Source organism: Podarcis cretensis (assembly GCF_951804945.1).
Source record: "Podarcis cretensis genome assembly, chromosome: 7".
NCBI lineage: Eukaryota > Metazoa > Chordata > Lepidosauria > Squamata > Lacertidae > Podarcis > Podarcis cretensis.
Window position 1 is genome coordinate 82,101,047 of NC_137176.1, and position 288,358 is coordinate 82,389,404.

A 288,358-nucleotide genomic window follows, 5' to 3' on the forward strand; every position below is an offset into this window, starting at 1 on the left:
TGAAGGTCCTGGGCCGCCCAGATGGCAAGACCCCCTCTCGGCCTCGCCGATGTGGTCCAAAGGAAAGCAGGGCAAGATGTTTGACACCAGCTTGGCTGCAGGCGTTGCAGGAAGGAGGCGTACAAGGCACCACCCAACCGTCTCCACTCCAAATTTGTGTAGAGTTAGCCTTTTCTTCTCCCACAAGGCAGTTTGCTTCTGGAAACCACAGGAGGAAAGAGTTACCATATTTTTTGCTCTATAAGACTCACTTTTTTCCCTCCTAAAAAGTAAGGGGAAATGTGTGTGCGTCTTATGGAGCGAATGCTCGCTGCGCAGCTATCCCAGGAGCCAGAACAGCAAGAGGGATTGCTGCTTTCACTGCACAGCGATCCCTCTTGCTGTTCTGGCTTCTGAGATACAGAATATTTTTTTTCTTGTTTTCCTCCTCCCAAAACTAGGTGCGTCTGGTGCGTCCTATAGAGTGAAAAATACGGTACATTGAAGGGCCCTTTGGAGTAAATCTGACTTCAGCACTGGACCCCTTTGCTGTTCTCAGTTCTTTGGCACCGCAGTTATCAAGAAAAACCCGAGAGATACCCAGCTAGATGTGAGCTCATTTTGACCTTGGGCAGAGTTGTTTTGTCTGCACTACTACTTTCCTGTCGCCGTTTCCTCCTCCTTCGGTGTAAGCTGTGCTTCGGGGAAGGGTTGCAAGCTCAGCAGCAGAGCACATGTGTTGCATGCCAAAGGAAAGGTCCCTAGTTCCATCCCTGGCATCTCTTGGCACCCTTGCCCAAAACCCCGGAGAGTCACTACCGGTCTGTGTGGACATTACTAGGCTCCATGGGCTCATAGAGGCACAGGTTGCAGCCACAGCAAAGGGGGCATTTTTCCATCTCCGCCGTATTAAGCAGTTATAGAATCATAGAATCATAGAGTTGGAAGAGACCACAAGGGCCATCGAGTCCAACCCCCTGCCAAGCAGGAAACACCATCAGAGCACTCCCGACATATGGTTGTCAAGCCTCTGCTTAAAGACCTCCAAAGAAGGAGACTCCACCACACTCCTTGGCAGCAAATTCCACTGTCGAACAGCTCTTACTGTCAGGAAGTTCTTCCTAATGTTTAGGTGGAATCTTCTTTCTTGTAGTTTGGAACCATTGCTCCGTGTCCGCTTCTCTGGAGCAGCAGAAAACAACCTTTCTCCCTCCTCTATGTGACATCCTTTTATATATTTGAATATGGCTATCATATCACCCCTTAACCTCCTCTTCTCCAGGCTAAACATGCCCAGCTCCCTTAGCCGTTCCTCATAAGACATCGTTTCCAGGCCTTTGACCATTTTGGTTGCCCTCCTCTGGACACGTTGGTGCCTTACCTTTCTCGCCCTGATCTGGCCACAGTGATCCATACGACAGTCACCTCCAGGCTTGATTATTGTAACTCGCTCTACGCAGGGCTGCCCTTGAAGCTGACCCAGAAACTCCAGCGGGTGCAGAATGCTGTGGCGAGGCTCCTTACAGGCTCCTTGCCGTGGGATCACATTCATCCAGTGCTTTACCAACTGCACTGGCTCCTGGTGGAGTACAGGGTCAGGTTCAAGGTGCTGGTTTTGACCTTTAAAGCCCTATGCGGCCTAGGACCCACGTACCTACGGGACCGCCTCTCCTGGTATGCCCCACGGAGGACCTTAAGGTCCACAAATGACAAAATTTTGGAGGTCCCAAGTTGCAAGGTGGTTAGATTGGTCTCAACTAGGGCCATGGCCTTTTCAGTACTGGCCCCGACTTGGTGGAACGCTCTGTCACAAGAGACTAGGGCCCTGCAGGACTTGATATCTTTCCACAGGGCCTGCAAGACAGAGCTGTTCCACCTGGCCTTTGGTTTGGACTCAGTCTGACCTTTATGTTTCCCTCCCCTTATGGTTTTGATCTATGGGCTACTTTTAAAATGAGGCTGTATTTTAAATTGTGGTTGTTGTTTTTCCCCTATTATGTTTTTACTGTAATTTTACTAGTGATAGTCACCCTGAGCCTGGCTCTGGCCAGAGAGGGCAGGGTATAAATTATTATTATTATTATTATTATTATTATTATTATTAAAGACCTGACTCCGCAGGCGACAGCTTCCTGTGCATTCAGGAAAAAGGGGTCTTCTCTGTAAATAACGGCAGGCAAAAGGTTTGAAGGAAAAAGCAAGTTTGTAGAATTAATCACACAGGTGCCCCATCCCTCCTTCACGAAGCCCCTCCATCAACAACCCTGTGAGGAAGGATAAGCCTGGACACTCAGTGAAATTCACGGCTCAGCAGCGTTTAATTCGAACGCAGCTCCCAGCTGTACTACATTACAAAGCATAATCCTTGCCATGGCAATATCATTTATTTTATTTGCAGGCCTTTTGCCCAGATAAGGCAACATTACCTTAGTAAATATATGAGTGGCTTCGCAGCACAATCCTTCAAGACTAGGCTGGGGGAATGTGTCACCCGCAGGGTCTCGCCATCCAGACTGTGACCTCCCCTCTTCACCTCCCACACGAAGCAATTGGGGTTTTATTTTCGCTTTCCCTGCCCCCCAGTGGCTTCTGCTTCTGCCAATGTTAATGTATTGCTGCCATTTAGATGCTCTGGGCTTTCATCTCTGCATGAATTCATCTCTTTTAGCTTCACTTGGCTCAAGAGCAACATGCTGATCTATTGCCTTGCTGGCAAGCAAAATGGATTGCCATCTCCAATTGACTGGAGGAGCCCTGAATACTTCCAGGGCACCCAATGCCTGACAGGTTCAGACCTTAAAAGAATGGCAGGTCTACCAAAAGCCCAAGCCTGGTACAATCTGCAGCCCACAGGTTCCTGCCCTTTACTCCTACCCAGAGAAGCAACGCTAATGCAAATGGCTGTATTCCTTTTTAAGAAAATAGCAGCAGTGGCACACACACTGCAAATCCAGATAAGAAGCTCTACGTAGGAGGGTAGGCTTTCACCCAGACTGGTGACTGGGAGCGGCCGCCGAGACCATATAACACTGGTCTTGAAAGACCTACACTGGCTCCCAGTACGTTTCCGAGCACAATTCAAAGTGTTGGTGCTGACCTCTAAAGCCCTAAACGGCCTCGGTCCAGTATACCTGAAGGAGCGTCTCCACCCCATCATTCTACCCGGACACTGAGGTCCGGCGCCAAAGGCCTTCTGGCGGTTCCCTCATTGCGAGAAGCCAAGTTACAGGGAACCAGGCAGGGAACCAGGCAGAGGGCCTTCATTAAGCTCGGCTTAATGAAGCAGTTCCCCAAGGCTCTGGACAAGGATGGTGACTGCTTCACTTACTTGTGCCAGGCTTTTCCAGGATTGACCATGGAGAAGTTGAAAGCTGGCATCTTTGACGGTCCTCAGATCCGTCAGCTCATCAGAGATCCAGAGTTCAGAAACTCAATGAACGAAGTGGAACTGGAAGCGTGGAAGGCATTTCTTCTGGTAGTGAAGAACTTTCTTGGCAACAATAAGGCCAGAAACTACGCAGAACTTGTCAACAACATGCTGACTGCTTTCAGAAACCTGGGCTGCAACATGAGCGTCAAGATGCACTACCTATTTTCACATATGGACCGGTTTCCTGAGAAACTGGGTTCAATGAGTGTCGAGCAGGGGGAGAGATTCCATCAGGACATGAAAGAGATGGAGACCAGGTATCAGGGTTGCTGGGATGCAGTCATGATGGCTGACTACTGTTGGACTCTGAAGAGAGACCTCCCTGCCTCTGAGCATTCCAGGAGTTCCAAGAAACGGAAGTTCAAGCCCTGAAGTTTGAAAAATGGTGAAGCAACATGCAATTTACATGTACTTACCTTTATCAATGCCCACCATTCAGTTTACAGTAAACCTGACCTGATGGAGAGAAACGGATGCCATTTCCTGATTCAGCAGTGCAAAAATACCCTAAATCAGTTGTAGAAATCTAGACAACATTCAAAAAGTAAAAAATTGTTGCCCACTGTTATTATTGTTACTTCAGATGTGCCAGACAGTGGTGAAGCTTCATGCTCCGGCAATGGGGGGGGGGAGCGTGGAGAGCAGGCAGGGGCAGGACTAGCATGCGTCCTGGGGGCAGGGCGCCCAGCCCAGGTGGGGGGCCAGCTGCATTGGCACCCTGCCAGGATTGCGCTCCCCCACTCCTCTTCCTCTGCCAGTGCTGCCAGAGTCTTGATCTAGGTGGCCCCCCTCCTGCAGCTATTTGCATGGGGTGGGTAAATGCAAGGCAAATAGCAGCAGCTGCTGCTGCTATATTTACTTGGTTTACATTCGTGCAAGTACCTAACTGCATGAACATTGCACCTGTTGCGTCAGAAACTCAGAACTTGGGCTCGCCTGTTCCCCAATGGCTCCTGCTCCTTTAGCACAGGGGTTGCCAACACCCGCTATCCGCAGGCATCAGCGCAGCTTCCATTGCCTCCTAGGCAGTGTTTGAAATTAGCCAGGCGCATTTTGCACCTGCCTATGGACCACTTGCAGGGACGCGGGTGGCACTGTGGGTTAAACCACAGAGCCTAGGGCTTGCCAGTCAGAAGGTCGGCGGTTCAAAACCCCGTGACGGGGTGAGCTCCCATTGCTTGGTCCCAGCTCTTGCCAACCTAGCAGTTCGAAAGCACATCAAAGTGCAAGTAGATAATTAGGTTCCGCTCCGGCGGGAAGGTAAACGTTTCCATGCGCTGCTCTGGTTCGCCATGCTTGCCACATGACCTGGAAGCTGTACGCCGGCTCCCTCGGCCAGTAAAGCGAGATGAGCACCGCAATCCCAGAGTCGGCCATGACTGGACCTAATGGTCAGGGGTCCCTTTACCCTTACCCTATGGGCATCTTGAAACCAGGTGAAGATGCCATGATGGAGCCTGACATGGGCACCATGTGGAGGTGCATACTTGGGGATCCTTGGATCTGGAATCTTTCCACACACTTATGCCCCCTGTGGAATTCTATCCATTCTACTTCATTCGCACAATCAGAATGAATTTCAGGAACCAAAATGCTTTTTCTGAGCAGCCTGAGCATGAGTGGTGAACGACGTTAAAGTTAATTGTTGTCACTTATATTCACTTTCCCCACCCGGCTGCCTTGCTCACCGTTGTGAAAAATATTCTTACGTTATGAATGGTCAGAATGAGTCAATATATATGTGTCCCTAGACTTTTCTCCTTTAAATTCTCAAAGCTCTTAACCTAGCTCACTTGGCCGTGAAACTCACCGGCTGACCTTACAGTCCAGTGTTAGAAACTCAGATATATACCGTAATATAATCCAAATTGATTTTCTCTGGAGTCAAAGATATGACTGGGACAAACCTTGTTATGCTGAGTTCGTATTTTGCACAGTTTGTATACGGTGTCTGTTTGATAATGTGTGGTTTGCTATGCCTAATAAAGGATCTTGATTGATATAATCGCCAAATGGCACTTTATACCTAGTTTATTGTCGCCACAATGGAATGCCTAGGTGCCATTTTTTCCTCACTGAAGCTTGCTGCTGTTGTCATTATTATTAATTTCATTTCTGTGCCGATTTATATTTTAAAGAACAACCCTCAAAGCTGTTGGCAACACATTAAAACATCAGATAAAAGCATCCAGAATAAAACAAATTCAAGCTTCAAGGAAAATATTGCAGATCCTTCTCTAAGGGACATTTTGCTTTCCCCAGTTGTCAGTCTGGCATCCAGAGATCTCATGTAGCCTTTATTATTATTATTATTATCATCATCATCATCATCTATACCCCACCCATCTGGCTGGGTTTCCCCAGCCACTCTAGGCAGCTCCCAACAGAATAAGAAAAACACAATAAAACATCAAACATTTAAAACTTCCCTAGACATGCCTCCAGGTGTCTTCTAAAAGTCAGATAGTTGTTTATTTCCTTGACATCTGATGGACCTGCGCCAGTTGCAAAATATGCCTGGCACGTGGGTAATTTTTAACACTGCCCTACACCACAGTGCTGTTGTAAGGAGAAAGTGGAAAGCCCCGAGAGGAAGGAATAATTGATGTCCAAACTGTCAATATTCCACTTCTGGTTTTATGGCACAACCGTCAGAAAACTACACCCAAGAGAAGGGAAATGAAGCTGAATTCTTGCTATGTAACATACCACACCACAAAGGGAACTTATTGCAATGGTGTTGACCACCTTGAAAATGGTTGGTGCAAAACCCATGAGAGGGTTCTCAAGAGTTTCAGTCTGATGGGGAGACTATATTGATGCAGCAACATGGGAACCTAAAGACAGGTTACCAAAAAGGGCGAGCGTCAAAGTTGTGGAAGATGAATACCTGGGGATCCTTAGATCTTTACTGTTTTCACACATGGTTCCCAGATTGCGATTTGCCGCTTCTGCGTGTGAAATCATTCTGAGCGTCTGCGCAAGCGGCGAAACCGAGAAGTAACCTGTTCCGTTACTTCCGGGTGGCTGCGGAGCGCAACCTGAAAACGCTCAACCTGAAGTGACTTTAACCTGAGGTATGACTGTATTCCAGTTGTGGCGATTGCAACGCAGGTTGTATTGCAGGGGGTTAGACTAGATGACCCTTGGGTCCCTTCCAACTCTAGGATTCCATGAGGGTTAGGGTGTTCCTTTGGCAATTAGCTTATATATCTGAGTTTCTAACCCTGCTCTAAAGCCCAAGTCCATGTCCACTTGCAGGCCAGCCTGACCCATGTTTAACAGAGAACCAAGGCTGTTGGATCTCGGCAACAGATGTAGGAATCTGGAAATGCAAACAGGGAAGACTGGAAAGTCTTGGGGCCCAGCATCTGCTGTGACATAAGGCAATAATCTGCTTTTGTCCAAATGAAATCTAACCAGCTCAACCTACGATAAGTAGCCTAGCATGTGGTGGATGCTAACACATGGATAATTACCAGAAACACATTAAAAAGAGAGAGGGGGATCAGTGTTTGGGCTGCAACCCTACAGCCACTGTGAAACAATTCCACACAGCTTAACGAAGTTTAGTAGCTGATATAACCTGGGGTGTTGTGTATCATGAATAGTGTAGCACATAACTAGCTATTATAGAAGATCCGGCAGATTTAGATTAAAATCCCCAGGGCAGCCACATAATTATTTTCGGGCTTCCACCTATAAAAAGAGGAACAACTGTTAGCTAGCACTCCTGGTTTCTATGGGGCTTTTAAATTTGAAAAGCACTTTCTAAAGTTTGCATAAAAACCCAACATTGCAAGACTAGGATTTCCCCTCACTTCCTGAAGTTTCCCAAATCTGCTCAGGAGTGGAGGCATGCAAGGGGATGGGAAAAGGGGAAAGTCCTGTTGTGCAAATGGATGGACACATTTGGATGTCTCCCCCCCCCCCCACGTTATTTGATGTTCCCTTCAAACTGGACCACACTGTTATTCTCATATCACACTGGACGTGAAGGGAGGATGAGGCTATAAACTGTCACATCAAAATTAAAATGCAGCACAGATCTCAGTTCATCCCATTAGGCTCATCCTGCTTCAACTCAGACCCAAAGCCTCATCTCACCCCGGGAAATCTAACTCTTCATTTGGCCCTATTAACTATCAACGAAAAGGCAAAAGTGGTTGCCTGAAAATTTCATCCACTTCTGCAAAGAAATGAGAAAAGTTTCCCAGTAGTGATGTATGGAAGTGAGAGCTGGACCATAAAGAAGGCTGATTGCTGAAGAATTGATGCTTTTGAATTATGGTGCTGGAGGAGATTCAAGAGTCCCATGGACTGCAAGAAGATCAAACCTATCCATTCTTAAGGAAATCAGCCCTGAGTGCTCACTGAAAGGACAGATCCTGAAGCTGAGGCTCCAATACTTTGGGCACCTCATGAGAAGAGAAGACTCCCTGGAAAAGACCCTGATGTTGGGAAAGATGGAGGGCACAAAGAGAAGGGGACGACAGAGGACGAGATGGTTGGACAGTGTTCACGAAGCTAGCAGCATGAGTTTGACCAAACTGCGGGAGGCAGTGGAAGACAGGAGTGCCTGGCGTGCTCTGGTCCATGTGGTCACAAAGAGTCAGACACGACTAAACAACTAAACAACAACAAGGAAGAAGCAGCAGCAAGTTTTACAGGCACCAAGCACAGAAGCCCCTGAACCTACTTGTCTGACATTTGGCAGGCTTCCCAGAAGGGGTGGCTAATTTCACCCCATTTTTGCCCATTTCTGACAACCGGGGGTGGGATCCCCAATGCTAAAGAAGCCTCAGTTTTTCCAAGAGTTAGGCATCAGATCCCAGCTGAAGTGGGTCACACCCAAAGTGTTTCAAGGCAACGCAGTTCACTTTCCATGGTTCCAAATCAAGATCTCAACCAGATCTCCTTTCCAGTGCCCATCCCAAGGCTCCATCACTTCCCTGAGTCATCCTGGAGCCATGCTACTGTGGGCACATTCTGTACTGTAATAGTTTTCTGCAGTCTGAATCATATTTATTTAGGGGGATGGGTGGTGGCTGGCCCGTTCTGTCTCCGCCAGTGGTTTAACTCCCATGTGCTCAGCCCTTCTTAGTCCTGAATGCATCTGCTAGGTTTCGGGCATGTTTGTATTCTAAATCAGAACTCAAGTTAGATGCCATTCCCAGTGGATCTCACAACAGCTTTCAGGTTCTGTCTGCCTTGAAACATGGAAACGCCGATTTGCTTTCCCAGTTGTTGTTTTCCAGTGACACCCATCATGTCTTTACGGCAGGAAGGAAGTGCAAAGGGCCTGTGGAATTTCTGGCCAAGGCTGTTCAACTATTGCAAACATGTGAGCCTCATAAACACAAAAGCATCCATGACTGATGGCCATCCAACGTCTGCTTAAAAACCTCCAGGGAAGGAGAGCACCACCTCTCGTGGGAGTCTTGCGATTCATTTGCCAGTATACTTCTCTATTTAAAAAGGTAAAGGGACCCCTGACCATTAAGTCCAGTCGTGGCCGACTCTGGGGTTGTGGCGCTCATCTCGCTTTATTGGCCGTACAGTTTCCAAGTCATGTGGCCAGCATGACTAAGCCACTTCTGGTGAACCAGAGCTGTGCACGGAAACGCCATTTACCTTCCCACTGGAGCGGTACCTATTTATCTACTTGCACTTTGACATGCTTTTGAACTGCTAGGTTGGCAGGAGCTGGGACCGAGCAACGGGAGCTCACCCCGTCGCGGGGATTCAAACTGCCGACCTTCTGATTGGCAAGCCCTAGGCTCAGTGGTTTAGACCAAGTTTCTAGTAAATAATTTTGCAGTTGTTATCATACAGCCTATTACGTTTACATGTTTTTTCAAGTTAGAGAACAAGGCATCCCTCCGCAAAGCAAGTGACGGAAGAGATTCACATCCACCGAGATGCCTTGTAGACTTTTCTTGAAGCTACTTGAAGCTCCTCTTTCCAGTCCTCCCCCTCCCAGCTGGGAATCCTCACCAGTTTCCCAAGACTGATCAACCAAGGCCGTATAAATCAGGAGGGGGCATCTATCAAACTTCCAACACCCTTTCCCTTTATTCCCATTACCCTACCCTCCCTGTCTCCTATGAATGCAAAACGGGCCCAAGCTTCTGTTCTTAACGGCCCGCAATCTCATGCACACTTTGCATGGCATAGGGGACAAAGCTGCAATAAAAATAGGGGTGGCTTCTAGGATCCGGCTGTGGGGCTGCAGCTCCACATAGGACATAACCCTAACAAAAACAGTGTGATTCAAAAGCATTTGTGATGGTTCCTTTCCTCCTTTAGACACACACACATTGAAAGCCCTACAGCATCCAGTACAGTGGTACCTTGGTTCTCAAACTTAATCCGTTCCGGAAGTCTGTTCCAAAACCAAAGCGTTCCAAAACCAAGGCGCGCTTTCCCACAGAAAGTAATGCAAAACAGATTAATCCGTTCCAGACTTTTAAAAACAGCCACTAAAATGGCCATTTAACATGAATTTTACTAACTAACGAGACCACTGATACATATAATGAAAGCAATATGTACTGTACTGTAAAATAAATAAGAGTATTGTAGATGATAAAAATTGAAATTACTTTTTTTTCCTTATTTGCACTGATGATAGTTATTGTTTGGATGGGAGGCCTCTAATCCATTTCCACAGTCACACAATCAATCAATCAGTAGCTGAACTGGGTTCCACACAGTCACAAAAACGAACCAAAAAACCCTCAAAAGCAAAAATGCAAAATAAATAGCAAAAACAAAAGCTGCAAACTTAATCCGTTCTGGAAGTCCGTTTGACTTCCGAAATGTTCAATAACCAAAGCGCAGCTTCCGATTGGTGCAGGCGCCCCGGAAACAATAGCCGACAACCGCAGTGGGTGTTCTGCTTCCAAAAAACATTTGGAAACCAGAACACTTACTTCCGGGTCTTCGGTGTTTGAGAACCAAGGTGTTTGAGTACCAAGGCGTTTGAGAACCAAGGTACCACTGTACACATAAACTGCTTTGTGCTTTGGAAAGTTGTTTGTTCCCTGTACATAAGAACAGCACTTAAGAGATTGTTAGCGTGAAATCGAGGAGCAGGTCTCTGTCTCTTTTTGGGTACCATTTTCCAAGCTCCCAACAGTTTTCACGGCTGATTTCAAAAGCGCTCTGAACTTTTGGCTCCTTGGGAGTTCCTGAGCAATGCCAGCTACTAGGAGAGCATGAGATTCTTAGTCTCGGGACGTGAGTTCGAGCCCCGTGTTGGGCAAAAGATTCCTTGCAGGGGGTTGGACTTGATGATCCTCGTGGTCCCTTCGAACTCTGCAATTCAAAAATTGTAGGGATAACTGTGGGGTCTAAAGTCTCATTAAAAGAATTGATCTAATCTTTGTATGGCGCTTTCCCGACAGAAATGAGCTCCACACTGATCAGCTGACTGTACAGTGGTACCTTGGTTCTCAAACTTAATCCGTTCTGGAAGTCTGTTCCAAAACCAAAGCGTTTCCCATAGAAAGTAATGCAAAATGGATTTGTCTGTCCCAGACTTTTAAAAACAACCCCTAAAACAGCAATCTAACAGGAATTTTACAATCTAACGAGGCCACTGATCCATAAAACGAAAGCAATAATCAATGCACTGTACTATAAAATAAATAAGACAGTAATGTAGATGCTTTTGAGAACCAAGGTATAACAACAAAGCCATTCGCATTTAGGAACTCAAACATTTCCATTAATGTAATCAAGCCATAATGCCAAATATTTAAATGAGCAGTTAGTGCAGTTCAATACAAACTCATAATAATTCAAATAAATTATTTCCCTTTTCCATTATTATTATTATTATTATTATTATTGGCATCTGCCCATCTGACTGGGTTGCTCTAGCCGCTCTGGGCCGTTTCCAGAATATACAAAAACAGAATTAAACATGAAAAATTTCCCTACACTGTACAGAGCTGCCTTCAGATGTCTTCTAAAATCAAGATCCCATGGTGAATGCACTGAATAATTTACTTATTTGTTGCATTTATATACTCTCTTTATCTTTGAAGGAGCTTAAGGTGCCATACACAGTTCTCCTCTCCAATTCCATCCTCACAACAAACTTGTGAGGTAGGTTTGACAGAGAGATGGTGAGTCGCCCAAGGCCACCCAGCGAGCTTTGGGGCTGAGTGGGGATTCGAACCCTGCTCTCCTGGGCCCTAGCCCAACGCTCTAACCAATGCACCACAAAGGGACGAAAAGAGCAGCTGTAGTTACATCCTCCTACAAATCTGGGACAGTTCACATCTTCTGAGCCACATTTGAAACTGGCCTAAGGGGGTTATCTTATACAGAGTCAGATCACTAGGTTCATGTACCCCAGTATTGCCTACACAGGCTGGCAGTGGCTCTCCAGAGTTTCCCTTCTGGAGATACCTTGGATTGAACCCTGGTCCTTCTGCATGCAGTGCAGGTGCCTTGCCATTTAGCTATCGTCCCCCTACAATACTGAGCAGGCCCTTGATCCATCCAGCTCAATATTGCCTACACGGGTCGGCAGCAGCTCTCCGGAGTTTCAGATAGGAGCCTCATCTGGAGATGCCTTGGATTGAACCCTGGTCCTTCTGCATGCAGTGCAGGTGCCCTGCCATTTAGCTATCGTCCCCCTACAAGACTGTGCAGGCCATTGATCCATCCAGCTCAATAATGCCTACACGGGTTGGCAGCAGCTCTCCGGAGTTTCAGATAGGAGCCTCACCTGGAGATGCCAAGGACTGTACCTAGGGGCCTTCTAGCAGCCAAGCAGATGCTCCAACACGGAGCTCAACTTCCCTCTCCCCGCCTCCACCAGAACCAAAAGAGGAAGAAGAAGAAGAAAAAACAGCCATAATATTTTGCTCTTCCTCTATTCTGTTGCCTGCTAGGGGGTGATCAAGAAAAGGCTACCCATGCAAACCGATCGAATTCTGCACCCTGCAAGGCAAGGAAGGATGCAACCCGAACCCCACTTACCTGGGAGTAAGCCCCACTGGAGTCAACAGGGCTTACTTCCGAGTAGATCTACGCTGTCAGGAGTTGCACCCCACGGTGTCAGAGTCCCCCCATTGAGCCGCACCGCGGAGGATCGGGTCGCACGTACGCAAGGAGCGAGGCTGCAACCCTGCGCTCGCTTCCCTAGCAATATAAATGCATCCTCCCGGAGTCACCAGGCAGAGGATCGGGCCGCACAAAAGCATGCATGCAGTTTCCACCCCCTACACACACACACACACCGCCAAGGATCGAGGCCACAACCCCACGCAGGCTCCCCCGGGAGTAAAGAGCACCCGCTGAGCGACACTCCCTGACGAGGAATCCGCACGCGGAGGATCGGGCCCCGACGACCGCACATCAGCGTGGGGATCGGGGCCTGAGAAAGGCCTTGTCATAGGAGGGGAGGGAAGCTGCGTTGCTTTGTCACCCCCCCCCCATTCATTGGGGAAAGGTGGCTCCCCCATTCCCCATTTTGCATCCCCCTTATAAATGAGGCAGCCTGGAAACCGCAACGCTCCGCTGCTCCCCACCCGATCCCTCGATCCCTTCCCCACAGTGATGCTCGACCGCGTTCACTTTGCGCTGAAACCGGTTTGAATGACTTCAAAGACGGAGAGAGGGGCGAGGAAGCGAAGGGAAGGCGCGACCCGGTGTTGCAAATCAATGCCACGCAATGCAATGCCAAAGAAATGATAATGCGAAAAGAATAATATGAAGAACCAGGTCACACTCACCGTTTCCGCCGAGGGAGCAGGGTGGGTGCCAAGCGATCCGCCGAATTGCAACGGGTGGCGGCCAGGAGAAGGAACCAGATTTCTGCAGCCTCTTTTGCAAAAAGGCAACGGAGCTTCCGGGTTGGTCAGTCTCAACGTCACTGCTACAGGTTTGCAAGGAAGAGGAGGCGGCGAGCTGCGTGCGGGAGACAAAAAAGATAGCTATAAAAGGAAGGGACCCGTCAGGGGAGAGGAGGAGGAGGAGGAGGAGGAGGGAGCCCTGTTTACCTCCGAGATGCTCGATCCGTGCCCCGATCCCGAAAGCATCTACCTGGGAGTAAAGGTTGTTTTTGGACACACGGCCGGCAGAACGCGAGCAAAGCTTTTCCTAGCTTTGTGCCACGCGTTTGGAAAAGGAGGGAGGATCTGCGTAAAGACAGCCCTGCAGGATCAAGCCAGGGGCATCTCGTACTTCACAAGGGCCATCCAGATACCTGTGGGAAACCTTCGAGCAGGATTCGACCACAAGAGCCCTCCTCGCCCCCCCCACCCCCCCCCGTTTCCAGGAGCTGGTTTTCAGAAGCCAACAACTGTGAAGGCAAAACATCATGGCTAGTAGTCGCCATTGACAGCCCCTCATACCCTCCGAGCATCCCCGATTTCCCAGGGAAAGTCCCGGGATTACAGAAGCCATCCCGGTTTCTGATTTGACCCCCCGAGATGTCTCTGTTTTCCAGTTTCCTCCCCTCCACTTCTCGGAGAACAATTAAAAGTCTCTCTGTGTGTGTTTGTGTGTTTATACTGATAATAAAATACCTGCACCAAATGAAGGAAGGGGGCGTATGAAGCCCTTTCTATAATTTTGAAGAATAAAGGTCAAAAATCCTGTTTAAATTCTTTAAATACTTCAGCAGCCAGCCATTTGTTAGGAGTGTTTATTCCTTTATTGTAAATGGAGCTTACAGCTGTACAGTGGTACCTCTGGTTACATACCGTACTTAATTCGTTCCAGAGGTCTGTTCTTAACCTGAAACTGTTCTTAACCTGAAGCGCCACTTTAGCTAACTGCCGCTGCGCGATTTCTGTTCTCATCCTGAAGCAAAGTTCTTAACCCAAGGTACTATTTCTGTGTTAGCGGAGTCTGTAACCTGAAGCGTATGTAACCCAAGGTACCACTGTAATTTTATTTTGTTCCATTTTCCTGTGGAAGGTGCAGGATCCCTTTCCTTGCACATTTTTTCTTTGCAACAACCCTGTGAGGTAGGTTCTGTGGAAAGGTTGCAATTGGCTCAAAGTGACTGACATATATGGTATTTGACATATATGTGTGCAGCGAGACCAAACGCAGGAGCAGCTTCCTGTTGTAGAAGAGAACGTCCCTATTTTCATCTGAGAAATGTTGGGTATGGGTATGAGCCCTCTCCTCCATGAGTTCGTCCCATCCTCTTTTAAAGTCACCCAGGTTGGTGGCTCTCACTGCCTCCTGCAGAAGTGAGTTCCATAGTTGTAACTATGTACTGCGGTGAGGATGCGGGTGGCGCTGTGGGTAAAACCTCAGCGCCTAGGGCTTGCCGATCACATGGTCGGCGGTTCGAATCCCCGCGGTGGGGTGAGCTCCCGTCTTTCGGTCCCAGCTTCTGCCCACCTAGCAGTTCGAAAGCACCCTTAAGTGCAAGTAGATAAATAGGTACCACTCCAGCGGGAAGGTAAACGGCGTTTCCGTGTGCTGCGCTGGTGCTGGCTCGCCAGAGCAGCTTCGTCACGCTGGCCACGTGACCCGGAAGTGTCTCCGGATAGCGCTGGCCCCCGGCCTCTTAAGTGAGATGGGCGCACAACCCTAGAATCGGACACGACTGGCCCGTACAGGCAGGGGTACCTTTACCTTTACCTTTTACTGTGGTGAGGAAGTACTTTTGCCTTTCCGGAACCTTCCAATATTTTCCGCTTCCTTGGATGTCCACGAGTTCTAGTGTTAGGAGGAGGGAGAAAAACTTGCGACATTTGCCGGGTGTCTATAGACACCTATGCTTTGAACCTTTCTGGAGGAAAAGCACCTAGAGGCCCCCATGAGATTTGATATCTAAGCTATGGGATTCCTTTCCACCAAAGCAGAGTAGTAGAGATGCCACCTGTCTGATATGTAACAGGAGGGAGTATCAAAGGGCGAGTGGTGTCACACCGAGGTCCATAGCTATGGGCAGGGCTGGATTTAGGTTTGATGAGGCCCTAAGCTACTGAAGGTAATGGGGCCCTTTATATGTCCAGCTGTCCTTTGTCAACAACAAATTGTCACTGTTTTTTGTGTTGAATATATGCTATATGGTAATTTTTAGACCTAATGGGTATCTAAAGCCATTTGCACATACAGAATGTAGACACCCTATATATAGAAATGAGCAAACCAGTGATATTTTAGGGAACAGGCTAGCAGGTGGGGCCCATTACTTACATCCTAGGAGCCTATACAACACAAAATACTGTTGCTGTATGTAGGTTTTATTTTATTTGTTTTTTATCTTATATTTTGGAAATGTACATCATTTTTTTCCCTTTAATTTTTTATGGGGCCCCCAAGAGAGTAGGGCCCTGAGCTATAACTTATTTAGCTTATACGTAAATCTGGCACTGGCTATGGGCCAGGATCTTGCTGCCTTGAAGATGAGAAGGATAGAGTTGCCCTTTCCTACAGCTTAGGATGCCTTTCGCAGCTGTCAGCAGGTTGAAAGACAGCAGGTGAGGCTTTTTCTTATCATCATCATCCCCCCCCCCCACCAGGCCAATACAAGCTTAACCAATTTCTACTTGAGATGGAGCAGTTAAAGGCTGAGTAGCTCTGATGAAGTCAAGGTTTTCCAAGCTTGGGTTTCCAGCAGTTTTTTGGACTACAATTCCCATCATCCTTCTAGCTAGGGGTGATGGGAGTTGTAGTCCAAAAGGATCTGGAAACCCAAGTTTGGGGAACCCTAGATTGAGTGAACACACACACAGAGAAGATGTAAAACCTCTAGGAAGTCGCAGCACTGACTTGTTTTCCATCTGACAGGGTGTAGTGAGGAAGCAGAGCTGAGAAACGGCACTTCCTTTGAAAGGGTTGCTTGCCATTGAGAGTCACGTAAGATGGAAGCGCAATGATGTCAAGGGTTGTGGCTAACTTGCAAAAGCTGCAGCTGAATCTTACTTCACAACTGGTGGCTAGAGAGCTTCCTCGGCTGTGAATAGGCTTAATGGGTTTAAGACCCCACTGGGCTCCTTTGAGAGGGGAGGGAGGGATATAAATTGAGCAACTAGATAAGGCAGGACGTATTAGGAGGTGTCTAGGTGAGACAGCCTAGTGGGCCCAGGTGCGCAGCCTGGTAGTCATCTTGGACTCCATGGAGGTGCAGGTTAATTCTGTGTCCCGGGCGGCTGTCTACCAGTTCCACCTGGTACGCAGGCTAAGACCCTACCTGCCTGCAGACTGTCTTGCCAGAGTGGTGCATGCTCTAGTTATCTCCCACTTGGACTACTGCAATGCGCTCTACGTGGAGCTACCTTTGAAGGTGACCCGGAAACTGCAATTAATCCAGAATGTGGCAGCTAGACTGGTGACTGGGAGTGGCCGCCAAGACCACATAACACCGGTCCTGAGAGATCTGCATTGGCTCTCAGTATGTTTCCGACAGTTCAAAGTGTTGGTGCTGACCTCTAAAGCCCTAAATGGCCTCAGTCCTGTATACCTGAAGGAGCGTTTCCACCCCCATCGTTCATCCCGGACACTGAGGTCCAGTGCCGAGGGCCTTTTGGTGGTTCCCTTGTTGCGAGAAGCCAAGTTACAGGGAACCAGGCCGAGGGCCTTCTTGGTAGTGGCACCCACCCTGTGGAATGCCCTCCTTTCAGATGTGAAGGAAATAAGCAGCTATCTTATCTTTAAAAGACATCTGAAGGCAGCCCTGTTTAGGAAAGTTTAAAATATTTAATGCTGTATTGTTTTTAACACTTGATTGGGAGCCGCCCAGAGTGGCTGGGGAGGCTCAGCCAGATGGGCGGGGTATAAATAATAAATTATTATTATTATGTCTCCTCCTCAAGGAAGCAAGACAGCAAAGGATCTCCTTAGCCTGTGTGTGTTACCAACTTGTAACTTTAACTCTTCTGTTGGAACATACTTCATTATTGCTGCCCAAGGTTGGTGGGTACACAATCTTTTTTAGAAGGAGAAAGGCAGGGAGCAAGATTTTATTAAGATGACTGGTTCTTAATGCAGGATTGGCTATCCTGCGGTCTTTCAGATGTTGCTGGACTAGACCTCCTCCATTGGCCATGACAGCTGGGTCTGATGGACATTGGAAGCCCAAAAAGATAAGGGAGGCCACACCCACCTTTGTGTCCTTGAAACTTGCTGGTACATCATAGTAGGTCTGTACCCAATTCTAAAGAAGGGATTTCTTTGTGTTGGTCAACAAGGCAGACTTTCCTTACTGTCAAATGCAGTAGGTCATACATGCAGGACGCCCACATCTTTCTGAGCAAGATCCTGGCTGCAACATGGCAGCAGTTGCATGGTGTAACAGAGCCAATGGATAGACCAGGAAGAGAGCTTCATCTTGACAAGGTTGTAGGCTAGAGAACCTGAGTGAGGCAGGAGAGAAGCAGAGCAGGGACCCTAAAGGTTTGAGATCCAAGACGTATGAGATCCAGAAGTGGTGGCGGGTTGCGCATGCGTACAAATCCAACTCAGTGTAGAATTGCACAGTCAAGGAGCTGTAAGTGTGCAAACCATAGGAGCAGTTAAAAATGGCTTTGTGTGTTTACAAGCTCTTGGCACATGGAGAGCAGTCATCACAGAGATTCCTGTCTATTCTGCAACCCGGTGGTTTTAGTGAAAATGCTATGGTTTCCCTGGCTTTACTGAAAATCTAGCCCATGAGGACACAAGGCAGTGAACAAATAGTGCAAACTAAAAACCAGAGTCCTGTAAAACTTTTCTTTGAAAAATTGCAATCTGTGTAACAAAGCACTTAATATCTGCTATTTTTGTCGCCTGAATCTAAGAATTCGGTGCAATGCCTGCTCCTTTGGTTCTCTGACATCACTGAGGTTGAATGAGGTTGAATGGTACTCAAGAGAAAGTATATAGGATGCCTTTCTTTTGCTTAAAACATCAGCAAACACATTATTTTACATGAAATTGCAATTCTGCAAGGTTAATAGCTGTAGGTTTCCTAAGAAAATGTCTGGGATGATTTCCAGGCCAAATGTAGGATGCAGCAAATGAACAAATAAACAAAACCCTTAGCCCATGAAAATAAGCAGATGCAAATATGCACCTGAAAAGTAGGCAATGTTTATCCTGTCATCACTGCTTTAAGCTGCTCACTTTAAAAGACACTTCCAAGGATGCGTCCTGAAGTAGCAACCATGCTTGGTATAAAAGGTACCAGAAATCCAGACATTTGGTGTACGCCTAGCCAAGAAACTGGGACACGGGTGGCGCTGTGGGTTAAACCACAGAGCCTAGGACTTGCCGATCAGAAGGTCGGCGGTTCGAATCCCTGCGACGGGGTGAGCTCCCATTGTTCGGTCCCTGCTCCAGCCAACCTAGCAGTTCGAAAGCACATCAAAGTGCAAGTAGATGAATAGGTACCGCTCCGGTGGGAAGGTAAACGGCATTTTCGTGTGCTGCTCTGGTTTGCCAGAAGCGGCTTAGTCATGCTAGCCACATGACCCGGAAGCTGTCTGCGGACAAACGCCGGCTCCCTCGGCCTATAGAGCGAGATGATCGCTGCAACCCCCGAGTCGGTCATGACTGGACCTAATGGTCAGGGGTCCCTTTACCTTTACCTAGCCAAGAAACTAATGGGGCGAGGTTACCATCTATTCTTTAAATGTAATAAGGGAACCTGAGTAGGATTAGATAATTGAGGGGCAGGCCCGATATGCCAGAGCTATAGCATGTTCACAGGCGAGCTGCTTCTGTACAGGACCCCTACCCTCCCATGGAAAATGAATGGATTAGTGAATGAGTGTGTGTAAATACATGGGGGAACTCATGTGTGTCCCTCCCCACATTTTGCTTTAGTCCTGCCCATTATCATTGGGATGTGGCTCCCTACGACTTCCTGAAGGGACTCTGTGGCCCTTGAGCCTCTCCCACCAAAGCAGCCTACCTCTGTTTAAGAGTTGGCCAGCTTGTACAATAAAGGCAATATGCACACAAATCTGGCAGCTGCGTAACCTTAAAGCGTAACAGCTGCAGTTGCACAGAAATATTTTAAAAATGAGGGTTAAACAGAGTGGAAATAAAAGGAGTAATGAAGGTGACTACAGATCTATCCACCCCCAATTCTCTACCTGATGGCATGTGCACACAAGGTGGAAAAGTTAAAGGTGCTACTGAAAAGCAAGGCTTTTTGTACTAGCAACAAAGTCTTAGCATTTAACACTTGGGAGCTGCGTATTAGGACCAGAAGAGAGACTGTTTAGTATAAACTACCTGCAAACAATGTAGTAAGAGACCAAAAGAGAAGAATTGCAGTGCATCCAGATCCCACCCCCCGAAAAAATCTGTGCGCAAATCCGTATGAACACCAGAATAAATGTATATGTTTATCTGGTGCGCTTATCTCTTTACTGAACAGAAACTGAACATGAGCATCAGAAAAAACACATGCTCTATAATTGTATGTGAATGAGATCTACTTTTTCCTCCTATAGCAGACTCCAGTTGATAAAAGGACATTCAGATGCCTGGGATCAACTGAATACATTTATTTCAAAGCAATTTTAAATATTAAAAAAGTAGAAATTAACACATACAGTACTCAAACTGTCACATTAAACACGTGAGGAGACAAGTGTACTGATGTATTATGATTGTAACATTCAAATGAGACTTCAGTTTCCAACTAGTGGCTCTAACCAGATCTGCTTTCTATACATGTTGATGCACTATGTCATAAAAAAATAAATAGCAATTGCTGTTCAACAGTAAAATAACACACCATTCGCAGAACATACTTCCCTCTCCCCAGGGGGAAAAGAAACCCAAAACAAACAAGACTTCCCAAATATGTCATGTACAAAATTGCAGATAGTGGCTCTGAGTTTAAATACAATATTGTACTTAAAACTCAACCTATATATCATACATGGTATTTTAATTCTCCTATGGACTCTCAAATCACCCAGAATAGTCAACTCTTGTTCCTGATGGAACTCATTTTATTTTTTAAAAAATTCATTATTATACTACTTCAAAAAAGCATACAAAATAATAGACATTTTGACTCTACATCATTTTACACATCTGGATCTCCTTTATATGGGTTGCGCTTTCTCTCTCTCTCTCTCTCTCTCTCTCTCTCTCTCTACCAGTGGATTTCGAGATCATTTTAAAATATACTTGACAAAAAAGGTAGATCAGTTTTGTTCTTTAATGCATCTGAAGCACACTGCATTGATGAGCAATATGGAATGCAAAGTCATTTTTTTGTTCTGGCTTTCATATAAACAGCATGAGTCTGAGAAAACACTGAAATCGGTAACACTGCAGAGTCGATGCCAGTAGGCTCAGTCACTCACTTGAAAGCTTATATCTTTTTTAACAGAATGTGTCATGACACAGATGAAGCAATAGTTTAAAAACCACTTTCCAATAATAGCTGATAAATATTTTGCTCTTCTTCATGCAAGATTTCTTAAGTTGATTATGTTCTGTATGTTAACCATTTAAATAAAAATAAATATTCACTGACTACAGGTTTGTAAAACATCAAAAGCAAAAGCCTCGGAGTGATTAATGTGAACTTGTGCTTTTCGTGAAATGGAAACCTTTTGACAGGGAGTCACGAGAATCTGCTGTGAAGGAAAAGGAAATTTGGGCTGTTGCAAAAGCAGTTGTTTAAAGCCGGGGTGGCTAACTAGTGGCTTCGCAGATTCGTCTATCTCCAGCTCGAATTGGCTCCAGCCAGCATAGCCAGTGATCAGGGATGACTGTAGCCTAGCAACATCGGGGCAGACACAGGTTAGCCAGCCCTGCTTTAAGCCAGGCGAACCCCGGAAACCACATGGAGCCACACTGTAAAACCTTCCGCGAATCATAAGCAAAACGAGAACATTCTGCTTTGCATATTATAACAAAGATCAACAAATAAATAAATGAAACACCGTATCTGAAATGAGCATATATCCTTAATACATTGATCAGAATAAAGAATGTGTTTTAGATGCAAGTGATGGAGGGTGGAAACTCCAAAGCCATCTCAGATCAAAACATACCCTTCCTAAGTTCAGCTCAGTGGTTTCAGGATTGTTGGCAGATTCTGAAAGTTCAACCTCGAGCCATAATTAGGATTCCACAAAAGCAAATTTAATTCCAGATGTTACAGTCTGGCGTCATTATTTAACAGGTGATAATTTGCATGAAAGGTCATCTTTCACTCGTTTTGATGGCAGGGTTTTGTTTTTTAATTATCATTTCTCCAGGCGACAGAACTAAGAGAGCATTATGACTTAATAGCTCCAGTAGGTCGAAGGCTCAAATCCCCCAACAGCAAATGTGTCTTCTAAATGAGCCAATTAGTTAGCACACACTAGTGCTCAAGTAAACTCATCTTTCAAGTCTGTGTGGCAACCAGATTGTAACAGGAGTGCACTGCGTGAAAACCTGAAAAAGCTGACAGACACTTGTAACCTTTCTGCATAAACAGAGGTTGTAGGGAGTGGTATATGCTAATAAGCAGGTGGGAATGGGCTGCTTTTCTTTTAAGACCCTGGTGCCGTGAAAGGAAACCTCCAGCCAAAAGTCCCGTAAGTGTTCCTTCATTAGACAATTTTAACTGAAGACTTTCAGATGGTGTTAGGTGAGGTAAATATCAGAGGGAGAAACACCAACGACATAATACAAACATGAAATGCCTGTTCACACAAACACACCACAAAAGACTACTGGTTAATCTGTAGCATCAGTGAATATTTCTTTTGTTTGATGTGTACATTGAACACTTTCTTTGACAATACCAAGGAAGTAGATTTTGCAAGCTGTAAAGTGTGTACATTGGTAGCTGTAAACAGGGCTGTAAATGAGCCAAAGCAGTTCATTTCGAAAACTGAATCTAACTCTCTGCTAGTTATCTATTTTAGGAATACTGATTTATTAGAGATGGTAATTTCTGTAGATAAACAGGACCGGATGAGACCAACCACATTTAGGGAGCTGGTAGTTCATACACACAGACAAAGAGATGTAAGTGCTTTGATGCCAAGGATGGCTTGAGCAAACCCAATAAGGCATGCCAGGTCCCAAGGCTACCGTAATACTGGCAAAGGCAGAGTAACACCGTTATGTACAATACAAGTATAAGTCACCTCGCTGGGTGAGCCGTAAATGAGTTCTTGTTCTGTAACAGCAGTTATATATACATATATATCCACAGTTGTGCACAGAATTACAGGGAGGGAGCAGCTGTTTGCTTCGTGCTAAAAGCCCGTCTTGCAGGAAGGATGTGCAATGCTCAAGTTTCCGATTCGACTCAGTCTGACAAAATATGGACGAAGGATACTGGGAAGACCCCTTTTCTCTCTGGCTTGCCTTCAATGTGGCCAATCTGCAGAGAAGAAGAAACAATGTTGGCTCAGAAGGCATCGGCCCCCCCGCCCCCAAACCTCCGCATTTGCTATCCCACATGGAGCAATAATGTGTATTATGTGCTTGATTGTCGGTAGTTTTATGCTTCGATATCCTCACTCTGAACTTGGCCACTTTTATATGGAAGCAAGTCTAATTAATAGATACCTGAAACCTGGGAAACACCAAATATTTCAGCCATGATCCTTATGTGGGTAACAGTTATGTGGTTACATGGTGTGTGTTGTTTTTTTTGGGGGGGGGGTCCTCCCTCACTTCCCTGGAAAAGACCCTGATGTTGGGAAAGATTGAGGGCACAAGGAGAAGGGGACGACAGAGGACGAGATGGTTGGACAGTATTCTCGAAGCTACCAGCATGAGTTTGACCAAACTGTGGGAGGCAGTGGAAGACAGGAGTGCCTGGCGTGCTCTGGTCCATGGGGTCACAAAGAGTCGGACGCGACTAAACAACAACCTCCCTCACTAAAGGTTTTTGAGCAAGGCTTTACAGCCATATGCTGAGTTTCAAAACCCAGTTTGCCAAGCAGACTTGCCACGCTAGGAATGCACAGCCAAAAGACCAGTGGGTGATGAAATTGGTTGTTGTTTTTTTAGTTTGGCCTAAATGTGCAGGTCTGCAGGCACACAGCGAGCTCCTAGCTGTTAAGATAGGGATAGGGTTAATATCTTTTTTCTGTGCAAGGCCTCTCTTGTTCTTGCAGTCATCAACCGCTGCTCTGCTGCAAAGTTCTGCTGCAATGAGACGGGGGTAGCCAACCTAGTGCCCTCCAGATGTTGTTTAACCACAACTTCCATTATCCATGGCCACTGGTCACTCTGCTGGGGATTGATGGGAGCTGCAGTCCAACAACATCAAGATGGCACCATGTTGGCTACTTCCGTGCTAGTAGGATAACTATGCAGCTGCTCTGCTGCAAGGAATCTTGTACCTGAGTCTAACCCACTTTCTGACTTATGCAGCTTGTGTAGGAGCAGGTCACTTGGGTTCAGTCCATTCCCCACTTAAATCTGTGGCAAAATGTGGACTCTTCTTTAATGGAACTGCACTCGATACTTTAATTACAGAAAAAGACTAGCAGTTATAGGCAAGGTTTAAAATGAATGCAATTAGTAACACAATGCATGCTAAAACTATATTGCTGCGCCATTTAAAGAAGCGTTAGGCAATGCCTGAGTTGTGTGGTGGAAGATTAATTTAATTTAATGTTAGAAACAGTATGATCTTGGGTGTTATTTTGCTTTCCACAGACCTGTAACCACTTAATAAAACTGGATTTGGTTTTTCAAAGCAGGAAGGTACATACCCACCACTCCTGGTCCTCTTCACCCGTCACAATGATAACTTCTCCTTCAACAAATGTAAGCTCATCATCATTATCTGCCTGGCAATCATAGATTGTCTTCACTCGCCTAACTTTGTTCTTTCCCTAAAACGTAAATCACATTATAGCTAAAAGGCAGGAAAATACCTACTACAGAACAAAATTTTAACATAACAGCAAAAACACTGAATGCTACAATATGTTTAAACATTTCAAATACTTTAAACCAACAGAGGCCTAAAGCCCTCAAAAATTGTCATGTATGTGTTGGGTAATTTAACGTTTTCAATTAAAAAAAAAAAATCTAACACACTGGATTTTGAAAGCTACCCACAGAAACAAAGGTCCGGATGTACAGTGAATTACAGAAAAAGATGCAGGTGTACCCAGCAAAGCTGCAGCAGGGAATACACCATTTGTCTTGGAGGCATTAGGTGAATGCATTTTTATTTCCCCAGGTGTTTCTGAAGGGATGGAGAACTTGTGACCCTCCAGGTGTTGCTGGACTCAAACTCCAGTCAGCCTCAGCCAGCACAGTCAGTGATCAGGGACGATGGAAGGTGTGCTCCAGCAACATCCATGGGATGCACAATCCATACATATGTGATTGGGTTATTTTTTGTTACATTTTTTTTGTACAGTGAACGCTCGGGTTGCAAACGTGATCCATGCGGGAAGCACGTTCGCAACCCGCAGCGCCGTGCCTGTGCACGCGCGGGTCGTGATTCGGTGCTTCTGCACATGCGACAAAACCTGGAAGTAACAAATTCCGGTAGTTCCAGGTTCGGCATGGTGTACAACCCAAAATCGCGCAATCCGAAGTGTCTGTAACCCGAGGTATGACTGTATTTTATACCCTACTCTTCACCTGAAAAGGCTCCCAGAACAGCTTACGTAAGAACAAAGGAGGCAGCCCCTGCCACCAGGCTTACGTTCTAAAAGACAGAAAACAAATGGAAGAGAGGATCTGGTGCAAAAATACGCCATGCCACTTGGATCCCAGCCAACAGTATTTATTCCTAAAGTCCCATTCCTGACATGTGCAGCTCACCAAGATGTGCAGATACATTACCCTTGCAGTTATCAGAGCAAGAGGATAGAGAGTCTATAATAAATATCAACTAAAACCTTTATGGCCATTATCCAGAGAACCTATTAAGAGATTTAGGACCAATTTCTTATTTTCTGGCTGAGTAGCTCACTATCATAATGTTGTGGCAGCAAAGAGAGGGCTGAAGAGGTTGGCCAACCCAGTTGCATATATAGATTTTATTTACACTGAAATTTCTATCCCACTTTCCCCTTCAACTTATCTGCTCACGAATCATGAATGATTTTGGGAAAAACAAAAGGAACAACCCTCACTCACAATAGCCCAACCATTAAAACAACTCCTGCCAAATCCAATGATAACCGCTTTTCTGCACAACAGAAAATCCACTTGCACAATGGAACTGGGGGATTCTTTTCTCTGCCCTCCAGCCTCCTACACACCCTACACAATCTGCTCCGTATATGGGCACGAGAGGAAGAAGAAGCCCTATTGCAGAAACAGACACCTGATTGTGCTTATTGGATCTCACCCTAAATAAAAACTAACACATCTCAAGACACGCAAAAAAATAACCCCAGAAAGCCAGAACATAGTAAGGGCAACAAAATCTATCTAGCAGCATTATACATTCCTAGATAGAAGGGAACATTTTTCAATGCTTTGCCACTGGCAGTTATATAAAGACAATTTACCAGGCAACCTTGGCACTTGTGAGTTTGCCTTTGTGAAAGTGGCTCAATTGAAATATTAGTCCATGTTCTTCTAGACAGGCAGCTCCCCGTTTCTACGGGGGTTGCATTTCTGCTCAAAGCACGCATTGGTGGAGCATGCAAAAAGCTGCCCCGCCCCCACTCCTCCCTCTTCTGGCTCCAAAAGGAGCCGCGCAGTGGCGGTTGCGCATCAACTGGACGCACCAAAAATGGTAACTGCCTGCGCTGCATTTTTATAGGGATAAAGGAGCCAGGTTTATCTCCCAGTACTTTCTTTACACTTTGGAAACTTAGATGAAATTTATTTTTCAATTTTCACAGTCCTCCAACCTGTCTGCCTGGCTACTAATCCAGAATGCGGCAGCTAGACCGGTGACTGGGAGTGGCCGCCGAGACCACATAACACTTGAAAGACTTACATTGGCTCCCAGTACGTTTCCGAGCATAATTCAAAGCATTGGTGCTGACCTTTAAAGCCCTAAATGGCCTCAGCCCAGTATACCTGAAGGAGCGCCTCCACCCCCATCGTTCTGCCCGGACACTGAGGTCCAGTGCTGAGGGCCTTCTCGTGGTTCCCTCACTGTGAGAAGTGAAGCTACAGGGAACCAGGCAGAGGGCTATCCAATGTCAAGGAGATAAACAACTATCTGACTTTTAGAAGACATCTGAAGGCTCAAGTTTTTAATGCTTGATGTTTTAATGTATTTTTAATCTTTTGTTGGAAGCCGCTGGGAAACCTAGCCAGATGGGCGGGGTAGTAGTAGTAGTAGTAGTAATAATAATAATAATAATGGGACTCTCCAGCTTTACTTACCCCCTTCCTGACTGTTTTGTCAGGCTGGTACATCTCCCTGCACTCTGATTTTAAGATGGGGGATATAGAGGGGTGTGTGAGTATGTGTAGAAATCAACCTACTGTACAAGGGTCAATTTTACATTCAATGCTCCATCTGGCCCCGTCCATGCTGCTATGTATTCCCCAGAAGGTTGCATATAAGGACTGCAGCCTTCAAACTGAAAAAGATACCCCTCCCCTAGGCTAGATAACTGTTAACCTCCAATGGTGCCTTCCAATACTCTCCAAGTATCTGTGACTGGGTGGTAGTTATTGTAAACCTCAAGGTCAAGTAAGGGACACACTTATCATCCCTTTAAGGGCAGTAAGCACCACTTGCTTGCTCTGCGACGCACTGATCACAGACTGGACCACGCTCAGTTAATTCCCCTTGGCTAGCTTGAAGCAGCCTTGATGGGATAAAGAGCGCATGGTTAAATTACTGCAAGCACCTTGTCCACATAATCAGGCTGATTCCACAAAACAGGATTTGATGGGGCACCGGACACTTCATTTGCACATGTCCCAAAAATGGCATTCAAATAATCATGAGAAGAGAGCAATTTTTTGTTCTCAAATTGCCTGTGTTAGTCATACTTTATCAGCTAGGCTATTTTGAAATACATGATTGTGACTGTGCAGCAAGTGATTAAAGTCAGCCAAGAAGCAACAGAAAGGTATTGGCATGGGGGCGCAAAATGCACCAGGAAAGCTGTTTTCTTCAAGCAGCTTCGCTGTGTACCTCAAATTCCCCTGGTGTTATTTTCTGCACAGAACTCTGCACACCCCAAAGCAGGGTTGGCAGAATCAACAAACCCTCGCTGCCTTAATAGAGAACAGACCACCTATCTACTCACCACGTTAATTTTTCTAGGAAGTGGCACTGGGGTCTCTGGCAGTGCATGGGTTACATCATTGGAGTCTTCAGATGCTTGCTTTTGGACGGTCTCTTTTGATTGTACCTTTGGAGAAAGATCCACAGTATGAGACTTTTGATTTGCCTCCGAGGGCTGAGGCTTCGGTGACATTTCTCCAACAGGAGTTTTCGCCAAAGCATCTCCTAGCTGAGGCTTGGGAGGAAGGTCCTTCATTTGCGGCTTTGGAGGCAAGTCTGAGAGCTGTGGTTTTGGTGGCAGATCTCCTAACTGGGGCTTGGGGGGTAATTCTCCTGGCTTGGGGGGCAAATCTCCAATCTGAGGTTTCTGGGGTAGTTCCATGGGTTGAGGCTTTGGGGGCAAATCTCCAGGTTGTGGTTTCTGTGGCAGATCAATACAAAGTGAAATGGACTTCTGAAAGGTTTCCGATTGTTGACTGGGCTTGTCTATTGAAGGAAGGTGAATCGTCTCTATTTTTCTTAGTGCCACTGAAACAGAAAGGAAACACAGTGAAATAAATTTCAGAATGGGTTGCTATTTCTCCATTTGCAACAGATAAAAGTTCCACACACTCTGGTGTACAAGGTCCTATACTTTTATACGCAACCACTGTGCTCAACAGGGGAAAGCTTCCTGAGGATAACATCTGATTGTGTTCTGCTCAATATAGGAATTTTAGCACTAACCCTTTGGAAATGCCTCACTCTACTTATCAGACAGGCACAATCTCTATTGCCTTTCTGGCACCTATTGAAGACCTTCCTTTTTCAACCAGCCTCTTGAGTGGATATATTGATCCCAGCCTGCCTTCAAACTGTTTTCACATATGAAATAGTTTCCATTTGCATATATGCATTTATTTTTCATTATCTTTGTTGTTGTTATTACCATGAAATTGCTTTGAGACATTTTGTGGGGATTCATAAGGGGAATTAAATAAATAAAACAGAGATATGTGGAAGTGTGCACTTGGCCCTGATCCTGAAATGCCCCATCCCTGTTATAGTCTAAGAGACATTTGTAAAATGGAGTATTGCAGCAGCTATATTCTTAGTTCTTGCCACTCCTTCAAACCTACAAAGCATGCCAGGATTAGGCAGGTTTCTTATACTGAAACTTTATATTGTTCAAACAATTCTTCCTACAATATTACTACAAACATGCTGTGGGTAAGGCAAGAGAGGAAGAGACCGACCTGGGGAAAATCTATTCTTGAGATTTCAGAGACCCCCGTCAGTCAACAGTAGACCAGAACAGTAGTGGTTCAATGATCTGATTTAGTGTAACATAGCTCTGTATGGATTCATGCTCAGAGATACACTTACCTTTTTGAGGTAGTTTTGGAAGAACTCTTGGACCCAGTGCAGTCTTAGCAGTCCCAGTGCTGATGAACAAACACATAATGGTTTACATCTCTATAATGAAATACCCAAATGCCTCCTTTTTAGAGTACCAGGCATTAACATTAGCAGCACAAACACTTTCCATAGAACAGACTCAAAACCTCACAGGGGTGTTGACTGTGGGCTTCCTTTACTCAAATATAACAATGTTTGTATATAAGAATTCTATTATTCTAAGCTTGTTTTTGAAATAGGATATTGACCTGTTCAGATAGGACACCACTGGAACAGAAATCAGAAGTCAAAACAAAACTGAAAAAGAATCATGAACTGGGGCAGGGGAGAGGTTGGACTTTGAATTCTGAATTATTTCAGCACTGGATGATCAACTCAAGGAAATTATTAAAAACTACAGTGGTACCTCGGGTTACAGACGCTTCAGGTTACAGACTCCGCTAACCCAGAAACAGTACCTCGGGTTAAGAGCTTTGCTTCAGGAATCGTGCTCTGGCGGTGCGGTGGCAGCAGGAGGCCCCATTAGCTAAAGAGGTGCTTCAGGTTAAGAACAGTTTCAGGTTAAGTATGGACCTCCGGAACGAATTAAGTACTTAACCCGAGGTACCACTGTAAGTATATATGGCACATTATGATCTCTTGTACCTGACATGTTTGAAGATTTGCACTGATTGCCACATTTCCAGGGCTTATTTCCTACTAAATGCGACATTTGAAATTTGCTCCAACGGTTTTGAAACAGTGCTAGTTTAAGCACATGAAAGCACTGCATTGCCTTTTTCTGGAGTGGAGAGGAGACGTCTGCATAGCCTATTTCCTCAAAGCTAGTGCTGCAATAGCTTTTAAAAAAAGATTTTTTAAAAACGAAAACCTCCAAGTTCACTGGTGCTTTAGACTTTTATATCATGGGTCATGAAAGCCGTGTGAACATGTGACAGAAGAGGCTTTTCGTGGTGTCAACAGGATCTTTCTGAAATCAGGCCTGAAAGAAGCCTCCTTCTATTGACAGCTTTTCTAGCTCTGTTAACATCTCTCTTTTTTTTCGCTAGAACTGCATTGCACGTGGTACTTGTCTGAAGAAAACATGATACTGGCTTTTACATTACAATCCCTGACAGTACACCTAGCAAAAGCCATTAAAAAGAAAAGAGAAGGTGAAATGTAAACAAGTTGAGTTCAACTATAAATATGTTTTTGTTTTAAGGAACAATTTTCTACTGACTCACAAAAATCAATTATCTGCATTAATATCATTGTTTGGCCTCAGTGAACAAACAAAAAATATAAAAAATCTTACCCTGATTGTTGAGACATCCCCTCAAACTTGTTTGCAGTCTTTGTGGCTGGAGGACCCAAATCATTACCTATGGATTAAAACATTAAGTTTTTTGATTTTAAATTGGATGAAGTAACAGATATCATAAATAATGTAAAGACTTTTCAAGTAGAAGCTATAGGATCTCACTGCTACTTTTTTATGCATGGTGATTTAAGGCCAGAAAAGGCATTTATAATCTAGAATATGGCTTCCTATGCAATGTTAATTTTAAGCAATTTAAGTCCGTCTGCTAGTAAGGGAAAGTATTTAAAAGAATTATACTATAATAGCATGTTTGTACAGGAAGTGTGTTATACACCGTCTGTTTGCATGTTATGCATGTGTTTGTGGCCAAGGTGCTATGAAAGAAGTTAGGCAAGAGTAAAAACTTTGTGATCTGAGGCATTTTCTCTTTTGAAAAATTGTTAACACTTCAGTCCATATGTAGAACTTCCTATTTCTGTAATATATTAAAAAAAAAACACCTCACCCAACTGTTTATACCAAAATGTGCTAAGAAGCTGAAGGTAGCACTCTAATTTACTATTGTAGGGCACTAGCTATATTGCTGAGGTTTCACATTCTGATACTAAAAACACACCCTGTTTCTACGAGAACTTTTAATTTTATCACCTTCTTTCACCACAAACTGGGAATTAATTTCTCCCAGAGAGGTTGAATTTGTTGATAACAATTAATCTAGTGATGCGAATGAAGAAATGCAAATAACCTTTCTGAAAATGTGTGCAATTCAGCCCTAAGAACCCAAGTGAAGAATTTAATATGTTTAAGGCCCTATTCACACAAATGGCAATCGCTTAGAATGGAGGCACAGAGCTTGTGTGTGAACTGGTCCTCAGAGAGTTAAATTGAGAGTAACCACATTCTAGGCAAAGAAAAGGGCTGGTATGATGGGTGAATGAGTTGCCGCCTGAATTGTGCCTCATTCTAGATGCCCTCTTGCCTCAGGCAGCCCAAGGAAAGAACTCTTCTTTGAGCCAACTGTCTTCCCAGCTGAGAAATCAAAACCTTTGATTTCTCAAAAAACAGCAAGCAAAGGTTGGATGGGGCAGCCAAAATGTGATTTAGCATGTGGTTTGCTTCACAGTGAGGAGGAGCAGAAGACAACAGACCACCTTTAGTGGCCACCCAAGCACGGAGAAAAGCCAAAAGTTCTGGAAATCTGGAGATTCAAGAGGAAGGTACGAGCCTCTCTGTGCCCCATGGAGAGAATAAGGGTATGTTGCAAATAGTGGGGCAAGGCCCCCACTTAGAAGTAACTGTTGTTCCTTTGTCCCCACCCATCCCCTCCAGTTTAAGAAGCCTTATTTTGATTATCCTGTTCTTGTCTACCCTCTAAAGGACACTACTGGGAGTGCAGTCAACTCCAAGGCTTTTTATAGCTAGAAAGATTCTTATTGTTCTAGATCAGGCATAGGCAAACTCAGTCCTCCAGATGTTTTTGGCCTACAACTCCCATGATCCCAGTGGTCAGGGATGATGGGAATTGTAGTCCCAAAACAACTGGAGGGCCGAGTTTGCCTATGCCTGTTCTAGATCAAGGAGGTCTAACTTTTCATACCAAGTGGGCCTACAAGTGTACTTCGACACGGAACCTGTGGACCGCACACTGCCTTGTCGCCGGGTTGGGTTGGGGGCAGGTAGGCCAAGATAAGCAAGGCACAAGGCTTGGAGAAGGAGGTGTGAGGTTCTGGCAGGTCCTGGAGTCCTCCTACATCCCTTCCACAACTGGGAAAGCACTAGCTAGGCTTTGGAAAGGAGGCAAGAGGAATATAGGACCCTGTCAGAGCCCTCGCACTTCCTTCTCAAAGCCCAGCAACTCACTTACTCGGCTCATCTGTTGCCGAGTTATGTGCTGCCCAGTTATTTCCCAACAATTATAGTTCTGTTATAGTTTAATCAACAGTTGCCATCTCTGTTTTATTTAGAAATGCCAGAGAATGTTATAGACTGTTGCAACAACAACAACAACAAAACCACTTAAACGAAATCAGGATGTTTTTCTTCCACAATACATTTGTTAGTATTTAAGGTGTCACAGGAATCTTTGTTGTCTCAGTCTGGAGGTGACACAAGCCAGAGATGCAAGCCAAAGATTTATAGTTACAAGCAGCACATGGATGCAAACACATAAATAAATTTAGTGAATAAAGGGCAGTTAACTAAGCATAGGCCTTCCCTTTGTCATGCAACAGCTAATTAACTTTTCAACACAAAAAACAAGTGCACAATCCACTATTGGCTATGCCAGCAAAAAGGGAGCCCCAAAGAATAATGCATTTGTTGTTAGCTCTGCCACAGTCCTTGTTTGTATGTAACACTAAGCCAAACTGTGGTTTAGAGTGAACAAGCATGTGGACTCCTAGAGAGGGGATCATAGCTGCCTTGCTCCTCACCAGTTGTTCCGCTACTGTGCTGAACTGAAGGATCATCTGGGCTCATGGTTTAGCTTTCTCCAGACAAACCATTGCACTAAGCTTGTTACAGCTTATAATTTGTCTGAGGAAAAGCACTGTATGGCCACCTTTACAAAATGCTATTTTGTATGGCCAGAAACATTTCCCCCTATTCCTGAATTTCACTTGTTTACATGGACGTGACAGGGCCTGATGAATTTTTCAAATTCCAAAAATCAGGGGAGCTAAAAAGATTAAATTAATGTAGTTTAGTTTTGCTTGGTAAGTCAATTGAGTGTAAAATTGCATAGAAAAACCTCCTCACTGAAGAAATTCGCAAAAATAAAGTTTCACTTCCTAAAATGACAAGTCACTGTGACTTGTAACAACCCTGTAACAATGCTCACCCACTTACAGTTGAAGGGAATTTTGATCTATAAACTGACACACGTATTTCCCGCTTATTCAACTGTTCTTGGATTGTGTTTTTTTTTTGGGGGGGGGGGACATAAACCAAGTCTCAAAGAAAACCGTACAAATCTCATACTTTATTCCTAAAGGCTGAGTACAAATCAAATTGTAGACTTTTTCAGGTTAAAGCTTTTTGCCATTGCAGTCAAAATCCATCATCATATTTGAAAATATAGGTCAAGTAATTCCTTAGAACACGTTCAGAACTAAAGTCGAGGGCTTTGAAAATACACTTGTCAGGCAAACCTGATGTATACAAATGTCACACAAGACCAGTTTGTGCATCATGGTAAACCATAGTTAATGGTTTGCCAGGAAAATGAAACCACTCTTGCTTCGCTCTTTCCTTGACATAGCATTACACCACAACCATAACTGGCAAGCTAAAATGTAGCATTGGCTTCACTCTATAGTTTATCTGGTGCAAAATAAAGCACAATGCCAAGTTAGAGATTGTGGTTTGTTGGCCCCACTAGGGGAGGAGTAAAGCATGAGCCATCTGTATGCTCACAATAAGCCACTGACTGTGGCTTACTATGATATGCAAACAAAGCCAGTGGCAAAGTAATTTAGGCTGCAATCCTATACACACTTACTTGGGAGCAAGCACTCAATGGGACTTACTTTTGAGTAGACATGTACAGGACTGCGTGATAGTAAAGGAGAATCTTAGAAAAACCTGAAATTTACTTTGCCAGACACAGAAAAAAATTCTGCTTTAATTATTGCACTTTAGCAGTGTAAAGTACTGACTATGGAGGCTAGAATGTTTTCAGCAGAGTACAAGGCAACATGGTAGCCTAGGGACAGCAGCAGCTTTAAAATCTTACGAAGGGTGTGCTTTTGTAGTTTCAAGCAAACACCTTAAGCTCTGCATAAACTGGTTTGATTTCCCTCTTTCTGCCCCAGAGGACCTTCCTATCAATCTAAACAGAACTGTGCTAACAAATATTGGAAATAATTAGCTGCCCTATTATGAATGTTCCATCAGCGGATGCCAGATGGAATTAATTATCTTCCCTCTATGCCCCCTACATGCAATTCATGGTTGGTTGGTTGGTTGGTGTCTCCTGATCCACAATGGCAATTCTGTAGGGGCACCGGGGGGGGGGGGAGATAAGCCCCATTGAGCTACGGAGACTTGTTGAGTGGGTTCCCAATAGCACAACAGTTTAGCTGAACCCAGCTCAACATGTTTGGTAACTGTGTTAGCTACTTCTGCACATTGTCACCAACAGAATTAAACAAGGTAGCTAAGGGGACGCGGGTGGCACTGTGGGTTAAAGCACAGAGCCTAGGACTTGCCGATTGGAAGGTCGGTGGTTTGAATCCCCACAACGAGGTGAGCTCCCGTTGCTCGGTCCCAGCTCCTGCCAACCTAGCAGTTTGAAAGCACGTCAAAGTGCAAGTAGATAAATAGGTACCACTCTGGCAGGAAGGTAAACGGCGTTTCCATGCACTGCTCTGGTTCACCAGAAGCGGCTTAGTCATGCTGGCCACATGACCCAGAAGCTGTATGCCGGCTCCCTCGGCCAATAAAGCGAGATGAGCGCCGCAACCCCAGAGTCGGCCACGACTGGACCTAATGGTCAGGGGTCCCTTTACCTTTTTAAGGTAGCTATGAGCCTTCAGAATGACACAGGAAAAGTCACAGAAAGCTTATCAGCTGGAGAGATTCATTTATAATTAGCAGCGACTGGTTTGATTCATACCTCACACTCAGCCATGGTTTTGCACTAACCCTGTAACAACCAATTTTGCCGGCCAATTGTAAATTATGTTTTCCCCCCCAATTCCAACATTCCGCTGAATCTTGGATAGCCTTCCTGAACCAAGGTTCAGTGTGATGTCTGAACTGTGCCAATGTGAGCATCTCCCGAGTGTTGTCTTAAGTGTTTTAAAACTCACCCCAAGGAATTTGGCTCTTATTCTGGGGTCCATGAGGTAGTGGGCTTGGTGGGTCAGAGAGGGTTCTTTTGTGTCCAGGGGGTGGGGGAGGGGGCCTCTTCTTAGACAGAGTGGAGCTGCCACTAGTGGTTTGAGTGCTTAAAGGAAGGGTTGAAGGAGGGCCTGGCGGACCTGTAAAATCAAACAAACAGCCATTTACCAACACACAGAAGGGTTAGCACTAGAACAGCGCAAAAGGAACTACCAAAACAAAACAAAACAAAACAGCACCAGACCACATTAAAACAAAGGACTGAAAAGCAACAATAAGCAATTCCAAACTTTAACAACACTCTTATTACACTCTAAGCCTTTCTGGCTATGTAGGTATTTTGACTGGAAAGGTACACGTACACGTACACGTACACGTACACACACACACACACACACACACACACTTGGCGTATCAGAGAGAAGGCACCCTAAAGGAATTTCAGTTTAATATTTAGTCACAGCAGACAATGCTTACTTAATTATTATCTATTTTAAAATAAATCTATTATTATCTATTTTAAATTATTATCTATAATAATAAGGAAGATAAGGAGGAAAAGAACAGATGTGGATTGGAAGTTACTTTCTGCTAAAGCATGCACCACTGAAAGCAGATACAGTAAGCCAACAACCTAGGCAAGGGGTACATTCCAGGGATTGAGCCTAAAGCCAAAATTGTGTATAGTTAATACTCACTAGGTTCAATGGCGGGTGGGCTTGCCAAAGTAATTTTATTCATTTTTTAAAATTAATTTTATATATTGCCCTTCATCCGAGGATCTGAGGGCAGTTTACAAGATAAAAATACAGTATAAAAGAACAAAATAAATAGTTAAAACTGAACAGAACAATAGGTCCCCACCCAATACACTTAAAAGGTCGTAGAATATTAATAAGCCAAAGGCCTGGTTGAAGAGGAACTCAGCCTACTTTATGCCCCTTTTAATCTTTTTTTATTTCTTTTGCCATGCATGTAAAGCTGAATGCACACAAGTTAAATGTGCGTAAGTTGCAGGCTTGCTGTACTGTCTTCGGTGGCTTTCTGTACAGCAGATCCTACCATTGCTAATGCATTGTGTGTTTAGGCATTCATACATAAAAGAGATCATGGTTCAAACTTGCGTATCTAAATTACAATAATTTTGCTTCCATCTATTTTAACATTAAACCTTAAAAGCATGTTAAACATAAGTTTTATTGGGTGTCCTATATAGACACCATAACAAATAAATAAGAAACATAGCTAAAAGACTAATTTGGTGGTAATACGGATAATAGCAAATGTACTAGATTGTTTTATAGATTACAATAACACTGTGAAGTGCTTAACATTACATAAATGCAATTTGTCATTAAAATGTTAAAAAGAGAGAGAATCTACTGCCTCGTTATGCTGTCATATAAGATCAATGCCATATAAGAAATGAAGTGGATTTTATGCTCTAATGACAGATTAGCAGTAAAAGATGCTGAAATTCTGAGATACAAAAATCGCCTTGGTTAATTAAAAATTCTCATTGGTAAATGTGGAATAAAGTGAAATAGCAGTATACATACTATTATTACTACTACAAAGCATACCTTTGAAAACAAAGTAGATGATACAAATAAGTGCACTGAATCTTAGAAGAAATTAGAAGATGGCTTTTATTAAAAATACACCATGTTTTAGCTTGTTTTGAATCAAAACAAACAAGATGCAGACACTTGACTATGTAACAACACAGTGGAACCTCAGTTTTTGAGCGTCTCGGAAGCTGAATGGTTTGGAACCAGAATGCCAAAAACCTGGAAGTAATTGCTTCTGTTTTCAAATGCGCCTTGGAAGTTGAACGGCTTCTGCTGTGTGTTTTTTCATTTTTTTTAGTGGATTTTGCTGACTGCCCATTGATCCTCGATTTTCAAATATTTCGGAAGTTGAACGGTCTTCCGGAACTGATTACGTTCGAAAACCGAGGTTCCACTGCATTGTGACATCCTGCATAAGGTCAGGGATTATCATTGCAAGGGTATATTATGTTAGTCATTGTTCTGATTCTGTATTGCTTATATTATTGTTTATCTCATTATCTACCTTGCAATCTACCTGAATAAAGAGTGAAAATGGGAAAATATTCATTTTAAAAGTTGCACCACCTCAGAAAGAATGGAGAAATCTATCATAACAGTCTAAGGGTCTATCATTATCCAGAGAAAACAGGTGCAAGTACAGTTAGACAAACCTAATATTTATCGTAAACACAAGCTGCTCCTTAAGTTGCACTGCAAACTAAACAGCTGCATACACATTTAGGAGGCAAGTGCACGCCATGGGTACCACAGCAGATTCAAATTTCAATTAGGGAACACTGAAGTCAAATTTAGCTTGAATAAATAGCGCAACACACAAAACAGCATAGAATCCAATGTCTACACAAGTAGAGGTGGATGAAGATTACAACAATAATTCATATAAACCTTCTTACATGCCTAATAATACTTCTGTGCAAAATGACTCTGGATGAAGCCCAACAGAGATTAATGGGGCTCCCTTCAAGCTAACTGTGTATAGGATTGCAGCTTTAGTCAAACCATGCCAATTGGTTTGGTGCCATAGCTCCAAAGATGTTTGACAACTTAAAGCAGCAAAGCATCTGCTTTGGTAGATACAGGCTCCAGTGGGTGATATTTCTCCAGACTCAAGAAAATAGCTAGCGAAGAAACTCTTTGCTATGCAAAAATGTGCTCCGAATCAGTCATGTGGCTGATCCCAGCCAACTGAGGGTTATGTAGTAGAAAGAATGATGTCTCAATACTACATAGCCAAGGAGATTTGAATATCCACAGATGTCATTGGAGGCAATCCTGAAATAGGTTAAATCCTGCATACCCCACCCCCTTCAAAGCACTGAAAAATCACCAGAATGTAGCGACAGAGCACCATGGGCAAGGAAAGCTTTAATTTAGCTAAAGCCATTTGCAAAAAGCCACCTTCTCCCTTTCAGTTCAGTCCTAGTTTTGTTCTAACTTTCTGGAGAACCGCTTGGTTACCTGCTCATCATTGCTCTACTAGAAATAGAATATTTTACTTGATTGTTTCCACCATGGTCTGGATTAGGTGGGGTGATCTGATGGAGAGTCTGATGTACTTATCTCGTCAAGACTTAGTCAATTTAGCATTAGAACTGTGAGCAGAATGAGCATTAACCAAACCTTACCCAAGCAACTGTTTCTTAAAAGTTAAGCAAGCACCTGAGTACTGTTGAATACTTGGTGCTTTAACAAAAGAGGTTTCTAATAGCCTTCAAACTATTATTGTCCATTTATGAAAGAAAATTATAAACCTTCCATTTGAGCACTGAAAACATTTCAAAAAAGGAAAATCCCAGTTAACCACAAAAGTTTTACAAGAAGTGTTTGGTATTTAATAACATACCTTTACCAGCATTTCTAGGAGGGAGTGGAGGGGCATCTATTCCTGTCGGAGAAGTTGCGGAGTCTATGCTTGCGGAGACAAAAATCTGATTGGGGAAGGCTCCATAGGAGAGTCGCTGTTTGTCCCTTGGCGTGCTAAGACCAGGAAGAGCCATTTTGTCTTGGGGAGAAGTACTGGAGGAGTGACAAAAGCTCTGGGGTCTTGGGGAACGCTCCTTCTTTATCGGACTAGGCTGTGGGAAAATTTAATAGACTCATTATAATTGTGCACCATCCAGGTGTTTGTTTTTTTAAAGGGTAATGCTGATGAAAGAGAAAGAACTATTACACAAACATATCTGTGCGTCTCAGACTTTGCAATCCCTCTGACCAGTAGGCAGCACTATACAATTTGGCTTCAGTTGACTCTTACCTAGCAGACAACCCAAAATCAATCTCCAGCTTCACTAATATACGGACTGCCATGTTTCTCTTTACTTCGGGCTTTCTGTCTAACCAGGAAACTGTCTTTCGCTTAAGGCCTGAGACAGATGTGGGTAACAGTAGGCCTTTATGTTTTCAAAAATGGTGATCTGTTCAAAAAGAAAAAAGAAGAAAGGGGGATCTGCCACTGCTTCTTTATCCCAGAATATTAGGTGTAACCTGATACCTTCGGCACCTAGCAGAGATTAATTCAATCAGTTCCCAATCTCAGTTAGGTGACTAAATGCAGACCTCATGGTCACAACATTCAGCCTTATTTTGTACTTTTTATACTTCTGGGTATCCCCTCACTCATCTTCCCACCTCCTGCTTTTTTAAATATCCAACCTGACGAAGAATTATGGAGTGCCAGAAAGCCTGCTCATTATTTTATGTAATTTTGGTTGGTCCCTAATGTGAATTTTGGGGTTTTTCATAAGGACCAATATGGTTCCCTCTTTGTTTGTCTGTTTTAGAAATATATGAATACAGCAGTACCTCGGGTTACAAACACCTCGGGTTACAGACTCCGCTAACCCGGAAGTAGTACCTTGGGTTAAGAATTTTACCTCAGAATGAGAACAGAAATCACGTACCAGTGGCAGCGGTAGGCCCCATTAGCTAAAGTGGTACCTCAGGTTAAAAACGGTTTCAGGTTAAGAACGGACCTCCGGAACGAATTAAGTTTGTAACCAGAGGTACCACTGTACTGTTAACATACATGCAAAAAGTTGCCAAGAAAGAAATTGAAAAAGGTTCATGCAACCCAACGATATACAGTGGCACCTCGGGTTAAGTACTTAATTTGTTCCGGAGGTCCGTTCTTAAGCTGAAACTGTTCTTAACCTGAAGACCACTTTAGCTAATGGGGCCTCCTGCTGCTGTCGCGCCGCCGGAGCACAATTTCTGTTCTCAACCTGAAGCAAAGTTTTTAACCCGAGGTACTATTTCTGGATTAGCGGAGTCTGTAACCTGAAGCGTATGTAACCTGAAGCGTATGCAACCCGAGGTACCACGGTATAAATCGATCTCCTGTGTACTTAAGAATGTCAGTGTTAAATGTACACACACAACTTTGCAGTATACTTTCCATGTGAGCAAACCTGCTCCCAAAAGCAGAAAAGAAATTCTCTAAAACCGCTTGGCGAAACAAGTTGTAGCATAATGTTCAAACTTGGAACTATAGCTCTGTTTATTAACTATGCAGTTCTGTTTGTTTGTACATAGCTTTGCAACATATATAATGGAGCGTGAACTTTTTTTAAAAGACGAGAAAGAGCTTTTGGTGGAGGAATTTGTCGGAGAAGCAGCTAATGAGATATAGTGCTTAACGTCCATAGGAAAATGTGTATTCTGAACCCTATGGGGGAGATGCTGTTTCTACTCCAAATTGTGTACCACTACTACAGGTTTCAAATTGTAGGTTTAGATCCTTATGAGGAGAGGGAGCAATTGGAAGGAGAAAATATACAAGGAGGGTTAAGCACTCCCCTCCCACTTCTCTGCTCTGAGGGTTGGATCCAAAGTTTGTTCATTCCATTATTTCAAAAAAGAAATAAAAGGGGGAAAGTGTACAGCAGGATTCTATTATGTATGTCTGCACATTGTGTAGCTTGCTTCTAAGTCCCAGTAACTTGTCGACAGTTTTAGTTAAATAGTTATTCTGTATTTGAGAACAAATTTTATATGATTCGTTGAATGCTAGGTAAATGTTTTAGTCTCTTCCAGTCCTTAGATCTCTGATATCTTCAATATGTCTATAGACCTCTCAAGTGCTTGAGAATTTCCCCATTTTGTGCTAGTCATTTGTTCTATGTTTTATGATTTTGTGATGGCTTAATGATTTTATTGTATGCTGTCTTGATATTTTTCTTAAGCAGATGGTGGTATATAAATGTTCATATAAATGATTTAAACAGCCACACAGAGTGGCTGGGAAAACCCAGTCAGATGGGCGGGGTATAAATTTATTATTATTATTATTATTATTATTATTATTATTATTATTATGGTTCGCTTGTAGGTCTGAAACCTTCCATGGCCCACTAATTAAAAGCTTCTTTATGGCCAAACTAGCACCTGATGTTGTGTGACGTCAGGCTGTTCAACTTAGAACCTGCAGCTTGCAAAGGAAGACTCAGGAGCAGAGGAGCAGCCTTAGAATGTACTCTCAATTCTTCCTTGACAATATGATGTCATGCAATGGAAGAGGTGAGCATAGTTTGGGTCACACCATGCTGTAGGTCAAATAGAGAAGCCTGGCAGGCTGGAGGTTCCCCACCACTGATTTACAAATTACTGAAAATATCTATTTGTGAGATTAAGATCAGTTACTAATCCATAGACTACATAACATTGGTTTAATGCAATTATAGCTACTCTTTTCTAACGTGTTGATCGTTCTCCACAGCTCCTGGATAAGCTTAGCATTCCTTCAGCAACGTTTTTGGACTCAAACTCTAAACTTCCTCCTTCTGCACTCCTCCATGCAGCACGAACCATCTATTCCCAGACAAGCACATTAAGACTCTCACACAATTGCCTACGTGCAGTCTACTTATATATGTAAAGAACAATTGATTAGAACAGTGATTCAATATTAATGAAAGTAGAAGAGGAACAAGTAGAACTCCTCTTAAAAACAATATACGGAGAGAAATTATTAGATCAAAGCAACAGCTCTTACTGAGCTTCAGACTTCAGAGACCAGGGAGGAATGATGGGTGCACTAAGAGTGCAGTCACCCCCAAAATTCAATGTATAATAATTTGATCCAAGACTATTCTTTACCTTGTCATCCAAGTCATCATCGCTTTCATCCATTTCTTCCTGCCGAAGATTCCACTCATACTCTACGTGTACATGTGGATTTAGCTTTCCTGCTTTGGCCTGAGAAAGCTGAAAAGACATGCATTTTGGAAATGTTAATATTACCTCTTTAAATAAAAACTAATTGTGTCCTTTCCAGGGGCAATTTTACCATGGCTTGACTTATACAAGCTCTACACTATCAACAGCAAGCAGAAAACCCTAAATTCTTGTTTTCAGAGTCTGCTTTAAAAAATAAAAGACCCAGAACCCTGTGATTTGGACTAGGCCTACAGGCTTGGTTCCAGAATCACCCTTCTGTGAGTGGAGTTGGTCTGGGAGGCCAGCAGAGGCTGCCACTCACAAAAGGGAGACAAGGAGGTAACTTTTGCCCTATTTCCTCCCATGCTGTGCAGAGCATTCTCCAACTCACTGTAGCAGATGGGGCGTGCAGCGGAGGAACTGGTGAAAACCACCCTGGTCTCCCATGAGCAGAACTTCACTAATAGGATCTATGGAACCATTCTACTGAATGATTAGAGGAATTCAGACCCTTTCCCCTCTCACTTCCATTTGTGTAAGATAGCATCCCCCCCTGCCCCTTACCAAGTCTTCACACTGGGTAGATTTCAATCTCTTTGCTGTGTCCAGAGCAGTCTCTCCAGTTTGGTTTACTAGAAAATGGAAATATGATATTAAATAGTCGAACAGTGCTGCAAAAAATATAATAAAATCCAGGACTCTATATTTAAAAAATAGAATATGAAAACCAAGCTATTTATATGCACAAGAAGAATGATCTTGGAGAACAGCAGAACCCACTGAACAATGGGAACAATTCAAGCTTACAAAATTACGACAGTTCAGAACTAAGGAATTCAGTTTTAGCTAGAATGTTGTACAGAATGAAAGGGGATTTATTGCTTTTCTTCTGCAAGCAATGTTGATGTGCAGTGGTTAGCAGCTGAGAGCTAGGTACTAGAAGCAAAAGAATGATATGGGAAGCCTGGAGTGCTCTATGCTTGCTGGATCCTGGAAGTGCTCTTTATTTTGGGAGTAATACAATGACACCCCAACTATTACTTCTCAATTGTAAAGCTGTATAGTTATGAATCTTCAGAGAGTCCAAAGGCTCAGAAGGAACATTTTAAAAAATGGAAGTTGACCTTGTAAATGTTACTCTGAATTTTCACTATCTGGGAAAGCAGGAGCAAAGCAGTATCTCATTTTAACAAGTTAACATCAAAGGCAATATAACTGAGTCAAATGATCAAAGGTGCATTTGAAATATGAGAAAAATGCAAATCAGGAACCACCAAGAGATTTGCACCAAGGGCTTTTTTTTTATTACTTGAGGAAGATTTTTAATTACTTCAAGTCTGTGTCTAAGTTAAACAATTTCCTTCTTGGTCAGCTACACTTTTTCTTGGGTAATGAACTCTTCACATCCCTGTTTAAAGATTTTATCCTTAAAACCATTCTGTATGGAATATTGAAAATATTCTGAAGTTACAGATTTGCTCACCTATATCTATAGTTGGCTTCCCCTTCAAAAGCAATTTCAAACATTCAGGCTTATTATATATACTGCAGTAGTGCAGAACCGTATTCCCCAATGCCGTCTGTTTATCCAGGTTTCCACTAAAAAGCAAAGGGAAAAAAACAACATTAGTACTTTATAACAAATAATTCATATTGTGTTTGTTGTGTGCTTGCATGCAAGTGCACACACATGAATGTATATTTTTCTATATTGACAAAAGCATTTAACAAGGGGGGGGGGGATAGTGATAGATTTTCAGACCCTTTCAGTACTTGGAGTACCCTTTGGGGGTACTCAAAGATACTCCAATATTGAAGTACTTCAATAATAGAAGCCGTCCTGTTCCCCCATCTCATCTGTAATATATCTCTAGCATACAAGCTTTCTATAATGTGAAATACTATGATAAGCAATCTTTTTGCCCCCACAGCCTGCCCCAAATTTGACAGACTTGGGTGTATTGGTATTCCCCTCCACAAATACAAAAAATACGTGTGGCAGTTGCTAGAAAAAGGTTAAGCTAAACCTTGTGGTAGCAAGATAAACAGTCAAGGTTGCTCATACAATGGTACCTTGGTTGTCGAACTTAATCTGTTCCAAGAGTCCGTTCGACTCCCGGAACCATTCGAAAAACAAGTCGCAGCTCCCGATTGGCTGCAGGAGCTTCCTGCACCCAATCAGAAGCCACGTCAGCTGCTTTGGAAATTTGGCTTCCAAATAAGGTTTGAAAACCTGAACACTTACTTCCGGGTTTTCGGTGTTCGGGAGCCAAAACGTACACGTACCAAGACATACAAGAACCAAGGTATGACTGTATTCAGAAATTGTTACAAGAGCAGAAAGGTGGAGAGAGCCCAAAACAGAGAGAGAGAGGTGGTGACAAGTGCATGTGGCAGAATGTGTGATGCATGATGGAGCAAAAGAAAATAAATTCCAACTTTACATTGATACATTCTGAGCTGGTGGTGAACAGTTCGTTTTGGAGCTGTGCTAGATAGCTCCATTAAAATATCGAATAGGGGGTCAAATTTAAAATACTGGCAACATTCATTTCATTCTCCCTCTCCCTCTCCCTCACACACAAGCCCAACAAAAAACCACAAATGCATGGAGTGCGACTGCAGCACAAATAAAGTGGGGTGGCCCGGTCCTTTCCATGCTATTTTCCCACCAGAACCCTCCAAAATGCTGGCATTTCTGTTGATTGAAAATAGCTTCGGGGGGCAGCTTGGGGTGTTTTATGGCAGGGAAACAATGTTGGGAAGATGGGCCCCTGTATGGCTGCTTTTTGGAAAAAGAAGAAAAAGCAAGTTGCCCGTTTTAAGCGTAGTTAACCCTTGGTTTGATAGCTGCACAATTTTCTTAACTGGAGTATTGGATTTTCAAAGTCGGGTGGAAATTGATGTTTATGTTTGCAGCTAAGAGGCAAGTAGGTGGCCTTTACCAGTTTTGTACCAGGAAGTCAACCAGGTGGAGTGAGGTCTGGTCAGCAGTCCGGACTGCTAAATGAAGGGCTGTTTCACCCGGCTCCTAAGGATAGGGAAAAAAATGGTTGCAGGATTAAAGATTCTCAGGTTCATTCCAACTGGGTAAAAATGTTATGACACAAATTATTTCTCCCAGCCAGAACACATTAAAGCCATTTGCAGAATTACTACATCAAAAGTGGGGTAGATACAACAAGCTACTAATCTTATGTGTGCACAAGAATTTGTTAAAATTTAATGTAAATTTTCTTCTGGACAAAATAATACACAGTATAACAGAAACATGTGCCAAGGTGAGTTGCATAGCTGATCCTTATCAGCTATTGTTCTGCTGCATGTGATCTATTTACAGTGGTAAAGGTAAAGGTACCCCTGCCCGTACGGGCCAGTCATGTCCGACTCTAGGGTTGTGCGCCCATCTCACTTAAGAGGCCGGGGGCCAGCGCTGTCCGGAGACACTTCTGGGTCACGTGGCCAGCGTGACGAAGCTGCTCTGGCAAGCCAGCACCAGCGCAGCACATGGAAACGCCGTTTACCTTCCCGCTAGAAAGCGGTACCTATTTATCTACTTGCACTTAGGAGTGCTTTCAAACTGCTAGGTGGGCAGGAGCTGGGACCGAAAGACGAGAGCTCACCCCGCCGCGGGGATTTGAACCGCCGACCATGCGATTGGCAAGTCCTAGGCACTGAGGTTTTACCCACAGCGCCACCCGCGTCCCTAATCATTTACAGTGGTACCTTGGTTTATAACTGTAATCCGTTCTGAAGGTCCGTTTGTAAACCAAAACAGGTTGTAACCCAAGGTGCGCTTTCGCCAATGGGGCTTCCAAAATAAATTTGTTCGTAATCCCCCCAAAAATGGGTTGTGATCCAAAAAAAGGTTGCAAACCAGGACACGCACTTCCGGGTTTGACGTGTTTGTAATCCAAAATGCATGCAAACAAAGACGTATGCAAACCAAGGTACCACTGTATAGTGTTGTGTGTTGTTATAATGCTCATACCTTTCGTATTTCGACCTGTATCTTACCTGTCCAGTCTCTAGCAGTGGCTCCATTAGTTCGACCCCTTCTGCATAGACTTGGAGTAGTGCAAGTAAATCCCTGGATTTAACAGCCTCAAGTAGTTTATTCAGTTTAGCTGCTGCAGATGCACAAGTCTTTCTGGAGAACTTATGATCCACATACTTAGCAGTAATAAATTCTTTACGTGCAGTCCTGAAAACGGGGAAAATATTACTAGAAGTCCCATAGGAATTAGCAGAATGCTTTAAAAAACAACAACAATGAAATTTAATTTTGTATTTAAGGCTACAAATTCAATTCAAAGCATTTAAAAGGGTATTCCTTATCTGAACAATTTAACAGTAACTTGTTCACCTATTATTCTCTAAAGAGAGTATAGTTTGCTCGATGCTTTTACAAAAAAGCCCTCTAAATCAAAAATTGCCCCCCGCACCAAATCCTATGTATTATAAATGTCCAATTCCAGTTCGGTCTAACCCTAACCAAAACATATTAACTAAAAGTATTTTTTGTGTAAGCAGGCTATGTGTTAAAATTCTGAGATAACTAGCTTATATTTTTAAAGCGCATTTTCAAACCCTCAAAACTATGAAGAACATCTTAAGACGATTGCATGGAGTGTCCTAGGCAACATTTCCTAAATTGAGCCAATGAGGCAAATGTGACTGGTCCACAGGCACTCCTAAATCCATGTAACATTCCTCTTTCAAGATCAGATTATAGCAGGTAAGCATATGTAATTGTCCAAACGCCAAACAGAAAGTGATAGTTTGAAACTGCAGGAGGGGATCAGCAAAAAGATGAAAGAAGGAAGTAATACTAAAGAATGAAAGAGAGCATGGAATCATTAGAGGGCAGAAGAGGATCAGAATTGGTTAAGTCAGTGACTGGAGAATAGGAGGTAGCCACACAATGGTACTCTTTTTTTTATTAAAGAAAAATCCAATTAGATGGGCCTGAAGTGGTGCTGTAGGCAGAAATGCAGCTCTGGAAGTAAACAAAAAGTGACGTAATTCGCTGCATTTTGTCATCATAAGACATCATTCAGAAAATGTGTATTGTTAGATTTTTACCAGCAGGCTAATAAAAATGTCAGCTGTAAATCTTGCATGAAAGTTTGAGCTTTTCTTTTCATTTCTTTTCACTAATCACTCAAAATAATCAAATAACAACAAGACAACAAGCAACAATTTCCCCCCAGAACCACTGGTTTGAGAACATGAACAAAACTTTAGAAATTCACTGCAATTTGTTGAAAAAAAGGCATTAAACTATGAAGAGATGGAACTAGATTGGGCATCGGGAAACTCAGCCCTCCTTTGCCTGAAGTAGATGCACTAAAGGGCAATAAAAGCATTAGCTTAAAGCATCTAAGAGCAAATTCAGCCATTTGCTTGCAAATTTACAATGTCTCAATGGGTAGCAAAAAAGGTCTGTCAGCCATGTGAAAACTGCACCTCTATTAGCAAACTCAGAATCAAAAAAAGTCTTTTATTTTCAGTGTGCATGGAGAAATGGGACAATTTTTTATTGTGGGAAAAGAAATCTCTGCCCTAGCTCTGAACTTTCTTTTTTGTTCACTATAATTATTGTGGTCCAAGCAAGGCCAGGTACAAGAGGCAATCCACAGGTTTCCCCCATCAATTATTTCACATTACCACTGGTATTTTTCTTTCATGTTACCATTGGTATTTATTACAAGACTTAATCCTGTCTTTCCAAATTAAAAATGCCTTATGCAAGTATGAACACCAAACACATGCTGCTTCTGTGTATTATGTTTTATTATTATTATTAAAGTAAGCAACATGAATATCAGCTGGGGGGGGGGAGTCAATTTTGTGAAAAACGCCATCTGAAAAGTTGCTCAACATTTGCTGCTTCTTAAGAAAATTAATGTATTGGCTTTGCTTTATCAGAGTCTCTCTAGGTCCATGAAACAAGACGTATATTAATTTTGTCCGCATGCAATACTTTCCCCCATGACTTACATATCACTTGATGGAGTAGGTTTTGGAGAAGGACTTGGTAAATTCCCCTCCATAATTTCATTAAAACTATTGTTTCCAATGTTCTTGGCCAGCTGTGGAAGATACAGAACAAGAGTATTCATCTAAAGACTTTTAATGTGTAGTATTAGAAGTATACTGTGTTTTCAAAGACACAGCCAGATAACCCCTCCCCGCAGAACAGCATAGGCCTTCTGAGAAAACTTCCCCTTAGAAATGGCAGTCTGCCATTACCATTTTGCACTCAAGCAAATACAGTGGACGCTCGGGTTGCGAATGTGATCCGTGCAGGGGGCACGTTAGCAACCCGCGCTCCACGCACGTCGCGATTTAGCACTTCTGTGCATGTGCTGAAACCTGGAAGTAACCCGTTCCGGTAATTCCGGGTTCGGCGCAGTGTGCAACCCGAAGCGCCTGTAACCCAAGGTATGACTGTAGTACAAAAATCAAGATACCCACCAGAACTGAGCACCCTGAAAGAAAAATAACATAGTAGTACTATCAGGGATATAGGAAGCTGCCTTGCAGTGGGAGAACAGAGAAGCAGAGCTCACTTCATTAGCTCTGCTGTGTCAGGCCAGCTCCATCAGGCTTCTGCTCCTAAAACTGGTTCACCTGGGAGCAGCCATTCTATCAAACTCCCACAGTAGGAGAGATAGAAAGCAGGGCTCATTTAGTCAGCTTTGCTGGAGAGCCCAGCTCCATCAGGCACCTCCTGCCCCTGAACTGTGCTAGCTGGTCATTACAGGAACTGTTTAGACATTGGTGCTGGAGTTTTGATTTCCCTCTTCCCTCCCTGTCCTTTTCACTGGATGCCAGAAGCATGAGTTTAACTCAGGGGTAGCATCTGATTTAAGATTTATTTATTTATTGAAAATAGAAATGTTGTATGACACTGGTATTTTGTGATCTTTCGCAGCTTATAAATATTACTAATATTAAAAAACCCCAATCATTTGCCTGATCTTTATAGGGACTGATCTGTCTGGAACCGGAATTTGCTATGTAAAAATCAGAGGGCTGAAGCATGCAGAAGTATGGCTAATCGCATAATGGAGATACCTGGGAGAATGAAGGATCTACCATGGGGTATGAGAGATGTTATTTCAGGGCATAGATAAGGGAAAAATTCTGAGGTTCTCAAGAAAGCTCACTTATGCCACTCAGGCAAAAGTAACAAAGAAACTGAGGAGAGTGCCTCGGATCTCTCCCTGAGCTATCAGAGACAAGGGAGTAAGTTCCCTGCGCAAGGTGATGAAGGGCTGTGGATCTAGATATTTCTCAATGCTGTTCTGAGCAGGCACAGATCTCTTGCGTGTGACAGAATAAGAGATTCTGCCTGGAGAGTAGTTGTGAAATACATCCATGCAAACAAGTCTATATGAATAGAATAGTCAAAGACATATCCAAAGTTCCCTTCCCTCCCTGTCCTTTTCCCCTTATATGTCATGTTATTTTAGGCCAGGCATAGGCAAACCCGGACCTCCAGATGCTTTGGGACTACAATTCCCATCATCCCTGACGACTGGTCCTGTTAGTGAGGTATCATGGGAGTTGTAGTCCCAAAACATCTGGAGGGCCTATGCCTGTTTTAAGCTGTAAAACTGTAGGTGGGAACTGTCTTGACCGTCTGGGAGCCTTTTTGGCTGAAAAGTGGGGAGGCAAAACATGAACGCTGCCATTTCCACATCTTTGTAACATTATGCTTAGCAGTAACTGCCCAGATATATTAATTCTAAGCCTGGTGAATTTTATGTTGCTTACCAAGAGTTCAGATGTTCCTAATTTGTCTAGCTCTATAGATTGGATTCGAGAAATATGAACACCCATTTCTCTATGTATTCCGGAGCACTCTATACAGGTTAAAATACCCAGGTTCGTTGAAAGCCACGTTGGATCTGGGGGAAAAAAACAGAGGGAAAAAACAAACAGCATTTTAAAAAGTATTTTTCTTCTTATAAGAGCAGGACAGCTATTGATATTTTATACATTTGTTAAACTTTGAATCTGTGTGACGAATAAATCCCTAGAAATAAAACATTTGGGCAGACAGTTTCCACATTAGGAAAAATATATTTAATGCACTTAAAAAATACCTGGCGATCCACAATCACAGCAGACATCATTTCCAGGAAATCTCTGTATATCATCAATAATGGCTTTTGTAAGATCCTCTAAACTATTTTCCCCTGCACTTTGTTCTCCACGGAATGCCATATTTAAAGCTTCTTCTTTGCTGTTGGTCAATACTGATATCCATCTAAATTTAAAATACAAAGAGGTTGTTTTTAAAAGTCTTTTCTCAATGTAAAAACCTATAAAAGACATCTGTCTGAAGGCAGGAAAGAGCAGAAAGGTTATAGCACATGCTAATGGTAAACAGTAATCTGAATAGTAGAAAAAGACAACATAATAAATGGAACAGGTTAGAAATAAAACATGTAGGAAAAGCAGTAGAAAATGTGGGGAATGTATATTAGTAAGGACTAAATAAAATGTCTGACAACATTGTGCAGCAGAGTATTAACCACTAAAGTACTGCAGTTATGCAATATGTTAAAAACTCAGATCTTCCGGTTGCTAAGCATATGGTGTGTCAGGAGACGCAGTCTTGAAGTAGCAGGAATGCTTGTAACTAAGATTTTATGATGCAAATAACAGTCGTTGGGAATAAACCAGTTCATTAACTTGTTAAGGTTAAAGAGATAGCTAACTTTAATGTTAACTAAACTGTGCCAGCTCTGAGGCTGGTGCAGCAGGGAAGCCCAGATCAGGCCCATGTTATTGGCAGAAGGGCTGGCTCAGGATCCAGTAGATCCTTTGCCAACCCATGCCCCTTTTGGGGGGTTCTTCTGGCTATCACCAGAAGCTTTTGGTGTGCTAAGGTGTGCTAAGGTGCCCCATCAAGCACAGTGGATCAGGGTTTGGATTGCATGGTAAGTAACCATACTTAATGGTGTTATATTTTAATTACTATGAATAAATATATTTACTTATATAGGTGGGATCTGCTAGTTTAATAGAAAAGTACATTTGCCAGAGGCATCTGGGCTTGGGCCAGGCTAGGACAAGAGACTGCCAGAAAGAACTGTTGAAATGGAAAAGAATAGGAAACTAATGTTCTGGGATACATGAAAAGGAGTACTAAACAAAAGTGTACAAAATTCAAAACATACTCAAGAAGAGCGAGCAAGAATATGTGGACACCAACCTTAGCAAAGTCTGCTAAAACAGACTTGCCACATTTCTCCAACTGAGTAACCCATGGGTAGGCAAACTAAGGCCTGGGGGCCGGATCTGGCCCAATCGCCTTCTAAATCCAGCCTGGGAATCAGTGTGTTTTTAAATGAGTATAATGTGTCCTTTTATTTAAAATGCATCTCTGTGTTATTTGCGGGGCATAGGAATCTGTTATTTTTTTCTCCTCCAAAATATAGTCCAGTCCCCCACAAGGTCTGAGGAACAGTGGACCGGCCCCCTGCTGAAAAAGTTTGCTGACCCCTGGTCAGTAACCAGTCCACCCCCAAATTAAATATCTAACCTCATTTTAATAGGCACATTTTAGCTGCCATGTTACTTTATGAGGTATATCATGAAATGTTTAAAAAACTGAACTCATTTCCAAATAATAATCGAGCATATTGCAAACCAGGTAAACAAAATCTCACAAAAGGTACATGATGCCATTTTGTTTCATTTATAAGTAATTGTCTCGAACAAAATAGAGCTGAACAAACAGCATTGCAATTCTCTGTAATGTGTTAAATTTCTGAGACAGAAAAGTGCTATTAGTTTTGATTCATTTATTGCTGTTAAATTCACCACGCACCTTAATTTTATTTGGCAAGTCTAAAACGGCCAATGTAGCATCGAAAGTGTTAAACATTGTTCTGAGCAGCAAACACCCACAGCAGATACAGTGGAATGGCCATTACTTTGTTCTGTTGGATTGTGTTATAGCTAATGTGAAATTACACTAGCTTGAGTTTTCATGGCGAGCTGAACAATCTTTTTCTGCTTCTTCCTTGATGGAAATTCTAACTAGCAGGTTATTTCCCCTACCTCCTCCCTGTAGCGTCCTCCCCCTCCCTTGCACATTAATCTAGAAGTATGGAAAGAGGAAGTGTAGCCCGAGCTTCCTGTTTCAGAGGGACCACAGAACACAAAAAGCTGTTTGCATGCAAAACTATATATGGACAAAGGGTAGGTGGGCTCAGGCAAGCACAAGCTATGGCATTTTCTTTCTGTATGACTGGAAGAAAGCTGTTTCAGGCCCAGGCTGTCTGTTGCAGCAACCCAAAATGACAGATGGCAGAGAATAGGAACCACATGGTGGATTTACATCTTATGAAGTCCCATTTACTAGTCCTAGCCTCGGGAAAAAAGTGGTAACAGTAAAGGCAAAGCGTTAACTCAAAACTGCTCCTGTAAGTACCTGCTACAGAAGGGTCTACTGCCCATGATACAAGGAAGGTAAAAAGTAAAGGGATCCCTAACCATTAGGTCCAGTGTGGCCGACTCCGGGGTTGCGACAGTCATCTTGCTTTATTTGCTGAGGGAGCCGGCGTACAGTTTCCGGGTCATGTGGCCAGCATGACTAAGCTGCTTCTGGCGAACCAGAGCAGTGCACGGAAACACCGTTTACCTTCCCGCCGGAGCGGTACCTATTTATCTACTTGTACTTTGAAGTGCTTTCGAACTGCTAGGTTGGCAGGAGCAGGGACCCAGTAACGGGAGCTCACCCTGTTGCGGGGATTCAAACCACTGACGTTCTGATCGGCAAGCCCTAGGCTCTGTGGTTTAACCCACAGCGCCACCCGCGTCCCTCACAAGGAAGGAAAGCAGGCATAAAAATGGACAGATGAATGCCAATGAATCAAATCATGTCTGCAGGCCACAGGAGGGGCATGACTAATTTGACATTGGGCTGGGGAAGAATATGATTTCCTACCCCCACCCTTATGAACTATACAAAAAATCGATCTACTGAAAGTATTTTTAAATTATATGATTCATCCTTTATAGAGTATATATCACTGCAGAGTAACAGGAGAATAAATGTGTGTGCTTCAGTAATGAAATTCAGGTTATTGCCAACATAGTAGGCTATTAAGAATGAGAGAACTTCCCTTTGACAGTACGAATACCAAGTGCTAAACTCTGAAGGGCAACAATGTGAGCCAGTTTATAGCAGTCTATAGCCCACGCACACACTGGCTGCAAATCAGCATCCTAAAAACCGGCTTCTGCAAGCACTGGTGCCAGATCAAGGGGATGAGATAAACAACAATCTGAAAAACTAGAACAAAGACTAGGGGCTCAGCTATACAGCTGCAAATAAAATATTTTAAGTGTGTTTTAAGTAATATACAATGTGACGCTAGATGGCAATGGAGCCTTATGGAAAATTCAACGCATTTTTAAAAACTTTTTTTTTTTTTTTAAAAAAAGCATTTTCAAAACTTTTTTTATATGTGTATAGATTCCATTCAAGAGAAAAGCTCAGAAAGGGAGGGAACGGGACTTAGACAAAGCTTTCCACCAACGATTTCATCTCTGGAACTATTGGTAGAGAAACGGAATGGTATGTTCTACAACTGCATTTATTTTTATTTATTTATTTAATTTATATAAATAACTGAACTGGTCATGAAGGGCTTGGTAGAAGCACGAGGCAATGAATGGAGAGCCTTGAACATCATTTTCTTTATTAAAAAAATCATTAAAATGATGCACAAGCAATAATACGATTTCATACAATCGGGCTATGCAGGAAAGCATCGGTACAATCACCTGAGGGGAAAGGGTTATCAAATTCATTACAATATATTCTTAAAGGGATTGGCAGGTGTCAGTGGCAACTCTCCCCTGGAAACCAGTTCTGGCAGAACTGGAAATGGAGTGTGATGCCATGGGCTGGGTTCTTAGCTTCCTTTGATACAAGGCGTAAAAGGAAAATGGCAAATGTGGTTGACAAGCAGTTCCCATTGGTTTTCTGCTGGGAGAGGTGCACGTAGTAAGCAATTGCCTCCAGTTTAAAACCAGTTTTGCAAGCAAACATTTTGCACTGAGTCAAGGAACAAAAATATTCTTACGCAACATAGTCTTGCTCGTCCTCTGCCTGAAAATGGTATGTTCTGTTATCTGGAAAACAAACAAGAAAATTAATGAACATATGAAATGAATTTTACATTGGGCTTTACATTAGATTCTTGAAGCTTTCATGCCTTATGTTAGCCAAGCCAATTTGGCAACCAAGAAAATACGCTGAATTATCAACCCTTAAAAATATCCACTTCAGAAGACAGCGTTTTGATCACATTAAGAAATATACAAGTTACCTCACTTATAAGAAGTATCTGGAGGGGCTGATTTCGAAGCAAATATGCAACTTAGAATAACTATGCATGAGAACACAATTCATATAAATCTACAATGCATAGGCTAATTAACTTTACAGATAACATACGTGATATCAGGTCAAATGATTTCTTGTCCTCTGCATTTGGTTTCACCTGGCAGGTTAGCAAATTCAATTTAGCAGGTTGCCTGTTTGACTGAAAAAGAAAAGTTATTTATAGCATTCTTGATTCAGAGATAATATACAGATGTTCTATTTTCTTCCATGCATTTTTATGTTCCTTGTGTGCAGCAACTCATCTACATGATGAAATATAAGCATATTAAGGAACTGAAGAACTGCATATTTACCATCTCATTCAAACTTCTTTGAAATATAATTTATCAGAAGAAAACCTATTTTGATTCAAAACTCTGAGTAATCAATTTGTTATGACTTTCTGGCTATGTTATCCCTTATGAATGCTTTAGTTTTCAGTCTCATTCAGCTTCTACCTAACTATAATGTGACATGCAAATAAGTGTAATCAAGTGCTGATAGCCTCCCCCAACCCTAAAAAACACCTGCCTCCAGACAGGTTGTTTGGAGTGCAAAAGAGATTAACAGGGAAAGAGAGGAGCCCCTTTTCTCCAAACTGCTGCCTCCCTGGGGATGAAAAGGGAGCCCTAGAAATTCTGCAAAACACATTTGCATGTAGTATACAAAGTAGTGCATATGACGTATTTTGTTAAAGACTGTATAAGAGAAACATCTACCATATACTATATCAAGCATCAATGCATTGATCATAATGCTAATGTCAAACAATTCTTCAATATTGTTTTTAGTACCAAATTCAGAAGCTACGGTATACGCATCTACTGGTTTGGCAAGCAAGTTTGAACACAAGGGGGCAATGTCTAGTAAAGATTTGTAAATCAGAAGGAATCCAACTACTGCAATCTCATCTCACGTGCCCAGCAAATGTTTCCCTGGAGCAATTTATATGCCTTCTTTTCACTCCTTCTCAACTTTCCCAAACTTGATCAAAAATATTATAATCTCTATCTCGAATTCATGCAGTTTTAGGGTGTGTGTTTTTTTTTTAAAAAAAATCCACAATGACATGAGCAGCAGCTGGTGTTCCCAAATACAGACTTGTGTGACTGTGCAGATTCTAGACCCTCTGAATATAAAGTTTCTATTACATAATGCAACACTGATCAACACAAAAATAACCTTTTAAAAATGCTTTTGACTGGAAGCATTTCACGGGCTAGGTCAAAGTCTTTGGGTGGTGCCTAAATATTTGGGGATTAACAGGATACTTATTTTCCCTCTTCTGTCCTAATGTAAGAATACCAGCTCCAGCCTTTCCTGGACAGAAATATTAATAGCTGCAGTGGTCCACACATTGGCAATCTCACAATTAGGATTACTGGAATGTGTGCTACATGGAGCTGTAATGTTTGGTCCAGAAGCTGCAGTTACTGCAAAGCGTTATCCGACTTGTGGCTAAGGCTTCCTTCCTTCAACATGTTATCACCAGCGCTGAGGGAACCACACTCACTGCCAATATGCCATGGGCCAAATTTATGGTTTTATCGTTAGTGCACAAAGCCCTATACAATTTGGGACTAAGATATCGGAGGGGTCCTCTCTCTGTATCTGCCCGTTCGCTATACAGGCAACTCCCCATTTATGCGGGGGTTATGTTCTGAGCCACCGCGAGCGTCAGTGAAACTGTGTATGTTTGAAAAACCACTGGAAAAGTCTGCAAACAGTACAATTGCCCCCTGCAAACCTCATTGCTCAAACTCTCCGTAGGTCACAAAGCCTAGTGCAATGGTTCCTGCAAAAGCACTTGCAAAGGTTTGCGGGACTGTTAGGTGCAGTTTGAGTGCCTCCCCCCCTTTCTGGGCTTTTCTAGGGCCATTTATCCATTTTAAAAGGAACTTCCGGGTCTGGTGCGATGCATAGAGTCACATGTCAGTTGGTCATTGCCTGTAATCTTCTGCAAAAGCCCTCTATATTGTGCCACGTTTGACGGAGGTTCATTCCATGCTAGCTTAGACTGGGTCCTTCAGAACAGTACCACCTATCCTGCTGATTACACGCCCACTGAAGTTAAGGCTGGCTCCAACGATGTAACCAATTTCACTGGATGCCAGAAGGATGAGTTTAACTCATGGGTAGCATCTGATTTAAGATTTATTTATTTATTTATTGAAAATAGAAATGTTGTATGACACTGGTATTTTGTGATCTTTCGCGGCTTATAAATATTACTAATATAAAAAAAACCAACCCCAATAATTTGCCTGATCTTTATAGGGACTGATCTGTCTGGAACCGGAATTTGCTAGTGTAAAATCAGAGGGCTGAAGCATGCAGAAGTATGGCTAATCACATAATGGAGATGCTTGAGAGAAAGGAGGATCTACCATGGGATATGAGAGATATTATTTCAGGGCATAAAGGTAAAGGGTAAAGGGACCCCTGACCATTAGGTCCAGTCGCGGATGACTCTGGGGTTGCGGCGCTCATCTTGCTTTATTGGCTGAGGGAGCCAGCGTACAGCTTCCGGGTCATGTGGCCAGCATGACTAAGCCGCTTCTGGCGAACCAGAGCAGTGCATGGAAACGCCGTTTACCTTCCCGCCGGAGTGGTACCTATTTATCTACTTGGATTCGAACTGCCGACCTTCTGTTCGGCAAGTCCTAGGCTCTGTGGTTTAACCCACAGCGCCACTTGCGTCCCATTTCAGGGCATAGATAAGGAAAAAATTCTGAGGTTCTCAGAGACAAGGGAGTAAGTTCCCTGCACAAGGTGATGAAGGGCTGTGGATCTAGATATTTCTCAATGCTGTTCTGAGCAGGCACAGATCTCTTGCGTGTGACAGAATAAGAGATTCTGCCTGGAGAGTAGTTGTGAAATACATCCATGCAGTCTGTATGAATAAAATAGTCAAAGACATATCCAAAGTCCCCTTCTTCTTAACGTAGATGTACAAAACCTTGCACGTGCCAATGTCCACCCTCACTAGCTGTGTGTGTAGGTTTATCTCAGGACTCAGGTATCTGCACGCAGAACTGCATGGACGTTATTTCTTCTTCGGTCCTCTGGCTCTTGAACAATGTATGTTCAAATGCTTTCTTGTCAAGTCTGCAGAGGTTATTTTCCACAGATGTTTCAATGAATTACTGCCAGCAGACAAGTCCAAAGAAAATGGAAATAATGGATATACGCAGCTGGGGAGAAAGGACACTGCTGTTTCAAAGCAAAAAATGTTACATATAAACACGGTCGGAAAGATTTGTACAAATAGCATTTTTTCTTTATGGTATTGCTCTGGGCTTTTAAAAGAAAATATCACGTTGGACCAGCTTGTAGCAAAATCTTATACACGGCAGCGCAGAAGTTCATGCCGTTTTCAGTGGGGCTTATTCCCAAGGTGAGTGTAGGATTGTAGCCTCAGTGATGTCAACTGATATAAGACCTTGTCAACGAAGAAAATTAGGGTGGTATAGTACAGTCAAGTTCCTAACAAAGCCTATGCTGGCTTCTATTTTACCCCTCCTATATGAATATAAAATTTACAACAGCCTCAATTTACAAAAATAAAAAACGAATTGCTGAAGAAAACCAACAAAAGCAAACAATAAAATAAATTATGCTTTAACCAGACAGGCTTAAAAATCATGACACTTAATTCAGCCTTTCAAGGAGAATATCTCCCTGGGTGCTTTACACATATTATTTTGTGGAAATCCGTATCACAGCACTATATTATTATCATCCATTATCTATTGTTTTTAATGTTATTTTTGTTTTATAAGGAATTTTTATCTTCTGTTTGTAAGCTGCTTCGGATACTTTTGGAGTAAAGTCTGGCGGGATTAACTTGTTAAACTGGACGTGTCGAGGACTCGGATTGGATGGTGGTAAATTCACTGAAGACCAGATGGTTTGAAAGTAGGCTCTACCTGTATATAGCAGGGGTGGCCAACTCCCAAGAGACTGCAATCTACTCACAGAGTTATAAACTGGCAGTGATCTACCCCCTTTTTTGGGGTTCAGGTCAAAGTTGTTGAGCTGTTTTTAGGGGAGCCAAAGTTGCTGAGCTTCTTTGGGGGGAGCCGGTGATCTACCACAGGCGCCCAGTGATCTACCGGTAGATCACAATCTACCTGTTGGACATGCCTGGTATATAGGGATTAAACCCCCTTAACTTCCTTGAATTTGTTGACTGCACTTGACATAGCCCCAGGCTATGTGTACTTGCTTTTGGCTTTCCACTCAAGATGCCATCTTCTCAGAAAAAGGAGACACACTGCATGGAGAAGAACATCAAGAAGTGTCATACAAACATCACACTTACAGAGCTGGGTCGGTCTGTAAGTTGGCAGGTTAAACCTTTTCCCTACAAGGTACTATTTTTTTATCTTTTTAGCAAACTTTTAACCCTGCTTCATTAATTGACATCCCCAAACCTTGAGTAGTTTTTGAGGAGAAACAAAGGAGATTTTAGCCTGGCTGGTAATAGCGGGGCAGTCCAATACACAGTCCGCATGTAGCCCTCAAGGTCTTTTTGGGTGGCCCTCAACAACATTTGACACTCCCCAGCCCTCATGCCGCCTTCCCAAACTGGGTAAGTGAGCCAATGGGCTTTGGGAAGGAGGCGGGAGGGCTCTGACAGGGTCCTGGAGGCATGAGAGGGTGTCAAATGTTGACCTTGCCCACTTGGTATGAAAAGTTGGGAGCAGTGGGTGAGCCTTGGCTAGGAACTCCCTCGCTTGCACCACAGCACAGGGCTCCGAGAAGCTGGGGTTGTGTGACACGCATGATCAGAAGAAAATGAAAAATTCTAATACCTCCGATCTGTAAAAACACCAAAATACACTGGGTGGTAGTCAACTAAGTTTTGTTCAGAGCAGACCCACTGAAATTAATGACCATTAATAAGCCTGGTCCATTTATTTCAATGGGTCTATGTTAAGTAAAACTTTACTGATTACCACCCACTGCTCATATTTGAACAGCTGTAAGCTATTTCTATGTTGAAAATTGTGAAAGGTTATACTATGTGAAAAACAGGTTAAAGCGTTTTCTTTCTCTTGCCATCAGGAGGTCCTGGTGCCATAAACTGTTCACAGAGGAGATCTAAATAGAAGAATCACTTCCTCTACTTCTAGGAATACGACAAGGCAAAGGGTGAGTGAGTTAAGCAGTCAATAGTGCTGAAGCAGCTCTCCATAGGTAGCTTCAGAAGCTATCCAAACCAACAACAGCTATAGTCACTGGATGTAAGCCAGGGCATAGTTTAAAACTGAGTTAAATATATTGTCTTGGGTGGTTCAAGCTACTTACAATGTTAGGTTTTCTTAAGCAGGTCTACACCTAGCATCCAGCTCTGTATCTAACAATGACAAAGTAAACCCATGATACCTTAAACTACCAACAAATGTATGGCAGCATAAGCTTTCTCTATCAGAGCACACTTCACCATCCAATGGATATGTATGTGTGTGTGTGTGTGTGTGTGTGTGTACACACACACACACACGCACACGCACACGCACACACACCCTACAGGTACTGAGATACTAACCATCACTTTCAGTCATGAAAAGTCACTGTTTGGTCACTTGCTCCGGAAAAGACTAACTACCAAAAAGTTATTTCAATGCTTAGCTGTGCTAGAAAACAGCAAAACAGACGTATGTCACTTCAATTTCATCTCCTGGCAAGTATGAAACAAAAATTTAAATAGCTGGCAACTATGAATATTGTGCTTTATTGTTTGGTTTTAAAATCTTAAAAGCAATATCATCAGTGAGTTTAAATGGCAAAGAAAACAATTATTGCTATGGGAAAAGAATGGAATGTTTATCTTTGGTATTTAAACGACCACTTGCTATTTCTATATTTGCTAGAAAAATCTGCCCACTACAATTTTATCTCCCTTTTCATGGCCTCTAATCTGTTAGGCTTTATAATATTTAACATCTTTCCCCCTTACCCTTTGAATTCAAATCATGAAAGTCAAGTTACGTAAGACTAGAGGGATGAGATATTGGCATTCATCTCATAAGCACAGAGAAAAAGATAGGATAAAGTAGTCATCTAAGTGATATTTAAAGGCAGCAGGAGGGGAAGAGAAACAAGGAATGTGTGTACTATTTATTGGAAAATTATCAGAAAACCTTTCCACTTCAGGCTACCAATAACCCTATTTTCAAGAATTTTAAAATAAATATGGCACTGTCCAAAATTTCATTTACAGCTGTCTACACCAAAACATCCAGTCCTGCACTGGGCAAATACCTGAGAAGCCTGTTTCATAAATGACCACTTTAAAAAAGAGTTTTTATTACAACAGTTCTAACAATGTCAAGACTACATTAACAAAGATCTTCATCTACATCATGAATGCCTCTCTGCTGTATTAATAACAACCAGGTGTAAAGTAAGGTAAAAGATGTCTCATGTATGAAAATACTGTAAAGCTGGAATAAGCATTATTAAAGTAATAATAATAATAATAATAATAATTTATAATTTTACCTCGCCCATCTGGCTGGGTCTCCCCAGCCACTCTGGGCGGCTTCCATAAAAACCAGAAATACACTAAAATATCACAGATTAAAAACTTCCCTGAACAGGGCTGCCTTAAGATGTCTTCTGAATGTCAGGTAGTTATTTATTGCTTTGACATATGCTGGAAGGACATTCCACAGGGCGGGCGCCACTACCGAGAAGGCCCTCTGCCTGGTTCCCTGTAGCTTTGCTTCTCGCAATGAAGGAACCGCCAGAAGGCCCTCGGCGCTGGACCTCAGCGTCCGGGCAGAACGATGGGGGTGGAGACGCTCCTTCAGGTATACTGGGCCGAGGCCATTTAGGGCTTTAAAGGTCAACACCAGCACTTTGAATTGTGCTCGGAAACATACTGGGAGCCAATGTAGGTCTTTCAAGACCGGTGTTATGTGGTCTCGGCGGCCGCCCCCAGTCACCAGTCTAGCTGCCGCATTCTGGATTAGTTGTAGTTTCCGAGTCACCTTCAAAGGTAGCCCCACGTAGAGCGCATTGCAGTAGTCCAAGCGGGAGATAACCAGAGCATGCACCACTCTGGCGAGACAGTCCGCAGGCAGGCAGGGTCTCAGCCTGCGTACCAGGTGGAGTTGGTAGACAGCTGCCCTGGATACAGAATTGACCTGCGCCTCCATGGACAGCTTTGAGTCCAAAATGACTCCCAGGCTGCGCACCTGGTCCTTCAGGGGCACAGTTACCCTATTCAGGACCAGGGAATACTCCACAGTATCCAAACTTCTACTCATGCATAGCAACCTGAGATACAGAGGTGTGTCAGGGCCTGACGTAGAGCATGGGGAATCATAAAGTAGACCAAATAAGAGTGTGCCTTGTATTATTTAATTAGGAAGAGACAGGCATTTACATGTTCTGGACATCTTACACCCCTATGCATAGCCAGCAAGAGTCCATCACTGATCAATCAACCAACCAATCAATCAAAATCCAAACCTTTGCCTTGATATACCACTGACTGATATACCACTTAGAGGCAATATAGAAATTTATTGAGTCATGCTGCTGGGGGCACGTTTAAATGACAGTAAGGCTGAGCTCAATAATATTTCTACGGCCATCTCAGCAGCTTTCCTGAGGGCACCAGGGGCTTCAAGAGAAAAGAGGAATTGGGAAATGTTGCCATGTCTTCCTCCAGGAAGAGTGGAATTCTTCTGAGTGTGTCTGGATCCAACCCTTTAGGTCTAACTCCAAGATGGTAAACGCCACATCTTAAAGCTGATTCTGGAAGAAGGGCCAATACCTGAGAAATGACTACAGATGACTACGGCTGGGAATAGATGCAATTTCCCCATCTCTCTTAAAAAACATCTATAACTTTTACCTCCTCCACTCACAAATGTACCGTATTTTTTGCTCTATAAGACTCACTTTTTCCCTCCTAAAAAGTAAGGGGAAATGTGTGTGCGTCTTATGGAGCGAATGCAGGCTGCACAGCTATCCCAGAAGCCAGAACAGCAAGAGGGATTGCTGCTTTCACTGTGCAGCGATCCCTCTTGCTGTTCTGGCTTCTAAGATTCAGAATCCCCCCCCCCCCTTGTTTTCCTCCTCCAAAAACTAGGTGCGTCTTGTGGTCTGATGCATCTTATAGAGCGAAAAATATTGATCCTTCCATCTCCTGCTCATGTTTCCCACTTTCCTTTTTCAGTGCTAATTATGACAAGTGTTAGTTATGCGTCAAGTTTAACTAACTTGAATTTTATGTTTAAAAGCCGCTTTCACGTGTTGTTTCAGAACTACAAACTCTGGTTGAAAATTAACTCTGCTTGGCATCCAGGAATGCAGACACAACCATAGTTAGCACTGAAAAAGGGAGGGGAATTTGAGTGAGCAGAAGAACAGAATGTGTGCCTGAGGGGGTGCACTTGATCTCTCATCCATGGCTATATTATACAGCCTTTAAGTTTATAAAATATTAATTTCCATGATCATGAAACATGACTACTCAAGGAATATAAAAATGAACAAAAAAAACTTACTTCTGAATATCTTTTCTAATTCCAAAGGCCACTTAGATTTCTCTATTCAAAAGAAAAAAATGGGGGAGGCAAAGGATGATTCAACCAAAAATCATCTGCCAGTTATCTTGCTAACAAATGTAAAACATGATCTCACGAGATTTAAAAAGACCTAGGGCTTGTTCAGAAGCAATGACAAACCAAAACTTTCTAGCATAAAATGCACCTGCTAGGTTAGGTAAAGGTAAAGGGACCCCTGACCATTAGGTCCAGTCGTGCCCGAATCTGGGGTTGCGGCGCTCTTCTCGCTTTATTGGCCGAGGGAGCCGGCATACAGCTTCCGGGTCATGTGGCCAGCATGACCAAGCAGCTTCTGGCGAACCAGAGCAGCGCACGGAAATGCCGTTTACCTTCCCGCCGGAGCGGTACCTATTTATCTACTTGCACTTTGACGTGCTTTCGAACTGCTAGGTTGGTAGGAGCAGGGACCGAGCAACGGGAGCTCACTCTGTTGCGGGGATTCGAACCGCCAACCTTCTGATCAGCAAGTCCTAGGCTCTGTGGTTTAACCCACAGCACCACCTGGTCCTTAACCTGCTAGGTTACTAACTTTATTATTAACTTACTAGTATCCAACTAACCTTTGAACTAGGGAACTACAATTTGGTTTTCCAACTTGGTTCACAGAACTCGCACAAACAATTGGATGCAATGACAAACTATGGTTTCTCCAAGGGGTTGCTGAAAAGTGAAGTGTGTGAAGTGAGGGGCAACGTAAGTGGATAAGGCTCATTCTTGTAATAACAAGTCATGGTTTGGCATTAAACCTGAATCAAGCCACAATCTAACTCTGGTGAAAGTAAAAATCACTTTGGAGCAAAGCAAAATTTTAAATTAATTATATATTTTATATTTTCCTATCAGTTTGAAAGTTCTGCAAATTTGTCATGTAATCCCATCAGCAAAATAAAATAATGTTAAATCGAATGTACATGCAGATCCCGCTTTACAAGCACCATGTGTTCCCTGGAAATCATTCAATGGGTGAGCATTCACATTATGATTTCCATTAATTCCTATGGGAAAAGTTCTAACGTGTTTCTGACCATGGAACATTGACCCCGAAACACACCAAAAACCCAGAAACCCCCAGAAAAAAATGCTGTTCGATTCCTCCCCCTTCCTTCCCCGGATAACAGCAAAAGGCAAACAAGGAAGTAGAAAAATGTTTTCTATTTGGATATCTGAATATGCATAGCATATAGTGAGGTTTGGGTACCAATTCCTTGTGTTCTGATAAGTGAATTTCTGCATAGTGAGCGTTCATAAAGCGGGACCTGCATGCACAAATTCTACATACTTGATTTGTAGACTTTAAAAAATCTGCTATTGTATGAACGTGTTGTGAAAACAACCACATTTGACATTTGGTACAATGACTAGAATCCACTTTAGGCATATAAAGAAATCACTTTTATTATTAAACACTGTACCATAAAGGAAAAGACTCCTTGAAGAAAAGCTGGCTTTATTTATTATGGATAAAGATGAGTAACAAACCTGTGATGGGAATTTAAAAAAAATCCATGGGATGTCTTCTGTCACATAATGAGCTGTTCATTATCATCTGCCAGAACGAGCTGTTCATGTCATCTGCTATCGCGAAAGCACTGCCTCAGCACATTTAAGGTGGGTGATCAGTGATGTGGTCACACTAGACTTTACTATGTTGCAAATTCCACCAGACTAACAGCTCACCCTGTGAAGTCAGCATTTCCAATTAAGCAGCCATCATGAGACACTTGCTCATCTGTAGCCACCTGTGTCTGATTACAGCTAATTAAAAGGCCACAGTGTTTAACCCGATATGGTACCATCAGTAATGGACACAGGCGTACATTCAGATGGAGATTCACATTTGCTATTAACGCACAAAGCTATACCAAAACTAAAGATGCAGAATGAAATAGTAGTATGAGTGGTGGAGGGTAACCACTAATTAAATGGCAAGAGGTACGGACGACTGTTTAAAAAGTTCCTATTTGTCAGCGAAAAGCAGCATGAAGAAGAAAATCCACCACCGTTAAGATCCAAACTATTTGAGTAAGGGAGAAGCTTCACTCCAAACCTTTAATTACTTAGATTGGAGGACAGGATTTGGGTAGTATAAAACCCTCTTTAACTTGAGAAAAGTGACATAAAAGAAGCAGCTGTTTCAAGAGTTTTACCAAAACTAGAGAGGAAACTTACCAACAGTACATAATTTCAAGGTGTACTCAATGAGAGGCAAGCTACCAGCTCATAGAAGGCTGGGAAACTTAAAAACACCATCCTTAACGTAAAAAGTACAACAAAATAAAAATGTCTCATTACTTTGTGTGTTTTTAGCGGTTTTGAGAGAGACCCAACAGAGTTGAATATTAAATTTAAAATTTGTGTAAATTTCAATGTAATGCTAATTATATTTTAGGGACCAAACTATATAAGACCATAGTTTACATCTATGTGCAAGCCTTTTTATGCGCGTTTAATACAAACACACACACACACACACACACACACACACACACACACAAATGATCTGTAACTATATCAAAGTTACATTAACTGGAGCAAAATGCAGTTGGGGTATAACTGAATATAAAAGGTACAGTAGAAAAGACTACTTACGGTTGCATGTGATATGGTCAGAATACCATTTTTGACAGTGCATTTTCTTCTTTGCCAAACTTTCCGTAGGCTAAATATGGAAGGAATGTGACATAGGGGGGAAAAAAGGCTTTGAGAATATTATTGCAACTACTGGTTGTAATTAAAGCTTGATCCTTTAATTTTCCTAGTACATTAAGACAAAAACAACATCAATAATTTTCACACGATAGTAGCAGCAAGGATATGGCATGCAAAATATTATGAAGATCACTTAGTTCCGTTCATTTCTGAATGGTAAATGAATTAATAGGTCATTCCCTGGACAATTACAAGACTTCTGGGCACTTCGGAAGATTTCGGCTTAAGCCAGTTTTCAAGTACAGTCATACCTTGCTTTGCGGCCGGGATCCGTTCTGGAGCCCCGGAACGGACGCAGGGCAAAGCGCCGGTTTGCGCACGCGTGAAGCACAATTTAGTGCTTCTGCGCATGTGGCAAACCCGGAAGTAACCTGTTCCGGTACTTCCGGGTTTGCTGCGGACATTCGCCGGAATGGATGTAATGTAATGTTTCACAATAAAAGGTAAAGGGACCCCTGACCGTTAGGTCCAGTCGTGACCGACTCTGGGGTTTCGGCGCTCATCTTGCTTTATTGGCCGAGGGAGCCGACGTACAGCTTCCGGGTCATGTGGCCAGCATGACTAAGCCGCTTCTGGCGAACCAGAGCAGCGCACGGAAACACCGTTTACCTTCCTGTCAGAGCAGTACCTATTTATCTACTTGCACTTTGACGTGCTTTCGAACTGCTAGGTTGGCAGGAGCTGGGACTGAGCAACGGGAGCTCACCCCATCGCGGGGATTCGAACCGCCGACCTTCTGATCAGCAAGTCCTAGGCTCTGTGGTTTAACCCACAGAGCCACCAGCATCCCTATGTTTCACAATATCATAAGCTAAAATAGAAGACTTATGCCAGTACAGCAGCGGCCCTCACCATGCATTTTACAGCACTGGCTGATTCTGCTTATCAAATACTGTGCTCTTAAGTACTTACCCATCACTCTTCTTTAAAAGATAACCCTTCTTCTCACTGCCATATTCCTTATTTCCCTGAAGCTGGTGCATACTATATCCTCCTTGCCTGCTCTGTGAATCCTAGAGAGAACATAAAGGAACAAATAATACTTCTCCTTTTCTTTATTAGTTTTCAAGCCCTCTTTTCTTAATACCATTTCGATCCCTCCATTTATAGAACCACTATACAAAAACGCAGTTAACTTGCTTTCAACAACAGTCCCAACTTTTTACATGGACAGTTTCTTTAGCATGTAAAGGATAATGGTATGTTTTCACAAGTTGATGAAGGTGTTACTTAAAAAAATAAATCCAGAATGTTTTTGCGGAAAAATAAAAATGTTTGGCAAAACATTGCACATAGAAGAATCAAGTAAGCTATATACCCAAAGTGTATTTGCAATACAGATATTTTCATTATTTAACTAGCTTTACCAAATTATATTAACTGGTTTAGCTGATGGTTTAGAAGGGGTGGAATGAAATTCAATGTATACAAGTGTGTGCATGCCTGTATGCATATATAGATATACATATATCACTGATGAATGAATGCAGCTACTAAATGCTGTACAAATTCACTACAATAAGCAATGATTCATTAAAGCGTTGACTTACTCTCCTAGACTTCGATCAGGAAAGGCAAAGGCAACATAGGAAGAAAAAAGTAGAATATTTTAAGACAGCATTTGTTAAAAGGAGTATATTCATGTGCATTTTGCAGTCTCTTTATTCCAACATTTCAGTCTGTAGAAAAGGCACAGATAGGCATCTGTAAGAAATAGCTGTGTTTAGATGTTTCATAGCTAATGCTTGCTGGGTAATGGACAAATGTTCCACAGCTCCTCACAAAAAAGGGAAAAAGAAGGTCTACCTTGGTAAGCAAAAAAGGATAACCATTCCACAGCTAAAGCATTTTCATAAAGCTGCTGGTGAATTTGAAACAAATATTATTTCTACTAATATTCAGCCTATGTTTTACCACCTCTCTTCCTCAAGTTTTAATACCTGCAATTCCATTAGCAGAGCAAGGCTCAAAGCTGAAGAGGTTCCACATCTTCAAGTTTTGATTGATATTAATATGCCATGCTCTTCCTGGGTTAAGTTCCTTAATATCAAGTGGAAAGTAGCATCTGAATTAATTTACAAATTCTTACTTTTGGTGAACGACTAGGTTCTAAAATATAGCTTGCAAGTGAGCTACCAGTAGTAGTAGTAGTAGTAGTAGTAGTAGTAGTAGTAGTAATAATAATAATAATAATAATAATAATTTAATAATAGTAATTTATTATTTATACCCCGCACATCTGGCTGAGTCTCCCCAGCCACTCTGGTTGGCTCCCAACTGAGTGTTAAAAACAATACAGCATTAAATATTAAAAACTTCCCTAAACAGGGCTGCCTTCAGATGTCTTTTAAAAAGAAGATAGCTGCTTAATTCCTTCACATCTGAAGGGAGGGCGTTCCACAGGGCAGGCACCACTACTGAGAAGGCCCTCTGTCTGGTTCCCTGTAACCTCACTTCTCGCAATGAGGGAACCACCAGAAGGCCTCGGTGCTGGATCTCAGTGTCCGGGCTGAACGATGGGGGTGGAGACGCTCCTTCAGGTACACAGGACCGAGGCCGCTAAGGGCTTTAAAGGTCAGCACAAACACTTCGAATTGTGCTCAGAAAAGTACTGGGAGCCAATGCAAATCTCTCAGGACTGGTGTTATGTGGTCCTGGCGGCAACTCCCAGTCACCAGTCTAGCTGCCGCATTCTGGATTAATTGCAGTTTCCGGGTCACCTTCAAAGGTAGCCCCACATAGAGCGCATTGCAGTAGTTGCAATGTTCAGTTGATGTTCTCCTTATAGGCAGTTATGGCCTTCTATAAAAACTGAGCAATACTGGGTTGAGGTGGTCTCAGAAGGCAACATGCCCATACAATCAGAAGTTTGTTTTTTTTTAAAAAAAAAAAAAAAAAAAAAACACCAAACAGACCTAAAAATGGATCTGAATGGATGTTGCTGAATTCTAACTCCCATCAGCCCCATCCAGCATGGTCAATGATCAGGGATGATGGAAGTTCAGTCCCAGGGGGCCACATGTTTGAGAAACAGTATGGGGTAATAGTGATTATAGAGACTAGGACCTGGGAGATTTTCAAATCCCTACTCGGCCACGGAGTTCACTGGGTGACCTTGTGCCAATCATATAACCAGAATTCCATGGTGCAGTTGAGATGTGTCTGTGCGTGCATGTGAGGATGTGGGGTGGCCACACCCACTGCTGGCATGCAGCCTCCAAAGGCCAATATAACGTATATAGCAGCTTTGTCCTTATGGTGGAAAAGAATAGCTTTATGGGATAGAATGAAAGAGTTTTTACAAAAGGGTCATGAACAACGCTGGCAAAGCAGCAAGGGAAGATCCACTAGAAATCTAGGATTAAAGCTTTGGGGGTTTCTTTTTCTTTTTAAAAAAGACCATACCTAATCCAAATTTATTCTTTACAAATTGACAGGACAATGTCCATTATTCTGATTACTGTATAAATGCCATAATTTCAAAGCCATAATGGAACACTGTCTATAAAAACAAAATATTCATTTTAAGGGAAAAACACCAAACAAGGTCTTTCCTTAAAAATGCACACCTTTAATCACTTAAAAAAAAAAAAAAAAAAAAAAAAAAGAATACTAGCTAAATGATAAAAAAATGTTTCTTTAAAATTGATCACTGCCTCTCCAAGTTTCCGCAAAATCTGGCCTCAGTATTACTGGGTATTTTTTACAAATATCTCACGAGTAAAGTCATTTGTTGACTACCTTAAAGAATAATTAAGGGGCAAAATACACACAAATGTTTGTTATGAAGCCCTCACCTTTTTTAAAAACAACAAATAAATGAAAAGCAGCAGAATACTACTGTGAGAGAAAGAGACACCCAGGTTGAGGAACAGATGCTTAACCTTTTTCATGTGAGCCATTTTAAACTCAGAATTTTCTTGCTCACTAAAAGGCTTTCTATTTTGAAACACATAAATTAGGAATCACACACATCAGTGTACTGTGAAGTGTCCCTAAGGTTACACCAAGTCTTTCTTCTACAGTTTTCCTACTTCCTTTAACATGGCCCTTGCTGTTTGTGTTTCTATAGAAGGCCCAACTCCTCTGCCCCAAAGCAGTTTGTTTCCTTATATTAAATTTTCTCCCTGGGCTCCAAATGTACTTGAATGTGATTACAAGGTTCCAACTAAGCCATTGTTTTATAGTTTTTAATGCCAAATTTTATTATGAAATTAGAGAGAATTATACGTGTTGAAAACATACTTCCAAGCAATGTTTTGTATATTTCACCAGCTTGGTATTTTGCTCTTTTGTTTGCAGAAAGCACATAGAATTAAATGTAGAATGATGCTAATAATTTAGAAGCACAATCAATAATGCTGTCACTGAACAAAATATCACAAGATTGGGTTTTTTTTATTTTATAGCTGCATTCTAATGATATACTTTTGTAAACAAATATATCTTACTGTGATTTGTTCTCATGAAAGTTGCAACCACTGCTGAAAATCTAAATAGATTTTAATTACACACACAAAACAGAGCAAAATCTTGAGGTCACCCCTCCTATTCATCCTACTAAGAAACTCGGAATACAGATGTGAATGTATCCATTATATTCATTTATAATTCTTTTTAATTATTCATTTAACTGCTCTTTTATGAAGAAATAAGCCATTTTAAGTACCGGTATACTTTAAGAATCTGCCTGACATACAGATGCCAATCAATTATTACAGGTCACTTGTAACACTACTCTAGTATCTGGTGTATAATCTTAGCAACAAACAGGTTCACAACCTCACCCTTATGTTGCTAATTTTAATTAGCTATGAACTAAATAAATTTAGTGTTCTTTAAATTTAGTGTTCTTTAAAGTGTGTATACATGTTACTAGGATTTGTAATAAGGCTGCCAATGCTATAGAACATGCCTAGGGGAAGGATAGGGACCTGTGACCCTCCAGATATTGTTGGACTGCCTCCCATCGTAATATTTAACTTTTAATCATTCTGTTGGAAGGTCTTTCTGTATTTTAGGGGTTCTTTCCACTCAAATGTATGGAATCAAATATCCGTGAAGGTTTCGTTTTGCCATTTAAAGGTCTGTGGACTATTAATCAACTTAAATTAACCCAGTTATTTACTTAGTTCAGTCTGTGTTGAGGTGGGGAAACTATTTAGTTCTATGGGCCAGATCCTCATCAGGCTCAGCCTCACGGGCCAAATTTGAAGATAACCAGGACCACTCAGTTGTCAAAATCCCATATGCGGGGTTTCAATGCACCCAAAGAGCCAGCTGGAAGCACCAATCGTAGGGTTGGCAAAGCGCCTTTTTCTCCCATCCTCCTGAAGAATTTAACAGAATTTAACCCCTGCTTGGCAGCTGTCAAGAGGAAGGTTAAATATTTGTTTGGGCTGCACATTCCTGTTCCCAAGAGAGCCATTTGACAGCCCTTCATTTTAAGCAAGATTCCAATGGAAATACCCTCCTGAATAAGAAAGGGGTTTGCATTGCAACCCCCTGCTTAAAAAAAAAGGAATAAACCTTCCTTTTAGCAGGGGTTTCCATGTAAACCCTTTCCTGAATCTGCAAAATGTTTGCATAAAATCCTGGAAACTGAACAAGATTTAATCCTTGATCATCAGTTTATGAGCGGGGTTAAATCTTGATACCTTAGGTAAAGGTAAAGGTACCCCTGACAGTTAGGTCCAGACATGGATGACTCTGGGGTTGCGTGCTCATCTCGCTCTATAGGCCGAGGGAGCTGGTGTTTGTCCACAGACAGCTTCCGGGTCATGTGGCCAGCATGACTAAGTCGCTTCTGGTGAACCAGAGCAGCACACGGAAACGCCGTTTACCTTCCCGCCGGAGCGGTACCTATTTATCTACTTGCACTTTGGCAGGCTTTTGAACTGCTAGGTTGGCAGGAGCAGGGACCAAGCAACGGGAGCTCACCCCATTGCGGGGATTCGAACCGCTGACCTTCTGATTGGCAAGCCCTAGGCTCAGTGATTTAAACCCGCGCACCTTAGATGCATGCATGTGATCCCAGTTCAGCCACTGCAGAATTTTAACTAGATCCTTATGCCCACCAACTGATGTCATGACTGATGTCAGCTGAAGGGCAGGTGGGTGTGGTTTGGCAAATACAACCTTGTGGGTCAAATTGGACCCCCTGACATCAGCCTGTGGGACAGAGGTTCCTTTACATGGTAAGAATAAGAGAAAATGAAATTACAATGTCAAGTATACAAATTTAAGTTTTCTCAACATGAGAGGTGGACATTTGTTAACTTCTCACAAAGATGTAATCTTTATGGTTAATTAAACAGACCATCTGCTTCAAGAATAATTAGTATACTTTTTTGTTCATAGAACCCAAAATACATTTTGGCTGCCTTTAAAATGTGCGGTTAAAAACGGCATTTGTGTAGGATGATTTTCTGGATAACAAAGCTGGTGGTACACTTCTGAACATCATGGTCATATGGCCTAGTATAGGAGTTCCCAAACTGGAGTCTATGGTTCACCACTGGTCTGCAAGCTTCATCATGTAGTTTGCAGTGTATCTGGGGATTTATAGTTGAAGATGAAAGACAGCACAACTACATTCATACCTTGGTTCTCAAATGCCTCGTGACTCAAACATTTTGGCTCCCGAAAGCTGCAAACCCAGAATTGAGTGTTCTGGTTTGCGAACTTTTTTGGGAAGCTGAACATCTGACGCTGCTTCTGCGGCTTCCACTTGAGTGCAGGAAGCTCCTGCAGCCAATCAGAAGTTGCGCCTCGGTTTTCGAACGTTTTCAGAAGTCGAAAGGACTTCCAGAATGGATTCAGTTCGAGAACCAAGGTACCACTGTATTGTATTAAATTTTGCTGGCTTTTTAAATTTCTTACATTGTAATACAAGAAAATACAATATATAAGAAGTAAAAGAAGCAACAAATTACAATTTAAAAAGGTATACAGCATCCAGGATAGTGCACTACAACAGACAAAAAATCATTGAGTGGTCTACCAAGACCCTCAGCTATTTTCAAGTGGTCCGAGGGGGCGGGTGAAAGTTGGGGAACTACTGGCCTCATGTATGAAACAGCCTTTCTAAAGTTCCTGGACTAGTTAATATGTGTGATTTCATGAATGGGCATTTCTGGCTTCTGAGTATTGAGTATGTGTTCTGAATATTAAGTATCTGAAATAGTGCCACTACTGAAAAGTCAATCTCCACCGAATTGAACATTAATTTTGAGCAGTACTTAATAAGCAAAGCAAGCACCAGACACAGAAAAAGATCCACTGGGTAACAGACATGGCAGATCCTTATCATAAATCCACATCATACCAACTGTGAACTACATGCACTTATTGAGAAAGAACATTAGCTGCATTCAGTGCTGTGTAATTTAGTGCTATGTGAATGAGTCTAATCCTCTTTTTGGGCCCCACACATTCCTCCCTCTCCTCCTCTGCAGCCAAGAAGGACTACTTTGGAAGCTTTCACTTTGGCTAACTCAGCTTGAATTTCATCCAAACCAGGGATTAAGTTTTTAACATGAAGCATAGTTAGCCAGCATCATAAAACGTGGGTTGAAATGGGCTTGCTTTGAAACCACCACAAAACTGAGACAGCACAATCGATCAGGCAATAAAAATGTTGTGAGGGGAGGGAATGAGCACTCCAGGTACTAGAAATGTACTGTATTGTAGGCCCAACATGTTTTTTAAAAAAAGTCTTCAAGGGCACATTTTATAAACAATTATCACCAGTTTTGCTTGGATGTGAGAACTGCTTATAAAAAAGCATGCCCCTGAAACTATAATTTTCTGAAAGCTTTTGGGCCTACAATAATTTTTCTGAAAGGCATGGGACCTACTGTAAGTAAGATTTTCCTTCCCCTTCTGTTCTAAAAAAAGCCATAGCAATAGACCATTTCCCCTTATGTAAATGAAACAAACAGGGCTTAATAAAAAGCAAAAGCTTTTGAACACCTTTGCTTGCATGACTGGGAGGAGAAAAGGAGGGAAGGCACATGAGCCCAGGAGGAAGCTAAGCTCATTCATGTATTACTTGGCTAAACCAAGAGTGAGTGTTAGTTATGTCCAAACACTGGCATTATGTAGTTTAACGTACATGTAACTGTGCACTTTTAATAAACTCAGATAAGTTCAGCCCATAACTAATAGTTTGCTTAAGATCCTTACCTCCTTCTGGTCGAGCTGTAATGAAGATTTTATCAAGTCTCTGAGTGCAGTGAGCTGTTTCTTCTCCTCATCTTGTGTCTGCTTTATCTAGAGTAAAATGACCAAACACTGCTTCAGTTTTTAAATAGAACTGTAGAGTTGGAAGGTACCTTAAGAGCCATCTAGTCCAACCCCTGCAATGCAGGAATCTTAGCTAAAGCATCCATGACAGATGGCCATCCAACCTCTGCTTATAAACCTCCAAGGAAGGAGAGTCCACCATCTCTCGTGGGAGTCTGTTCCACTGCCAAACAGCCCTTGATGTTTAGTCGGAATCTCCTTTCTTGCAACCTGAAGCCATTGGTTAGAGTCCTACCCTCCAGAGAAGGAGAAAACAAGCTTGCTCCCTCCTTCATGTGACAGCCCTTAATATATCTGAAGATGGCTATCTCCTCTCAGTCTCTTCTTTTCCAGGTTAAACATACCAAACTCCTTCATGCACTCCTCATAAGGCTTAGTTTTCATACCTATGATCATCTTGGTTGCCCTCTTCTGCACATGTTCCAGCTTGTCAACATCCTTCTTAAACTGTGGTGCCCAGAATTGGACACAGTATTCCAAGTGTGGTCTGACTAAGGCAGAATACAGTGGGGCTATTACTTCCCTTGATCTGGACACTATACTAGAATAGCATATATAATGTGCCTATTATACATATTAATATATCTTAGTCCAGCTTTTCTTGAAAAGGTCCAAGACACTCCATTTTAAATTCCAAATAAAAGTGTGTGTTTGCATTGCTCTTGCCTATATGCGTGTGTTAAGATTTATTCATTTCTATACTATATTGAAACTTACTGAGCCAAGCTACTAGAAGATGGTGCTTTTTCAAACCGTTAGTCATAATATTCTTTTTCAAATGTTGTGAGAAGTGGCTCATAATGGTACAAAGGGGAAATTATTTTACTGGACTTCATACTGAAATCATTAACCAATTTATTACATAGTTTTTATTAGGAAAAAATATAGATTGCTTAATCACAAAACTCTAATTAGGGTACATAATAACCAGTCTAATTTAAATGTTTGAAAGGTTTGAAAGGTTGCTGCCTCAAACTAGATTTGTAAAAAACTATTCTGTATATTAAGATGCCTAAAACTGAAATGCTTTTCCATTTCTTTCGCAAATATATTCAAAAAACAGTAATCCAAACAGGCAATATTCCTATCTTATGAATGACTTACATTATATAAATCAGCAGCCAGTTTTTCAATATATTGTTTTAGTTTATCAGCCGTCTTCAAGCCATCTTGGAAGAAACTACAATAGAAAATGCTTGTGATTTATCAGCAAATCAGTACTTTTCCCACTGCCCTTCTGACGTCTATTGACCATTTCTCCCCATCTGCATATCACTTAGCTGTAATAATGAATTCCTTCAGAACTTGACATTTACAGTCTTCTCACAGATATAAGCAGACACTTTATTCAGGGATGCACTGATTTTGGTCATCAAGAAGCCTAACAGATGTGTGAGCCCACTGGACTGTACTCAACACTGCTGTTCCACTCATGTAGACTTCTGCTTGCACAATGAAACTTCCTCCTCTCCTCTGCAGCTCCCCCCTAGCCCCACCCCCCAAATGTGTTCTGGGGTTGGAAGAACCTCTGAAACAGATTTTGAGGCAGGTATTCTAGAGGAAAGGGGCAGTCCCATTGCACAAGCAGAACATATGCAGCATTTGATACAACCTACTGTAAATATGTTCACGCAGGAATACAACAAAGATTGAATCTTGCTGAATAGTTTCACCTACTGGTCAATTTTCAGCCCTTTAAAAAACAGCAATCAACTGATGAACTTGAAGGCTTCTGCATTCATGCAAAGCTCTGATGTTTCCATCACCACATGGCAGTAAATACATGTCAAAGGATGGGAATCTTGAGGCAAAACATCCACTGAAAAGACCTCAGACAGTTCTACGCATCAGCTCACAACCTTCTGAAAGTCAGGTTGCAAGGAATATTGGTTTCTAAATGCCAAAAGAGCTAAAACACACACACACCCTATTACAAAGCCATAATTTTTCCTAAACTGCCCTTTCCCTCTTTCTGAAAAAATTCCATGCACAGAGCTGCCAAATGTTCTGCTGACAGGCCAAATTTTAAAACTAATTTATATGCCAGTTGAAAGGGTAATAAAATTTGGACTTCTACGTGGTAATAGTAAGAACTGAGTAATAGTAAGAACTGAGCACACTTATTACAAAGGGTGGTTTGAAATGCAGTAGAAATAATTTTATTTAATTTATTAAGGAGAAAAATTATAAAATCTTGCAAATCTACTATAAAACAGCAACAGAAAACACCAAAGCAAAAGTAAGATCAGTTTTAGCTAAATAATTATACTTACTTGCACTGTGCGTGATAATACTTAATAAGATTCTGTAGAAGGTCCACACCTTTTTTTGTCTTGATTTCATTAACCTTAATGAGATACTGTATAAAGAAAAACCAAAGCTCAGTAGATAATTATATATCGGGGCTTCAGCTGTGCTCAAATACAAGAGCTATTTCAGATCTGTTTAACAAATTCAGCAATTATCTTGGAGGTTGCCTTGCAGTTGACATCTGAAACCACTCCACCAATACAGTGATTAAGATTTTAGTGTATACAAAGTAGATCAGTATGGCATACGAAAATTTATTTAGAAGTAATTAAAAACAAACACCATGATAAAAGATGGTCCCCACCCCCACATTGTTTGAAGCTGTTTGTTCCCTCTTCCTCCCCACAATTTCTAACCCATTCTTAAAACTGAATAGTGCCTTAAGTGTGAATTAGCCCTGAAAGTCAACATGGAATTGGCTAGATGAAGCTTTATGTGACATTCAGATTAATAGGAAAAGAAAATTTGCTATGTCACTGAGTTGTCCAATGTACTATTTCTTACAAAGCAACATTTTGTAACAGGACTTTTAGAATATTTCAGTAGAAATTTGGATAAAAACATTTCAAACCATTTGTTACTTACTTCACACATCTGGAGCTGAAATAGCCTTCTTTCTTTCTCCATTTCTTCTGCTATCTCAGCTCCAGTTATCTCAGTTCGTATCATCCCATGCTGTTTTGCATGTTCTCTTTTTTCCTTTTCGATTTTTGTGCTGAAATTTCAAAAGCATACATTCAATAAACATTGCCACTTCTTACTTTTCCTGCACAGTCTTTCAATTTTTAAATACTCTTTTCTTTTTTCAAAAAGTGAGAGGCAGGAATTAACACTCAAAACGGATGAAGTACATGCTGCACTTTAAAAAACAAAAATAAATCAGACAGCTGTCTGAAGCATGTAGAAAGGAAATTCAACCAGTGTTCAATTCACTTAGCACAACTGTCACTAATATTATAGAGGTGATCTTGAATGGCTGCAAATCCTATTTTCCTATACCTCTGTATATGACTCCACCTTTCAAAAGTGTTAATAAACACATCTTTTTCATTTTCTTTTTGCTTCATTATTATTTCTGTTATATGAGTCATGGGATGGGAGCCAAAGTTAACAAGAAGCATACAGAATGAACCAGAAAGTGAAAAACAGAAACCAAACTTTGCCATAACAACATCCTTCAACTACTACCGCTATTCTTTGTAGTTTATTTCTATCCACATTCCACCTTTATACGTTTAGCACTCAGTTTCAAACATAGCATTTTGTTCAACATATTGATCCATTTCTCCAGTTTTACAGCAATACTGCATGGATGCAGCCAGCAACTCACCAAAGTCTATCAAAGACCTACAAGTCTCCTCATTGCTGAATTCCTTCAAGTGTAAGTTGTTAAATCAGCTGCTACTTTTGCAAATTTAGGAATTGTTCCTCAGAACTAGAGATTGCTGCTGTATCATTTATTTTCCAAGTATTACAAATACACAAAGCAAATGCACAAAACATATATTGGAGTCCAACTGAAACCCACCAAAACCAAATAAAACTGGGTTATACGAAGTTCCTGACCATAATCTTCCATCGTAATCTTTTCAGGCAGTAGTGTTGGGCATGAAATATCAAATCTGTTAACAATTATGCTAATTACAAATAAAATTATATATCTATTGTTGGAAACAGTAGATTTTTTAAAAAGAAAATAATTATTTGATTACATATTTATTTTCCCATAAAGAGTTGACACCATATGTAATTCCCCCCTCCAAAGAAAATCACAAATCAACACAATAATCCTGTGAAATATGATGGCTTGAGTGTGTGTGACTGGCCTAGCATCATCTAAGCAATATTGTAACTGAACAAGAATTTTGAGTTTGGGTCTCCCTGGTCTTAATTCCCCCTTCATGGATCACTGCCTTGCCGTGGCGAAGGGGCTTGAATAACTCAGAGAAGCTATGAGCTATGCCGTGCAGGGCCACCCAAGATGGACAGGTCATAGTGGAGAGTTTTGACCAAACGTGATCCACCTGGAGCAGGAACCGCCAAGCCACTCCAGTATCCCTGCCAAGAAAACTCCATGGACAAAGGCAACAAAGCTACAAACATGAGTCTGACCAAACTGCGGGAGGCAGTGGAAGACAGGAGTGCCTGGCATGCTCTGGTCCATGGGTCACGAAGAGTTGGACACGACTAAACGACTAAACAACAACAACAAAAGTCTTAATTCAACATTCAATGAATGTGACAATGGTATTTCCCACCAAGGATCGCTTGAAGTTCTGTTTGGAGAGGACTGCATTTATACCAAATTGCCAGTGGGTGATTTGCTTGCCCTATTCCTACTGGGATAGGGGGTAAGGTATCACTCCTGTCCATGCTAACAAATGGGCCCCATAAAAAAAGCACTTTCATCTACAAGTGCCTGAATTCTGACATAATGCTATCTGAATGAATCTCTTGCTTAGGCAATTCCCCACTCTACTCCAGTGCAGCAAAATAAATGAAAAAGGAAGGAAGGAAGAACATCCTTCCTTTTTCAACTAACTGCAGTTTGTCTTTATGTATGAACCAAAGCTTTAACTAAGGTTTGCCTGAATAAGCCAGCTTCAAACGATAGTTTACAAACCTTGCTGATATGGACAAGCCATAGCTTAAAGTGCAGTTTTCCTGATTCAGGCATTAACAAATCATTGTAAGCTAAAAGCAGAAGCAAATTCATCCCATTTCCTTATGCTTACACTACAAGAAGAAGAGAGGTGTGGCACACACATAATGCTAAGCCATAGTGTGAATGAGGCCAGTGGCATCTTGTAATATTTGTTAACGCATGCATATTCACTAAATGAGGAATAAACTATACTAAACCAGGTTTGTCAATCCACAAGAACATATTCCCGAGTATCACTGAAATGCGTAAGTTTACTATGTGCCCATTAAATAATTCCATATCATTCATTGACACTGAAGAAAGTGACAGACATCCCCAGAAAAGCTCAAGGCTTGAAAGAAATGATTAGGTCACACACTTAAAGCTGCTCAAACGTTTACCCAGAGTGAACAATACTTACAATTTGGTCTCATAATCCTTCCAGGCTTTGTCAAAAGGCTTTTTAAGATCCTTAGGAAAGAGAAAATGCACTTAAAATAAGTTTATGACACTGCTATGTTAAAATGTATATACTTAAGATATTCTTTCAAGATTATAATTTACTTTTTTAAAAAGAAAGAAAGAAGGCTTCTCTTTTTATAACTTTAAGAATTTCTTTCCCATGGATCTTAAGGCACATATATCTCAAGCTTCGAAGAAGGAGCATGAAATGTAAAGCATGCAATTACAGCTGATTCTACAGAATTTTATGCAGATATGATGTCACCACAAGAACACTGATGGGAAAGCAGCAAAAGCCCATGCAACAAAGTCAGCAATACTATTATAGTTCTCAAGCAAAAAACTTACCCCTTTGACACCTTTCAAATCTCCTTTTAAGAGGGAATCCAATGTGAAGATGACATTGTGACTCAAGCCTTGAAGCTAAGAAGAAAAAGCAGTGTTATTCAATTTTTTTTTTAATTCTTTTTATTAATTTTCACATTAGATCACCAAAAAGAAAAACAAATCAACGGTTACAACAGTTGTAAAAATTCAATTTTTTAAAGTATGAGCTTAACGTGAGCTACAAATATCCATTAATGTCTTGTTTCTACTAATGTGACATTTACACCTATCACAAAAATTTAGATTATTGTTTGAAATAAGCCCTTTATCAAGCTTCGTATCATGAGGGTCCTCAAAGGGAACTATACCAATTCATGAAACCAGGAAAAAATTCCAACAGCTTTGTAAAAAGTTATTTTGTTCTTGAAAATGGCTCAAAGCGTTTTGAGCTTTACAGCTCTCTCTCTCTTTTTTAGAACAAGAAAGTTTTCCTTTTTATAGGAAGAATAGGTTATCTTTTTACACTGGGGGTTGGAAGGAATGTCAGGTACCATCCAAATATATCTATTTAAAGGTTATTCTTGAAGAAGAGTCATAAAGCACATAAACCTGAGGCTTGGCTAATGATGAAGCATAAACCATATTGTTCTCTCATTAGGAGAGTAAAGTGTAAACAGATCTAAGCTTTGCAAAGACAAAAAAAGGGAAACAAAACACAAGACACCTTTCAGCTCTCTATTCTGCAATACACTCCAAAAAAATAGCATACTGAGGTGTCCATTAAAAATCATATACAATGGGCTTTACCCTCGGTGTCTTTTTGGCTCCTTCTTTCCTTCCCGGGAGTAATGCCCATCCTACCCATGGGAAAGGCCTGAAAGGCTACACTAGAACCATAGGCATGTCCATGATTTCTGTCAACTCTACACTCTAGCCACAGCTTCTATTCAATAGCCCATGCGATTCTCAAACATTTATCCAACAAACAGGAACAGCTTTTTTGGGGGTGGAGAGGAGGCAGCCGAGCTCTGTTCTATGAGCAATCATCACAATCCACTCAAATATTGTAAATAATTCCCTGTTAAATGTGTTTTTAAAAAGCACTAAAAAATGAAGACCTTTTAAGGTTTCTGACCATTTCTTTAGTGTCACAAAGCAGTTTGAATAAATCAGAAACATACAATGATCATAATTGTATTGGTCTATGAGCTCTTAATGGTTTAATTAAGTAGCTCCTTTACTGTTCCATTCAAGCACAGACTGCACTGAATGCCACTCCTGCAGCACACGTTTAAAACATTCCTTGTCATTTGCAGAGCTAGGAAAATCTCACGCCTAAAAATATGGTGTGTTGCTGTTGTTTAGTCATTTAGTCATGTCCGACTCTTCATGACCCCATGGACCAGAGCATGCCAGGCACTCCTGTCTTCCACTGCCTCCCGCAGTTTGGTCAAACTCATGCTTGTAGCTTCGAGAACACTGTCCAGCCATCTCGTCCTCTGTCGTCCCCTTCTCCTTGTGTCCTCCATCTTTCCCAATATCAGGGTCTTTTCCAAGGAGTCTTTTCTTCTCATGAGGTGGACAAAGTATTGGAGCCTCAGCTTCAGGCTCTGTCCTTCCAGTGAACACTCAGGGCTGATTTCCTTAAGAATGGATAGGTTTGATCTTCTTGCAGTCCATGGGACTCTCAAGAGTCTCCTCCAGCACCATAATTCACCATAATTAAAAAATATGGTGCAGTATCAATTAAATGAGATATTCTCCTTGTCTTTATCTGCAGCTAGAACCAAACACATGCTGCTGCCTACAGAATATTTGAAAAGTTTTTCTAGAGCGGACAATTTGTTACATAAATGAAAGCAAAGCAAATACTTGTTTAAAATCTAAATATTATGAAGAAACAAAACATCAGAAACTCCTTACCAGATTTTTCAGGAGTGTTGATAATTCCTTAGTCAATGTAGAAAACTTTACAAAAGCAGTGCCCAGATCTGGATTATCTCTACTTAAGAAATTACTCCCAAATTTATCTAGTACTTGTGCATAGTTCTCTTCATTTTGGACATGTTCTGAGAGGGAAAAATATAGAAATGGTTTTTTTCCTACGAATAAGAAACAATATTAATACTAACAATAGCATTAAGAAGAAGAACTTTAAATTGGCCTCTTGCTTGTAGCATTATTAAAGTTTTGATAGCAAGATTACCACTCTGAATAATATTTCAGTGAGAGAGATGCTTATTTTCCTGTTAGTCAGTCCTTTGGTCCTTAAACAAGTGCTGGAGTTCATCTAGCTAATTTCAGAACAAGAATTTGAAAAATGGCTAAGAAGTAAGAATTTCATGTAAAAGCCACACCACCGCTGCAACCACCACAGGAATTGCTTGTCATAATGGCTTTAATGTGACTGGACTAAGCATCACAGTGTATTTACATAGTCAGGTCATCTAACGATGTCTGCAACTACTGTGTTTTGATACCACAATAAAAATGTGAGCATCCCCCTGTGGCTAAATGGCTTTACAGAATGTGGTGGAAGTTTGGTATTTGTGGCCAGTGACTGATGGTTAACAGGAAGAGTGGTGAGCTTCTTGGCTATGCCTGGAACAATTGACAGCATGACTTTAAGATACAAAACATTATCAAAAAAAACACCAATCAAATCCGCCTTTGTACTGTCGTAAGTGGCAATTAAACTGTATCACAGAGTGATGGGCAGGCACTTCTTTAAGCTCTTAACATACTGATAATGACACAAGTGCGTCATAGTGGCAGCACCATTACTTATCAGAGAAAAAAGGGTGGGCTTGGTGGGATGTACACATATTGCCCCACTCTTGTAGTTCTTATAGTATTTAATTTTTAATTTTAATTTCTGGTGTTCCAAATACACACGCTCAATTTGCTCATTAAAATTCTAAGCCATGAGGAAAAGGAACAGCAACTGAGACACATCAGAATGTTGTGAACTTCCTTCCTTTCTTTCTTTTTTAAGGTGACTTTTTTAAGATGACTGCACACTTCCGGGTTGGAGGAGCACCGGAAATAGCTTGTGCGCATGCGCAAACATTATTTCCGGTGCACATCTGGGTCAGAGGAGGCCCGTGCACATGCACACAAGCTATTTCCGGTGCTTCTCCAATCTGGAAGTGCACCGGAAATAGCATGTGCGCACCTGTATGGACACGCACTCCCCCGCCGGATACTGGCCTGAGGCGCGGTAAGTTTACTGACCCCTGCTATAGACCAAAATATGTGAAGATGGAATAGGCACACATTACGTTTAAAAGAGACCACTTGATTTAAACACTTCATTTAGCAGTTATTTTCTTTGCAGGTCATACTTTTATTAAATATATTCTAGGAAAGTCATCTATTTCCCGTTCACTTTGCACTGACAAGGACCTAGTCAAAATAAATAACGCTTAACTGATTAATGGAATCGTGAATCACACTCGCCTCATTCACAGGCATTTTTTAGGACAGGAAAAAGTACGGGGGTGGGGGTGGGGGAGACAGACAGGAACTGACGGAAGTCTAAAATCATGAGTACAGAAAGTAAAAGTACTCTCACAAAACTCAACAGTCCGCCAATGAACTAAGAAATATCAACACAACCAAGAGGAAACACTTCTTTTTGAACAGAATAATCTTTATGACATTGTGTTTGTTTTGACAGCCAAATATTGTTCTGAGCAACAGATTATGCTTTTTTTTGGGGGGGGGGGGTTGAAATCTCACAAAAAATTATATATACCAATGTGCATATACCAATATACCTGCAAAACAATTAAAACTGTGATAAATGGAACTGGTAAACTCTAGTTCAGAAAATATATATAAAGCTCCTTTAAATTGCTAGTGCCTTTCAACTGGATTTTATCCATAGGTATTTGACAGCCATTTCTTGAATCTTAAAAAGAGTAAAATGGCAAGAAATATTAACACTACTGAGTAACTCTTTATTATGATTAAGAAAAATGAAGCTTACCTTGCCCAGAATTATATATAGATTTTACAGATTTTTTAACTTTTTGTAGTGCAGTTCGGTCCTGATCTAATGCCTAGGGACAGAAAAAGAAAGACCGTGTCAAAGGCAAGCTACTTCTATTTTGAATTGTACATCTGAAAACCTGAACATGAGGCTCTTGTAAGCAAATACCGAATAATGTCAGGAGCTGCCAGCACTGTACAGTAGAGGCATTGTTATTACCCTCTAGGGAGGTCTTCAGTCACTCAGTCACTTCAAGTCAATTAAAGAACTCTGAACTAAAGTGCTCCTGAGGCAAAAAGCATCTTGAAAATAGTTTGGCAGACCTAGGGGGTAGTGCTATATGGTCTGCTTGAAATCAAACAAATATACTGAAGTTTATAGTAGTTTCACTATTATCTCAATTGAAATTCCACAGATTTAAGTGTCATATTTTAAGTGTCATGCATTTCTTGGACTTCCCCTACTAATAGGTAGCTTTACAAAAGCAGAGTAACAAGCAAAACAAACGTAAGGGTCAGGTCATACATAAATATTTTTCTTCTTGATTTCATCCCACAGAATACTAGGCATGTCTACCTGGAAGTAAACACCACTGTGTTCAGTGGGATTTACACCATAGTAAATGTGCTTGGGAGAAATGTGCAGCTTTAGCATAGGATAAACAAATATAAAACACTAAATTCCAAAACGTACTAGAAAAAATGTACATACAATAAGTTTAAAAATATTAAGTGGCAAATAAATCATGGCATCTATTTTGTAAAGCCCTATGAATGATAAAAAAAATCTGTTTTTAAAATCACAATTTAGCAGCATGCAAGACAGAAAGAAGAATTATCATTAATAATAATAATAATAATAAATTTTATTTATATCCCGCCCTCCCCAGCCGAAGCCGGGCTCAGGGCGGCTAACAACATTAAAACAGTGTGACATTATAAAACATTATAAAAATGAATTAAAATCAAAATTGATGGCAACCATAAACTAAAGCTTTGTAAAGATTGCCAAAGGAGGGGGTCAGGCTGCGCCCTGACCAAATGCCAGGTGGAACAGCTCTGTCTTGCAGGCCCTGCGGAAAGATGTCAAGTCCTGCAGGGCCCTTGTCTCTTGTGACAGAGCGTTCCACCAGGTTGGAGCCGCAGCCGAAAAAGCCCTGGCTCTAGTTGAGGCCAGCCTAACCTCTCTGAGGCCTGGGACCCTCAAGGTGTTTTTATTTGAAGATCGTAAGTTCCTCTGTGGGGCATACCAGGAGAGGCGGTCCCGTAGGTACGAGGGCCCTAGGCCGTATAGGGCTTTGAAGGTTAAAACCAGCACCTTAAACCTGATCCTGTACTCCACCGGGAGCCAGTGCAGCTGGTATAGCACCGGATGAATGTGATCTCTAAGCGAGGACCCCGTAAGGAGTCTCGCTGCGGCATTCTGCACCCGCTGGAGTTTCTGGGTCAGTCTCAAGGGCAGCCCCACGTAGAGCGAGTTACAATAATCCAGTCTGGAGGTGACCGTCGCGTGGATCACAGTGGCTAGGTCAGGGCGAGAGAGGTAAGGAGCCAACTGCTTAGCTTGGCGGAGATGAAAAAATGCCGCCTTTGTTGTAGCTGCAATCTGCGCCTCCATGGAGAGGGAGGTGTCGAAGATTACACCCAAACTCTTAACGGACGGTGCTGGCACTAATTGCACCCCCGCAAGAGATGGGAGTTGCCCCCTCAGTCCCATGTCGTCCCGTCCCAGCCAGAGGACCTCTGTCTTCGAAGGATTTAACTTCAGCCGGCTCCCACGTAACCATCCAGCCACAGCCTCCAAGCATCTGATCAGTGTGTCTGGGGCCGAGTCCGGGTGGCCGTCCATCAACAAATAGAGTTGAGTGTCATCAGCATACTGATGGCAGCCCAGCCCAAAACTCCGGACAAGCTGGGCGAGGGGGCGCATAAAGATGTTAAAAAGCATCGGGGAGAGTATTGCACCCTGAGGCACACCACACACCAAGGAGTGGCGGGATGACAATTCCCCCCCAAGCGCCACCCTCTGTCCCCGACCAGAGAGAAACGAGCGCAGCCATTGAAGGACTGTGCCCTGGATCCCCACGTCGGCAAGGCGGTGGTCCAGGAGTTCGTGATCGACCATGTCGAAGGCTGCTGACAGGTCTAGAAGAATCAGCAGCCCCGACCCGCCTCGATCCAGCTGCCTGCGGAGATCATCTGTTAGGGCGACCAGAGCCGTCTCGGTCCCATGACCAGCGCGGAAGCCGGACTGGAATGGATCCAGAGCTGATGTTTCATCCAGAAACCTACCAAGCTGTTCAGCAACCGCTCTCTCAATCACCTTACCCAGGAATGGAAGATTCGAAACCGGGCGGTAATTGGATAGATCTAAGGGATCTAATGATGTTTTCTTTAAGAGCGGGCGCACCACTGCCTCCTTCAGTTCCCCTGGGAATGTCCCGGTGCCAAGGGACAGATTGATGATATCCCCCAGGGGGGCCCGCACCTCTTCTGGACACGCTCTAATCAGCCAGGACGGGCACGGGTCGAGAGGACAGGTGGTGGGCTTTCCAGCTCGGAGGAATCTGTCTACATCAGCTGGGGATATCCAGTCAAAGTGGTCCAATACTGAACCCGAGGACAGTCGAGGGGCCTCCAGTTCCTTTATTGTATCCAAATTGGCAGGGAGGTCATGGCGGAGCAACAAGACCTTCTCCGCAAAAAAGCTCGCAAATGCCTCACAGCTGTGTGTCAAATTGTTATTTAAATTTGGCTGTCCTTCGAGGGACGTTAAAGACCGAATTATACTAAATAATTGTGCCGGGCGAGAGCTAGCGGATGCAATGGAGGCCGAGAAGTAGGACTTTTTAGCGGCCTTCACTGCCATCTCATAGGTTTTCATAAAAACCCTATAAGATGTTCTTGAGGCTCCGTCACGGGCACCCCGCCATACTCGCTCTAGCCGTCTGAGGTCCCGCTTCATTTTCCGGAGCTCCTCGGTAAACCAGGGAGCCCGGTTTCTGCGGGGTCGCAGAGGGCGCTTAGGTGCGATCTCATTGATGGCTGCCAGGAGCTGGGTATTCCAGGCCTCAACACACTCAGTCAATGAGTCGCCAGGGGGAGAAAGGTCCCGCAAGGCTTGACGGAATCTATCAGGGTCCATCAGCCTCTGCGGGCGAGCCCAAATTGGCTCGCCACCCAAGCAGGGTGGGGGTGGAACGTCAATCCTGGCTTTCAGAGCATAGTGATCAGACCATGGCACCTTCATCGAAGGAAACATGATCACATCTATACCGACGCCAAAGATCAAATCCAGCGTGTGGCCTGCTTGATGTGTGGGGCCCGAAACAAACTGGGAGAGCCCTAGTGTCGCCATGGAAGACACCAGGTCCAGAGCCTGTGAGGAGGGAGTGGCATCAGCATGGATGTTGAAGTCCCCCAATACCAATAGGTTAGGGAACTCCAAGGCCCAGCCGGCCACCGCCTCCAGCAGGCCTGACAGGGTGGCTGCTGGTGCGCTAGGTGGCCGGTACACCAGCCAGACAGCCAAGCTCACCTCGGAGCCCCACACTAGGCCAACACATTCAATGCCGGGGATCGATGGCGATGGTAGAGCCCTTTATTTATTTATGGAAGAATATCAATGCATACAAAATAATATAGAACAGGTATTTATCAAAATAGCTTTGGTTTCTCTCTATGATTCTTCCATTTTTGCTGGTTCTTGAAACAAAATAGGGTATCTGATGTCTTAGGATATAGTAATGGGATAGACAGCCTTTCACCCCTAGGTCACCAAACTAATCCTGCTCAGATCAACAACAATTCACAAATGTTACCATCTGCTGGGTGTCTGGTGTCTGAGGTGAAGTGACTTAACACTTTCAGTTCATTTCTACCAGTGGTAAAAGTAACCAAGAATGAAAAAGGCATCTTAATTAATGGTGGCTGAATGTTACTGACCATAGATATGGATTATGATTGTGCACTTAATACTTATAGAATGGAAATTAAATGAGGTTTGCCAACTTGTTTGTTTGTTTGCTGAAAGATCCGAGGGCACTGTAAAAACACACACACTGCTAAAATTATATATTAAAAATACAAAACAATTACAATCAGAATTAACCATATCAGTAATTAGATTTAGAAAAGGTGCCTGAAATTATCCGACTGCCCTCCCTCAGGAAGAAAAACTAAAATATACTAATGAAAATTGCCAACATTTGTTTTCCTTCCTTCTTTCACATATTTCTTTATTGAGTTTAAGTCTGAAATACCGACAACAGAGAGAGAGGGAGACAGACAGAGGAGAGAGATTGCTTGTCATTACCACCTGCAAGGGGTCCTTTGGTCTGAAAAAGGTCAACACTCGATCTTGGGCAATCCCTATTCTGGTGGCCATGTAATTCTTGGGTTGGTATGGAGGGGAAAGAGAAACATGTAGGGATTTTCTGGAGGCTCAGATGAGAGCTGTGAGTTCATGTAACCATTTTGCTTTGCTCTCACCATGCACCCCAAAATGTGGTTTTCAATATGCAAACTGCTGTGCAGTGAAATGTACAGTGGAACCTTGGTTTTCAACCGTTTTGGATTACAACCACATCAAACCCGGAAGTTTGTGTCCCTTTTTTGGATTACAACCAATTTTGGGGGGGAGGCCCTATTGGCGGAAGCTTGACTTGGGTTACAACCTGTTTTGGTTTACAACCAGACCTCCGGAACGGATTTTGGTTGTAAACCAAGGTACCACTGTACTGCATTTTAAATTAAACTTCCAGGAGATTTTTGAGGCCCACCTGAGAAAGAGAGAGGTGCACTACATCATTTGCATACATCTAAATTAAGATCTTTCTGTTCCTAATTACTACGGAGGGGGAGTTTGCATTGGCACCAAATCATCAATATAAAAGTTAAAAGGAGTGGGAGCCAGAATGCAACTCGGTTTCACTCCTTAAAACATTTTAAAAGCATCAGTCATACCACCATTTAAACCAACTCTGACTCTCATTTCTGTGTTATTTTATTGATATTATTGCTACAAGATTGTCATGGCCTTTGGCTAGAACAATAAACCTGTGAACTGGCGGAAAAATAAACTAAACTAAAAAAAAAAAGCCTGAATACATCATTTCCACAAGAAAAACTGAAAACTTTCCTTGTTAGTGATTTTTATTTTTTAAAAAAATAATAATGTAAAAACCAGTTGTCTAAAAGTACATAAAAAACAGGCATTCAAACAAATAAAAACAGAGCCTGACTTTATGGGTCAGGGAGAGCCTGGGTAAAAGAAAGATGGCTCTACAAGATGCCTGAAACAACTGATTTAGCAATGAGGTTTGTTAAACTGACAACATAGGGGACTTTCCAGGACCCAGAAGGAAGCTTTGATTTCTTTTTGAAGCACATTTTCCTTTTTATAGAGAGTTGTGTCTCAGCTGGTATACAGCAAATAATTTTTTTCCTGTTCACCACATGAGGAGATACCATTCCTGTGGAAGATAATCCTATTATACATCGTTGTAAGGGTTAGCACAGATTGTACTGTGTACTAAAGTAGGCTAGGGATGTTTGAGGAATTTGATATTTGTGAATTCTGATACAAAGCTGACCTGATCTGCCCCTTCTAACCAATGTATGTATCCATCCACCAGCGCTTACACTTCTCAAATGTTCTGACAGTTCTTAGCTCAAGAACTGTATAAATACTTTTTCAATGCTTATTTTGAGTGGAAATGCATTATAAAACAAATATTAATGTATATAAATACAAATATTCTTTCCTTCTTTTTTTAATCCACATGAAAAATACAGAACTGTGATGGAAGAGGATTACGGATGAAAAATGCAGAAGAGGCATAGAGATTGCGCTGTATCCACCTATATTTTACTCAGAGTAGACAAATTAAATCAAATGGACCAAAGTTGGTCATGTCCATTAATATGTATGGAATTATTCCGAGAATGACTAACACTGAATACAAGCCAATATATGTGTGTCAAATGACATCAGGCTCTCAGGTGACAATCTCTACATCTCAAACTCACAAGTACCTCAGCAAAATATGAAACAGAAATGAGTGATATACTCTCTCCTGTCTATCAGTACATATACATATATATGCAGCAAAGACAGAAAGAGAACAAACTATAATCTATTTCTAAAAGTACTTACTAGCAGCTGGCAAAGTAGCTATAGCAAGAGTACTATTGATATTTAAGTCCAAGTCCTAGTAATTTCTGAAGCAGACCCCGAAAACACAATGGCAGGAAGATTCTGGCTATATTCAATCCCCTTAAGATAGATATCTTGTCTTGTTGCAGTTATCTTTACACAAGGCCCAACATTGATGCCAAAGTCCAGCATCGCCTGAGCTCTGCAAGTGCTGCTTTCTCCCAACTGAAGCGCAGAGTGTTTGAGGAATGGGGCATTCGCAGGGAAACCAAAATGCTTGTTTACAAAGCTATTGTACTACCAACCTTACTATATGCTTGTGAAACATGGAGCACTTATAAACGCCATCTCTAACTCCTCGAAATATTCCATCAACAGTGTCTCCCAAAAATTTTGCACATCACTTGGGAAGACAGGCGAACTAATATCAGTGTACTGGAAGAAGCAAAGATCACCAGCGTTGAAGCAATGATTCTTCAACATCAACTCTGTTGGACTGGTCATGTTGTGCAGATGCCTGATGATCGTCTTCCAAAGCAACTACTCTATTCCCAACTTAAAAATGGAAAGTGTAATGCTGGTGGTCAACAAAAGAGGTTTAAAGACTCTCTCAAGGCAAATCTAAAAAAAATGTAGTATAAACACTGACAACTGGGAAACACTGGCCTGCGAGTGTTCCAGTTGGAGAACAGCCTTTACCAAAGGTGTCATGGGCTTTGAAGACACTTGAACTCAGGACGCAAGGGAGAAACGTGCTAAGAGGAAGGCACGCTTGGCAAATCCACACCATGATCAACTACCACCCTTCCACTGTGGAAGAATGTTTGGATCCAGAATTAGCCTCCACAATCACTTACGGACTCATTGTTAAAACCGTGTTTATGGAAGACAATCTTACTTGGCTGCAAGTGATCGCCAAAGAAGATATTGCAAGGCTGGAATGACAAACATTCACCATCTAGTACCCAGCGGTCTGAAGTTCTCACTGCCCTTTCTACATTTGTACACATGACTTATAAACAGCAATCTTGTTTAGATACCTATTTGGACATATGGACTGCTTATCTTATTACTGAAATAACATTTTTATTGTTAATGTCAGCTGGGGATGTGGGTTACCCCCCACTTTCTGTGTTATATTTGCAAATAAAAATCCTATGCAAACATTTGATGGATTAGTCTCCCTTTAACTTGCATCAATCACATTTTCTGTAATACCAGAGTACTCAGTAATTAAAAGTTTTATTTTCCCCAAACCACTGATTTTAAATACATGATTACCGCTGTCTCTGCAAGAACAGCTGATTTCCTTCGCTCTAGAACAAAGCATCACTTTTCTTAGTTACAACCTTATCTAGCAAACTGAACACAGAATAGAGCCACGGAGAATAAGAAGATTGAGTTAATGGCCAGATAGAAGAAGCAAGTGGAATTAATCCTCCCCTTTTATCTCAGGGCTAAGGTTTTGCACTGCTCACATAGAAATTACTAAACCCTGGTTTAATACGTATTTCTAAACATCAGCTACCTAGCACAGAGCAGCTAAAGTTTGTTCTCTGCTTACCTCTCACAGTGTGGTTGGTGGGGGGGGGGAGCACAAGCAGTGGTTCACATGCAACACTTAGCCAGCCACTTCACGGCTTGCTTCCCTACTCTAGCAGAGGAGAAATGAAACAGGAACGACATGAGCTGCATACACCAGCTCACAGTCCATTCACAGGCTGATTTCCCTAACTATGGCTATGGTCAACATGACGTTAGTACATGGCCACTGCAGCAGGCTTCAAATTCAACATGATATGGAATATCCAGAATTTGAAGTATAAAACTTTTAGCCAAAAAGCAAAGAAGTGTGTCTGCAGCTAAGGAATAGTACCTAACAGTTTAAGAAAGCACGTAACAGTACACCAAAAGTAGTAGATTACTCCCAGACTCCCACCCCCAAACACGTGAAAATGCTTTCAGCTGTATTTTGCCTATGGATTTTCGATAATCACAGAACTAAATGAATCATTTTCTTTGCAATTGTGAAGAAAAAGAAGGAAAACTTATTGCTACCTGTTACAAAAGGAATTATCAAGTTTTAAAGGGCAACTGAGTGCTTCTCTTAATTCTCTTTAAATGCCTATTTGAAAATCTAAAATCAGGTTATTCTCTATTAACTCATGCTGACATTAGCATATATTAATCTTGACAATTCAAATATACAGCATCACATTTCTTTAAAACGTCAATGCAATTCAAAAATTAAGAATAATATACCAGTTATAGGTCCACTTATTTTTTTTAATGCAATTATTCTTATTGCACACTGGTACAGGTACAGCAGCTATTGTTTCATGTGCATAGCACCACAACAGACCACAGGCATATTAATTCTGGACTTTCTGCTACTCCCCTAGGGCAGTGACTCACGATCTGCTTATGCATCTGCTTATACTAGCCATTCATGCCAAGTATAAGCTCCGTGCATGGTGGGGCTCAAGCCACTTGCTGCTTCATTAGAGAGAAGCAGGAACTTAGAGATGTGAGGGTGTATGTGGAAATATTGTGGGCTGCCCAAGTCTTCCCTGCTCTTCTCTCTTCACTCATTAACCTTGTTTGTGTGGGCCACAGTTACTGTGAAGTTACTACCATTAAGTTGAAATAACAGGGGAAAAGGGGAAATAAACTGTCCATACTTGCTACTTTGGAATCATATGGCAGCGACAGTCCTTATGAATAAGGCTATCAATGAATACCAACCACAATAGCTATGTTCCTAGAATCATACAGTTGGAATAGACTACAAGGATCATTTAGTCCAACTCCCTGCAATGTAGCACCCCCACAGCCAGCTGCCTATACCAAAACAAGCTTCTCAATTTATTTATGAGTTAGTTTATTTCTTCATTGTACACTTATATTGTTAAAACATTCATCAGTTTATTTCACTCAATATTGGATTGGAAGATTCTGAGCCAAGCAAAATGCATAGGAACAATCTGCTCAGCAAACTCACAGACTGCACTCCTGGGTCCAGTAGTAGTAATTTCAAGTAATTTCAAATGTTGAAAAATTCACAACTTTTCCAATATGAGGTAAGAGTATTGCTTATTTAGCAACCTAGTAAATGCATTAGCACTGCTATTATGATTAACACACTTATCTTTGCTTGACAAACTTTGCATATGAACTTTATAACAAAATCTTAGATATTTGTGTTAAAACAAAATATTTTAGCATCAACATTTATGAGGAGCCTTCTCTCCTCCTCCTCCAGTGTGCTTGCAAGGAGAATGGAAGCATTTGCTTTCGTTTTCAAATGAAGTTTGTCCCACTTTGGATGAAATTGCAAACTCTGATTAGTTTGCACTTGCCCAAACAAGCCAGAATGTTGTTTTTTACTTGGACAAACCATAACGTAAACCAACCACCATTAGTTCTTGTTTAAACAAAACTAGCTGTTAGTTGAAAATATTAATAGATGCTTCGTTGCAGGTAGAAAAAGAAGACCAATTTCCTTCTTTTCTCCTTGCAGAAAGAAAAAGAAGGCCCAATTTCCTTCCTGTGGTCACACTGATGAAGGGAAGGGAGGAGCATGCTTGTATACAAAGCACAAAACATTCAAAACATGGCAGAGACTAATAAACAAAATAAAGCTATGAAGTCTTCACCCACTAGCTGTAACTATTTAAAACTCCTGAAGACAGCACCCCAGTTTCAAATGCTGGTTAAGATAAACATTGGTTAGTGCTGGTTGTGTAACAGCTGTAGAGTCTGGTAGTAGTAGGAGTCCATGCTTAACAGAGAAGCAATTGGTAAATGTGCACATGATTCCATAACCCCTTAACCATTTTTAAAAGATATACCACATTAAGTCTGCATCAGCCTAAAAAGGCAGGCAACATGGAGAAAAATTAGTCTTTCCCCTCAGAACCGCAACTGTTGTGTAGTATGACAAAAGCATAATTCCTCTTGAAATGAAATGAATTAAAAATCAATTTATTTTTCTCTCCAATTAACAGGTTTTAACAATATTTGTTTGACCGGAAGTAACACCAGGACCAAAATAAATAAATAATTATGATCCATTCGTGACATCACCTTCAATGTTCTTAAAAGAACTATACAGCCTGATCTTAAGTAAATTTACTCAATACAGTCCCAGGTAAGTGTGTGTAAGATTGCAAGTTTAGCGTGGGAAAGCTTACTAAAGCAGTTTGGGTGGAACCCAGACTCAAAAGGACAGTAAAATTCCAGATGTGGGTGGTGTGGGTGAAAACAGGAGGAGTTCTCAAAAAGGTCATCTGGGGTTTGTAATTTAGTGAAACGGATTACTTGGCATGTGGCAATGTATTCAGCTTGAAAATGGAAGTTCAAGCATCCTCTGGGATTTATTTTTAATTTTAACATGACTTAGCATTTCCCCCTTCTATCTATTTGTTGCCCTTATGAATCACTTTCCTTTAAAAGTGCAGTTAAACTTCAACTTCATTTTCCAACAGTAGCTGACTGTTCAGCTCATACTTGACCACAAGCGGTGGAATAATGAAAGGCTGCTACTGGGAGAGTACAGTAGTAGAAGATGCAAACTCTAGCTGAGTTTCATGCAATTCATACACTACTCTGTTTCTTTATGTTCCTGTTACCTCAAATCACTGGCTCAACCAGATGGAAACATTAGAGGTTTGGGCTGGAGAGCGATATTGAAAGAGACATATTCAGGTGTTGCTTACGTTCTCTTCTACATCTACAGATATATATATATATATATATAAAAAAAAAAAAACCTCACATCAAACTGATTCCCAAAATACAATTTTCTGGATATTGGTTTTTAAAACCAGAAGTTATAATCAGAAAAATAAATAACTGAACGTAATAAGTTGTATTTAAGGCTCAGTGATTCTTCAGTATAAAAATAGCCATTTCTACTATGGGTCTGCTATAAAGCAAGCTCTATCTACAGGAATAGCACTATAGTCACTGAATAATCACGAATGCTATTATTCTTGAGTAAGATCAATGTGGAGTTTCCATCTGTGAAATAATGCAACATGCACTGTGCTACATAACCATCATGGAATTACTATGAGGAGTCAAACATAAACTAGATTATTGTAAGAAGCAAAAATCAAAGAGAATCTTAATCCAGAATGATCCTCAAAATCAATGTACAGCAGCAGTGCTGGAAATCCATCCTTGCTGGATTCTCTATCTTGTTTCCAAGACCATAGCATAATTAATCAGCAGAGTGGCAGTTGGAACATCTGAGGACCTGGGACAGGCTTCTAATACCTTTATTCTGCCAGCATCTCTTACAAATGACACCAGAAGACTGTCCACTTTCACAACACAGATTACAGATTCAAATGGAAAAGGAATTCATTTAGCCTGCTTTTTTTCAGAAGACTGACCCAATCTAATGCTGCTGAACTTGCCTGCAGACTAGAACACCACTCCCAATCGGATTACATGCTTATCTAGATTCTGTGATACATTCTCACAGTGCGGAAAAATGTACATTAAAAAAAAAAGGGTTATGTAAACATTCACAAATTTTTTGTTTGTTTGTATTTTACATACAAAATGGGCACAATTTAAATGCAGGTTTGGAGAGGGAGCGTTCTTTCAAAACAGTCTACACAATATGTGATGGGCCTATGACTGAGCACTACCAAATTTAAACAGGGATAAATTTGGCTGCTCAGTCCTTCTCTAATTACAGGCAGGCTTTTGTTTTACTGCTTTATCCCAGTCAAATTGTGTCAGTTTTTCTATTCACTCAGATTCACTAACAATGGAAGCTTGCTGATTAGAAGGTCAGCAGTTCGAATCCGCACGATGGGGTGAGCTCCCATTACTCTGTCGCAGCTTCTGCCAACATAGCAGTTTGAAAGTATACCAGTACAAGTAGATAAATAGGTACTGCTGCGGCAGGAAGGTAAACGGCATTTCTGTGCACTCTGGTTTCTGTCACAGTGTTCCGTTGCGCCAGAAGCGGTTTAGTCATGCTGGACACATGACTCAGAAAGCGGTCTGTGGACAAACACTGGCTCCCTTGGCCTGAAGCAAGATGAGTACTGCACCCCATAGTTGCCTTTGACTGGACTTAATCATCCAGGGGTCCTTTACCTTTACTTTACTGCACAATAGGTCTCCAACATTAACACATCCATTAGCAGGGTGGAAGCCGCCTGGAAAAAAATCACTAAACTTATGAAGTATTGATGTTCATATTCTTATTCTGCATTTAGTTTCAATGCGTACAACATAATGACACTTACTACTGATATTTATTCAAAAGCATTAATTACACCTAAGAGTAACTTGTGCTGAAGCACTCCTGTGGTATTGCATTAATCTTACTGCACACGTTCTAGTACATAGAGAATGCATTACTTTTAAATCTAACAACCTTGTTCATCGCCATAAAAATATTCATTCAACTCACTACCGAGTGTTTATTTTATTGCTATGATTGCAGAAGATGTCACTTTTTAGAATGGGGTGGGTTACACGTTGCCCTCGGCTTAATGTTTTGCAGGTGTAGGGGCAGGAGGGGCAGCCAACATAGATGGATCAATGGAGGGAGCAGCAATCTCCAATGAGAAACGCCTTCTGCCACCAATCAGTTTAAGTATCTGGTGAGAGTAATCTCCTTTCCTGACAGCCCACTGAGCAAGGAAGGAGTGGGGGGGGTGTCCCAATTTTGACTCCACAGCTTGCATGCAGTCCAACAAAGAAAAATGCTTCCCTATATTAGAATATGGAATGCAGAGATTGTTGTATCATAAATACAAAGTAAGTTTGGGGAGGCATTATACGGACACTGAATTCTCAAGCATGCATAAGCAGTTTAACTCTTCCCCTTTCTTTCACTTTTCAGTTGGCACTAGGTAATCCACAGAAGCAAAATGAAAAACTTTAAATTGAATACCATGAAATGAATGCTGTCAAATGCTCAATAAACGATTTTGAAAATATTTTTATCCCTATAAGCATTTTCTTCTTAACTGTAGCCCTCAATATATTTACTAATCAAGGGCTCAGTTCTAAAATATACTTGAGTTAATAACCCCACTTTTCTTTTGTAGGAAACAAAAGGCAACTAATCATATAACTGAAACATTCCAAAAAAATCCAAACATAAGAGCAATAAACCATGTCCAGAGCAGATGAAAGACAAAACAAGAAACCAGCAAAAATCTGAATCAACACTTATCCACCACCAAAAGCCTTCTGAAATTTCCACATTTTCTTAGGCCCCTATGGGAAGACTAAAACAACTCCATCTCTTGCTGCCAGCAGCTGAGCTCCAGCAAGCAAGGGAACATGGAGCAGGGCCGCAGATACTGAACAATGCCTACAGGAGAGAACACAGAGGAGAATGCGATTTTCAAGCCCCCAAGGCCTCAGGCCATTTGAAGCTTAAAAGTTAAGAACACACACTTCATTAAACTGGGCCCAGAAAGACAACCAAAGGAGATAGTGCAAAACTGGAGTTTTGCCAGCACCTGTCAAACATGACAATGACATTTTGGGCCAGTAAGAGTTTCCAGACTCTTTTCAAAGGCAACCCCACACATACTGCGTCACAACAGTTTTTGTTCTAAGTTCACTGTATTTTAATGAACTCCAATGGACTGCAAGTTAATATACATTCAAATGTACTTTAAATTGTGGTATAAGGTTTGGTAAACCATGTTTTGTTATAAACTTATTACATTTATATCTCACCTATCTTTTCACAAGCTCAAGATGGTAGACATAGTTCTCCTTCTCCCCTACTTATCCTCACAACCACCCTGTACCATAGGTTAGGGTTAGGCTAACAGACAGTGACCAGCCCAAGGTGAGTTTCATGGCTGTGTGGAGATTGAACCCCAACCTCCCAGGCCTTAGCCCAATGCTCTAACCACTACATTATATTAGCTTAACACTGTTGTTCCAAAAGTTGATCTTCCTCTTAACATAACTATTTTTTAAATACATCCAGCAACAGCTCTGTCAAGAAGCCAAGCACCTCCATTCATCAACCTGGCAACAGCTGCTCTATCCAGCTGAATCAAAGAAAAGAGACACAGGACACTCCATTAACACAGCATATCCCCACAACTTTTGGCACCTTTTTTTACTCATGCCATTAGATGAAATTGTAACTAAGAGCTTGCATGTGTGTATCCTACTCCCTCAGCACTCCACACTGCATACTGTATTAAGTTCATGCCAGCAGAACATGGTGAATATTTAAACCTATGTTTCTGGCCTTAACTCTAGTGTGATGAAAATCTTTTAAGGAAAGCCACCCTGAGCTCTCTCTACTGAACAGAAGGACTGACCTACCTGCACGGTGTTATAGAGAAAGGTAATATATATAATTCTACACATATACTTTATACCTGTGCCCAACAGGACATATTGAAGAACAAATTCTGAACAACTGAGACAAATTGTGGTGACAGAGATTGGAAATTCCAGGACCTATCAACAAAATGACAGTTAACAAGTCACTAGAGCCAGATGGTATTCACCCAAGAGTTTAAAGAACTGAAATATGAAATTACTGATCTTCTAACATCAGTCTCCAAGGAACTGGAAAGCAGCCAATTTAACAAGGGATCCAGAGAAATGCAAGCCAGTTAGCTTAATGTCACTTCCTGGCTAATTGGTGGAAAGTGTTATTAAATACAATGTTATGATACATATGGATGAACAAGCCTAGCTGAAGATGACCCAACACAGCTTCTACAAAGGTAAGAATGCAGCAGAACTCCCAATTCAGCTGAAAGTTCTGTGGCTCAGCCAATGTTAAGTTCCCAACCTTGGCTCAGCCAAAGATACACCAGCATACAGTATCTTGCTTATCCTGGCTGAACAGAGGCTGGTGTATGCTCCCTTAAAGGGGTGGCAGCGGCAGCAGGTGCGTGATCAGAGAGGGGGGCTTGGCTAGATCCCAAGTCCATTCAGCTTGGTCGTGTGACCTGGCAACCCGGCATAGAATACTATTTTACAGGCTTGTTTTCCTTCTGTTAGGATTCAGCAGAGCAGTAGCCTTGCTGCAGACCAGAGTTTGCATCTGGTGTAACTTTACACCAGGTTGCTTTATAGCAGCTTCACATGCATAGGATTGCTCCCTATATCAGTTTCTAAAAGTCAGCTGTTGTGTAGGAAATGTCCCCTTTGCATTCTTTTGTCCCACCTTGCTGCTTAAAGGACATGCAGAAATTCAGAGATAGGATTTCCTTTACCAAAACTCTTAAATGTTATGTCCTCAGCTATTATAGAAGACACAAATAAGCAATATTCCTGCCTTTGTGCTTTAAAACATGCTGAAGATCTTACACATATAAACTATATATTATCCTTTGGATGTTGTGCTGACGGAACAACACTTGGCACAGATAGGATCAGTGGAGCCTACCAATTAGTTGTACTGGGACAAGTGCTGTTTAGTTTGTTCTTAATTAATGTACAGTTAGGCATAAAAAGTGAGGTGCTCAACCTTGATGATAACATCCAAATATTTAAGGTGGTTAATAGGGATTGTGAATAGCTCCATAAATATATATCTCAGCTGGGAGAACAGGCAACAAAACGGTTTAGCAAAATGTTTTTCTCCCTCTATTAGAACCCTGCATTTCTCCCTGTATTGGAACCCACAGCCATTCGATGAAGCAGACTGGCAGAAGAACAGAGTGGCTATGGAACAATAGCAGAAGAGGGCTATAGCCCTTAGACCTATAAGCAGACTTTCCAGAGGCACCTGGCTGGCCACTGTGTGAAATAATGGACTAACTAGGTTTTGGTGTGCTCTAGAAGCAATGGCCAGAATATTTTATAACTGTCAAATTAAATAATCTGATAATAGATTGCTAGGAAGAACAATATTGCTCAGAGTTGTTTTAACTAGAACTCTCTTATTCTATTTCACTGACTGCAGTAATGGGGCCTCCTGCTGCCGCCGGAGCACAATTTCTGTTCTCATCCTGAAGCAAAGTTCTTAACCTGAAGCACTATTTCTGGGTTAGCGGAGTCTGTAACCTGAAGCGTATGTAACCTGAAGCGTATATAACCCAAGGTACCACTGTATCTAGTGGTAAGTGAAAAATAAAGGGGCCATTACATTTTATGTTTTGAGTGGTATAGGCTTGTAGCAAAATAATTAAACTAGATGAATGAACAGAAGAGAACTAATGTGTAGAGTGTGGCTGTGTGCCTCTATCAAATTCCAAAATATATTTTAAGCAAGAAAAAAAAATGCAATACAAGAAGATCAATAAAACCTTTGTTGAATATTACTGAAACAAATCAGCAAGGACATAAAATACAGAAATAATCCTATTATTTTAGCTTTAGTACAAGATTATCATGTAACCTTCCTTTATTGGTAAAAATAATACACTTTAGAACCCAGGTAGATTAATACTGCCTGCAGCTTGCCTTAGACATTTGCAAATTTAGTAAGATTCTACAGGTTGTTGTTTTTTTAAAGTATTTCTGCACCTATTAAAGAAGCTTATATAAGTTAGAAAATGCAACAGAAAATGCACTCAGTGAAAAGTGTTAACTTTATAGACAAGGATCAAGCCGGATTTCTACCTAATAGGAAACTAAAGGATAACATAAGACACGTAATAAACATTATCGAATACTTGGAGTGTAAAAATGAAATTCCTGCAGTATTAATGTTTATTGATGCCAAAAATGCGTTCGATAATGTATCTTGGCAATTCTTAATAAAATGTATGGAAACTGCAGGGATAGAGGGCACATTCCTGGAAGGAATAAAAGCAATATATTCGAACCAAAGAGCTAAATTAATCATTAATAATAATTTGAAGGATTCTTTTGAAATTTCAAAGGGTACAAGACAGGGGTGCCCTCTATCACCTCTCTTGTTTATCATGGTATTGGAAATTATTGCAAATAAGATAAGGAAAATTTCAGAGATACGTGGAATAAAAATTGGTGTAAAAGAATATAAATTGAAAGCATACGCTGATGATTTGATGTTGTCATTAGAGGACCCACAAAAAAGTGTTAGTAAAGTGTTAGATTTGCTTGAGGAATTTGGAAAGTTATCAGGCTTTAAATTAAACAGAACAAAAACTAAAATGATGACCAAAAATATGAAAGAAGAGTTAAAAAGCCACTTTGAATTACAGACTGGTATTAAAGTAATTAAAAAAGTAAAATACCTGGGAATTTGGCTAACCATGAAGAATATAAATCTAATGGAAGACAACTACACAAACACCTGGAAAGAAATAAAGAAGGACCTGGATACTTGGAACAGAATAAAACTCTCTCGGTCGGGAAGGATGGCAGCAATTAAGATGAGTCTATTGCCGAAATTGCTGTTCTTATTTCAAAATATACCGATAATTAGGGGAACCTCAGTATTCAAAGATTGGCAGAAAGTACTCTCTAAATTCATTTGGCAAGGAAAAAGGCCAAGAATTAGATTCAAATTATTAACGGATCAAAGAGATAGGGAAGGATTTGCGGTTCCAAATTTGAAGCTATATTATGAAGCCTCGTGCCTTTGCTGGGTTAAAGAGTGGATTATTATAAAAAACACAGACCTGTTGGATTTAGAAGGTTTCAACATAAGGTTCGGTTGGCACGCATATTTGTGGCGTAATAAAGAAAAGGTCCACAAAGGCTTTCCTAACCATATTATTAGAGGGCCACTGTTGGAAGTATGGGAGAGAAACAAAAAATTACTGGAAAGAAAGACCCCTTGGTGGTTATCACCAATCGACATCTTAACAGTAAAAAAAATAAATACTGAAGGAGAAAGATGGACATATGAAGATCTGTTAGTAAAAACAGAAAATGGATGTAAGATTAGGTCATATGAAGAGATAAAGAATAAACTAACAGGCTGGATCCAATTTCATCAAATCAACGCTTTGTGGACCGAAGACAAAAAGGTTGGGATGAACGGAAAAAAATCTAGATTCCAGGTAGAAATATTGGAAAGCAAATCAAAACTCCTATCAAAAATGTACAGCCAGTTGCTAGAATGGGACACCAAAGATGAAGAAATAAAGGAGGTAATGGTGAAATGGGCGATGGACTTTGGATACAACATAGTTTGAGAAGTGGAAGAAACTTTGGAATAAAGGCATGAAATTCTTGGCTTGTAGAGAGAACATGGAAAAAATGATGTACAGGTGGTACATCATGCCTGTAAAATTAGAAAAAATGTACAAAACCGGAGACAAATCATGCTGGAAATGTAAGATTAAGGAAGGCAATTTTTATCACATGTGGTGGTCCTGTGAGGTAATTAAAAAATTTTGGGAAAGTATTTACAATGAACTAAAAAAAATTTAAATATACCTTCACAAAAAAACCCGAGGCCTTCCTTTTGGGGATAATTGGAGAAGAAATTAAAAAGGAAGATCAAACACTTTTCCAATATGCAACCGTGGCTGCTAGAACATTAATAGCACAAAACTGGAAGACATCAAAAATCCCAACCATAAATGATTGGCAATCTAAATTATTTGAATATATAGAATTGGCAAAAATGACACAGAAAATAAGAAACCAAAAAGGCACAAAGTTTAACAATGAATGGAATAAATTTATGGCATATATTGAAACAGATGTAAAAAATTTAAAAATCACAGTAGGCTCGATATAACGCCTGCGACATAAAGAGACTTAAGAAAACGAAACTGCAGATAGAAAACCTTTTGTAACATATTCCGAAACCGAGTTGAAGGGAAGTCAATTATTGTTGTGTTATTTAGTTATTTAGGTATTATATGTTTAATTTGTTGGTGTTTTATGTTATGTAATGTTTTTCTTTTACTTTTCGTTTTTCTTTTTTTGTTTGTCTTTTTTGTTGTTTTAATGTTTGGTGTTGTATAATGAATTGAAATTAATAAAAAGATTTTTTTAAAAAAAGATAAATTGTCTACTGCATCTACAGCCAGTGTGGTGTAGTGGTTAAGAGTGATAGACTCCTAATCTGGGGAACCGGGTTCGCGTCTCTGCTCCTCCACATGCAGCTGCTGGGTGACCTTGGGCCAGTCACACTTCTCTGAAGTCTCTCAGCCCCACTCACCTCACAGAGTGTTTGTTGTGGGGGAGGAAGGGAAAGGAGAATGTTAGCCGCTTTGAGACTCCTTAAAGGGAGTGAAAGGCGGGATATCAAATCCAAACTCCTCTTCTTCTTCTTCTTCTTCTTCTTCTTCTTCTTCTTCTCAACTATCAGGATCAGTCCACCACCATTCATACATGGGACACACCTTGGAATGGATTATTTTCCTAAACTCTACATGAGGCTGCCCCTGGAGGAGCTTCAGCTGGTACAAAATGCAGATGCTTGTCAAGCACTACTGACTAACTACAGGAAGCAAATTTCAGTGATCCCAGCTCAACTGTAGTGTCTGCCTTGGCTCCCAGGCTGAATTCAAGGTTCCAATTATACTCTTTAAAGTATTAAATGGCTTGGACTCATTTCTCAAAGAATGCCTTCTCCTGTATGAACTTCCCTATGTGTTGAAAGTGCACTTAGAATAAATACAGGTTTCATAGAGGCTTTCACAGAATCTTAGAGTTGGAAGGGACCCAAGGGGCATCTAGTTCAACCCGCTGCAATGCAGGAATCACAGCTAAAGCATCCATGACACAAAGGCATCCAACCACTGCTTAAAAACCTCCAAGGAAAGAGTCCATCACTTATTGTGGGAGTATGTTCCACTGCCAAACAGCTGTGATTAGATATTGCGTGGAGTAGGCTTTTATTTTATCCAAGCTAATAGTACGCAGTTACCTTCCCAAAGTCAACTTAAATTACAATTCCTGTTATCCTTTCTAAATGAACTCCTGATGGATCTGCCCTACCCCACATCTAAGTTCAGTCAGGTGATTTTCCCTTCACACACACAAAAAGTTCCCCCAAATAGTCTATCCTCTATTAGTGGTCTTATGTGCAATATATTCTGGTTAGTAAGGAGCAGTCCTTGGACGTCTGTTTTAGCAGCAGATGTGCACACAGAAAGACAACCCCCAGGCTTGAGCATCAAGGGAAAATAGACTATAAAACCACTTTGCTGGAAATCAGTTTATAACTTTAACAATCCTTGCACAGTTAACTGCATATCCATAGTAGCAGAGGAGTCCTTCGACCAGCCAGTACTGCCACAGTAATTCAAGGAAGAACCTGGAGAAACGGCATACAGATTCTCATTTGAGAAGTGTCTATGCTGACATTCATCCCAGAACTACACTGTCATGCCAATAGAACTGCCATTTGTTCAAACATTATACTCTATTAACTATTTAAGATGATGGGATCAAATCTTGAAGGCAAAACGTCCACGTAATAAAACATTTCCCTGCCATCCAGACTTAAAATTACTTCTGTTCAAAAACTGCAGCACAGAGGTAGGGAATCTTTTTCAGCCCAACGGCCACACTTCCTTCCTCGGATCGCATGACAGAGGTAATAAATAAGCAGAGCAATAAATAGGAATTTTACCTTTGGTACAGTAAAAAAAGTTGTTCACACTCACATTTCCCTCTCTACCCTCCTTCCAGGCAAGCATGAAACATTATCACAGTTCAGGGACATATTCCAGAGGGTGCAAGCAGGGCCAGTGAGAGGTATGGCTCAGAGAGAGTTCCAAGGGGTAGACAGAGATGCTCCGAGGGCTCATTGGTCCCCAAGGTTCTCCATTCCTTCTGGAGCAGGTATTTGATACTCCAACAGTGCAAAAGAATACCAGTTAATGGCTGTTCCTCTTTGATAAGCAGAAGGTAGACACGTTTGCAAAATTACCTCCCTTTACTATTTTCTACTGTATTTACTTTATGCTACACCCATGAGCATTCACAGCTTCATCAGCATTCCATAAAATAAAAAGTTGATGATATGAGCAATGACAAAAAAATACCTCTGATTATTCTACAAATCGACCTTTTCCTGACCCAATTGTGTGTTACTTTCTTTCCGCTTTATAGAAAGACTGAACACTGGATTCAGGCTTTTTCAAGTATGCTTCCAGTTGGCTATACAAGAGCTCTTCAGGAACTCGATCTCTGATGTTTCTTTTCTGAAAAATGCTAGTACTTTATTAACAGGCTCTCTTCTAAAAACCTGCCAGGGGGGATTTTGACTGCTGCAGCCATTTGACAGAAATATATTGTCCAGCCTTTTCACTGAATACAGTCTTTAAAAGACCATTCCAAGGATTGCTTCCTCCAGCAAGGCAAGATGCATTATACTTAGCATTATATAAAGTCATAAGGAAGTGAGCATAAAGCCTGAATAATCAGCAATCTGGCTTGTTACTTGGAAAAAGAGGAGGAAACTATAATCAATAAAGCCAATGAATTCCATCACTTCCTTTCCCCCTCATGAATTTGTTCCATTTGTTATGACATGAAAATGAGGAATTCATCTCTGTGATGTCTTGTTGGCTAGAATAAAGGAATGTGGAAACAAAATAAAAATGATATTTTGTCACATTCTCACTGATTCAATGACTTACTAAAGAAAGGAAAGGGATTAAATTACTTTTGGAAGGGTACCGAACAAAAACAGGCTGATCCCTAGTCCTCCTACTGTGGATTAACAGCCTTTTTGAACATTCTCACTTGCAGCAGTTTCCCCACTAAAAACACTTCCCTGGATTCATTGTTTGAAAATTCTCCAACATCTGAATACATGCTGGGCATAGTGGACCCAACTTGTTCCTCACTAAGTGTGTTAAGGACTGCAGCACTGAAAAAAATACATATTTTTGAACCACATTCTGACACAAGTTAGTAGCCTGCTTCCTCCACTCAGCATAATGGCCTAGGAAAAACTTAAACTGAACACAAGTTTTCAACGGATTACCAGTTTATGCAGCCAGACTACATATAACACAGAGAGACTGTATTGCCAGTTTTCTTTTACCAACATGTTGTTTTAGAAGCTCCAGTACTAGTATTTCAAAGTTATATGTCTGTTCAAAATGAACGCCAGAGTGAAATTCGTGACTGCTCAGCAGAGCACTCAGTTGTCAAGATCCCTCCCATCTCTTCACCTGGACCCTGAAAATATATTTTTTGTGCTTATTTGTGTGTTGTACATACCACATTTCCCTGTCCCTTTCTTGGATCTGAAAGCCAGAGGGAGATACCAGGAGTGATTGTCAGGCTGCAAGCAAAACTCTGACTTCCTTTTGTCTATATGTTTATCAACTCTTCAAAGAACAAGAAAGCCTGAAGTATAGGCACACAGTCTGATATGAAAGCAGACAGTCCTAAACTGCCTAGCACTAGGCACTGCCATATGAGCTTATAGATAGCTTTCTGACTTCCTCCAAGGGCCAGCAACACTTTAGACAGAAGAGGTCACCATTGTTTCCACAACCAGATGCAGTAGCATCCCATCTCAGTGCTTTCTGGAGTCACATGAACAGCTGACAGCAATGTTTGACTAACTACATACAGCACTGGGAGAAATTTTACTTGAGAGTACTCTTGCAGGGGCAACTACAAACCAACAGTGTGGCAAATCTGCAAGCTTGAATCAATGTCACTTCAAAAACAAGATATTCACAAACAACTGGTCTTATCCTCCAATTCTATTATCCAATTACTTAGTAGCACTCAGGCTGTTAATATACAAGATTACTTTCAACAAGGAAGTAATTATAACTACCGTATTTTTCGCTCTATAACACGCACCCGACCATAACACGCACGTAGTTTTTAGAGGAGGAAAATCCGTAGGCATGCCACCCGTAGGCATTCCCTCCATAACACGCACAGACATTTCACCTTACTTTCTAGGAGGAAAAAAGTGAGTGTTATGGTGCAAAAAATACGGTAATCTTTTGGAATGGCATTTTGGGTCCCCCAGATCACAAACTTGATCAGTACAATTTTATTGTGCATGTGTGAAAGAAAGCTCTTCTGCAATTTCAATAAAGCTAGTTTATCTTGCCTGTTACAATATGCACAAAACCATTATAATATGAACAACACCTTTTGAAAAATAAAGTAACTGGAAACTCAAGACTTCGTTTAAGAAGCCATGTGGACCATGATAGGAAAATCAAATTTTAACCTTGCTGTGATCTCCACAAGCTTTTTAATCACCACGCGAACAAAATTCAATGTCAGATTTTTAAATAACAATGCATCCCACATCAAGTACAATATTCAAAAATATTAGGAACTGTATAGGTATGTTGCCTGATTTAGACTGAAAATGACATGCAACTGCTAATATTGAGATGGGTGACATGAATCAGGCTGTGCAGAGCTGCTCTACCATCCAAGAGACGGCATCACTGCATCATTTTGCATTGCATTCCTCCTCTTTCAACATCACAGCCCAAAATATTTGTCAACAATCTCCCATTTCAAAGAGATCTCCTCTACAGCTTGTCCTTGCCACCAATTATCCATTGCTTCATCTGTGCCAAAGACACATCAAGCTTCATTCATTCTGTCTAACCGTTTGCTCTGCATAAATCATGTCATCAAACAATCCTGCTGCAGTCAACACTACTGACATCAGGAAAGCAACACAGGATAACAAGACACAGAAGAGACAATATTCAACCTCATTTAACACCGAAACCCTTGGAATTCATAGACATGAGCACTGTCTGCAATCATCACCGAAGGGCATCCACGCTATAGTCGTGAAGAAAGCAGGGCGGTATGTATGTTAACTGGCTTCCCCATGCAACCATACACAGAAAGCAAAGGTGACAAGTGTTTATTTACCTCTTCCAGCAGCGTGACAGTATTCCTGCAGTTCTGTAGCCGGGTAGTAAAGCTGGATGTGGTTGGGGAATTGTAATCCTCTGTGGTCTCAGCAATAAACTCCGACACAGTGATCTGGTCCGGCATGATCCTGCCCAGCAGAAAAAGATGAACACAGACAAGGAGAGACTGAGCATTAAACACAAGAAAGGGCAAAGAAGCTTTAGCTGAGGGAGGCGTGTAAGTAATCCGCACCCCCCCCTTTCTGCACCTAGTTTCTCTTCTGACTGCACGGCACCCTTTTGGGAATAGAGTTCACAGCCTGCTTCTGTAGAGGGGGGTGGGTGGGATGACAGGAGATGCCTGTCTCTGCCCCCATCATCACTAGGCTCACTTCTTTCAAAGACATCTTATTTTGAAGGAAGAAAGGATGGGTGTCCCTCCACCTCAGTTCCTTACAGAGTATTTCCATGGGGAACCCTGCCTCATAGATCCCATCTCCTTGGAGCCTCTTCTTTTCCTCCACAGTTCGAGAGTTCCTTCGATTCTCCCACTTAAGAAAACAGGGTATCCAGTTGACTCATTCTCAAGATTATCCTAAAGGCTACGTTAGTGCCCGCTTGGGGATGAGGGAGGAGAGGGGTGCAGACTGGCGATCCCAAGGTTAAGACCACCAACCATCTCCACACCAGATCCCAAAAGAGTGGGCTTCCAAGCTGCAAACACCGGCGTACTCTTGTTACACTTCATAAGGGATCTTCTTCAACTGTTTTGCCCATTCCTTTTTAAAAAAATAAATAAGAGGGTGCATCTTCTGGAACCTCAGAGAGCCTTTTGAACCACAGCAACGGATCCTTCTCTGTTGTAACACCCTCTCTTCTTCTTATTGCCTTTCAGAAAGTGAAATTCCTGACCAGATCTTTCTTTTTCCTAGCAGGAAAGTGAATGGAGGAGGGGAGAGGGAAACCACAGTCCCCCCCCCATTAAAAAAAGCAACCACCACCCACCCCAGGAAAGCTTAACTCCCCAAGTCCGTATTCATATCATCTTCTCCCTTTTTTTTTTGGTGCAGGGGGTGGGGTGGGATAGAGAAATCCTCTTGATATCTCCCTCAGGAAAAAAAAAGGGGGCTGTTCCCTCATCCCAGGTCTTATTTCCCTCCCCCCCCAAAAAAAAAAACACAACCACACACACACACACCCTAAAATAGATGGAAAGTGGGCAGAAAAGCGCCTTCAATGAACCTAAGGCACAAACACAAAAACCCACAACCACAAGTGGTGGTGGGGGGGGGGTGTTTGAGGCGTGAGTTGGGGGGGGGGAGGTCATTCCCCGCCAAAAAAATATACTAATGATAAAAAGAGAAGAGGAAAACCCCTTCCTCCTCCTCCTCCTCCTCCCTCAGCGCCCCCCCCACACATTTCTCCTCAGAGGGCTACTAACTTGCGCAGGCGGCCCCCCTCCCTTCTCGGCGGAGAGCCCCCCCTCCCCAAGCCGGAGTTGGGGGGCGGGAGGAGCAGGGAAGGGTCGGCGCGGCGAGGAAGAAGGCGGAGGGCAGCGGCGGCGGCGGCGGCGGCGGCGGCTGAGGGGGTCCAGGTCCAAGTCCCCGGGAAGACGAGACGAGAGGAGGGAGCCGAGCCGCTCTCCGCCCGCCAGCCTCGACTGCCTGCCTGCCTGCCTGCCTGCTGGACGCGCGTCCTCCTCCTCCTCCTCCTCCTCCTCCCTCCGCGCCGCTCGCTCTCGCGCAGGCTCCTGCAGCCGCCGCCTCCTCCTCCCTCCTCCTCCTCTTCCCGGGGCGGGAGCGCGCGCGATAGAGGGAGTGAAGGAAGGACGGAGGAGGAGAGAGAGTGCGCGCGCACACACACGCCCTCGCGCCTGACGGTTGTGGGTGTGTGTGTGTGTGTGAGAGAGAGGGAGGGAGGGGGGAAAGAGGCACGCGCCGCTCGCCCGACCGGTCCGACTCACCGCTTTTCAATCACCCGTCGAACGGACCAATCGCCCTTTACGCTGCTTTCCCCCCCCCCCCTTCTCCCGCGCTTGCTCCGCCTACCACCAACCACCCGCCTCTCTCTCTCTCTCTCTCTCTCTCTCTCTCAGGAGGAGGCTTGTCACGTGAGGAAAACAAGGAAGTAGCCCTGCGCACGCAATGGCTCTTTTCTCTCTCTCTCTCTCTCTCTTTCGCGCGCGTGCATGCGCCTTTCCGTGGGGTGAGCGCGCGCAGCTGAGGCAGCTTGCGGCGGAGGCTAATGTTCCATGCAGAGACACGCAGGCAGCCTCTAATATTATAATAATAATAATAATAATAATAATAATAATAATAGTTGTGTATTTATTTAGCCCGACTTTCCACCCTGACAGGGGATCAAGGCGGCTTACGGATAAAAATGAGAATTGCTAAAAACATAGGGAAAAAGCAGTTAAACTTTGATGTAGTCAAAACTCTCTTTCTCTATATTTTATCAAATATATACACTGCCTGGTTGGTGTGTTGTTGTTTTTTTAAAAAAAAAAGATTAAAAAATCGCCTCCAAGCCATTTGCAAATGGATAAGGCAGTGACATTGAGAAAAATTGACAACTGTACTTTAAAAACACACTTAAAAAACAACAACCATTAAAAAAGATTAAAGTTGACCCCAGCTTTCTAAGCGCCTGGGTAGGCTTGCCTAAGAACAGGGATGTTTTTCGCAGGTGCCGTAAACAGTGAAGCGAAGGAGCCCGATTGACCTCAACAGGCAGGGAGTTCCAAAGTGTAGCTGCTTCCACGCTAAATGGTTGAGTCCTTACGAATGTGCGGCACCTGCGGGAGTCCCAGTTCCACCCATGGGAGCGGTTGAGTGGGCACATGTTTAAAATCTATTGCTATATAAATCTATTAAACAGATAAACTGTTAAAACCGTACATATAATAATCGAAAACAGCATGGCACCTTTCATTTAAAAGCACCCAGTTCCCCCAAAGCCTTGTTGGGACAAGAAGGTATTCACCTGCCAATGGAGGGACAACAAGGAGGGAGCCAGTTTGAAATCTCCATGGAGGGAATTCCAGTGTCGTCTGGGAGCAGACAACTTTAAAATACTACGTGCACCTGTCCACACGTTAGGTGCATGCTTAAATGCATATGCTTTAAATATGCAGGAACTTAAATGGGAGAGGAGGAAGAGGCCTGGAATCCCCTTTTTCCCCCATGGGTAAGGGTCAGAAGTTAGAACAAGGAGGTAAGAACTTGCTGTTGCTGTTTGAAGTATCTCCTTGTGACTTGTTTTGTGGGCCACAAAACCTGCTGCTACCATAGAAGGTAGCCTTCAACTGTGAACGTGCTGATTCCTTGCCTTAATCTTGATTGAATATTTTTTTAAGAGAAAGCAGGAAAGAAACACCAGCACTCACAGTGTTTGTGTACACACTTTTCGTGTGTGGAACAGCCATATCGGTCCAATGTCAAAGCAACCACTGGCATATCATGAAATGCCAAGAGATTCCCTTTTCCTTTGTCACACCAGACTTTTTTTTTAAGCAGGTTGACCCACATTTGCTTTGCAGATTTGTTCCAATCCCTTATTGTTGGGGGGGGCGGGGTCTGAAGGCACCCAGCCTCGCTAAGCCGAACAACAAGGATTTAAAGGATCTGGGTAAAAAGAAAATCAAGCCAAGATAAGCCTCGACTGCAGTAGCTCTTTGCTGTGGGGAAGTGCTGACTGGGAAGCTTTTTACGGTGCCCCCAAGCCTGTGCAATGCAACCTGAGAAAATCTGAGGATGTCATTAGGTGCAATGTTGCTGTTGCACCAGTTTGAAAAGAAGGAAGTGTCCACCGGATGCCCGATGAGGTGCCAAGATGTACATTTATGGCTCCAGCATCACAGCCTTGCATTCCCTCCAGATGTTCCTGCACAACAGCAGGACCACGCTGGCCGGGATTGATGGGAGCAAGAGTCTAACAACACCAGGCAGCCCACAGGTTCCCCATACTGGATCCAGGCTGATTAACAGGCAGTAGGCAGAAAGGGGGGACGTGGGTGGCGCCTAGGACTTGCCGATCAAAAGGTCAGCGGTTCGAATCCCCGCGACGGGGTGAGCTCCCATTGCTCAGTCCCTGCTCCTGCCAACCTAGCAGTTTGAAAGCACGTCCAAGTGCAAGTAGATAAATACTACTCTGGCGGGTAGGTAAACGGTGTTTCCGTGCGCTGCTCTGGTTCGCCAGAAGCGGCTTAGTCATGCTGGCCATATGACCTGGAAGCTGTACACCGGCTCCCTCAGCCAATAAAGCGAGATGAACACCGCAACCCCAGAGTCGGTCACGACTGGACCTAATGGTCAGGGGTCCCTTTACCTTTACCTTTAGGCGGAAAGGGAAGGTGAAAAAACGCAAGTCAGTTTACATTTAATGGTTCCCCACTACCTAATTTGCCCTTTCGGAACAATATGCAAACTGAAACCTTCAAAATTCGGAGTTCTCCAAATTTTGCAATGTGTGCAGAAAGCATATCCTAAAGTGTGCAGAACAATGCACATATTAAGGGATGCAACATTTTGTGTTGGGGAACTCTGATCTACAAAATTGTGTCGATGAGGCAAAATTGCATTCAAACTTGTGTATTCAGAGAAAGTCACACTAAAATACAGTGGACACTCGGGTTGCGAACGTGATCCATGTGGGATGCATGTTCGCAACCCGCAGTGCCCGCAACCTGCAGCGGCACAATTCGGCGCTTCTGCGCATGTGCAAAGCATGATTTAGCACTTCTGCACATGTGCAACTGCCGAAACCTGGAAGTAACCCGTTCTGGTTCTTCTGGGTTTTGGCGGTCAATAACCCAAAAAAAACAACCTGAAGCATCTGTAACCCGAGGTATGACTGTACTAGTGTATTTGTGTGATGGCCTCTTTTCGTTCTTTTAAAGCAGACAGATGTGAAAACATGGGTAACTGAGAATTTCAGATTGGGAAAATGAGAAACTAAAATCGACAGAGTCACCCATCCCTAGCAGGAGAGATGCAGGTGTTGCAGCAGACACGTGGCTGCCGCAGAAACCACAATCTCTCCTCGCTATTCCATTTCGCTGATCCCACATAGCATCTAGTGTAAGTCACCTTCTGAAATGACATCACTGCACTGCGAGTTTCTCTGGACTCTAGTCCGTGTCACTGGCTGCTGCTAGTAAGGCGAGGTGATGATATCACATCACCTGGCCAGTTTCATGGTATGTTGCAAGTTTCATTATACGTTGCATAGAGGAGAGCAGGGGAAACTAGACACTGCAGTTTTCAGCAGCAAATGCTGTATTAGAAGGAAGGAAGGAAGCTGCATGAGGAAGAGAACTCCACTGCAAATAGAGCTGCCCAGTTCTCCAGCCCTGGATGTTGTCAACAGCTGTGCTCCTGGATCTGATCTCGGGGATGGGAGAGTATTTCAGGGGAGAGACTGCTCTTCTGGAGGGCAGGATATCGAAAACCACCACCAACATTGGTTGTACAGTGGTACCTCGGGTTAAGAACTTAATTCGTTCTGGAAGTCTGTTCTTAACCTGAAACTGTTCTTAACCTGAGGTACCACTTTAGCTAATGGGGCCTCCCCCTGCTGCCGCACCACCACCACACGATTTCTGTTCTCATCCTGAAGCAAAGTTCTTAACCCGAGGTACTATTTCTGGGTTAGCGGAGTCTGTAACCTGAAGCGTCTGTAACCCAAGATACCACTGTAACTTTAAGGACTTGTGACTGAGCTTGCTCTTCTTTCCTCCCACCCTTTCTGGGTCCCCCCCCCCCGTGTCATGCCTTTTCCAGATTGTGAGTCCTAAGGCCTGCCTTGCATCTGATCTCTGTAAGCTGCTCTGAGAGCCTTTTGGGGGTGTGTGTGAAAGGGTGGGGTGCAAATGCCGCAAGCAAATAACACGAGGAGGAAATAATTAATAAATCTGCAACACCCAGTTTTACCTTTTGTTCCCTATTCACGGTACGTTAGGGTCAGAGCACATCATATATGCAAGCACGTGCAACAGTTGCCTCATGACCCTTTTAAACAGGAAAAACAGCACCAGGAGGAGGCAACTAGAAGCGGCAGTGGAGGGGAAGGGTATTTAACCCTTTGCCTGCCTGCCATTTTACAGCATTATAAATTGCCCCTGCTAAAGTGGCTTTCTCCTTTTCCCCATTCCCTTCTTCACAGTCAATTCACAGATTTACCTTAGGAGATAACGCAGCGGCAGAATGGAAATGGGATAGGGGTGCCTTTATCCTTCAGTCCTTCCACTCACAGTACATCCTTAAAAGGCCTCAGCTTTTTTCTTCTTCTTTGATGGGCCAGTTAAATATTGCCTTTTGTTATGTGCAAATTGTGTATGCCTCACCTGTTCCAGACTGAATAAACCAAGGAGGGAGGAAACCCCAGGACATTTCTGCTCCGTAATTTGATTGGCAGCATTGAGCAGAGGCAGATTAAGGGCAGTGCAACCGATTCTGCCGCACTGGGTGCTGAGCCAGTTTTTGGTCTCATGCAGGGCACGGTTGAAACTTGAAAGCCCAAAGTCCACTCCTGCATTAAGGACCCAATCCAGAGAACAGTATGCATCCCCCCCACTGGAACTCATGAGACTATGACTTAAACATGAAGTTCCATGAATTTTAATAGAACGTAGGCTCACCAGCATGGAAGTGAGAGCTGGACCATAAAGAATGCTGATCGCCAAAGAATAGATGCTTTTGAATTATGGTGCTGGAGGAGACTCTTGAGAGTCCCATAGACTGCAAGAAGATCAAACCTATCCATTCTGAAGAAAATCAGCCCTGAGTGCTCACTGGAAGGACAGATCCTGAAGCTGAGGCTCCAATACTTTGGCCACCTCATGAGAAGAGAAGACTCCCTGGAAAAGACCCTGATGCTGGGAAAGATGGAGGACACAGGGAGAAGGGGACAACAGAGGGCGAGATGGTTGGACAGTGTTCTCAAAGCTACCAGCATGAGTTTGACCAAAATGTGGGAGGCAGTGGAAGACAGGAGTGCCTGGCGTGCTCTGGTCCATGGAGTCATGAAGAGTCGGACACGACTAAACAACAACAACAAGGCTCACCAGCTATCCTTATTTGCCTTTTTCAGTGGCAGAGAACCTGCGTTTCATGCAGAAGGTCCCTTGCATATCCTTGTAGGCATGGAGAAGAAGATTGCTGTCTGAAACCCTGGAGACAGAACTGGCCCAATACTTTTTGACACCTGAAGCAAACCACACAATGGCTCCTCCCACCGATCAGGCAAGAAGGGGTGAGTGAAGATCAGGAGCAAGGGAAGATAAAGAGCTACATCAGGAACAAGAGTGAAAGGAGACCATCAGCACTTCCTATTCACTAAGAGGCCGCATGGAAGAGGGCTGCCAAGGAAGAAGCAGACCTGGCTGCAGCTGTTGCTGCCACCACAGCAGTAGCTGCAACGTGCAATGTCTTCCTCGGAGGCCGGATCTGATGTCCCCAAGGCATGGAGACCCATGGCCACTTTGTGTAGATAGTGCTACACAAATGTTTAGGATTGGACCAGGAAAGAGGTTGGAAAACACTTCTTAGAGTGCAAAAGGCGCTGCCTTGTACTGAGTTCAGCACTGTCTACACAAAGTGGCCAAGGGTCTCCAGGTAGGGCCGGCCCACCCATAAGACAATGTTGGGCAACAGCCTTGGGGACCTCAGACCCATGGCCACTTTGTGCTGAACTCAGTACAGGGCAGCTCCCTTTGCACCCTAAGAAATGCTTCCCAACCTCTTTCCTGGTCCAATCCTAAACATTTCCATTTCAGCAAGTAAATATTTAGGGATGGATCATAGTCATCGTTTTGCCAGCACAGTGTCACGGAGTATGACGTTCACGTTGCAAGCAGCACAGATGTTTAGCAGATGTCAAAGCACAAGTCATGACGCGAGAGCACATAGCAGCAGTATTTGGTGGGCTGGGCCCATAGGTTTACTAAAAAAAAAACCCCAGCTACATTTGGAATTCCTTAAATATTGAGAGTTTCACGTTCACACCATACATTTAAAGCCAATTTAGAGTACGTGACTTCCCCCAAAGTATCATGGGAAGTGTAGTTTAACCTAAAATTCTCATTGCCCTACCCAACTCAGGATTCTGGCTGTATATATATCATGTGCTGAATGCACATGGTTTTCCCCAATGTACTTTTAATGCACAGTGTGGTTGTGAACAGGCTTCTTTCTCTTCTGTTCTTTCTGTTTCAACCTGCTCCTGTCCTTTGCCTTTGGGAACACACAGCATATATCCTGCAATACATTTACTCGTTTGTACCTTTACTTTCTCACATAAAACCAAGGCAGCATCAAACACCCCCCCCAATACAGGGATGGCAAAATTGCGGCCCTCCAAATGCAGTTGGAGTCCAGCTGCCATCATCCATGACCACACTGGCTCTGCAGGATCTGGCTGATGGGAGTTGGAGTCCAGCAACATCGGGAGGGCCACAGGTAGAGATGGGAGGAATAGGATGCAGTTCGCAACAATACGAGAACCAAAACACAATTATCCTTCAAAACCCACACTTTTTTTTTTTGCAGTGCAGCTCTCCAACCAAACAACATTTACAAATATGCATATAGTATAGGAAAGTGATTGCAAAATGAATATATGCGTGAAAATAACCTACATGATCACTGCAGATGGTGACAGCAGTCACAAAATTAAAAGACGCCTGCTTCTTGGGAGAAAAGTGATGACAAACCTAGACAGCATCTTAAAAAGCAGAGACATCACCTTCCTCTGGCCCCCCTCCGATCCGGAAGACATCCATGACTTGATCGTTAAACTCAAAACAGGGAAAGCGCCTGGGCCAGACCTGATCCCGGCAGAAGCTATAAAATACCATGCGGACTGGTGGGCCAAAGTCCTGGCGACCATCTTCGATGCCGTTAACAACTCTGGAATGATCCCGGAAGTATGGAAGGACGCTGTTATCGTTCCAATCCACAAAAAGGGTTCACCAGATGACCCGGGGAATTACAGAAACATCAGTCTGCTCTCAATAGTGGGGAAACTATATGCCCGCTCCCTGTTGAGCAGACTTATCCAATGGGCCGAAGAGAAAAAATTAATTGGGCCCGAACAAGCTGGATTCCGCCCAAAACAGTCAACAATTAATCATATTCTAATTTTACAGCATCTTGCCTGGAAATATTCCACCCCAAAGGGTGGCCAACTATGTGTGGCATTCATTGACCTAAAGGCAGCATTCGACAGTATCCCCAGGAGCATCCTCTGGGAAAAACTCACCCGCTGGGGCATCGACAGAAGGCTTCTCTGGCTAATAATCAAACTCCATGAGAACTCAGCGGCTAGAGTGAGACTCACCCCGGAGGGTGATCTCACCAATTCAATTCCCATTAACAGAGGTGTCCGACAGGGTTGTATATTGGCTCCACTCCTGTTCAATTTGTTCATAAGCGACATGAGGACTCCCCTAATAGAGGCCCAAGAAAGGATTCATGCACCCCGCCTAGCACTTTATCACTGCCCTTTGTTACTATATGCGGACAACGCAGTCATTCTTTCTTTTTCTAGAGTAGGTCTCAGGAGGGCCTTAAAATTTTTTGGATCATATTGTAACGCAAATTCCCTTACAATTAATTATGGAAAATCTAAGATCCTGATTTTCTCAAAGAGCCGGAAACTCCATAATTGGAGAATTGATGGGAGAGTCATCGAACAAGTCTATAGATTCCAATATTTGGGAGTTTGGTTACAACATAACCTTAGATGGAAGGCCCATGTAGCCTATGTTACAAATAGAGCCAAAGCTATCTCCTTGGCGATCTTGCGATTCTTCTTCACCGATGGGGCCCTTCATATCCCATCGGCGTTGAAAGTCTTCAAGGCCAAGGTGATCCCAACAATTGCTTATGCCATCTCAATTTGGGGGACTTTTATCAACCTATCTCACCTGGAGGTTATTCAAAATCAGTTTTTAAGAGGGATATTGAAACTGCCCAACTGTGTAAGTAATACAGCGTTACGCATGGAACTTAATATTGTATCCCTGGAAAATGCTCTGTGGAAGCACATACTTTGTCACTGGTTATCTCTATGGCACAATCTCCCAAACTTGTACTTGATACAATGTATGTGGAGCGATGATTTCCAGAGCCCACGGGTAAAAAATTTACAGCTGAAAATTACGGCAATGGGAATCTCCCCATCCAAATTGCTAGAGCAGGACATAGTCCCAGCTAAAAGAACAGTAACCTGTAAACTAGAGGAGATGGACTTGCAGCAGAAAATGGTCTTGGGCAATGGTACCTGCTCACCTCTAAATCTTGGTTTATTACCCCTCTTAAGGCTCCCAAACTATTTGAATTCCTTAACTTCTTCAGCTCATAGATATGCCTTTGTAAAGGCAAGACTTAACACCTTCCCATCGAACGTGCTAAGAAATAGATTCTCCAATGGACAGATATTGCTCTTATGTGATTGTAATTGTGGGGCACCGGAATCGTTGCATCACATAATTCTTGACTGTGTTTTCCACTTACTGGCCAAGAGCAAGTTTCTTGCTCAATATGTAAAGGGAATTGCCGATGATACGATTGAAGCCAAACTGAGATATCTACTAATTGATGATGACCCCCTAAGATCACTCATGGTTGCCAGATTCTTGATCAGCGTCCTATCCCTAAAGAAGAGAAACGAACTCCTGTGTGGCTCGGATAATCCCTTTAAACCATGATCTATGTTTTAGGATGTAATTAGGTGATATCACCATTGATATCCTTGATTAATTTATGAGCAGAGGGCGATGTTTAGGTTACAAATTTATTGTAATGTATGATGGTGGTCTTTGTTTTTGGTTTGCTTTGGTTCCTGTTTGTCTTTTGTAAGTTTTGGCGGTTTTAAATTTGGAGGTTTAAGTATATTATGTTGGTATGGGAAACTGTCGTGTGACGGGCCAATGGCCGTAATAAAGATCAATCCAATCCAATCAGAGACATCACCTTGCCAACAAAGGTCCGTATAGTTAAAGCTATGGTTTTCCCAGTAGTGATGTACAGAAGTGAGAGCTGGACTATCAAGAAGGCTGATCGCCGAAGAATTGATGCTTTTGAATTATGGTGCTGGAGGAGACTCTTGAGAGTCCCATGGACTGCAAGAAGATCAAACCTATCCATTCTGAAGGAAATCCGCCCTGAGTGCTCACTGGAAGGACAGATCGTGAAGCTGAGGCTCCAGTACTTTGGCCACCTCATGAGAAGAGAAGACTCCCTGGAGAAGACCCTGATGCTGGGAAAGATGGAGGGCACAAGGAGAAGGGGACGACAGAGGACGAGATGGTTGGACAGTGTTTTCGAAACTACCAACATGAGTTTGACCAAACTGCGGGAGGCAGTGGAAGACAGGAGGGCCTGGCGTGTTCGGGTCCATGGAGTCACGAAGAGTCGGACACGACTAAACAAAAACAAAACCTACAAAAATGCATTCTAGTAGGGGACATTGCTTGCAAAAAGATGCATATATTTGTCAAGACTACGTACAAAAAATGGGTTTACTAGAAGAATTTCATTTACTAGAAGAAGGTTGTTCAAATCCTCACTCAGCCCAACCTACATCATAAGGTTGTTGTGTGCATAAAATGAGAAGAAGTATGTATGTCACCTTCAGCTCCTCGGAGGCAAAGGTGGGTTATAAATGTAATAAATAAGTTCCCATCATCCCATCATAAGCCGTTCTATCTCAGGTTGCATCCACATCATAAGGTTAAGGCACTCTTATTCCACTTTAACAACCATGGAGTCTCCTGGGTCTGTGAGGTCATCATGCTTAACAAACTACAGTTCCCAGGATTCTCTGGGGGAAGCCATGACTGTTAAAGTGGTATCAGAGTACTTAAGAGGGTTGATCAGGAGTGTCCTGAGCCATTTTGCTGCTTGAGGCAAAGGACAAGATGGTGCACCCTCTGTTTTCTGCACAAAATGTGCCTAGACTGGTAGTTCAATCATGCTTCCATGCTTGTGGTGGAACAGAGTTCTCCATTGCACCCTGGTGCAGCAAGCTAGCTTAGGGGCTGCAGGGCAGAGCGCATAGCACACATTTCTAGCCACTGCCTGCCCCTCACAATGTGCTGCCTGAGGCAGCTGCCTTACTCTGCCTTATGGAAGGGCCAACTCTGATGAAGATGTGGCCAGAATCCTACCCTATCTTCCCCCAGTCTTCAATCCAGTGGTGATAATACTGCCCTACCTTGCTGGGTTATGCGGGTGGCGCTGTGGGTTAAACCACAGAGCCTAGGACTTGCCGATCAGAAGGTTAGCTGTTCGAATCCCTGTGACGGGGTGAGCTCCCATTGTTCGGTCCCTGCTCCTGCCAACCTAGCAGTTTAAAAGCATGTCAAAGTGCAAGTAGATAAATAGGTACTGCTCCAGGGGGAAGGTAAACGGTGTTTCCGTGCGCTGCTCTGGTTCACCAGAAGCGGCTTAATCATGCTGGCCACATGACTGTACGCCGGCTCCCTTGGCCAATAAAGCGAGATGAGCACCGCAACCTCAGAGTCAGCCATGACTGGACCTAATGGTCAGGGGTCCCTTTACCTTTACCTTGCTGGGTTATATCATAAGGACTGAAAGAGAGCTATTGAAATAAATGCACGCCAAGTCCTTTGAACTTTTAAAATGCAAAATGCGAAACAGTCACGAGGACAAACTCTGAAACCTGCTGTGGGGTAGAGCTGACATCATTTATTAACTTTCCATCAAAAAACAGAAAGTGACACATTTATTTTTGAACCAGTTAGATGCTACAGAAATCACTACTGCCCTCTCACCACAGCTTCCTCCGAGATGCAAGAACTCAGTGCAACAAAGCCTGCTAAATACGATGCAGGCTAAGCCTTTGTCAGCATTCTGTATTTCAGATGCAAGCTTCAGATATGCCTGATAGGTCTCACACACGTGAATGCAAATATATATCATTGTTTCTTGGCCTCCCTGTGCAGAGCAGTAAAGATTTTGATCTCATTTCATTTCCCCCATTGGTTTAAATGGACCTAAACATAGGGTGGGAATCAAGTGTGATAACTGAAGAGAGGTTTTCCACGCATTGTAAGTGCCAGCAGCAGCCGCCAGAAACACACGGCTGTAAAAGGAGCTCAATAAATAGTCAACACACAAAGGACTGGGGCTTTGCATTCTGTCCATGGTATTTTTGCAACTTAAAGAAAATAGAGAGGGGTGTGGAAGCTTCCATTTCAGTTATCCACATTAAGTACTTCCGCAAGGCATTGCTTCTTCTAGCGACTAGTTCAGAAGAACCCATGTGGCATATTGGGGAGAGAGCTAGGCTAGGACCTGGGAGACCAGGGTTCAGATCCCTGCATAGCCATGAAGCCTGGTGGGTGACCTTGAGCCGGTGATAGCCTCTCAGCCTAACCTACTTCACAGGGTTGTCGTCGTGCGGATAAAATGGAGAGGAAGAGAACCATGTTTGGTACCTTGAGCTCCTTGGAAGAAATGTGGGATATAAAGCTGGTGGACAGAAAGATAGAGAGAGAGACAGCAAGAAGAATCCACCTCGTGGAAGTTAGAAAATAGGGAGGAAGCTAGGACCCAAGAGCACCTGCATTTCCTCCCTGACTTCTGGAAGGGTGGGATTCTGACACTGGACATAAAAGTCAGCTGCGGGAGGTGGGAGAGCAGAGTTTCAGCTAAAGCTCTGTGGGTGGTGCTAAGTGCACAGGATGAAGCCGCAGGAGGAAGACTGTGCATGCAACACACTTGACGTTCATGCCAATCTTTGGTTCCCATATACCTGAAAGGGCATGTGAGACTTACAATACACAGAGTCATAGAACTGAGAAGTTGCAAGGGACCACAAGAGTCTAGCCCTCTGAAATGCAGCTAGTCCAGCCCTCTGAAATGCAGGAATCTTTTTTGCCCACCATGGGACTAGAACCCACAATTCTGAGATTAAGAGTTTCATGCAGTTGCAAGTCCCGCAGGCTCTTTTATGCTGTTGGGGACCAGTAAGGCAAGAAGCTTAAAATCCTCTCACCTAGATTCCACTTAAATCTTCTGGAAAAATTATCCTGATGCTCTGACTTACAATACTAGCCCAACCTAAGTAAAGCTAAAAGGTAAAGGACCCCGGAAGGTTCAGTCCAGTCAAAGGCGACTATGGGGTTGCAGCGCTCATCTCGCTTTCAGGGAGCCGGGGTTTTTCCACAGACAGCTTTCCGGGTTATGTGGCCAGCATGACTAAACCACTTCTGGCTCAACAGAACACTGTGACAGAAACCAGAGTGCATGGAAACACCATTTACCTTCCCGCCACAGTGGTACCTATTTGTCTACTTGCACTGGCGTGCTTTCGAACTGCTAGGTTGGCAGGAGCTGGGACAGAGCTCACCCTGTCGCAGGGATTCGAACAGCCAATCTTCCGATCGGCAAGCCCAAGAGGCTCAGTGGTTTAGACTACAGCGCCACCCGCGTCCCTTCACTAGCTCAACCTGCAGAGTTGTCCGCTACTATATTTCCCCAACAACCACATCACACACAGGCTGTGTGCACATTTCCAACTTAAACACAGCTAGGGTGTTCTTTTCCTCATTTTGGATTGAAGCTGGTTTGGGGGAAACCCAGTCTTTCACAAGAAATGACTGGATAGACATGGCTTGTTGCTCACCACTGGTTGCAGAATATATGGGAGTACACACACAGCCATAGAGTGTTTTCATACGGGACACTAAATACCTTATGCTGGGGAACAACAGTATAAGAGAGCTTTGAGACATCCCATAGACATCTGGCCAGCTGGTGTAAAAACCAGGATTCTAGACTAGACAGGCATTTGGTCAAATCTAGCAACGGTCTTCAGAAGTTCTTAGGAAATAACATAGTTCCTAATTATTTTTCTAAGTAACTCTGGAGTGTACTTTGGCAATTTAGGGACGCCAAAGGCTCTCATTAATGTTTTCTAGGAAACAAGAAAAAGCGTCGACCAATGGAAAAGACTTTAGGAGGTTCGACTATTTCAGTTGTGCAATACTGCAGATAAGTCATGGGTGGCCACGTTCAAAATATTTCAGAGATTAGTCACTCAAACCATGTGTTCTTAGTGTCTGTGAAATCTCTCTAGTTATGCACACCCACCCACTGACTTTTGAACAGTTAGAAGTCCTGAATATCAGCTTATCACTTGCTTAGCTCTCCGTGTGGCATATTGCAAGCCCTAACAATCAGCTGATGGTCGCAGTGTATACAGGACGGGTCAGCAGGTCAGTGATGCCTGCAAAAACCACTTCATTCTGGTGACATCTTTACCTGTCTTACACCTGACTTCATACAGGACATCAGGTGTATGGCAGGTAGCCAAATGCAGGGCCTGCAGGGGGGAACAAATCAATTTCCTTTACCGTTCTCCTCTAACCCCTTAGCATTTTACCAACCAAATTCTCAACTTATGATGCTGCATGTGACCTGAGGATCTCTCCTTATCTGTGCTGCTTCTCAATATACAGCTGTTGATTCCGCAGGTTACTGGTACTTTGTTACTGTCGCTGATTTTAGCCCAGATGTGGGGAATCTACTGCCCTCCAGATGTTGTTGGACTACAACTCCCATCATTCCTAAGCATTGGCCATGCTGGCCGGAGCTGATGGGAGTTGGAGTCCACAGATTCTCCCTCTATCATCTGTGCAAAAAAACATAGTTCTCAGGAACTTTCATGGTAGTAGCTTCCACTGAAATGAGCACAGCTAATTTCAGAGTAACTAAAATTAGGACAGGGAGTGATTTCATTGCACATTTTATTTCTGTGTTGTAACTTGCCCTTAGAGTGAGGTGGGCTAGAAATGATTCACTGCGCACCTAATGTATTTGACTGCATGCATGCATTTGCATATAAATTTTGTGTTGAGTGGTAACAAAAGATACTTTGATGCTTGCTTTTCCAACCTCTATTTGCCTTCTCACTTGAGGCTTCAGGTAGTAACTCTCAAAGCACTTTGTCTGGGGCAGAGTTTTGAAGCAAAGCTGCTGTGTTCAGTTATAGAAACACATTTTGCAAGCGTTTGCATCCACTAACAGGGTTTCTTGTGTGTGAGAGAGAGGACGTATTAAATTCTATGCCCAGGCTACCTGAAGGACTGTATTTTCTCATATGAACCTGCCTGGGATCTGAGATCTTAAAGGGAGGCTCTTCTCTCAGTTCCAACACCCTTATAGGTACTCTTGGTAGGGACACAGGAGAGGGCCTTCTTGGTGGCTGCCCCAGAATTTAGAACTCCCTCTCTAAAGAAGCTAGACTGTCTCCCTCCTTGCTGTCCTTCCACTGGTGGGTGAAGACTATTTTATTCCAACAGGACTTTGGGAGCTTTTTGTTTGTTTTTAAGGAAAGAGCTTTAATAGTGATCTGCTGTTTTTATTCTACATATTTTAATAGATTTGTTTTTGTTGTTTTACTTATTTTAATTACTTTTTTTGCCATCCCTCCCTCCTTGGGCCAAAATAGACCTTGGCTTCAATGTGCACCTTCACTAAAAGCTAGCGCACATGCGTACATCTGTTATTCAGCCAAGGTTATCATCCAGAAAGTGTTGGGGAACCTGTGTTCATTCACATGTTGCTGGACTACAGCTCCCCACCATTCTTGTCCATTGGCTATGCTGGCTGATGGGACACTCAGTGGCATAGCGTGGGTTGCTAGCACCTGGGGCCGGGGCGGAAAGTACGCATCTGCATTCAACTCCCTCACGGGGTCCATGTTACCCAGGAGATTGCAGCCCCCATGCTATGACACTGATGGGAGTTGTAGTCCAACAACATCCAGAGTTCCTGTTCCTGATGTACTCAGAAAATGAGTGCTTATCAGACTCCTAGAGGGCTCTTGGTTGGTCATATGCAATGGAAATAAAAAAGGCAAGCAGCTTGTGGGAGATATTGAGATATATTTGGGGGACATTTCTTCTTGAAATGTCCTTTTGACCCTATTGCACATCTCCACTCTGAGAGTAGAAGACAGAAGAAATTAGCACTAGGTGGTCATATTCATTAATGTCAATCTTAGGCTGATGAGAAGGGACTGTAATTCACTTGCTCATTTGGACCCAGCTGGGACCATCCATTTCATTTCATGCAGGTCAAGCAATCAATAGCCCAGCAGGACGTTCCCCTGTTGCCATGACGAGATGAAACCTGTTTTGGGTAATTGCACTTTTCTTCCATCTAGAGATGGATGAATCTGTCCGGTTCAATTTCTCTCCGTTTCTCATTTTTACGAGCCTTAAATTTAGTTCGCCATGTTTCTGCATCAGTTTGTGATTTATTTATTTTAATAAACATTAGGAAGAACTTCCTGACAGTAAGAGCTGTTTGACAGTGGAATTTGCTGCCAAGGAGTGTGGTGGAGTCTCCTTCTTTGGAGGTCTTTAAGCAGAGGCTTGACAACCATATGTCAGGAGTGCTTGGCAGGGGGTTGGACTCGATGGCCCTTGTGGTCTCTTCCAACTCTATGATTCTATGATTCTAAGTTGCCTTGAAAATCCATCAGCATTTAAATGCTATACAGTGGTACCTCTGGTTAAGAACTTAATTCGTTCCGGAGGTCCGTTCTTAACCTGAAACTGTTCTTAACCTGAGGTACTACTTTAGCTAATGGGGCCTCCCACTGCCACCACGCCGCCACCGCACAATTTCTGTTCTCATCCTGAAGCAAAGTTCTTAACCCGAGGTACTATTTCTGGGTTAGTGGAGTCTGTAACCTGAAGTGTCTGTAACCTGAGGTACCACTGTGTGTGTGTGTGTGTGTGTGTGTGTGTATCCCAATAAACACAATTTACAAGCAATTTCCCTTAATATAATGCGTTTTTGGATGTTATTTCCACCAATATATGCATTTTTGTACATATTATTATGGTTGGTGAACTGCATTGTGAAATTCAGAGAAGTGTGAATTTGCAAAAAACAAAATACCCCTGTGTTCCACCTATGGTTTGAGAAAATGTGAATTACATAGGTTCAGATTAATAGGCAAAGTGAACGAAATTTGTCTCCCATCCCGTTTCTCATGCATAGGCTTTAATTCTGCTTGAAAATCTAGCGAATCTTGAACATCAGCTACAAGAAGAACTGCAGCTCTGTGGGAGAATGCAGGCGGCTTCCGATTCAAACCCTGGCATCTCCAGGTCCGGCTGCAAACGTCCTCTCTCTGCCTGAAACCCTGGAGAGCATCTGCCACTCAAGTGTTCACAATGTAAAACTAGATGGAGTAATGGTCTAATTCAGTGCGATGAAGTTTCCTGTGTTTAATTGATTAATCAATTAATCAGCTATACACTGGAGACCTCATTGCTTTGCTCTCCATATTCCTCTCCCAGGGAAACAAAGGAGTCTGCCTTATACCAAGCCATTCGTTTTTTTTAAACCCAGTGTTGTCAACTCTGATTGAGGGACATTCTCAGGCAGAGGTCTCTCTGACTACCTGCTGCCCAGTCCCCTTTAACTGCAGATCAAAGAATAATTGTAGAGTTGGAAGCAACCCCTAGGGTCATCTTGAAAGACCTACATTGGCTCCCAGTACGTTTCCGAGCACAATTCAAAGTGATGGTGCTGACCTTTAAAGCCCTAAACAGCCTCAGCCCAGTATACCTGAAGGAGCGTCTCCACCCTCATCGTTCTGCCTGGACACTGAAGTCCAGCGCCGAGGACCTTCTGGCAGTTCCCTCATTGCGAGAAGCAAAGCCCTGTGGAACACCCTCCCACCAGATGTCAAAGAGAACAACAACTACCAGACTTTTAGACGACATCTGAAAGCAGCCCTCTTTAGGGAAGTTTTTAATGTTTGATGTTTTCTCGTGTTTTTAATATTCTGTTGGGAGCTGTCCAGATGGGTGGGGTATAAATAAATAAATAAATAAATAAATAAATAAATAAATAATATTGTCATCTGGTCCAAGCCCTTGCAATGCAGGAATCTTATGCCCAATGTGAGGCTTGAACCCACAACCCTGAGATTCAGGGAATTTCTGCATGAAACGATATCAAGTCCTGCTGTGGCTTCCTCCCATAGATAGCCCCTCTAATCCCTGAAAATATTATTTTATTTTATTTTTGCAAATGAAGTAGAAAAAGCGGTTGATTTTTTAAATCTGACATGGCTAAATTCTTGACATGCGAATGTGCTGTGCCCCAACCCTTTGCTACGTTTGCCCTGTTGAAGAATTGGGCATAGATCTGTCTTGGAAAACGGGGTGCTTCATGTTTGGGATCACACAAGATGAACTGCAGTATACCTCTTCATCTTTGTCTTCTTCCTCCTCCAGTCACCTGAGCTGTGCAACAAGCCCCCTCTCCTTCCCACATTTGCAAGACTAATAGGTTTCTAGCAAAGATTTAAAAAATCCAGCCCCAGGGAACTGCAGTTCTTCAGCCCACATAATCATGCAAATTTGGATGGCTTGGTTGATTTTGCCTTTGTGAGTTGTGGTGTCCATGCCCCACCCATTCAGGAAAACCGGAGATAGGGTTGTTGCTTCAGTAACGAAGCATCTCAGACTTGGAGCGTCTATAAAAGTTGGAGGTTCCCCTCGTTTCCGGAGCTCAGCCAGGCTCTGATCCAGAGAGGTGCTTCCATGCTCTCCCCCTTCTCTGGAGTAGTTTCATGTGTGGTATGTAATCCATTGGTATAGTCAAATGCAACATTCCTTGTTTTCCTAGAGTGGGCACAGGCAGGGGGGACATCCAGTCAGTGTAATTTCCTTTTCCACTGGTCTGCAGCATCCTGCCCCTCCATGTGACCTGGGAGATGGGCATGGCTCTGGCTGTCTCCACAAAAGAGCCAAGTCATGCAGCCATTTTCTCAGTCACGTATCCTGTTTAGTTTTGTCTTTCTATTGTTGCTGCTCTCTTGCTGCCACGCTGGTCTTCTGAAGCCATTTTGTTATCTGATGTAATTTTGCTGTCTGCGGGCTCTCAGCCAGCAGCACACGAGTTCAGTCTCCATATGAGATTATCTCACACTCTGTTTATTATGTTTACTATGGGGTGCGGGTGGCGCTGTGGGCTAAACCACAGAGACTAGGGCTTGCCGATCAGAAGGTCGTGGTTCAAATCCCCGCGACGGGGTGAGCTCCCGTTGCTCAGTCCCTGCTCCTTCCAACCTAGCAGTTCGAAAGCACGTCAAAGTGCCAGTAAATAAATAGGTACCGCTCCGGTGGGAAGGTAAACGGCGTTTCCATGCGCTACTCTGGTTCTCCAGAAGCGGCTTAGTCATGCTGGTCACATGACCCGGAAGCTGTACGCCAGCTCCCTCGGCCAATAAAGCGAGATGAGCACCGCAACCCCAGAGTCGTCTACGACTGGACCTAATGGTCAGGGGTCCCTTTATCTTTACTGTTTATTATGTAACTGCTAAGAAAAGCCTGCCTTTCAGGGATCTTACCGTGAACTGAAATGTGAGTAAACTTTTTGTTACTTTACTCAGAAAGCTTCTCATGTCTTTATTCTTTTAAGAGGAATCAAAGGGGCCACCAGGAAATAATCTTAAATAAGAGATTCAAAAGAATCTGCATACTAGTTTCCAGCTATCTTGAGGGGAATTTGCTCTGCTGCATCACTCACTAGCGTGAGTGAAGAAAGGGTAATATTTATTTAGTATATCCTTTCCTACAATCCTTAACATTCCTACATCATGGATACTTCAGTGGCAGCCCTGAAACTCCTGCCTGGCTGGCCACCCTTTGCTCCTGTGGTCCAGAGGGAGATGAGGTAGGTCTGAAAGCTGAGCAGGGAGCTGGTATGGGGATCTCAGTCCGGACTGCATCAGCAACAGTCAGATCCAACTGCTCTTTGGGGTCTCTGGCAATTTGGAGATCGGTGGAGCTTGTGTGTTTCTTCAGTCCCCCCTTTAAGGAGGCATCAGGTTCCACGTCTTGGCAGGGCTGAACCCTGACACGAGAGGAGAGGCACACTGTCTCTGAGTTACTAAAGACTAAAGACTTCTTTGCCAGTTCCGTTCAGTGTGGAAGACAATTCTTAAACAATACGACATTCACTTTCTGTGTGCCAGCCTGTCCAATGAGCTGAGCCTTGTGCAATGACCAAAATAAAATTTAAAAAATGGTAAATTAATACAGCATGTTGGCTTTTTTCAAACCCGCAACTTGCTGAGCAGAAGCCAACCCAATGCTAACTATTAAAGCCAAAACCAAATATTGACATCGGTGCTCATTTACTTCGAAGAAATACGTTGCGAAATGACTTCTTGCACAGACTTTTGACATTTGGGTATTCTAGGGATATCTTTGCAAGCGTTTCCTTTGGAGCATAAAATGTAGGAGGCTTTTGACAAGTCAAGGGCTCCTTTCCCTTCACCTCATATGAGTCTTCTTTGCCTTCTAAATAATGCCCATAATAATGCCCATTATTTTGACAAGCAGCCGGCGTGCAGGGAAGTCCCATTTATTTCTTTGTTTATGGAACGTTAAAAAATGCAGCTCTTGAAATAGCTGCTCTCAAGGCAGCGTACACACAGAGCATCGACAGCTGCTTGAAATTCAGATTCCAGCAACATAATTTTCCAGCTGATAGAGCCAGGGCCAGCCCAATACATTTTGCTGCCTGAGGCAAAGGGCAAGATGGCTCCTCCCCATTCCGTGCTCAGAAGCCAAATGGAGTGGCAGCTGAATCCTACGTTGCCACGGGCAATGGAATACCTTCCTCCATTGCACCTGAGGTCAGCAGGTAGCCTAGTTTAGGGGGTATATGACAGGCTATATGCCACACACTGCGCTAATCTCTAGCAGCAGGGAATGGTCAGGGGCTCAGGAGGAAATGGGTGGGGATGCTGGCCTCTGGTAGCTGTTGCCTGAGGCAATTTCCTCACTCTGTCTAATGAGAGGGCCGGTTCTGGATAGAGCAGCCAATCCTATTGAGGCCCTAGTATTTTGGAAAGGCGAGATGCAGTGAGCTAGCAACACAATTTCTCCTGAATGCAATTGGGTCCCTGCTATCCTAGAGTAGGGTTGCCATATTCCCAAAAATTGTTGAGCTTTTTTTTTGGGGGGGTGGCTCAAAGTTGTAGAGCTTTACAGTGGAACCTCGTGTTATGTACCGTCCCCCTTACGAATGCTTCGGGTTACAAACGGACCTCCAGAACGAATTAAGTTCGTAACTTAATTTTTCCTGCCACCCTGTTCTTTCAGCCAGCCTCTTCTCTCTTCCCCCTCCTCTTCTTTTCTACCCTGTGGGATGCCGGGGTAAAGGACAGATTATTCTTGCCCAGAGCTGTGAGCTGGTCCCTTTCAGAGTGCTTTCCTCCATGCATCTTTCCACCCTTCCATCTGTTTTGGCTTCTTCTCCCCAAAAACATTTCCACCCTCCTCCCTTCCTTCTCTCCCCCCTGTCCCCCCCACCTGCTTGAAATTAACCCATGCACAGCCCTCGGGCAGCACGCGACCCACCCCTGCACTAACGCATGACACCCCCACTGTGATGCAACCCCTGAGGTTGGCTGAGCACTCTCTGCGCCTGCCATGTATTCATAAGAAATAGTCTCCAGCCGTGCTTCAGCATGAGCCACAGAAACAACACCCCCAACTTTCTTTTTCTCGGCGTGTGCCTATTTTAGATACACCCACCAGCTGATTTGATATTTAAAGCACTGATCTGCAGGGGACGGGGAAGTGGTGGTGGTGGGGTGAGCCGAGGTGGTGGAACAGGGAGTGGAGGCGGTTTGGGACTTAACAATCAGATGCAGGGAAACGGGCATGCTATTTTGGAAACTGCCAAGTGCCAAATTGGGAGCGTTCGAGTCGTAAAGCGGGACCGTGAATGAAAGGCCCATTTAACGTGAACGCAAAGGAGGAGGTCTGCAGAAGGAGGCCATTGTTTTCCCCATGATACATGACATTTCACTAATGCTAACTCTTTGAAATGCCAGTTTGAGGGTGGGGACGGAGACTCCTTGCTAAACAGCTGCTGTGGGTGATGAGAGGCTAGAAGTCTCTGAGTCAGAGGGCTGAGGAAGGGCAGAGAATGCAAGGAGCATAGGTGCAAGAAGGAAGGAAGGCAGAATGAACCATCATTAGATATCTAACAGATTGAGGTTGAATCCTGACAAGACAGAAGTACTGTTTTGGGGGGACAGGGGGCGGGCAGGTGTGGGGGACTCCCTGGTCCTGAATGGGGAAACTGTGCACCTGAAGCACCAGATGTGCAGCCTGGGAGTCATTTTGGACTCACAGCTGTCCATGGTGGTGCAGGTTAATTCTGTGTCCAGGGCAGCTGCCTACCAGCTCCATCTGGTACCCAGACTGAGACCCTACCTGCCCGCGGACTGTCTCACCAGAGTGGTGCATGCTCTGGTTATCTCCCGCTTGGACTACTGCAATGCGCTCTATGTGGGGCTACCTTTGAAGGTGACCCAGAAACTACAACTAATACAGAATACGGCAGCTAGACTGGTGACTGGGAGCGGCCACTGAGACCATATAACACCAGTCCTGAAAGATCTACATTGGCTTCCAGTATGTTTCTGGGCACAATTCAAAGTGTTGGTGCTGACCTTTAAAGCCCTAAACAGCTTCGGCCCAGTATACCTGAAGGAGCATCTCCACCCCCATCATCCAGCCCAGACACTGAGGTCCAGCTCCAAGGGCCTTCTGGCAGTTCCCTCACTGCGAGAAGTGAGGTTACAGGGAACCAGGCAGAGGGCCTTCTTGGTATTGGCGCCCGCCCTGTGGAACGCCCTCTCATCAGATGTCAAGGAAATAAACAACTATCTGACTTTTAGAAGACACCTGAAGGCAGCCCTATTTAGGGAAGCTTTTAATGTTTTGTGGTGTTTTTAATATTCTGTTGGGAACTGCCCAGAGTGGCTGGGGTATAAATAATAATAAATTAATATTATTATAGTGGTACCTCAGGTTACATACGCTTCAGGTTACAGACTCCGCTAACCCAGAAATAGTACCTCGGGTTAAGAACTTTGCTTCAGGATGAGAACAGAAATCGTGCTCTAGCGGGAGCAGGAGCCCCATTAGCTAAAGTGGTGCTTGAGGTTAAGAACAGTTTCAGGTTAAGAACGGACCTCCGGAACGAATTAAGTTCTTAACCTGAGATACCACTGTAATGTAAATATAGAAATAGACCGCATTTATATATGCTTGTAAATGTAGTGTGTGTATATACATATGTTTGTGTGTGTGTTTATGTGTGTATTAGGAAGAAATTTCTGACCGTAAGTGTTGTTCCATGGACTGCTCTCCACCGATGACAAAAAACAACAACAAGAAACCCAACAACAACAAGCAATCCAGGAAAGGAAGCCAAGCTCCTAGCTGCATGTGATAGAGCTGACTGATCTGCTGATTCAGTTTTGCCTTTGTGTTTTGATGTTGTCATGCGAGAGCAAGCCCCGCTGACAAACGCATTGTGGCATGCCAGCCTCGCAGGGAGAACAATCAGCAGTAAGGCTGGTGCTTTGGAACCTCGGTATCCGGAAAGGAAACCGAGAGCACAGCAAATCGGAAACAAATGCCGGAACATCGGGGGAGAGGGAATGTGCTTGGGGAAGTAAAAGATGGAACGGTGTAGGGCGAGTTTTCAGCCATTGATCACGGCTCCTTGTCTCCAAGGGCCTTGGGCAGTGGAATGGGAATAATAATAATAATAATAATAATAATAATAATAAGCAGTAAAAGAGGGAGCAACAATAATAGCAACTTTCATGATGCATGGTGAGAAAATAACAATTGTTGATAAGAGGAAAGGCGGGGAGTACGAGCAGGCAGTGTTGCCAGATTATGGGTTGTATCGAGTGCTGCTATTCCGCTGATGCAAGAAAACACACACACACGAAGCAACTATATACAACATGGTTGAGATAACTCAGTTAGTTAGAATGTGGGGCTGATAACGCCAAGGTTGCAGGTTCAATCCCCGTTCGAGACAGTTCCATATTCCTGGATTAGATGAAATTTGGGTTCCCTTCCAGCTCTATGATTCTATGGATTCCTTGCTTCTACCAGGTATGGGGAGCCTTTGGCCCTGCAGGGGTTTGCTGAACTACAACTCCCATCAGCCCTAGCAAGTATGGCCAATGGCCAGGAATGACGGGAGCCGTAGTTCAGACAAAAGGCTCCCACACCTGCTTCTATGAATATCCGAACCAATGTTTTTGGAGGAACTATCAAGAGTACCTATGTTAACACAGGAGATTAGTTAATGAATATCTTAAGTAACATTCTCCGGAGCTTGGGCAGCTCACTCATTTTAATTAAAAAGAGAGAGAGAGAGAGAGAGCTAGTAATGTATTACTGTTCCACACACAAAGCCACGAAGGATATTGCAATAATTGGCAAGCTGAAAAGCAGCTGGTATATGAGGATTGTGCAGGAAAAACAACCAAGACAGCTCATCAAGCCATATTGCAAATATTTCAATATTTTCAGTCTCATTTATCGCCCATCTGTAACTGGGAAAGTATCCAGATCATACACCCCAAGCAATGAAACACCAATTAATGGCCTTGTTTGTTTGCTTTGATATAAAAGATTGCTGCTTCAGGACCTCAATGCGAGTAGAATCACTTCTTGAGGACCAGATGCGATGGCTTAGCTCAGACATCTCATCCAAGCGAGGTTAAGGGATACTTTTGGAGTGGTGTCTGCACTGATAGACAATAATTTGGACTGGTCATGTTGTGCAGGTGCCTGATGATCGTCTTCCAAAGCAACTACTCTATTCCGAACTTAAAAATGGAAACCGTAATGCTGGTGGTCAACAAAAGAGGTTTAAAGACGTTCCAACTGTGGAAGGACGTTTGGATCCAGAATTGGCCTCCACAGCCACTTACGGACTCATTGTTAAAACCATGTTTATGGAGGACAATCTTACTCGGCTACGAGTGATTGCCAAAGAAGAGAATTTGCATCAGCTGGCGGACCAGAATAAAACTCATAGCTTGAACTGGGTTTGCAAATTGTGGTTTGGGCTAGCTATGCCAGGCCACACCTTCCATCAGCAGAGTGAGCTGGTTCAAAATCCAGACCCACCAGGTGTCCCTATTTTCCAGTCCCATATTTACAGAAGCCATCCCAGTTTCTGATTTGATCCCAGAATGTCCTTAGGACATCCCTATTTTCACTGGAGAATGTGTGTGTGTGGGGGTATGGAGTTATGTAACCCCTGAGGCAAGGAGATAAGTAATTACACAACCTTTAGAAGACACCTGAAGTTCTTTAAACATAGAATCATAAAACCATAGACTTGGAAGGGACCCAGTGGTCATCTAGTCCAACTCCCTGCGACGCAGGAATCTCAGATAAAGCATCCATGACAGACGGCCATCCTACCTCCAATGTTTAATGTTTTATTGTGTTTTATATATACATATGTTGGAAGCCACCTAGAGTGGCTGGGGCAACCCAGTCAGATGGGCTGTGTATAATCATAACCATAATGGAATGGTTTTCCCAGTAGTGATGTATGGAAGGGAGAGCTGGACCATAAAGAAGGCTGATCGCTGAAGAATGGATGCTTTTGAATTATGGTGCTGGAGGAGACTCTTGAGAGTCCCATAGACTGCAAGAAGATCAAACCTCTCCATTCGGAAGGAAATCAGCCCTGAGTGCTCACTGGAAGGACAGATCCTGAAGCTGAGTCCGTAAGTGCCTGTGGAGGCCAATACTTTGGCCACCTCATGAGAACAGAAAACTCCCTGGAAAAGACCCTGATGTTGGGAAAGATGGAGGGCACAAGGAGAAGGGGACGACAGAGGATGAGATGGCTGGATAGTGTTTTTGAAGCTACCAGCATGAGTTTGACCAAACTGCAGGAGGCAGTGGAAGACAGGAGAGCCTGGCGTGCTGTGGTCCATGGGGTCACGAAGAGTCGGGCACAACTAAACGACTAAACAACAACAACAAAATTTTCATTGGAGAAATGTTGGAGGGTATGTACATCAACCTACATGACTCTCCCTAATCCTCCATCCTGACAAGCAAGGGGAATTTCCAGCCAGGCCAAAACACTCCAGGAGTGTGTAAAGCAGTACTAGCGAGGGGTGTGTCCTTAGGAGATCCCTGAAAATCTGACCCAGAGGCCTAGCGGAGGGCTGCATTCAACCCGAGGACGCTCAACCTTGGCTAGAGATACATTTTTCTCTGGCTGCCCAGCCCAGAGGAGAGCTAAACCCATACCTTCCCTGGATGAAAATTGGGACGCAAGAGTGCAGCACCGAAAAAGTGTGTCTTTTAGTGCCACGCTCTCACCCAAGTCTGCTGGCTCACATGAGAGTGCGACACCATTACAAGCTCCAGGGTCATCTACAAGTGCCGATTCATCCTGGAGCATTTGGGGATCAAATCAGAAACCAGGACAACAACAACAACTTATTATTTGTACCCTGCCCATCTGGCTGGGTTTCCCCAGCCACTCTGGGCAGCTCCCAACAGAATATTAGAAAGACGATAAAAGATCAAATATTAAAAACTTCCCTAAACAGGGCTGCCTTCAGATGTCTTCTAAAAGTCAGGTAGTTGTTTATTTCCTTGACATCTGATGGGAGGGAGTTCCACAGGACGAGCGCCACTACTGAGAAGGCCCTCTGCCTGGTTCCCTGTAACCTCAATTCTCGCAGGGAGGGAACTGCCAGAAGGCCCTCGGCACTGGACCTCAGTGTCCAGGCAGAATGATGGAGGTGGAGACGCTCCTTCAGGTATACTGGGCTGAGGCTGTTTAGGGCTTTAAAGGTCAGCACCAACACTTTGAATTGTGCTCGGAAACGTACTTGGATGGCTTCTGTAATTCCAGGAACCTCCCATCAAAACAGTGAGTTGGAGGGTATGCTAACTCTGTGGTAAGGTAAAGGGACCCCTGACCATTAGGTCCAGTCGTGGCCGACTCTGGGGTTGTGGCGCTCATCTCTCTTTATTGGCCGAGGGAGCTGGCGTACAGCTTCCGGGTCATGTGGCCAGCATGACTAAGCCGCTTCTGGCAAACCAGAGCAGTGCACAGAAATGCCGTTTACCTTCCCACCGGAGCGGTACCTATTTATCTACTTGCACTTGACGTGCTTTCGAACTGCTAGGTTGGCAGGAGCAGGGACTGAGCAATGGGAGCTCACCCCGTCGTGGGGCTTCAAACTGCCGAACTTCTGATCAACAAGTCCTAGACTCTGTGGTTTAACTCACAGCACCACCCGCATCCCTTTTAACTCTTTGGTACATTGTTTCATTTTACCATTCCATATGACAACAGGTTAAAGGTTTGTGGGTTTGATGCTAGGGGCAGAAGGTGCTGATTTTACATTTTGGCAGTGGTTTTGGCTTTTAAAGGTCCCCTAACCTCAAACATCCTAACTTCACACTTGAATCCAGAGGAAGTCCCATCGCAACCTTACAGTTCTTTTTTGTTTGTTTTTAGGGGGTGTCAGTTTGCGACGCCCACGTTAAGCGGGTTGTCGCTCAAGGGACTTTCACAAAGTGCACAACAGACTCTAAATTAGGACTCGGGGTGGGCACACGCCATTCAGAGAACGAACACAAAAGCTTATTAAGGCTATGGTGGGCCGTTCTGCATTCTCCAAGGTTGGAAGGGGAGGAGAGAACAGGCTTGACAAACCTCCGTCTTGTGACATTCTTAAGAATGTTTCACATTGACTGTGTTCTGATAAGGAATGTGTACAATTTGCAAAGATTTAATGAATGGGGCATTCTTACACCAGCGAATTAAACTCGTGCCCTCCAACATTTATCCGATGAAAATAGGGATGTCTTATTCAATTATGATGGTGATTATGATGATGGTAATGATTTGAATGTTTATACCTCACTCATCTGACTGTGTTCCCCCAGCCACTCTAGGTGGTTTCCAACATATATAAAAACACAATAAGACATTAAACATTAAAAAAACATACTCCCCTGTACAGGGCTGTTTTCAGATGTCTTCTAAAGGTTGTATAGTTATTTATCTCCTTGGCTCATTCATACTGGACTGCAAAACACATCATAGGGGGGTGGGGTTGTGATTGCAAGCCAGTCATTATGCCTCAGCTTGCTGTCTGTAAAATGGGCGCGGTAATTAACAAATTTGCAGGGATTTAGGGAGACTTGTTAGGACTGCAAAGCACTTTTGCAAGTCTATCGGGATATTAAAAAAAGGAAGAGAAAGGAATCAGCTTGGCTTTTCCTGTCCCCTTGTTTTCTTACCGGTTCCATAATGAATCCCTAGAGGAAAAGCTGGAAAGCCGGGAGGCTGAAGATCTCATGTCTCATCTGTCACCACAAGAACGTTACCTACACAAATAAGGGGGGGGGGGAATAAAATAAGAGGGGCAAAGTAATTAAAAGGAAACAGAGGATATAAAGAAGAACAAACAAACAAGCACACATACAACATACCCTTGTCAAATCTCCCCTTTTATAAATGAACAAGCAGGAACAGGACCGAAAGCGTCAGGAATGCAACTGCAACAGAAATCGCTGCCAAGCAGTTTGACATAAAAGTTACTCTGAAGCAAACAATTAGACTTGTTCTATTGTAGTTGACACAGCAATTTTCTTCTCAACATGGTAGCAATCGCTTAAATTATGACCGCTTCACACTTAAGAATGTATGAAGAGAAATGATGCCCAGATGCGAGCGGGTTGGGGAATTACTACAGACTGAAGCTGCGTACACACTCCCGTTTAGTCTGCATCCCGTGTGCTCCCATCACTGATTTGGTAAACAGGGTACCCAGGACATTGGCCACAATCCATATCTATCCTCTTTCTACCTTGGTGCTTATGATGAAATGCTGTGTTTCGATGCTTCCACTGTCAAAGCACCTTCGACCCCTGAGGGATAGCTTGGTTGATAGTGCGTGCGCCTTTCAATCTCAAAGTCATGGGTTCGAGCCCCACGTAATAATAATAATAATAATTTATTTTTTATACCCATCTGGCTGGGTTTCCACTCTGGGCGGCTTCCAACAAAGTATTAAAATACAGTAGTCTGTTAAACATTAAAAGCTTCCCTAAAGAGGGCTGCCTTCAGATGTCTTCTAAAAGTCTGGTAGTTGTTCTTCTCTTTGACATCTGGTGGGAGGGAGTTCCACAGTGCGGATGCCACTACCGAGAAGGCCCTCTGCCTGCTTCCCTGTAACTTGGCTTCTCGCAGTGAGGGAACCGCCAGAAGGCCCTCGGAACTCGACCTCAGCATCCAGGCAAAACAATGGGGGTGGAGACGCTCCTTCAGGTATACTGGACCGAGGCCGTTTAGGACTTTAAAGGTCAGCACCAACACTTTGAATTGTGCTCGGAAATGTTGGGCAAAAGATTCTTGCATTGCAGGGAGTTGGACCAGATGATCCTTGGGGTCTCTTCCAACTCTACGATTCTATGACTCTCACAGAGAGAAAGAACAACCTGGCTCAGTTTTATGCTGGTAAATGTGTACACTCAGCTTTTAGCTCCTAGAGACTGCCCAGTTGGACAATCATTCTGACTCCCTGGGAACTGTAATTCTGTAAAGGAAGCTCAGGATTTCTAAAAGAAGCCATGATGTTGCAGAGCAGCGGTGGGTAATCTTTGTGGGCTTCCAGATGTTTGTTGAACTACAACTCTCATCAGCCAAAGCTGACATGGCCAGTGTCAGGGATGATGGGAGTTGGAGTCCAACAAATATCTGGAGGGCCTCAGATTCTCCATTCTTGTTTTAAAGACTCAGCAGGACCACATGGAAGGTTTTCTTATTCCTCTTTCCCTCTGTCCCCTCTCAAGTGTGTCATTTCCCTTTTTCCCTTTGTTTTTTTCTAATCACATTTATGTACAGCAGGCATGGCCAAACTTGGCCCTCCAGCTGTTTTGGGACTACAATTCTCATCATCCCTGACCACAGGTCCTATTAGCTAGGGATGATGGGAGTTGTAGTCCCAAAACAGCTGCAGGGCCAAGTTTGCCATCCCTGATGTATAGTGTAATCCTTTGTGTGCCTTACTGAGTTCAATGAAGACTTAGTCCTAATGAGTCCAATGGTTCCTATTGAGTGACCTTACTGCCAGGTAAGCAGATATGATTGCAGCAGTATTTACTGCCTCTGTCTGACAAATTTATACTCCACCTTTCTTTAAAGTGCTTTAAAATGAAAAAACAAGTCAATGCAGAATACTAAAAATCAGAAACCCATAAAACCAATCACAAATCTAAAAGTGTCGCGTGTATGTTTACTCAAAAGTAAGTCCCATTGTGTTCAATGGAGATTAGCCCCAGGAAAAGGTGTGCAGGACTGGTGCCTTGGAAGCAATGAAAGTAGCCTTAAAAATGCAACAGTCTTTGCAGCCTGTCCAAAATGAGCAGTGAGCAGGAGGCTTCCTTTGGCAGACTATTACACAGCATGGGTGCCATGACAAAAAAGGCCCCGAGGACACACCATACATATTTCTGAAAGTTGAAGGGACCTGATGCAGGACCTCAAATGATAAACAAATCTGCCAGAGAAAGCTGCTTTGAAGGAAGACAATTCTTGAGATATTCTTGTTTATGGATTTAGAGGCTAAAACTAATACCTTGAACAAAGCCCAGAAACAATTTAGTGGTCGGCAAAGTGGAAACAAAATCACTGTAATGTTATCTGATCGTCTTGCTCCGGTCAAAAGTCTAGCAGCTGCATTGTGCCACCAATTAAAGCTTTCAGATGGTCTTCAAGATCAGTTGAGTACATTGCAGTAGTCTAACCTGAAAGTTACTGAAACATAGATGACTGAGGCCCAGCAAACCACAGTTTGCCAGTTTTGGCGTCAGTGTTTTGTTTCGTAATCCTGAAACTGGAATTATGGTTTGAAGTGGGTTTACAGATGATAGATTGGAAGCAGTGGTAGCCACAGAGTTGATAATGTGAGACCATCATTTGGCACAACGAGAACGAGCCCTGTTTTCATGTTATCCCTATGCTCAATAAGTTCTACTTTCTCCTGGCATGATTTGATGAATTCGCTACTTCTGGGTTTGATGGTACATCTGCACTGGAAACTATGGTTTGCTCTAGTCTTCCAAACTATATTTGTGGCTGGCTTTCAATCAAGCCCAGCAGTATTCTGGTTCAGTTGTAACGACAAACTTCTGGCTTGCAGCACACCAGGAACCAATGAATTAACTGGAGCATGTGAGAACACTGAGACCCTCAACCTCCCAATCTTTGCTTTGCAGGGTTGTTGTACTGATAAAAAGGGGTAAGTCAAGTTCTTCCATGCTGAGTTCTTGGCAGAAAGGTTACAGTGCTAATAGGATACTTGAACATATTTCTGCATCTTCGTTGATTATCATAATTGTATGTTTCAAGGGAAAGGGTGGAGACTTTCACTTTAATTCAGCACTAAAAGCATTAGTTGGTTAAATCTATTCATCATAGATTGTAAAATGTGGATTTTAAAACACAGTTTTAATGAAATCCCCGGGGAAAGGGTGTTCGGTGCTAAAGGAATTATTACTGTTATTAAAAGCAATCCACTGACATCTCTTTGTTCAGGCAATGGATCTCAGGTGTTCCTCCGAACAGATGCCTTCTCTGCATTCTGCCGATAAAGGAGAAAACCATTATCTTCATCCGCTAATCTCTAGACATCCTCTGCATCGATGCCGTTCTTATAATTATTTTAATTGGATGAGTAAGCAATTAATTGGCTGTCAGGCAAGGCGTTCCGTCAGTTCAGAAGCTTTTAATTGGCTTGCAGCTTTATTCTCAAAATATAGGGCGCATGATTTAAGTGCTCAGTTACGCAATCAAAACTCGGAGGCTGTTATCCTGGAGCTCTTCTAGATGAATCACCCATTTGTAGCAGGGCTGGGGAAATGTGAGGCCCTCCAGATGTTGTTGGACTACAGAACCCATCAGCCCCGGCTGCTGCTTATGCTGGCCAACAGATTGCTCTGATAGTATGATAGTAGAAGCAATATAGCAGCTATTGGTAGCCTTGCCCGTCATGTTCCAGTCTTGTCCTTGGATGTTCTATATATATCATTTTTATTAAATTTTCTGAAATATACTCGGAGTCAAGTGTGGCTTTCATGCTCTTTATTCAGCTCATAGTAGTGAGGAGGAATGGAAGTTCCCCCGAAATGTCTGCTTTATATACATTATTTACACAATGGGCCCCACGTGATTGGCTAATTCTGGGATTCTCCTGTAGGCCAATCAGGTTGCGGATTCACTTCCACCAGGAGCTGGATTGGGTGGCTCCTGTGGACCAATCAGACTGCTGCATTCTGGGTCCTATTGTTCTAGGACCAATCAGACTGCTGTGTTTTCCTCCAAACCAACCTCAATCTGAATTGAGGAGGGTGCAAACAATCTAGCTGCCTTTCGAACCATTATAAACAGCCCCACTCCTCGTTCAGCTGTTGTTGGGGGTCTTCTGCTCTCAGTTTTTCCTTCCTTCAGAAAGGGAAATCCTCACCGGAAGGAATCTGTGTGATGCCGAAGGGATTTTTTGTGAAGATTTCTGCACACCATCCCTCAAACCTCAGACAGGCAAATTCTTTCTTCCCCTTACAGTAGGACTGTCAAGTTGCCGACTCTTTTTTTGATTACCTTGTCCTCTGATTCACCCCTGGAGCATGTGAGCAAACCAGAGGTTACCATGAGTTCAGAGACTGCTATCTTAGTAGAACTGGTTGCATCAATCGCCTATTCTTTGACATCTTCATAATCTGTAACTGCCTAGACATCTGGTCCAAGGCCTTATTCGAGTGTTTTATTCCTCTTCATTTAGCTGCAATGACCAAACGTCTGTGTCTAATATTCAGGGACCCCTTTGTCGTGCAACGTGTTGTATTAGTGTGTTTGGTAGATTTATACTGGATTGTCCAAACATCATTCTGCCTTATTAGTTCTTCTGCGATGCTTTTCTGGTGCTGCTGCATTAGGGAGCCAGTGTGGTGTAGTGGTTAAGAGCGGTGGACTCGTAATCTGGTGAACCGGGTTCGTGTCTCCGCTCCTCCACATGCAGCTGCTGGGTGACCTTGGGCTAGTCACACTTCTTTGAAGTCTCTCAGCCTCACTCACCTCACAGAGTGTTTGTTGTGGGCGTGGAAGGGAAAGGAGATTTTGGGCCGCTTTGAGACTCCTTAAGGAGAGTGAAAGTCGGGATATCAAGTCCAAACTCTTCTTCTTCTTCAGGGATCAGCAATCTCTTGCCTTCCAGGTGTTATTGGAGAAGAAACTTAGTAACCTTGGGGCATCCTTGCACTGTAGCATGGGAGCAAGATACACGCATACACACTAGAACATCTGAACAACTTGCAACCTTGGCATTATCAGCACCATGCTCTAACCAACTGAGGTAACTTGTGAGTAGTAGTAGTAGTAGTAGTAGTAATAATAATAATAATAATTTTATTATTTGTACCCCACACATCTGGCTGGGTTTCAGCACCCATATGCCTTACAGCACTTATAAAAGCAGAGTAAAACGTCAAACATTTCAAATCACGAATAAACAATAAAAAGGGTGTCTAGAGGGGGCCAGGTGTGTTATTAACTGTTGGGTTCATTTGCAGAGATTGTATGAACTTTCTCAGATGCAGTGGTACCTCGGGTTAAGAACTTAATTCGTTATGGAGGTCCGTTCTTAACCTGAAGCTGTTCTTAACCTGAAACACCACTTTAGCTAATGGGGCCTCCCGCTGCCGCCGCCACGTGATTTCTGTTCTCATCCTGAAGCAAAGTTCTCAACCCGAGGTACTATTTCTGGGTTAGCGGAGTCTGTAACCTGAAGCGTCTGTTACCTGAAGTGTCTGTAACCTGAGGTACCACAGTATGGGGTAAGGAGTCTATGCCCAATCCTGATGTTGTTAAGACTCCAAATCCCATCAGCCCCAGCCATCATGGCCAAATGCTGAAAATGATGGGAATTGTAGTCTATCAGCATTTGGAGGGCCACAAATTGCCAGTCCCTGTTTAGATGTTGCTCATTACTGTTTCATTGAATCTGTGCTTTACCGTTTTTTCTTTTTAAAATTCCAGCCCCTTTGAAAGGAAAGGTGGCCTGTATTCATCCTATTGTTCCTTATGAAATCTTGTCTTTGGATGCGTTTTCCTCCAAACCAACCTCAGTCTGAACTGAGGAGGGTACAAACAATCTAGCTGCCTTTCAAACCATTATAAACAGCCTCACTCCTCATTCAGCTGTTGTTTGGGGTCCTCTGCTCTCAGTTTCCCCTTCCTTTAAAACAGTTGTACTTCTGCAAATCCCAGGGTCCCCCCAAACTTGCTCTTGTGTGCAGAAAGTGGGCTTTTGGCCGCGTAAGCATCGGCCCTCGGAGCCTGAGCATCAGTGATAGAGGAAATGCTTTCGTTACTATCCTCTCTAATACTGAGCAGCCTGCTTTCTTGGCAACACTGAACTGGAGTTAGCCAAGACAGAAAAAACGGTATCGGGTCCATGTTAACTTGGTTGCTACAGTACTGTCTGCCGCTGTGCCAGAAAAACAACTCCCTTTTGTCCCTAAACAATGGCTTGAATCACAGAGTTTTGACCTTGATATATAATGCAAGCCCCGAGTAATTACAGTACTGCTTTCTATGTAAGCAAACAATTCCGTCTGTAGAGGTTGGAGTGTGGCTGGTTTGCACACTGCCGTTTTCAACAAATGTCGGGAGTGTGTGTGTGTGTGTGGAAACATCATTTTATACTCTGAAGATGTTGGAGCATAGGAGTGGGGAATTTTCAGAGATGAAAAGAAAATATCAATTATGGAGATGCAATTTGCGGCTAGCATCTGGTGCTCTGAGTGGTGGGGCAAGTGGTAAAAAAATGTAAGATGGTCCCCAGGGATGAGAGGGGGAAGGGGAGGTGCGACTTAGAGGAAGAGCACATGGTTTGCAAACAGAATGTGTAGTGTTAGGAATGGGAGAACTTCTCCCATTTTTCCATCCTTAAATTTAAAGCCCTAAACGGCCTCGGTCCTGTACACCCAAAGAAGCGTCTCCACCCCCATCATCCAGCCCAGACACTGAGGTCCAGCGCCGAGGGCCTTCTGGCGGTTCCTTCCCTGCGAGAAGTGAGGTTATAGGGAACCAGGCAGAGGGCCTTCTCGGTGGTGGCGCCTGCCGTGTGGAACGCCCCCCCACCAGATGTCAAGGCAATAAACAACTATTTGACTTTTAAAAGACATCTGAAAGCAGCCCTGTTTAGGGAAGTTTTTAATGTTTGATCTTTTATCGTCTTTCTAATATTCTGTTGGGAGCCGCCCAGAGTGGCTGGGGAAACCCAGCCAGATGGGTGGGGTATAAATACACCATCATCATCATCATCATCATCATCATCATTAATTCAGTTTCCCACGTTTCCAAATCAGTTTAGGACTTTGTTTGTGTCAAGTTTATCCTCAGGCTTGTGTGCATTTTGTCAGATATACACATTTTTTTGCAAAGCGATTTTCACTTGCGCATGCATTTTAATGCACAAATCTATGCGTCTTCGTACACGTTACGGAGAACCACATTGCAAAATTGGGGGAAATGCAGACTTTGAAGGATGTGGTGGAGTTTCAATTCTCATATTGTTCTGGAAAGGGTGAATTTGGTAAATCTGCGCTTAAATGTGAACGGAATCAAATTTCTTCCCTATCCCTGCCTCCACCTATAATGGTCAAATAACAGGAAATGGGTCAAACCTCTCCTTGAGACCTTGGAGAGCACTACCAGTCAAAATAGGCAATATAGGCTATGGGCCCCTTCAGGTTAGTTCCCACCCCTCCAGGTATATTTTGTGACATGTGATTGGCACAATAATAGTGACATTCAGTGGCGGGTTTTTCCTTGAGAGTCCACATATAATCCCAATTCATTAATTTATGTATTGTGGCACAATAGGTCAGTGTGTCTGGAACACATACCAGCTGGAAATGGACCAACATGTCTACCCTGAAACTTTTACAGCTGCAAACAGTACGGATTGTGTATGCACAAGGAAAAGTACCGTATTTACTCGAATATAACACTCACCCTTTTTCGCCAAATTACATAGTGGAAATTAAGGCGCGCATTAGGTTCGATAGCACATTTACATTAGCCAGCAAATGCTTTTATTCTTATCATTTCAAGGTTCTGAAAATTGAGGTGCTCATTAGATTCGATGGCACGTTAGACTCGAGTAAATACAGCACATCTGGAAGGGGGGTAAATCGCAGGAAGGAATATTCCTGCAGCCCCAAGAGCCTGCCAATTCCTTCAGCGCAGTCTTCCAAGTCTTGAGACAGAGAGAGCATGAATGGAAGGGAATGAATTCATTTCATAATCTTCTGTACCCTTGCTCTATAAGTTGTGCTCCTCCTCTAGTACCCAAATTAAACAATTTGGATGATGCCAGTGTCGTTCAGCCCAGACACTGAGGTCCAGCACCGAGGGCCTTCTGGCGATTCCCTCCTTGCGAGGAGTGAGGTTGCAGGGAACCAGGCAGAGGGCCTTCTCAGTGGTGGCGCCTGCCGTGTGGAACACACCCCCCCCATCAAATGTCAAGGAAATAAACAACTATCTGACTTTTAGAAGACATCTGAAGGCAGCCCTGTTTAGGGAAGTTTTTAATGCTTGATGTTTTATTGTGTTTTTAATATTCTGTTGGGAGCTGCCCAGAGTGGCTGGGGTATAAATAATAAAATTATATCATCATCATCATCATCATTGACTTTCTGATGTGCGCTACTGAGACAGGGATGATCAGGCTGTACAAATCCCCAGGAAATGACACTAATGGGCACTGCCTTGGAGTATGTACAACAGTTTTGGACCCCGCAATGCAGATTAAAATGATGATCACATTTCCTGAGTCAAAGCAGTATATGAAGTTCTCCGGCGTCACATCTATTCCCCCCTCATTATGTTATCTCCTCTTTTGGCAATAATTACTTGACACTTCTGCTTCTGCTTCTGCTTCTGCTTCATTGACTATGCAAAAGCCTTTGACTGTGTCGACCATGGCAAACTATGGCAAGTTCTTAAAGAAATGGGAGTGCCTGATCACCTCATCTGTCTCCTGAGAAATCTCTATGTGGGACAAGAAGCTACAGTTAGAACTGGATATGGAACAACTGACTGGTTCAAAATTGGGAAAGGAGTACGACAAGGCTGCATTTTGTCTCCCTGCTTATTTAACTTATATGCAGAATTCATCATGCGAAAGGCTGGGCTGGATGAATCCCTAGCCGGAATTAAGATTGCCGGAAGAAATATCAACAACCTCAGATATGCAGATGACACAACCTTGATGGCAGAAAGTGAGGAGGAATTAAAGAACCTTTTATTGAGGGTGAAAGAGGAGAGTGCAAAATATGGTCTGAAGCTCAACATCAAAAAAACGAAGATCATGGCTACTGGTCCCATCACCTCCTGGCAAATAGAAGGGGAAGAAATGGAGGCAGTGAGAGATTTTACTTTCTTGGGCTCCATGATCACTGCAGATGGTGACAGCAGCCACGAAATTAAAAGACGCCTGCTTCTTGGGAGAAGGGCAATGACAGGCCTAGACAGCATCTTGAGAAGTAGAGACATCACCTTGCCAACAAAGGTCCGTATAGTTAAAGCTATGGTTTTCCCAGTAGTGATGTATGGAAGTGAGAGCTGGACCATAAAGAAGGCTGATCGCCGAAGAATTGATGCTTTTGAATTATGGTGCTGGAGGAGACTCTTGAGAGTCCCATGGACTGCAAGAAGATCAAACCTCTCCATTCTGAAGGAAATCAGCCCTGAGTGCTCACTGGAAGGACAGATTGTGAAGCTGAGGCTCCAGTACTTTGGCCACCTCATGAGAAGAGAAGACTCCCTGGAAAAGACCCTGATGTTGGGAAAGATGGAGGGCACAAGGAGAAGGGGGCGACAGAGGACGAGATGGTTGGATAGTGTTTTCGAGGTTACCAGCATGAGTCTGACCAAGCTGCGGGGGGCAGTGGAGGACAGGAGTGCCTGGCGTTCTCTGGTCCATGGGGTCACGAAGAGTCGGACACGACTAAACGACTAAACAACAACAACAACAACTTGACACAAGCATAACAGAGAGAAAGAGGACATGTGTCTCATGCAATTTGGGAAAGGAACTTTGACCCCCTTGCTGTTCGCTCATCTTGACAGGTCCTCCTGGATGCAAAGAAAGAAACATACAATCATCCCTGGCTGTAAGTCCCAAATTTGCTATATTTTAGGGTCATGCCTTGCAGAGAAATTGAATCAGAAATTTTATGTCTGGGCAATATAAAAATATTTACAATCCCATAATTATTGGCCACGGTTCACATCCATCCTAGATTACTGCAATTTGCATTGCCTGTGGGTTCACCACTGGAAAACTGTCAGAAGTGTTAGCTGCTGCAGAATATGGCAGCCAGTTTGTTAACTGGCTATCTTTACTGAGAACATTTCGGTTGGCTAAACAAGCAGAGACATCACCTTGCCAACAAAGGTCCATATAGTTAAAGCTATGGTTTTCCCAGTTGTGATGTATGGAAGTGAGAGCTGGACCATCAAGAAGGCTGATCACCAAAGAATTGATGCTTTTGAATTATGGTACTGGAGGAGACTCTTGAGAGTCCCATGGACTGCAAGAAGATCAAACCTCTCCATTCTGAAGGAAATCAGCCCTGAGTGCTCACTGGAAGGACAGATCGTGAAGCTGAGGCTCCAATACTTTGGCCACCTCATGAGAAGACAAGACTCCCTGGAAAAGACCCTGATGTTGGGAAGGATGGAGGGCACAAGGAGAAGGGGACGACAGAGGACGAGATGGTGGGACAGTGTTCTTGAAGCTAATAAAATGAGTTTGACCAAACTGCGGGAGGCAGTGGAAGACAGGAGTGCCTGGCGTGCTCTGGTCCATGGGGTCACAGTTATGTACTGAAGTTCTCTCCCTGGGCCAGCAGGGGGATACTGTAGATAGTTATGCAAATGAAGGATTGAAAGTGACGTTCAGTGATTGGATAGTTAGTATGCAAATGAAGGATCGAAAGTGACGTTCAGTGATTAGATATTTTTAGAAATTTGTTACAGTAACAAGGTACTGGAGCTCTATATAAGCAGGCTGACTGAGGCCTTCAGTTCAGTTCTGTTCCAGCTTACAAATAAAGAGCTGCTTTGGAGAAATCGCTGTGTCGTCTGATATGTTCACCCACAACTTAACAGTTACGAAGAGTCGGACACGACTAAACAACTAAACAACAACAACAACCATTTTATTAGGGCAGAAAAGCAGAACATTGCCTCCCCTAATGTCATTGGACACTAGCTTCCATTACATGGAAACCTGGGAAGCTGCCTTAGAATCATAGAATTGTAGAGTTAGAAGGTGCGCTGAGGGTCATCTAGTCCAACCCCCTTCAATGCAGGAATCTCAGCTAAAGCACCCATGGCAGATTCAACCTCTGCTTAAAAACCTCCAGGGAAGGAGAGTCCACAACCTCCCGAGAGAGTCCGTTCCACTGTTGAACAACTCTTACTGTCAGAAAGTTCTTCCTGATGTTTAGTCAAAATCTCCTTTCTTGCAACTTGAAGTCATGGGTTCGAGTCCTACCCTCCAGAGCAGGAGAAAACAAGCTTGCTTCATCTTCCATGCAACAGCCCTTGAGATATTTGAAGATGGCTATCATATCTCCTCTCAGTCTTCTCTTTTCCAGGCCAAACATACCCAGCTCCTTCAACCATTCCTCATCAGGTTTGGCTTCCCGACCCTTGATCATCATGGTTGCCCTCCTCTGCACATGTTCCAGCTTGTCAAAATAAATTGTGGCAAAATAATAAATATAGAAATAATAATAATAATAATAATATTCTGTTGCATTTGGAATTGTGACTGTCTATTTTCAATTAGGGGCTGGAAACATTTCAACTGGCCTCTGTAGCTGCACACCATGGCTTGATCTGCAACAGTTATTAGCAGGAAACGATAGTCCCACATGCTCATTCCTGCATCTCAAATGCACGGCTAAAGAGGCTGATGGAAAAGTTGGCAACCCTGTTCTCAGCTGATCTACATTAACTGCCATATTAATATATGATGTGTTTATATTAACTTGTCAAGGTATCCGATACTTGTAATAAAATACGTTTTATTATATACAACATGCATTATATATAATGCATTCTCTCATGCTTCCCAGTTTCTCTGAGCAGTAGGAAGTTCCAAGGGCTGCTGGTTTGGGCTGTGTTTCTTTGTCAGGTGAAGGTGGTGGAGACTTGCAGGAGTTTTTGTAATATGGCACTGTGGGTTAAACCACAGAACCTAGGGCTTGCAGATCAGAAGGTCGGCGGTTCGAATCCCTGTGACGGGGTGAGCTCCCATTGCTCAGTCCCTGCTCCTGCCAGCCTAGCAGTTAGAAAGCATGAAGTGCAAGTAGATAAATAGGTACCACTCCGGCGGGAAGGTAAACCGCGTTTCCGTGCACTGCTCTGATTCGCCAGAAGCAACTTAGTCATGCTAGCCACATGACCCAGAAGCTGTACGTCGGCTCCCTTGGCCAATAAAGCGAGATGAGCGCCGCAAGCCCAGAGTCGGCCACGACTGAACCTAATGGTCAGGGGTCCCTTTGCCTTTATAGTACCTCGGGTTAAGAACTTAATTCGTTCTGGAGGTCCATTCTTAACCTGAAACTGTTCTTAACCCGAGGTATCACTTTAGCTAATGGGGCCTCCTGCTGCCGCTGCGCCGCTGCTGCACGATTTCTGTTCTCATCCTGAAGCAAAATTCTTAACCCGAGGTACTATTTCTGGGTTAGCGGAGTCTGTAATCTGAAGCGTATGTAACCCGAGGTACCACTGTATCTGCTTAATATATTGTTATAAGTTTGTGGGTGCCAGACCTTTTAACACAGCTAGTGTTAAAAAAAAAGCCGTGTTAAAATATAAGCCAGGCAAGTTTCCATATAGTGTCTGTGTGTGTGTGTGTAATTTTTCATTTTCCCAGTTTACAAATATTTTTAGAAAGAAAAGGTTTGCACAGTCAATATAAAGTGCCCAGTCTTCAAGTTGGCCCCCTCTCCCCTTTCTGCGGTTACTTATCTTTTACCACTGCATTTCCCCTGTTTACTAAATTCCCTTTTGTATTCCCTTAATTTATTCTTACTACACGTTTTCATGTCAATCCTGCTAATGATTTAAGTCATTCACAATAATTCTTCCAAGTAGTCCACAAATTCTTCAAGTGGTCCACAAATTCTCCCCATTCTGTATTTAAAAAGTCTCTCTTCTTGGTTTCTTATTTGCCATTTCTGCGTACTCCATCAATTTTAGTTGCCAGTTCCTCCTTGGTTGGAGCTGCAGGGAAGTTTCTTGAGAAGTATTGGCCTGGTGTCATGAGCCATTAAGAAAAAAAAGGAGAGGTGGCTCTGTGCCAGATGGCAAAGTGGTGAGGGTGCTGTGTGTCATTTCCATAAGGAAACACGAATCCCAGGTGAGCCCCTGGAATCTTGCACCGCTCAGTATTGTATTTTTTGTTGTTGTTGCTTGGATTTATTTATATTGCAACCCGATATGTGAGCGTAACCCTGAAAACTTCTGCTATAGGTCAGGATATAAATACAGTGGTACCTCGGGTTACATACGCTTCAGGTTACAGACTCCGCTAACCCAGAAATAGTACCTCGGGTTAAGAACTTTGCTTTAGGATGAGAACAGAAATCGCATGGCAGCGGCACATCAGCAGTGGGAGGCCCCATTAGCTAAAGTGGTACCTCAGCTTAAGAACAGTTTCAGGTTAAGAACAGACCTCCAGAACGAATTAAGTACTTAACTCGAGGTACCACTGTAATGTAAATATAGAAATAGACCACATTTATATATGCTTGTAAATGTAGTGTGCATATGTATACATGTGTGTGTGTGTTTATGTGTGTACACAAACACACATACAGACCTATAATGACTGAGTAAACACTATATATTTAAAGCACATCTCTCCAAAGAAGTCTGGTAACTGTAATTGGTTTGGGTTGCTGGGAATCATAGCTTTGTGAAGGGAAAACTACAGTTTCCAGGTTTCTTTTGGCTGGGAGTGATGTGCTTTAAATATATGCCATGTACGCAGCACTATCCTTGCACAGGACACTTTAAAATGTTCAGCGCACTACATTCACATTCACTGTCTTCATGTTATCCCTATGACAACACAATTTAATTATCCCCATACTACAGATGGGGAAACGGAGGCTGTGAGAGAACCTCTTGCTGAGTAAGCTCATGGTGGAGGCAAAGATTATGGCTGAAGCCCTCCTGATTCATAGCTATATTGCTCAGCCACCGTGCCGGATGTTTAGCTCTTTTGATTACTCTGCCGTTAAGTGCAGGTATTCAAATAAATAACTTCCAGATAACTTGGCCTGGGGCAGGATTAATCATCACCTCCGTATGTCATGATAAATCACTTGGTTGGCTGATGGTTGTAGATCCCTTTGCTATTCGTCGCCACTGCCCTGTCCGAGTTATGTGTTTACTATGCTCCGCTGCAGATTGGGTTACCGTCTTTTGGCAGAGATAAGCAGAGCACCTGCTGACCCATTCAATTATTGAGAGGAAACGTAACAGAGATATGCATCTCATAAACTGTGCAGCCAGGCATGCTTCCCTGGAGTTCCTCAGATGGCAATTCCCTCTCTCATTTGGGCTGGTGTTGTTATGTAAGCAGGAAAGTTGTGTAGTGAATAATCAGGCTGGACTAAAATATTTGGGGTGGTGTTTTTTTTTTGCTGAGGCACTGGTTTTCTACATGCAAGGAGTTCAAAAACCAAATCAAAATGTGGCTGTGATACCTCTGCCTAGGTCCCCTGAACAGTCTGCCTGTGTTTTGACTGCCTGAACCTCCTATGTACAGTGGTAACTCGGAAGTCAAAGGGAATCTGTTCTGGAAGGCAGTTCGACTTCCAAAACGTTCGAAAACCAAGGTGCAGCTTCTGATTGGCTGAGTTGAATAGGATCCAAAATGCAGCAGTCTGATTGGTCCTAGAACAATAGGTTTCAGAATGCAGCAGCCTGATTGGTCCTAGAACAATAGGATTCAGAATGCAGCAGTCTGATTGGTCCACAGGAACCACCCAATCCAGCTCCAGGTAGAAGTGAATCCGCAACCTGATTGGCCTACAGGAGAATCCCGGAATTAGCCAATCACGTGGTGCCCATTGTATAAATAATGTATATAAAGCAGACATTCTGGGGGAACTTTCATTCCTCCTCACCACTATGAACTGAATAAAGAGCATGAAATCCACTCTCGACTCTGAGTATATTTCAGGTTCCAAAGAATGTTTGCAAACTGGAACACTCACTTCCGGGTTTGCGGCATTCGGGAGCCAAAACGTTCGACTCACAAGGCCTTTGGGACCCAAGGTGCAACTGTACTTAAAACGGAAGGATGTCTACGGTGTCATTCATTCATTTATTTTTCAGGCTCATTTTGTCGATCTCAAACGTTTTCGTAGGGACCGCTCTGAAGTGCCTTTCCAAATGTTATATCTTAACAAATTGTAAAGAAGTCAAGAAACAGGAGAACGGAGAATTTTCTTCACGGGGCGGATGCGTGTTGCTGGATTGGCAGAAGGGCTGGAATGCTATGACATCTGCCCCAAGGGAGTTTCTGCATCAAATAAGTTAGTCCAGAGTAACTGAGGGAGAAAACAAAAGCTAGCCACATCCATACAGGCAATGCATACACACAAAAATGTGACCGTGTTTAAATAACAGATCTCGGAGGCCTCCGTTCAGAAGTTCAATCCCTGGCATCTCCAGTTAGAAGTACTAGGGTGGGATGGAGTGTAAGGATGCCTCACTCTCTCAGTCTCTGTTTCTGCCTGAGACCATGGAGAGCAGCTGCTGGTCAGAGGAGACAATGTTGGCCTAGATGGACACAGAGCCTGTTGTGATATAAGGAGCTTCCTATGTTTATCAGCTCCACCTGGTACGCAGGCTGAGACCCTACCTGCCCGCAGACTGTCTTGCCAGAGTGGTGCATGCTCTAGTTATCTCCCGCTTGGACTACTGCAATGCGCTCTACGTGGGACTACCTTTGAAGGTGACCCAGAAACTACAACTAATTCAGAATGTGGCAGCTAGACTGGTGACTGGGAGTGGCCACCGAGACCACATAACACCGGTCTTGAAAGACCTACACTGGCTCCCAGTATGTTTCTGAGCACAATTCAAAGTGTTGGTGCTGACCTTTAATGCCCTAAACGGCCTCGGTCCAATATAACTGAAGGAGCGTCTCCACCCCCATCGTTCTACCCGGACACAGGTCCAGCGCCGAGGGCCTTCTGGCAGTTCCCTCATTGTGAGAAGCCAAGTTACAGGGAACCAGGCAGAGGGCCTTCTCGGTAGTGGCACCTGCCCTGTGGAACGCCCTCCCACCAGATGTCAAAGAGAAAAACAACTACCAGACTTTTAGAAGGCATCTGAAGGCAGCACTGTTTAGGGAAGCTTTTAATGTTTAATAGGTTATTGTATTTTGATATTCTGTTGGAAGCCACCCAGAGTGGCTGGGGAAACCCAGCCGGATGGGCGGGGTATAAATAACAAATTATTATTATTATTATTATTATTATTATTATTATTATTATTAGTATTATGTTCGTAACTCCAGGGAACTTTTCTTGCATGTGAAGACAGGCTCTGGTAGATTGAACAGACAAGACCAACAGTGTTTCCAATGGTCAAGAGGCAGTTTCTCTACGTACCGTGAGGGGCAGATGTGGCTTGTCAACCAGGGAAGGGAGTCCATTCTAGGAGAAGGAAAACTCTGACCCTAAACCTCCACTGCCTTGTGGGATATCACTGGGAGAAGAAAAGGCTAAGGAGGAAACGCTTCACAAATCCAAAGCGAAGTCCCTCAGACAGTTGGACAGTGCCTTGTGTGCCCCCTTCTGGCAACTCCTGCTGCCAAGCTGGTGCCAAACATTTTGCTCTGCTTTCCTTTGGACCACACCATTAAGGCCAAGAGTCTTGTCGTCTGGGTAGCTCAGGACTTCCATGCACACTGCCCAGGTGTGCTGGGCCCGGGGGTAACCCATGAAATGCAGTCCAGGACCGGACCAGAATCCAGAGGTTCCACTAGGAGTCAGTCTGACAGGGCCAAGGCAGGACACGAGGCAGGAAACCTAGCAAGGACAGGTGCAGGATCTAGCATACAGCAATGTTGCTCCCGCAACCTGGGGCGGGGTCCGACAGCCTTTTATCTTTGTCGGGGTAGCGGCCGGTCCTGATCCCCTGGCGACTCATCACCCTGTTTCGCCCAAAGGCGAGCACTCCTCCTGCGAGTACTCAGGTCTCTTCTTCTCTCAGATCTTAGTCTTTGCAACTCAGGAGACATCAGTGGGTTACTAGACCCAGGGGCCATCTCAGCCTCCCCTGACACAACCGGTACTGGAGCAGCTGTAAGTGATGGCCCAGCTGAAGGCAACGAGGTAATCCCCGCATCTGGAGCCAGGACAGGCTCAAGCCTCTGACTCGGCCCAGCTGGTGTTTGTTGCAGGGGAACCTGAGCAGACTGGGAGTCTTCAGGATCAGGCCCCAGGCTTGGTTCAAATGGTGTCTGAGGCAAGGGATCCGGTGCAGACTTAGACTCCTCTGGTTGCGAGTCTGAGCCCGAGTCCCAGGCCATCACACCAAGCTTGTGCCCTGGAGAGGTCACTTCAGTGCTGCTAATGCAGCAGTTTTGACTTCACCCCTGGAGGCGCACTCCATTGTTTCTTGAGACAGGCAGGTGACAACAACAGCAGCTTCCTTGACTTTTCAAGCCCTCCGTTCCTGTTTGTTTATTCACCCTGTCCCTCGACCAGCCTCTTTTTGTTGTTGTCGTTTAGTCGTTTAGTCGTGTCCGACTCTTTGTGACCCCATGGACCAGAGCACGCCAGGCACTCCTGTCTTCCACTACCTCCCGCAGTTTGGTCAGACTCATGCTGGTAGCTTCGAGAACACTGTCCAATCATCTCATCCTCTGTCGTCCCCTTCTCCTTGTGCCCTCCATCTTTCCCAACATCAGGGTCTTTTCCAGGGAGTCTTCTCATGAGGTGGCCAAAGTATTGGAGCCTCAGCTTCACGATCTGTCCTTCCAGTGAGCACTCAGGGCTGATTTCCTTCAGAATGGAGAGGTATGATCTTCTTGCAGTCCATGGGACTCTCCTCCAGCACCATAATTCAAAAGCATCAATTCTTCGGCGATCAGCCTTCTTTATGGTCCAGCTCTCACTTCCATACATCACTGCTGGGAAAACCATAGCTTTAACTATACGGACCTTTGTTGGCAAGGTGATGTCTCTGCTTTTTAAGATGTTGTCTTGGTTTGTCATTGCCTCTTTAGCATTCCTCAATGCACTCTTCAAACCAAGGACCGAATGAAGATTTCACAGCAATCGAGAACAACAGCCAAGCTCTTTTCGGGTGTGCAGACTGCAGATTTGGTCCAAATGATAAAAGAGGAACATCTTTTTGCCAGGAGGTTGCTGTGGAATGCGCTTGGTTTCCTGCATCTGCGTTTTGCCAACACAAAGAAAAGCTTTTCCTGTCCAGGGAGTTGCTCAGTCTGCAAACACTTAAAAGTCAACTTCTTGGGAGTGACTTTCCCACATCTTGGAAAAGACTGGCGGTTAGCTCCCAATTCAATTCCTACTGGTGGTATGCGCATGTGTCGCAGTTACCATAAATCTCCTTTAGCAAAGAGCAAGAGAAATCTGTTTTCCCCCTCTTCCAGTTGCCAGTGGTAGCACTCCAAGAATATGGTGGAGTCAGCTTGTGTTGCATCCTGTTCCTAGAAAAACAAGGGCATTCCTTTACAGCAGACTTGTAAATAGTCACTTACATAAGAGGAGCTCTGCTGGAGGCCACAGTGCCTTATAAGAAATCTACAGCGGTCAGGACAAATGCCACTGAGGCCAGAGACATAAGTAGATGGAACCACAGATATCTGTCTGACCTTTTACAGTAGACAACAGAAAAGCCAGAGATTTCTACACACCCCTCTCTAGATCCAGGTAAGAGCCACGGATCATAGAATCATAGAGTTCTGGAGATGGAAGGGACCCCAAGAGTCCAACTCTCTGCAGTGCAGGAATCTCAGCTAAAGCATCCCTGAAAGATGGTCATTCAACCTCTGTTTAAAAACCTGGAAACCTGGGAAGCTGCCTTAGAATCATAGAATCGTAAACAGGCTGTTCTCTACTGAAAGAGAACTACATGAAAATGATGTATAGATGGTATATAACTCCAGTACAGATAGAAAGAATGTACAAAACAGGTTCAAACATATGTTGGAAATGTAAGGAAAAAGAAGGGACCTTTTATCAGATGTGGTGGGATTGTAGAGAAATTAAAAAAATTTGGGAAATGATATATAATGAGTTGAAGAAAATGTTTAGATTAACATTTGTAAAAAAAAAAAAGCCTGAAGCATTTCTGTTAGGGATTGTAGGGAAAGACCTGCCAAGGAAAATGAAGAACATATTTATGTACGCGACAACGGCATCAAGGGTCTTAATAGCACAAAGATGGAAGAAAGAAGAAACCCCGACAAAAGAACAGTGGCAAGCGAAATTGATGGACTATGCGGAATTGGCCAAACTGATGCACAAACTACGTGATAAGGACAACTGTGACTTTAAAGAGGAATGGGAACCTTTTACAAAGCATTTTTAAAAACAACAAAATGAGTTGGACTCCTTGGCAGGTTTTGAATAAACATGCACTATTTGCTAGAGATTTTTACACTTTTGTAACATGCAGAGAACAATATATGCAAATAAATCAGAAAGAGGAACTGAGGGAAGTCGTGGGGGGAGGGGGTATGTGGGGGGGAATGGGAAAAAATACAATTGTTGAAATAATTTGTTATGTGAAAATAACCAATAAAAAACTTTTTAAAAAAAGAATCATAGAACCGTAGAATTGGAAGGGGCGCTGAGGGTCATCTAGTCCAACCCCCTTCAGTGAAGAAGAAGAAGAGTTTGGATTTGATATCCCGCCTTTCACTCCCTTTAAGGAGTCTCAAAGCGGCTAACATTCTCCTTTCCCTTCCTCCCTCACAACAAACACTCTGTGAGGTGAGTGGGGCTGAGAGACTTCAAAGAAGTGTGACTGGCCCAAGGTCACCCAGCAGCTGCATGTGGAGGAGCGGAGACGCAAACCCGGTTCCCCAGATTACGAGACTACCACTCAGGAATCTCAGCTAAAGCACCCATGACAGATTCAACCTCTGCTTAAAAACCTCCAGGGAAGGAAAGTCCACAACCTCCCAAGGGAGTCCATTCCACTGTTGAACAGCTCTTACTGTCAGAAAGTTCTTCCTGATGTTTAGTCGGAATCTCCTTTCTTGCAACTTGAAGCCATGGGTTCGAGTCCTACCCTCCAGAGCAGGAGAAAACAAGCTTGCTCCATCCTCCATGTGGCAGCCCTTGAGATATTTGGAGATGGCTATCATATCTCCTCTCAGTCTCCTCTTTTCCAGTCTAAACATACTCATCTCCTTCAACCATTCCGCATAAGGCTTGGCTTCTAGACCGTTGATCATCTTGGTTGCCCTCCTCAGCATGGGCTTTCACGTCGTACTCTGCTTAGAGGTTTAAAAAATATCAAGTGCTTTCAAAATGTTTTAAACAAACTAGCTGTCAAATGAAAGGTGGGGTGCGGAAAATAAAAAAAACTGATTTTTTTGGGAGGAGGACTCTGCTTAGCTTTGAATGTTACCACTCCAGTTGACACTGGGTTGCTCCCTAGAAGATTTTCTGCAGTGCTCCCGCAATGCTGGCACATCATTGCTGTCTAAAGCAGCTATAGAGTGACAACAGCAGGACAAAAACCAAAACAACCCCCTGAACATTTATGGTATGAGAAGTGAGCAGATTTTATCAGGAAGTTACAGGATATGCATCAATGGAAAACGAAGAAGTATGGTATCCTCAAAACCTTTGCAGGTACAAATAGTGTTGAAAGTGAGTTTAGCTATGATTGCTCTGGTGGCATCAAGAACACAAATGATAATGAATATGGGGGGGGGGGTCTTCTCTGGTGGCCTCGCCATAGGGAAACTATTCATGGCTACACACCAGCACTGCATTTTCCTATGTGTGGCGAGTCATGCATGCTTCCTGTCTCTTGTTTCTGGAATTAATGCCGGAAAAGAGAGAAGGAAGGCCTTGACAATCTCCAAAACTAGGCATTAGATCTCCAGAGCTGAGCAAAATCAAGAGAAACAGCAGCGGGGACGGGGACGATGAAGAGGGAAAGCGATCCCCTGAAATGTTGTTTGTTAGTCCAGATTTGGTGTTTGCTTTTTAAACTTTGGAGTTTTCATTTTGAGTTCATATGAGAGAGACAGAGTGACTTGTCAAAGGCATGCATGTTCCCATGGCCCTAAAATTTGATGCGGGAGACTAATGATTTTCTCCCCACCCACATCCACATTCCTTTGCAAGATGGCTGTCTGAAAAATTTGAAGCAGGCCTCTCAAGAAGAGATTCCACAAGCTTGAAATCTGAAATATCTGCCCAGCCCTGACTTAATCTTACCTCCACCGCTGAATTACCTGCAAGGATTCATTGCACTCATACAGTAAAGAACACAAATGTGACAAGGGGAGAGAAAAAGAGCAAACTCTGTTCTGCCACATTTCCTCTCGTACGGTGTGACTTGGAGAGGAAATACCAAAATACCACCAGAAAGCTTATTCCCACAGTGCATTCAGCCTAATCGAAACCAGAAGCACTCGGCGTTGTCCCTGTACAAAGGCTACCCTTTGCCAGACTTCCAGATCAAAGAGACTCTGAAGAACCCCAGATATTCAGCATCCCTCCAGAATGACCCTCTGATCCCTCGAGAAGGCCATCTTTTGCTAGCAAATAATGGTTGTCCAAGGAATATTACGGGGATGCGGGTGGCACTGTGGGTTAAACCACAGAGCCTAGGACTTCCTTATGTAGGATGTCCTTATTTTTATCGGAGAAACGTTGCAGGGTATGGAGTTATGCAACCCGCGAGCCAAGGAGATAAGAAAACTATACAACCTTTAGAAGGTATCTGAAGGCAAGCCTGTATAGGGAAGGTTTTTTTTAGTTTAATGTTTTATTATGTTTTTATACGTGTATGTTGGAAGCTGCTCAGAGTGGCTGGGGAACCCAGTCCGATGAGTGGGCTACAAATAATAAAGTTGCTATTATTCAGTGTGTGTTTTTCTAGAAAAAATGGAGTTGTTACATTAAGTGCCACACTTTTTAACAGCAACAAAAGAGAGGTGTCAGCATTGCGTATCCTTGAGTACCCGCAGAATAAAACACTGCTATTATTATTATTATTATTAGGGACGCGGGTGGTGCTGTGGGTTAAACCACAGAGCCTAGGACTTGCCAATCAAAAGGTCAGCGGTTTGAATCCCCGTGACAGGGTGAGCTCCCGTTGCTCGGTCCCTGCTCCTGCCAACCTAGCTGTTTGAAAGCACGTCAAAGTGCAAGTAGATAAATAGGTACTGCTCCGGCGGGAAGGTAAATGGCGTTTCTGTGCGCTGCTCTGGTTCGCCAGAAGCGGCTTAGTCATGCTGGCCACATGACCCAGAAGCTGTACGCCGATTCCCTCGGTCAATAAAGCGAGATGAGCGCCGCAACCCCATAGTTGGCCATGACTGGACCTAATGGTCAGGGCTCCCTTTTCCTTTACCTATTATTATTATTAATAATAATAATTAAATAGGACATTCCTATTTTCACCGGAGAAATGTTGGAAGCTATGGAGCATAATGTGTAAATTGGCTCTTGCTGAGGCACAAGGAATGGACATTCTGCAGAGTTTTACCAGGGCTGAACACAGAAACAAATTTCAATGTGTGAGCTTACGCTCCAGTAGCCCCATTTCAAAAACGAGCCTCCGTTTTCCATATCTACAGCGCTTGCTGCTCTCTCTCCTCCCTTCCTGCTATAAAAATGGCACAGTCACAAGTTTCGGGGAAAGGAAAACAGCTTATACTGCAAGCCACGCTCTTTTTTTTTTCCTTTCCCATTTGTGCTGCCCCCAAACACCATATGCCAAACCCACAGCAAGCAACCACATTCAGATGACCTGCTTTGTTAAAGCTATTTTTTGAGGACACTGGAGAATCACCCACTTGTCCCTCCTGAAAAATTAGTGTGGGCGACACGGGATCAGGGCTAACACATGGAGAGGGGAGCACTTAGTAAACTCCCTCCCAGGGGAAAACGCACACACCCTAGAAACCTTCTGCCAGGGAACAGGCTGGTTCAATCAAATATATGGCATGCAGCATCCATTGCTTGCTTAGACCTGCCAGGTTACACTGCTGCACTAAGCCAAGTTGGCCATGTGCCCCCCCCTTTTATGCTTTATTTGTCATAATTGCATCCATACATCCAAGACAAATCATTACAGTCATACCTCGGGTTACAGCCGCTTCAGGTTGTGGGTTGTTTTGGGTTACACACCCACCGAAACCTGGAAGTACTGGAATGGGTTACTTCCGGGTTTCGGCGGTCGCGCATGCGCAGAAGCACTAAAGCGTACTTTGTAGACGCGCCGCTGCGGGTTGCGAATGTACATCCTGCACGGATCACGTTCGCAACCCGAGAATCCACTGTAGCTATATATCAAAATCATGAAGATAAAATTCAAAGAAATGTAAATCTTCAAATCATAAGTTTGTTACATAGTTTGACTTCCCGTCCTTTTCAACATCCTTTAACTCCAATAAACCTATTGCCTTGAATTATCAATGTACAGTATTAATAATAAACTAATAATGTACATCTTGTCTATTCTTACCCTTATATCTTTTACAGAGCTTGCTCAAATGCTGCGACTTAATTCAAATTGCAACACTTATTTTTGAAATATCTCTTTAGAGGTTCCCAATTATCAATGAACTTTTGGTTTGGCATATCTTTGATCTTTTCTGAGGGACTATCTAATTCTGCATAGGCCACGTGCCCTTTCTATGCCATACTTAAAGGTACAGAAGCCACGCCAGGATCTATAGTGGCAGTGGCAAACCCAGTGCTGGATTTATGTATAAGCTAAATTTATGTATAAGCTCCTCTGCTTCCCTTTCCAAATCTGATCCTGGCTCATCTAAAAATGCATTTCTGTCTTTGACAGAAGCCTGCCAACAAACAGTGGGGGCGAGACCCCAGAAGCTCATTATGACTGCAGTAATCCCCATGAACTTCATTGGACCTTCTGCTTCTGAGCAGAAAATGCATATGGTTACTCTATAAGCGACACGTGTGAAATCTGCCCTCTTAAGGCTGCCTAGGATCGTGGCCTTAATTTGGAGAGCATTACTTGGTAGTCAGTGGAAGAGAGTTATCTCTATACCAAATGCACATTCTTGGCACTACATGCGCTGCATCTATTTATTTGTGAAATTTATAACCCACCCTTTACCAGATGGCCCCTTTTGATCCACAGACAATGGAAATTCCATAAAAATAGAAATTTAAAAAAGGATTTTTCGCAGGATTACTGTTGAAAATATTTTTAAAATAACTCTATGGTGTGAAATATTGCATAATTAGGGTCTGATCTTGTTGCATGTAACAATAGATGATATATGCACAGGATTGGACCTAAGAACCCCCTTTCAGCACAGAGGAAGACCATCCAATCCTTTTCATAATGATCCTATTAAAACACATACACACTACATGCAAAGAGCACTCCCACCCGAACATTCAGATACAATTTTGAGCCGTTAGCCAAATAACTAATTTTTATATTCACACTTTTATTACTGCCTAATTTTTCAGCAGGGATGTCTGTGGCTAACCCTGGCCCCTTCACGGCCTCTTCTTGCATTTGATCCAAGTCTCCCCTTTTAGGGCTGAAATATTTGAAAAGACAACAGAAATAAATGGGGCATGCACATTACGGAGAAATTTTAAAACTGAACTGGAGTTGATTTGCAACAGGCCTGTGAGGAATGCAAATCACATTCATCCATAATGATATAGTTATTTGAAGAAGGTTGTGTGTGTTTTTGTTTTAGGGTTTTTTTTGGGTTTTTTTGCTGGTGGGTAAGACTCAATGCGAAAACTTAACTTTCTGCCAGTATCAAGACAATGGGTTTGAGCATGTGGCTTCTTTGCAAGCCCAGCTCTGTAAAAAAATTGCTCACAAGAGCAGTTCTTAAAAGTTAATGCGAGTAAGGATTTCTGGGCCGAGCGTACAAGTTTGTAGAGTGATCCTTCCTGACGTTGCAGAAGTTAATTGCTTAGCACCATTTATTTTGCGCAAGGAAAAGCAAGCATTTGCAGACAATTAAAACATGAGACAATCAACATAGCAAAACCAAGCACTTTCTCTGTGATTTGAAATTTAAGACAACCATACATAAGGAGCAGAGACACAAGTTGGACTCCCGTCTCTCGACTAAGCATCCCTAAAGATGGTGTTGATAACTCACCAAGACTTGTCCACAGTGATCTCCCATTCCAGAAGTGCCCACCAAAATGTAGGCCATCATTCCATATTAAAGGTTAAAAATTATTTTCCCACGGGCAGCTGAACAGGGAAAAAATGGTCCACACTGCTCCAGTGATAACTCCCAGGAATTGGGGGTTACTATTTGATTTCTTGGTTCAAACTGAAAGAAAATCCAAAGTCCAGGGATCCACAGATGTTTTCTGGGAGCCTAAAAGTTTTTGACTTGCATCCATAAAAGTCCTGGCCGGTAAGGAGACACAAATACAATTGGTAAGGCAGCAGGAAGGAAAGTCTACCAAAAGGGGCTGGGGGGTGGGGGTGGCGAAGCCACTCACTGGACACCCTTTGGGCTGATAGAAGAGATTTCAGGAAATCCAAACACTTAAACAGGAAATCTGAATGCTGGATAAACATTCCATAATCTCCACTGCTAAGTGAACATGCAACCTCTCCTGTTAACCCTTCCCTGCTCTGGGCGGAATGCAAAACTCAATTGGACATACTTTGTTGTAACCGGATCTCTCTTAACGTTCCACCATGTGCTTGCGTGTGTCTCTGAGGTATGACATTACTCCAGAATGGTGGTTAGGTTTTTCCCCCTCCCCTTTCTTCGTTTCTTTCAGAATTTACTAGCATCTGGCGGGGTTAGAAAGCCTCCTTCCTCCCCATTGTTCCGTAATCTGTGCCTGGCAACATTTTAGTTAAAAGCGTGGCGATTTTCTGCCGGTTAATATTTTCCACCAGCCAAGCAGTCCTGCAGTGCAGCTTTGATTTGTAGCAGGAAAGGAATGCTAGGATACTTATTAGCTAAGTGTGTCCACCCCCCCCCCATGGCTCCTTTTTGCTTTGTTTCCATTGCACAGAGTAGCTCCCCTCCACGAGCATTCCTCCTCTTCTTCACATGCTCCTACATGTCATTTTCTCAAAGGTTAATTTCTGTGTGTCACCTGTTGATTTATTTTATTATCCTCCTGGCCCTCTGTGTTTGGTCAGGGAGTTCCGGTTGCAATAATTCCATAAAGAAACCAGAAAGATCACTTAAAAGAAGATCTTGGGTTGTGGCCAATGTTAGTTCTACTCAGAGTCCAACCCACAGAAATTAATGGACATGACTAACTTGGGTCCATGCATTTCAATGGGTCTTCTCTCTCTGTACAGTGGAACCTTGGTTCCCGAACGGCTTAGTTGTCGGACAAATTGGCTCCCGAACACTGCAAACCTGGAAGTAAGTGTGGCAGTTTGCAAACGTTTTTTGGAAAACGAATGTCTGATGCGGCTTCCGATTGAGTGCAGGCAGCTCCTGCAGCCAATCGGAAGCCGTGCCTTGATTTTCTAACAGACTCCCAGAATGGATTAAGTTCGAGAACCAAGGTACCACTGTATAGAACTTATCTGGGTGCAACTCACGGGGTGGTAGTTAGAGTAGACCCCTTGAAGTTGACATATTTGACTAACTGTTCCCTACTAAGGCCATAAAGGTAAAGGTAAAGGTACCCCTGCCCGTACGGGCCAGTCTTGACAGACTCTGGGGTTGTGCGCCCATCTCACTTAAGAGGCCAGGGGCCAGCGCTGTCCGGAGACACTTCCGGGTCACGTGGCCAGCGTGACAAAGCTGCATCTGGCGAGCCAGAGCCGCACACGGAAACGCCGTTTACCTTCCCGCTGGTAAGCGGTCCCTATTTATCTACTTGCACCCGGAGGTGCTTTCGAACTGCTAGGTTGGCAGGCGCTGGGACCGAGCAGCAGGAGCGCACCCCGCCGCAGGGATTCGAACCGCCGACCTTTCGATCGGCAAGCCCTAGGCGCTGAGGCTTTAACCCACAGCGCCACCTGCGTCCCTACTAAGGCCATATCCTGAACCAAAAAACAGGCATAAAGGTAAAGGTAAAGGTACCCCTGACCGTTAGGTCCAGTCGCGGATGACTCTGGGGTTGCGTCGCTCATCTCGCTTTACTGGCTGAGGAAGCCGGCGTACAGCTTCCGGGTCATGTGGCCAGCATGACTAAGCAACTTCTGGCGAACCAGAGCAGTGCACGGAAACGTCGTTTATCTTCCCGCCGGAGTGGTACCTATTTATCTGCTTGTACTGCTGTGCTTTCGAACTGCTAGGTGGACAGGAGCTGGGACCGAGCAACAGGAACTCACTCCGTCGCAGGGATTCGAACCGCTCACCTTCCGATCAGCAAGCCCTGGGCTCTGTGGTTTAGACCACAGTGCCAACTGCATTTTGTTGGGTGCTGAGCGTTGTTAGGAGACCCCATTCCCTTACTACAATTTCCAAAACAGTTTAATAAAGGAGATTCTGACTCAACATCAGGAAGAACTTTCTCGGCAGTAAGATCTGTTCGACAGTGGAACTGTCAAAGCTTGGGACATTGTGGTCTCTCCTTCCTTGGAGTTTTTAAAGCCGAGGTTGGGTGGCCATCTGTCCTGGATGCCTTAGCCGAGATTTCTGCATTGCAGCGGGTTGGACTAGATGACCCTCGGGGTCCCTTCCAACTCTGCAATTCTGTGATTCTACAAAATGCACGAAGGACAGGACTATTGATGACTATTAGCCGTGATGGCTCTGCTCTGCTGCCACAGCTGGAGACAGCAATGGTTCTGAATACCAGCTGTTGGAAACCTCAGGAGGGGAGAGGGGTGTTGTGTTCGAATCCCGCTTGAGGGTTTACCACAGGCTGGCCACTGTGAGAACAGGATGCTGGACTCAGATGGGCCATTGGCTCCCCTTATAGTTTATTGCACTACTAAAATCCAGAACACTAAGACCCGGTGTGAGGGTAGTGGGAAGGTGCCGTTATATTTTGGGTATTTTGTCTCAAGCTTTAAAAAAAATAGCTCTGCGTGCCATTTGGAAGGGAGGACAAACTGGCCGTTTGTTCTGTGGCTCGTACAGGACATGCTCCGAGGCTCCCCTGCTTTGCAAAGGCGCACATGCCCTCACCAATGTCACCAGACTGTAGCAGCTGTCCAACTGTGCAGAACAGCGCCGCATAACAGTTCGGGAACAGAAGTGGAAAAGGCGAGAGCCAAAGGAAACAGCAGGAATTTCGACATAGTTGCTCGGGATGAAATGTATCTAATCCTCAAGCATTTAGATGCCTGCTTTATTCATGTGCGGTGTGTGTGTGTGTGTGTGTGCGCGCGCGCAAAAAGTTTAGCAGCCACAAATACACAAGGATTTCACTCACAATTTTGTTTTGCTTTCAGCACAGGAGAATCTTGAGATTAAGAATCTTAATGGTTTTTAAATTGGCCTGATGTGTACATTCTTTCTTCTTATCCCGTGCCAACAAGTTAATGAGACATACTGATATTTATTTAATGTTCGTGTTTCAGACTTTTTTTTTTTAACCGCCCACTAGCATAGGTTACTTGAAATGTGGAATGGATAGGTCTATTATAGGAACATAAATTTTGAAAGTATTTCAGGGTCATCTAGCCCAACCCCTCACCGATGCAGAAAATTGGTGGTAGGGTTTTAAACAGGGCTCTGCTTAAAAACTTCAAATGAATGAGTTTCCAAGGTGGTTTTTCCCATAGCCAGATGTTTCATACTGTGGCGATCACACAGGGTCCCTGGACATTTAACGGTCTATTGATCCCTGTGCCACCACTGTGCTCGCTTCCCCATTGCCACCAACCCGTTACTCTCTGGTAAAACACTGAGTCCAGACAGTTGTTAAAAGTGAACAAAAAAAACCCACAACAAGTTTATTTTACAAACATTAACAAGTTTATGGTTTCTCATAATATTCCTGACAGTATCTTAACTTTAGTTTCTTTACCGGCCTATACCTTCCTAATACCTTCTGACTGATTATCTCAACTGTTTGGCTGACTCCTCTTAACAAATTCTCTCACTCTCTCACACCAGCCTAGTCCAACCCACAGACTTATCCTCTCTGTCTCTTCTAACTCCAGACTGTCTTCTCAACCACCCTAACTCTAGGTAAAGGTAAAGGGATCCCTGACCATTAGGTCCAGCCGTGGCCGACTCTGGGGTTGCGGCTCTCATCTCGCTTTATTGGCTGAGGGAGCCGGTGTACAGCTTCTGGGTCATGTGGCCAGCATGACTAAGGCGCTTCTGGCGAACCAGAACAGCGCATGGAAACAACGTTTACCTTCCCACCGGAGCAGTACCTATTTATCTACTTGCACTTTGATGTGCTTTCGAACTGCTAGGTTGGCAGGAGCAGGGACCGAGCAACGGGAGCTCACCCCGTCCTGGGGATTCGAACTGCCAAACTTCTGATCGGCAAGTCCTAGGCTCTGTGGTTTAACCCACAGCGCCACCCGCGTCCCACCCTAACTCTAACTCCCCCCAAACTCCTCTGTGCTTAAACCTTATACAGTCATACCTTGAGTTGAATGTGCTTCAGGTTGAGCGCCTTCAGGTTGCGCTCCGTGGCAACCCGGAAGTAACGGAGCGCGTTACTTCCAGGTTTCGCCACTTGCGCATGCACACATGCTCAAAATGACGTCACGTGCATGCGCAGAAGCGGCAAAACGCGACCTGCGCACGTGCAGATGCGCCATCGCGTCTTGCGTTCCATTCAGGATGCGAACGGGGCTCCGGAACGGATCCCATTCACATCCCGAGGTACCACTGTACACAGTTAACTCCGCCCCTTGGGTTTCCATTGGTTAGTCCTTTTACAATTAGTTAACCCTTTCCTTATGAACCCAGTATGATGTCACACACCTAGGAGGGCAAGCGCCACACATACCATCTTGTCTTCTGCTGTTTATGTATGAACATGCTTATGAGCTGATGGAAAATCAAGCTTCGTTCCCGATTGTAGAACTGTAGAGTTCAAGAGGGACCATGAGGGTCATCTAGTCCAACCCCCTGCAATGCTGGAATCTTTATGTCCAATGTGGGTTTCGAACCCGTGACCCTGAGATTGAGAGTTTCCTGCTTGGAGCCTGTGTACAGTAGAAACCAAACTCCTCCAGCCAGGCCACACCTCTGAGCTAGCTCTACAGGAGCTGCTTGCCCTGGCCATAGCTGGTTCTCTGAAAAGGCCCTTATTTAAATAATTGTGCATACATTACAGATATTGTCAGGAAGTTCTCCCTCATGCTCATTCAAAACTCCCTTTCTTGTAATTTAAACCTGTTTTTTCAGGTCCTCCCCTCTGAAGCAACACAGCACGAATCTACTTCATCATTTTCCAGGAACATTGGTTGCTGTTTTATATTGAGTCAGACAATTGGTCAATCAAGTTCAGCATGGCCTACATTGCTGGAAGAAGCTCTCCAGAATCTCAAGCTGAGTTTTCTCCCATCTTTACCCAGAGTTGCCAGGGATTGATGTGATTTAATGGATTACAGTACGCTTTCCTTTCACATGAATTGCAAAGCATCTTCTAAACAATCAACAGCAAGAACAGGGCATCACAGATGCAATAAATGGTACAGAACATTAACAGATCACCATTAAAATAATGGCACTCCATAAAACACTATTAACAAAATGACTAGGAAAGTAAGCAAAACAGCACAATCGTGTTGTGGGATTCACAAAGCACAACAGCATTAACATTCTGTAAAACAATATTAGCTTTGTTAACAAAATAGCAACCAGAAAATAAATGAAGCACTGTTGAGTTCATGCAAACACTCTCCCCAACCCCATGACTCATAACCTCCCACTTGATTCAATTCATTAAAATACACATAATGCAAGAACTCCTTTCTGAAGATTTCTAGTACTGGAGCAGTGGTGTAGCATGGGGGGGGCACAAGGGAAGTTGCCCCGGGCACAAAATTGTTAGGGGCACAAAATTTCAACACCTGATGCTGCCCTATTACTGCTGCACACTTCCATTGTTGGTCTCCATTGAAAATGGCTTCTCCATGTGAACCAGGAAGTGATAATAATAATAATAATAATAATAATAATAATAATAATAATATAATAATTTATTATTTATATCCCGCCCATTTGGCTGGGTTTCCCCAGCCACTCTGGGCGGCTTCCAACAAAACACTAAAATACAATAACCTATTAAACATTAAAAGCTTCCCTAAACAGGGCTGCCTTCAGATGTCTTCTAAAAGTCTGGTAGTTGTTTTTCTCTTTGACATCTGGTGGGAGGGTGTTCCACAGGGAGGGCGCCACTACTGAGAAGGCCCTCGGCCTGGTTCCCTGTAACTTGGCTTCTCGCAGTGAGGGAACCGCCAGAAGGCCCTCGGCGCAGAACGATGGAAGTGGAGACACTCCTTCAGGTTTACTGGACCGAGGCTGTTTGTCTCCAGACAATGGAATGACTCTTCTTTTCTTATCTCTGTGGCTCCAATTTCCTGGGTCACACAGATGCTGTTAGGCTTGTTTAACTCCCTCCCTCTCACCCACCCCATCCCTCCACACAGCCCTGGGTACTTGCAACCCATGCTATGCCACTGTGTTGGGGGGGGTGGCAAGGCAAATGGAACAAGCCATTGCCTGATAGCCAGTACAAAGCCTTTCTGCCATCACCAGGATCGAAGCTGGGCCTTCTGCATGCAGGGCAGGTGTTAAGCCACTGAACTATGACCCCATCTGTGTGACAGTCCTTTAAACATTTGAAGATGCTTCTCATCTCACCTCTTTATTTCCTTTTCCCTGAGGCTACAAATGCCCTCAAACTTTCCTCATAAGTTGTTGTGTGGGGTTTTTTTATTTTTGGAATTTTTTATTTATGATTTTCAGGTTTATACATTTCACTAATTTTACAATCTTTTTAACATTTCAAAACTCAACTTCCTTCCCCCTCTTTCTGCGGTTCCTTAAATGTATTTTTAATATCTTCTGCATATCCAAATTAACTTAATTTGTTAATTTATTTGTCTACTTGAAATATACACTCTTACGAAACTGCAGGTTATTGCAATAATCCTGCCAATGTTCTTATCTGTTTACAATTTATCTGTAAATATTCAACAAACCATTTCCATGCTTTTATAAAAGGTTTGTTATCTTGATTTCTTATTCTTCCAGGACTTTTTGCCATTTCTGCATAATCTGTGAGTTTTTATATCCATTTTCCTTTTCTGGGACTTCTACTTCTTTCAATTTTGGGGCGAGTAACATTCTTGCCACTGTGTTGGCATACATGAATAAGTTTCTGTACAGGTTTGGTAGTTCTGTCCCTATAATTCCCAAAAGATAAACTTCTGGCTTTTTAAAAGAAACGTTATTTTAAACATCCTTTCAAATCGTTATATATCATTTCCCAGTAAGCTTTAACCTTACTACAAGACCACCAAATATGACAAAAAGAACCTTCTTTCTCTTTACACTCTTATTTGATTTAGATTTATACAGTTTTGCCAATTTACTTGATGTTGTCATTGTTGTTGTTGTTTAGTCAGTTTAGCATCCCAGCTAGCTTGTAGGGGCCACTGTCAAGGGATTTTCCCCAATGCAAAAAGTTCACGGCTTTATGTTGTTGTTTAGTCATTTAGTTTTGTCCGACTCTTCATGACCCCCTGGACCAGAGCACGCCAGGCACTCCTGTCTTCCACTGCCTCCCGCAGTTTGGTCAAACTCATGCTGGTAGCTTCGAGAACACTATCCAACCATCTCGTCCTCTGTCATCCCCTTCTCCTTGTGCCCTCCATCTTTCCCAGCATCAGGGTCTTTTCCAGGAAGTCTTCTCTTCTCACGAGGTGGCAAAAGTATTGGAGCCTCAGCTTCAGGATCTGTCCTTCCAGTGAGCACTCAGGGCTGATTTCCTTCAGAATGGATAGGTTTGATCTTCTTGCAGTCCATGGGACTCTCAAGAGTCTCCTCCAGCACCATAATTCAAAAGCATCAATTCTTAGATACCATCAATATATCATTTTCATATCATTTTCTCTTAGACCATAACGTGCTGTAAATTTTATATCCATATTCCACAATTGTTCCCATGTGCTTTCCTCATAAGTTTTAGCCTCCAGACTCCTCTCTGTCTTTATCCTCCTCCTCTGGACGCAGTTAAATCAAAAAAAGGAGAACCTCCATGCTTAGGGGCACTATATCTCTGAGGCTGTCGGGGGCTGGTCTGGATTGGAAGATTGGGAAATGCAATCGCAGGGAAATCAGCTCCTAACAGAAGAGGAGGGGGAGTATTTCCCCCCATTTCCAGCGTTTCCAGAATCAGAGATAAGCAGACACAGAAGCTGCTCAGTTGAGAGAGGAGCTAGACAGCTATGAGATAGTAGCTAAGCAACCAGAAGGGAGGGAACAGCTGGGTGATACATCAGTTGAGAGTGGGGGGGAACTCCTTCCCTCTCCCCGAACTCGGAGGTCCAAGTGTTTCAGAGAAAAAAGGGGGGCACTTTTGCTGAGGAAGTCAGGGTGAGGAGTCAGAGTAGGCAACTGATATCCTTGCGGAGGTGTGCCTGTTTGTGCTTGCAACATAATGCTGTAATAAAAGGACTATAGGTATACCAAATGCTCGTTAGTTCTTATCGGTGAGAAGGGAGAGGGGAACTCCCCGTCCTTGACAGCGGCCCATGCATGCTGGGGACTGCTATCTCCATCCTTCCTGTCACTTATGCTATTTCTGGGAACATCTGGTCAGTTACTGGGAAGCAGAGATGCTGGGCCGTATTTCTGGATGCTGAATTTGGCACCCAATTGTGCGCTTTCTTTGCTTCTGCATGAAGATGCACAGCCAGACCAAGGTCGCCTTTACATTGCAAAATCTGGAGACAGCATGACCTAGTTGTTTACTGCATGTTAGGGCTGAACTTTCTATGAGGATGTTGTTGTTCTGGCAATTTCAGCCTGCTCTTTCTCTTTCTCCTTTTCCCTCTCAATCCTTAACACACACACTTACTTAAATCCCATGTAGAAGGAAAATTGCTATGCACTGCAATAAGATAGCATGCATAATCTTCCCTTGGAGCACAGAGACTAAGCAGAGGAGAGACGGACGCCCTCGCTTGACAGATGTTCCCACCAGCTTCTCGATTTCTGCACACTCTTCTCCCCACTCTAACCTACACAGCGATGAAAAGCCAAATTCCAAATGTGCCGTGTGACTCTAGATGCTGGGCTTCACAACAATGCGCTAGGGTGGTTGGCAAACTCTCACAGAATCGACTAAAAACGCATAGGGAGAGGCAGCGTAAACACTGACAACCCTGTTATTGCATAAACAGAGTTTTCAGTCGCAATATTCGGCACTTAAGTGGCTTAAGGGCTCCTCGCTGGGTTTCGAACAATGTCTCTCTGCAGCCTGGCTTTCAGCTCCGAACCCCTTCTTGCTACTTTCTTCCAAATGAGCAATCAAGGAGGTTTCCTGGGGGCCTCATTCCTGCTGGTTCTCCTTTTTCCAGAACGAAAGCAAAGGGTGCTGGTGGGGGTCCCTTATACACACCAAACTCTGTTGGAGTTCCGGTATCAGGGCAATGAATGTGCCAGTGGTTTTGTCCCCCCCCCTTGCCCAGAGCTCATTCAGAAAAGCACAACAGAAATGGCATTTAACAAGGGTGCCTTTAAAGGCAGCGCTGTGCATTTGTTAACCCGATTAGCAGTCTGGTCCTGTGCAACGTTTCACAGTAAAAACAAAACAAAACACAGAGGCAGGCTTCTGTGTGCTCGCTGCTAAATCCTCCCCTCCTGCTGCATAAATTCTGCACCAAGGCAAGCCATGTTTTCAGGCAAGGAAAAGATGAATCCTACATCCTTTGCAAATGATGCAAACGTACGAGTCCTCCCAGCTGATAAGATCTCGGAATGATTTGGATTTCATGGAGGTTACCTCCCCCACTGTTGTCTTTGTCCACGGATGTCTCATATACCCCAGGTAGTGTGGTTGCTGACCTTGAGCCAGACATCCTGGAGAGTGAAGTCAAATGGGCCTTAGAAAGCACTGCAAATAACAAGGCCAGTGGAAGTGATGGTATTCCAGCTGAACTATTTAAAATTTTAAAAGATGATGCTGTTAAGGTGCTACACTCAATATGCCAGCAAGTTTGGAAAACTCAGCAGTGGCCAGAAGATTGGAGAAGATCAGTCTACATCCCAATCCCAAAGAAGGGCAGTGCCAAAGAATGCTCCAACTATCGCACAATTGCACTAATTTCTCACGCTAGCAAGGTTATGCTTAAAATTCTACAAGGAAGGCTCAAGCAGTATGTGGACCGAGAACTCCCAGAAGTGCAAGCTGGATTTAGAAGAGGCAGAGGAACCAGAGACCAAATTGCAAATATGCGCTGGATTATGGAGAAAGCTAGAGAGTTCCAGAAAGACATTTACTTCTGCTTCATTGACTATGCAAAAGCCTTTGACTGTGTCGACCATGGCAAACTATGGCAAGTTCTTAAAGAAATGGGAGTGCCTGATCACCTCATCTGTCTCCTGAGAAATCTCTATGTGGGACAAGAAGCTACAGTTAGAACTGGATATGGAACAACTGACTGGTTCAAAATTGGGAAAGGAGTACGACAAGGCTGTATATTGTCTCCCTGCTTATTTAACTTATATGCAGAATTCATCATGCGAAAGGCTGGGCTGGATGAATCCCTAGCCGGAATTAAGATTGCCGGAAGAAATATCAACAACCTCAGATATGCAGATGACACAACCTTGATGGCAGAAAGTGAGGAGGAATTAAAGAACCTTTTATTGAGGGTGAAAGAGGAGAGTGCAAAATATGGTCTGAAGCTCAACATCAAAAAAACGAAGATCATGGCTACTGGTCCCATCACCTCCTGGCAAATAGAAGGGGAAGAAATGGAGGCAGTGAGAGATTTTACTTTCTTGGGCTCCATGATCACTGCAGATGGTGACAGCAGCCACGAAATTAAAAGACGCCTGCTTCTTGGGAGAAGGGCAATGACAGGCCTAGACAGCATCTTGAGAAGTAGAGACATCACCTTGCCAACAAAGGTCTGTATAGTTAAAGCTATGGTTTTCCCAGTAGTGATGTATGGAAGTGAGAGCTGGACCATAAAGAAGGCTGATCGCCGAAGAATTGATGCTTTTGAATTATGGTGCTGGAGGAGACTCTTGAGAGTCCCATGGACTGCAAGAAGATCAAACCTCTCCATTCTGAAGGAATTCAGCCCTGAGTGCTCACTGGAAGGACAGATCGTGAAGCTGAGGCTCCAATACTTTGGCCACCTCATGAGAAGAGAAGACTCCCTGGAGAAGACCCTGATGTTGGGAAAGATGGAGGGCACAAGGAGAAGGGGGCGACAGAGGACGAGATGGTTGGATAGTGTTTTCGAGGTTACCAGCATGAGTCTGACCAAGCTGCGGGGGGCAGTGGAGGACAGGAGTGCCTGGCGTTCTCTGGTCCATGGGGTCACGAAGAGTCGGACACGACTAAACGACTAAACAACAACAACCTCCCCCACTCATGCATGGCGGCCCAAATTTATTTATTTATTTACTTATTGAATTTTTGTCCTGCCCTTCCTTCGCAAGGAGCCCCAGGCTGCAAACAGATGTACTGTTTAGGAACAGAAACAAAGTAAAAGGACATCCCTTGAAAATTCATCTTTTCCTAGCAGCCTTTGAGCGGGTTGATTTAATTCTGCTCCTGTTGCATTCTTAATTGATGCATTAACAAACAAACAAACAAACAAACAAACAAACAAACAAACAAACAAACTTGGCTTTATGTACTCAACACTTTGCATTTGTTTGCAGCGTTCTGGATTCCCTCACCTAAAACAATGAAAAGTGGCCCATAATATTTTTTTTTTGAAGAAGAAACCTTTCTACAGTGGTACCTTGGGTTACAGACACTTCAGGTTACAGACTCCTCTAACTCAGAAATAGTACCTCGGGTTAAGAACTTTGCTTCAGGATGAGAACAGAAATCGCGTGGTGGCGGTGCGGCGGCAGCGGGAGGCCCCATTAGCTAAAGTGGTGCTTCAGGTTAAGAACAGTTTCAGGTTAAGAACGGACCTCCGGAACGAATTAAGTACTTAACCCGAGGTACCACTGTACTTAGCTTAGCCCAAGGTGCCACCGTATTATGAATTTCCCTCCTGCTTCTTGCAGTACTGGAAGGAATGCACACCCAAGACATGCATTCTGCACCACTAAATATTACCTGGGGGGCTGTTGTTATCAGCAGGAGACACCTGGCTGCTCTAATGCCCAGTTCTGGACTCAGCGCCTTCATGTGCTCCATAGGCTCTCTGCTCCTGCACATGGAAACATCCTTCCTGTTTGTTCCCACACGGCAAACCTGCCTCTCTCTCCAGAACGGGGAGCAGCTGCAGCCATTGCTGGCAAGATACACAACGGCCATTCATGGAGGAGCCCGGAAACATGAGACAGACTTTTAACATTTTTTTTGTAATAGGTAAATTTGCAATGTGCAAGGACTGTTGATTTGCAAACGATTTCGCAGCTTTCTTGGGCACTTCTGTGCAGCCCTAGAATGGAATAAGACGGACAAATCTACCAGTTTTAGTTTTTCCATTTCTCACTTTTCCTGTATCAATTAAAAAGGAAAAACAACAACTACGTGGGAATTCGTGGGCATTTTCATGCGAATTTCTCCTAATATACGCATTTTTCTATGCAGTTTTGTCATACACATTTTTGCAAGCATCCCCCCACCAATATAACGCATTGTTGTTGTGTTATCATCACCCAAAGGGTGCTGGGAAACTAAAGGAGGCGAGAGGGATCTTGTGTTCGAGTCCTGCTTGCTGGTTGGCCACTGTGAGAACAGGATGTTGGACTAGATGGGACACTGACCTGATCCTGCAAACTCTTTTTATGCACACTTCCCCCCCCCCAACACATGCATTTTTTTGAACACATGCATCTTGAAATTTGTATAAGTGCAATTTTTCTAAGCATAATCCTGTTTCAGTTTCCATATTGGTTCAAAGGGGACAAACTTTGAATAATTGTGGTTACACTTCTTTAAGGGAAGTTTTTAATGTCTGATTTTTGTTTTGTTTTTAATATTCTGTTGGCAGCCCCCCAGAGTAGCTGGGGAAACCCAGTCAGATAGGCAGGGTATGATAATAAAATTATTATTATTATTATTATTATTATTATTATTATTATTATTATTATTATTATTATTACTACTACTACTACTACTACTACTACAGATAATTGTCAGATAGGGAGGCAGGAGATCTATTTTTTCCCTAGTTATTTTTCCTTTGTTCTTCTTTCTCTTTTTAACGTTTTCTTTCTCTTTCATTAGTTTTCTTTTTTATATACTGATTTTTATTATCTTTTTATTAATGTGTTTGGATTTTAGTGCTCAGTAGGTTTAAAAACCTTCAATAAAATTGGTAAAGGGGGGGGGGAATTGGTAGTTTCTCGTTAAAATGCATCAGCCCTGATTATCCCTTCCTTTAAAACCCACCCCATATTGAACACCGGAAAGCTATTTTATCCTGCCTGGAGAGAAACCAGGGGAAGCAAGAGGGCAGAGAAAACAACCAATCAACCAACAGATTACTTATTCTAGCTCTGAATTTCTGCCCCTGCTTTATCAGCTAATTGCTTCCTACTGTGGGTCCATCTGCCCTGGCTTCTTGGGACTAAACTCCTATAGATGACAAGGCATGAAATATTTCTGTTTGTGCCAAGAAAAATCAGAATGCCTTTTAGCACCCTGTTGGCACCTGCAAGCTCACTGGACCGGAGAGCATTTTTTAGTTTAGAAGCTAGACTTTGGTGGAAAGAGATTCCTTAAAGGAAAGCTAGGTCCAGTCAAATTATAATTACAAATCACGCTTTGTGCATGTGCAGAAGCGCCAAATCGCAACCTGGGTGTGCGCAAATGCGCAGACGCGGGTTCCAAACACTGAGGGTTGTGAACGTGCATCCCGCACAGTTCATGTTCGCAATCTGAGCATCCACTGTACTAACCAATGAGATAATGAATTGAGCCAAAATGCAAACAAGCTAAGGAGAGAAAAGATTGTTTCCAGTTCGGGTGGGCAGCGGAAGAGTTATTATAGACTTCTGAATACGTCAGGAAAGTATCTCTAAAAACAAACAAACTGTAATGAATCACAACAGAAAGAACCGGAGGAGCTGCCTCCAGAGGTTGCTGCAGATGACGTTTTACGTCTCCTTTTGCACATGCAGCGCTCTGCTTCGCCGAGAGGTTTCTGCTCGTCTCTGCCTCCCCCCCGAAATGAGTGTGGGGGCTGGCATGTGGCCCCTGTCTCTGCGCTGCATCTTGCACAGATGCTTCTGCTCAGCAGCTGGTGCCACGGTCGTGCTGAGCGCCATGGCCCATGCCAGCAGCTGGTGCCCCTTGAAAGTTGCAAACACTGCTGGGTGTTATGCTGAGGATGACATAACTCTGTCGGTGACAGGGCACATGCCTGGAGCAAGGAGGAAGGAGAGGAACATAATTTCTAATTAGCATTGACACTGGAGCAGAAGACTCAGCCAGGAGGAGCACTGGCACAGACAGATGTGGAAAGCCAGAGCGTGAGGTCATCCGAGGCATTTTGACCCAGGTAGCCGTGAACTACATAGCTACAGCTATGCTTTTCCCAGTAGTGATGTATGGAAGTGAGAGCTGGACCATAAAGAAGGCTGATCGCCGAAGAATTGATGCTTTTGAATTATGGTGCTGGAGGAGACTCTTGAGAGTCCCATGGACTGCAAGAAGATCAAACCTCTCCATTCTGAAGGAAATCAGCCCTTAGTGCTCACTGGAAGAACAGATCCTGAAGCTGAGACTCCAATACTTTGGCCACCTCATGAGAAGAGAAGACTCCCTGGAAAAGACCCTGATGCTGGGAAAGATTGAGGGCACAAGGAGAAGGGGATGACAGAGGACGAGATGGTTTGACCAAACTGCGGGAGGCAGTGGAAGACAGGAGTGCCTGGCATGCTCTGGTCCATGGAGTCACGAAGAGTCGGACATGACTAAATGACTAAACAGCAACAACAAGCCGTGAACTTTTTGCATTGGGGGAAAGCAAGCACTTTGCAAACCGAGATCTAGGGCATCAGGAGGGAAATATCTGTAGCCCGGCCCTTTGCCTTCCGCATTGGTCCTCTCTTTTGTAGGATGATGATAATACAGTGGTACCTCTGGTTGGGAATGGGATCCATTCCGGAGGCCCGTTCACAATACGAAAAGCCTGCAACCTGAAGCGTCGTATCTGTGCAGGTGCGCAGCATGGTTTGGCACTTGTGTGCATGTGTGAAGCATGATTTGGTGCTACTGTGCATGCGCGAGTGACGAAACCCGGAAGTAACTCTTTCTGGTACTTCCAGGTCACCGCAGGATGCAACCTGAAAAAACGTAACATGTAGCAAATGTAACATGAGGTATGACTGTAATTAGATTTGTTCCCCACCCTATGGAGATCAGGGACCATGCAAAAATGTCTTCAGCTCGTGTTGGTTTTCACAGAATTGTTATAAGAATTTAAGGTCTCAAATATCTAAATTTAAGGGACGTGGGTGGCGCTGTGGGTTAAACCACAGAGCCTTGGACTTGCCTATCAGAAGGTCGGGGGTTCGAATCCCCGCAACGGGGTGAGCTCCCGTTGCTCGGTCCCTGCTCCTGCCAACCTAGCAGTTCGAAAGCACGTCAAAGCGAAAGTAGATAAATAGGTACCCCTCTGGTGGGAAGGTAAATGGCGTTTCCGTGCGCTGGTCTGGTTCGCTAGAAGCGGCTTAGTCATGCTGGCCACATGACCCAGAAGCTGTACGCTGGCTCCCTTGGCCAATAAAGCGAGATGAGCGCCGCAACCCCAGAGTCGGCCACGACTGGATCTAATGGTCAGAGGTCCCTTTAAAAGGTAAAGGTACTCCTGCCCATACGGGCCAGTCTTGACAGACTCTGGGGTTGTGCGCCCATCTCACTTAAGAGGCCAGGGGCCAGCGCTGTCCGGAGACACTTCCGGGTCACGTGGCCAGCGTGACATCGCTGCTCTGGCCAGAGCCAGAGCCGCACATGGAAACGCCGTTTACCTTCCCGCTGGTAAGCGGTCCCTATTTATCTACTTGCACCCGGAGGTGCTTTCGAACTGCTAGGTTGGCAGGCGCTGGGACCGAGCAGCGGGAGCGCACCCCGCCGCAGGGATTCTAACCGCCGACCTTTCGATCGGCAAGCCCTAGGCGCTGAGGCTTTAACCCACAGTGCCACCTGCGTCCCAGAGGTCCCTTTACCTTTATATAAATTAAATGTTCATAAATTTACAAGGCAAATGCATACAGAAGTACATGTAAACCTCATGTCTGAAATGGTACAGGAGAACAATCATAAAACCATTTTGACTGTCCCAAATTGACTTCAAATGTTTCTCTACAAGGAGGAAGGAAATGGGTAAGTCTTTCCATCGTCTTTTGCTTACCTGTCTTTAGGGCATCTCTGTGTATGAAAGGGGTGAGCCTGTGACCTGGATTCAGGAATTAAAGTAATTACCATCACAAAAGAATGGCCGGGCTGCCCAAGTAACCAATCACTGGCCATTGTCAGGTATCCTGGCAGACAGGATTATTGTTGTAGACCGCCTCCTTCTGTGATGTAGGTATGATGTTTCTGGGGGTGGACTTGAGCTACAGGGCTGACAATTTCAAAAGTCTATATAAGCGCTTGGACACCATGGTTCTGGGTTCCTCCTCCCTCCTGCATGTGGTGAGTGAGGACCCTGTTGCAACAGTTTAATAAAGATCAGGCTTACTAGCTGCTTTGCTTCTCAGTATTCTCTAGTTGGCCTCTGTTATTTTCTCCTACCGATAGGGGACCCACTTAAGGACTCTATAGGAGTCCTACACCACACTCCAAGGAGTGTGGTGGAGTCTCCTTCTTTGGAGGTCTTTAAGCAGAGGCTTGACAACCATATGTCAGGAGTGCTCTGATGGTGTTTCCTGCTTGGCAGGGGGTTGGACTCGATGGCCCTTGTGGTCTCTTCCAACTCTATGATTCTATGATTCTATACAGGCTCTTGGATACCCCATAAGGGAAAAGGAGCAAGTTTTGTTTAATAAATAAATAAATAAATAAAATATTTTATTTATACCCCGCCCTTCCTGGTTCAGAAAACTGGGCTCAGGGCAGCTGACAACAAATTTAAAACACTTAATTGATGCAACAAAAAACAGCATAAAATGCAGTATAAAACATGAATAACAATAAATTCAGAATTTAAAAATCAATTTAGGGGGGAAATCCATCCAATAAACATTAGATGATCACCAGGGCTAACTGGCTAAATTAGTCCTATTTGGGCCAGCGAGGAGTCCAGGGGAGAATTAGCTGTGGGATCCCAGAGTGGGTAATCGTCATAAAAAGGGGGAGGGGGAGGGAAGGAAGGGGAATAAAAGATCAGGCTAAGTTCAAATTGAAAGCCAGGCGGAATAGCTCTGTCTTACAAGCCCTGCGGAAGGAAGTTAAATCCTGCAGGACCCTGGTCTCATGGGACAGAGCATTCCGCCAGGTTGGAGCAATCACTGAGAAGGCCCTGGCGGAGGATAATCTGACTTCCTTAGGGCCCGGGACTTCTAAACTATGATTATTCATGGACCTACATCAGAATCATAGAATTGCACAGTTGTAAGGGACCACGAGGATCATCTCATCCAACTCCCTGCAGTGCAGGAATATTTCGTTCAACATGGGGTTCAAACCCACGACCTGGAGATCAAGACTCTGATGCATTTTACCACCTTGTTTTGTGTTATGTAGTGAAGTTCTCAGCCTGGGCCAGCAAGGGGATACTGTAGATAGTTTTCACTCAGGTCCCCATATGCAAATAAGGAATTGAAAGCGACGTTCAGTGATTGGCTAGTTACAGAAGGTTGTTACTGTTGCGTTGTAGTGGAGCTCTATATAAGCAGGCTGGCTGAACCCTTCAGTTCAGTTCTCTTCTGGCCTGTGAATAAACAAGAGCTGTTTGAAGAATCGCTGTGTTGTCTGATATGTTCACCCACAACTTAACATTTTGCTGTATTTGTAGATCAGACCTCAGCCTGTGCAATAAAACACTTCCTGGTTGTAGGTCAGTTCCCCTTTCTTATCCTTGCAGGTTCTTCTTTGATTTCCTTCTGTGGGCAAGGCAGTCCCGTTGCCTCTTTCTCTCCTGCTATGCCTTTGACTGCCTGTCTCAAATTGGCCTCTTTAGAATTGGCCCCCTTTAGCAAGACTGCCTTGCTGGAAAAGACCCAGTGCTGTAAAAAATGCCAGCTACTTTCCTCCCCCTGAGATGTCCCGAGCCTGCAGGGAAGAAAGGGCTTGAAAAACAAAAGTATCAAGAGAGAACAAGGAGCCAAGGGGAGGCAGGATTGATGCCAGAATCCTGGCCTTCATTTGTTCACTGACATTCCTTCACATGAGCTGGGCTTGGAGCAGAAGAGAAACAAATGGAAAATTGTATGCGGGAGTCTTGGAGATGCTTCCATTTTTTTTTAACGCAGATCATCTGTTTACATTTATCTGGAAAAAAAGACACATCTGTATTGCAAAGGCTGATGTGACACTCCAGTTTTGGGGACGGTGACCCAATTTTCTCATTTGAACTGTAATCCATGAGAAATGTCAGAATCGGTAGCTAGCAACATCTGCAGAGCAAAGGTGTGCTGTTGCCATTTTTAAAAACTGCAGTGTTCTTTAAAAGGTTGGTATTGAAGACAAATCTGTCGAGATGAGCAGAAATAATGGAAAACATGTGTTTCTGGCACGGTTACATAAACATACAGTATACGCAGAGTAAGAGGGGACTTTTTCCTCCAAAAAGAAGAAACGTCAGCAAATTTCAAATACTTCCGAGTCCCAAAATGTTGTGTTTAATGGAATGTAAAAAGCCAACGGTGTCTAGAGATCTACTGATAATAAAAAGGGACTTGTCAGGATTATTAGATAAGGAGATGGATTTAGGAGGACTCATAACAACACCAATAGGTGACTCCTTGCAGAATCGCAGTCTTAATCCAAAAAAAATGCTACACCATGGGTAGGCAAATTAAGGCCCGGCGGACGGATCCAGCCCAATCACCTCCTAAATCTGGCCCACGGATGGTCCAGGAATCAGCGTGTTTTTACATTAGTAGAATGTGTCCTTTTATTTAAAATGCATTTCTGGGTTATTTGTGGGGTATAGGAATTCATTCATTTTATCCCCCCCCCCAAAAAAAATATAGTCCAGCCCTCCACATGGTCTGAGGGACAGTGGACTGGCCCCCTGCTGAAAAAGTTTGCTGACCCTGTTCTAGAACTGCATAGGAATTTGTTCATTGCCCCCCCCAAATATAGTCCGCACCCCCCCAAGGTCTGAGGGACAGTGGACCGGCCCCCTGCTGAAAAAGGTTGCTGACCCCTGTGCTACACCTTTCCAGTTAGGGAGCAGGACCTCAATAGCAGAGTTCATGGTTTGGGTGCAGAAGGTTCACAGTTCAGACTGCACCATCTCCAGTTAAAAATATCTCAAGCAGCCTGACTGGCGCAGATTTCTGCCAGAGGTCTTAGAGAGCTGCAGGCAGTCAGAATTCATACTATTGAGAGTCAGTGTGGTGTAGTGGTTAAGAGCGGCAGACTCGTAATCTGGTGAACCGGGTTTGCGTCTCCGCTCCTCCACACGCAGCTGCTGGGTGACCTTGGGCTAGTCACACTTCTCTGAAGTCTCTCAGCCCCACTCACCTCACAGAGTGTTTGTTGTGGGGGAGGAAGGGAAAGGAGAATGTTAGCCACTTTGAGACTCCTAAGGGTAGTGATAAAGCGGGATACAGTGGTACCTCGGGTTAAGAGCTTAATTCGTTCTGGAGGTCTGTTCTTAACCTGAAACTGTTCTTAACCTGAAGCACCACTTTAGCTAATGGGGCCTTCTGCTGTTGCCGTGCCGCTGCTGCACGATTTCTGTTCTCATCCTGAAGCAAAGTTCTTAACCCGAGGTACTATTTCTGGGTTAGCGAAGTCTGTAACCTGAAGCGTCTGTAACCCGAAGCGTCTGTAACCCGAGGTACAACTGTGTCAAATCCAAACTACTACTACTACTACTACTACTCTTCTTCTTCTTCTTCTTCTTCTTCTTCTTCTTCTTCTTCTTCTTCTTCTTCAGGGATTGGCAATCTCTTGCCTTCTAGGTGTTATTGGAGTCCTCTCATCATCACCCATACCCTCCAACATTTCTCCGATGAAAGTGGGGACATCCTATTTAATAATAATAATAATAATAATAATAATAATAATAATAATAATAATAATGTTATTTATACCCTGACCATCTGACTGGGTTGCCCCAGCCACTCCGGGAGGCTTCCAACATACAAAAAACCCCAAAATAATACATTTATTACATTTATTGAAGTTGTGCATTCCCTGTAAGAATAAAATTCTTTTTTTCTTTTCTTTTTTTTAAGAAAAAGGCTTCAGTGTTCTGTAGGGTGCTCTTTCTTTCAGTTGCATATTTATTTGCAAGACATGGTTATAATCTCTGGTTGTAGCCAAAGTGATGCCCTCTGGCTGTAATTGAACTACAATTCCCATCACCCCCAGCCAGGATGGCTAATGGCCAAGGAGGATGGGAATTGTTAGATGTTGGTGCCCTCAGGTCTAGGTGGTTTTTCATGTGCTCAATGAGGGGGAATGTTTGGACCTCGTGAATTGATTTTAAGAGGAGATTATGTTAATGCCTCATGTTACACAGGGACGGAGACACTTCACTGCTGAAGCCACGGGCAGAATATTACACTTGACTCGGATCCGGTTGACAAAGTCATCTTTGCAGCGATGACTAATCCCCATGGAATATTGCAACATGGAGGCGTCCTCCTGATTGCGTTAAGAAATCCATCCACGAAGCCCGAACATTGCGTTGGAAGAGGCTCACTTCTTTCTCCATCTGTTATTGCCAGCCTCTCGGCGTGCCTTTCTGCCATTTCTTCAAGGATGATTGCTCTTTTTCTAAAATTAAATTTGTCCAAGATAGATTAAAAAAATATTTAAAATCCCCCCTCCTCCTCCTTCTATTCTTTCTCGTTTCTCCTCATTTGCCTGGTGTCTGTTTACTGGCTTCTAGTGCTCTGCGTTCGAGCACGATTTTTCATTTCTTCTCGTTTTCTTTACGTATTCAGAGCAGAAGTAAATTTGATCAAAAACGCAAGGCTGAAAAAGAGCAGCCTTGTCTCCATTTACCTCCACGACGTGTAACGCAATCTAGGGCTCCTCCTCTTGACCTACTTATTGAGCATCCATCCTGATTTGCTTGCACAAAGCTGCTGCGGAAGTTAGATTAGGACTGACTCTGCTCAGCATTTGTTCTGATTTGTTTGCAGGGAGCCTATTATAATATAATAATAATACTTTATTATTTGTACCCCGCCCATCTGGCTGGGTCTCCCCAGCCACTCTGGGCGGCTTCCAACAAAGATTAAAAATACATTAAAATGTCGCACATTAAAACTTCCCTGAACAGGGCTGCCTTCAGATGTCTTCTAAATGTCAGGTAGTTGTTTATCTCTTTGACATCTGATGGGAGGGCATTCCACAGCGCCACTACCGAGAAGGCCCTCTGCCTGGTTCCCTGTAGCTTTGCTGCTCGCAGTGAGGGAACCGCCAGAAGGCCCTTGGTACTGGACCTCAGCTATTAAGCCATGAACATTCATCCTACATTCATCCTGATTTAATTGATAAAAGCTTGGGTGTAAAGGTAAAGGGACCCCTGACCATTAGGTCCTGTCATGACCAACTCTGAGGTTGCAGTGCTCATCTCGCTTTATTGGCTGAGGGAGCCGGCGTACAGCTTCTGGGTCATGTGGCCAGCATGACTAAGCTGCTTCTGGTGAACCAGAGCAGCACACGGAAATGCCGTTTACCTTCCCGCTGGAGTGGTACCTATTTATCTATTTGCACTTTGACGTGCTTTCAAACTGCTAGGTTGACAGGAGCAGGGACCAAGCAACGTGAGCTCACCCCGTCGTGGGGATTCGAACTGCTGACCTTCTGATTGGCAAGCCCTAGGCTCTGTGGTTTAACCCACAGCGCCACCCACGTCCCTTTCTCCAAACTAAAACATCCCAAATGCTGCACATACAGCCATATCCACCTGCTTAGTCATTTTGCTCGCCCTTTTGCTTTTCTAATTCTACAATATCCTTTTTGAGGTAAGGTGAGCAGAACAGTACACAATATTCCCATCGCAGCTGCAGCTCAGATTTGCATTGATTAAAGATGCGTTTTTAAATTATTATTTGCATCCTGTCCTTTCTCCCAAAGGAGTTCTGGGCAGCCGAACATCAAGCAAAAGAACAACAAAACTTTTTTAAAAGCAATTATTATTAAGTCAAATGTAAGTACTGAAATATACTCGGAGTTGAGTGTGGATTTCATGCTCTTTATTCAGCTCATAGTAGTGAGGAATGCCCCCGAAATGTCTGCTTTATATACATTATTTACACAATGCGCCCCACGTGATTGGCTAATTCCAGGATTCTCTTGTAGGCCAATCAGGTTGTGGATTCACTTCTACCTGGAGTTGGATTGGGTGGCTGCTGTGGACCAATCAGGCTGCTGCATTCTGGATCCTATTGTTCTGGGACCAATCAGACTGCTGCATTCTGAATCCTATTGTTCTAGGACCAATCAGACTGCTGCATTCTGAATCCTATTGTTCTAGGACCAATCAGACTGCTGAGTTTTGGATCCTATTCAACTCAGTACATAACAAGTACTTTCAAAGGCCGCATAGATTAGTTGATAGCAAATGGTCTAGAAAATGGTTTAGCAGAGAGGGCCTACCAGTGGTGTTTGCTGAGTTTTGATACTACTGATGGAATGGAAGGAATAAATGGATTTCCTACAAACACTCCTAAGGTTCTTCATGCGAGACAAGTGATCCCGACTGAGCCCATGCTGACTGGTGCATTAGAGGTTACTGCCCACGCATTTCTGCTGCGCTTTTCTGCTTGTGTGGTGGCACCTAGTTAAACCTTACTGTTTGAAGTAGTTTTCCCTGGAGGCTGAGGACAAGAACAGGAGTCATACTCAAATTCACAGTCAAGAGCTTCTTTATTGCCTGACTGGTTGCACAAGCACTTCTGTTACTATTGTATACAAGCTATTTACATTCCTTCTCTATCTCTCCAGCACGGTATAATCTCAGTCCAGTCATTAACAACCCTGACACAGCAAAACTCACAGTAGCAGCAGCAGCACACATTGTCTTACTTCCAACCTTGTTGTCAGTGTGTGTGCTGACTGTGTGTGTGTGTTTGTGTGTGTGTGTGTGTGCTTTCCTTGTGCGGAAATTGCAGCCTTCAACTTCCTCCCTTTTATTTGCACCTCTACCTGACACCAATCAATCCTAGAGTGCCACTTCTATACACTAAAGAAAATTCTGGAACCCTCTTTAAATAAATAAATAAATAAATAAATAAATAAATAAATAATACCCCACCCATCTGGCTGAGTCTCCCCAGCCACTCTGGTTGGCTCCCAACTGAGTGTTAAAAACAATACAGCATTAAATATTAAAAACTTCCCTAAACAGGGCTGCCTTCAGATGTCTTTTAAAGATAAGATAGCTGCTTATTTCCTTGACATCTGATGGGAAGGTGTTCCACAGGGCGGGCGCCACTACTGAGAAGGCCCTCTGTCTGGTTCCCTGTAACCTCACTTCTTGCAATGAGGGAACCGCCAGAAGGCCCTCGGAGCTGGACCTCAGTGTCCGGGCTGAACGATGGGGGTGGAGATGCTCCTTCAGGTATAATGGACCGAGGCCATTTAGGGCTTTAAAGGTCAGCACCAACACTTTGAATTGTGCTCGGAAATGTACTAGGAGCAAATGCAGATCTCTCAGGACCGGGGTTATGTGGTCCCAGCGGCCAGTCCCAGTCACTAGTCTAGCTGCCGCATTCTGGATTAATTACAGTTTCTGGGTCACCTTCAAAGGTAGCCCCATGTAAAGCACATTGCAGTAGTTCAAGCGGGAGATAACTAGAGCATGCACCACTCTGGCAAGACAGTCCGTGGGCAGGTAAGTGTTGGTTTTGCAAGCCCCCTCCATAGAGGCTGGCCCCTCTCACTGTCCTCGGAGCTTGCTTACCGGTAACCTCCTCTGGCTGATATCCAGACAGACCAGGGAGATTTTGATAGGCGACATTTTCCCAAGCGTGGGTAAAATGCACAGCCCCCTCCTCCTGCTTCCGCAGGGGAAAGAAAACAAGTCAGAAATCTATTTACATGATGTTTATTTCTGACATTACAGCACTAGAGAAAAACACGTCCTTTCAGTTCAGTTCTTCCAGCAGGTCTGACAAACTTCCTGAACATGCGCACACAGAAGGTTTCAAGTTACACTCTTCACAAAGACTTACCCAGCCTGTGAATGTCCTGGGAAATTCTTCTTTCCGACAGATAGGCGCATCATGTGATGTCAACAAACTGGCTGTCTGCAGCGGTGGTGTTTCCATATACTGACAGTAAGATCTCAGCCTGCGTACCAGGTGGAGCTGGTAAACAGCCGCCCTGGACACAGAATTAGCCTGCACCTCATGGACAGCTGTTAGTCCAAAATGACTCCCAGGCTGTGCACCTGGTCCTTCAGGGGCACAGATACCCCATTCAGGACCAGGGAGTCCCCCACACCAGCCCGCCCCCTGTCCCCCCAAAACAGTACTTCTGTCTTGTCAGGATGCAACCTCAATCTGTTAGCCACCATCCATCCTCCAACCGCCTCCAGGCACTCACACAGGACCTTCACCACCTTCACTGGTTCTGATTTGATAGAGAGGTAGAGCTTCCAGGAACGTTTATCTGTTTCTTAAAGAATGCTTTCCTAACATGGTGCACCAAAATATTCTTAGTTTTGACGGAATCCTGCCATCATAGATGGTGCTTAGCATAGCATAGAAAGAAGATACAATGAGGCAGAGAGTATTCTCATAATGGCCGGGCAGCTCCGTCCAACCTCTCTCCTCCGGCAAACTTTTATTTATTATCCTTTGTCCTCCCAGCCGCATGGCCATTTTCCAAAGTCTCCTGTTACCTCATCCGGTCAAGGCTTTTATTGCATCCGTCACCATATAAGGTAATCATTGCCCAGAGGAATGTCAGGGGGCACCCTGCAGTATTTACAAGCCTCTGCCTTGGCTTTATGACTCCCACATGCCCTCTTTCTTTATTTTATTAATCAGAATCATATATGTCAGTACCAATACGGTTATAACGAGCGCGATAAGCGACTCTTGTAAGGGCGGGAGCAGGCTGCTGACCAGAGAACCATGCAGTACATATAGAGATTAAAGAAGGAATACATTGAATACAGCAACACAAAATAACACAAATAACTACTATAATGATCACTAAAATTAATAAATGTCGAAGCCAACTTCCATCCGGAAGCCAAGAATATAGCCATGCCCATGGATCAATGGAAGGAGGGGGGGGGCAAACGGATTGTGGGCTACCATGGTTTCCATATGATCAATCGTCGCAGATATGCTGACGTTATTATCAGGAATAAACATACAACAATGAGAATGAACAAGTGCACAAACCCCTCCTTTTGAGGCTAAAATGACATCCAAAGCATAATGATTTTGTAAGACCACCTCTCTCATTGCAGATACCTCCTGGTTGAGATTCTTCAAAGCTTTTATGGTATCATTGAATAATCCTTCAGTCCAATTTGCTAGCCGATGGAGATCCCTATAGTTCATTGCTGCGCCCACTGAGGGCAGCAAGGCCCGAGAAATCTGGGTACTGATATATTGATTTATGGGTGAATTAACCTCCCGACGATTTCGTAGTCTAAGAGAAGATGGTAACTTATCAATCTTATACAACAACGGAACCACAATACCCAAGGTACATGTGCCTGTGAGGTTTCAAGGAATGGCTTTGTATGCTTTTTCGCCACAAAGCAACCATAACTCTCTTTGGAGTAAATAGCTACTATTACTACTCTGTTGGGACCAAGTAAAGGCTGCAGTAAATAAGGAACTGATATGAAATTGCTCATCAGCAGCATTTGCTAAGCCAGGGATAGAAGAATTCAGACTCCAATTTGCATGGTAGGTTTCTTTTCTAATTTTTAGCCATGCACTGGTGTCACTTCTATAGCACTGAGATTGGTCACTGTATGTTCCTGTAAGAGAACAAGAGCTATTAAAAGTGAAATTCAATGTATATTGACAGTCTGGATATATGCCCCATGATTCTTTCCCCTCTTTAATTTGGAAACAAGTGGAGGCAGGCTCATGGAGGGTCAATAGTACTGGAGGCCAAAAAGTTTGGTTAGGTGATACAACATTTGTAAATTGAAAAGATCCATTGACAGGCACACCATGAAGCATTAAGCCTGAATGACGGGCAAAAGGGGGAATGTGCATGCACAGCCAGCATCTAGCAGCATGCAATAAACTGGTAAACATAATCATATCTTGTACAAAAATATTATCCCTCCATATCTTATAATAATTTTCTCCCCTAAAAGTCTTATTCAACAACACAGTTCTTCTAGTTCAAGAGTGGCTGAGCCATGGATGCTGCCAGCCAGAGTAGGATTCTGATGACTGTGGCTTGCCAGCTGATAAGGTGAAATATGGTGGTTTCAACTGGACTGGGTCGTCTGCTTCTCTTCCTTGTATAACGGTGCAACAAAGGATGGCGAGGCAGATGGTGGGGAAGGCACTTCCACAATTGAAGGGATTCGCCATGGCTGCACACATCGAGCTGGAACCCACAAAGGCTTGTCCTTTAGGTGGCGCATGCGGAAAGGTTTCAATGCTTCACCCACAAAATGTTGACAAAGTGTACGGGAGTTCCACATGCCCTGAGGCAGGACAACCCACTGATATCGCTGAGTGGGCTGCCGATTGTTATATACTGGCAATGTAAAAGCAAACCGTTCCCTGTCTGCTGGGGCCAGTGGGATAGAGAAGAAACAGTCCTTTAAATCAATCACTGCCAACTGATATTCTCGTGGGAGCATATTTGGATTTGGCATGCCAGGTTGTAAAGTTCCCATTGGCTGTATTTGTTCCTTGACTTTTACTGACTGCTGCAGCTCTTTCAAGATTTTAAAATCAAAAGGTTGGTGCTGGGCTTGAGTTCCTGCTGGGGCACCAGCAGGTGGCACTATAACGGGAAATGCCACAGTATCCTGATTTAAGGAACAGGCAAAGACTGCATGTTGAAAAGGAGTGGCTGGTTCTCTTGGTGAGAGAGTAGGATCATTGCCAGCCAGACCACAGTATTTTTGCAGGATTGGATCCTCTGGTGAGGAACTATAGTCCGGAGGCTTGGGGTCTGGTTTTGTGGGCAAGGCAAGTGCCGGAACAGGTGGCATCACAGCAGGCTGGACTAAAGAAGCCGGAGGTGATGTTGGCAACGCTGCCTAGAGATATTTTTTGGTGATAAAGAGCCCATGGCATAACGAACCTTGCACCATGCATTTAGAATCCGAACACCGAAGCTGGGGTGTCCGTGAAAATGTGCTCCAATCTTATCCCATTGTTTTAATTCCCAAGTCCCATCTGCAGGAAACCAGGGGCAATGCTCATCGATGACTTGAATAAGCTGTATCAAACCACCCTCAGGAACTTCCAATTTGTTGGAGGAGAGGAGAAATTTTAAGTCCTTTAAAAATTTCTGTTGGGGAGATGACAGGGAGCTGCCCATATTTCTAAAATCAATATAAAAGGGATTGACTCACCGGGATCCGTAGATGAAATCAGCGCTGTGCAACCCTAGCCGGATGTAGTGAGTCGATGATCAAAAAGCCTTTCATGGTTTCCTTTGAAGTCAGTCTCACACTGCTTCCTTTAGCCTTTGAAGTCTCACACTGCTTCCTTTAGTCAGCCTCTTTTTCTTTTAAAGTTTTCCTCTTCTTTTAATCGAGCCTCAGAGAGGGCACCATTTGACGGAATCCTGCCGTCATAGATGGTGCTTAGCATAGCATAGAAAGAAGACACAATGAGGCAGAGAGTATTCTCATAATGGCCGGGCAGCTCCGTCCAACCTCTCTCCTCCGGCAAACTTTTATTTATTATCCTTTGTCCTCCCAGCCGCATGGCCGTTTTCCAAAGTCTCCTGTTACCTCATCCGGTCAAGGCTTTTATTGCATCCGTCACCATATAAGGTAATCATTGCCCAGAGGAATGTCAGGGGGCACCCTGCAGTATTTACAAGCCTCTGCCTTGGCTTTATGACTCCCACATAGTTTCACAAAGTTTCACTTAACTCTTCTTAATGCTTTCTTCCTAAAAAGCTCATTGTCTATTTCCTGCCATTAACCATTCATTCATTCCTCACATTTGCAATGCATTTTCTTGTCGCTCTACTAACTGCACAAAGTAAGGTTCTCTTTCAAAGTGGATTTGTTCTGCTTAGGTGGACAAAGCAATTTAATTCACTTTTGTGGCATGAAACCTAATATTTCCTGCTATGCACTTGAATCCCTCCTGCAAAACACTGACACAGCCTGGAAGGGGCCCCTTGATCTGCTTCTCTTCACCATCGAAACCTGCTTGATCTCCTCTGCTTCTTGCTCTCAGACAGAAAGCCATGAGATAGTAGACAGAAGGAACACACATAGCTCCCACAGCCTGCTTGCTGATTGGCTCTCTCTGCCTGGCAAGCAAGCCAATAGCAGCAAGGAGGAGGAGAAAGAGCAACTTCCTGGAGTCATGGCAGGGAGGAGCAGGAAGCACAAGGTTCACCGGGTTTTGCTCTGCCTCTTCTCCTTGCCTGTCCATCATTTATTACAAGCTCTGCCTATCGGTACCCGTTGAATGCAAGCTGCCTTCAGTTTATTCCATTTCATGGTGTTTCATGACATTATATTCGAGTTTCTGCACCATGTTACAACCACTTCTGGAACTATAGTAGAATACCATGGAACTCCAGTGGAATATAGCGCAATTTCCACATTATTTGAAACATTCCCCCCCCCCCGAAGCCAATACCATGGAAACGAGTGCTAAACTTGCATTCTTCGTCAGACGAAGGACCCATCCTTCACCCTAAGGACCCAGGGTGTGTGTGTGTGTGTGTTACAACATTAAAACACAAGATTAAAACCAATTTGAAATGCAACATTAAAAACAATTTAAAGCAACTATATAGCTTTAGAAATGGCTTTTACCTGCTGTGAAAGCTCAAATGTAATGCAGACCATAACAGGGAAAATGGAATAAACTGTGCTGTGAATGTAGCCAGTCTCTATTTTGTTTTGAGACAAGATTCCCTTGTTTTCAGGTGCTTTGCAGAACTAAGCTCCATCTTGGAGCTGCGTGTATTTTTAGACTGTATACCTGCAGGCAGAATTGGCTGATTTTAATTTTGCTTTGTGCCTCACCTAGGTTCTTAGGCCCTTAAGAAACTGCTGTGAACCCAGAGCTAGGACTCAACTTCCCAGACGATTGCATCAGCTGATCCTTCTTAATGTGTAGCTTGGCACCGTGGTCTTCCAAGGAGTTGGAACCTCAAATGTTTCAGTCCCACCTCCCGGCTAATTGCAATGGCCGCAATCCAAGGCAGAGTTAAGCACGCATAAGCCCGTCGATTTCAATGGGCTTAAGCGTGCTCAAGTCTGCCTTGGATCGTGGCCAACGTCTGCTTCTGCCATCAAGCTATTTTCTCCTCCCGCCCATCTGCTGTTTCCGTCTTCAGGCCAAGCCAGGAAGAGAGCCAACATCATTAGCTACTCCTTTGCAGATCAGCGGGGAAGCAATCCCAGGAACACAGCGGTAGAGATTTTGTGCCACAAAGAATTGGCATTCGGCTAAACTGATCTAAGGCGCAGGGCTGCGAACACATCGATACATTTATATTTTAAAAGCCATTAGGAAGATATGCAAGGAGGAAGTCCAGGAAAGGCGCATCTAGGGAAGTTTGGTTGATACAAAGCATCTCTCGGGTGTTTCCAGAGGGCTTGAAAACATTTTTCAAAGAATCAGAATCCCTTGCTGTACAGAGCAAACAACAGGATGGTCCTGGGAACTGAACTTTGACCCAACAGTCTGCTGTTACAGCTACTTTGGATGCTGATGTTGCCATTCCTTTCTTTTTGCCTCCAGCTGGGTTAGATCCCAGTTGAAAATGTGAGTTATCTCCACACTGGAAAAGGAATGGGGGAGAAATATGCTTGTAATATGTAACTCCCTCTAATAGAAAACTCAAGTGCTGAGTGCCAATGGCTATGTAACTAAAACAGGGCTACTGAGAAATACAGTGGCACCTCAGGTTACAGACGCTTCAGGTTACAGATGCTTCAGGTTACAGACACCGCTAACCCAGAAATAGTACCTCGGGTTAAGAACTTTGCTTCAGGATCAGAACAGAAATTGCATGGCGGTGGCGCGGCAGTAGTGGGAGAACCCATTAGCTATTATAATAATAATAATAATAATAATAATAATAATAATAATAATAATAATTTATTTATACCCTGCCCATCTGGCTGAGTTTCCCTAGCCACTCTGGGCGGCTCCCAGTCAAGTGTTAAAAACAGTACAGCATTAAATATTAAAACTTCCCTGAACAGGTCTGACTTCAGATGTCTTTTAAAGATGGGATAGCTGCTTATTTCCTTCACATCTGAAGGGAGGGTGTTCCACAGGGTGGGCACCACTACCGAGAAGGCCCTCTGTCTGGTTCCCTGTAACCTCACTTCTCGCAATGAGGGAACTGCCAGAAGGCCCTCGGTGCTGGACCTCAGTGTCTGGGCTGAACAATGGGGGTGGAGATGCTCCTTCAGGTATACAGGACCGAGGCCGAGGCTAAAGTGGTACTTCAGGTTAAGAACAGTTTCAGGTTAAGAACAGACCTCTAAAACAAATTAAGTTCTTAACCCCACTGTATGGGGAAGCCATTGATATGCTTGGGGGGACCCTAAGCTTTGCAGAAGTATAGTGGCTTGTGGGGGAAATGAACTAAAACCAAACCCTAAACAGCACTATCTTATTATCAGTGGACATAGGAAGCTTAGGGTCTTTTGGGGAGGGGGGTGGAGCAGAAATCCTGATGGTGCGATGGAACACCCTGGAACAGGGCATGACTGGTTTGCTCCCCGTAACATTTTGTTGAAGTTCCCATTTGTCTAGACCTATACTGCATTGAAGGGACGCAGGTGGCGCTGTGGGTTAAAGCCTCAGCGCCTAGGACTTGCCGATCGAAAGGTCGGCGGTTCGAATCCCTGCGGCGGGGTGCGCTCCCGCTGCTCGGTCCCAGCGCCTGCCAACCTAGCAGTTCGAAAGCACCTCCGGGTGCAAGTAGATAAATAGGGACCGCTTACCAGCGGGAAGGTAAACGGTGTTTCTGTGTGCGGCTCTGGCTCGCCAGAGCAGCAATGTCACGCTGGCCACGTGACCCAGAAGTGTCTCAGGACAGCGCTGGCCCCTGGCCTCTTAAGTGAGATGGGCGCACAACCCCAGAGTCTGTCAAGACTGGCCCGTACGGGCAGGGGTACCTTTACCTTTTATACTGCATTGATACGGAGACTCTTTTCTTCAGCGCCAGTGCAATATAGACAGGCTGCATCTTTCTTGGCAGCTTTCAGAGGCAAGTGGGAAGGTATCAATGAATCCTGTCATTCTGTAGCAAGTTGCATCTGATATGTGGGAAAGGAGGAGGAGGAGAAAGAAGCTGCGCGTTTGCCAATGTCTTGAGGTTATGTGCTGCAGAGGAAGGCTCTTGGAGGTAACTGTTCTTCGTGGGAGCGCTACCATCATCTGCAAGTACAGCTGCCTCTTGGAAGCTGTTAGAATTCCTGCTCCACGATTGCAGTCATGGGATTGTTGTCTATCACATGATGGTGTATGTTTTGACTCCACAGAGTTGGAAGTGATGGAGACAGGATGTTTATGTTACGGTGTTCCGTGAAGTGGGACTATTGTCCTTTGTTCTTTTTCTCTTTGCTGTCTGATGCTAGAGAGAGAGGGAGCCATGTTGCAGTGCTCCGTGTGTGTTCATATGTAAATAAAGTAGATTAGCCAAAATGCTGAGTTGCTGAGGTCTATCACGCAAGCTGCGAAGACTCTGCGGATCCCTAAGTGTGCCGATGTCTGTTGGCATCGGTTGCTGTGATGTTCGGGCAGAAGAAAGCTTTTGAAGCTTCTGAACGATCTACCAAGAGGGAGGAAACATGCCAGTTGGGCATGTGTCTCTGCCAGGGTCCTACATGAGTGAAGGACAAGCTCCTGACAGAAGCTACCAATAGACAAGCAACCTTCTACCCTTTCTGGGATGCAAGCTAGGCAGTGTATATGGAGGCCCTGGGCTGCCCAACTGACAAGTCCCCCTCCCAGCCTTGCTAATGTGGTCCAAAGGAAAGCAGAGCAAGACGTTTGGCACTAGCTTGGCTGTAGGAGTTGCCTGAAGGGGGCATACAATATGCCACCCAACCATCTTAGGGAATCCACTCCAGATTTGTGTCGGGCTTACTCCTTAGTCTTTTCTGCTCCTGAAGACGTCGCACAAGGCAGTAGGTACTGATTGTTTCTCAGGGTTTAATCCTGAAGTCTTTTTCATAGATGAGTACAGCCACAAGGCAGTGGAGACTTAGGATCAGAGTTTTCCTTCTCCTAGATGGACTCCCTTCCAAACTTAGAAAACAAACTTGAAAGCCTGATTAACTTCACCTACACTTAGGGTTGCCATATACCCCAAAGTGAAAACCCAGACAAAAAAATTACATTTCCGAACACTTTTTTTTTGCATTTTTAAATTTTTTAAAAAACCATACCCCCCTTGCCATACATCTGGGTTTTCCCAGACATTTTGCTGATTCCGCGGAAATCCATGCGGACACCAAAATGCTGCCTGATTCCCGGATACGTCTGGGAAAATCCAGATGTATGGCAGCCCTACCTACACAAGACTGTGTTCTTGGTGCAGTTGCTCAAGGGTTGGAGATTCTTTGGCAGCTTCTGAGAAATTCCTAAGCATCATCCTGAGTCGCAGCATCATATAGATCTTTTTATTATTATTTGATGCTTATATTTTAGTGTCTGTATTTCTGGCACCTACGAGGGGAATTCTAATTATTTAGACTTACCCAACATCAACCTACAAAGTCATTTTCCTTCCAGCTAATCATCTCATCCGTCCCTCGTAAACAGACATAAATTTAGACAAGACTTCAACTAACCTCATCTGTTCCTAAAGTACTTGATTCTATGCCCCTTTTTCATTCATTTTTTAAAAAATGGCTATTAACTGGAACATTGGCAGCAATCCATTCTCCCCAATGACATCATTGGATGAGATCATCTCTCACTTGCTAGTTACAGTTCATCAGACTCATTGAAAAATAGGATCAGACTCTAAATGGGAAGAAAGACAACAAAAGATAAAGTAGTGGATAGAATATTAGATTTGAATCCAGGATTAAGGCCCTTATGGGTTTGTTTCCATCATCCGGTTATCCAAGGTATATTTCCCCTTAATATGGAGTATCAATTGACAGATATGGTGGATAATAGTCATTAATAGACCAATCTTTTATGTTGGGTGTAGGGAAACAGGAGCTCTCTTGATCGATGTTGCCAAAACCGTTTTGGTTGTTGTGGATCAGTTGGATGCAGAGGAATGAAGTGAGGAACCAGCTGGGGAACCCCCAAGGCAAGAAGGCTCAGAGCCAGGGAAGTGGTGGTGAGACAACCGTGAGTGGAGGATGAGAAGACTGGGAAGAGGAGGTGTTGGAAGATGAAGAGGTAACACAGATTAGTGAGCTGGTCTCCCAGTCTGTGGCAGAGAAAAGTCCAGAATCAGAGGCAGAAGCTGACACAGGAGAGAAGGGAGGCCAAGAGGCAGAGATGATTCAGGCTGGTGAAAAATCACAGGCATCTCTCCCTCCTTCTGCATCAGGTTCCCCTCCCTGCTAGTCTCGCAGAAGCAGAAGAGGCATGAAAAGGGCAGAGAAGATGTTGGCTGCATGCAGGTCCAGTCTCTGATTGCTTGGGAAAACCCAAGCAATGCCTGACACACCGCCAAGTCTGTACAGATGATGTTTTTGCTAATTAAGAGTTGACTCCAATTTACATGGTGTGATTTACTGCTGGCTCACTCCTGACATCGGGCTACCACCCCCTTGGTTCCAAAAAACTCATCCCAGTGCCCCCCTACCCTATAAAAAGCATTATTCAAAACAGTGGTTTGCACAGCCCACTAAGGAAGATTGCACAGCAAAATTCAGAACAGTAGCAATTAATTGCACATTTAAACTATTTAGTTAAATTAATTCAACAAAGTTGATCAACTTGATTCGGTGGTACCAGCTTTTCAGAGCACAATAACCTATTGAGCAAGAGTCTTAGATAACAAAATTAGTTAATGGGTACACAAAATTCTTAATGCAATGAATAGGCTGGATGAAGTGATTCCAGCGTCCTGGTTTCTGGGTTTGAAGTCATTTAGCAGGAGTTTTAAATTGTCATCTCCACTGCTCCCTTAAGGAAACCCACCATCCCACCCACTTTGGAAACCACTGCCTTAGGCCTTGTTGGACGATCGCTCTCATCAGCCCCAGCCAGCACAGCCAACGATCAGATATGATGGGAGTTGTGGCGAAGCAACATCTGGAGAGCCAAAGGTTTCCCATCCCTGTTTTATGTAATCATTTTTGTTAAGCCAACTAATAAACTCCATAAGGTCCAAAGCAGGAAAGCAAATTAAAAAAAATCCAGAAGTGAGCAAGACAAAATTGGCAGCTGGGATTAAGAAGACAAAAGCCTCTGCCAAAGAAGCAAGCAAGTCGCAATGCCAGCCTATGTGTGTTTTCCGAGAAGCAAATGCCATTGCGTTCAACTAGGCTCACTCCCAGATAAGTGCATGTTAGGACTGCAGCTGCTGTAGCCCAAATGTGCAGAGGCCTGCTGAGAGTAAGCCCCATTATTTCTGGCTGAACATGCCTAGGACAGTGCTATTGAGCCAGGAACAAAGCACCAGCCAGATAATGAAGGTCAGAGCAGGATACTCTCAGGAAGCAGAAGAGAAAGATTAGAGGACTTGTAAAAGGGTAAAAGGGACGCGGGTGGCGCTGTGGGTTAAACCACAGAGCCCAGGACTTGCAGATCAGAAGGTTGGTGGTTCGAATCCCCGCGAAGGGGTGAGCTCCCATTGCTCGGTCCCTACACCTGCCAACCTAGCAGTTCGAAAACACGTCAAAGTGCAAGTAGATAAATAGGTACCGCTCCAGCAGGAAGGTAAACGGCGTTTCTGTGCGCTGCTCTGGTTCGCCAGAAGCGGCTTAGTCATGCTGGCCACATGACCCGGAAGCTGTACGCCGGTTCCCTCGGCCAATAAAGCGAGATGAGCGCCACAACTCCAGAGTTGGCCACGATTGGACCTAATGGTCAGGGTTCCCTTTACCCTTTACCTAAAAGGGTAAAAGAGTATTGGGAAATGATCCATAATGAATTGAATTTTTTTTTTAAAAAAAAAGTACTCCCCCCCCCAACCAGAGTCCATCCGGGGTGGTGGTATCATCAACATCAGCTGAAAGTTCACCCCCCTCTGTTCCTTCCTGCTCCCCCTCCATCATCCTGACATTCGCCACAAGTGCAGCAAAATTGCTATAATGCAAGAACTCAGTGGGCTTGGAAGGAAGCCTTTGGCCACAAACCACAGCCACTGCTGAAAAATGCTGGAGGACAATGCAAACGACTCTGGTGTTTTACTTGGGGCAGGGATGAGAAAATGGCAAACCTCCCCGCTGAAGCATCTGTATCTGGCTGCGTGCAGAAAACTTGATTACACAAGCCCTCCGCTGATTAGACTGCAATTGCAAACACATTTACTTGGAAGGAAGCCTTATTGAAATCCAAAGTTTTCTCCACCACCCTTTCCCCCAAATCACAGTACTGAGAATCTGGCTATATTTCTAATTACCTTGCCATCTCCTTTTTCTACACTGCAGGGCCTCTCCAGTTCTATATCGAGGAAGGTATCTTCAAGAGTCTGAAGAGGCTAAAAGGCAACGCCAGAATGTAAATGTACAAATGTTTGCATTATTTACAAATGCAGAGTGTTTCTGATGAGCTTCGGAGTGGCACAGTTTGCAGAATGTGGCACCACTTTAAGATTCCATCTTTCAGGCTATGGAAGTATGCTCCTGGCAAGCAGTTTGAGACACTGTAGAGACTGCAGAATTGTTGGAGCACTATATATTCAAGAACTGCAGGAGCCAGCCAATGTATCCAGCATTATCACCTGTGGGTAGAGGATCCCACAACAGAAATGGGGGAAATAATTCAGTAAACCCTACACAAATCCAGAATGGAGTCCTTAAGATGGTTGGATGGTGCCTTGTACACCTCCTTCTGGCAACTTCTGCAGCCAGGCTGGTGCCAAACGTATTGCTCATCTTTGGAGCACATCAGCAAGGCTGAGGGGGGGGGGCTCTTGTTGTCTGGACGACTCAGGATCTCCATGCACACTGCCCAGGCTTGTGCCTTGGGGAGGTCACTTTGGTGCTGTTGATGCAATGGTTTGACTTGGCCCCCAAAGGTGGTGAAGATGGATGCCAGCAACAAACAGTATGATGATATCTCTTCTGGCCAGGGGAAGGCAAAGTTCCAAGACCAGAAGCCAATCCATGCAAGCCAAGTCCAAAGATTAGGAAACGCAGTCCTAGGGCCAGTCCAAGTAAGCCAAGATAGGAGTTCAGCAGTCAGGATACAGTCCAGAGCAGGCTTCCTCAACCTCGGCCGTCCAGATGTTTTTGACCTACAACTCCCATGATCCCTAGCTAGCAGGACCAGTGGTCAGGGATGATGGGAATTGTAGTCTTAAACATCTGGAGGGCTGAGGTTGAGGAAGCCTGGTCCAGAGTCAAAGTAGAAACCCATGAAGGTACAAAGAGAATCCCAGGCAAGGTCCCTCAACATGGGCAGTTGAGCAGACACAGCACCTCAGCTCTGCTTTCTTCCTATACTATGCCTGCTGATTGCAGCATCTGGACTTGATGAGGCAAGTGACCCTCACCTGCTCTCAGCTTGCCCCAGCTGAGTAATCGCATGCCTCCTTCCCCACCTGGCCACCTAGTGAACGAGGCTGCAGGCCCTGGTCTGCCTCTGCTTCTTGGAGTGCCCCACTCACTGTTCCCTATATCTTAGGACCTGCTGTGTTCGTGGGGGTGAGGGCCACTCTGGCGAGGGATCCTGTTGCTCGGCTTCCTGCGCATTAGCCCCTGCCTCCTCCTCATCCTTGAGTATTGTCTACAACAACCTCTCCTTCCCCAGCATGCTCCCTTGTGACCCACTCCCAGCTCCACCACTCGTCAGGATCCTTTTCCTTCTCCCAGAAATCCTGCCAGTTCATGACGGGGGAAGGAAAGAAAGGCACATGCCCTTCCTGAAGGATCTCCATCTATTTACTTTCTTTGGCAACATATCACCTGTACTTGGCCATTTATAATATGTGTGGGAATGTTACGGAGTGTAGGAAAGGATATATTGAATAAATATTATTCTTCCTTCACTCACACTAGTGAGTGATGTAGCAGACCAATTTCCCCTCAATATAGCAGGAAGCTAGTTTGCAGATAGTTAAGGTCCGTATAGTTAAAGCTATGGTTTCCCCAGTAGTGATGTATGGATGTGAGAGCTGGACCATAAAGAAGGCTGATCGTGGAAGAATTGATGCTTTTGAATTATGGTGCTGGAGGAGACTCTTGAGAGTCCCATGGACTGCAAGAACATCAAACCTCTCCATTCTGAAGGAAATCAGCCCTGAGTGCTCACTGGAAGGACAGATCCTGAAGCTGAGACTCCAATACTTTGGCCACGTCATGAGAAGAGAAGACTCCCTGGAAAAGATGTTGGGAAAGATGGAGGGCACAAGGAGAAGGGGACGGCAGAGGATGAAATGGTTGGACAGTGTTGTTGAAGCTACCAGCATGAGTTTGACTAAACTGCAGGAGGCAGTGGAAGACAGAAGTGCCTGGCATGCTCTGGTCCATGGGGTCACGAAGAGTCAGACACGACTAAACAACTAAACAACAAAAGTTTGCAGATTCATTTTGAATCTCTTATTAAGTTTATTCCTGGTGTCCCCTTTAATCTCTCTTAAAAGAATAAAGAGTCTGAGTAAAATAACAAAAAGTTTACTTGCATTTCAGTTCACGATATGATCCCTGAAAGGCAGGCTTTTCTTGGTAGTTACATAATAAACAGAGCGTGAGTTCATCTCATATGGAGACTGAACTCATGTGCTGCTGGCTGAGAGCCAGCAGACAGCAAAATTGCATTAGATAACAAAATGGCTACAAAGGAGCAGCGTGGCAGCAAGACAGCAGCAAGCAATAGATGATAGGAAGAGAGAGATCAAGAGAGAGGAGAATGGCTGTGTGTCTTGGCTCTTTTATGGAGTCAGCCCATGTCCCAGGTCACATGCAGGGGGAGGATGCTCCAGACCACTGGAAAAGGAAGTTACACTGACTGGATGTCCCCCCTGCCTGTGCCCACTCTAGGGAAATCAGGAATGCTGCATTTGACTGTACTAACGGATTACATCCCACAATATGACTGCCTGTTCTATCAACAGAAGGGGTTCCTCAGGGATAAATTGACCATCCAAACCAACCTCTAAGTAAAGGGACCCCTGACCATTAGGTCCATTCGTGGCCGACTCTGGGGTTGTGACACTCATCTCGCTTTACTGGCTGAAGGAGCCAGCGTACAGCTTCCGGGTCATGTGGCCAGCATGGCTAAGCCACTTCTGGTGAACCAGAGCAGCACATGGAAACGCCGTTTACCTTCCCGCTGGAGCGGCACCTATTTATCTACTTGCACTTTGACGTGTTTTCAAACTGCTAGGTTGGCAGGAGCAGGGACCGAGCAACGGGAGCTCACCCCGTCACGGGGATTCAAACCACCGACCTTCTGATCAGCAAGTCCTAGGCTCTGTGGTTTAACACACAGCGCCACCCACGTCCCTTACCTCTTTAGTAGCCTCTTTTTTTACAACCAAAGGTACAGCGTTGGAAGAGTACCCCCCAAACTCATTTAGTCCAACCCGAGTGTTATGGCCATGGATTTCCTGAATTGGTGGGGCTGAGGTTCATGAGAGCTGCAGTCCATCTGGAGGGCACCAGGTTGGGAAAGGCTGATCTAGCTGAATCCCAGGCTTTTCCAGCTCTGTAGGAACATAGGAAATTACCTTACATGGAGTCAGTCCATTGGTGCATCAAGTTCTGCTTTCCCTGCATTTACTGACAGAGGTTCTCGGGGTGAAAACCTAGAGAAGGACCTTCTCCAGGAAGGCACCAGAAAATGCCAGGAATGGAATCTGGGACCACCTGCATGCAGTGCAGCTGCTCTGCCACTGAGCATCAGCTCTCGGCCAGCTGCAGTTCTTCCTTCTCCCTATAACAAATCTCTCTTTCTCTCTCTCCCTTGAAGGAAGCTCAATGTTTTAAAAATAAAAACGCAGCTTGGTAAGCAGCCAGCGACAAACGTTTGTGCAGGTATCAATCTTCCTCACCCTGCCCGTTTTCACAGCGTAGGTGATCTGAGCCAACAAACGTTAATCAAGCTAAGTGCTCCGTCTCCATCATCATTCTTTGCCTTTTTCACCCTTTCTCTCTCTCAACCCATTTAGCCAGAACAAAGGTGAAAAGTTAAAATAGCAGAGTTATGTTGCAGCCGCCCTGAGCAATGCGTCTGGCAGGGGTTGATAGATGGGATATGGCTTTTTTTATTGTTGTTGCCCCGGTTACATCATTCCGCTTTTAACATGAAGCAACTCAGCTTCACCATCTACCATTGATCTCAAGAGTCAATCACACCTCTTAAAGGTCAGCCTACTCTGAAATTGGTGGTGGACAAAAATGTCAGTTCAGTTCTTTAAGTTTACAAATTTTCCAGTGTTAAACCCACTATTAACTCCACATTTCCGCTGCAATCTGCAAAACATAATAATTTTCTTTTGTGAAACTTTGACACCACGTTAGAGTGAATTTCTCCTAATTAGAAATATTTTTATTCATTCTTTTATGCCTGAGGCATTTACCTCACTCTGTCTAATGCTAGGGCTGGCCCTGGCAATGAACAGGACTCACAGTGTCAACCAGCCCAGACCCTGCAAACATCATCTGAGGTCCTTCTTCATCTGCCTCCACCATGAGAGGTCCAGAGGGTGCAACACAAGAACAGGCCTTTGCTGTGGTGGCTCCCCATTTGTGGAATGCTCTCCCCAGGGAGGCTCACCTCGCACCTTCATTATACATCTTTAGATGCCTGGCAAAAACGTTCCTCTTCAGCCAGGCCATGGGCTGATTAACATTCTATGTCCTTTTAAATATATGTGAGTTTTATGGGAGGGATTGTTATGGTTTTGTTTTTGTTTTTATTATGCATTCTGTGTTTCTATTTCATATTTTTATGCTGTGAACCATCCTGAGATCTTCAGTACAGTGGTACCTCGCGATCCACCGCTTCTGTGCATGCGCACGACGTCATTTTGAGTGTCTGCGCATGCGCAAGTGGCGAAACCTGGAAGTAACCCTTTCCGGTACTTCTGGGTCACCACAGGACGCAGCCTGAAAAGAGGTAACCTGAAACAAACGTAACAAGAGGTATGACTGTATATGAATTTGATAAAGGAAAGGAAAAGTCATTTTTTGTTATTGTTGTTCCTAAAGCTCTCTCAACATCAAAAAAATGAAGATCATGGCCACTGGTCCCATCACCTCCTGGCAAATAGAAGGGGAAGAAATGGAGGCAGTGAGAGATTTTACTTTCTTGGGCTCCATGGTCACTGCAGATGGTGACAGCAGCCGCAAAATTAAAAGACGCCTGCTTCTTGGGAGAAAAAGCAATAAGAAACTTAGACAGCATCTTAAAAAGCAGAGACATCAACTTGCCAACAAAGGTCCGTATAGTGAAAGCCATGGTTTTCCCAGTAGTGATGTATGGAAGTGAAAGCTGGACCATAAAGAAGGCTGATCGCCGAAGAATTGATGCTTTTGAATTCTGGTGCTGGAGGAGACTCTTGAGAGTCCCATGGACTGCAAGAAGATCAAACCTCTCCATTCTGAAGGAAATCAGCCCTGAGTGCTCACTGGAAGGACAGTTTCTGAAGCTGAGACTCCAATACTTTGGCCACCTCATGAGAAGAGAAGACTCCCTGGAAAAGACCCTGGTGTTGGGAAAGGTGGAGGGCACAAGGAGAAGGGGACAACAGAGGACAAGATGGTTGGACAGTGTTTTCGAAGCTACAAACATGAGTCTGACCAAACTGCGGGAGGCAGTGGAAGACAGGAGTGCCTGGCGTGCTCTGGTCCATGGGGTCACGAAGAGTCGGACATAACTAAACGACTAAACAACAACAAAAGCTCTCTCTTCTGCTCCTGTTCAAAAGCTCCACATCTCCCAGTGAGTGAGCAAGAAAAGGTGCAAAACAAGGAAAGGTGTGTGCAGATTGAACTTGCGTGCCCTTTGGAGCCCGAAGAAAAGTTGCTGAAGCTTGTTCTTCTTTTCCTTCCCACTCCAAATTTTCAACAAAAATCTGGGAACAAGCTGCCTGCCAAAAGAACAGCTTGCATTGATTCACTGATCTGCACCTGGGAAAGATGCCCAACTAGAAGCCTGCGATGGAATTTATAAGAGGGAGAAGGCAGGAGGAGATCTAGAAGGTTTTGGGAGCAAACACTGGTTCAACAGTGCAAGGGAGCTATCCAGTCTGAGTTAAGATGGTGTAAAGTTACAACAGATCCAAACACCCTTCAGCAGTGGGGCTATAGCTGTTACTCTTCCTTGCCTGGCAGAGGGAAAACAAGCCTTTGAAACCAAGCAAATTACACCAATGCACCTCTGGCAGAGTTCGGCCTTGGCTCTGTATACCTGAAGGAGTGTCTCCACCCCCATCATTCAGCCCAGACACTGAGGTCCAGCTCCAAGGGCCTTATGGTGGTTCCCTTACTGCAAGAAGTGAGGTTACAGGGAACCAGGTAGAGGGCCTTCTTGGTAGTGGCGCCCACCCTGTGGAATGCCCTCCCATCAGATGTCAAGGAAATAAACAACTACCTGACTTTTAGAAGACATCTGAAGGCAGCCCTGTTTAGGGAAGTTTTTAATGTTTGATGTTTTATCGTGTTTTTAATATTCTGTTGGGAGCTGCCCAGAGTGGCTGGGGAAACCCAGCCAGATGGGCAGGGTACAAATAAGAAATTTATTATTCTTATGTTGGTGACTTAACCCAAGTTGTCCTGGCTTATCTGGGCACAACGGAAAAGGTGAACTGAAGCCATTTGAAATGGTAGGATGAGCAGAAAGAAAGAAAAGGTTTAAGGATCAAGTCTCCTCTTGACCAGTGCAGCAGACCCATTGATGGGGGGCACTTGATCTGCGTATGATGAAAAGAGATTGGGAGAAGGTTGTAGAGGATCTTCCTTAGAAGTGGAAGACTCTCGGTTCAGTCCCCGGATTCTCCAGCTAGGGCTAGAACAGGGGTAAGCAACCTTTTTCATCAGGGGGCCAGTGCACCATCCCTCAGACCATGTAGCGGGGCAGACTATATTTTGGGGAAAAAAGGAACAAATTCCTATGCTCCACAAATAACCCAGAGATGCATTTTAAATAAAAGGACACATTCTACTCATGTAAAAACACGCTGATTCCTGGACTGTCTATGGACCGGATTTAGAAGGCGATTGGGTCACATCCGGCCCACAGGCCTTAGGTTGCCAATGGTCAGATTCAGTATAAGGCAGCTTCCTATGATGCTATTGTGGGATATTTTGCAGTCAAACCTAATAATGCATGCCTTTGCTAGTTAGTAAATGAAGGGGTTAAGGACCACAGAGTTGTAAATTTCTAGAGAAGACTCAGGTAGGTCACTGTATTCTAATGTTTTGTTGGAAGCCGCCCAGAGTGGCTGAGGAAACCCAGCCAGATGGGCGGGTATAAATAATAATAAATAATAATTAAATAATAATAAATAATATTAATAATGCCTCCTCATCTATGAGAGGGAGGAAGTAAGGTTTTTTCTTGTTCCTTTCTCTCTCTCCCCCGCATCTCATCTTTGAACCATATAACTGACTGGACACATGAAGCTGTTGCTCCATGCCCAGAACCCATGTTTGCAGATACTTTTTGCATTTTCTGTCAAGTTTTTACTTGTGTTGCCTTTGCTGTAGCAATGATTGATGAATGAAGCATGTAAGTAAAGCATTTAAACTTACTTAAGTTTGTGGCCAATTCACTGTGAGAGGCGTAGAGGCGGGGGAGCACAATGTGAGCGCTGGAACATTTAAAGGTCTAACAATTTATATTTCCTATGTTTTGCAAACACTACATGTATTTCAGTTTGAAATACTGGGGGCTCCTTTCGCTAGAGAGTGAGTCAAGCCCTGTGCCTTTTCAGTCAGTCAGTCAGTCAGTCAGTCAGTCAGTCAATCAATCAATCAGTCAGTCAGTCAGTCAGTCATCTTTTCTTGTCGTTTCCCACACACATGGGACTCAGGACTAATTGGCATTCCCCAGTTATTCCCCAACAGCTACGAGGTGAGTTCCATCCCTTTTTCACCTACAGCATCTGGTAGCAGATGACAAACCTAGGCAGCATCTTAAAAAGCAGAGACATCTGGAGACAGGGTAAAATTGCAGAGTTTTGAAAAATTAAAAAACAAAGTGCGAGATTGGCTTCATTATTACCAAATAATGGAGGCATATAATTTGGATAAAAAAGTTGGCTTCCAGGTGGAAAAATCAAAATTGGAAACAGAATTGTTAGATCCCAAAACTAAGAATTTGTCAAGAATGTATAATTTGCTGTTGAAATGGAACACTCAGGATGAAACGGTGAAATCTGCTATGATTAAATGGGCACAAGATGCTGGATATAACATTATGATGGCTGACTGGGAACAGTTATGGACCACAGATATGAAATTTACGGCATTCCCTAAGAGAGAATTTAATGAAAATGATTTACAGGTGGCACATGACACCAGTCAAGCTTGCAAAAATTTATCATTTGCCCGAAAATAAATGTTGGAAATGTAATGAGACTGAAGGTACATTCTTTCACCTTTGGTGGATATACCCAAGGATTAAGACATTCTGGGAGATGATTTACAATGAAATGAAAAAGGTATTTAAATATACCTTTCCGAATAAACCAGAGGCCTTTCTCCTGGGCATGGTCGGCCAATTGGTGCCAAAGAAGGACAGAACTTTCTTTATGTATGCAACAACAGCAGCAAGAATACTCATCGCGAAGTATTGGAAGACACAAGATTTACCCACCCGGGAAGAATGGCAGACGAAGTTGATGGACTATATGGAATTGGCGGAAATGACTGGCAGAATCCGAGACCAGGGAGAAGAGTTGATGGAAGAAGATTGGAAAAAATTTAAAGATTATTTACAGAAATATTGTAAAATTAATGAGCTATAGAAAAATGGTGGAATGAAGTTATATGGCTTTGGCAGAAATGTTATAAGGAACTAGGTACAGATAGATTGTTAATGTATTAAAGGGAAAAAACAAGGTTAGAATATGTTAAGATTAATTATAGGACAGAAAATAGATGAAGATGGAAAGGAATTGCTGAAACAATTAATTGAAGTGGAATACAAAAAGGGAGGCGTGAGGAAGTCAATGAAACAAGTGAATGAAAGTTAAGATTGAAAATATTGGAAGTGTTTTTAATTGTTTTTGTTTTGTTTTGTTAATTCAATGTTTTATGTAGTGTTTTTGTTTCTGTTTTTGTATTTTATTATGTTGATTTGTTTAATTCTTTTTCTTTTTTTGTAATCTTTAAACTCTTAATAAATATTATTTTTTTATTAAAAAAAGCAGAGACATCACCTTGACAACAAAGGTTCATATAGTTAAAGCTATGGTTTTCCCAGTAGTGATGTATGGAAGTGAGAGCTGGACCATAAAGAAGGCTGATCGCCAAAGAATTGATGCTTTTGAATTATGGTGCTGGAGGAGACTCTTGAGAGTCCCATGGACTGCAAGAAGATCAAACCTATCCACTCTTAAGGAAATCAGCCCTGGGGGCTCACTGGAAGGACAGATCCTGAAGCTGAGACTCCAAGACTTTGGCCACCTTATGAGAAGAGAAGACTCCCTGGAAAAGACCCTGATGTTGGGAAAGATTGAGGGCACAAGGAGAAGGGGACGACAGAGGATGAGATGGTTGGACAATGTTCTCGAAGCTACCAGCATGAGTTTGACTGAACTGCGGGAGACAGTGGAAGATAGGAGTGCCTGGCGTGCTCTGGTCCATGGGGTCACGAAGAGTCGGACTCGACTAAACGACTAAACAAGAAGAAGAAGAAGAAGAAGAAGAAGACGACGACATTGGCATTGACCATGGGACTGCTCACATAGGTGAACATCATCAATGCAAAAGGGAAAATTGCCACGGTTATGTCTGATTTGGAGGATTCTGAAGCCCTGCTGCTGAACCCCAGACCATGTTGGGCTGTATGGATTCTAAGCATATTACTTGCTGTGAAGCCCAATGGGATCAATTGGCTACTTCACATTAAGCAAGGCTACAGATCAAGCTGACAAGTTGGTTTCTCTTAAGTGTTCATTATTTGCCTAGATGATACCCCTTTGTAACTGATGTGTCATTAGAGAAATGTTCCTTGCTCACCCACCACCACCCCTTGAGATGCTCATTGTAGATAGATGCTGAGGCTGGCTCATTTAAATTTTAATTTCCTGCGAGTCGCTGATCTCAGCAAGGCAATCCTTGAAGCTGGAACAATTTGCATCTTCTTCTCCCGTCTCTGGGTAAGATGAAGCTACAGCAAGGGAGGCGCCGGGAATAAAAAATAGCGAATTGATCCAATATTCATGCAGGCACGCCCCCTTTTCTGCTGAGATGCTGGCTCTCTCCAGCAGAGTAACCTCAGCAGGTTCTGCAGAATCAATCTGCTTGTGCAGCAAGGAGCCCCAAAGCTTCTCCTTACGCCCAGAGATGTTAAGTTGCATCAGGAGCACAAACTGGAGCAGACTCAGGCTGCATACAGATAGGCTTTAATTCTGCTTCACTAGCAAACGCCCCCCTGTACGCTTGCAGTTGGGTGCTTCCGAATGTTCTGAAGAGCTTCCTTTGAATGGGCCCAGTTGGAGAGGTTTGAATTTAAATGAAGTGCAGTCAGTGCAGCAGAAGCCTTTTAGAGCCAGAGCTGAAACTCAAAGATGCATGAAGGAATGGTACCTGCTGTTCAGAAGGCAATACCTGTGAGCTCTTGGTTCATTTATCGGCAGGAAGAGGATGTACTTCTAATTTTCCCCCTGCTGGGTGTTTAACAAATGCTTCCCCTCCGGGTTGCACCTTCATTACAAGGGGCCTAGATCTCAGTTTGCTGTTCTAATGGGATTAAGGTGTGGGCATAGAACATACATTATAGACTCAGCTGGGCCCTCTAAGTAACTGCGTGTTCCTAAGTCATAAACCAGGGGTCAGCAAATTTTTCCAGCAGGGGGCTGGTCCACTGTCCCTCAGGCCTTGTGGGGGGGGCACTATATTTTGAAAAAGAAAAAAAAATGAACGAATTCCTATGCCCCACAAATAACCCAGAGATGCATTTTAAATAAAAGCACACATTCTACTCATGTAAAAACACGCTGATTCCTGGACCGTCCAAGGGCCGGTTTAAGAAGGTGATTGCGTCAGATCCAGCCCCCGGGCCTTAGTTTGCCTATCCATGTCTTAAACCCTCTTTTCCCATGAACTGGGGATCTCCGCCCCCACCGCCACACTCCTGCTATTCCCAAAGTCAAGGGCAGTTGAGACACCTGACCAAAAGAATTGCTCTTACTGCTAATATTTACAATAATTACAGCAGAAATATGATATGCATGGTTTTCCTCTTCCCTCATCATCCATTTATCCTTTTGTGTGGTGCCTTTTAGATTGGTATGGGGAACCCATTCTTTCCTTGGCCCACATGCTGATGGTGGGTGAGCCCAGAGGCAAAAGTGAGCAGAGTAGTAAATACAAGTCTTTACCTTTGAACCATAGGCTAGTTCCAACTCATTCACACACACCCTCCCTATTCTCCATTCGGACAAGTTAGAAGCATTATCAGGGGTCCAAGACACAATCTACTCAGGCAAAAACACTCAAGGAGGATGTAAGGCATTGTTAGGGAGGGGCGTGGCTTGGGGAAAGAGGGTGTGGCCTGGAAAAGTGGGTGTGGCTTGGGGGTCAGAGAGAGAGAGATGCCTGGAGCGCTGTGTTTGGCCCCCGTGTCTGAGGTTCCCCCACACCTCTTTTAGGTACAGTGGTACCTCGCAAGACGAATGCCTCGAAAGACGAAAAACTCGCAAAACGAAAGAGTTTTTTGTTTTTTGAGTTGCTTCGCAAGACGGATTTCCCTATGGGCTTGCTTCGCAAGACGAAAACGTCTTGCAAGTTTGTTTCCTTTTTCTTAAAACCGTGCATTCACTTCGAGGAGCAACTCATAGCACGCGGTGTGGTAGCCTTTTTTGAGGTTTTTGAAGACTTTGGTGATTTTTGAAGCTTTTCCAAAGTCCGTGCTTCGCAAGACGAAAAAATCGCAAGACGAAAAAACTCGCGGAACAAATTAATTTTGTCTTGCGAGGCACCACTGTAGTTCTTTCCCTATTATATGGCTCATTATTGACCTTATGGGAGCCTTTCTTGGCAGGAGAGTACAGTAAAAATGTTTAAATAAAATGTCAAGAGGATCAAAATAGGGGAAAGGGCCAGCATGAACTTGCCCTTATATATTATTTCCAATTTTTCCATTTTACAACATTCAACAATAAATATAATTCTACACAAATCAAATAATGTTTTCTGAGACTTGCCCTTCCTTGGCAGTAGAGATCATTTTCCAAATTGGCTGCTCAAGTAATGAAGTGGATTCTGATCAACTCAGTTAAATTACCTCCAGGACCTGCTCTCAATTCTTAAATTCATCCACTACTGAGCCAGCCTTCTCTGGGTGGTTTTGGACTACAACTCCCATCATATTGACTAGGGTTGGTGGGAATTACAACACAACATATCAGGAATCAGACCAGCAAGTCTCACTAGCCCAGTGGGACTTTCCCTCTCACTCCTGGCCCCATGAACCCTGCAAATGGGCTCTGAGGATGGGTCAGGAGATCCCCCAAAATAGCAAAGGGGAGGAGTGGTTCCGCCTGGAAAGCTGAAATAATAGAACAATAGCAAGAGCCCAGTGTTGGATTTCTCCCCTGGAGGGACCAGTTTGACAAAGGTTATACTAAACCCTCTTCTAACTGTGTTAGACGATATCTCGATATGCAGTTGCCAGCAGCTCAGCACATCGAAAGAAACACTGTCCAAGAACAAACTGAAAAAGACTTCTCATTGTTGGTCCACTATCTGAACTCAGGTCTCCTAACGTTACAAGGCAGTCCAGGACAACCTCCATACAACTGGGATTCATGGAATGGAATATCCTCCAAAACAAAATCATTCTACACAGACATCTAAGATATCAGACGATTGGGCTAGAACTCATCACCCGACATAAATCCCTAGCACATCAAGTTTGGTGTTTCATGAAACCAATCCTGTTCAGCTTCAGAGAGAATTACAGTGGTACCTCTGGTTACGTACTTAATTCGTTCTGGAGGTCCGTTCTTAAGCTGAAACTGTTCTTAACCTGAAGCACCACTTTAGCTAATGGGGCCTCCCACTGTCGCCGCACAATTTCTGTTCTCATCCTGAAGCAAAGTTCTTAACCCGAGGTACTATTTCCGGGTTAGCGGAGTCTGTAACCTGAAGTGTATGTAACCTGAAGCGTATGTAACCAGAGGTACCACTGTATATTGGTTCTCTTTTGGATACAATCTCAATAAAACCTTCCTGAGTAATACACACGAATCTGTCTAATCCCCTTTTATAGCCATCCACGCTGGTGTCACATGGTGCCATAAACGTGGCACTTTGCAGCATAAGCACGAATGAGATTCCAAAACTGTGAACTCCCACAGGAAGGGGAGAAACAGAGAGGGGGGAGTAGAAAGGCAACAAGAACAGGAGACAGGTTATAGGTTTAAATTGTAAACAAACGCAGCGCCAAAACCTTTGCATTTTGACTGCCCTCTAAGAAGCGTCTGTTTCAGGCACGACTTTGGATTGCTATTAGTTTCCCCCCTTCTTTTTAAAAAAGAGCTCCTTGACTGAACCGCCATTTCTTCCTGGCGGTGGCAGGAGTGGATTAGGAGTGAGTCACCGGAGGAATTGGAAGCCAGGCAGTGCTCAAAAATGCACCAACAAAACATCAACGTTTCCCTTCCCACTTCTAATAAAACCATTTCCCAGCTAGAGACTTACTTTACACAGGTGCCAGGATCCAGCATCCCCTTGGCGCGGGGCCTGTAGCTTGATGCGATGCAACTCGCTCTCCTCACATCCAGGGTACCAGAAACCAGCAGCCTTTGTCTCAGGACCAACACACTCACTTGCAGGATGTGTGTTTTAGAGTGGGGGGGGGATACCACCCACCCACCCACTGCATCATGGCTTGGTTTCAAGTTCTCTCTGGTTCAGATCCCGTGTTCTACAGGCTCCTAGAAGCATCTGTAGCAGCCTTCCCAGACATGCTCCCTCCAGATGTTTTGACTGTGCTGTCTGCAGCGGCGTAGCGTGGGTTGTCAGCACCCGGGGCAAGTAATTTGCGCCCCTAACCCCTAACCTGCCGCCGCTGCCAGCTTCTTCTTGCTGCTGCCTGGGCTGGGGTATTTACGGTAAGGTAGCCACAGCGGCGGCGGCAGGTCCGTGTCAGGTGATCTGAGGCGAGTTGCCACTGGCGCTGCCGCCCAAACGATGCCGCTTGCTTGGAGGAGGAGGAGGGCAGAGAGGCGAGGAAAATGCAACATGGCCCAGCAGTTGCAGCAGCAGCGGCGGCGGCGAGGCTGTGAGGAGGGGCTGCCTGGCACGCCCTCCGCGGCCCTGACGCGCGGGGACCGCGACGAGCGCTAAGAGCCGCTGCCTGCCGGACGCCTTCAGCCCGGACGCATGCACAGCTCATCGGTTCTGCGAGACATGGGGCTCTGCTACAGCCTGCGCCCGAGGCTCTTCGGCGACTCTGGAGGCGGCGAGCGCGCCCCCCCAGATGTTGCGCCCGGTGCGGCCGGCCCCCCCTGCACCCCCACGCTATGCCACTGGCTGTCTGTGGCTGACGAGAGCTGTCGTTCAAAATATGTGGAGGGCACCAGGTTGGGGAAAGCTGCTCAAAGCAAGGGTATGGGTGCTTTTCTAGGACTGAGGGATACATTCCCTTCTGAGCAACCCTCTAGGGATGGCCTGTCTCATTTTGCCACCTGAGGTGAACCTGTGCATTCAAGTATCTCCTCACATGCCATAGTCCTAACAAAAATTGACGCCATGAAGCTGCTATTTGCACAGAGGACAGCTTCCATTGGCACCAACAAGAGATTTCCTCCTAGTGTAAATAGCATCTTTAAAGCCCTATAGGGCCTAGGACCCTCGTACCTACAGGACCACCTCTCCTGGTATGTCCCACGGAGGACCTTACAGTCTTCAAACAAAAACATCTTGGAGGTCCCGGGCCACAGGGAGGTTAGGCTGGCCTCAACCAGAGCCAGGGCTTTCTCGGCTGTGGCCCCGATCTGGTGGTACACTCTGTCACAAGAGACTAGGGCCTTGCGGGACTTGACATCTTTCCGCAGGGCCTGCAAGACGGAGCTGTTCCACCAGGCCTTTGGCCAGGGCACAGCCTGACCCCCTCCTTTGGCAAGCCTCACAGAACTCTAGCCCAATGGTTGCCATCAATTTGAGTTGAATTAATTTTATAATGAAATGATTTTAGGATGTTGTGTTATTTTACTGTTGTTAGCCGCTCTGAGCCCGGCTTCGGCTGGGGAGGGCGGGATATAAATAAATTATTATTATTATTATTATCTTTAAATAAGTGACTTTCACTAGGACTGGATAGCTCAATCAGAAGAGCATGAGACTTTTCTGATATTCCAGAGTTGTGGGTTTGAACCCCATGTTGGGTGAAAGATTCCTACATTGCGGGGGGTTGGACTAGATTACTCTCATAATCCCTTCCAACTTTACAATTCTATGATTCTATGCCTATAAAGGAAGAGGTGATGAAAGGGTTAAATCTCTCCTCTCCCCCCCCCCCCCCCGGTTGTAACCTGGCAGCTGCTCTTTGCATTTTGTCTTTGTGTTATATGGAATTTAACTTCAAATTTAGCTAGGACATAAATTACTACAGTGACATGCAGTTGCATTTGAAAAATTATCAAAAGAAGGGTGGAAACAGATGAAATTCTTACGAGAGGGGTGCAGGGATTTTGTTGCACTTAGCGAATATTCGGGGTGGTTGGGCATGTTGATTTTTTCATTCTACTATCCCATTTCTTTGGTAGTCTGCACTCTGCAGCCTTCCTGGGTGCCTTGGCTTCCTGGGAAACCTAGGCCATCCTGGACTGGGCTGTCCCATAAAGGGAGAATGCTGCATATCATGGAGCAAGTCCTGGCAGCTGGGGAGGCTGCAGATAGTTGGAGAAACGTTTAATTGGAGTGGGGTGGAGCCCCACAATAACCACAGGCATTAATCGGTGATAAATTAAGGTGCGCCCGCTAGAAAGCATAAATAAACTCCTCGAGAAAGAGGCAGAAAAATGCAAGTGTCTTTTGCAGGTGGACAAGGCCATCTTACCCACAGGCGCTAGGGGTGCGGGGCACCTGGATGCCGGGTTCTCAGGGGCACCAGGCTAAGAGTCCGGGACCTTGTGAGATTTTGACCAGCTTCGGCCCATTTGAAGCTGAAGCTGATACAGGCTCGTCATATCTTGAGCCCAAGCAGAGCATCGTCACACAGCAGAAGGATAAGCAGTATGTGCCACATTCTCAACTTTATTTACACTTCTAACCCAACCCACAGACTTATCCTCTCTGTCTCTTCTAACTCCAGTCTGTCTTCTCAACTACCCTAACTCTAACTCCTCCCCTTGGGTTTCCATTGGTTAGTCATTTTACAATTAGTTAACCCTTTCCTTATGAACCCAGTATGATGTCATACACCTAGGAGGGCAAACGCCACAGAATGATACAACACCTAGCATACATTAACATTGTTATAACAGGCAGGAAAATGGCGGTCCCTTGGCAATCGTTGATTGGTCTGCAAACCTGTGACATGGCCTTCTTGGTGGTGATTCCCATTTGTGTAACGCCCTCCCAGGTGAGGTGCGTCTGTCTCATTATTGACTTTCAGGAGAAATTTAAAAACATTCCTTTTTAGCCAGACATTTGACAGCTGATACATACTGGCCACGGCAACCTTAAAGTTACTAACTACGAGAGAATTTGTTTGCTTTTAAATGTTTTTAGACATTCCGAGTGCCTTAAAATATTTTTTGAGTGTTTTAAAATGGTTTTAAAATAAGTTTTGTTTTATTTTAAATTGTGGGTAAATTGTGGCGTTTTAATATATGGATGTTTGTCACCCTTTGGGAGGAAGGGCGGAAAATAATTTTTTTTTTAAAAAAAATACATTTTAAAATTACTGGTTTCTACGCAGAACATTTCTCCATTCCTCGTCAAAATTTGCCAGCACGTTTCCTCTAACATATGCACATTTTAATAGCAATTCCCCATATATTATGCATTTTTATTTTTTTAAAAAAACTAATATATGCATTGTTGTACATGCTTCCCTTATATGCACAGTGCACACTTGGTTGAAGAACTGCACTGCAAAATCTGGAGAAGTTCAAATTTCAAAGGCTTGCTGCATTTCGGTTTGCTTATGAAACTTCAAATCTGGGAGTTTCACATTAAAAGGCGAACCAGAACAAATTCTGCCCCTATGCCCAGCTGGTTGGCATTCTTTGTTAAAAAGCAGTAACAGTTAGCTATTGAGGCTTTTCATTTCCGGTGCCCTGTTTGCAGGAAAGGGTCTATGTTCTGTCATCATTTTTCCTTGCATAGTGGCACTGGGCTCTTTTACTAATGAGGACGAGGTCAAAGAGGCCTTCGTCCTTGCAGGGGAGATGGATTCTGAGCAAGCTCTTTGTGGCTGTTCGAAAGAGCTCTGCGGCCGAGTCCTGAATTTTAAGTGTTGAAAGTTGAAACTTGCCATACAAACGCACACAAAACACACACTCAGATGCACTGCCAGCCTCTTCATTTATACAGCAAGCTCTTGTTAGGAGACACAGCGAAGGAACAGCAACAAATGCTCTTAAAGTCCCCTGCCATGCATTAAAATGCTTTAATTCTCACCACATTCAAGAGCAGGCCTTTTGTGTTCAAAATATTCCCCTCCCAGCACTCCCCTCTGCCCAAATTTGAAATGCTTTCCTCTGTAATAAACAAAAATCTGCCCTTATTCTCTTATGGGGAACACAAGAGCCCTTATAGAGTCCTTTGTAGGTTCTCCATCGGTCAGAGAAAATAACAGAGGCCAACTAGAGAATATTGAGAAGCAAAGCAGCTCGTAAGCCTGATCTTTATTGAAACTGTTGCAACAGGATGCTCCCCTCAAACGCAGGAAAGGAGGAGGACCCAGAACAAAGGTGTGCCCACCTTTATATAGACATTTTAAATTGCCCGCCCTGCAGTCCAAGACCACCCCCAGAAACATCTTACATACATCACAAAAGGGGTGTAGCTCAAGACCACCACCCCAGATACATCATACCTACATCACAGAAAGGGCGGTCTACAGCAGAAATCTGAGTGCTTTCTTTACCTCCTGGCTGCCAGGTTACCTGTTTAATGGTCGCTTGATTGGATACCCTGGGGAGCCTGGCCAGTCTTTTGTAATGACCAATACCAATACTTCAGTGTATCTGAAGAAGTGTGCATGCACACGAAAGCTCATACCTAGAACTAACTTAGTTGGTCTTTAAGGTGCTACTGGAAGGAATTTTTTTCTTTTATTTTGTTTTGGCTCACCCTATTCATACACAGACATACCCTTAAGACAGGATTTGTGAATGAAAAGACAATGGGGAGGCCTTTCCATTTTCCTTGGACCTTGCAGAGAAATATTTGAGGTCAATTTGGGAGGGACAAAATGGTTTCAGGACTTTTTCTGTGGGGTTTCAGACATGTGGTTTATATATGCAGTTATGAACATTTAATATATACAGTGGTACCTCTAGATACGAATCGGATCTGTTCCGGAGCCCCGTTCACCTCTAGAAGCAAACGTAACTAGCAATGGCGCATCTGCACACGTGCGCGTCGCTTTTCACTGCTTCTGCACATGAGCATGACATCATTTTGAGCATGCGCAAGCGGCGAAACCCAGAAGTAACGCGCTCCGTTACGTCCGGGTTGCTGCGGAGCGCAACTCGAACGTGCTCAACCAGAAACGCATTCAACCCGAGGTATGACTGTGTGTGTGTGTGTGTGTGTGTGTGTGTGTATTAGAGACATCACCTTGCCAACAAAGGTCCGTATAGTAAAAGCTATGGTTTTCCCAGTAGTGATGTATGGAAGTGAGAGCTGGACCATAAAGAAGGCTGATCGCCGAAGAATTGATACTTTTGAATTAAGGCGCTGGAGGAGACTCTTGAGAGTCCCATGGACTGCAAGAAGATCAAACCTCTCCATCCTTAAGGAAATCAGCCCTAAGTGCTCACTGGAAGGACAGATCGTGAAGCTGAGGCTCCAAGACTTTGGCCACCTCATGAGAAGAGAAGACTCCCTGGAAAAGACCCTGATGTTGGGAAAGATGGAGGGCACAAGGAGAAGGGGATGACAGAGGACAAGATGGTTGGATAGTGTTCTCGAAGCTACCAGCATGAGTTTGACCAAACTGCGGGAGGCAGTGGAGGACAGGAGTGCCTGGTCCATGGGGTCACGAAGAGTCAGACACAACTAAACGACTAAACAACAACAACAGACAGGGGTTACACTAGTTCAACCTTGGAAAACACGTCCAGACAAGTCCTTGGTACAAGATTAGCATAAGCAGACATGGCAGGGCAAGACTCAGGTATAAGATTAGCATAGACAAATATGTCTTAAGTATCCACCACCCAAAAGTACAATAGAAGTTCCTTTGCATGTCTGGAGCCTGAGGCGAGTCAGGTGATGAGATTTGGCTTCCTTTGGCTAACAATGAGCCCAGCAATTGTCACCTATGAGAACTTCCTGGAGTCCTTTTGCAAGGGGAAAATAGCTTTGGAATGGGGGGAACTGGGAAAGGAGATGATTCTATATTATTTTTAAAGCTAGGTGACTTCCCTGAGCTGTCAAGTTGAAAGGATATATTCAGGCATAATATTTGTAATATTTAACTTTAAAGATGTGCCCCCCCTAATTTCCGTAACACTGAGGTACCACTGTATAAGATAAAAAACAAATAAAACCTACATATAGCAACAGTGTTTTGTGTTGTGTAGGCTCCTTTGATGTATTACGTTATTTGCAAATGGCTTTAGATACCTATTAGGTCCATAAATCACCATATAGCATATATTCACCAAAAAAACCAGCGGCAATTTGTTGTTGACAAAGGACAGCTAGACATATAAAGGGCCTCATTACCTTCAGTAGCTTAGGGCCTCATTAAACCTAAATCCTGTCACAGCTAAAACTTGGCCACTGTTTCTTTAATGCTAAAAGAATTAAGTCAGTATGAGTCAGTGGCCTACAATGACTCATGCAACATTTAACCAAATTGTACCTGTATATATAGAGTGGTCAATGTTGGTGTTGGGTGTGGGTTGGTTGGGTGGTAGAAAGCTGGTTGCGTTTGGTGTGTGTAAAAGCTGTTGGTCGTGGTTGGAGAAGAAGACTTTTTAAGATAAAAGCAGCAATACTCTGCAAGAATACTCTTTCTCAAAGACTCTTTTGTGCCAACTAAGGTCTGAGAACTACTAAGACGCTTGAGAGTCCCATGGACTGCAAGAAGATCAAACCTATCCATTCTGAAGGAAATCAGCCCTGAGTGCTCACTGGAAGGACAGATCCTGAAGCTGAGGCTCCAATACTTTGGCCACCTCATGAGAAGAGAAGACTCCCTGGAAAAGACCCTGATGTTGGGAAAGATGGAGGGCACAAGGAGAAGGGGACGACAGAGGATGAGATGGTTGGACAGTGTTCTCAAAGCTACCAGCATGAGTTTGACCAAACTGCGGGAGGCAGTGGAAGACAGGAGTGCCTGGCGTGCTGTGGTCCATGGGGTCACGAAGAGTCAGACACGACTAAATGACTAAACAACAACTACAAAGGTCTGAGGACTAGGCAAAGGAGTAAAAAGGAGGCCAGAACCCTTTTCCTTTTCAAACACTGACAAATCCGGCCCTGGATGCAGAGGAGGGCAACCAAGGTGATTGAGGGTATGGAATGGTTGAGGAAATTGGGTGAAGTCAACCAGCGATGGCTGCTGTGACCAGGAGGCGGGAGGAGAGGGACATTACCCAGAGCTTTGCTGCTTACTTTCTTTTCTGCCATCCCTTCTCCCTCCCCCCCACCCGGCCTCCCATATCACCATCCTTGACTTGGCACAGCCCAATATTTTCCTTAAGCTGGCGCCACCAACTTCAAGCACCTCTTGTGAAATTGGACCAGTGCTTGGACTGGGCATGAGAGCATCAAAGTGAAAAGCAAGATTGCTGAGCAGGCCACCTTTCTTCCATTCATCCACAAAATGGGAGCAGCTCGCAAGGGGGCCGCTGGCATTTCTTATCACCAAACCAATGGGCACCCTGGTGATTTATCAGCCTGTGAACACCTAGCCCTTAATTTCACGTAAGTGAGGCTGGTTAATTGAAAAGCATTTCTCTCCCCGTGCAAAACCCAATGAATTACAGCTAATGGGGCACTGTGGAGCATTTGTTTCAAATAATATATGTTTATCTTCCTCTGTTGTTCTAAGCGCTTTAGAAAGGAAATTGCTTTTTGTTGTTGTTGGGAATTATTTTCCAATTAGCCAGTCCTGATTCTTAATCTCTGTGTGATTCCACTGGAACTACTGTGAATCTCTCCCCCCCCACTTAAAAAAAGGAGAAAGTTTCAGGGCTGATCCATCAATCGCTCCAGACACACACAGCTTCTGTTCCTCTCCCAGGGGAAGGCGGTGTAAAGATAACCATCACAGCTTTCGCCAGGACATACCAGATCCCGCAATAACACAAGCATTGCTATCGGGTTCGGCATGCTGTCCTAAATTGAATTTTAATGGCAGCAGATTTGTGGTTTTAATGGCACAGCATCTCTCCCCTGGCTGGAAGGAAAACAATCTTTCTGTTGTATTCAGGCACAGTGAATTAACTGTGTGCTGCGTGCTTCAGACTCCATCCTTTCTGCCTGCCCTTGGCCTGGGGAGAAACTGATGCAGGCCTGCATCAAGATCCCTGCCAGGGATTTGCACAGAACACCGTTAATAATAGAGTCAAGTTAACCAACATGTGCAGCCTATGAATTCAGTTGTTAAGGCTCAACACACCACACCGTCTTGCGCCTGTAAACAGAGAATCTGCATTGGAGTTGGATCTGGAATGAAGATGACATACCCTCCAACATTCTGAAACAAAAGCCAGGAAGCCATTTTCTTGGACGCCATTTTTCCTTTTTTTTTTTTATTGCAGTCATTTTCGTTGCCATGATTTCAGACCCTCCAAGTGCCCCTGTTTTCCAGGGACAGTCCTGGATTTACAGAAGCCATCCCAGTTTCTGATTTGATCAAGGGATGTTCTGCTTTTCCATAGGACGTCCCCATTTCCCTCAGATAAATGTTGGAGGGTAAAGGTAAAAAAAGGTGAAGGACTCTGGACCGATAAGTCCAGTCAAAGGCGACTATGGGGTTGCAGCGCTCATCTCGCTTTCAGGCCGAGGGAGCCAGCATTTGTCCACAGACATCTTTTTGGGTCAAGTGGCCAGCAGGACTAAACCGCTTCTGGTACAACGGGGCACCGTGATGGAAGCCAGAGCTCACGGAAACGCCGTTTACGTTCCTGCCACAGCAGTATCTATTTATCTATTTGCACTGGTGTGCTTTCGAACTGCTAGGTTGGCAAAAGCTGGGACAGAGCAACAGGAGCTCACTCCGTCATGGGGATTCGAACTGCTGACCTTCTGATCAGAAAGCCCAAGAGGCTCAGTGGTTTAGAGCACTGCACCACCCTTGTCCCATCTTGGAGAGTATGGAGTTATCTAACCCCCAAGAGAAAGAGATAAGTAACTATACAACCTTTAAGGTAAAGGTAAAGGTAAAGGGACCCCTGACTATTAGGTCCAGTCGTGACCGACTCTGGGGTTGTGGCGCTCATCTTGCTTTGTTGGCCGAGGGAGCAGGCGTACAGCTTCCGGGTCATGTGGCCAGCACGACTAAGCCCCTTCTGGCAAACCAGAGCAGCGCATGGAAACACTGTTTACCTTCCCGCTGGAGCAGTACCTATTTATCTACTTGCACTGGCGTGCTTTCAAACTGCTAGGTTGGCAGGAGCTGGGACCAAGCAATGGGAGCTCACCCCGGCACGGGGATTCGAACCGCCAACCTTCTGATCAGCAAGTCCTAGGCTCTGTGGTTTAATCCACAGCGCCACCCGCGTCCCATACAACCTGTAGAAGGCATCTAAAAGGCAGCCCTTTGCGGAGAAGTTTTTTTTTTTAAAAAATGTTTAATGCTTAATCTCAGATGGGCAGGGTATAAATAGGAAATAATACCAATACTAATAATGATAATAATTGAATAGGACATCCCTATGTTCATCGGAGAAATATTGGAGGGTATGTGATCTCACACAATTTCACACTTTGATTCCCTCTTCCCAAAAAGTGGCACAGTGCCCCAAAGCGTGCTACGAAGGGGAGGAATTCACACTGTGGAATCGTGTAAGATCACAGCACTGCAGTTGTTCCCTTGCAATAAAAAATGGGATGTCCCAGTTTTTCCAGGACACTTACGGGGTATAAAGTGACTTGGGGGAGTTTGGGTTCTGGGTTTTAGGTGCTGTATGACCAACATGAATTCTCAAGGTTTGCTTGGCTCCCTCTAGGTGAGTGGTAAAGGGCATGAATCTCCAGGTGGGTAAGAGTGCCTTTCATAAGACAAAATGATAAAGAAGACTTTGCATGCAGCTTACAGGCTGGCTGCACATGATAACACAGGTGAGCTAGGGAATACGTCCTCCTCCCTTCCCCATCTCAACCAACTTCCATCTCCAGGGGACCTGCCCCTCGGTCTCAGGTTTGGGCCCTGAAAACCTACTTGTAGGACTCATTAGTTGAATCCTGCTCCAGATTTTGCAAATAACAAATGTAATAAATACCCCCCAACAGTGGTGTATGAAGGGAGGGGGCTGTGCTGGGCCCGGGGGTAAACCTGAGCAACGCGGTCCAGTTCTGGTCCGGTCCCGAATCCAGGGATTCCACAAGGAGTCAGTCCGACAAGGTCAAGGCAGGAAACCAGGCTAGGTCAGGCACAGTATCTCAGGCAGGTTCTAGCATACAGCAATGTAACTCCCGCAACCTGGGGCAGGGTCTGACAGCCTTTTGTCTCTGTTGGGGTAACGGCCGGTCCTGATCCCCTGGTGACTCACCTCCCTGTCTTGCCCAAAGGCGATCACTTCTCCTGCGAGGACTCAGGTCTCTCCTTCTCTCAGACCTTAGTCTCTGCAGCTCGGGAGACGTCGGTGGGTTACTAGACCCAGGGGCCGCCTCAGCCTCCCCTGACCCAATCGGTAGTGGAGCAGCTGTAAGTGATGGCCCAGCTGAAGGCAACTAGGAAATCCCTGCACCTGGAGCCAGGGCAGGCTCAGACCCCTGACTTGGCCCAGCTGGTGCTTGTTGCAGGGGAACCTGTGTAGACTGGGGCTCTTCAGGATCAGGCCCCAGACTTGGTCCAGATGCCGCCTGAGGCAAAGGATCTGGTGCGGACTGAGACTCCTCTGGTTCCGAGTCTGAGCCTGAGTCCCAGGCCATCACTGGGGCAGAGGGGGTGGTATGCCCCGGGTGCCACCCCGGGGTGTGTGTTTGACAAGATGGGCTGCTGCCTTCCCCCAGCTGTGGAGCAGTGAAGGGCGTGCGTGCAGTCACTTCGGGCGCCGCTCACACGACGTCCATATGGGCTGTCGCGCATGCGCAGTCCGATTGGGCTACTGGGCGGTTTGCCCCACCCCTTGGCATACCGCCCTGGGTGATGGAGAAGGTTCCTCCACCACTGCCCCCCAAAAACCATACACCCCCAAACAAAACCCACAACACAAAGAACAGCTTAAGCCTTTCCCATCAAATCAGGCCTCACCGTTTTGTTGATTGCAAGTCAAAACTCCAGACTTTTTTTTTTTTCTTTTTTTTAAAAAAAACTTTATTCCACTGCTATTACTTTGCAAAAGTTCTAGCGGCGGTTCCTATAGAAAGCCCTGCATTTCCCCTGAGGCTGAATCACAGAATGGAAACTTATAGGAGCCGTGGGGTATTTGGGAATGTGCTTCCAAACGACAGCTATCGAGTCATTGGAAGCCGTTTCCGGTGCAGGAACCGCAGCTGGGGAATGAGGACTCTTTTCCACACAGGAATAATGTGGGCAAAAAAAGAAAAGGAAAAGGAAAAAGGAAGAGGATGACTCAGCACTTGGAACTCCTCCCTGCTCAGGATATCAAAGTCAAGGGAAAACTGAACTGGAGGGAGTCGGAACAGCTCTGTGGCATTTTGCTGCTTATGCAGATGGCAGAACGCAGGGAGGGACAAGGGACTTAGCTAAGGAACGGAAAAAGTCTTGGCTCGAGGCAACGGCTAAACCGAAATTACTGGGTTTTCTCTTTTCCTGAAAAAAGAAAGAAAGAAGGTACCAGTTTCTTCTCATGTTTTAAAATGCATCATGGTGCCTCTCATCACACACCCATTTCTCCAGTCCTCCCAGCCAAAGGGTGGATCTAAATTGTGCCACGCAATCGTGTTAATATGGATTTCAAGGCCACATGCAGGCCACATTCACACTTTGCATTTAAAGCAGGAGCACGCCACTTTAAACAGTCATGGCTTCACAGAATCACAAAGCTGGAAGGGACCCCAAGCCCAATCCAGTCCAATAATATTATTATATTATTATATTATTCATACCCCGCCCATCTGGCTGGGTTTCCCTAGCCACTCTGTGTGGCTTCCAAATAAAGATTAAAAATACATTAAAACATCAGTCATTAAAAACTTCCCTAAACAGGGCTACCTTCAGATGTCTTCTAAATGTTAAATAGTTGTTTATTTCCTTGACATCTGATGGGAGGGTATTCTACAGGGTAGGTATCACCACTGAGAAGGCCCTCTGCCTGATTCCCTGTAACCTCACTTCTTGCAGTGAGGGAACCACCAGAAGGCCCTCGGAGCTGAACCTCAGTGTCCGGGTTGGACGATGGGGGTGGAGATGCTCCTTTAGGTATACTGGACTGAGGCTGTTTAGGGCTTTAAAGGTCAGCACCAACACTTTGAATTTTGCTCGGAAACGTAGTGGGAGCCAATGTGGTCTTGTCGGCTGCTCCCAGTTGTCAGTCTAGCTGCCACATTCTGGTCCAACCCACTGCAATGCAGGAATCTTTTGCCCAATGCAGAGATTGAACCCATGGCCCTGAGATTAAGAGTCCTATGCTCCACCAACTGATCTATCCAGCAATGGGAGATGTAGTCTGTTCAAGGTTCTGAGAGTTGTTGTTGTTTAGTTGTTTAGTCGTGTTTGACTCTTCGTGACCCCATGGACCAGAGCACGCCAGGCACTCCTGTCTTCCACTGCCTCCTGCAGTTTGGTCAAACTCATGCTGGTAGCTTCGAGAACATTGTCCACCCATCTTGTCCTCTGTCGTCCCCTTCTCCTTGTGCCCTCCATCTTTCCCAACATCAGGGTCTTTTCCAGGGAGTCTTCTCTTCTCATGAGGTAGCCAAAGTATTGGAGCCTCACCTTTAGGATCTGTCCTTCCAGTGAGCACTCAGGGCTGATTTCCTTAAGAATGGATGGGTTTGATCTTCTTGCAGTCCATGGGACTCTCAAGAGTCTCCTCCAGCACCATAATTCAAAAGCATCAATTCTTTGGCGATCAGCCTTCTTTATGGTCCAGCTCTCACTTCCATACATCACCACTGGGAAAACCATAGCTTTTACTATATGGACCTTTGTTGGCAAGGTGATGTCTCTGCTTTTTAAGATGCTGTCTAGGTTTGTCATTGCTTTTCTCCCAAGAAGCAGGCGTCTTTCAATTTCGTCACTGCTGTCACCATCTGCAGTGATCATGGAGCCCAGGAAAGCAAAATCTCTCACTGCCTCCATTTCTTCCCCTTCTATCTGCCAGGAGGTGATGGGCCCAGTGGCCATGATCTTCATTTTTTTGATGTTGAGCTTCAGACCATATTTACTGGAGTGGCTTGCCGGTTCCTGCTCCAGGTGGATCACGTTTAGTCAAAACTCTCCCCTATGACCTGTCCATCTTGGGTGGCCCTGCGCAGCATAGCTCATAGCTTCTCTGAGTTATCCAAGCCCCTTCGCCACGACAAGGCAGTGATCCATGAAGGAGCTGAGAGTTGTTAAGAGGTCCCTATTCCTTTCCTAGAACTGCAGTTCCCACTGTGGTTTAACATACAACATCTCTTCCCAGGGAACTCTGGAATTGTTGCTCTGTGAGGGGAACAGCAGCCTTGACAAACCACAACTCCCAGGATTCTTTGGGAAGAAGCCATTGCAGTTTCAAGTGCTATCAGCTGGGATTTCCTTAAAAAAAAAAAAAAGAATGACGAGAAAGAGAGAGTAAAATATTGCCTCTAATTTGCTTAAGAACAGTTGGCATATTAAATCACAACGTTTTGCCTTTTCTCTCCTCCTGCTCGGTTGTGCTTGGTCTCGTTCCAAGCCGGCTTCCTCTTTCTCCCTGCGTGGGCTGCTTGCTCCATTTACTCCCTGGCTGTCCTTGTCCTTCGGCTGCTTCCTCGTCGCATAATAACAGCTTATGGGGATCTATCATAAAGCAAATTACCGGCTGCGGGGTACAGTTGTTCAGCTGCGAAAGGACGGAAACTTCCTCACTGCTCTCGTTACCTGCAAGCGTTTAAAAATCTGAAGGAACCAAAACCACCAGCAGCAAACTGACCACACAGGGTGGGTGCAGCCCCACAAGTGTCCCTGTTTTCCAAGGACAGTCCCGAATTTACAGAAGCCATCCCGGTTTCGATCCCAGAAGGTCCTGCTTTCCTTAGGACAGCCCTATTTTCATCAAAGAAATATTGGAGAGCATGATAGGGCACCCATTTTCATTGGAATAATGTTAGAGGGTAGGGAGTTAAGTGATCCCAGAGCCAAGGAGAATTTTGCACTGCGAAATTCAGAGAAGGGTAAGTTTTGAAGAATGGTGTCATCTTGGTTCATATACTGTTCTGGAAAGCATGAGTCTTCAATGGAAACTGAACCTATGTAGGAGAAGGGACGTGGTGGTGCTGTGGTATAAACCACAGAGCCTAGGGTTTGCCGATCGGAAGGTCGGTGGTTCGAATCCCCGCAATGGGGTGAGCTCCCGTTGCTTGGTCCCTGCTCCTGCCCACCTAGCAGTTTGAAAGCATGTCAAAGTGCAAGTAGGTAAATAGGTACCACTCTGGCGGGAAGGTAAACAGTGTTTCCACACACTGGTTCAGAAACCAAAGCTTGGCTTCTGATTGGCTGCAGGAAGCTCCTGCAGCCAATTGGAAGCCATGAAAGCCCCACTGGACATTCAGCTTCAAAAAATAGTTCACAAACTGGAACAGTCACTTCCAGGTTTGTGGTGTTCAGGAACCAAAACATTCTAGAACTAATCTGTTCGAAAACCAAGGTACGACTGTACTGCAAATTCAGACCAGTTATATACTCATAGCTCAGTGGTAGAGCATCTCCCTAGCATGCAGAAGGTCCCATGTTTAATCCTCGGCATTTCCAGGCAGGGTAATCCTGATATTTGGATTTTGAATTGTGATTTGTTGTATGTTTAGATGTTTTAAAATCAAATAAATAAATTATGCAAAAAAATAAATAAAAACCTTTCAGCACCCTTAAACTACAACTCCAAGAACTCTTGGGGGGAAGCCATGACTGCTTAAATGCATTTTAAATGTACTTATAATGTGAATGTGGCTTCAATCTACTTTTCTACTTGCCCCCCTCTTCTGAGATCTACAAAGGCAAAACTGAGGCTCAGAAGGAGGAAGCTGACAGGCAGGACCACCTCCAGGGCTGGTTGAAGGTGGCAGGCAGGCAGGCAGGTGAGGGGTGGCTGAGGGCAGACTGAGGTTGGCAGGGATGTGCCCCTCTCAACCCAACAGACCCACCTCCCCTGCTTTTGGAGAAGCGTCATTGGTTCATTGGAAGTAATGGGCACATGCTTCCATCACTGTCCCACTGAAATGAAGCAGACTTCAGCAAAAGGAGGTTGGCTGATGTATAACTTCCTTATTCATGGTGGCGAAATATCTTGGAAGCGAGTGAGACTTTTGCAAGAAAAAGAAGAAAAGAACCTTGAACTCCAGCCTTGGATTTGGACATGTGGAGAATGAGGAGAGGAATAATGGGGATGGAGGAAGGGGAGAGATCCTGCTATTTAAGGTATTCAGCAGCTGGTAAGTGTGCCTGTGTGAGCATTTGCTGGTTAATCCTTCAAAGATAGAAGTTAGGACAGGCTTTTTTTTGTAAGCACTCATCTGCCTGGCATCTTCGGACACTTAATCCATAAATTACAATCGCATGCTTGTAGCCAAATTGCATCCTTTAAAGTGTCTCCTCCTGCAAGGCACAAGAGCACAGCTTCGCTTATCTTCCGGGTCATCTGCGTTTTGCTAATTTTATCCTTTGAAAGGAGAGATGGACCTGGAAGGGGGTGCTTCAAAGGAAGGAATCTAGTTAGACTCGATTCTGCATTCTAATCACCCCGTTTCCAGCTCACAGAACAAGCCTCTGTGTTTTGCCCTTGGAAATTCTTGCTGTGCTGTTTGCAAAATGCAGTGTGTGTGTATCTTGAGAAAATTGCAGGCTGTGGACAAATGCTCTAGGGCCTTGTCGAGGCTGAAGGCTAGCCAAAAATAAATAAATAGCTGCTTCCTAGCAAGACCTTTTCAGATAGTGGCATTTTGCGGCTTCCCACTTCCATGGGCAGTAGGAGCTCAGAAGTTCCAGGGGCCGTCTTCAACACAGTCATTTCCTTGTGATGAGAGAGCACTGGAGCCTTTTGGTGCTGCTGTAACATCTGCTTGTTTACAAATGTGCAAACCGAGCAGGAGCTAAGCTGGAAGGTCCATATACCTGCATGTGTTTTGTGATTTAGCAGTATATAAATAAGGGACGCGGGTGGCACTGTGGGTTAAACCACAGAGCCTAGGACTTGCCGATCAGAAGGTCGGCGGTTCGAATCCAGCCCACCTAGCAGTTCTAAAGCACGTCAAAGTGCAAGTAGATAAATAGGTACCGCTCCGGCGGGAAAGTAAACAGTGCTGCTCTGGTTCGTCAGAAGTGGCTTAGTCATGCTGGCCACATGACCCGGAAGCTGTATGCCAGCTCCCTCGGCCAGTAAAGCGAGATGAGCGCCACAACCCCAGAGTCAGCCATGACTGAACCTAATGGCCAGGGGTCCCTTTACCTTTAGTATATAAATACTTTTATAAATAAATAAGCAAAGCACCTTCCAGCATCCCCAGCTACAGAGGGTTTGTGTGTGTGTGGATCCAGAACATATTTAGGGTGTGCAGGAGGAGATGGTCCCATTGCACAAGGAGAAATCATAGAATTGTAGAGTTAGAAAGGACGCCTCTAATCCAACTCCCTGCAGTGCAGGAATCTCAACGAAACCATCCCTGACAGATGGCCATCCGACCTATGCATAAAAACCTTCAATGAAAGAGAATCTGCCACTTACCTAAGGGAGTTTATTTATTTCAAATCAGTTCTTTATTTCAAATATTTCCAAGTCACCTCTCCATCACAAGGTTGCCCAAGCTGGCTAATAACAATGATGATGATGATGATGATAATAAATAATAAATTTTATTTATACCCCACCCTCCCCAGCCAAGGCTGGGCTCAGGGCAGCTAACAACCAATAATAAAAACAAGTTGAATGAATACAACTTAAAAAACAAGATTAAAATACAGCATTAAAACATTAAAATGCAGCCTCATCACAGGAGGAGAAAGGAAAAAAGAAAGAGGGTGAGGGAATCAAACTGACTCCAACCCAAAGGCCAGGCGGAACAACTCTGTCTTACAGGCCCTGCAGAAAGCAATCAGATCCTGCAGGGCTCTGATCTCATGAGACAGAGTGTTCCACCAGGCCGGAGCCAGTGTTGAAAAGGCCCTGGCTCCGGTTGAGGCTAATCTGACTTCCATAGGGCCCGGGACCTCTAGGGTGTTGCTATTTATGGACCATAAGGTCCTCTGTGGGGCATACCAGGAGAGGTGGTCCCATAGCTACGAGGGTCCTATAATAGTCTCATTTTGCCAAAGCTCTAGCTTTTCAGTTTTCGGCAGGTATTGCTCCCATGCTCTCAAACGCAGAGTCACAACCATATTGTCTGGAAACCTGAAAGGAATATGAGATTCTAAAAATAAAAATGGGGAGTTCTGGATACAGAGCCATGTCCTACGCTGTTTCTTTGCTGCAATGGAATCATAGCATAGAGACACACCCTAGCCCATGGCCCAGGAAGGAGAAAGTGAGGTGGGGGGGGGCACGAGGCGCTATGCGCTACCTTCCCAGCTATTAAACATGAAAGCAAGAAGTCTCTGTTTCGTTTGGCAGCAGTGACCAGAACAGCTAGTAACTCATTGACTGGCAGGCTTAACTGGGTTGGCAGTCCGACTGCTCAGATTCTACACACGAGCAGCAAATAAATCCTAGGGCCAAGTCTGGCATGCTCTCTAAACTCAGGGGGTGGTGGTAAATTCTTGAGCAAGTCATTTTCTCCCAGAGTATCCTTTCAGCAGTTGGATGGGGGATCTAAGTGGCTTGGGAGGCTATTCTGAGCTTGACAGGCACCCAGAGCAAAAGGCTGCAGCACACCAGAGGGGTTTGCAAAGCCCGGGTTTATTATCTCCTTTCCTTTTCCTGCTTCCAGAGCCCGGTCATATGCACAGAAATGAACGTGCCATAAGGCAAAATTTAGCTTCCCTTTCCAAGGGTGCTTCCAGACTATTTTGTGGATGGGATTTGATTGCATGCCAGCAAGTTTGACTTGCAAAATTCAAGTTGCATTTGGCAACTGTGTACAACAAACCTTCTCCCCCCCACTGCAATAATAATAATAATAATAATAATAATAATAATAATAATAATAATCAGAATTTTTGCTGTAAAAAAATGATGGGGACATGCTCTGGAAAAGGTGCAATAGCAATTGCTTGATTATTATAACCTATTTTATTATTTGTTTGCTTGTTTATGATTATTATTTATTAAATTTGATGTGACATTACATGACCTCCCCATAAACAAATCAGAATGAATGCACAATAAGTAGTTGACATCATCTAATTTCCCCCAAAACTAGCAGATCAGGAAGACTCCTCAACCAGGTCATCTGGAAATGAGCTAAGCCTGATATTGCACAATTCATTTCGTCCCACCAACTCTGCTACAAAGATGTCAGCAGTCATGAGATTAAGGCTGGCAACATCAACTCTGCTGTGTGGGAATCCTTCACAAATGACTGCAGTGCCTGGTCGTGCATCCATTGCAGTGACCAGAAGAGGGTGTTCCACAGGGTGGGCGCCACTACCGAGAAGGCCCTGTTCCCTGTAACCTCACTTCTTGCAGTGAGGGAGCCACCAAAAGGCCCTCAGAGCTGGACCTCAGTGTCCGGGCTGAACGATGGGGTTGGAGACGTTCCTCCAGGTATACAGGAGGACCGAGGCCGTTTAGGGCTTTAAAGATCAGCACCAACACTTTGAATTGTTCTCAGATACGTACTGGGAGCCAGTGAAGATCCTTTAGGACCAGTGTTTTATAGTCCCAGCAGCCGCTCCCACTCACCAGTCTGGAATCTGCATTCTGGATTAGTTGTAGTTTCTGAGTCACCTTCAAAGGTAGCCCTACGTAGAGAGTGTGGACCTGACATCCCTTTCAAGTAGAAAAGGATATTTTACTGCTTCTTCCAGTCAAAACTCACACCAACCAGCCCCACAAGGAGAAATCCCTTATCTGAAAATAACCACCTGCCTCTGACTACGGCTAATTTTTGAATGGCAAAGCAGAGCGATAAATCCCAAAGAAGGGCATGCATGCATGATGGGAGACTTCCAGCCTCTTGAATAATGAGCAGATTATTTAGGATAGATGCATCTCAATAATAGATGTGTCTAATACAGCCTAAAGGACAGAACGGGCATTCGGGCAATATTCTATCCTGCCTGAATTTAAAGCACCACTTAGAGCCATCAGGGGGTTAGAACCATAGAGAGCCCATTACAAGTCTTTCTCTGGCTTCCAGCCAATGCCTTTCCTCTGCTGCTGTTCTTGATGTAGTTACCTCTAAGCGTACGCAAGGGAGAACGAAAATGGGATGAGCGCTAAGGGCAGGGGGAACCCCCTACAGAAATAATGTGATTTCATGGTTCACGCAAAGGGGACTTCTATATACTCCAAACATCCGAGCACGGATATTATGCTATAACTGAATTAACTTCAGTTAATTCCATTGAATGCAGGTTGTACATTGACAATCAAGGTATTATTATTATTAACTGAAACACAAACTGCACTCATTGACATCTGTGTTTGCTGCAAGATGCTTTAGCATTTATGCGCACACATTTACCAGCCAAATGCACCCACTCATCTACTCAAAGGTTTACTTCATCCCCTCCGACATTTCTCTGATGAAAATAGGGACCACCCTCTTCTACGTTGGGGAAGCTTCTCCTGCATTCGATCTCAGCGCACACATAAACGTCACATATGCATTGACATCGGTCACCTAGTGACCTCTCCTCCAAACCTACCTCACAGGGTCATTGTAAAGAAAACATGTTTGAGGGAAGGGATCATGCGCAACACCTTCCACAGATAAATGGAATGAAGTAAATGTTTAGCAGGAAGCTTCCTTGAGTCCCTGTCAGGGAAAAAGGAGAGACACAACAGCAACAACAATGGAAACTATGAGAATGACCAGGAATACACCAGAGACTGAGAGTAAATCCTATTGAACTCAGTGGGACATAGTTCTGAGTAAAGATACTTAGGATCACAGTGTAAGTTGATCCAGTTACCTGGGTCACAGTGTAAGTTGATCCAGTTGATCCAGTTACCTGGGAGCAAGCTCCATTGAATACCGTGGAACTTACTTAAGAGTATACAGTGTAACTGGAAGGACAGGTCGTGAAGCTGAGGCTCCAATACTTTGGCCACCTCATAAGAAGAGAAGACTCCCTGGAAAAGACCCTGATGGTGGGAAAGATGGAGGGCACAAGGAGAAGGGGACGGCAGAGGACGAGATGGTGGGACAGTGTTCTCGAAGCTACCAGCATGAGTCTGACCAAACTGCGGGAGGCAGTGGAAGACAGGAGTGCCTGGCGTGCTCTGGTCCTTGGGGTCACGAAGAGTCGGACACGACTAAACGACTAAGCAACAACAACAGACAGTGTAAGGCTCCATTTGCAATAAAGGAATAAACACTCCATACACTTCCTAAGAAATGGCCGGCTGCGGAAGCATAGCAGCAAAAGAATTTAAAGTGGACTGGTGACCTTTCCCTACAAAATTATAGAAAGGGCTTTGTATGTGAGCTTTACCATTTCCTACATTTGGCTCAGGTGTTTTATTTTCAGGATAAACAGGACTCTGTTTTTGCACCCACACAAACCATTATTAATCGCTATCTAAGACATGGAGGAAAAAGGAAAAGTGGGGCATTCCAGGGTCAAGTCAGAACCAGGACAGCTTCTGTAAGTCCATGTCAGGGAACTGCCATCGGAGCCAGAGGCAGAGGCAAGGCTCCAAAGCGATGCAGGAAAAGGGCCCAGCAGGGAGAGGGGCAGCTCATCGGTGGGGGAAGGAAATCAGCGTAACACCAGGGATAAAGGGGGGCGGATGGGGAAGGTGGTGAGCGGGCTCCAGGACTCATCGCCGGAGACTAGCGGGGAGAGCACAGGTCCTCTGCTGCCCACACCCACCCTGCGCAGAAGACTCCCGCGCAGGGAGAGTAGGAGGAGACTTGGTGTCAAAGAGCTTCTGTGCTGGAAGAGGTTCAAAAAACGCCCACTGATGGATTCTGCTAGTGACTGAACAGCCACAAAGTGAAGGGCTGTCCAGCCAGACAGGTTTAACCAGGTTACCTAGCCAGGACTGGCAGCAACTTACGCACGAGCAACCCCTTATAACCATTACAGTCCAGGACTGTCCCTGGAAAATCGGGACACTTGGAGGGTATGTTATTTGTCTCAGAGGGAGCTACCAAGTGCAGTTTGATGCATCTGAATTGGCCAGGCTTGATATTCTCTTCTGAATGTTTTTCTCACTGATATGAAAGCATTGATGCCACCAGGACTGGAGTTTTGGGCAGAAGTCGAGGGCCCCACTCAGTAGAATGAACAGGAAGGTCCCCTGAGCGCAGCTGGGCTGTGGAAGGGCTGAAATAAGTGAATAAGCCTGTTACCATTAAATGCCAAAGTTCAAATATCCATGGAATATCTGCACAGCTAGAACATATTTGGACAATATTCACTATTTATGTTTGTATGCACTGAGACCCCCCTCAGTTGGCTTGACAGACGATCAGGGATTAAACATGAGTCATTATGCCTGATAGCATAATGGGTCATGAAAACAAGATGTTTTCATGCATGGGGCTTAAATCATTTTCCGCGTTTCCTGTTTTGGCAACGTGGACGAGATGTGCTGCTTGCTTCCTGCCAGCTCGGTGGAGTTCGCTGGTGCTCCCTAGTGGCTTGGCAATGGGAAATGCGCAAGAGGTCTTCCAGCATCTAACCTTCTTTGACCGACATGAAAAAGTTAAGCTGGCATCTCCCACCCATTTGTCTATGCTGCTTTGAGATGCGTTGCCAAACCACTTGCTCTGGGGTGGGACTGCCTTGGCAAATACAGGACACAAATCCATCGTTCACGGTCCAGCCAGCCTTGCCTGGAAGGTCATAAGAAGAGTTGGGACTGAGTTTAGAAGTTTATTCTCAAGCAAAACATCTCAGGAATTTTGTGGGAAGCCAAAAGAGTTTTGATAAGGTTTGCAAAATTCCTAAGGACTGGGCTGGAAGGCTTTGCAACAGCCTTAAATTGCGCCAGATTCTGCCCAAAGCAAAATTGGAGGTTCCCGCTTGAGCTAAACATCTGTGGAATTTTGAGGGAAATGTAAAGTCTCTTGATAAGGCCACCATAGTAAGTTAAAGGCTAAAGGTAAAGGACCCCTGGATGGTTAATCCAGACAAAGGTGACTATGGGGTTGCGGCACTCATCTCACTTTCAGGCTGAGGGAGTGGGCGTTTATCCACAGACAGCTTTCCGGGTCATGTGGCCAGCATGACTAAACTGATTCTGGTGCAACGAGACACTGTGACGGAAGCCAGAGAGCACAGAAATGCCATTTACCTTCCCTCTGCAGTGGTACCTATTTATCTACTTACACTGGCGTGCTTTCGAACTGCTAGGTTGGCAGGAGCTGGGACAGAGCAACAGGAGCTCACTCCGTCGTGGGGATTCGAACCACCAACCTTCTGATCGGCAAACCCAAGAGGCTCGGTGGTTTAGACCACAGCGCCACCCGCCACTGTAGTGCAGGGGTTGCGCTCATAGTTACAGAACAGAAAGTTGGGCACTTGAAAGCTGGCGTTCCCCTCCTGACAACCATGTGAAATAATCTATCCGGAATGGTTTCCTTTGCCCAGCCATGGACATCTGGCTCTCCTGAGTTGTTCCAAATATACCCGCTGAGCCGCATCAGGAACTGAAGGCATTGTCCTTGTGTAGAATCATTCTTTGTCAGCTGTCAGAGGCAGGAAAATCAACGTGATAGATACATCCTCTGGCTCAGCTGAAAACTGTGAGTCACTTTAGTAATCCAGCTTAAAGTGATGGACGTCTTTCCAGTTATGCCGTAAGGCAGAGTTGGCTGACGCAGATACTTCCTTCTCGGAGAGCAGAGAAAGAGGCAGGGCTGGAATCTGCTACCATATGTGATGCCCAATGACCCTATCCTGATAAAAACCGCTTGGACTCTGACATTAATGGAGTGATGGGCTATACCACTAGGGCAGGGTTTCCCAAACTTGGGTCTCCATCTGTTTTTGGACTACAATCCCCATCATCCCTGACCATCAGGAATGATGGGAGTTGTAGTCCCAAAAAAAAGACCCAAATTTAGCAGACCCTGCTCTAAGGGAACCAAACAGAAGCCCATAGCAGATGCAAAGCAAGGAGAAGACTGCTGAATTAGGCCAATACACCACATACTCCCAATGGCTTCAAATTACAAGGAAGGAGATTCCGGCTGAAGATCAGGAAGAACTTTCTGACAAAAAGAGCTGTTCAGCAGTGGAATGGACTCCCTGTGGAGCTTGTGAGCTCTCTTTCCTTGGAGGTTTATAAGCAGTGGTTGGATGGCCACCTGTCATGGATGCTTCAGTTGAGAATCCTGCATTACAGGGGGCAGGATTAGGCCCTTAGGATCCCTTCCAACCCGACAATTCTATGATTATGATTTGTTCATATCTCACATGGGTTCCATCATGGTGTCATGGAACCCTCCAGTCAGAAAGCTGGACAAGAACTTTATTGCTTTTCCTCAAGAAGAGCAACAGGAAACTTTGTAGTGCCACCTAGTGTGCAAAAATATAATGACACTACCTGCCTAGAGTTAGCCGGTGCCTTGCCATCCAGACCTGAACCTCTTTATGTGCCCCCATTCTCCCCAAGCCTTGAGGCTATATCATATGTCCTGAGGCATGTTTTATAAAACTGAAAAGCCCTCAAAGCTGTAACTTTTCCTTATGGTGAGGCTGCTCTTTAATAAATGGAAATGACACCCTCTCGATGTATATGACTCTGCTTTTTAAATATGGTATATAAGGAGAAAGGAAGGAAAGAATCCTATTTATTGTTAGGGAATGGGTAGAGGATTCAACGTTCAGGAGGCTAGGAAATAATTTTCTTTTCTTTCTCCTGCAAGAACAGGGCCCTCTTGACTCCACCCAGATAAAATTAAGTCCAGTGCCACCTAGTGTCTAACTACAGAATGACACCACCTACATGTTTATTTATTTAATAATTATTTTTTACGGCGACCTTTCAGTTCACAAAATGAGCTCATGGCTATCATATGGTGACTTGCAAGCAACCACCCACTTCTCATAGATAAATACTGTAAAAATGTTTCCTGTTCCAACTTTCGTTAGAACTGACTGGTGTGCTGGTTGGCTATTCCCCTCCCCCACCTTTTTAAACCTGTTATGTGGTTTCTATCTTTAATTTATCTTTCTTTTGATATATCTGAACACTATAGGACAAAAAAAATCCTCCTCTTTGAGCTTGGTGGCAGCAGCACCGGCAGAAGAAACTGGGACATTCCTGGATCAAATCAGAAGCCGGGATGGCTTTTGTGATTTTGGGACTGTCCCTGGAAAATAGGGGCACTGAAGGATACAATAGGTGCCGAGACAACTGGTATTTGCTTGACAACTCCCTGATCCTTTAATGTGTGTGTGTGTGTGTGTGTGTACACTGTTGTGCCAAGTTATCCTAACTCAAGGTTTGACTTAGCATATCATCTGACCCTATTGAGAGTGTATTGACTTATGGTCTCTGTGTGTGGTTTGGGAGCTGCACGGTCAGGGGAAAAACAATGCTGTCCAGGGTTATAAAGACGGCAGAGAGAATAATTGGGTGCACTCTTCCCATCTTGGATCAAATCTATGCTTCCAGGTGCCATAAGAAAGCTGCAGAGATAGCGCAGGATAGTGCACACCCTAGAAATGACCTCTTTCAGCTTCTGCCTTCTGGAAGAAGGTACAGTGGTGCCTCGCAAGACGAAATTAATTCGTTCTGCGAGTTTTTTCATCTTGCGGTTTTTTTCGTCTTGCGAAGCACGGATTTTGGAAAAGCTTCAAAAATCACCTAAGTCTTCAAAAACCTCAAAAAAGGCTACCACACCACGTGCTATGAGTTGCTCCTCGAAGTCAAGTCGCAACTGCACCCCCTGAATGCACGGTTTCAAGAAAAAGGAAACAAACTTGCAAGACAAAGGAAACAAACTTGCAAGACGTTTCCGTCTTGCGAAGCAAGCCCATAGGGAAATCCGTCTTGCGAAGCAACTCAGAAAACGAAAAACTCTTTCGTCTTGCGAGTTTTTCGTCTTACGAGGCATTTGTCTTGCGAGGTACCACTGTACTGGGTTATAAAGACGAGCACTAGCCACCTGAGAAACAGTTTCTATCCAAATGCGATTTTGGTTTTAAACACAGTGTAAGGTAGTCTCTGGAAGGGATGCGGGTGGCGCTGTGGGTTAAACCACAGAGCCTAGGACTTGCCTATCAGAAGGTTGGTGGTTCGAATCCCCACAATGGGGTGGGCTCCCGTTGCTCGGTCCCTGCTCCTGCCAACCTAGCAGTTCGAAAGCACGCCATTGCAAGTAGATAAATAGGTACTGCTCCAGCAGGAAGGTAAACGGCGTTTCCGTGTGCTGCTCTGGTTTGCCAGAAGCGGCTTATTCATGTTGGCCACATGAGCTGTACGCCGGCTCCCTTGGCCAATAAACGAGATGAGCGCCGCAACCCCAGAGTCTGTCACGACTGGACCTAATGGTCAGGGGTCCCTTTACCTTTTTAGGTAGTCTCTATGGGAGCATATTGTATTTAATTATGGGGTATCAGAGTTTTTAGGGGGTGAACCAGGCTGGGATAGCAGGGATAGCAGGCTTGTTGGTTTTTGAATGTCTGATGTAGATGTTTTCAATTTCGTTGTTCTGTATGGGACAATGACAATAAAGATTACCGTATTGTATCGAATCGTATTGACTTGCGGCAAAGCTGTTTCTGGCGAACCCTCGCACCAGACCCTACCTGGGATCTGCCTTTTGCATCTTGCTTTGCCCGCATCTCGTGACTGCCCCTGCTCTTGTGCCTTGGCTCTCCACAATTATTCAGGTGGTGCTTCCCCCTTCGTGGCTGATCTCCGCGCCAAAGGAAAGCCGAATTGTTGCACTTGAGGCTGTTGTTTCAAAGGCTGGAGCAGAGCCAGATAAGGGAAAGAAATTGGCAGCCTTTCCCCCCATCGTAGCACATGATGGGGCTTTCGAACTGGTCATTACCACCCAGAGAGATGGAGCTGGCTGGTTGGTACCACAGCACGCAGGCTGAATTACAGAACCAGGGCGAACAGAACTAGCGTGGAAAGTGACGGCGCGCAGACCACCTACATGCTTGCTGGACTGGAGAATGTTATGCTTCAGGCGCTCTGAAAGCTGCCTGGTTGCCATATGTCGGCTGAGTATTCCCTTCCACAGAACGGCCTAGGTAATCCAGCAGCCTGGGCCCAGCTCATATTTCATCTTGGGCTGCTGCTGTGTTTATAAGAAACAGAACTAAAGCAACGACTTGATGTCGGAGGATGATAGATAGCTTTTTTTGCTGAAGGAGCACGGAGGAAAATACAGCTTCCTGGCAGGTAACTGCATCCTTTTGGCGATTTCTACGCTGGTAGTGAACCGAGAGAGCAGCCCTGTCTGAGTTTTCCATTTAGGAAAGGGGTTGGGCGCACGCCAGCTCTTTCAAAACGCCTGCCCTCTGCGTAAAGAGCCCACAGCGCAAGGAAAGCATTTCCTAAAGCCCTTTAAAATGGAATATTGCTTGCAAGTACACGCCGTTCTCTGCAGCGAGCTTGTCTTTCAGAAGGGCATTCCTGGATATCCACCAGGAGAGAGACAAAGCAAAATCTTTAGTTCGGGGGAAAGCAACAACAAACCTCAACTTTAAAAAAGGAGAAGGGGCAAGTTCCGAACTGTCTGTGAGGGCAGCTGGCTAAATTATCTGATTTACAAATGCAAAAACAAACAAACCCCTCTAGCATTACAAGTTCCTTAAGGCACATATTCGGAGGCAGCTAAGTCCTAACAGCCAGAAGCAGGGATTTTAATTAACTCAGGGCCAAGCCACATGGTTTGGAGAATCAAATGGTGCAGCTCAGGAACAGGGGTCAGCAAACTTTTTCAGCAGGGGGCTGGTCCACTGTCCCTCAGACCATGTGGGGGGCCGGACTGTATTTTGGAGAAAAAAATAAAATGAACGAATTCCTATGCCCCACAAATAACCCAGAGATGCATTTTAAATAAAAGGACACATTCTACTCATGTAAAAACACACAGATTCCCGGTGTTATGTACTGAGGTTCTCACCCTGGGCCAGCAGGAGGATACTGTAGATAGTTTTCACCCAGGTCCACATATGCAAATAAGGGGTTGAAAGTGACGTTCAGTGATTGGATAGTTACAGAAAGTGGTTACAGTTGCATTGTACTGGAGCTCTATATAAGCAGGCTGGCTGAACCCTTCAGTTCAGTTCTGTTCTGGCCTGTGAATAAACAAGAGCTGTTTGAAGAATCGCTGTGTCGTCTGATATGTTCATCCACAACTTAACACCCAGACCACCGCGGGCCAGATTTAGAAGGCGATTGGGCCGGATCTGGCCCCTGGGCCTTAGTTTGCCTACCCATGCTCTAGAAGTACATTACTTCAGACTACAGGTGTGGGTGCTGCATTTTATAAACACCTATCCATTGTTATCATTTTTTAAAGCAAACTCTAGCACACGGGTCTTCAACTGGTGATTCACTCAGGACCCACAATCACGTCATGGCCTGATCTAAGGTGGGTCGCAGTACTGGGGTTTCAACTTCTTCGTATGCAATTTTGGTGTGAAAGTGGTTCACACGTCAGAAACGGATGGAAACTTCTGCTCCAGCACATTAGAAAGTCAGTATGCCAGGGGGAAACCTCTTTCCTGAGCGTGATAGTTTTCCATGTGTGTAAACTTTTACAGTCGTGCCTTGGTTGTCGAATGCCTTGGTACTCATCCATTTTGGCTCCCAAACGCCACAAACCCGGAAGTGAGTGTTCCGGTTTGTGAACATTTTCTGGAAGCCGGATATCCGACATGGCTTCCGCGGCTTTCTCGAAGCTACCAGCATGAGTTTGACCAAACTGCGGGAGGCAGTGGAAGACAGGAGTGCCTGGCATGCTCTGGTCCATGGGGTCATGAAGAGTCGGACACGACTAAACGACTAAACGACTAAACAACTAAACAACAACAACTATGACTTCCACCTTGCTCCATAGTGCCAACACTGGCTGGCAGCAGCCTTCCAGGGTTTCAGGGAGCTATTCCCCAGCCCTACCTAGAAATGCCAGGGGTTGAACCCGAGACCTTCTGCATGCAAAGCAGATGCTCTACCTAATCATAAGTTCTGTTTTCCACATTTCCACATCAGTTTGCAATTTTTTTAAAAAATGCTTCTCATGAAACTTCATCAGCATTTAATTGCCCATTTTTCCTAATTTGCACACATGTCTATGAAATCTTGCCTAATGTGCACATTATGGTTCTTCGCTGGCTGGATTTAGATTGCTGGGTACAGGCAGGGATGTTTGAATGTTGCCCAAGGAATACATCAATAGAGTCGTGCCTTGGTTGTCGAACGGAATCCATTCCGGAAGTCCGTTCGACTTCCAAAAATGTTCGACAACCAAGGCGCAGCTTCCGATTGGCTGCAGGAGCTTCTCCCAAGAAGCAGACGTCTTAATTTTGTGATTGCTGTCACCATCTGCAGTGATCATGGATCCCAGGAAAGTTAAATCTCTCGCTGCCTCCCTGTGATGGGAGTAAATAGCCTCCCTACCCCCCCAGGATTGTGGTGGGGGACTGCCCTTGCCTGCTGTGCCCTATACCACCCCCGAATTTGTGGGGATGGGGGCTGTCAGGAAACTGCCATCGGAGCCTAGGGTGGTGGCAAGGCTCCCAGACGCTGGAGAGGGAACCAGCAGGGAGAGAGGGAGAGCTTCCACTGAGGAAGGAGAGGAGGAGGGGGCGTCGGAGGGAAGGCTCAGGGACGCTTCCAGCAAGACCAGTGGAGAGAGCTCAGGACCTCCCCTTGGGACGCCCACTCTGCACAGAAAGCTTTCGCGCAGGGAATCTAGGCGGAGACTCACTGTCAAGGAGCTTTTATGTTGGAAGAAATTCAGGAAACGCCCACTGATGGATTCTGCCAGTGATTAAGACAGCCACGAAGTAAGGGCTGTCCGGTTAGGGAAAGTTTTTAGCCAACTGCTCAGCTTGGAGCGGTTCTGCGCTTACGCACAAGCAACCCCTTATCCCATTACAGCAATCCGTCAGTCCTCAACGTTGTTTGTGCGGAGGGGGCATCATGAGCAAGACCGAAGGAGCAGGCGCCGGAGAGGGAGCCAGGGGAGGACCAACTCTGGAGGAGAGAAACAGAGATTTGGAACAACAGCTGGTTCTACTAGCGGCACGGCTCGATGAAAGGCGGACTCAGGATGCACAGGGGAAGCCCACCCCCATTGCAAGGAAGGTACCGGGACTGGTGCATAAATTCGGGGGCGATCCGAGGGACTACCAGGCATTTAAGACAGAGGTGCAGTATGCACTGGACCTGCAGTATGATGACTTTGTGGACGATGGGGCGAGAGTTGCCTTTGTGATCGGGCATCTTGAGGGCGGCGCCAGGGATTGGGTTAGACCACTGATGGCATCTGAGAATGCTGCCTTAAAGGACTTGAGGAAGTTTTTTACAGCCATGGATTTGATGTTTTCCAGCCAAATTGAGCAGAGCGTTGTGCGCAGGCAGTTATTGGCGTGCAAACAAGGGAACCAATCAGTCAGAGAGTACTGGTCGCAGTTTGCTATGCTCATACATCAACTTGGGTGGGAACTGGCTTCGGAACCGATTCAGATGTTATTTGAGGAAGGCCTAGCCCCCGTGGTGAAGGACGAACTTTCCCGCGCACCCCGCCCGCAGTCGATGGATCAGCTGACCAAAGCTGCGCTTGCGATTGGAGCGCGACAGGAAGCACGGGCTCTAGAGAAGCGGGAAGGCAGAGGAGAGCGTTGGAATGACATCCGCATTCCTGAAATACCAGAGCAACCTTCCCCGCCAGTGGAGCCAATGGAGATCGGAGGCGCGCGCGCGCGTGGGGTTTCAAACTCTGGCGAAGTTCGGAAGAAGGAGGGGAAAACAGCCAAGAAGTGTTTCCTCTGCCAACAGCCAGGGCATTTTGCCAGGGTCTGCCCTCAACGAAAGGCATGGCAAGGAATGGTGGGGGTGGCTGGGAGTGAGGAGGAGGGGCTTAAGGAGCAGGGAAAAGCCAACGCTTGGCTGCCGACAACAGGGCACAGCAGCCAGGCAAACAACCTGTAAATGTGCCCAAGCCAGAGCCCCCCCCGAGCAGCCATCACCATAGAAGTGGTGCTAGAGCTCCCCAACGGCCACCCAATCAAGGTAAAGGCTCTGTTGGACTCAGGCAGTTCTTGCAATTTTTTAAGCAAGGAATTTGCGTTAGAGCACCAGCTGCAGACCCTGCCTCTAGGCTGTCCCTTGCAAGTCACGACCATTGATGGGAAGGTACTCCTGGGAGGAGAAGTGACACACCAGACGCCTCCCATGAGAATGAGGATTGCCAGGCACACTGAAACCATTGCCTTTCACGTAGCCACCCTGGCGGGACCGCCAATCATACTGGGAATGAGCTGGCTGGCGCTACATGATCCGTTAGTGGGATGACACCAGCGGACGGTCTCATTCGGGTCAGCTCACTGCTTGGAACACTGCCACGGGGGGAAACCCCGAGGATGGCAATAGCCAGAGTGGCAGGGATGGCAGTGGGTGAGAAGGGGCAGGTACCACCGCAGTACGCTGACCTGCAAGATGTCTTCAGTGAGAAGGAAGCGGATAGACTGCCCCCCCATAGGCCCCTTGACTGTCAAATCAACCTACTCCCAGGAGCTCAGCTGCCAGTGGGTAAACTGTACGCCATGTCGGACAGGGAGATGCAGGAGTTGAGGGAATTTATAGACAAGAACCTAAAAAGAGGTTTCATAAGGGAATCAAGGGCGGTGGGAGGCAGTCCAGTGTTCTTTGTGGACAAGAAGGACACTAATAAGCCCAGACTTGTAGTGGACCTTCGGGCCGTCAATTCAGTGTCGGAACCAGTGACCTTCCCCATGCCCAGGATTGACGACATTTTGACCAGGGTGAGGAAGGGAAAGATTTTCACCAAGCTGGACCTAAGGGGAGCATACAATCTGATCAGGATGAGGGAGGGAGATGAATGGAAAACCATGTTCACCCCTCTGGGGGCCTTCGAGTATCTCGTTATGCCCTTTGGATTACAAGCGGGCTCGGCATGTTTTCAATCTTTCATGCATCACGTTTTGGGGCCCCTGCTGTACAAGAATTGCGTAGCCTTTTTAGATGACGTGTTAATTTATTCAGAGGATGAGGAGCAACACGTCAGAGATGTCCGGGAAGTGCTAAAGAGGTTACAGACGCACCAGCTGTAATTCAAACTGGAGAAGTGCCAATTCCACACCCAAGAGGTCGAGTACCTGGGGTACCGGTTGTCAGACAAGGGCCTAGCTATGGATCCGGGCAAGGTACAAGCGGTACTGGAATGGAAGATCCCCAAGACCCGGAAGGACGTGCAGAGGTTCCTGGGGTTTGGAAACTTCTATCGGAAGTTCATCAAAAACTTCGCCCACTTAACTGCACCCATCACAGATTGCCTCAGTAGCAAGAAGAAGTTCGTCTGGACGGAAGAGGCGCAGCAATCTTTTGAAAGGCTAAAGAAGGCGTTCGCTTCGGAAGAGCAGCTCTTGCACGTGGATCTGCAGAAGCCGATGAGGCTGGAGACCGATGCGTCGGACAGAGCGGTGGGGGCCGTACTGCTTCAGCCGGGGGGGAACCAGTCCGACTGGAGACCGTGTGCCTTTTTCTCTAGGAAGTTGAGCAAGTCAGAGCAGAACTACACGGTGTATGACCGGGAGCTGCTGGCCATTTATGAAGTGTTTTGATGCTGGAGACATTTGCTAATAGGGGCGCAGCACAAGATCCAGGTGTGCACGGACCATAAGAACCTGGAATACTGGAGGACAGCACGGGTACTCAACCAGAGACAGGTGCGGTGGGCTCAGGAGTTTTCCAAGTTCCTTTCTGAGATTCGGTACGTACCGGTGGGGGGGGGAACGTCAGAGCAGACGCCCTCTCCCGGAAGCCAGAGTACCTAGAAGGAGAGGGAGCACCGGAAGAGCAACATGTGATACCCGAGGACCGATGGGTGTGGGGGGGAGTGCTGGTAGGGTGACAAGAGCTTGCAGAGGGAACGGCAGACGACGAGTACGCCCAAAACAAGATCAGGGAGCTCAGGGGAGCAGGAGGAAACCCGGGGGGTTTTGAGGAAAAGGATGGGGCACTGTATTACAGGGGAGCATTGTATATACCAGAGGGGAACTTGAGGAGTAGAGTACTCAAACAATTACACGACAGCCCCATGGCAGGACATTTTGGTCAACACAAAACCATGTTGCTAGTCACCAGGCAGTTCTGGTGGCCAAAGGTGAGGGAAGATGTACGAGAATATATAAGGGGGTGTGACCGCTGCCAGCGGGCCAAAGGGGAGAGGGCGGCACCCGCGGGGTTACTGGAACCATTACCCACACCAGAAAGGCCATGGGAGGCAGTGTCCATAGATTTTATGACCGATTTGCCCAAGTCAAGGGGCAAAACGGCCGTCATGGTAGTAGTCGACTTGTTAACTAAGATGTGCCATTTCATCGCTTGCTCGCTTGCGGTGACGGCGGAGGAAACCGCCAAGCTGTTTGTGGAACACATTTTCAGGCTGCATGGCGCCCCCTTGAGGGTTTTATCAGACAGAGGAAAACAATTCACTTCCAGGTTCTGGAGGAAGCTCATGAGCTTACTACACATCGAGGTGAATTTCTCGACGGCCAGGCACCCGGAGACCAACGGGCAGGTGGAAAGAGCGAACAGTATACTCCAACAATACTTACGGTGCTACGTCAGCGAGAGGGAGAATGACTGGGTAGAGAAATTAGCTCTGGCCGAATTTGCCTACAATAACGGGGAGCATGTGTCCATGGGAATGAGTCCGTTCATGGCCAATTATGGGTGTCTTCCCAGGGGGAGGGGAGGAGAGATGGAGTGTACCAGCGGCAGAACAGTTTGTGGAAGAAATGGAAGCCCTGCACCAACAGCTTAAGATGAACTTGGAGAGGGCCAAGGAAGTGTACAAAAGGCAGGCAGATAGGAGCAGGAGGGAAGGAGAGACCATAAGGGTTGGGGACCGGGTGTGGTTGTCAACCCAAGGGTTACCGTTCAAGTGAGGTTGCAAGAAATTAAGGCCAAAGCGACTGGGATCCTTCGAGGTAACACAGCAGGTGAATCCGGTGGCCTTTAGGCTCAAATTGCCTGACAAAAACACCCGGTATTCCATAGGTCATTACTCTCACCATACAGGGAAGGGTGGGAATTTCAGGGGCGAGAGGGAGAGGTTCCCGCACACCCACAGGTGGAAGAGAGGGAGCGCAGCAGTCACGCAGCGGAGATACTAGATTCAAGGTGGAAGGGAAGACAGGTGGAGTATCTGGTGGCTTGGGAGGGGGAGCCTGAGTCGGAAAATGCATGGGTGCCAGCGGAAACCATCAAGGATGAGTTTCTCCTGGAAGAGTTTCACCGCAGGTTCCCAAGGAAGCCCAGACCACTAGCGAGGTTCTGGGAGGAGCAATTTGGCACCACAGATGACGAAGAGGATTTTGCGGGGTTTCCGGCCTCCGAGGGGGAGGGAGGAGAAGTTTCTGAGGGAATGGAATTGGATTGGGAAGATTCTCCAGTGGGAAGAGATAGTAGTTGGTGGAGAGCAGTGTTCGAGTCATCAGAAGATGGGGAAGGTTCCTTCCAGGGGTTCCCAGCATCACCGGCCAAGGAAAGGGGACGGACCGGGGGTGAGGGGGGTCCTGGAGGGGAGGTGGATGTCAGGGAACTGCCATCGGAGCCTAGGGTGGTGGCAAGGCTCCCAGACGCTGGAGAGGGAACCAGCAGGGAGAGAGGGAGAGCTTCCGCTGAGGAAGGAGAGGAGGCGGGGGCGTCGGAGGGAAGGCTCAGGGACGCTTCCAGCGAGACCAGTGGAGAGAGCTCAGGACCTCCCCTTGGGACGCCCACTCTGCGCAGAAAGCTTTCGCGCAGGGAATCTAGGCGGAGACTCACTGTCAAGGAGCTTTTATGTTGGAAGAAATTCAGGAAATGCCCACTGATGGATTCTGCCAGTGATTAAGACAGCCACGAAGTAAGGGCTGTCCGGTTAGGGAAAGTTTTTAGCCAACCGCTCAGCTTGGAGCGGTTCTGCACTTACGCACAAGCAACCCCTTATCCCATTACAGGGGCACTAGGCACAATGCCCTCCTGTAGGATTTCGGCGCTCCTGGATGCCGTCTCTGATCCGTGCCACTTGCTGCAAGAACTTCAAAAAAACAATTTGGATGAAGCGAATGCACATGTTTCAAGGAAGAAGGGGGAGTAAAGACTGCTAACAGAAGAGATCTCTGATAAAACAAGACGAGTTGGAGGAACAAGTATAAATCAAGAGAAGATACACCAAGACTCGGTATGGCAAAGGGACTGATGGGGGAGGGGAAAAAACTTTTCTTTCTTTCCCTTATGTGATTAAACAAGAATCCCCCCCCTCACAAGTCAGAAATGTCGTTTTAAGGACTTAAGCTGTGGATTTAAGGCTGTGTGGAGATAAACTTTCGAACCGAAGCATGTTTTAAGAAGAGCGTGGAATGTGTAAGGCCTTTGGAATGACGCAGTTAAAAATTCCGTCGCCATATTGGGAATTTCTGTCGGAGGACTTAAGTCTGAGAGGAGAAATAGAGAAATAGAGCTGTTTTTATATTGTGGGTGAAACTCCTCAGTGGGACTTAAGAACGACAGTTCTGTAATTAATGATGGAAAGAGCGCTGTTATCTATGAAGGCGATGATATATGGAAACCACCCCGATTTGAGGATTGGAAGAACGGAAAAATTCACACAGGATTATTATTGGTGTTTATCGGCTTAAGGAGACTATCAGAAGAGATCATAAAGAAAAAAGAGAAAATATATGAACAAGATGTGATGTGGAAACAGCAAGATAAGACTGGATAGAATTATGAACTTTGTTTGGACTGATTTGGACATTAACGCAGTGGCAAGAAGATGATCAGAATCCCCCTTCGGATCTTGAAATTTGGGTTCCCTCAACAAAATTTAAAATTCGGCTTTGTAATTCGGAATTTATGTGATGTGATTTAATTTGATTTGATTGGCCGGTTAATAAAAATTATTTTTTTAAAGAAATCTCTCGCTGCCTCCATTTCTTCCCCTTCTATTTGCCAGGAGGTGATGGGACCAGTGGCCATGATCTTGGTTTTTTTGATATTGAGCTTTAGACCATATTTTGCGCTCTCCTCTTTCACCCTCATTAAAAGGTTCTTTAATTCCTCCTCACTTTCTGCCATCAAGGTTGTGTCATCTGCATATCTGAGGTTGTTGATATTTCTTCCGGCAATCTTAATTCCGGCTTGGGATTCATCCAGCCCAGCCTTTCGCATGATGAATTCTGCATATAAGTTAAATAAAGCAGGGAGACAATATACAGCCTTGCCGTACTCCTTTCCCAATTTTGAACCAGTCAGTTGTTCCATATCCAGTTCTAACTGTAGCTTCTTGTCCCACATAATAATAATAATAATAATAATAATAATAATAATAAAACCAGCACCTTAAACCTGATCCTATACTCCACCGGGAGCCAGTGCAGCTGGTATAGCACCGGATGAATGTGATCTCGCAGCGAAGACCCCGTAAGGAGTCTCGTTGCGGCATTCTGCACCCGCTGGAGTTTTTGGGTCAGTCTCAAGGGCAGCCCCACATAGAGCGAGTTACAATAATCCAGTCTGGAGGTGACCGTCGCATGGATCACAGTGGCTAGGTCAGGGTGAGAGAGGTAAGGAGCCAACTGCTTAGCTTGGCGGAGATGAAAAAATGCCGCCTTTGTAACAGCTGCAATCTGCGCCTCCATGGAGAGGGAGGTATCGAAGATTATACCCAAACTCTTAACGGATGGTGCTGGCACTAATTGCACCCCCGCAAGAGATGGGAGTTGCCCCCTCAATCCCATATCATCCCGTCCCAGCCAGAGGACCTCTGTCTTCGAAGGATTTAACTTCAACCAGCTCCCACGTAACCATCCAGCCACAGCTTCCAAGCATCTGATCAGTGTGTCTGGGGCCGAGTCAGGATGGCCATCCATCAACAGATAGAGTTGGGTGTCATCAGCATACTGATGGCAGCCCAGCCCAAAACTCTGGACAAGCTGGGCGAGGGGGCGCATAAAGATGTTAAAAAGCATCGGGGTGAGTATCGCACCCTGAGGCACTCCACACACCAAGGAGTGACGCGATGAGAATTCCCCCCCAAGCGCCACCCTCTGTCCCCGACCAGAGAGAAACGAGCGCAGCCATTGAAGTCAGAGTACTGTTACACAAATTAATGCAGCAGATCCTAGTGCTACTTTATGCAAGATTCGCCCCAAATGATTTCCTTCCCTCCACCACCCACTGTATTTAAGACTTTGCTTTCTTCTGAGCCCATTTCTCTTTTTTCCCTTCCAAAGTTTATATATATATATTTATTTAAAAAATGCTTCTGGCTGACATGAAAAAAGATAAAACTGTAAACTGTAAGCTGTTCTTCCCTTCCTGCTAGATATTTCTAGATCTCCAGAAATACTTTTCTGAGGTTCAGACTTCAGCCACAGAGCTGGCCGCAGCACACCAGGGGTTTGGAATGCACAAGCTGAAACAGCTCTTTAATTTTCAAAACAGAAATGTAGGCAATCGTTACATAAAGCAGCCTAGATTACCCCCCCCCTTCCTCCCCTTCAGGAGATTTGTCTTTCAGTGGAAAAAGGCTGAGTCATTTTTGCCTGAAAAATCACTTTGCTGGGTGAGATTATTCCTTTGCTGTTGCTGGCTTTGCTTATTTATTTTTAGTGCTAACGCTTGTTTAATTTATTTTTTAAAAAAGAGAAGAAAAAACCGTGCATGCCACCAACTGAGGAAATGCAATTTTTCTTCAGAGGGTTGTGAGTTGCTCTGATGATTTTAGCAAGCAGCTGGAATGGTGACAACAGAAAGTCAGAATTCACAAAAGAAACCATTCATTGTTGTGGAGGAGAAAGGCTAGGCATCAGTTTGTGGCCCACGAGCCCTCTCTGTCTGGCCCCCAGAACCCTTCACAGTCAAACCCCTTCTCCCCTGACAGCACACCTTGCTCTGTGTCTGAGATGGTCCATTAGCCTAATCCAGAAGACTAATGTTCTTATAACTCCCAAGGGAAACTTTTACAGCAGCATCTATGGTGGCATCAGTTTTGCAGTTCCAGTTACAATTCCCACCATTTCCAGATAGAGAAGGGGGAGTTAAAACAGAAGGTGCCAAAATCTTCCACAAGACTGGACCGGTTACACCAGAGGCTCAGTTTCTTGCTGCTATCAAATGAACCTCACCAACTTGGGGAGCAGATCCTGGAGGAGAAGAAGAAGAAGAGTTTGGATTTGATATCCCACTTTATCACTACCTGAAGGAGTCTCAAAGTGGCTAACATTCTCCTTTCCCTTCCTCCTCAACAACAAACGTTCTGTGAGGTGAGTGAGGCTGAGAGACTTCAGAGAAGTGTGACTGGCCCAAGGTCACCCAGCAGCTGCATGTGGAGGAGCGGAGACGCGAACCCGGTTCCCCAGATTACGAGTCTACTGCTCTTAACCACTACACCACACTGGCCACTGCCACTACTGAGTGGCAGCTTTCCCCAACCTTGCGCCCTCCAGATGTTCTGAGCTACATCTCCCATCACCCCAGACAGAATGCCCAGTGGCCAGGGATTTGGGAAATTTAGTCTAACAGAATCTGGAGGGCACTACGTTGGGTGAGATGGATAAAGTGAGCTAGATGGATTGGTTAAGTACAGCAGGGGAGCGGAATAAAAATCTGTTTTCTTTTTACTGCCAGCAAAAAAACAAAACAATGGCTTTTGTTTAATATTTAAGATGAAACACAGTCTTATTGTTTCTGTTTGCTGCTTAATATTTTATGGCTAACTTTGGGGTGTGTGTGGAAAAGGGGAGGAATATTTAACTGTTCGGGCTGTTACCTTGGGTCCCGTTATGCATTTTGAGATGGCTCTGATACACACACATTCAATAGGCATTCTTGGGCCTTCAGCTTTCTATGGGGAAGCAGCTACAGAAATGATGATGATGATGAAGTTATTTATTCCCCACCCATCTGGCTGGGTTTCCCCAGCTACTCTGGGCAGCTCCCAACAGAATATTAAAAACACAATAAAACTCCAAACATTAAAAACTTCCCTAAACAGGGCTGCCTTCAGATGTCTTCTAAAAGTCAGGTAGCTGTTTATTTCCTTGACATCTGACGTGAGGGTGTTCCATAGGGCAGGTGCCACTACCGAGAAGGCCCTCTGTCTGGTTCCCTGTAACCTCACTTCTCGCAGGGAGGGAAGTGCCAGAAGGCCCTCGGAGCTGGATCTCAGTGTCCAGGCTGAACGACAGGGGTGGAGACACTCCTTCAGGCCTGCAGGGGTGGCAAAAAAACTGAAGAAGAAACTGCCATAATCCTTTGGAGGTGCTCACTGGAAGCAGCGGTGGAGCTAGCCGCTCAGGCACCCGGAGCGTGATCTGCCTGCGGGGCGATAGGCGCGGCGGTGATCCGCCCAGGGGGATTTTGTCTCCACCCTCTTGGATGACACCTGGGGCAGACCACCCCCTGCCCCACCTTCCTACGCCCCTGATTGGAAGCTGTCAGAAGCTGCTTTCTGAAGGGCTGGAAGTCAGTCAGAACAAATGATAACAGCAATAGTGCAAGCAAGGCCATCAGCACCTTTAGGCAGAGTGTGCTGGTCCTGGGGGCTAACCGAGAGGCGAGGTCCAAGGTCCGAGTCCAGTCCAAGGTCAATGGTGCGGTATGGAGGCTGCCCATCAAAGCTGTGGCTGGGTCCAAGGCAGGGAGTCGGGTGGGGTCAGGAACTCTGGCAGAAGAGCAGACAGGGTGCAGGCAGGAACAGGCTACCAACAACATTGCTCCCGCAACCTGGGACTGGGGCTGACTGGCTTTTATCTGACCCGAGGCATAGGGCGGCTCGCCTCTCCTGACTTGGAGGCGAGCACTCCTCCTGCGGGAACTTAGTTCCCTCCACCTCTCTGCCCTGAGCCTCTGCAGCTCAGGAGAGGCTGGAGGGTCACCAGACCCAGAGGCAACCTCAGCTTCCTCTGTCGGGGCTGAGAGTGGAGCACCTGCAGGCAATGGGTCCTCCATCACCTCAGGAGCCAGAGCAGACTCAGCTGGTGCCTGCACCTGAGGATCCAGCACAGGTGAGGACCCTTCAGGCTCAAGCCCCAGCCCCACCTCAGCTGGTTCTGGAGGCGGGGACTCCTGTGCAGGCTGGGATTCCTCAGGTTCAGCCTCCGAGTCCGAGTCCCAGGCCATCACACTGTTTATGCAAGAGGACTTCCCTCCTAGGGCTGCTATTTTTCTAGAAAAAGAGGTGCCGGAACTCACCACAAATGAGGCCCACCTGAGAGGTGCCAGAACTGAGTTCTGGCAAGTTCTGGCTGGGAAAAAAGCCTTGTTTCCTTTTGCAACCCACACCCTCCCTAAAACTGCTCCGGAGAGCTGGAGGCACTGATGGACGAAGATGGGGGGGCAGAAGTGGTCTGTCCTGGATGCCATGGGGGGGGGTTGCCATCATGGCCGCCCCAGGGACGCACGCTGCTTGCTGTGCACCCCCGTGATGCTCGCCGGGCATTGTGCCACACATTGCGCACCACTTTCGATGCATGCCATGCCTCCCGTGATGCGCGCCATGCACCCTGCACCCTGCGGCGTGCGCCAGCCACACCCCTGCCTGTTTGCCGCCGTGGGTGCCGGAGCCTGACGCTCCGCCACTGGCACGGGAAACCCCTAGAACACATTTAAGGTTCAACTGCTACTCCAGTCTGTTTCTGTTTTAGAATGTATTTCAATTAATTGGCTGTGATTTTATGTAAACGGTGCTATTTTTACTGTTGTTAGCTGCTCTGAGCCCGGCTTTGGCTGGGGAGGGCGGGATATAAATAAAATTATTATTTATTTATTTATTTATTTATTTATTGTTGTTGTTGTTGTTGTTATTATTATTTTATTATTTGCTTGGAATTAAGTGGGGGGGGCATCATCTTGTCCTTGAGTTGAAGCAGCAAAGTGCCCTGCCTAAGAAAGCTGTGTTCTGGAAAGCAAAGCATTTCTCAAAGCATTTTCATCTCTCTTAAAAAAACCCTGATGGTTTGTTTCCAGCTTGGGTTAATCTATGCCTCAGGTTTTATTATACTGGCCTCGTTTCCTCCTTCATTAACTCCCCTCCCCGCCAGTCCTCTAGGTGTGCATATTCTGGCACTGAAGTGAGACTGAAAATAATCAGAATTTTTGCTGACTCGTTCATTTGAGTAGGTGCATGATGTGATTTTGCACATCCGACGCTTTTATTCCGGCAGGTGTGCTTGGCTGCTGGATGACTGCTCTCCTCCTTGAACACGGTGATGGGGTCTTAGATCTCTCTGGCTTCAATATCAGTCACTACCGCAAAACCCCCACCACCAACGCTAACTGCAAGATTAGCAATTGCAGGAATTGCTCAACATTACATTATGGGCACGTGACATCATTATCCCGTTGGCTGCCAGCCATTCCCTCCTTGTGGAGCAATGCAGAGTTCTTACTTCTTTGTTCGTATTGGCTGGCAAGGTCAGGAAAATCAATGGGAAAATATGCGACTTTCAGAGACAGCCGAACCTGAAAGCTATCTTCAGGTGCGCTTGCTATCGATGAGCTAATGTAACTTTGAGAGGCAGCCCCTTCATCATTTTCACATCGCAGCTAATATTGGTTGATATGCAGGCAACGGAGCCTTGAATCTACCCTTTCCCCAGGTCTGCATTTAGCAATGTTTGAAAAAAATAAGAATCAGTTTATGCTATTTATGTTGGAGAGGGAAACTACGTTCAAAGCTGTAAGCAACTACAAAGCAGGAAGGAACAGGAGGAAGAGGAAATCATGAGTTACAGATGATACACAGTCGACATAAGAACTTACAAAGAGCATTGCTGGATCAGACCAATGGTTCATCTTGCCAAATCCTGACACACGCATAGTGAGGCCGTGAAGCCTACAATTTCACCTCCTCCAAAGGGCAGAAGTGGCTTTATCTTTTTTTTTTTTTTAAATAATATTTATTAAAGATTTTCAAATATAACAAAAAAAGAAAAACATCCAAATTTAAAACCTTATTTTCATTGGCTTCTTTCCAGGACTTCCCCTCCCCTCCCCCTCTTGTATTCCAGTTCTTTCAAATAGATTCAACAAATTCTTACCCCAAATTTTAAAATTATCATTGGCCCAATTTAAAAAATATTTTCCCATCCCCTAAAATCGACCTGTTCCCTTCCGCGAGTTCCCCTCTTTAATATGCAATACAGATTAAGATAAACAGAAAAATAGAAAAAAGAATAAAATGTAATTTAACACCCTTTGGATTCCAAATTTCCCTCCCCCCCTTCCCGGTTGCGTTCCCAATGTCCGTCACTGTCTACTGTCATCCTGGAGCTCCCACATCTAAACCACAGTCCTTCACCAATCCGCTTTGCCGTCTTTTTATTAGTCTTTGCCGTCTTTTGCTCATCTTTGATTTCACATGTCCGATCTTGGAAGGAGTCTATCTTCCAACTTTATCCAGTTCTTGTTATTCTTGTTGTTCTTATTGTTCTCTCTCCTCCTCTTTTTTTTTTCCCCTGCTCTCCTGCAGAAATGTTCTAATTCCAAAAAATTTCTAATTCCTCTGCAGAGGCTTTGTTATTCAGGAACAAAACATTACATCAAGTCCCTTCCATTCTTCAATAGATAAATCTATTGTCTCCTTTAGTGTGTAGACCTCTGTAGACAAAATAGTGTTCCATTTCTGCAGTTTCCCAGGCGATAAAAAGTCCTATTCAAATTCAATGCCAACAATACTTGTAGTGTCCCACAGCTCCTCTAGAGGGATTATAATAACTCAGTTTCCTTCCCGATCAGACCCAACAGTCAAACTAACTTATTATTCCTTGTTTTAAACAATTTATATCCAATTTGTAACAAATGTAACCAGCAAAGTCCTCGTAACAAAGTTCTCTTTTTGTTCTTCCGCTTTGACAGCTCCTTTGACAGCTGTCAAAACCTCTATTTCTCCTCTCCCGGCGCTCTTACGGATCGCTCCCGGGGTTTCCGGGGGGGGGGGGTTGCATTTTAGTTCACATTCCACTTTTCTCCTCCAGCCCAGTCTTATAATTTTCCATCGCGAAGTTAATAACTTTATCAAAAAAAAAGGTTGCGCTCGATCTTAGTTGTCAAATCCTTTGTTTTAGCTCCTCTACAACAGGGGGGAGGCTGACTTCCTTTTTGCACCTCCCCCGCTCGCTCCGAATTTAAATTTTTCCCCCTTTTTTAATCCAAGTTCCAAATACTCATGGGTTATTCTTTTAAAGTCCAAATTTTCAATGGAAGAAGTCAGCGCTCTCTGTCGAATGGCATGCGGCTTCGCTCGGCAGGGGAAGCGGAGGACTCACAGCACCACCCCCCCTGTCACCCGCTCCGCAGCCTTTAAAAAGGCTCCTTCGCGGGTCGGGGGGGCGCAAACGGTGCCCGCCGAGTCACCATGCCCATGGGTTTCAGCGCCCATGGTTTTTAAGGGTCCCCGCGTCGCCGGCGCGGTAGAACCTAGCCCCTGCCGAGCAGGCTCCCTCCGGAGCTCGGAGGGAGTCCGCCATTCGGCGATGGCACCAACCCGGAAGTGCAGAAGTGGCTTTATCGCAGCTTAAAGCCTCCAGAGTTCACAGGCTAGCAGCAGCGTCATAATACAGAAAATGGCCACGGTGGGTTAAAGCTGAAGGTCACCTTTTACATCATTATAAGGTTCAGAGCCACAGTTTTCACGGTAACTCTTCTTCTGAAAAAAGAAAAGAACTGGGGTTAAGGTTTCTGTCGTTATCACAGAACACATCCAGATCCATTGTAGCAGTGAATGTAATCAATAGAGATGAGAGATGAATTAATAAATCAGCTGGTGTCCTCCATACTTAAAGGAGTATTTTTAAAAAACAAACAAACCCTCCACAGTATAAAGTATTCATTTGATCTGGATCCAACACAGAATATGTTATTATGGGCACTGTTGAAATGCTTGCAGGAAACTCTCTAGCTCTTAATGTCTGGAGTAGCTGAGTCTTGATTTTATATTGCCTTTATGGCAATGTTTGGCAGGCCTTCGATGTCTTAATTAGCTCCATTGTATACAGCATTCTTCCTCTGTGCTGTCATTCTCATGACAGATAAATGGGGATCTGCTTAGAGAAACTCCCACAGTGGGACCAGGGATGTACAGAGGAATTAATCCCAGTCCGTCCCATTTCCATGTGCATTCTTTAAAGAAGAAATCTTCGAAAATCTGTAGGGAAATAGGAATCCAGATGAAAACCAGCGTTTCGAAAAGCAAAAAACAACCAAGAACAACAATGTGCAAAGCAGTCTGTGCTCCAAGAGGTTTGCAAAATGGCTCCTTTCCATTCTCAGAAGTGGCTGAGAAGCTGTTTTGCCTTCTTCCACACCCCTGGCATCTCCAAGCAGGGCTGGGAATGTCTCCAGCCTGAATCTCTGGTCCATCGGTGTGGGCATTTATGAGCTAGATGAAGCTTCCCTGCCATCTAAGGTGTCTAGCATGGAGAGTCCTCTCCTCCCCCCGGTAACTTCACAGACCAGAATTAATGAGCAGTTTACATTTTATTGTCCTTTTTATTCAGTCATCTGGTTGCAAGCAAAAATCCACATCTCTCCACAAGGAGAGCAGTTGGCTACTCTAAATCTTCTGTCTTCCGCCCCCCGCAACATCCTGGGCACCAATGAGAATTTCTTCCTCCTCTCTGCATTCTTTGTTCTCTAATATTGATGGACCTCCTAGTTTGTGGGGAGGGAGGGAGGGTCCCCCACATTCTCTAATGAAATCTCTGCTATCTGTTCCCTCCCTTCTGTTTCTCTTGCCATTATCTCACAGCTAGGTAACTCCTGTCTAAGCTGCTGGAAGTTGAGCAGTTGAGGGAGTGGTGTGTTGAATGGTTTCTTTAAATGTAAAGGTTCATCATTGTTCCACCTAATGTGTATGTCTTTAAGGGGCCAGAGCAAGGGCCAGAGCAAGATAACGAGACCCAGCTTTACAGCTGTGAAACATAGCAGGTGCTGCCGAGTTGCATTGATTAAGGTGTGTCAGCATTTGCATGTAGTATATAAGGAGCAGCACCTAGCTCTCCCATTACCCTGGGGGTTGGGTTGGTGGTTGGGTCTGGTTTGTTGATGTATTTAGTGTAAATGGAGTTTTTGTTTTTTTGTAATTAAAACCTTGCTTAAGTTATTTTGAGTCCCTTTCTTTTTAATGCATGGTCTCCCCAGCAAGCTCTCTGCAGCGCTACCATACTGCAAATACCCAACATCTTTGGTTATGGGCCCAGCTGCTGAGTGGATGACTGCATATTTTTGGACTCTGAGAAAGGTTTGAAAACTCCTTCTCCTGTTAGTTTAGTTTTTGTGGGTCTGGAAGATTTCCAGAATGGTTGACCGGGTTCCTGAAGCTGAGAAGGCTCTGGTCTTCCCACAGCTAACAGATGAGAACTATAGTTTATGGTCTTTTCGGGTGGAGGCGCTTTTGACCTCTAGGGAAGTATGGACCTATGTGACTGATGACCCTCCTGACCCTGTAACTAATGCTTGGTCGAAAGGAGATGCAAAAGCCAGGGCGATAATTAATTTGGCAGTTAGCGACCAGCAAGTAGTCTATATAAGGAATAAGAAAACTGCCAAAGAAATGTGGGACAGTCTTGCAGCAGTGCATGTTAGAAAGGAGTCAGCGTCTGCATTGACGTTTTTCAAGCAGCTGTACCAGACGAAGTTGCAGCCTGGTGGTGATTTGGCAGCACACTTGAGACGTCTGGAGGCAATACGTGGCGAATTAATTCGAAGGGACATGGACATACCTGATATTCAGTATGTTTTTATCATTCTTTGTTCCCTTAATGAGGACTTTGATGGTATAGCTAGCCAGATATCTGCCGTCCCACCAGCACAATTAACTGTGGAAGGGGTGACGGCAAGATTAATGGGCGAGTTGGATAGAAGGGAGGCTTGTGCCATAAGCACTCCTATTTCCAGAAGTAATGAGGAACGCCATATGCAACCTTTTGGTGATGCGACTGCATTTAAAGCTGCAAAGCGTTGTTGGTTCTGCAATAAGCAAGGACATTTTGCAAAGGACTGCAGATCCAAAAGAAAGCAAAGTACTCCTAAGCCTGTTTCTGCTTGTCAGTCACGGTTGTCATCTCAGCAGCCAACATCGCACCGTAAAGACAGAAATGAGCCACGAGCTTTTCATGCTCGGACTGCAGATCATAAAAGAATTAAAGGTGCCAAGTGGAATTCTTTTATTGTGGACTCAGGAGCTTCTCACCACGTTTGCAACAATCGAAGCTTGTTTATTTCTTTCGAAGAGGAAATTGGTAATGTACATTTAGCCAATTCACAAGTCTTGCAGTCACTTGGCAGAGGTACTGTTAAACTTGACTCTTTAAATATTACAATAGCGAACTGCATTTACTGCCCATCAGTGGACAATTTATTATCAGTAAGGTGTTTTGCTCGTCAAGGCATAAGTGTGCGTTTCTTAAATTCAATGTGTGAGTTTTTTGAGGAGAACAAATGTCTATTGTATGCCCGGGACTCTGATGGTTTATATAGACTGTATTTTCACACCTACTCCCAATCGCCTATAAATTGCAGAGCAGCACAGTCAAGCCAGGGGTTGAGGAATGTAAGGCCACATTCTGGGTGTGTCCATGAGGCGCACAGAATTCTGGGACACTTGAATTTTGCTGATGTAATTAAGACAAAGAATATTGTTAATGGCCTCAACTTAAAACCATGTAAATTCTTTATGCAATGTCTATCTTGTTGCAAGAATAAGATTAAGGTTGCACGCAAGGGTAGGTACTCAGATAGGAAAGTAACTGAGCCATTTGAGCGTATACATTGTGACTTAGTTGGGCCACTCCCACCATCATTAGGAGGTTCAAAGTACTGGCTCACCCTCATAGACCAGTATAGTAGATATTGTTGGACTTATGCAATAGCTGAGAAGTCCCAAGCATTTGAGAAGTATAAAGTTTTTTGCAACTGGGTAAAAACACACTTTAACAAACCTATTAAGAACCTGTTTTCTGACCGGGGCAGAGAATTTGTTTCTGAGGATTTTGAGAAATTCCTGGAAGCGCAGGGGACTACTCATGAGTTATCTTGCCCCCGAAGTTCCTGGCAAAATGGGCTTGTTGAAGTTGTGCAGCGTGACTTACAGGCAGGGGTTAAAACGTATCTGCACGATGCTAATCTGCCCAAAGACTTTTGGGCTGAAGCGCTTAATGCTTTTTGTTATGTTAGAAATCTCAGTTATCATTCTGGTTTAGATGTCACCCCCTATGAGAAGCTGTTTAAAAAACGCCCTAATCTGAAATACCTACGCATTTGGGGTTCAGATGTAATTATGCATTATCCCGCTAAGCAAAAATTGGGTGAGCGTAGTGTTCAGGGAAAATTAATGGGCTACCAGCAGGGGGCGTACAGAATTTACATACCAGCAACTGGCAAATTTCATATTACCAGAAGCATGATACAAACTGTAAATTGGAATGGAGTTGCTGTTTTCCAAGATACTGATGGTATAGATAATACTGAGGAAGAAGAGGAAGAAGCAGCAGCAGCAGGAAATGGTCTTCTGAATTAATGGAAAAAGACAAAAAGCCTGTTGAATCTGATAATTTGTTTGATGATTTAAAGTCACAGGAACCCGAGGGGAGGTTAGATTCTCTTGATTTTTCTGACCGTGAGCTTAGCCTACAGGCACCTCTTCAGTCTGACAATGATGATTTACAACCTGAAACTAGTAGTTCACTTAGTCCCATTAAGTCTGAGGAGTCTGACTCTCCTTCTGGACTGAGACGTTCAGATAGAAAGAGGCAGAAGCCACAACGTTTTGCAAATGAACATTTTAATACTGTGTATGCCAATAAGGCGGTTTTTGAGCCAAAAAGCTACAATGATGTTCAGAATTTACCTAAGCACCAAGCTGTAAATTGGTATAAAGCTATGAACTCCGAGATAGCTTCTTTAAAAGAGCATAACACTTGGTCTCTTGTACCACAAACCCCAGATATGAGACTTATTGATTCAAAATGGGTTTATAGAATTAAAATGAATGACAAAAATGAAGTTGTAAGGTACAAAGCAAGATTAGTTGCTAGGGGTTTTCAACAAATTTCAGGCGAAGATTATGATTTGTGTTATTCACCCAGTGTAAAATATGAAACAGTTAAGCTTTTGTTAAAAGATGCATCACAACGTGGACATTCTGTTTATCACCTAGATATAAAAACTGCATATTTGTTTGCAGATTTAAAAGAACAAATTTTTATGCGTGTCCCTGAAGGCATAGATGCTGCTGAAGGTTTGGTATGCAAATTAAATAAATCCCTTTATGGTCTGCACCAAAGTGGAAGGAATTGGCACCAAACTTTAGCAAAAGAATTGCTGGATATTGGTTTTTCACAAGGAAAGGCAGACAATTGTGTGTTTATAAAGGAAAGGGCAAACTCTGTAACAAAAATATGTGTGTATGTAGATGACGTGTTAATTTCTACAAAAACTAAACAGGAATATGAAGAGGTAGTTTCACAGTTACAGAAGAAATTTGATGTGGTGGAATTAGGCATAGCTAAAAATTACTTATCCATGCAAATTGAGAAAGGCAAAAATGGATCTTTTCTGGTTCATCAAACTGCAAAAATTGACGATCTTGTTGAAATGCTACGATTAGAAAATGCAAATAGGAAGGAAACGCCTATGGTGTGTGGTTTCACCTTTACAGGTGAAGATAAGCCATTCTCTAATAAAACTCTGTATCGTTCTGCCATAGGCAAGCTAAATTTCATTCAAAGAATCTCAAGACCAGATATAACTTATGCTTTTCACTTTCTGGCAAAATTTGTGGAAAAGCCTACTACACAATGTTTCTCTGCTCTTAAGAGAGTGGTAATGTACCTTAAACATACCAAACATTATAGGTTGCAGTTTACGTCAAGTATTGACAAAGGTTTTGAAATTTTCTGCGATGTATCTCATGCAGTGGAACAAAATAATTGCAGGGGTGTGTCTGGTATGGTGTTTTGTTATAACGGTTGTCCATTTGAATGGAAGTCCCAGACACAAACCATTATTTGTCTCTCCACAACAGAGAGTGAATTATGTGCATGCGTTCAGGCCACTCGTGATGTAGAATGGTATCTGCAAGTATTTGCAGACCTACAAATGCAAGTAACACTACCAGTAAAAGTTTACCTTGATTCCCAGAGTGGACTTGCTATCCTATGTTCAGAAACCAATACACAGCGCACCAGAGTCTTAAGATTACGTTTGCAGTTTGTAAAGAAACTAATTGCTGATGAAATGATTGTATTTGAATATGTCCCAGGTGATAATCAAATTGCGGACATTTTTACAAAAGCACTTCCAAAGGTTACACATGAAAAACATGTACAAAGTATGCTTTATGTTTTTGTTCCACAATGATGAACCGCAGGGGAAATGTTGAATGGTTTCTTTAAATGTAAAGGTTCATCATTGTTCCACCTAATGTGTATGTCTTTAAGGGGCCAGAGCAAGGGCCAGAGCAAGATAACAAGACCCAGCTTTACAGCTGTGAAACATAGCAGGTGCTGCCGAGTTGCATTGATTAAGGTGTGTCAGCATTTGCATGTAGTATATAAGGAGCAGCACCTAGCTCTCCCATTACCCTGGGGGTTGGGTTGGTGGTTGGGTCTGGTTTGTTGATGTATTTAGTGTAAATGGAGTTTTTGTTTTTTTTGTAATTAAAACCTTGCTTAAGTTATTTTGAGTCCCTTTCTTTTTAATGCATGGTCTCCCCAGCAAGCTCTCTGCAGCGCTACCATACTGCAAATACCCAACATGGTGCAGGAAAAACAACTTACTCCTTAACTTAAAGAAAACAAAAGAGATTATTGTGGACTTTAGGAAATGTAAATTGAATAGTCAGCCACTCATTATTGAGGGGAAGTGTATGGAACAGGTCTCGGTGTTCCGATTTATGGGAATGGAGTTGAGAGATGACCTAACCTGGGGAGAAAACAGTAAAAACCTGATGAAGAGAGCACAGCAGAGGTTATATTTTCTGTGAATCCTCTGTGTGTGTGATTTGGGAGCTGCACAGTTAGGGAAAAAACAATGCTGTCCAAGGTTGTAAAGACTGTGGAGAGAATAATTGGGTGCACTCTTCCCACCTTGGATCAAATCTGGTGTTATGTACTGAGTTGAATAGGATCCAAATTTCAGCAGTCTGATTGGTCCTAGAACAATAGGATCCAGAATGCAGCAGTCTGATTGGTTCGCAGGAGCCACCCAATCCAACTCCAGGTGGAAGTGAATCCGTATCCTGATTGGCCTACAGGAGAATCCCGGAATTAGCCAATCACGTGGGGCCCATTGTGTAAATAATGTATATAAAGCAGACATTTCAGGGGAACTTCCATTCCTCCTCACTACTATGAGCCGAATAAAGAGCAAGAAATCCACACCTGACTCCGAGTATATTTCATCTATGCTTCCACGTGCCATAAGAAAACTGCAGGATAGTGCACACCCTGGAAATGATCTCTTTCAGTTTTGGAAGCCATGTCCAGCCGAATTCATCTCCATCGATAACTAAAATAGGAGAGGATATTGTCCTTGTGATGTAGGACAAGTCAAGGCCATTGAACATGTCTTCCTCTATGCAGCAACCCATGACAAATGTTTAAGCCCCATGCTGAAGGAGAGGTTAAATTGTTCTGACTCCTACAGGGTTTCCTTTTTATTGAATAGCTGTAGGCATGACAGAATGGAGAAAGTAGCAGAATACCTGAGGAACACCATGAAACTGTTGAAGATTACTGCTCCGTGATTGCAGTCATGGGATTGTTGTTTATCACATGACGGTGTATGTTTCGACTCCACAGAGTGGGAAGTGACAGAGACAGGATGTTTGTGTTACTGTGTTCTGTGAAGTGGGACTATTGTCCTTTCTTCTTTGTCTCTTTGCTGTCTGATGCTAGAGAGAGAGGGAGCCATGTTGCAGGGCTCCATGTGTGTTTATAAGTAAATAAAGTAGATTAGCCAAAATGCTGAGTTGCTGAGGTCCGTCACGCAAGCTGCGAAGACTCTGCGTATCCCTAAGTGTGCCGATGTCTGTTGGCATTGGTCATTGTGATGTTCGGGCAGAAGAAAGCTTTTGAAGCTCCCAAACAATCGACCAGGAGGGAGGGAACATGCCAGTCGGGCACGTGTCTCTGCCAGGTTCCTAATCGAGTGTAGGACGAGCTCCTGACAGAAACTACATTGTCATAAGACTCGAGTACTACCTTTTAACCTTATTAGGTCTGTATAGTTTTATCTCAAAACATCTCCTCCTGTGAACAGATGCCAATTCTATGCTTAGATTCATCTATTCCTGCCTTCTCTGTATGCCAGTAAAGGTTGATTGATTGATTGATTGATTGAACTGAAAAGTGCTTAAAAAGGGAATGGATATTTCAATTGAGGAAAACACACTTTGTGCCAAAAAATTTCTCATGCGGTAGGTCGTTCTGTGGGTAGCCCTAATCAGCCCTAATCTGTGGCCAAGCACAAGTTCTAAAAGTGACAGCGGGAGGCTGTTCTTGCTGTCTTGCCCTTGATAAAGAGAACTCCCTCCTCGAAGCATCCTCACCCCCAAATCAGACCAGGAGCCAAGCATGCGACAACGTCCAGGCCAGGTGTTCTGATTTTTCAAGATGTAGCCTGGATGCTGCTGAAGAGCAAAGGCAATGAATTATCATTCTAAGGCTAAGGTGCACACAAATTTAAATACCCAAACTTATTCCCCCCCCCCCACATCTGAAATAACACCTTCTATTTTTAATTCGGTATGAACTGCCCAGATACTGCTGACATGTCTGGGTGAGATATTCATCTTCCTTCCCGGAGCTTGCCTCGAGACAAATTCCCCTGCGATGAGCAAACGTGACATAAATCTTCTTTATATCCAGTTTTGTGGGCACTCTTTGCCGCTTTACAGCTTTGCAGCTTGGGCAGTCCGCCCTTCAGTCATTTTACCTGCAAGAGGTGTGTGTGTGTGTGTGTGTGTGTGTGTGTGTGTGTGTGTGTGTGAATGGATACATTATACCCCATGCATAGGTCTGGCAGAACACAGGCAGTTGCCCTAGACTGAATCAGACCGTTGGTCCACCAAGCTCAATATCATTTGGTTTGCTGTAGCTCACAGGGGCTTCAGACAGAGATTTCTCCCAGCTGGAGATACCAGGAATTTAACCTGGAACCTTCTGTGTGCAATGTAGATGATGTACCACTGAGTTATGGGTCTTCCCCATGGTGTAAGGAAAGAAGAGAAGAGTTTGGATTTGATATCCCACTTTATCACTACCCGAAGGAGTCTCAAAGCGGCTAACATTCTCCTTTCCCTTCCTCCCCCACAACAAACACTCTGTGAGGTGAGTGGGGCTGAGAGACTTTAGAGAAGCGTGACTGGCCCAAGGTCACCCAGCAGCTGCATGTGGAGGAGCGGGGAAGCGAACCCGGTTCACCAGATTACGAGTCTACCGCTCTTAACTACTGCACCACACTGTATTTGAGGTTTTATGGGGGTCCCGGGCTCATGGCACTACTGTTCAGCATCATTTGCTGAACAGCATTCAGTTGACCTTTGCTTGTCTGAACAGGCACCTGCAAATGTATTTATTCAAAGAGGTGATTAACAGCTAGCTGAGCCGCCGTGTTTTTAGCTGTTTCTGCTGTTAATGACTGCTTTCGTCCGTGGTTTCATATTGTTTCTTCTTGTTTCCATGCACTGTTGTTTCCTTTTTCTCCCAGCCTTTGTAAGCATCTCTGCGGGGCCAGTGAGCAGAAGAGCTTGGCAAATATTAACAACAACCGCAGCATCAAACAATAGAGGCTGAGATGACCATTGTGTGCAGCTCTCCCTGTCTGCTCATCACATCAATAACCCTACTTTTTATGTTGGTTTCCTGGATAACTTATGTGACAAAGAAAAAGGAAAAAAGGGTGACGGAGAATAATAGACTTTGTAGAGCTGGAAGGGACCACGGGGGCCATCTAGTCCAACCCCTTGCAATGCAGTAATATTTTGTCCAAAGTGGTGTTTGAACCCATGACCTTAAAATTAAGAGTCTCATGCTTTTCCTACTGAGCTATCCCAGCTGTCAAAAGATAATAATAATAATAATAATAATAATAATAATAATAATAATAATAATTATACTGCCCTATACCTGGGGGTCTCAGGGTGGTTCACAGAATAAAATCAAGATATAAAACCATAAAATACCTAATAAAAATAAAAAACAACTACCCAATAGCCCCCCCCCCAAAAAAAAAACATTTTAAAAGGGCATAGGATGTAAATCAGATCAACCAAAGGCCTGGTTAAAAAGGAATGTTTTTGCTTGGTGACTAAAGGTGTATAAGGAAGGCGCCAGGCGAACTTCCCTGGGGAGAGCATGCCACAGATGGGGAGCCACTACAGAGAAGGCCCCGTTCTCATCTTGCCACTCTCTGGACTTCCCGAGGAGGAGGCACACAAAGGAGGGCCTCAGAAGATGATCTCGGGATCCGGGAAGGTTCATATGGAAAGAGGCGGTCCTTGAGGTATTGCGGTCCTGAGATGTTTAAGGCTTAATAGGTCAAAATCAGCACAAAACCAGAGGAGGGCAACACCTGAGAGACTTCAGTCTTGTGTTTTTCCCCTCCCACCCCTTAGGTATTTAGCTGGGAGCTAAAGAGCTTTTGACCATCAGACGAGTCAGAAGAACATAAGACAAAGTCTGCTGGATCATTCCAAAGACCAGCATTGAGTCCAGCACCTTGTTCTCACAGATGCCTGTGGGAAACATGCAAAGAGGTCCCAAGCACAATATCCTGTTCAAGTTAGCGTCTACGATTACCACACATCCCTTGCTCAAAACATGGGAATGTTTTTCGTGCTGTTATTAATGGAAGTCCCTGATGCTGGTATTGTCTATTTAACCGAGCCTTACGACCTTCAACCAGTGATGGTAATGATTGCTTATTGCGCGACGGAGGCTCCTCCATTCATAACCACAGACCTTCAGCAACAAAGAAATAGCCATTTCTCTGTGCTTATGTTGCATTCTGCAGTTTATCTCATAAGCATGACAGGTGCTTTGCAATAAAACTCAGCTACATACAGAATTGTCACCATATATGGGACGCAGGTGGCGCTGTGGGTTAAAGCCTCAGCGCCTAGGACTTGCCGATCGAAAGGTCAGCAGTTCGAATCCCTGCGGCGGGGTGCGCTCCCGCTGCTCGGTCCCAGCGCCTGCCAACCTAGCAGTTCGAAAGCACCTCCGGGTGCAAGTAGATAAATAGGGACCGCTTACCAGCGGGAAGGTAAATGGCGTTTCCGTGTGCGGCTCTGGCTCTGGCTCTGGCTCTGGCCAGAGCAGCGATGTCACGCTGGCCACGTGACCCGGAAGTGTCTCCGGACAGCGCTGGCCCCTGGCCTCTTAAGTGAGATGGGCGCACAACCCCAGAGTCTGTCAAGACTGGCCCGTACGGGCAGGGGTACCTTTACCTTTACCTTTATGGGACAATATCTCGGAAAACATGTGCGAGGACTTTCCGCCTCGGGTTGACGTGCGCAAGGTAGGAAGAAGATGTATGTCTGGAAGCCAACAAAAAAGAAAGCTGATGCAGTCGACATAAATTCTGGGGTTCTGGTTGCCTCAGCTCAAAAATGATATTGTAGAGTAGGAAAAGGTTCAGAAAAGGGGCAACTTCCCTATGAAGAATGCTTACCACATTTCAAAGCCTCAACGGTACTTATGTATGTGACCACTTTGGCAAGAATTCTCTATGCACAGAAATGGAAGGAAAACACCTTCAAAGGAAGATGGTTGATGAAAACCTTGGAATACAGTGGTACCTCTGGTTACGTACTTAATTCATTCCGGAGGTCCGTTCTTAACCTGAAACTGTTCTTAACCTGAAGCACCACTTTAGCTAATGGGGCTTCCCGCTGCTGCTGCGCCGCCGGAGCACAATTTCTGTTCACATCCTGAGGTAAAGTTCTTAACACAAGGTACTATTTCTGGGTTAGCGGAGTCTGTAACCTGAAGCATCTGTAACCTGAAGCATCTGTAACCTGAAGCGTCTGTAACCTGAGGTACCACTGTATGCAGAAATGTTGACATTGGCAGCAGTGATAAGAGACACAAATTTAGAATCTTTTAAAGAAGACTGGAAACCCTTTTTCATTCCTGAAATGCTCTCAGCCTGGAGGGTAGGACTTGAAACCTCCAAGTTACAAGAAAGGCAATTCCAGCTAAGCAGACAGTAAGAGAAGTTCGACAGTGGAACAGACTCCGTCGGGAGGTGGTGGGTTCTCCTTCCTTGGAGGTTTTTAAGCAGAGGATGGAATGGCCATCTTATCAGGGATGCTTTAGTTGAGATTCCAGCATTGCAGGGGCTTGGACTAGATCAGGGGTTGGCAACTTGCGACCCATGGGCCGGATGTGGCCCACGAAGACCGTTTTACCGGCCCACAAGCCACCCCCAAACCGAGCAGCCCGCTCAGCAAATCCCTCCTCGTACTGCGCTAAACCGGCGCAGTGCGGCACGGGGTCTCACTGAGCAGCTCCCGAAATTGCGTCTGCGCACGTGCAGATACCAAAAATCGCACCTGCTCAGGCGCGATTTCCGGCGTCTGGGCATGTGCAGAAGTGATTTTCGGCACCGCAGATATGCACAGACGCAATTTCCGGCGTGGCCCACGGATGATCTCCATGGGAGTGGTCCGGCCCATGGCTGGTAAGCCTTGCTGACCCCTGGACTAGATGACCCTTGGGTCCCTTCCAAGATTTTATGATTCTATGAACCACCTTGGATAGACATGAATACTTTTTAAATTCTGCATCTCATATTTACCAATCCTTTCCCCCCAGTGAGTTCCGCTCACTTTTCTGCCTAGACAAAGGAAGTTCCTCCACTGCATTTAATATTTCATTTCGTGTATGCATCGGAGCCCTTCTCTGACTGATGGCTTTAATATTCATCGTTCTCGCCTTTGCATATCTTTTGTCTTAGCTGGTTCACGTGGGACTTGTGTGGCAGCAATTTCTCTCTTTGATACAGCTGTTGTTAAGTGACAGGACTTAATAAGATTTGATGAGTGGGTTTCATTTGTTTCAAAGAGCAACGGCGTGGTGATCGACTGCGCTCCCATTTCAACACCTCTGTTGGGTGGAGTGCATGTAAGATCTAATATTTAGGCTACTGGCATGATGGAGGGCTCCGTCCCTCAGAAGGTATGAATTACTCCTTCTTCTCTTCTTAAAGCATTCTCCTTTTCATCCTATCCAAATACGACTGATTTCTAAGAGATTAATCACTGGTTTTATTTGTACTTAATGGGAAGCAGAGTGAACGGCTATAGCAGGCTGTCAGGATCAAGTATCTCAGATGCCTTCTAGGGTCTCTGATGAAACATGGCCAGCTCCATGGGGACATTGGTTTCCAGGTGGGAGTTGATCACGGTGTGGATTTGCCAAGCGTGCCTTCCTCTTAGCACGTTTCTCCCTTGCGTCCTGAGTTCAAGTGTCTTCAAAGCCCATGACACCTTTGGTAAAGGCTGTTCTCCAACTGGAACACTCGCAGGCCAGTGTTTCCCAGTTGTCAGTGTTTATACTACATTTTTTTAAAGATTTGCCTTGAGACCTCTTTTGGATGTTGAGCGATAGGCCAAGGTTTTCGTAAGCTTCTGCAAAGATATTTAGGATGGTTTGGAGGTCATCCTCTGAGCGTGCACACACTACGTTGTCATCAGCATACTGAAACTCTATGACGGAAGTTACAGTAACCTTACTCTTTGCTTTCAGCCTGCTCAGTCTCCTTCATTATACCTTTCCCAGCTCTTCAAGGTCCTTTTTTGAGATCTTAGGCAGGCAGGGTCTCACAGGAAGTAATGTAAGAAGAGAAGAAGAAGAGTTTGGATTTGATATCCCGCTTTATCACTACCCTAAGGAGTCTCAAAGCGGCTAACATTCTCCTTTCCCTTCCTCCCCCACAACAAACACTCTGTGAGGTGAGTGGGGCTAAGAGACTTCAGAGAAGTATGACTGGCCCAAGGTCACCCAGCAGCTGCATGTGGAGGAGCGGAGACGCGAACCTGGTTCCCCAGATTACGAATCTACCACTCTTAACCACTGCACCACACTGGCTCTCGGTGTGGCCATGCAGAATGAAGGTCCCATATTCAATCCAGGTAAGGCTGACAGAGTCTCCTGCCCAAAATCCTGGAGAGCTGTTGCCAGCCAGTGTAGACAATAATGAGCTAGATGAACCAATGGTCTGATTTAGTATAAGGCAGCTTCCTATGTTGTTCAGTGTTCCAGGCAGTCCTCTCCTGATCCCTCTAACCCAGCACCTTCTGCATGCTACCTGGGATAGCTCAGCTGGTACAGCATGAGGCTGTTAATCTTAGGGTTGTGGGTTCGAGTCCCACATTGGGTGAAAGATTCCTGCCTTGCAGGGGGTTGGACTAGATGATCCTCATGGTCCCTTCCAGATCTACAATTCTATGATTCTGTGTGATGAGCCTCCCCTAGATCTTTCCACAACATCTATCTAGTTGGGGGGGTCTAGACTTGAAACAAAGAAATATAACTTGCAGCGAAGTTTACGGTAGAACCTCTTGCCACCATCCATTGTGGGCATCTTGGCAGCTCCACAGAACATGGAATTCTTTGCCCCATACAGAATTTCACACCAACAAAGAACCGTGAGATGAACCTTCCCCCTCTTGAAGCTTCGGAGGTTTGTTTTAGATGTGAGACAAACACATAAACGGAAATACAATGGAATTGGCTTTGGTCCGGCCAATAAAAGGATGTCCGTGGCCTAAAAATTGCACACCGACTGCTTTTGGCTGGTCTCCCAGGACTGCTCTTCACAGCACACCCACAGCATTAGCGATTCCTGTAGAGACTCCATTTTTATTTCCTTGCACATAATTGCATAGACTTCAACTCCACAAGCTCTGCCAGGGCACCTTCTGTATCCACAAGGGTGACCCACTCCTGTTCTGCACTCAGGTTCCATGAGGCATCTGCCTCGGGCAGCTGAAACTAAGTGTCCTGGAGCAGCAACAAATTGTCATGTAAATTATTATTGCTGCGTATTTCCCTGCCTCCTGCCTACAAGACACGATGCTGAGACGAAGGAGGACAAAGTGGACAGCCAGGGCCACACCTTGCACTGATGTCAGGTGTGTGACAGGTGTTCATGTCTACTAATGAAAACACTTAGTGTGCTCCTGATTGTGCATTGGCAAAGGAAAGCAAGCTTTGGCTCTCCTGCCCATCAGCTGATGCCCAGTCACTCCAAAGTCTCAGGTGTTTTAAAGTACCACACAGCACAATTTGCAAACTGTGTGCTGCTTTGACATCCCAACCTCAGGACGTCAAAGCATCGAATCACCTGGCATCGTTGAGATGGGTGGGTGGCAAATGATGGGCAGAGCTAACTAATTTCAGTGTTGTTACCATCCTCCTCTCTGCTGAGTCCTCCAAGGAGAAGAGCCAAGGAGGAGGAAGCTGGCAAGCAGGACCCCTCTCTTGTGTGGTTGTGTAAGCAAGATGGCAGACAAGTGGGGGCTGACTGACAGCAGACATGGGTTGGTGGGGCAGTACCCCATTTTCACCAATGGGCCAGCTTCCACTGAAGGCAACCTTGCTCAAATCATGGACCGCTTATAAACGCCATCTCCAACTCCTCGAAAGATTCCATCAGCGGTGTCTCCGAAAAATTTTACACATCACTTGGGAAGACGGGCGAACTAATATCAGTGTACTGGAAGAAGCAAAGATCACCAGTGTCAAAGCATTGATTCTTCAACATCAACTTCGTTGGACTGGTCATGTTGTGCGGATGCCTGATGATCGTCTTCCAAAGCAACTACTCTACTCCAAACTTAAAAACGGAAAGCGTAATGCTGGTGGTCAACAAAAGAGGTTTAAAGACTGGCTCAAGGCAAATCTTTAAACATGTAGTATATACACTGACAACTGGGAAACACTGGCCTGCGTGCGCTCCAGTTGGAGAACAGCCTTTACCAAAGGTGACATGGGCTTTGAAGACATTCAAACTCAGGATGCAAGGGAGAAACATGCTAGGAGGAAGGCATGCTTGGCAAATCCACACCATGTTCAACTCCCGTCCAGAAACCAATGTCCCCACTGTGGAAGGACGTGTGGATCCAGAATTGGCCTCCACAATCACTTACGGACTCATTGTTAAAACCGTGTTTATGGAAGACAATCTTACTCGACTACGAGTGATCGCCAAAGAAGAAGAATGAAGGAGAACCAAAATGTTTGGGGAGTTGGGGTGGAGCAACTACAAGGAAAGGGTAGGACATTTGGGGCTTTTTAGTTTAGATGAAAGGTGAGTGGGGAGGGGACATAGCAGAGGTGTATAAAATATGCATGGTGTAGAAAAAAATGGGTCTCCCTCTCCCATAATATTAGAACCTGGAGTCACCTAATGAAGGCAAATGCCCCCACACCTGGCTTGTGGCCTTCACAGAGGCATCTGGTGGGCCACTGTGAGAATGCTAGACGTATTAATATTGCACAGCATGAAGCAATTGGATGCTTAAAGTTGCCTCCTTTTGGAATAAAAATTGCCCAGACTTGTAAGTATTCTTCAAAGCTTTACTAACCAAACCTTATTCAAAACAGGTACAAAAGGATCCATGATACTTCTGAAGGTTTTATAAATCCTATGCCTATTCAAACATAAATGGGACGCAGGTGGCGCTGTGGGTTAAAGCCTCAGCGCCTAGGACTTGCCGATCGAAAGGTCGGCGGTTCGAATCCCTGCGGCGGGGTGTGCTCCCGCTGCTCGGTCCCAGCGCCTGCCAACCTAGCAGTTCGAAAGCACCTCCGGGTGCAAGTAGATAAATAGGGACCGCTTACCAGCGGGAAGGTAAACGGCGTTTCCGTGTGCGGCTCTGGCTCGCCAGAGCAGCGATGTCATGCTGGCCACGAGACCAGTGTCTCCGGACAGCGCTGGCCCCTGGCCTCTTAAGTGAGATGGGCGCACAACCCCAGAGTCTGTCAAGACTGGCCCGTACGGGCAGGGGTACCTTTACCTTTACCTTTTACTATTCAAACATAGGTTCTTCTTCTTACATTATGATTAGAGCAAAAATCCAAACTCCATGTCTCCCATAGCCTGCATTAGCTTGCATCTAGCCTAAGAGCTGTGCAGCTCTTGTAGAGGCATCTTATTATATCCCTTTCTCACTGTGGTTGGGAACAAAAGACAAAGGCAATGGCAAATTTGCAATTTAATACCTTACTTGCATGATCTAAGGTTAAACACTCATGCGAGAGCTAGCAAAGAATCATAACAGTCAACTCAGCTAAATGCTCAGAGAGCTTCTTTCTAGCTTAGTATACTCCAATGGAGTTTTCCGATGTTAAATCCTTAGCAACATATATACAGGCATTCTCCATTTCAGTGTGCAATTAAACAATTATACTTGACAAAATGGGCTATTAGTCTGATCCAGCAGAACTCTCCTCATGGAGTGATTTATTTATTTGTTGCATTTATATCGCACCTTCTCCAAGGAGCTTAATGCGGCTTACATGGTTCTCTCCCATCTCTCTGAATCTCCACAACAACCCTGTGAGGTCGATTAGACTGAAATGCAGTGACTGGCTCAGGGTCACCCAGTGAGCTTCATGGTCCAGTGGGGATTTGAACCCTGGTCCCCCAGGTCCAGGTCCGACACTCTAACCACTACACCACACTGGTTCTCTTCTTTTTGCTGTTGTTGTTTAGTCGTGTCCGACTCTTCGTGGCCCCATGGACCAGAGCACGCCAGGCACTCCTGTCTTCCACGGACTCCTGCAGTTTGGTCAGACTCATGCAACCCTTTTTACCAATTAAATTTAAGCTTATTATCTTTCTCAATTTCACCTTAAATCATCAAACAATTTCAGCTGTAATTCTGCCTCTTCCCTCCCCTTGACATTTTAGCACTCCTCAATTTTATAACAGTTCTTAAGATATAATTTAAACTTCTTCCAATCTTCCTCCACCGTCTCTTTCTCTTGGTCACGGATTCTGCCAGTCATTTCTGCCAATCCCATAAAGTCAATCACTTTCGTCTGCCATTCTTCCAGTGTGGGTAGTTCTTGTGTCTTCCAATACTTTGCTAGAAGAATTCTTGCTGCTGTAGTGGCGTACATAAAAAAAGTCTTGTCCCTCCTTGACACCAGTTGGCCGACCATGCCCAAGAGAAATGCCTCTGGTTTCTTGTGAAAAGTACATTTAAGTACCTTCTTAATTTCATTATAGATCATGTCCCAGAAGACCTTAATCTTTGGGCAGGTCCACCAAAGGTGAAAGAAGGTCCCTTCAGTCTCCTTACATTTCCAACATTTGTTATTGGGCAAATGATAAATCTTCGCAAGCTTGGCTGGGGTCATGTACCACCTGTAAATCATTTTCATAACATTTTCTCTTAAGGCATTGCATGCCGTAAATTTAATACCGGTGGTCCATAACTGTTCCCAGTCAGCAAACATAATATTTTGACCTATGTTCTGTGCCCATTTAATCATAGCTGATTTGACAGTCTCATCTATTGTATTCCACTTCAGCAACAAATTGTACATTCTTGATAAATTCTTAGTATTGGGTTCTAACAATTCTGTTTCTAATTTCGATTTCTCCACCTGAAAGCCAATTTTCCTGTCTTGTTTGAATGTCTCCATTATTTGATAATAATGGAGCCAATCTCGTACCTTGGACTTTATTTTCTCAAAACTCTGTAATTTAAATTTGCCATTTTCTTGCTCTAAAATTCCAAAATATTTTGGCCATTTAGATTCCATATTAAGCTTCTTCACCTCCTTAGCCTCCATTGGTGATAACCACCTAGGGGTTTTATTTTCCAACAAATCCTTATATCGGATCCAAACATTGTATAATGCTTTCCTAACAATATGGTTTTTAAAGCCTTTATGAACTTTAACCTTGTCATACCATATATACGCATGCCACCCAAATCTATTGTCAAATCCTTCCAGATCCAAAATATCTGTATTCTCAAGAAGTAGCCAATCTTTCAACCAGCAGAAAGCTGCCGATTCATAGTACAGTCTTAAGTCCGGCAGGGCAAACCCCCCTCTTTCTTTCGCATCAGTTAATATCTTAAATTTTATTCTGGGCTTTTTGCCCTGCCAGACAAATTTAGATATATCTTTCTGCCACTTCTTGAAACAGTCTAGTTTATCCACAATCTGTAATGTCTGAAACAAAAATAACATTCTTGGCAATACATTCATTTTGATTACTGCAATTCGGCCTAACAAGGAAAGCTTCAAGTTCGACCATATTTCTAAGTCTTTCTTTACCTCTGTCCAACATTTGTCATAAAAGGTAAAGGTAAAGGTACCCCTGCCCGTACGGGCCAGTCTTGACAGACTCTGGGGTTGTGCGCCCATCTCACTTAAGAGGCCAGGGGCCAGCGCTGTCCGGAGACACTTCCGGGTCACGTGGCCAGCGTGACATCGCTGCTCTGGCGAGCCAGAGCCGCACACGGAAACGCTGTTTACCTTCCCGCTGGTAAGCGGTCCCTATTTATCTACTTGCACCCGGAGGTGCTTTCGAACTGCTAGGTTGGCAGGCGCTGGGACCGAGCAGTGGGAGCGCACCCCGCCGCAGGGATTCGAACCGCCGACCTTTCGATCGGCAAGCCCTAGGCGCTGAGGCTTTAACCCACAAGGTTAAAGGCTTTAACATTTGTCATAATTGTCTTTAAATAAATTCACATTTTTAGATGTCATATTAATCCCCAAATATTTTACTTTCTTTGCCACCATTAACCCAGTTTCACTTTGAAACCTCTCTCTTTCAACATTTGTTAAGTTTTTTTCCAAAACTTTGGTTTTTTGTTTATTCAACTTAAATCCTGCCACCTGACCGAAAACTTGAATTAATTCTAAGACTCTTTTTGTACTAGTGTCTGGCTCTTGTAAAGTCAATACTAAGTCATCTGCAAATGCCTTCAATTTATATTGTTTGGCTCCGACCTGAACTCCTTTCACCAGCTGGTCCCCCCTGATCATATTCAACAAAACCTCCAGGACTGATATAAAGAGTGATGGGGATATTGGGCACCCCTGCCGTGTCCCTTTTTCTATAGAAAGTTCATCAGTAACCACATTATTTACAATTAGCTTCGCCTTTTGTTCAGAGTATATTGCACCTATACCATTTTCAAACCTTTGACCTACCCCCATCCCATAGAGATTCTTCTTCATGAAGTTCCAAGAAATATTATCAAAGGCTTTCTCCGCGTCCACAAAAATTAAAACTGCCTTTGTATTGATATTTACTGTCAACAGTTCCATAATATCAATTATATTCCTTACATTATCTGATAAATGTCTTCCTGGAAGAAAGCCCGCCTGGTCTTTATGAATCTCCTCCATCAACACCCTCTTTAGTCTTTTTGCTAAAATGTCAGCAAATATTTTGTAATCCACGTTAAGTAATGATATAGGGCGGTAGTTCTTGATCTGATTTTTTTCAGTTTCAGTCTTTGGTATAAGTGTGATGAAAGCTTCTTTCCACGATTCAGGTGCCTTTTCCCCCTCTAATATTTCATTGCAAACCTCCTTAAATGGCTGTATTAACCATTCCTTCAATGCTTTATAGTATCTGGAGGTTAGTCCATCTGGTCCTGGAGATTTCCCTAGTTGCATGTTTTGAATGGCACCCTCTATTTCTTGATCTGTTATTTTCTCATTTAAAACCAACATACTTTGTTGCGAAATTTTTTGTAATCCATATTTCTTAAGAAAATCTTCTATATCTCCTTCGTTTTCTGGCCCTTGTGCATATAATCTTCTGAAATAGCTCTGAAAGCAATTACTGATCTCATTTGGTTTAACAATATTCTTTCCATCCACCTCCAAACTTGTGACTGTGTTCAATTTTTGTCTCTTCTTCAATTGCCATGCTAGAAGTTTCCTGCATTTGTCTGCTGATTCAAATGTCCTCTGTCTCATTTGGTTGATTTTCCATTCTATCTCCTGATTCATCAATTCCATATACTGCATCTGATAAAACTTAATTTCTCTCAAAATCTCATGAGACTTTGGTTTAGACCTCAATTTCTTTTCTCCTTTTATTTTCCCCAGAATCTTATCTTTCTTCTCATTTTGTTTCTTCCTCTTTAAAGAATTCTGTTGTATTAGGAAACCTTGCATCAAGGCCTTGCTTGCGTCCCAAATCACTCTTTTCTCTACTTCTGTCCTCAGATTTATCTCAAAATAGTCCTTGAAAGTTTTTTGGGCCTTTTTGTAGATCTCAACATCTCTGAATAGGGTGTCATTCATTCTCCATCTGAAGGAACCAGCTGTTGTTAATTTCATTTCCATCTTTACTGCGTTATGGTCGGAGCATGTCTTTGGGCAGATTTCCACTTTTTTTATCTTTGGAGCCATTCCACTAGTAGTCCATATTTGATCTATTCTTGTCCATGTCATCTGTGCCTCTGAGAAAAATGTTCCCTCTCTCTCAAGAGGGTTTCTTGTTCTCCAAATATCAATCAAGTCCATATTTTCAGTCATTTCAAAGAAAGTCTTAGGTAGTCTCCCATCCTTAGAAACCACCTGTCTTTGTGCCTTGTCCATATTAGTAGAAACTACGCCATTCATATCTCCTAGCAAAATACCTTATAATCCAGGTAGTCCATTAATGTCTCATGCAATTTCTTATAAAATTCTGCCTTCCCTTCATTTGGTGCATAAATGCCAACTGTCAAAAATTTTTCTCCTTGGACTTGTATCTCAATTGCCAAAATTCTTCCATGTTCATCTTTAAAAATCAATTTTGGGGCCAATTTCTCCTTCGCATAGATCACCACTCCTCTTCTGATGAAGAGGAGTGTCTGATGAAATAAATTCCTGTCCTAATCTTTTATTTATAAGCAGTCTTCTATGTGCCCTTGTCACATGGGTTTCTTGTAAACAAATCAAATCCAATTGTTCTCTTTTCAAAATGTGAAAAACCTCACGCCTTTTCCTGGGAAGGTTCAGTCCATTGCAGTTCCAGGTTAAAAATCGCAGAGACATTGTTAATTAGTTACCTCCAACTGCTCCCTGCAGCTGTTCTTCTTCCGTTGGTGATTTAAGTCCAAATGTCAGATTTCCAAGATCTGTTTCAGAGGTTGATTCTAGCACTCCTTTCAGAAGGTCCTCCTCGTTTCTGTCCAGGAATTGTTCTTTATCTTGCACCGTTCTTATTTTAACTTTCTTTCCTTTGAAGTTAAAAGACAAACCTTGTGGAAATTCCCACCTAAAAGGTATATTGTTCTTCTTCAGCAGGTCAACCAGATTCTTGTAGTAGGTTCTTACCTCCAGAATGTATTTTGGGATGTCCTTGTAAATTTGCACAAAGGCATTTCCAATCTGAAGAGTTCTCTGGTAATGCAAGTATAGTATTTTATCTCTTTCCTCTTTAGATCTCAAAGTTATCAGACAGTCCCTTGGAATCTTCCTGCCTTGCCTTCTGCCCAATCTGAAGGCAGTTGTTATCTTAAATTCTTCTTCCTCTGAGTTTACCTGCCAAAATTCTGAGAGTTCTTTTGTGAGAAAGTCCACTAGGTTGTCCCCCTCACTTTCAGGGACAAGTCTTAATCTTAAGTTCTTCTCCTTCCTCTGCATCTCCCACAAAGACAAGGCCGCCTCATGTTGGTCAAGCTTCTTGCAAACTGGAATTAAATTCTCCTGTGTGGTTTCTGCAGTAAGTTTGGCTTCTTCCACAATTTTTCGGATTGCAGCGTTTTCTTGAACCAATTTATTTATAGTCTCTGTATTAGATGTAATGCTTTTGGTATTTAAATCTAATTTTGTTGTAAGTTCTGTCAGTTGTTTGGTATTTTCCGTACTCTGCTTTGTCAAATTTTCTAAGGATTCATTTATTTTAAGTAGTGCTTGTGTCACTGAATCCATGAATATGCCTATTCCTTTTTCCTGTCCAGCTGTGCCTGTTGGCAATAAGCCTGATATTGAGCCCCTTTTCTTTTGTGCAGCCTTAGCTTTAGATCTTGTTGCTATCTCTTCTGCAGAGCCGCTCATGTCCCAAGGTCGTTCCCACAGGAACAGCTCTTAAATGGAAAAATCCAATGACTTGGGTTTTTTTTGACAGTCTATGTTACAACTGTTACCTTTCAACCCTCTAGAGGGAGCAATTCAGTATATCCAATGAGCAGAAGAAACAAAGAAACCAAAAGCCCTCAGAGGGAGAAAGTTTTTAACAACGATCTTTCAGTCTTCTAATTGCAACAATGTTGTTTCTGTAAAGTCCCAAAAAATGTATCCAATAAAGTCTCCGCTTTGCAGCAGGTCTTATCTGACAGTCCCCTGTCAAAGTGCTTCACCCAGGCAGTCTGTTCCCAGAGTTAGAGACAGCAGAAATTTTCCCCTTATATTTTCTCTCATGCAGGTTAAGCCAAATTCCCTTTTCTTCCCCCCCTGCTCCTGCTTGCTGGGGGGGGGAGGAGTTGAAATTAAATGTCAAGGTTTAACAGTTCAAAAAGTTCAAAGTTACTTTTCCTTCAATTGCAGCTTTCTAGTTCCGTTGCTTTAAGAATCATGCAGTCCAGGGGAGGCAGACTTCCTTTATTTACTGTCCCCGATTTCGGCCAAATTTCAAATACTTTTTTAATAATCCCAGTAGATTTTCCAATCCTACTTACGGGTATTCAATTTCAGTCCAAATTTCAGGAAGGAATCGACACTCTCCGCCTATGGCGACGCGGCTTCACTCCACGGGCTGGGTAACGACTCTCAGCACCGCACGCACCCCGATGCCACTCCGGAGCCTTTAAAAAGGCTCATTCACAGTAAGGGGGGCGCAAATGGTGCCCACCGAGTCTCCTTGTTCACAGGCTTCCGCGCCTGTGATTTTAGGGGTCCCCGCTTCGCCGTAGCGGTCAGACCCGAACTCGTGAAGCAGTCCTCCTCCGGAGATCGAAGGGAGGACCGCCATTAAGCGCTGGCGCCGACCGGAAGTAAATCAGGGTCTTTTCCAAGGATTCTTCTCTTCTCATGAGGTGGCCAAAGTATTGGAGCCTCAGCTTCACGATCTGACCTTCCAGTGAGCACTCAGGGCTGATTTCCTTAAGAATGGATAGGTTTGATCTTCTTGCAGTCCATGGGACTTTAGTACCACCTAAATCAGTCCATAGTTTCTACTGTGTTCGTCAAATGGAGAAATTTAAAAATATTGCTTAGCAAAAACAAAACTCATTCAGCCTGACTTTTGAGATTCCTCTTGCCAGCATTGTCAAGCAGCAATTGTCACAATGCATTGGGTTATTTTGGAGTGGTTGGGTTAAATTTTCAAGCCACAGCAGAGAAAGACATTTTCTTTGCAGCACAAAGAGTGAGCCTGGATTTGCATGTGTTTTTCGTGGCAAGTACACTAAATCCACCAAGCTACTTTTGGAAATGTTTTCTGTTGTTCTTGGGGAAGAAAAGAGGAGGAAAAGTCTGGCTTTTCTATCAAAGTTGGAGAATAATGGAGCTAATCAGTACAGGGAGCCAATTTTGAATTTGGTGTTACGTTCTTGCATCAGGGGGAAGGTGTTGAAAGATACACCGGAAAGTGGTCTTGTCTCTGAAGCAGAACCAATGCATTAGCAATTTTCCACTGTTCTGTTATTTTATTTCTGGAACTAGTTGTGCATGGGTCCATTGATACAACACAGCAGGAAAACAGGAACATGATATGTTCATACCCATGATTATATCAATAACAATAACAATAACAATAATAATAATAATAATTTGACATTATTAGTTAGAACTCAAAGCAACTTAGAAAAAAATAGCACATGCATGAAAACTAACTTAAAACTGAAACAGAGTGAAAGATGAAAACACGTCCGTATTCATAAATATGTCAGGACTAAGACATCCCACCCATTGGAGCAAGTAATTAAAGGCTAAATGCCTGGCAGAAAAGATACATAGTACTTAAATATAATGATGACGCCAGGTTTGCCTCTCTCTGTGTGGGGCCACCACTGAGAAGGCTTTTTTCTTATGTTTCTTATGTTGACACCACCTGCGCATCCCTCAGATGTTGAATGCAGGTTCCGGTTTGGTTTATCTAAGATATTATGAATGCGTACATTCAAAGGTGCAACTTCATAGAAGCAGCACAATGCCTCCTACTCTCATGTTTGTAAGGGCAGTGAGCAAAATCACTAAATAACAATGAGCAAACCCTACTTGTCCCACAGGGAGGCAACCCCAAGACCCAATCCCCTCCCAAACACACACACACACACAGTGGTACCTTGGGTTACATACGCTTCAGGTTACATACGCTTCAGGTTACAGACTCCGCTAAGCCAGAAATAGTACCTCGAGTTAAGAACTTTGCTTCAGGATGAGAACAGAAATTGTGCTCCAGCGGCGTACGGCAGCAGCAGGAGGCCCCATTAGCTAAAGTGGTGCTTCAGGTTAAGAACAGTTTCAGGTTAAGAATGGACCTCTGGAACAAATTAAGTACTTAACCCCAGGTACCACTGTACACACACACACACACACACACACACACACACACAGAATGGGATGTACTACGACCTTCTACCCTTCACAACCTCCAAACAGATTTTTATCCAGGTAGCTTGAGAGATAAACTTGATCAATCTGTATAGAGTTCATCTATAGTAGGGGTCAGCAAACTTTTTCAGCAGGGGGCTGGTCCACTGTCCCTTAGACATTGCGGGGACCGGACTATATTTTGAAAAGGAAGAAAGAATTCCTATGCCCCCAAAATAACCCAGAGATGCATTAAGGACACATTCTACTCATGTAAAAACACGCTGATTCCTGGACCGTCTGTGGGCCGGATTTAGAAGGCGACTGGGCCAGATCTGGGCCCTGGGCCTTAGTTTGCCTGCCCATGATCTAGAGCAGTGTTTCCCAACCTTGGGCCTCCAGCTGTTTTTGAACTACAATTCCCATCATCCCTGACCACTGCTTGCTAGCTAGGGATGATGGGAGTTGTAGGCCAAAAACATCTGGAGGCCCAAGGTTGGGAAACACTGATCTAGAGCTTCTCCATCCATACTAGACAGTGGATACACCTTTAAGCTTATCTTTGAATGAACTCTGAGCAAAAGGTTTGTTCTCTTGGCTCTGTTTGACAGTCAGATTTGGAACAGGCTTGGTGTAGTGCAGCTAGGTTCTAAATTCTGTGATCTTCCCAAATTCACTTCCCAACACAGGGAGTGCTACAGGAGGGGCGACCACAGTCTATCTTTCCCCAACCTAATATGGTAGGAACACTTGAAGAGGACTCATGACAAGCTTGGTGATGGAGAGGATGAGCTGGCAATCTGTTGACTGAGGAGTCCTTTGCGAGGTACAAATGGACCTGATAGGTATTCTAGGGGCCGAGATACAAGCATAGTACATAATGGCACAACTTGCTTTGGAACCAGAGTGTTGCCTGCAAACCAGAAAAAGTCCTTTCAGATAATTAGTTTCTGGAGATGTTGTCACTGATGCAGACAAGCACGGTTTCTCCTTTGCAATGTAATTGAAGTTGAAAAGGTGGCAGCCTGGAGCTTACCTTTTTCCTTACCTTCATTAGTCGTAGAGAATTAACTGCTCAAACAGCACCAGTCATATGTTTATGGAGAATTCGGCAGCGGATCTTTGCAAAATACCCAAAGCCACTGCAGCAATGGTGAGCTCATTCCAAACCACCCTGTGGAACCTGGCTCTGGCTGTAATTAATTGGATCTTTGCCATCAGCTCTCATAGCAGCAAACCTGACGGCTGATTTTTCCCTTGACTCTGAGATGCACGAGACCTCAGAAAATTCATGCTGAGGGAATGAAGAGAAAATCCTGCTCTCCTGGATATGGTAACTGCCTGTTAACATAATGTAACTACCAAACTTTTAGAAGACACCTGAAGGCAGCCCTGCTTAGGGAAGCTTCTAATGTGTAATAGGTTATTGTATTTTGGTATTCTGTTGGAAGCCACCCAGAGTGGCTGGGGAAACCCAGCCAGATGGGTGGGGTATAAATAATAAATTATTATTATTATTATTATTATTATTATTATTATTATTAGTTTCTTAGGGAAGGTATATTTAAATACCTTTTTCAGTTCATTATATATCATCTCCCAGAAAGCCTTAATCTTTGGGCACGTCCACCAAAGATGAAAAAATGTACCCTCAGTTTCTTTACATTTCCAACACTTGTTATCGGGCAGGTGATAGATTTTAGCAAGCTTGACTGGGGTCATGTACCACCTATAAATCATTTTCATAATATTTTCTCTTAAGGCATTACATGCCATAAACCTCATACCGATGGTCCACAACTTTTCCCAGTCAGCAAACAGAATGTTATGACCAATATCTATACGTCTGGAATTTCCTGGACACAGATGGGATTAGGTAGTCAGAAACTGTGTCTGGGCAGAAATCACAGAAACGTCTGGGAAAATCCAGACATACGGCAAAATAATAATAATAATAATAATAATAATAATAATAATAATTATTCCCCACCTCCCAGTTTTGGCAGGTGCCCAATTTTCACTGAAGCACCCCCCTAAAAATGCTCCCTTTTCAGTGGTTAAAATGGCAGCGCCCACTGGTGGCTGCCTTAAAAAACAAATCCCGTCTATATGGCAAGTTTAAAGAAATAAAGCATTTAAAGAGGAACGCCCCACCCCCATAAAGACACATTATAATAGGCGGAGAAAGAGGTGGTAGCCATTTCTACCCCACCAGAGTGCATTGCATTGAAGCATCCTGGGAGAAAAGGATGTCAGCTACGAGCCAAGCAGAATTGTGGGGGAGCCCTGGGATATCTCCCCCCCCCCCAAATTTAAGACCTTTTACCAGTGAAAGCTGCCAAAATCTCTCTGTCTCTCTCCCCCCCCCCCACAATTTCATGGGTTTTAGCCGAACCGGAAGGGTCCTTCCCAGTCACAGACTCTCAGCTTCCAGCCAGGTCACCTGCTTGCACATGCTTTTGTTTTTTTTATAAGATATTTATTAAAGTTTTCAAAAATAATACACTGTAAAACAAAAAGAAAGAAAAAACAAAAATACAAAAGTACAAAAATGCAAAAATAAAAGTAATTTAAAAACACATAGAGTTTCCATTTATTTTCTTTTAACTTATTTTCCAGACCTCCTCCTACCTCCCTTTCTTATATTCCAATTCAAATTGTTTGTTCAGCAAATCCTCACCACTAATTCTTTTAATTATTTCAAAACCTTATTTTCCCTATCTCTTAAACATTACAGCTGAAAACCACTTAATTTCTATCCAACATCATTCTAACATTCCTTAATTTTACAATATTTCTGCAAATAGTCTTTAAACTTGCACTTGTTATACAAGAGGAGTTGACGGCTATTTCTGCTGGCTGCTTTTCAGCTTTCTGGAACAGAGAATGAAATTCTGCCACTCAGTAGTACCGGCAAGAGAGATTCATGTGTGTAAGCAAGCCCTCCATCATGCCTGGATTCCGATTTACAAAGCACATCGCATCACAATGCTTGTAGGAGCCGTAAAGAATTGGGCGGATGCTTTTGAGGTGTATGTGTTTTGCCAGTGACGAAGCATCATCATTCCGAGGACTTCCACTCATCGCTGGCGATGTTGCCAAAATTGAGAGCGCAAAATTAATAACTTGGCTGAATGATCACCAGGGAGGTTGCAGTAGAGTATTTCCTGCATCAGCAGTTAGGTGTGTTAGAAAAGTCCCTTCCAAGCCTTTGATTCTTTCAAAACTGAATCCGTTACAGATGTGGGTCATGGAGACCTCGCCCATGCTCACTACTAGGGTACCAACTCTCAGGAAATGATTATTCTGGGGACAAACTCCAAGTGAGGTCTATGCCATGGGATCACATTCATCCAGTGCTTTACCAACTGCACTGGCTCCCAGTGGAGTACAGGGTCAGGTTTAAGGTGCTGGTTTTGACCTTTAAAGCCCTATGTGGTCTAGGACTCACGTATCTACGGGACCGTCTCTCCTGGTATGCCCCACGGAGGACATTGAGGTCCACAAATGACAACACTTTGGAGGTCCCGAGCCTCAAGGAGGTTAGATTGGTTTCAACTAGGGCCAGGGCCTTTTCAGCACTGACCCCGACTTGGTGGAACACTCTGTCACAAAAGACTAGGGCCCTGTGGGACTTGACATCTTTCCACAGGGCCCGCAAGACAGAGCTGTTCCATCTGGCCTTTGGTTTGGACTCGGTCTGACCCTTATGTTTCCCTCCCCTTATGGTTTTGATTTATCAGCTACTTTAAAATGAGGCTGCATTTTAAATTGAATTTTAACCTGTATTTTAAATGGTTTTTTCCCTCTTTTCCTCCCCCCCCTTTCCCCCTATTCTGTTTTTACTGTGATTTTATTGGTGTTAGCTGCCTTGAGCCTGGCTCTGGCCAGGGAGGGTGGGGTATAAATAAAAAATATTATTATTATTATTATTATTTGGGGGGGTGGGCTTCTGGGCAAAGAGTATCTAGGTGGACCAAGGTGCGAAGCAACACACACTTTGCTTTTCTGTCAAATGCCCCAGAGATGGTCCACTACCCTTTCAAGGATTTTGTGCAAAGATCTGCCCTGACAATAGCAGCTTTGCTTCATGCTGGTTAAAATTGTGCAGCGTTTTAGATGATTCTGCTGCAATGAAATCCAGAACGAGTGACCTCTTGTGGCACAATGCACACATAGCAGGTGAGCCCAAAGTTCATCCAGAATTTGAGCATTCATCCCAGAAGTTTGGAAGCTGCTCTGCAGCACCATTGGGGAAATAAAAACCTTTACTGATTTATTTAGGCTGAGGGCTCCTCCAGACATCCTTTTAAAATTTTGCATTCATGACTATTTGTGCTCACAATGGTATTGGGGTGGTTATACGATTGCACATTCAATACTTGCGCCTGCAAAGGTTTTGAGCTGAACCTACTGCTTCGCTCCTGATCGGTGCATGTCTCATAAAGGTAAAGGGACTCCTGACCATTAGGTCCAGTCACGGATGACTCTGGGGTTGCGGCACTCATCTTGCTTTATTGGCCGAGGGAGCCAGCATACAGCTTCCAGGTCATGTGGCCAGCATGACTAAGCTGCTTCTGGCGAACCAGAGCAGTGTACGGAAATGCCGTTTACCTTCCTGCTGGAGTGGTACCTATTTATCTACTTGCACTTTGACGTGCTTTCGAGCTGCTAGGTGGGCAGGAGCAGGGACCGAGCAATGGGAGATCAACCCATCGCGGGGATTCGAACTGCCGACCTTCTGATCAGCAAGCCCTAGGCTCAGCATACCATGAATGTTCCCGGTGTGTGTGTGTGTGTGTGTGTGTGTGTGTGTGCGGCCCCACTTCTGTTGCTGTAGTGCAAAGAGTTCCCTTCTGAACAGCGGTGATGGAATAAGAATGGGGAAGCATCTCAGAGAAACTGCTAAAAAGGAATTATATGTGGATAGTTCAGCATAAACTGATGTGCTATTTTGTTGCAGCAATGGTATGCTGCAGAAGGCCCAAGTCTGGAGGGACCCTAGCAGTGCTCTCCCTTCTTAAGGTTCTTCATCTTTAAATTGGACCTGGATCAGACATACCTTCAAATAGAGGACCGCTCACTGTAAAGGAGGCCACAAGGCCACTCTCTTTGTTCTTCCACCTTCCCTGCCTATTTGCCCATCCAGCTCAGGGCATCTCCCCTGCTGGGCAGCAGTTCTCTAGTACCTTGGTCAGTAGGCCCTTCTCACCAGCTGCTCCCTGAACTTCTCAGGTGGAGACATTAGGAATAATAATAATAATAATAATAATAATAATAATAATAATAATTTATTTGTACCTCGCCCATCTGGCTGGGCTTCCCCAGCCACTCTGGGCGACTTCCACATAAACCAAAAATACACTAAAATGTCACACATTAAAAACTTCCTGTCTTCTGAGTGTCAGGTAGTTGTTTATTGCTTTGACATCTGATGGGAGGGCGTTCCACAGGGCGGGCGCCACTACCGAGAAGGCCCTCTGCCTGGTTCCCTGTAGCTTTGCTTCTTGCCATGAGGGAACCGCTAGAAGGCCCTCGGTGCTGGACCTCAGCATCTGGGCAGAACAATGGGGGTGGAGATGCTCCTTCAGGTATACAGGGCTGAGGCCATTTAGGGCTTTAAAGGTCAACACCAACACTTTGAATTGTGCTCGGAAACGTACTGGGAGCCAATGTAGGTCTTTCAAGACCGGTGTTATGTGGTCTCGGCGGCCGCCCCTAGTCACCAGTCTAGCTTTCGCATTTTGGATTAGTTGTAGTTTCCGGGTCACCTTCAAAGGTAGCCCCATGTAGAGCGCATTGCAGTAGTCCAAGCAGGAGATAACTAGAGCATGCACCACTCTGGCGAGACAGTCCGCAGGCTGAACCTGGGACCGTCTGCCTGCAAAACAGAGACGGAGCTCTGCCACTGAGCCATGCGGTCCATTTCCCATTAAATGTGTGATGCTGAGCTACCTAGACGCAACCAAGCAAAGGGTGTGATATCATTGAGATGAGTTGTTTTCCTTCTGTCAGATGATGTGCTTGGATGGGACGCAGTTCTAATTTCGGCTGCAGGCGATTAGTCTGGACTGTCTGCATTAAGGGAGCCTAGTTAAGGGATCCTTATATAACCTTAGCAGCTTTGATGTGGCTATGGTTTATTTATATCAGCTTGCTCTTTGTGAATAATAATTGCTGCTCCAGAGAGCATTTTGCAGCTTGCGGAACTTTCTCTTTCCTGTTCTTGTTTGCCCTTCGGAAACCGAGACAGTGGGGCAGTGGAGAGATGTACTGTTTGCTTGAGCTAGGCTTTGTTAAAAGGTTCCGGGAACAACTTCAGAGTGACAACAGCAGGTATCTCCCTCATAGCTTGCTGGCTCGCTGTCCATTGGCCAAGGCTCTGAACAATACAGCCAATCACCGGAGAAGCTCACAGCAGGCTGTTCCCTTCTGAGGATGTGCCAGTGATGTCCAGAATGACCTTTTCTGTTCTCTTCTGTATATTTTTAGTGGCTCTTCCCGACGGCGCTTGGGATGCGTTTATAGATGAATTTCATAGAATTGTAGAACCGTCAAGTTGGAAACATCATCTGCAACTCAGGAATCTCAGCCCTGACAGACAGCCACCCAACGTCTGCTGAAAAGCCTCCAATCTGATGACTCCCTGCTAGGTAAAATGATTGAAGGGGGAAGCAAGACCCAAGTTAGTTTTACCAAAAAAGGTGTAAGGGGCACAACGTTTCTGAATGCCATAGGGAGAGTAGCCCTGAGAATGTCAGTGCAGGCATCAGATGCTGAGGGTCTTGGTGGTCTTCCCATCTTGGTTGGAGGGACTTTGCGGGTGGAAACTTTATACATGTTACTCTGCTCTTTAAGCTCACATCTGTTCACCCAAATGCATGCCCAGGAACTGGAGAATGTGAGTGTTCAGGGTAGATCAGAGGCACAACCCAGCAAACACAATACCATAGTCACAACCTCATTCCCTCCAACATTTCTCTGATGAAAATAGGGACGTCCTATTCCATAACAACAACAACAACAACAACAACAACAACAATAATAATATCCCACCCATCTGAATGGGTTGCCCCAGCCACTCTGGGCAGCTTCCAACATATATAAAAACACAATAAAACATTAAATGTTTTTTTTAAAAACTTCCCCACACAGGGCTGCCTTCAGATGAATTCTAAAGGTTGTATAGTTACTTATCTCCTTGGTTCAGAGGTTGCTTAACTCCATACCCTCCAACATGCGTCCAGTGAAAATAGGGACGTCCTAAGGAAAAATGGGACATTCCGGGATCAAATCAGAAACTATGACAGTTTCTGTAAATCTGGGACTGTCCTTGGAGGGTCTGCAACCTTTGACTTAGCTCTGTGGTTGCATTCCACTATCAAAAGTATTCACCGTACTATCCCTTCTTCAGTTTTTCTACAATACATTTTAAAAGAGAGGTCAGAATCTGATGTTATTGTCTTTGCTATAGTCATGGGTAGGCAAACTAAGGCCCGGGGGCCAGATCCAGTCCGATCCCCTTCTAAATCCAGCCCGTGGACGGTCTGGGAATCAGTGTGTTTTTACACGAGTATGTTGTGCCCTTTTATTTAAAATGCATCTCTGGGTTAATTGTGGGGCCTGCCTGGTGTTTTTATATGAGTAGAATGTGTGCTTTTATTTAAAATGCATCTCTGGGTTATTTGTGGGGCATAGGAATTTGTTCATCCCCCCTCCAATATAGTCTCCCCCCCCAAGGTCTGAGGGACAGTGGACTGGCTCCCTGCTGAAAAAGTTTGCTGACCCCTGCAGTATAGGTCTTGCTATCTCCTACATAGGCAGGTAGAAATTTGATTCAGTTTCCATTGAAAGGTGAGCTCACACTTTGCAGACCAATATATGAACAAAGATGCCGCCATTCTTCGAAATTCACCCTTCTCTGAATTTTGCAGTGCATCTCCCTGGGAAAGTAATTTGTACGGAAATGCATATACTTCAGCAAAGCGTACATGCAAATCCATGCATTGTTGAAGAGGAGATTTAGCCTTGATGACAGGTAAACACGAAGGAACTTATCCAGGTCTGGTTGGCCTTGCTAAGTCACATCATGCACGGAAATGACATGTCCCTAAGGGCAGAGATTGGCTTGGGAGCCTTGCTGGCGATGCTTTTATTAGAACACCCAGAGTTACATAAACGTATGCTTGCAGTTCATTGTGTTTGGTGTTAGGTAATGTATAAGAATAGTGACAAAGGGACCTCACAGGACCAAGGTCTCTGCGTGAAATGCTATGAATTACCTGCACACTGAATCAGCACTTGCGTAACTCCACAAGAACACTTCCCTTGCCCTCTAATCCAACAGAGCCCAAGGTTCTGTTATGAAACATGGTGAAGCAATGAACAAATCCATGGAAAAAATCCCAGTGGATTGCAGTATCTGCTGTGGCACAAAGAGACCTAGTGGCCATTCTTAGAGGACTCCCTTATAAGTCCAGGCTGATAATGATATTGTTAGACCCTTGGGACAGTGGACAACTTGTTGCTTTAGGATATGCCATGGCTGGGCTTTTACCGTAGGAGGGTTCTGTTCCCTCACTTTTATGTGGAATTTGCATGTTGTCATAACCATTGCCTCTGCCAATTAGTTTCTAGGTCCTGTTCAAAGTGCTGGTGCTGACCTATAAAGCCTTACACGGCTCAGGACCTCCATACCTTAAGTACCCCCTCTCCCCCTACGAACCGACCTGGACTCTGCGCTTGTCATCCGAGGTCCTTCTCCATGCCCTCCCCCTACTCAAGAGGTTTGGAGGGTGGCAGAACAGAATGGGCCTTTTCTGTGGTGGCTCCCCATCTGTGGAATGCTCTCCCCAGAGAAACGTGCATGGTGCTATCATTACAGGTCTTTAAGTGCCAGGAAAAAACAACAACATTCCTCTTTATCCAGGCCTTTGGCCATTAAATACAGTGGTACCTCGGGTTACAGATGCTTCAGGTTACAGACTCTGCTAACCCAGAAATAGTACCTCGGGTTAAGAACTTTGCTTCAGGATGAGAACAGAAATTGTGTGGTGGCGGCGGGAGGCCCCATTAGCTAAAGTGGTGTCTCAGGTTAAGAACAGTTTCAGGTTAAGAACGGACCTCCGGAACAAATTAAGTCCTTAACCCGAGGTACCACTGTAATATGTGGCTTGTTAAAGGTCTATGTATGGGGGGTGTTATTATGATTATTTTTCGTATTATGCTGTTTATTACTTTGCTTTGTTTTATGTTTTCATTGTGATGCTCTGTAAAATATGTTTTTTAATGTTGTATACTGACCTGAGAGCTTTTGATTATACTGACCTGAGAGCTTTTGATAAAGGGTGGTATATAAATTGAAATCTTCATCAGCATCAAATAATATACTCCCCATGCCTCGTTTAGCTTCTGTCCCCCACCATCCTTGAGCTAGGAAAATCCAACTCTTTATTTATATATATAAAAACCATAACGAAACAACTGAGTTTATTCATTCATTTTTTACATTTATATTCCGCCCTTCTTCATAAGACCTGAGAGTGGTTCACAGAATAAAATACAGGATAAAAACAAGTAATAATTAAAATGAAACAGCAACCGCTTCTCACATTTAAAAGGCTGTAGAGTATTAGTGAGCCAAAGGCCTGGTTGAAGAGGAATGCTTTTGCCTGGTGCCTAAAGATATATAATGAAGGCACCAGGCAAGCCTCCTTGAGGAAAGAATTCGGGAAATGGG

At 44.3% G+C, this 288,358-nt stretch overlaps 1 protein-coding gene across 5 annotated transcripts; it reads right to left on the reverse strand.

Annotated features, from left to right (window-relative positions):
- Positions 1 to 20,534: 20,534 nt before the first annotated feature.
- On the reverse strand, positions 20,535 to 162,215 carry ASAP1 (ArfGAP with SH3 domain, ankyrin repeat and PH domain 1). 5 transcript variants are annotated; one of them, XM_079984200.1, is made up of 30 exons: positions 161,794 to 162,212; positions 136,604 to 136,690; positions 107,441 to 107,570; positions 83,549 to 83,621; positions 81,481 to 81,626; positions 79,579 to 79,653; positions 79,190 to 79,239; positions 76,710 to 76,839; positions 76,088 to 76,173; positions 74,919 to 74,994; positions 73,695 to 73,781; positions 66,420 to 66,520; positions 65,388 to 65,457; positions 54,283 to 54,370; positions 53,909 to 53,957; positions 49,910 to 50,073; positions 49,578 to 49,711; positions 47,796 to 47,887; positions 45,810 to 45,996; positions 44,738 to 44,823; positions 43,276 to 43,391; positions 42,357 to 42,424; positions 41,733 to 41,840; positions 38,482 to 38,713; positions 35,034 to 35,204; positions 30,217 to 30,283; positions 28,887 to 28,945; positions 27,544 to 28,049; positions 24,070 to 24,192; positions 20,535 to 22,724 (listed from the first exon to the last, which is right to left on the reverse strand). In XM_079984200.1, exons 2-30 carry the CDS (start codon positions 136,660 to 136,662, stop codon positions 22,650 to 22,652), a joined length of 3,408 nt encoding a protein of 1,135 aa, XP_079840326.1. In that variant the 5' UTR covers positions 136,663 to 136,690; positions 161,794 to 162,212; the 3' UTR covers positions 20,535 to 22,649. The 5 variants fall into 5 exon arrangements, with proteins under 5 accessions (XP_079840326.1, XP_079840327.1, XP_079840330.1 ...); XM_079984201.1 differs by lacking the exon at positions 161,794 to 162,212 and adding an exon at positions 136,796 to 136,812; XM_079984204.1 differs by lacking the exon at positions 35,034 to 35,204 and having other exon boundaries at positions 161,794 to 162,215.
- Between the last annotated feature and the right edge of the window lie 126,143 nt (positions 162,216 to 288,358).

Excerpts from the sequence above, each read along its gene's own strand:
- ASAP1 (XM_079984200.1), bottom strand. The coding sequence starts at position 136,662 with ATGAGATCTTCAGCCTCCCGGCTTTCCAGCTTTTCCTCTAGGGATTCA. Across the intron at positions 50,074-53,908 it reads GACGAGCAAGACTATGTTGC|ATGGATATCAGTATTGACCA; the intron begins GTAAGAATATTT and ends TTTTAAATTTAG. Across the intron at positions 45,997-47,795 it reads CCTACTCCATCAAGTGATAT|GACTGCACGTAAAGAATTTA; the intron begins GTAAGTCATGGG and ends CCCCGTTTTCAG.